This window comes from Pieris rapae, chromosome 6 (genome assembly GCF_905147795.1).
Source record: "Pieris rapae chromosome 6, ilPieRapa1.1, whole genome shotgun sequence".
Taxonomy (NCBI): domain Eukaryota; kingdom Metazoa; phylum Arthropoda; class Insecta; order Lepidoptera; family Pieridae; genus Pieris; species Pieris rapae.
In genome coordinates, this window is record NC_059514.1 from 3,295,216 (window position 1) to 3,568,585 (window position 273,370).

At 32.9% G+C, this 273,370-nt stretch overlaps 13 protein-coding genes across 17 annotated transcripts; 8 read left to right on the forward strand and 5 right to left on the reverse strand.

Annotated features, from left to right (window-relative positions):
• The first annotated feature begins 941 nt into the window (after positions 1–941).
• Positions 942–24,750, forward strand: LOC110995709. Its single transcript, XM_022262997.2, has 7 exons — positions 942–1,071; positions 18,997–19,240; positions 20,332–20,436; positions 20,896–21,117; positions 21,241–21,449; positions 22,211–22,283; positions 23,481–24,750. Exons 2-7 carry the CDS (start codon positions 19,076–19,078, stop codon positions 23,709–23,711), a joined length of 1,005 nt encoding a protein of 334 aa, XP_022118689.2. The 5' UTR covers positions 942–1,071; positions 18,997–19,075; the 3' UTR covers positions 23,712–24,750.
• Positions 24,751–26,157: 1,407 nt separating this feature from the next.
• LOC110995692 (actin-related protein 10) lies at positions 26,158–28,826 on the forward strand. The gene is made up of 6 exons (XM_022262975.2): positions 26,158–26,344; positions 26,548–26,700; positions 26,919–27,027; positions 27,283–27,535; positions 27,832–28,165; positions 28,434–28,826. The coding sequence occupies exons 1-6, from the start codon at positions 26,268–26,270 to the stop codon at positions 28,639–28,641; spliced, it is 1,134 nt and encodes a 377-aa protein (XP_022118667.2). The 5' UTR covers positions 26,158–26,267; the 3' UTR covers positions 28,642–28,826.
• Positions 28,827–29,205: 379 nt separating this feature from the next.
• Positions 29,206–30,633, forward strand: LOC110995694 (small glutamine-rich tetratricopeptide repeat-containing protein alpha-like). The gene has a single exon (XM_022262978.2). It carries the CDS (start codon positions 29,331–29,333, stop codon positions 30,204–30,206), a length of 876 nt encoding a protein of 291 aa, XP_022118670.1. The 5' UTR covers positions 29,206–29,330; the 3' UTR covers positions 30,207–30,633.
• Positions 30,634–31,008: 375 nt separating this feature from the next.
• LOC110995693 (EH domain-containing protein 1) lies at positions 31,009–53,067 on the reverse strand. 2 transcript variants are annotated; one of them, XM_022262976.2, is made up of 4 exons: positions 51,698–53,067; positions 49,645–49,710; positions 35,480–35,650; positions 31,009–32,711 (listed from the first exon to the last, which is right to left on the reverse strand). In XM_022262976.2, exons 1-4 carry the CDS (start codon positions 52,920–52,922, stop codon positions 32,509–32,511), a joined length of 1,665 nt encoding a protein of 554 aa, XP_022118668.1. In that variant the 5' UTR covers positions 52,923–53,067; the 3' UTR covers positions 31,009–32,508. The 2 variants fall into 2 exon arrangements, with proteins under 2 accessions (XP_022118668.1, XP_022118669.1); XM_022262977.2 differs by lacking the exon at positions 49,645–49,710 and having other exon boundaries at positions 51,698–53,065.
• Positions 53,068–53,248: 181 nt separating this feature from the next.
• Positions 53,249–54,031, forward strand: LOC110995706 (DPH3 homolog). The gene is made up of 3 exons (XM_022262993.2): positions 53,249–53,474; positions 53,554–53,628; positions 53,843–54,031. Exons 1-3 carry the CDS (start codon positions 53,367–53,369, stop codon positions 53,909–53,911), a joined length of 252 nt encoding a protein of 83 aa, XP_022118685.1. The 5' UTR covers positions 53,249–53,366; the 3' UTR covers positions 53,912–54,031.
• Positions 54,032–54,677: 646 nt separating this feature from the next.
• On the reverse strand, positions 54,678–60,001 carry LOC110995721 (arfaptin-2). The gene is made up of 7 exons (XM_022263012.2): positions 59,754–60,001; positions 59,167–59,297; positions 58,745–58,909; positions 57,740–57,908; positions 57,111–57,263; positions 56,598–56,766; positions 54,678–56,489 (listed from the first exon to the last, which is right to left on the reverse strand). Exons 1-7 carry the CDS (start codon positions 59,762–59,764, stop codon positions 56,286–56,288), a joined length of 1,002 nt encoding a protein of 333 aa, XP_022118704.2. The 5' UTR covers positions 59,765–60,001; the 3' UTR covers positions 54,678–56,285.
• A 441-nt stretch (positions 60,002–60,442) lies between these two features.
• Positions 60,443–75,169, reverse strand: LOC110995719 (prostaglandin E2 receptor EP2 subtype). Its single transcript, XM_022263008.2, has 7 exons — positions 75,030–75,169; positions 72,487–72,818; positions 71,800–71,976; positions 66,669–66,852; positions 65,117–65,355; positions 62,994–63,182; positions 60,443–61,972 (listed from the first exon to the last, which is right to left on the reverse strand). The coding sequence occupies exons 2-7, from the start codon at positions 72,757–72,759 to the stop codon at positions 61,835–61,837; spliced, it is 1,200 nt and encodes a 399-aa protein (XP_022118700.2). The 5' UTR covers positions 72,760–72,818; positions 75,030–75,169; the 3' UTR covers positions 60,443–61,834.
• A 9,193-nt stretch (positions 75,170–84,362) lies between these two features.
• On the forward strand, positions 84,363–89,392 carry LOC110995720 (adenosine 3'-phospho 5'-phosphosulfate transporter 1). The gene is made up of 8 exons (XM_022263011.2): positions 84,363–84,410; positions 84,867–84,977; positions 85,157–85,260; positions 85,498–85,682; positions 85,928–86,152; positions 86,538–86,688; positions 87,028–87,356; positions 87,935–89,392. Exons 1-8 carry the CDS (start codon positions 84,388–84,390, stop codon positions 88,079–88,081), a joined length of 1,275 nt encoding a protein of 424 aa, XP_022118703.2. The 5' UTR covers positions 84,363–84,387; the 3' UTR covers positions 88,082–89,392.
• Positions 89,393–93,444: 4,052 nt separating this feature from the next.
• LOC110995715 lies at positions 93,445–96,331 on the forward strand. The gene is made up of 4 exons (XM_022263003.2): positions 93,445–93,693; positions 94,066–94,092; positions 95,129–95,374; positions 96,102–96,331. The coding sequence occupies exons 1-4, from the start codon at positions 93,652–93,654 to the stop codon at positions 96,234–96,236; spliced, it is 450 nt and encodes a 149-aa protein (XP_022118695.1). The 5' UTR covers positions 93,445–93,651; the 3' UTR covers positions 96,237–96,331.
• A 1,340-nt stretch (positions 96,332–97,671) lies between these two features.
• LOC110995722 lies at positions 97,672–112,432 on the forward strand. 4 transcript variants are annotated; one of them, XM_022263013.2, is made up of 3 exons: positions 97,672–97,758; positions 109,514–109,580; positions 109,966–112,432. In XM_022263013.2, exons 1-3 carry the CDS (start codon positions 97,716–97,718, stop codon positions 111,875–111,877), a joined length of 2,022 nt encoding a protein of 673 aa, XP_022118705.2. In that variant the 5' UTR covers positions 97,672–97,715; the 3' UTR covers positions 111,878–112,432. The 4 variants fall into 4 exon arrangements, with proteins under 4 accessions (XP_022118705.2, XP_022118706.2, XP_022118707.2 ...); XM_022263014.2 differs by lacking the exon at positions 97,672–97,758 and adding an exon at positions 103,799–104,220; XM_022263015.2 differs by lacking the exon at positions 97,672–97,758 and adding an exon at positions 104,299–104,617.
• LOC110995723 (transketolase-like protein 2) lies at positions 112,350–122,287 on the reverse strand. The gene is made up of 13 exons (XM_022263016.2): positions 122,093–122,287; positions 120,681–120,798; positions 119,736–119,953; positions 118,653–118,803; positions 117,774–118,001; positions 117,173–117,360; positions 116,443–116,514; positions 115,988–116,111; positions 115,231–115,379; positions 114,701–114,818; positions 114,305–114,416; positions 113,570–113,689; positions 112,350–113,182 (listed from the first exon to the last, which is right to left on the reverse strand). The coding sequence occupies exons 1-13, from the start codon at positions 122,188–122,190 to the stop codon at positions 113,010–113,012; spliced, it is 1,869 nt and encodes a 622-aa protein (XP_022118708.2). The 5' UTR covers positions 122,191–122,287; the 3' UTR covers positions 112,350–113,009.
• Positions 122,288–147,720: 25,433 nt separating this feature from the next.
• Positions 147,721–188,764, forward strand: LOC110995708 (homeobox protein Nkx-6.2). The gene is made up of 3 exons (XM_022262996.2): positions 147,721–148,225; positions 160,029–160,225; positions 187,183–188,764. Exons 1-3 carry the CDS (start codon positions 147,916–147,918, stop codon positions 187,378–187,380), a joined length of 705 nt encoding a protein of 234 aa, XP_022118688.1. The 5' UTR covers positions 147,721–147,915; the 3' UTR covers positions 187,381–188,764.
• A 28,499-nt stretch (positions 188,765–217,263) lies between these two features.
• On the reverse strand, positions 217,264–267,011 carry LOC110995728 (paired box protein 6 homolog). Its single transcript, XM_022263019.2, has 4 exons — positions 266,877–267,011; positions 260,639–261,304; positions 249,290–249,528; positions 217,264–219,033 (listed from the first exon to the last, which is right to left on the reverse strand). Exons 2-4 carry the CDS (start codon positions 261,195–261,197, stop codon positions 218,632–218,634), a joined length of 1,200 nt encoding a protein of 399 aa, XP_022118711.2. The 5' UTR covers positions 261,198–261,304; positions 266,877–267,011; the 3' UTR covers positions 217,264–218,631.
• Between the last annotated feature and the right edge of the window lie 6,359 nt (positions 267,012–273,370).

The following is a 273,370-nucleotide window of genomic DNA, read 5'->3' on the forward strand; positions in this document are numbered from 1 at the left end:
ACCATTACACATAAGACCTAATCACGTCTAGTTCTATATTATATGGAAATGAAAGTATGTACTTATATATAACATGATACACTTCAATGAATTATGCCAATGCCTAATTCTGATTTTGACAATTCTGATTAATAAACTTTTGGTGATGTATGTATGAGGAGGTGGTATATTTAAGAATAATGACATTTATGTCTTTTCTGTTTAGTTTAACTTATGTCCTATGATTAATATAACCAGAATTGTCATCACTGAAAAAATTCTAGGTTCTTTATATTTAGGTATTTTACGTCTTTTGAAGCAACATCTTGGTGAACTTGGAATAGAAGACGACTAGCATTACGATAACAACGTTTCATCTTCTATAGGCTTTCTTTGATACCTTTTGGTGCATATTTTAAAATCAGAGCACCTTCAATGAAACATTGTACTTATTGGATTCGTAAAACCTTTTTCTGAAAGGTTACCTTAAGCTCGCTCAAGGTCTACAAGATTTAAAAATTTAAAGGTTTATTTGTAGGTTAAAAGTTTAAATTACTTGAAAGTATTTTTCCTAAACCTTACTTAAATCATTATTGTAGTTTTTATCTAAGTCATGGTAAAGATCCCTTTTTACTCTTACCGTAGCGACAACATTCTTGGTTCTTAAGTATGAAAATAGATTGCCAAAGATCCCTAATACTGAGAAATTTAAATCAAGTTTTCCTGTAGTGGTATATTCTCTTAAATTTAAGCCCATTTTTTTATAAAACATAACAAACAAAGTTAGAGCTGTTCGGCTATGTACAAGATTTCCTGTAAATATATTCTCTACATAGTTTCCAAGCTTTCATTTATTTCTGGGAACAAGCTATTGAAGCCTCACTTTAGCTGTTAGAGTTGAAACCTAAAAGCCGTCAGAGCAAGCCTTGTTGGGCCCATATCGCTCAGGCTTTGACGGCTTCCGTTTGGTGCTGCCGGGGTGGGGCGGCGCAGGGCGGTTTACCGGCAACTGTGGCGGTGTTCACCAGTCACTCTGTGCCCCGCGCTCGCCGCTGACACGCGTCTCCCGCGCAGATTGCCCGCCATACTCCGGTACGTACGTACCGCAATCGCCCCACGACGTTCTGAAGCCGCCACACTACTATCAATAACAGTTAACACTTTCTGAGATTCAGTATTAAGAGTGATACAGCCTCAGAACGTCGTCGGTCGTTTAGCGAATTTTATGTGTTTATTTGTGCTGTGTTTACATATATATCAAGGTGGGCAGGCCCTTTCTATTAAACCGAAACTTGACTTAAAGGTCTTAGACTTGAGGCACGGCCCAACTGAATCTCAGTTGCATGCTGCGGACGCTTGAATAAAACAATCAGTCGGAGAACATGCAAATTTTTTTATATGAAAAGTGTTTGTTTTCACATAATAGGTGTACCACGCAAGCTCACTGCGATGGTAATGTGCGATGTCGTCACTTTGCATAATACTTTTAACCTACATTTCAATTTATTTGCACTTTCTCCGAAAGAACTCCTGCGCAGGTCACACAACCGATATGTCGCGAGTGAAGGTCACGGTCAGCGATAGGGTCAAAGATCATATCACTGCTTGGTAAATTTCCTTTTAATTATGTTTTGGAAATAAAAAGTGAAGTAGAGCTGTCGAGGTCAAGGATAGAATCAATACGAAACTTTTGATTGGCGGAACATTAAATCAATTTGAATCGGAAAGCTGATATTGCGCGAGAACATTGCAATAGTGCAAGACTTGTCTACTGAAACAGTATTAACTGTACTGGGAGTAGCTGGTACTGATAGAGTTAGTACGACACGTACCAATTATTTCAACATAACACGTGACTTGAATTAACAACAGCCTTAACCAAGAGCATGCTCTATTTCTAACTTTTTTAAGACCTTAAAAAGCCAGGTCAGTTCAGTAGTTTGGCAGAATAAGTTAACGATTTCTTGGTACAAAAACAAATATAGACATTATTAATAACTAACGCATACATTTTTTATATTTAACAACTAATTATTCAAGGAGTCAATAATTTTAGATTTTGCTATTCGGTTTATTCGAAGTAGACGTACAAAAATATTGTTCTAGACAATGCTAATAACATTCTTCGATTATTGCCGATAACCGAACTATGCCCGTAGAAGTTTTTGTTGCTATTAGTTAAAATATCATCTTTCAGTTACGAATAATAGTCTGAAGTTAATTTTATGTCTATTCAACGACGTTTTTTTTATTATATTAAATATTTTATATATGTGCAAGCTTTGTTTTTTAGCAACTATTTGAAGAATTGAAGTAACCGAGGCTTTTTGATGAACAACAAACATTGCACATTTAAACAATTTTCTATTTAAAGTAAAAGTACAAACGATAAAAATCAATATCCGCGCTATATTTATTTGAAAAAGGAATAAAAATTAAATTTGCTTAAAATCTTTTAGAAAATCATAACATTGCTTTTTTTTCCATAGATAATATCTTAATAATAACCTAACATACTTAAGATTCCAACTATTTGATCTGTACGTATGTTTAAATTTTTCTTGTCTATACTAATATTATAAAGAGGAAAGGTTTGATTTTTTGTTTGTTTGTTTGTATGAATTGAATAGGCTCCGAAACTACTTGGCAGATTTGAAAAATTCTTTCACTGTTGGAAAGCTACATCATTCCTGAGTGACATAGGCTATATTTCATTTTCAAAAAAATAGGCATCCTTACTAAAATTACGATAACATTAACATTTGTTTATTATTTGATACAATTCTAACAGATGGCGCTGAGTTAAAGGTAGTAGTTTGGCAAGACGACGTTTGCCAGGTCAGCTAGTTATTCAATAAATCTTTAACTTCATATGTCATGTCAATGTGTGTTAATAGTGCAGTGGGTGAGTGTATTCTCTCTCGCAGTCACTGTTGCCCGATGTGACGTCACACTTACATAACATGCACCTTTCTATGCGCTGATGTTCGATTACACTTCGATTAAAGAAACAAAACGCTCTTGCGCAATAACGCAGAACATAGGACTGTACTCATTCTGGTCTTTGCATGTATGCAAAGGGTAAGAAATCTTAATTTAACCCTTGACTTATCTGGGTGAAAGTTGAGTAAGAAGACGCATACAATATTATAAAAGTTGTCATACTTGAGATCCGTTAATTTCACGAAAACCAAAATATTTTCCGATTGCATTACGATTAAAAGTTTGACTGATTGATGAATACCGAACTTGTTCTGTAACAACCTTTAATGTATGAAGTTTGTCTTGTGAATAATTTAGCTTGTATAGTTAATAGAAGTTATATAAACAAACTCTACTTCTTTTTGATATTATTATTGTCTTGTTTTGATCGTTTCCAGTACTTTCAGTAGTTGTCATCAACAAAAAATTTTAGATGTAAATAATATACTAAGATTGCGTTTATTATTCAACGTTTGAAAACAATATATGTTTCAAAACGTTGTAAATTGGTTAAGTAACTTGCAAAATAGATTGCTCTGGCAATATATGTAACGTGAGCCATACATTATTATATCTTATACCGACGCAGGAGAAACATATATTGTTTTCAAGATATGGTTATCTATATTGTCTATAATCAATGGCTGTCTATAATAAATGTGTTGGAATGCAAAATATAATTTACTGGACATAATCGATTAGTTACTTTTATCAATTTTACCATCAAATAGCTTATTCTCGAAAAATACCGTGCCTTACGCAAATCGCTTCGCGATATTGAGCGGTGGAAGTTTCTCGTTTCGAAGGCCAAGATATATTTAGAATAACAGTGGAGTGTATGTAAACGTGTGACAATTGACCTGATATGACATTAGCTTAGTTTGAATGTCTGACTCGTTGGCAACAAATCGTTTTGCTACCAAATAAAAAAAAAACAAAATCGTAAACGATAGCTAGTAAGTAATAAGTATGTTTTACTGACACTGTAATACCCCCGGGGTCGTTAAGGGTCGAAGTCTTAGGCAATACTGCCTCCTCTCGACACGTGCGCCGCATAAAGATTGCCTTCCATGCCCTCACTTGCGACGTGCGTCACTTTCATAACTTAAAAACTACTCGTTGACAGTTTCCAAGTTCAATATAAATTGTGGAACCAGCTGCCCACTGAAATAATTCCGAACCAATTCAACTAAGGGGCCTTCAATAAAAGAGCGTAGCAATTTTTAAAAGGCCGCCAACGCACTCGCGAGCCCTTTGGCATTGAGAGAGTCCATGGGCGTTATCACTTATCATCAGTGAGCCTCCTGCCCGTTTGCCCCTAGTTCAAATAAAAAAAAAACATTTACGAGGTTTCGGGCGTTAAACTATTGACTTCAAGTCCATATTGAGAGTCCTAATAAAATTAGAGGTTAAATATAATGTAATGCAATATGCAATGTTCGGGTGACATTGACTGAGTATGATTAACTCGCATGCTCTGAATATTGAGTTGTTGCGCTCCAACGAGATCCGGCCCCGTCTTAGGTATTAACTCAGAGTCATATCAATTCAAAGTCAGCGTAAATTATGTATTAAATATTGGTTTTACCCAAATGTTCAGTATTGCTACGCCATTTTGCTCTAACGGTGATAGAAAACATCCTTAGACGCAAAAAGACGACGGCATGTGTCAGACATCTGTGAATTAAAAAATGTGAGGTCCAGATAAACAAGGTTAGGTTAGGTAGGGCCAGCGATTTTTTTACCCAAATGTTTCTAAATTTACGCCACAGATCAACAAATCACTGTCCTATTGGGGAGTCGTCTATTACGACCAATCAATATACTACATATAGTAATTACACTTAAGAATGTTTATTAAATAATAAAAATACTTTAAGCTGTTATTGATCGTAACTGATGTATCATATGAACATGATTGTGTAGTACTGACATAACACTTTGTAAGTTTTCACATATTTTATAATATATCAAGATTTTAAAGGAAATCTAGTTGTTAAATAAGGCATGAAGATATTATATATCCGGGTCCAAATAATATAACATTAGTTTCGAAGTAGAAATTAAAATACAGTGCAGTGGTGCGTGATCACGCCTTTTCAGCTAGTTCATTTCCTGTTTACTCGGTCCGATTATGCAAACCTCATATTAGCGAATCATATTTTTGTGTTTCTTCATTCTATTGTCATCACTAATGCCGCCTTATTATAGTTATATAAGATCATACCAGCGCTCAATTGCAACATTCAAACTATTTTAATGATCGCCCAAGAATTCCTTAATATGTGGAAAAGATTTATTGCCTGAGGAAACAATTATGAAGCAGGAAAATTTATGAAAATCTCAGAGCGTAACAAATTGTGTAGTGCTAGAGTTGCGGCCGACACGCTCTTGACCCCGAGTTGTTAGTTGTCACTCGCCCAACTTGAAGTTCAGTGAAGTATATTTAATAATTGTAGACGTATATCAGTGTCAATACAACCTGTTTAAAAGGAACAGTTAAAAATCGCACTGGAAAAGTTTAAGTATTTTTGCTATTACTTTCGAGGGGACCCCTGATCAGGAAGTCTCGAATCAATTGCCAGAGGATGTTTCAACAAAATGAAGAAAGTTTTGTGTTGCCCTCACTTAACTATTAAACTCCGAGTTCGAGTTCTCCTTTGTTGCATATGGCCAATTGTTCTGTACGACTGTGGCTTGGACAATTAAATAAGATACCTTCGAAGCATGTGAGTTGTGTTGCTATCGCCGCATGCTTAGAATAAGCTGAATTCTAACGAGAAGGTTCTGATACGAGTTGGAATGTTGAAAAACTTATGCAGAACATTAAACAGCGGAAAGTTGCGTTCCTGGGCCACGTGTTGCGCCATTACCGCTACCACCTGCTTCAATTAATTGTAATGGGTAAAATCCTGGGTAAAAGGCGTATTGGTAGAAGGATAAAATCATGGCAAAGTAAGGGAGTGGACGGGTATTTCTACTGCGGAAACGTTGATGCATCTGGCATAGGACTGACTGTTCAAAATAAAAAATGAAAAGAAGGTATTACTTCATTAGTAAAATAAATCGCTTTTTATATTACCTGAAGGTGGCATTTACAAAATAGCCAATTATGACCTAAGTGTTGTAACTTGCGGCAGCACTTAAGTTAACAACTTAACTCACCTTTGACTGCTCTCAGCAATATACAAACTATTTGTTTTAATTTTATACTACGTTCTTAAATCATGCGTTGCAATAAATTAGACGTTACAAATTATTTATTATCTATATCTGTATACGCCAGCCACAGATCAACTATTTTACTATCAACTATTTTAATCGGGATTCTTATTTCAAAAAATGCGTATATTAACAACGAGCAATATGAACACATGTAAAATGTAAGCAGCCAGTAACTATTATACATTAATAGCTATAAACGAATGGACGTCGAGGTGACAAACATAACACATTGAACATGAACTGTCATACAAGTAATTATATAGTATTAAACTGTGTGATCTGCACGTGGCACAGACGCACAGACGACCTTCGCCTTGTGTGCATCTTCTCACGACCGTTATACAAGGCTTTTGAGGACCTCTTCATCGTGGACAGTGTTTGATGTGAGGTCATTATTTACCAAATTGCGCGCTTGCAGTGCACAGTTAGATTATATATATATATATATATATATATATATAGTTGTAGTGACATCATATTCACTCATACATTAATGTTTGTAGTATTCAGTTTTTCATGTTCATTAGTCTAGATCCAACCATTGTACTTATCACCCGTAAATAATTAAATATATTTCTTTATTGAATTTTTAATAGCAGTTAGACAAAGTAAATAAAAATTAAACAGGTAGACATAACTGACATTGAATTCATCCGTCCTACAAAATTCTTACATAGTTAATATAAATAATATAGTTAATATATATATTCGATGCCGTCTGTTGCACTATTTACAATATGATTTATTATTTATTTATGCAATAGAAGGCAAACGGGCAGGAGGCTCATCTGATGAGAAGTAATAAGGCCGCCCATAGACACTTGCATTGCCAAAAGGCTCATTTGCGTTGCCGGCCTTTCAAGAATTCTTCTTTTCAAGCGCTCTTTTCTTCCTAAGTCGAATTTATATATAACCAAAATTATAGTATCTATATTTGTAAGGTTTATGCACTCCGTACGGCGGACGACAACAAAGCCTCGTCTCGAGCCGTCTCATTTATATGTTTAATGTTGAATTGTTCTATTTGTAAAAAGCTTGTTTATTCTGTTTATATAAGCTGCAACTCCTGATCTTACTTTACAGCGAAACCTAATCTCTATTTCGTCTGTGTAATATAATTTGTAATTATTAATATATGGTAAAAAATTGTAATCTAGCTAAATCTTTTGATGTCTCCAATAGCAGACGTATATATACATAACAGCAGTTGTCATCATACATTATCATACATAAACTGTTTGTGATTCATAATGAGTACAATTAAAGGGATTCGGAACGAGCTAGAACGCGATAATGCGATCGAGACGCGCCGTTACCTCACTATTACATCACGAACACTTTCCCGCGTCCGCACGCGGGACACACACAGTCATACAAACACACACAAACAGGCACCGAACCTGCGACCCGGTGACATTACACCCGATAAATCATTCAACCGGGAGTTTCCGTGTTACCTCATCGTTACGATATAGAGAAGCTGATAGTCAATGTGATTTTGTAATCAATCGAATTTCGTTTGAGATAATTATTACTTGACTTTTACAACAATATTTTCAATTTATTTTCAGTTATCATTTTATTACTATTAAATTTAAACAAATTCATTCCAATTTAGATGATCAAATGTCATTAAATTTTTTATTACTAGGTGGTATATCTATTTATAATTCATTTTTATGGGCTAGATGATCCGATGAATTTCGTATCACATACATATATTTGTTTGATACAAATATATGTATCAAACAAATATATGTATGTGACTGAAACTTATCACAACATTTTTAAACTATTAAACATAGATACATTTCTGAAGCTACCCCATTTTTGACACCCAAGAAAGACGAAAGACGAAATATTTCCCAGCTAATACAGTTTTATTGGGAAATTCATTTGTAGTTTTAAGTATTATTATAAATGTTTTCCACCGATTAAGCCTTCCCTTAACTTCCTCCAAAATTCAAGATCATAATTTTCCAATGCAGTCCAAACATTCTCGAGATTTAGCGAGTTAATTTTAATGTACACCTAGTTATGACTTGTTTGACTTTCAGATTAAACAAGTTTTTGTTACCGCAATTAACTTTATATATAATAAATTATTAAGCAAATAATTTCTGTTTATGAGAAATGATAAATACTAGACTTAATATAAACACAGAACTTAACATATAGAATAGAACATTCCAAACCGATATTATAAAACATATAAAAAATAAAAACACTGAAAAACTACATTGAAGTATCATGCAATTAGTATAGATTACCTACTTATCCTCACGCAAGCATTGTTCTGTTGACAAAGAGGAAATTCGGTTTTCCCCCCTAAATTCAAAAAACCCAACCATTAGTAATAGCTTTTTCTTATTTTTTTTAAATTTTTTATTTAGTTGACTGCTGTACCTACTAAAATAACTTAGATTCATTGCAATATATTATGTTGTTCGTTATGATTGTGAACTCACAAAAATAGCCTTCAAAGGAGCAAAGTTTAGAATAAATCTTTTTAAACAAATTTGACACTGACAGGAAGGTCTTGAAAACTAATGATAATTAATAAGAGCATTTAGTTTGAATTAATTAGTGTTAAGGTCATAAAACACGTAGCAATTGATGTTATGAAGATGCTTATCTGTTTTTGAATAAAAAAGACAATGTAGTTTGTTCTTGGGATTGAAAATTCTGTTCCTTAGATCAATTTAGATCAACCAATCTTCATAGGCAAGAGAATGTATTGCCTTTTATGTCTGACACATAAATAAATAAATAAATAGACACAACCGTTGATTTTGGACGTTTGATAATACTCATGCGCTACACCACGAGCATACCGGAATGAAATAAGAGTAAATACTCTTATATATTATACTATATATAAGAGTATTTACTCTCAATATTTATATAGATTGATTATTATATATATATACTTGGGACAAGGCTGACTAAATGTAGAAACAAGGATATTTTTAAATTGTACGACACTTATAAACAAATTAAAGGTTTCGATCTAAACCCGTCAGCCTTGCGCGATACAATTATACATTTTAAATGAAATTACAAAATATACTCGGTTTAAAATGAGCGGTTTCCTTTCACTCGCACTAAGTAGCTCATAATAATAATTTACAACACGCTGTACCTTACCGACGTAAGGGGTCATAAATTTAAATATTTAGCTCGTCGTAAGACGCAATTATCTGCCATAAACATAGACTATTTGAAAATAGAAATAGCTATAATATTTAACTGTAGCAATTAGAATCTTAACTGTATTTTACAACGATTTATTCAATATACTAGATAAAAATTGAAGTAATTTTCAATGAACTGAGATCTGAAATCACTACGAAAACATATAAAGAGTAGTTGCGCCAAATGATTAATATCATAACGTATTTCTATACGTATCAATCATGTTAATTACGATTAAATGATTCGAATCCACTTCACGGACATTTAAATGTGACGGTCGCGGATCATACGTTATTTTTATTTTTAATTATTGGTAAAAAATGACCCTCAATTAGCCACTCCTAATTTTGAAATGGGTACAAAAACTGACATATGACATTGCCTTCCGACAAATCTATATTCGTTAATAAAAACGATGTATTATATGAACGATAAAAATATGATCCAGATTTTGTATTCAACACAATTTATAGTTCAAATTAAATGTATAGAGTATATTTATTTGTTCATATATGATTAATTTCAGCTATTTACGTTTTGACCAAAGTCTTTGAATGTGGTTCAGTGTTGATAAACGGTGCATAATCAGAAGGCGGTCAGTGAGTCACTGAAAGCGAAAGGAGTTACGTTAAGTAATAGCTGCTTGCCTCAAACCGGACCGCTGCAAGTTATATAGTATTTATTTTACGAAAATTCTCTTTCTACTCTTAATTTATAGGTCAAATAAAATTGAAGAAATTAATGTATCATTTTGATTTCTTAGTACACATATTAATATATTTATTGTCAATGAATGATTCAATACAAACTTAAACGAGGAAGCGAATATATAGTTTTGTTTCGTAGATATAAATATATTATATTGTAAATTATATATAAAAAAAATATTAGTTTAAATAGAACTTGTAAAAGCGAAGAGCGCGTTTATATCTTTTGTATGGCCAACAAGCAATAAGATGGACATAGCTGTTTAAATTTAATTCTCTTTATTTATTTAATTTCATGTATTTACTGGACAACCCGTATATAATCGAGTTGAGTGATCACTGTTTAGTGCTCTATTAGTTCTCTATCAAGGCTGATAAATAGCTGGATAAATCTAAATTTAGTACAAGGTTCTATTTCTCATGTTTCTCGTTATCGGTTTTAGTATAATGATTCAACAATGTTATTAAATCGATACAATTTCAATTATTAAAATATGACCGCATTAAACAAAGAGTTCTGTTAATCCTTAAGAAATTTGAGTTACTTAGAAATTGAAAAAGCTTATTACTGTTTCAGTAATCAGGACATAAAACTCCGTAACTTCATTGCACTTGTTTTATTATAATAATTAATGTAATTAAAATATGTGATGAATATTTCAATGGTGATATTATTGGCTTTATTTAATTAGGTTGTGCAAGGTATAATTCAGTTGTGTAAAACTTACGTGTTATAGCTAATGTGCACATTGTCTACTTATCCGGTCGCTCTAATCTCCTGGCTGACTCCAAACAATGCTGATACATACACATACACAATAGGGACATATTTCACTCTAATTGATTATGTGCAATTCGCATTCTTGCAAGATTGCAATACTTAGAGACTGAGTTGTACCTCCTTTAAAAAAAAATTGTTTACCAAACAATTATAAATACAATTTACCCGTTTATAAGGACAAACATTTATTAAATTTTTTAGACTGTTTTTTAGCCAGTTGACTTTAAAAGCGTCAAGTATGACAAGGTGACTGAAACGAAAGACACAAGGCCAGCACCGTCTGTAAGACTTGATATTCTGAAACTAGCAATATGACAAGGTGAAATGTTCTTATTTGGGAATAAAATTATTATATTTATTTAATTCAGTATAATTTTTAGTTTCGCCCAACCGCGTCTTCAACTTATATAACGCAATATCACTCTTCTTGGGAGTTACATGACCTAAAAACTTAATCTATCAAAACGTAGCCAGAAAATGGGAATTAATACTTTGAGTAACTAAAGATGTTTCATCAGTCACTCGGGTAAACCTGATTAAAAAATATTAAACTAAGATGCTCTATTGTATAACGTATGTAATATAATTTTTTTAGTTGTGGTACAGTTAAGTTAAATGTGTAACTAGGGAAGTCCGCAAAACCTAGAACAATAAAGTGTAACTCATAATTTTATTAAGAGTTTAACTTAACAGATTGTGCAACACAAAACGTATAAATAAACAAACGATAAAAATATTACACAATACGAATTTTATTTGACAATTTACAACGGCAATAAACCTTAAGCTTAAATATGTCAAGAACTGATAAATATCTATATTCTGTATCCCTCTTTTCTTTACCGATAACAAACAATTAGCCAAATTTTGGTTGTTTTTAAGGTTTTGTTTTTTAATGCCGTGACTGTACTCAATTACAATAAAAACATGCTCGTAGATTAAGTTAGTACTTTTGTCTTGTATAATGAAAATTGTTTGCAGGACTTATAATTACTGTTAATTACATAGAACACAAAATTACAACTGCATGTACGAAGTAATTATATGAGTTTATATTTATCATCATTATTATTTTTTTTTTTTTGAATTTTATCATTTAAAGCCATTAATAATAATAACAGTTAAGCCTCAGTCATTTTATGACCTAAACGTAACAATTCTGTAGAGACCATTACTAATACGTCATTACTTGCCTTTTACCGTTTTTTAAAAACATCTTTGGGCCCTTTCTTATTGTAGTAAATACCAAAGGTAGAGTGATAAAATTTAACAAAAAGCAAATTAGATTCTTTAACTCGATTTCTATTTCTAGCCTACCACGATTTTTTAAAAGCACTTGAAACAATTATAGAGTTATATAACTATAAACATAGACAATATTATGGAAAACAGCGTTAAATTAACGTATTCAAAAGTGTCTGAGTAATGACAGCTTTAAATTACGCATTATTCTGTCAGCACGTTGAATCAGATAATAAGACGGGAAGCGACACTGGCTATTATGTATATCATTGTAACCCACACTTGACAAATTGTTTCATTCCTAATAACTCTTTGCTCCGTTGAATCCGTCACTTTGTCTACACTGACTTAGTATTTGAGGAAATCTTTACGCGCCATAGTGACAACTTTTTTTTTTAAACTTTTTTTTTTATTGTAGGATGTATCTGTTTTTGTTTCTTTTATCTTGACATTTTTTGTGCAGTATTTCGACAAATTAAGGATTTTTATGATACAAAATATATGATAAAAAAAATTAATTCTTTAAATTACTCAGTGTCAATACCACTCGTTGGTAACTTATCATAATGATATGATATGATTCATTATTTTCATTAAAACATCTTCCAAATTAAATAATTAAAATTATCACCGATTATTATATTATGCATAATTATTAGAAGATTTGCTTAATTTAATATCCGAGAAGGACGAACGGATGAGAAGGGTGTTAATTATATGTAAGTATATAGAGCATGTTGAAAGGTTGTTTATGATTCGATCAGTGTTGGTCGTCAGTGGGCCGTACATCCGACTTAAGCAAACAGTTTAATCACCTATACTTACGACATCCAAAGCGATTGTTAACTTTATAATCATGCAAGAGCAATATAATTAAATTATTCCTTAGAAATTTGCACTAATGCAAGTTTACTGACTTTTGCTTTTTTATAACGAAAGAAGCTCTCAGACTTCTGGCATTGGATTTATTTTGCTTCTTGCTGTCTGGATGATATCGGTTATCGATTTTCGGTTTCATATCATTTGTGACTTATCTTTTAAATTTCTTTAATCACTACCTTTTATTTTTATACAGAGAATACCAGAGATCTTAATCACCACAATATACATTCAACTCAAACATAATAGTTAATTTTGTGTGGTATCCCAAAAAATTAATCATATTGGTCAAGATATATAATCTTGAAGCAAGTCGCATAACTTTAGTATTCTATGTACTTCAAAAATTTCGAGTTATTTATTCTTATCGACATTCTTCCCTGATGCTAAAACCATTTCTAGGATAGAAATCTATTAAAGATCAAAATGCTGCATGTACATAAGGTATGTGAGTGATAATATATTATGTATTATATACTATTGAGGAACAGGAAGACATTAAATAATAACGGAAAGAAACGCGACGTCATTGCTAATTTGATTAATATTACATTAAAAATAATATTGTATACAACAAAACACGATATAATCATTATAAACTTTAGTATGGTTTTGCGTTTGATTCTGACAGGAGGCCAGAATTTTTTAATTAGTGTGAGAAGATAAAATTGTGAGGAGACCAACATGCCGTACACTAAACAAATAACATGTGCCTGGACAGATGGCTCATGGCTACTTGACTATAAAAAAAATTATGAAACATATGGCAGAAACCTCAGGCCTATACAAGATTGTTAGCGTTCATGATTATCTTATGATTAATATAGAAACCACCCCACAAGAAGACTTACATCATTTATTCTGTTTTGTCCAAACGTTGCCTCAGTTTGTCATTTAAAATTGTTAAAGGTCCAAATTAAAATCCATTTACAGCAGCGTGCCATTAGATTGGTAACACGACAGTAGAGAGTGGGCAAGACGTTGTGTAACAAAACTATTGAGTTTTACTTTCAGATAGAATATATATTAACTAATCATTATCTTGACAAAAGTGATTTTAATAAACTCAATAGTTTAGATTTGGCAGACTTTAAAAAACGTACGGAGGACTTGAAATAATCTGCCAATCGCATATTAAATTTCTTAATTATTGCTGACATAGAAATCGCTACTTGCTTATGAAAAATTAGTTATTCAATAAATAATTTGAATAAAGTAGAAAAATATTCAAGGCCTGCGCGTGAGAATTTCTATCACCTATATCTATTGCTTACTTATTGCAATAATTGAATGTACGATTCCAATGCCAGATATAATAATTTTAATACAATAACCGTCTACTACTTTTGTAAAACAGTTTCCAACTTTGCGTATTTTTTTTTATAGAACAGGGGGCAAACAGGCAGGCATACCTGATGTTAAGTGATACCGCCGCCCATGGACACCCTCAATGCCAGAGGGCTCCGAGTGCGTTGCCGGCCTTTTAAGAATTGGTACGCTCTTTTCTTGAAGGACCCTAAGTCGAATTAGTTCGGAAATACTTCAGTCGGCAGCTGGTTCCACAAAGTGGTGGTGCGCGGCAAAAACTGCCGTATATACAATATCTAAAGGAATGTTAAATTACCAATACATGCAGGGTATCGTTTGTCTAGACAATATTGTAAGAGCAGTAGATTGACCGCTGATGTTTCTCAACAACTAAATTATCTTCGCATTGCGGTGAAGTAACCGCTCAGATGATTTGGAACACTCATATCAGAGACCATTCGACCACACAACAGCTGACAGCAGTTATATGCTTTTCTCGCCAAAATGATCTCTCTTATTATACAAATAAGGGTTAGAATTCTCTGTGGCGTCTGATACCATATTGGAATACATGTCGCGCGTCTGAGCATAATGGATCGCTTCACGATGTCACAAATTATTGCAGTTTACGATCGTTTGAAATTTGAGTATGACATTATAGATTGCGATGTTGTATCAAATTATAATTGTCTTATTTACATGTTATTATTTGTTTTATATTTAATCTGGGAACGTGTTTTGAGCTTATTAATAGTACTTTGTATGTTCACCTTTAGCAACTTTCTTAAAAACAAAACATTCACTATCGTTTCAAAATGTTATACATTCACTAACAATCTTAAGCAACATCTCCTTCACCTGTCCCATGCTGTATGCACTGTATTCTTGTATTACAGTAGTTTAATTATAACTTTTATATATAAGTGTAATACTTATAAGAAAGTACGTAAATATTCATTAATATGTCAATTGCAATTGCTTATCAAATAGTCCATGACATATGGACTCCTAGTTTGGCGTCTGGCGCTTTCTTTTCTCTTTTTTCCATTATGTGTAATAAAGTCTTTCTTTCTTTCTATATAATATGTATATATATCTATAACTTATACTTTTGAACAAAAATCTACATTTATTTTAGTATTGAGAAATAGGTCATACAAGGTCATACGGAACGTGAATAGAAATATATGGTGTCTTCTGACGTGTTCGTTAGGCACGGACGAGGTCGTAGCTACCATTGGTTATCCCTGGTCACACGAGGATGGCGTATCTTGATAGTAGTCCATCACTGATGATATATCATCAGTAATCAGAGTCGCTAATTAAAATTTTTGATGGTTATTTACTGCTTCCTTCAATAAGTCATTAACTAATCGTGTGTCAAATTTCGATGACATTTCGTTTCGTTGGGCGAAAACATAGAACGTATATTTGAATTAATTTGTATGACCGCCTTTAGAACCCGTGAATTTTCTGTTTGTCTTCTGACGTAATTATAGATTTTGTATAGCCTTTAAATTAATAATGGAGACGTAAAATCTGCGCCATTGGCAGACAATAAAATTTCCACTGGCATTAATGTATTGATTCAGTATAATGCGTTTTCAAGTAAACCTTCGAACACAACTCAATGAAATTAAACGAAATTGACTTCCGGTACTGGTTGGCCCAAGGTGTTATTGCCTCAGCCATGCGCGAAAGCAATTTTGCGCAAAATAAAATTACAACGAAAAGCGGTACGATAAGGAAACGTGATCAAATCGGTTAACATAAACGTGACACCCCTCATGCCTAAGATAGAGGGTTTGAATCCCGACTGTGCACCAATGGATTGTATAAGTTAAATGATTATGTACAGAATCAGGCAGAAGTCAGCTACTAATATGTCAATTTCGACCAAATCAAGTATTTTTAAATTTATTATGAAAATTTAAAAAAAAATATCAAAATTTGCATTTCGTAAAAGCGAAGAGTCACTATGGGATAGCAAAATGTTTCATATGTATGTACGTATATGATGTATGTGTCTTTAAAAGAAATGCACAATAAACACCACCTGGAGCCAAAGGTAGGGTTGTAGTACCCCGGAATATTATATTATAGAGCGATGAAAGTTCTATTACTTAGATGTCATAACGCCTTTTAAGTATTAAAAACAAGTATTACCTGTATTGAGATAAACAAATCTGCAAAATTATGAAAATCTCACTTCCCGGCTCCGTGTACGTTATTTATTTAAATTATTAGCGCTCTGTCATTAGTTTACATAATGATTAGAAAAGTCAATCACTTTACACCTTACCTAATCCTGCTCATTTTTTACAAATTCAAGGCAGTTCATTATTTGAGTTCAAAGTCAACTTTTATAAAAAATACATAAGTACATAAAACTTCAAACGCGTCGTAAAATCAAGAACCGTAATTAGCTTAATAAAAATATGTTCTATATTTGAATTCGTTTTACGTACAATTACTTGCAAGTTCGTCCTGGTTATATTCAAATTCTATTAAATATATAATACTAGCGGGCTCGACAGCCATTGTACTGTATACATTGAAATACAAATGTAAATAGAAACAATTCTAGAATCTACTTGAACACACACACTTTTGAGGAGATTAGTTACAAACACGCCTAAATCTAAATGTGCCTATTTTACATTAATAGAACCTCTTTTATTTATATAGTCTGACTTTATTACGTCAGTACAAAATGCTATAAATGCCGCAATAACTCAGATATGAATCGGCCATAGAGTCAAGATTTGTTAAAAATTTGCATTTTAAAGTTATTGAGCAAGTGAGTGTCGCAACGTTATCCAATAAACATTAGATAAGTGTAAATTTAAATTTTGGCCTTAACACTTAACTGGCAAATGTCAATATTTCCCAACAAACACTTGATATCAAAGATTTTTTATACTAGATTTTGGGGAACTGTAGTTTAAAGTATGGCAAAAGAAAATTATACATATCTGTATTCATACAAATATGAATAAAAATGATTTTTCTATAACATTTATGCATACGTTTAGAGGACTCTTATAACCAATTTTGTTCCTAATTAATCCTTTATTTAAGATACTTTTTATTTAAGATACCGTGAAGTAATATGCGGCTGATCGCACTTGCATAGTTATAACGTATTAAATAATTATAATGCCAAGTAGAAAAGTTATCAAATTCTTAATAAAAAGAAGTAGGCTACACTTTGAACTACAAACAAATCATCTTTTTATTAATAGACTAAAGAACTAAGCGGGACGCTAGTTTAGAGTCTAGAAAGTCAGAGATGGCCGGAACTTAGCTTCATTGCTCAAACGACAAAAACACGCTGTTGCAATGATTCCCTGATGAAAACTGACAAATGTTACGATGAATTAACAATCTACTGCAGTTTATAACTTTAAATAATTATATTTAGGATTCAAGGACATTGTATCGTATATATTTAAATGTTTATTATTTATTACTTAAGACAATATATATTTTTTGCATCAATTTAGCAAACCATAATATCCCATTTACTTATAAACCATTGTTTATTCATTACTTGCAATAGTATAATTCAGTTTTTATATTGAATTATGCATCTTTATAAATAAAAATGAATCGCAAAACGTTTTAGTCAACACGAAGATGGTTGGATTACTTAAAAAGGGTTTGTGTAGAGAAAGGTTAAAAAAAATATTTAGTAATAAGTTTTTAATCCGGAAAAGTGAACAGTAACTATGGCAATATTTTGGTATGTAGATACCAAACATAGCAATATTTTGGTATGTAGATACCAAAAGGTAGGTTATTAAAAAATCATATTAAGGCGTAACTACGTTCGCGGGCAGCCTAGATAAAAGAGTAGGTAACTTATAATAACTGGTAGATCGCAGTCCAAATCTTGTAGCAAGAGCTACGATTATTCGGCCCATATCCAAATGTAAAATATTGCAGCGCCCCTAGTGGAAAATAGGAAAATAACTTTTAAATTAAAATATCTACTATATATTTATTTATTCATGTAATTTAAGTATTCCTACAGCTAATCACTAAACAATTACATTACACACAAAAGCCAAAACAGAATAAACATGAATCAGAAACATAAACATTACTATAACATTTTCAAGCTCATAGTAAAGACACTCTACCGACAAGGTTTGTGAGTATTGCTTCGAATGTTTTCATTTCGTTCCTCTGAGTCGCCTTAACCTCGTCAGCACAAAGTGCTTTACATACGAGAACCTCTTGACAAGAGTGTTTGGAAACAAGCTTGTTAAACATGATATCATAAAGGCAGCGCTTTAATTAATGCAACCGGAACTCTGTGATAAAATCATTATAATTTAAAACGATTAAGCAATGTTACGTGTAGGTATCGCTTAGCGAGACAAACAAGGAACCTGACCTCGGTATTTTGTAACATGAAGGAATAAGGAGTGCACCGAACGCGCGTGTTAAGAAATTAAAGTGGAATAATAAAATTATTGTATAAAGCGTGAAGGTTGCCGCCAAACTTTCCATTTGGAATTAGTTCAAAGTCGCACGATTGACCGACCCGCGCCAAACTGACCAGATCTGCACACTTCTTAATAATAATTATAGAATAATTAATAAATGTCTAGAATTACACACAACAATGAGTTTTCTTCTTCATTTCCTTTTGTTTATTACGATCTGTGATAACTAATAAACAATATTTAGATTCCAGAGTGAGTCATCGAGAGCACACACGTGAGACAACTCAAACGCAATACACAAAGCAGCAGTTGACAGTAGCAATATGAGGAGCATAGTGTATGTGTTGACGCTCGCAGCGTTGGCAGCCGCCGCGCCCGCCCCAGAACCCGCCGCTAACCCAGACCCACAGCCCGCAGCACAGCCTGATCCAGCCCTCGACTCACAGCCTGAAATCATTGAAATCATAGCACCCGCTGCCAGCGCACAGGTATGCTGAAAAAAACACTTATATATAATCAGTAGTATATATTATATCACTCGTCTTGTAATGTTCACAATAATTTGACTTTTTGTGTAAAAAAATAAAATTACTTTTATTAATTATTTATAGGATTAAACCACGGTTATGAATATTAGTTTTCTTATACTTTACTAATAAAGGGTTATTAACACAATCATTTTAAAGTTGATGATGTTGAGGTATGATATTATTACTATCTATATACCATTAAATTATTCTACAAACATTTCTACTGCTATATTGAAAACGTATAACCCTACCACAATTTAATCTGATTCACCTAGCAGACAGAAATCCACAAAATACTAAAATGCAAAACATTTAAATTATTGAAATAATGTCGAAATTAGTCAAAGAAATAGCATAATTGAATGTCAGGTTTCATATATTTCCGACAACACGCACTAGTTGCCGTGACGCAACTCATTACATAAGCACTTATATACTAGCACTTTACTTCTGACCAACGCGATTATTTACTCATAAATGACCAATCTTCGGCTACCTAAATTAGTACATCGCGTGTCACATCTGCGAATCTTTATAAAGACGTTATGTAAAATATATGAGATGTAATAATGGCCCTTTATTGTGTACGCATGACTTTCGTAGTTCAAGTCCTTGGCCTTACCATACAGTTTCATAATTATTCGTGGTAGTTCTTCATAATTGTGTGCAATTAAGTACATTTTTTACACAGGCGAAGGTTGCTTGAATGTATTTAAATAAATATATGCTGCTTATTGAAAATATTTAAATATTCGTAGTTATAAGATACAGGTTTTGTTACTTCCGTGTAGTACTGAACTATTAAACTGAAATTATATGCTCCGACTTTGACGAAATCGTTGAGTATTTTCCTGTTTATTTATGGCACTTATAACACCGTGTTAACTGCTAAAGTTGGTTGAGTTTTAAACATTTAGTACATTTAACATATAGTAATCACTCATTTTAGAAGAAAAAATCAATACTGTCAGGAATCACGAAAAAAGTCATTGATTTTTGCGGGAAAACCAAGTGTAGCTTTCTTCTAATGATTGTTTTAAATTCTCCAGGAAACGTTAGCGACTTTAAACCTGGGCGCGGCTGGATCAGAACTTAGTGAAAGAAACAAACGGACCGTAGGCATCCTAAGGCAACTTTTCCCACAACTCACTCAGGTATAGCCCATTCTAATTCATTCTCACTCATCCTCCAATTGCATTACATTGATCACCGTTAAACGAGGCGAAGATTCGTGCGCTCATGAGCACGCTAATTTAATATTCAATCACTCTAGCAAGCATTGATTCTTTCTTCAACATTCACAAATTTAATGTGGGCATTTGAAACTATTGTGTGCTAAAAATATAAAATAATTATGTACCTAGTTCTATTTTACAGGTTTCAGAAATCACATGAACGCGACTGTCTTCCTGCTGAAGCATTTCATGTTTTAAACATCTTCATATGCCATTTACGAACATTTTATTTTTTTATTTTGTTGCTTTTGGTGCTTTGATTACTTTGCAAACACAATTTCCGCATCGCATTATACATTTCATGACTAAATAAATATAATCGGTGGCATTTCTAAATGTATTTGCAAAGTATGACGATAATGCAGGCTTGTGTTGTAGGTTATCGAACAGGCGGTGCAGCAGATCACTAGCACCGTGCTCAAGGTGTTTGGGCCTGTATTCCTGAAGGCCTTCCTCGGCAACCGAAATAACGGGAAAACGAATGGTGGCGGCGGAACTGTCGAGATCGATGATGACGATGAGGATGATGATGATGACGATGACGAATCAACAACATTAGCACCAGCGCGACGACGACGCGCCCTCTACTTTCCCCCGCCGGTACACGCGCACTATCGCTCACCAGCCTGCCATAGACGGCAGAGCGCGCGCAGACCGCACCCCATCCATCACCATCACTTCACCCCACGCCCCCACCGTCTCTAATCTTTAATTCCCTTACAGAACTCCATCGCTGAGGACAATCAATTGCTATCCGGAGCAGAGTCCCAGCAAGCGGAAGTTCGCGTCGCCTTTGGAGACCAGCAAGCAGCCTCTGAACAGCAACCTGCAGCAGCCGGAGACCAACAAACCGCTGCTCAGACTAATTCTGCTACCATCGATGAAATTACACTTGATGATGCTGACGACAGCGAAGAAAACAGGAATAAGAGGTACAATTAACACGCTTCATGTTTGCAGGACAATAATATAATAGAAATCAGCTCATTCTTCTCGACATTTGAAATCAATAATAACAGGAATACCTATTAAATATTTAAGTGTCAATGTTCGCCTTAAAATGGACAATTAGTCGGCCGTGGTACTGAGAGATCTCGTAATATCTCATAGAGATAACAATACTCTGAGAGCGAGAACATTACTCGCCTTTTTGTGCTTCGGTTCACACGATATTGTTATATTATTTTCCTTTCGCTAAAACCGCGAACTGCACAATACCTTTATGTCGATCACGTAACTATATCGCAACTAGCGATATCTACATACGTTACCCAAGTGATACGTTTATTCAAAAGTACATACATCGACAACTAAAATTAAAGAAATGATTCGTTCTTTTCTATTATTTTACCGTGACATACCGGGACCACGCAAGCTGTAAAGCACGCGAAACGTCGGGAAAAAAAATATAAATAATGTGAAATAATAATTTGTTATTTGACATTATTTTAATTTATTTTTAAGTTTTTAATAATACATAGCTTCAATCCGTTAAAAAAAGTGTTTTCTTTAAATGTGTAAAAGTTATGTTAATCAAAGACAAATATACAATTAGTGGCAGCTAAATATGGCCTAGCCGAATTCTATGTTCCATCCAAAAATCTAAGCATTTTATTTAGTATTAACATGCTGTGATACTTGATAACCTGTGATGTTAAAATAACGAATTGATTTTCATAATATTCAATTCCAGATTCTTGAGCTTCGGAGGAGGTGGTTCATCATCTGGCGGAGGTTCAGGCAACTTCCTCTTCGACGTCGTCAGAGTATGTTTATAATCTACTTGTCTTACCTTATCTTCTCTTTCTACTTAACTCTTGATTTATTACAGTTATTCTGAAGCCCTTCTATGCTGAGTTATCGAAACATCAAGTAAAATTTCGTCATAATTTAGTTACCTTACTTTCCTTTCTTGTATTACATTACACAATATAAATATATCATTAGCATAAAGCTCTCTTTAAATATAATCTATGACTGTTCGAAACACAAACTGATATCACAGATCATAATGGCGTAACGTTTTTAAAGGATATTATCTATGAAATTTTGTTATTATAATGAACAGCGTCCGGCGGAAATGGTGGCTCGGGCAGCGGGTTCTGCCTTTCGTCTATTCGCGGGCACAGACTCGCTAAATCTTGGCCTGACCGCGCAACACTCTGCAACTTTTGACCCCAGCAATCCACAAGTACACACACATACATAAACACATTGTACATATGCACAACAAAGTAGATAGGTGTTCAAAGTGCAACACAAGTATTTGCTAGTAGGTAGAATATACGTAGTACTACGATATGCTTTTAGTAAGTTGTTTGTAGACATTGTAGGTGCGTTTTTTCCACTAACATTTTCTTCCTTCGTTACTAACACTCTTCCAGATGACCAACGTTGTTTTTAGTGTAAGCTTCTAGTATTTTGCATGCCAAATCCAATTTAATATGTATTCATTTTGTAACATTTGAAACAAACATGTGTGATACTCATCATTTCAAATAGTCCGTATAGAGCAGTTTGCAAGGCCACCTGACAAATCTTGTTATAAGTACCGGAATAAGCAATATAACTAAGATTTGTATGTAGTATGAGTAGTGTTGGCCTAGTGGATTCAGCGTGCGACTCATACCCGAGGTCGTAGGTTCGATCCCCGGCTGTGCACCCATGGACTTTCTTTCTATGTGCGCACAGAATTGTGCAAAAAAAACAGTGCGAAAGAATTCAGAAATCAGAGGCTAAGACCTAAAGAGGTTGTGGTGCCACTGATTTATTTCATTTTTTATTTTGTATATACGAAAAATATAAATCTTAGTAGTAGGCGTTGCGTAGATTAATTAGGCGGAATGTTAAGAGAAAGTTCTGTAAAGTTCGAAGGCATGTTGAGTATCACATTGAGCGTCAATTGTTCCTTTCTGGATACATATATCTAGTACTTCATCACTAATGCGAGTTTTTGAATATAGCTGGTAGCGGGATCGTCGTCAGGCGCTTCATCATCAGGAGGAGAGGCGGAAGGCGAAGAAGGCGCGAAAGGTGATGGTTTAACCGAGGGAGTCCCCGGTCCCATCACACGTCTGTTCATCATCGCCAACCGCGGTGTTGCCAACCTCATCCAGGACCTCATTCTCCGTATCGCGCAAACTTCCGAGCGGATAGTCAACTTCAAGGCGAGACTCATCACCTCCATCATCTAAGCGACTCCAACTTAGAAAAATTGCCTCCGCGGTCCGATCTCTCTCTGAATAGTTTTTATACAGAGACATTCCAGGCACATACGAATTCGTTATATCGGTACAAATCTTCATTTTTTTTTATTTTTATAACAAACCTATTCGGTTGGAGATCTGACCGGCTGGGCCAAATGAGTGTGACAGCCGTGGAAACTCAGCCGATAGTGAATTCAGTTCCTCAACTTTCCACCTGACTACACATAAAAATGTAAAACTCAGTAGAACTTATGGCCATGTGTGTTTTGCTTTGTTATTTAAGTTATATATGTTGCGGTGCGCGGTTAAGCTTGCTTTAGTTACATAAGGGAATAAGTTCTACTTTGTATGGGCTTGCAACGAGTTCAGATATTTATGTAATTATGGAAAGTGAGTGGACTGGACGTTTAATGTGAATTAAAGTGGGTTACGAGAGCACTACAGATTATTTAGTTAATAATAATAATCGCTAGTGACCTACCTTGGTCTAGCTACAGGGATTCTGTACATTTAGCACCTCATGTGATAATTAAATCGAATACTAAATTTTTAGACTACTATCTGACTGTTTAACACTGTGCATTAAAAAAGTAATTTTCAAAAGTACAACTGTATTACTATAGTTCAACTTAATTATAGTTTCAGCTACATCATGTCATCATGTTATTAATTCTGTAAATTTTCTCTTGCTACTGTGCTAACAATGTGTTGTTGCTTTAACATTGTATAAATTGCCAGACACCATGAAGTCTTTCCCAGTATATTATAACATAGTGTTACTTGTTACAGTGGTTATAGTTTGTCGGTCTGTGATTAGCTGAGCGGATCCGCGGCTCTCGCCTAGTGAAGCCTAGTATAGATGATAGGTATTATTAATGTTATAGATAAGTAGGTCGGGGGCGGCCGTGCCGTCTTGCTCAAGCTTTTTATAATACGTGACATTTTTGATTCGTTTTTACCTTTGTAAATATGTATTATAGCAGAAATTAATTTTGTGTAAAATAAATGAATACCTAGGTCATAGATACTACAGTCTTTTACTTCCCTTCGTACCTTTTAAAAAATAGAACGCTTATTTCTAAACAAAACGTATATTGTTATAAATTCAAAATTCATGAATAATTCATTAGAAATGAATCGATTAGTTTCGCCATACACCCCATATAGCACCTTCTGTTTGATAGCTTGCTATTATGCCGGGGTAGTACAGTTGGCGTGGAGCGATTGATATAAGGAGATAGTGGAAAGCAAGCACGATCTATAGGTTTTCTCACCGTAGACAACTTAGGACGTGGCGGCATTGTACACTTTCGAAGAATACCCATATTTAAACACCAAATCTGATGTATAAAAATAGCTAGTTAAACATAATATCTAAGGATATAAAGTTATCAAAACAACTGAGTTTCAATTAAATTGCCACTAGAAATTTATTTTGACATGATAATAGTAGGAGACTGATTATGTCAATACCAAATGAATGTCCTGCGATGACATTAAACAGTCTCTATGTACACATCGCAACAGGTTACTGTGTTGTTTATTATTTTATTAATTTATATGGTTATACAAAAATGTATTTCCCAGTTGTGACTTTGTGTTGTGACTTTCCAGTTTGATTTTGTATTTGTTTATAGCAAACAATAGGTATTTTTTACCTTGATTAACATGATTTGTTTAAACAACAAATAATTATTAAGTATTATAAGAATAAGAGCTTGTAATAAAATATAATATTAATTACAAGATTTAAACTTTAGGAAACGCTGACGCGTTCAATTATGTCCCAATAGCTACAACCACCTTGTTCAATAAAATGATTGAAATCATTAATTACTGCTAGCTCCCGACGTACCTAAAGGCTCAACAGCTGATCAGCGATTATAAGTACGGCTTTCGTCGTGGTCGTTGAGCTATGGTATACCTTCTTGTGTACCTTACAGAAAGACAGGTAGAGCACGTGAGTCCAACGGGGAGGCGCTAGCCTATGACCTGCTCCAGAAATTAGGCGACTTAATCTCCAGCTTTCTGGCCAATCGGAGCGCCAAATCATCGAAGTTTGTGTCAAAATTAAACAAGTGAACGAGCGGGTCCCACAAGCTGTCTTCTTTCCCCGACCATGTTTCTATAACTACACCTCTGGGGATACTCTTTACACTGTCGTGCAGGTATTTGTCTATCAGTATCAGAACAAACTTTCTCTGAAGTCAAATCTCTCCTGAGTGGAGTCTCAGACTGAAGTCGAATTAATATAGTCGAATTTAAGTCCTAGAAGACATAAGTTTGCGCGTTTTGCGCTAAAAAAAGTTTTTGAAGAAATAGCATCACTTAAAAACAAGTGAGCCACCAGCCCAAAAAACATTTAGTCTCGAAGTTTTCTCTATCTGTGCCAGTTTAATAAATGACAATTTACAAATAAAATAAGAACAGTTTGCATATGTCATTGATGTGTATTTTGGATATTGTGTACATGACATATATTTAAAATACAAGTTAACTATTACTATTATTAAGAAATGTATTAGAAGTAAAATAAAGCTAAAAATGGCTCTGTATGAAGGTATATCTCTTATTCAAGAAAAGCAAGCCGTTGTGTTGGATTTGGGCGCTGACTATACAAAGTATGTTTCCCGAAGTGTTAAAAACTAGTACATTTTAAATTTTCTGTAACGAAAGTTAGGATACCTCAAATCTCTTCTTATTGATGAGGTTTTTAAAGCAAACCTATGTAACTAAGTTGTTTGTGTATGTAGGTTCGTATTAACGAAAAAATATAATATAACATGGTGACATATATTCATTTACACTGTTGTTTTTGTTAAAGGTTTGGATTTACTGGTGAAGCTGCCCCAAGATGTATAATCAAATCAGAGTTTTGGTGTCCAATAGAGAGGCGGTACAAAAGAGTATATGATTACAATACTACTGAAGAGCTCTATGATAACCTAGTGCACATGCTGCACCTTCTGTATTTCAGGTATTATCTTTTTTTTTAATGATAATAAGTAGGTAAGCTTTTTTCATAGTGTTCAGCTCATAAAAATTGGGATCCATAGTCATCAGATTCAGGTTGCCATAGGATGTTTTACAAGAAGCAATCACTGATAATATTGCTATTTCATAAATGGATAACTTAGAAGCTTTTAAGTTTAGTCTAATGTTTACAAAATATGCATAGAATATAATTTATTTCAGACATGTACTAGTTAATCCAAAAGAGCGTAAAGTTGTTGTCATAGAGTCACTGCTTACAACCACACAATTCAGGGAGACGCTGGCTAAAGTTCTCTATATGCATTACGAGGTAAACATAAAAAGGTTTTCACTCAAATGAATTTTGTTATATTTGGACTTTTTCATGCATATCTTACACATATCTATATGTAATTAGTAATTTGAATTTTTAAATTACTATCTAGTTTTGTATAGCACATCAATCTTATCAAACTTTAACCTACTCTCAGTTATTTAAAGTAACTCTGAGTTACAATGAGTTGCTAAACTAATCTAGTATTGTACATAGAATGACTGATGTACATTCTGAAATGTTTTTTGTTAGGTGTCAGGTGTAACATGGTGGGACACGGGCAGGGCGTGTGCTGCAACACTGGGTGTGGGTACAGCACTGGTAGTTAGCATAGGGGCACGAGAAGCTGAAGTCACGCCTGTAGTACATGCAGCGCCCCTAGTCCATGCGATTCAGGTGCCTCCACTAGGCATGCAAGCTGTGAGAGTGCACCTTGCTGCTATATTGAAGGAGGATAATGCAACTGAGTTAGAGCTCAATGACAATTTTCTTGAAGATATTCTAGGTATGAATAATAATAATAATACTTATTACTATACTACTGTTTATTACATACTCAGAACTTAACACACACATAACAAAATCTCTTGTTTTTTATTAAGAGGTTTACAAGTTTACATGTATTTTTTTCTTTGACAATTAACTTAACTGTATCTATATTTTAAGTTTGAATTATTTTATATTTATTATAAAGTACATTTTATTTTATGATGTCAGTGGTACACATTATATATTTGTATAAATAAATTACAATATGTATATATAAAATTGGTAGGTGAATTATTAATCATACAATTTCAGTTCGCACCTGTTTCGTCCCAAGTCGTAAGCTAGCTATACAGTTGGCTAGTGAGGGTTGCAATGGCGTTCGCAGTGTCGTATGCGGGGGGGCAGGCACGTCTGTCCGAGTTACGGGTAGAGCAAGGGCTCTTGCCGCCGAACCTTTGTTTGAAAGAGATCGGGACATGGCGTCGCTACCGGATGCAGTGCTGCAGTGTCTGACACAATGTCCACGAGACACACGTCGTGTACTGGCAGAGAATATAATAATAACGGGCGGTGGAGCGGCACTGCCCGGACTTAAGGCCCGCCTAGCACATGAGCTAAGACATTTAATCACCGTGGAGCCATATAAGTAAGTAGAAAAGCCGCTAAAAAAATAATAACATTATTATTTAATTTTACATTTTACAAAACTAGTTCAACATAAAATTGGTTTACTTATTTTATTAAAATATTCATTTGTATAACTTTTACATATAGACATAACTTTACATTTATTACAGATATTGCTGCAGTTGGAAAAGCCAAGCAATGTTTTATTTAGTTCTTATTGTGGTTTACAAAAACTATAAAATATTTTATTAAGTTTCTTTGGCGTTTAAATTAGTTTATTTTTTTAGGGACCAGCTTCACATAAAAACATTCAAATTCCACTCTTCGCCATGTGAAGATAATGTATGTGCGTGGGTTGGAGGTGCATTGTGCGGAGGGGCGGACGGTGGAGGCCGCGCCGAACCTCGAGACGTCTACCTTCGAACGCGACGTTTACGCGATTGGGCCTGTTTACTGTACAACACCCCGCCTGACCATCACCATCAGTGTCCATGAAGTGTTTGAAACTCATCTTACATCCTAAGAAGGAGCGATCTAAAGCTTCGAGTTCTCGCTTGTAACCATTTCTTATAGTAATGTGATGTATGTAACAATGCCTGTCAGACACTTATACATTTGTACATGTATTTTACTTACTTCTTATTTATAATAAAATATATATCAGCCATCAAATTTCATGATTGCCGAGTCTTTTTTACTATCGAAGACAAGAAATGTAAAGAAGATTAGTACATCATAATCATTTTGAAAGCCTTAAAATATTATGTTTGAAAGTATACCGCGTGTAATAAGTATGTGCTTATTATCAAAAAGGCTAAATACTAAGGGATTGTGATAGTGTATTTCATAATGCTATAGCTATGGTGTTAATTTTATTACTCATTGAAATTTTTGGGGAAATCTCAATATAAAATAAAGTATGAAAACATATTAATACTCACTATCTCGATCTACGTGTCTCTGTATAAATGGTGACAATAAGTATACATCGGAACCATAATATTTATCTGTGGTCAGAACTCTGAAATATTTAATATATTCTGTAGTTCATATCAGTAGTATTACCTATGGATTATATTACTTACTGAAAAAAATTGTGTCAATTTCATAATAATTATCCACAACCTAAACCCAATTTAGAAGAATCCTGTATTTTTTAAAACTATCTTCATACATTGTACAAAATGTCGGAGATCAAAGCAGTTGCTGCGGGTATAGTAAACTTTTTGAAACAACAACTCGATGGGGACACCCTCAGTCTAGAATCCCGGGAAAGTATAGAAGTTGCGGCGCAGTGCATCGAGACCGCTTATGAACTTACATCTGAGCAGCTCTCTAAGGGAATGGATCTTTTGCAATTAATGCGGCAACAGACAAGTAACCCTGTAGCTGATCTAGCGGAGGCTGAGAAGTTAAAAAATGAGGGAAATGAATTGATGAAGACTGAACAATTTCGCGAAGCTATGGAAAAGTATAGTAAAGCCATAGAAATAGATCCACGTAATTCGGTTTACTTCTGTAACAGAGCCGCCGCTCATTTCAAATTGGGTGAGCATGAGGGTGCTGTAGCAGATTGTATGGCGGCGCTAGCACTGCAACCGAACTACGGAAAAGCACACGGTCGCCTGGGACTAGCTTTAACTGCCTTAGATAGACATGTAGAAGCACGCATAGCCTTTGCCCGAGCTGTACAATTAGAGCCAGACAATGAATCTTACAAAGACAATCTGCGCATTGCAGAAGAGAAAATCGCCCAACGCGGTGGCCGTCCTTCTATGGACCTTGGTGGATTGCTGCAAAATCCAGCATTATTGAACATGGCAACAGAAATGCTTTCAGATCCTAACATGCAGAATATGCTATCAGGATTGATGAATGCAAACACAGGTGCTCCAGCTGCTGGTGGTATGGGAACTAATGTCAATGCTCTACTAGAAGCTGGTCAAGCTTTGGCTCAACAGATGCAAGCTGTAAATCCGGAGTTGGTGGAGCAACTAAGGAGGCAGATCCGTCCTCCTCAAGGCACAGGTGGAGGAAATCCACCACCTACCTCACAATAGAGTTATTAATTCATACTGGTACAGTGAATTACAGTTGTAAGGGTCTAAAAGAGAGAAGCTATTGTCATTTATTTTAATTTGGTAGTTGAATTCTATTTATATGGAAATGTTAAATATAAGGATTATACATGAGAGCTCATTATATAAATTACAAATTTACTTCCTCAACACTTCAAGTGATGTGTTTTTAGTTGCTCTTCTTTGATATTTATGTTAAACTTTACTTTTGTCTGAAAAATTATTTATTTTCACATATTTATGACATATTTTTAGCTAAACTCTAAATGCCTGTGCCGATTTTAATTGTAAGGTGTTGGACAAGACAAGGTCTGTTCACATTAAAATATTTCTAATATAAGTAATGAAAAAACTATAAATTGTATCTAAATATGATGTGGTGTTAAATAAAATTTATGTACACAAAATACTATCTGTTTATTAATTCAAAATCTACATTTTATCACTTACAGTATGAGTTTTCTTGCATTTTATTTTAAAATAGTTAAATTGCACTAGGTATATTATTTAAAAGTAATAGCCAGTCAACCTTTGGTTGTGGTGTTTAAATTTAATTAGACAAGACTTGATACAAAAAAAATCTTTTTGTAGTCTTTATGGCAGGACTTAAATCAGCCCAATAAGACCTTAGATCTATTTTAAACAAGGCTTTACCGAGTCTTGGCAACTTAACCTTTTAGTAATTTAAATTTGATCTAGTAAAATATTTGATAATGAATGAAAGTTTTGACAGAACTGTTCAATTTGTTTAACAAGAGTTTTTAAATTATTCTGAAATTTGTGGGCAAGCATTGTGTTCAAGTTTATAGATCAAGCGGTGATTATCTTAATTGACATTTGAGTTAGATACATTTAGTCTATGATAATTAGACAGATTGAATGATCACAAGCATTGGCTTGTGAAGCATTGAATGTTGCATTACCTATAGAAAATTAATAGTTTCTGTCACTCAATCACTTCATAATATGTTTTAAAAACAATTATAAATATTCCATATTTATTAAATAAAACACCAAATTAATATTTTTCTTATCTATTTATTACACTCTGTGTATAATTTATGATAAATACATTTATTTTTATGTACACACAGTAGCAAAATGTAAAAATATATGATTGCATCTCTGTGGTGAATTCAGAGGGCCTTTCAAAACATTAATCATATAAATCCATATTTACATAGAAATAGTATAAGAGCTTTTGTTCAGACAGTACACAGTGAAGTTTATGTAATATTTATCTAATAAATGTGAGAAATGGAAAGGCACTATCAATCAAACAAATAAATGCAACAATTGACCGGTGAAAATAGGTTATAGAAATGATTTCAAATGATTGACATAATTTATTAAAATGAAAATTAATAACCAATATGCATTTCATGGATTATACTTTGAAAAATCACTAATAGGAACACCTTAAAATTAATAAATATAAAACAATTTATGAATATTATGCATGGATGATAAGAAATATCTATATTAATTTAAATGAACTCATAAAATATAAAAGCACCAAACATGTATGATGAATAAATTAAGTAAAATCTAAACTAATTTAACTTCAATTAACATCTCAAATAACTTTAAACATCTTTTATTTGTTATTGTGTAACATTTTTTTTTATAAAACAGGCGCAAAGGCAGGTTATATTTTTTATAGAAAAAACATAACCAAAACTCTTTGAGGATGTGTCTGAATTTTACTTCATGTATTGCACATTGTATTGTTGTTAATGAAATCATATGTATGCTGAAATCACGCTCTCTCATAACATAAGGAAAAAAGAAATATTTATTTAGAAAAACGAAGCAATAAATAGCAATGGGGCGATGCATGTATGCGTTCTACAGTGCCTACCAGTGAACACTTGTTACAACTTAGAATCGCTTTCATCTTGAATAAAATAATTGTCGAACATAACGCTATCTATTGGTTTGAATAGTTTAAACACGATTCTACAACTGCTATACATAGCTAAATCATAACAAGCCCTCAGCGGTCATAGAAATACGTTCAGAAACATTTGCCATCATATAAGTAGCTTGGATAAAACATTGCAATTAATTTTAAATATTACAACTAAACCTCGCATTATTCGCGACTCGAGTGCGACAGCAAATGTTAGAGAAGTGGGATTTTGGGCAGATCTTCCAGGTCTCAAATGTAAAACTACAGTAGTCAATTCTAACAGTAAGTAGTCAGTAGATTTGTATACAACTTTCGCATTCCTACCCATTTGTTCTACTGTAATTACAGTGAGTCTGGAAGCGCAAAAGGTTGTTAGTTCCTCTTGGTGGGGGGTATGAGGTGGGGAGGGAGGTCTTGGGGAAGGTCATGTCCGTCGATCTTGACCTTTATAAGGTGCATTGCGAGCGCGAATTCTTCTTCGTCGAGGAATCCATCCTTGTCGATGTCGGACAATTTCCAGATCTTACCCAGCACCGAATTTGGCAGCTTCGACTTCACCATCTCCGTTTTTGCGGCTGTTGGACAAGCGATACTCTAGCTAGCATTATCTCTTAGTTTCCTTAAATGGATCTTTAATTAGGTGTAAATTTGAAATTCTCAACTTTATTTCTAAAATTTCTGAATAGAGTGCCTAGACGGCGCTTTTCAAGTCACCTTTAGAGGTTATATATTAAATTGGGCAAAATGATAACATAAATAAATATGGTTAAGCAATATAATAACATATATAGGATAAATAAGGTATAGTAACTTTACCACAATAATTTTTACTTTATATTCTAACTTGTCTATATTTCTGCAATAAAAAACAGCGGATAAACGCCGTCATTAATTTAATATACAATTTTAACGCTATCATGTATATCCCAATAAAGTTATATGTGAAAATGGATTTAATAAACCCACAGCTGCCAATTGGAAATGTAATTCAATTTTCAGTATTTATTTCCCCATTTTTGGGCAAGAGACGAAAGTGTTTCTGATACTGAATTGTTATTGCACTAAAGTGAGCTTCAAAGCAATACTATATTATGTATAAAGTCGGCCTATTCAGACTAGAAAATGGCGCTATTTCTGTTTATATTTAACTATTAATTTATTATTTTAGATACATATTTTTTTACTAATACCACCAACTAATCGCCGATGATTTGGATTGTTATATATTAAAGGGAAATAAATAAATTAGGATTGGAAGTAAAAGATGTTTACAAAGCAATGGCAATGATGAAATGTTTAAATGTGGGGATTAGAATTTGAAATACACGAATTTGATGATACTGAATATGTAGATGTCTCGGGGGACCTTGATTGGAACACCTCCTAGTATTTTCGCTGTAGAAGTTGCGTCTAAGTATCTAAACTTTTTTTTAAATTTTGAGTAATGTATTGAAACATGTAAACAAACCGTTTATTTTCTACTTTTCTATTGGTTATAAGAGATGTGACATTCAGCATAAAAATCGAATAATTAAAACAACGACATAATCAGTATCATCAAATTCGTGTATATGATTTCTAAGTCGTTACCAAATGTAAGTATTCTTGCTAATACCGCAAAGTATAACAAACAGATAACATGCTAATGAAAATGAATTTTTTAATACAGTTGCTCAAAAAGTGGCATATTGCAGGGAGGTATAGCGTTCGGAAAGTGGCCTATTACACACTCGTGCTTTTTCTTTGCCATTCCCGCACTCGTGCGTTTTCTTTGCCAACTGTCAAAACAATGTGTATTAAAAAGAAAAAACCAACCACGAAGGTTTTATTAATAAGATTCATAGAAGTTTTTATGATATATGGTTTCTAAATATTATATAATAATTCGATTCAATAAGTTCGGTTAGGTTTCTTTTCATTTCATATCAATTTAAAAAATATTAAAAAGAATTTTATAATATATGCAAATACGTATTTCTAAAAAGTTTACCAATAATTGGATTCATAAGTTAGGTTAGGTTTCTTTTATTTCATATCAATAAAAAAATATTAAAAAGAAAAACTAACCATGAAGTTTTTACTAAAAAAAATCACAAAAGTTTTTGTGATTCATGCAAATATTTAAAAAAAAAGCTACTACTTTATTTGTTTCAATATCAGATTTAATGATTGGATTCAACGAGTTAGATTTGGTTTTCTTTCAATAAAAATAGTCTACTGAAGAATTGGCTGTATGGGCCAAGTTCCCTTTGCCTACCCAGAATGGGTGAAGAAAAGAAAAATCAAGCTTTGCTCATATTCTTTGCGGTTGGTGCCATTTTCCAAAAATGTTCTTTCGAGTTGAGTTATTTGTTGCTCAAAATGAGTAATTTCGACGATATTTTATTTGATGGATACCACCCGAACTCAGTATAATTGCACAAAATGCTTCGGAGAACAATTTACCGGAAATATATAACATATCTACGTGCAATGGATTTATTCCGTAGAGAGAAGAGAAAAAAGTAAATAGTTTAATTTTTTCGCAACTGTATTAAAAATAGTCGTTCAGTACACGTGCGGTACCGTCATTGCAACTCGTCCCGACTGTCAACCCTCACCTTCGGCTGCGCCTCGGCTCGGGTAGACATTCGTCGGAACTCGTTGCAATGACAGGCTTTCCGCACTTGTAATGAAATATACTAATTTATTTAGATTAGCGCATGCAGCAAATGTCTAAGAACGCTGACAATGGTGTGTCGATGCAACAGCTGAAATATAGAGTGTATGTGAACAATCTCCTGCTTCGGCCCAAACATTAGCACTTTCACCTCTTCAAACAAACCCTGTGGTGATTTCGCCACACTGAACTCTAAGTACAATCTGCCTGTAAATATATACGCCATACTGACAAACATTATGTCAGCAAGAATTATAATGACAACAATACTCAGACCTAGTATGCAGGCAGCTTTAGTGAAATACATCAGAGAAGAAACCATCGAGTGAATACTTGTGGGCGATTCAATATTCGCTTCCGAGACACTGTCGTCATCTTGACTATCTCGTCTGTCATCTACATTGGTATCGGAAATACTGTGGATCGAGACACCATCGTCGTTTGCTGGTAACATGTGGGAAATATCTGAGCAGTTCTGTACAGCCAAGGCCAAAGTGTCAGTGAGTTTAATGTATGTTTGTGGGTCTGTTGTCGTGAGGCAGAGACGGGTGAGGTTCGCGCAGGCAGTATTAGCGGCAAGAAGTGTAAGTGATAGAGGTGAATGATTTGCGAAAGGTAAATTGGGATTGGGCGTAAGATTTGTGATTGAGAGGCGTGAATGGTGAGCGAGTGAGAGGGTCGTACCGGCTCCGGTGACTTTTCCATCAATGGGGTTTAGTGAGAGGAATAACTCGTCGTATCGCGGCTTCTCCTTGCTGCAGATCCATTCGGGATCACCATGGCCTGCATCTACGCCCTCGCCACGGCCGTATCCAAACGGAGACACCTGGTCTTCGACACCTTCGAATGCCCCACCTGCAAACACCAACACGGGATTCAGTAATTAAGTAACAAAAAAAAAATCAGATCAACTGCATTCATTATAAATAATACGAAAGAGAATCAAATCGAACGCTATCTGTGGTGTAATTATAATTATGCAACAAATATACCGGAACGATTTCAAAAGAAATGAGTATGATGCAACGAGATGGTACACGAAACCGATCGCAATGCAGCATTTAATTACAAATTTACACTGACAAAGACAGACTCAATTCCGAGGGTCTGTTTCACAATGTACGGATAAGTACCAAATAAGCTATTTATTACTTATTGGTAGGATAAACAATATTTTTGCGTTTCACGAATGTCAGATAGCGCGATTCGTGAAGTTTCTTATTCGGAAATTTTATCTTTAGAATAATTTATGTGTTGCTTAACTACTATTTGATACTTTATCCATACATTGTGAAACGGGCCCTTAGATTTATATTTGTAATTGTTTCTTAACCAATAGAATATATAAGATTCAATAACGATATACAAGAATGGCAGACAATGTCTTAGGTGAAAGAGATATGTGAGTAGCGAGGATTAATTAGTCAAAGAAGACTTATAGTATACAGTATTGGCTAACTCTCCCCTAGGCTCCTCCCCTTTGGAAACGCAAGACAACCGGTGTAAACGACAATAAAACTTAATTGTTCTTATGGAACTTTGAAAGTAAAAAAAAATTATTATAATAACTAAATTAACATTTAAAAAAAAGGCTTTATTATTATTAAGTCGACTGAATGTTTTGGGTGTTTTTGTGAGAGTTCTGCATCAGTAACACTACCTTCAAGGATTCTAAGGATGAACAGTACGTCTATTCAGTTGAATTTCTATTTAAATGTCAATATGTCATTTTGTTTCATGATATTATAATAGGTAAGACACCAGCAATGCAACCAACAAAAAATATACGTAATAAACACATCGCATTTGCAAACAGCCAATACTCAGCATCTATTTGCCTACAATATTTGGGTTGTAGCCATAGTTGAAGTAAAGGTAAAAACGTTAGAGAGCGTAGAGGTAGTCTTGTTCTGTCTGTACGCTTCCTAACTTTATTATTAAAATTCAGTAAACGGTCGTAAAATAAATGAAACGGCACGTAATGTGAGGTATGAATATAACAATAACTATTTCAAATGCGTATTGATAAATGCAACACAGTGTTATTGTGTTTTGTATATAAATTTCAATGTTAGTATGTTCTGAATTATAATAAACAAAAATCTTATTTAAATATGTATTCGCGTCATAAATCGCAATATGTGAGATCATAGTGTTGGTCTGAAAATAGCTTAAGCAATAAAAGAATACATGATGATATAATAAAAGAAGAAGGTGGAGAAAGGCGAACTTTATTTAGCTTTTTTTTAAACACATTATATATAAACAAAAAGCTTTATTATAACGTGATCTGGACTTTGTTTCCAAAAAACGAAGAATTTAGTAAAATATATCTTTTGTTAGCAAATACCGAACCATATTAGTATTGATAGCACGCGCACCTCCAGGCGCGCGATGGTACAGTTGGGTCGTTCGAATGCCAACACGTTACATAGACCTCAAACTTTATTGGAAATTCATTCCATTTAAAAATGTCGATGAACTTTTTAAACACTACGTCTACTACAACAAATGCATAGCATAAAAATAAACAAAAGGCAATCTAGACATTTTTATAATCGTACAGACAATAAATCTCGACATACTCAATTGATTAATTTGATTAAGCATATAATCTGGGTTTTGTGAGTCAACTAATAAATTCGCTTTAATGTATGTCTCACATGAGCAGTGTTAGCCTAGTGGCTTCAGCGTGCGACTCTCATCTGAGGTCGTAGGTTCGATCCCCGGCTGTGCAGCAATGGAGTTTTTAACTATGTGCGCATTTAACATTTGCTCGAACGGTGAAGGACAACATCGTGAAGAAACCGACATGTCTTAGACCCAAAAAGTCGACGACGTGTGTCAGGCACTGGAGGCTGATCACCTACTTGCCTATTAGATTTAAAAAATGATTATGAAACAGATTCAGAAATCTGAGGCCAAGACTTAAAAGAGGTTGTAGCGCCACTGATTTTTTTATATGTCTCACATACTACATCATTTAATAATAATTCAATTTTAAAATATACAGTAGTTCTTAGTGTGATTTGTCACAAGAATCACATAACAAATGATCCTCAAATGCGTTTTATTGTCCGCGCAAAGTAACCCGAAGGTGAGACGACCCGACAGTATGATAAATGTGTCGCTTATCTCACAAGGTGACTGCAGTTAACTACTTCAAATAATCGGTAACTCTATACAGTCAATAACAAGGATTTATTTTGAACGTACATTTTTGTCCTCTATCAACATAACTTATACACATTGAAAGAAAATGCTTTTTACGGATTGATGCTATGTACTATACTTATAATTATTTAAAATTATTCCCGACGGTTTACCGTGACCCCGATTTTTTAAATTCTTAAAAGTGTTTTCTTTAAACATACTTTTTTTTAAACGACTTGAGGCAGGCTATGTAATGCTTAATAATTGCATGACCTTATGGATCAATAGAAAATTGTAGCTAAAAGAAATAATTATTCAGTGCTAATGACAGACAATAGTATTTGGGTCAGTGGGCCCGGAAGACGCAAAAACGAAGGCTTCCGTCACGCGGTCGCCGCCAATGTCTAAAATCAACAGTTTTATAGTTTACGCTTTTTGCGGTGCGTCAGACCGAGACAAAGGCACTCATCATGTTTAACTGTTTTTATTTATTAGTCTAAAAGACTGTAGTCTTCAAAGTGTGCACAGTATTTGTGGCTTACAAGAAAAAGGTACCAGTCCTATGCGCACTATTCATTAAAAAAAATTTCAATATAAATTCTACATTATATAAGGATTTAATTATATCATAATTAAGGTTTCAGAAGTCATTTGTTTTTATCCAATAAAAAATATTCTCTTTCGTGTTAGACTGAATAATTATTCTATTCTAAATATATTATTAGAATAGTCAAGTCTGCCTAGCCTAGAACACGATCTGTTACGGAGAATAACAAAACAATTAATACCTATTTGTTAAAACTCACTATATTGAGTCAGCCTTGCACTTACGTACTCGATATTTCTTATAAAAACATAAGTATTAATAATTAAGACTGAGTGAACACCTAAAACGCATTTTACACGTTAATTTAGTATTCTATCAATTAAAAAATTAAAGTAACAAACAGAATATTTAACAAACAAACTCTGAAATATTGATCCATCAAATCACCTACAATTACTTTTTTAAATTACTTCGCTGGAAGTCGAATCCAAATAATCCGATATATATATACTAGTCACAGTGGTAACCGATACAAAATATTGAGTTATATACCGTCTAAACCAATACTTTACAGCCAATACTAATATTACATTGCGTTGTGTATAAAATTAATATTTTTCATTTAATTTCACATTATAAGCATATCTTGCAGTCTACGTATTTATTCGTTCATCCATACATTTACCTATACAGGTATAGCTAAAGTATTCGTCTGGAACCGTAAAATCAATGGTTACTATATTTAGCGGAAGTCCTCGCACTGCAGTATACAATGGGTTCGGAAAACTGTTAAATTTTAGAACATACCGACTACAAATAATCTACGAAGCCCAAACCTAAAAAAACAGAACTTTTTTATAAAATAGTACACGTAACGCCCAAAAAGGGCAGTCATATTACCGGATGAGTGCCGGCCTTTGAAGGAGATTCTTAAAAAATTGGAGGTCGTACCTCCGAGGGAAACCTCTCACTGGCAGTCAAGGTGATGATGATGCTGATTACTCTGTGCAATTGTTCGAACTGTGAATGAAAACGTCGAGAACCTTCAGGGAACGAGGATCTAATCACCTTGCCTATAAAAATACCAAGACAACCGAATCTTGTAACTCAACAACTGTAATTACTAATTTCTCTTCACAAGTACGTGATCATATAGCAAAAGATATGCTCTACATACGAAAAACGGTACACAGACTACAAAAGCGCACATCAGCTATTTTACTAACAGATGACAAACTGTTGCGCAAATATATTTGCCCATATATGTACCTAAAACATGATTCATCAATTATAGCTAATAAGAATGTAATATCGATATGACTGTACTTCGAATTTTAACACATACCTCAAAGGAAAAAAAACGTGAAAACAAATGCGTTGGTAGGTTAAGATTATCTCGACACAGTGTAATGGTCATAAAACACAATTCATGCAATAGCATATAGCATACCATAGCGTATATGAATACATATATTTGTATTCTCAACTGTTTTACGAGTAACTAAAGGTCTGACAAATTGAAACGAAAGAGTTCTTTAGTCTAAAGAGTATTGGAAAAATAGACCATAGCATCATGCAATAATTGGAAATTTTCTACTCGACTTCAGCCAAATAAAAAAATATTTTTATTATCAACTGAAAAAATATTTTTAAGCAATAGCTTTCAAGGCAGACAACATTTTTCACGAATAGAAAAAAGGAGGAACGTTTCGCACTGAAACGGAAATTTTTACGGTTGGAGCTATGGAGCATTAGTAATAACAAATCAAAGAAACAACAAAATTAATTACATTAACTTTTATCGTGGAAACTGTTATAATAATGTATTACATATAGTATCAAACACATTTTCCAAGAATACATCATTTATTGATGAACATGATCGATAGCAGTTAATATCTCTCGAGTATTTGGGTCATATTTATCAATGGCCAGTTATAGATTAATTCGTTATTAAAGGATATATTTTATAAGCAATTGATTTGTAATATAACTCAACACTATATTAATGTTTGCTTATCTTTAAAGTAGAGAGTAAGAATATATATTTTATTTGGAGCACAAACTAAGGACAAATACATAAATAAGGCGACAGACGTACATACCTTTAAAAAAAATAAAAAGCAAAAAATTTAAACTACATTGCAAAAATCCGTGTATATTAAAAAATAGGCTAGAAAAAATGGTGTATATGTATGTGTAATGTGTAAAGAGAACACTTTTTCAAAGGATTGAAGCTATGTATTATTACAAACTTATAATAATAATACATAGCTTCAATCAGTTTAAAAAGTATTTTTTTTTATGAGTAAAAGTTATATTAATAAAAGACAAATGTTTAATAATTATTAAGGACAAAACAACATTTTAAAACTTCTTGCCCTAACATTGCATTTTTCTTTAATTAATTTCTTTCATAGCCTAGAACGCATGTAAACAGGGTTGATATTCGAACGCTGAACACTTAATAAATGCGAAAAACATGTTGATTGTGGTAGTAACACAATCCTTTATGCATATAAAATCGTAATTACTACCTTGGTAGATAAATTTGATATTTAAAGAGCAAGAGTTAATATTCATTATTTATGACCATGATCTTTGTCAACAAAGTCTTATGGCGTATTTACATGATAAACAACAAAAACAACTACATAATATCGGCTAATGATTCAGAAATGCCATACATGAGAATATAAAGAAAAATAAATATTGTATTGACTACTGTTTACATTTATAAATATTATACAAATAAAATTGTATATTTGTTTCCTGGTAACTGAATATTTATACATCATATGGAATATTAATAGTAATATGAACGCGCTAATAGAAAAGCTGGTCATGCACTTGGTACGATAACAAGAAGAATATATATATATATATATATATATATATTTAGACCTGGTGTGCACCAAAGCCTAACATCTAAGTGCACCATAAAGTTACACACCGAAAAAGAGATGAATTAGCCCTACAATATTTGGTATGGGTATTTTTGTGGGTGAGTCTGCATAATGTTCAATTACATCGATACATTTTATATAGGAAATTTTTTTACAGTATTTTTATGAGCAATATCCTCAAGTAAAAGTGTTCGAGTAGTTACGAAGGAATGCTTATCTTATGCAACTGAGAGCCACTTGAGACTGGGCGCTGGTTCGCGGAAAATTCGCGTTAATCGTCAACATATAGAACCTGTATTAATTTTTCGAGTGTCTTGTTAAGTTTCTATAAATCTGAGTCTGAATCTTAGTATGGTATCAAAATGATTTACCAATATTACCGTTCCACTGTAATACGTAGTCGTGGGAAATACTACTTTGAAAAGCAAGTTTTATATAATCAAAGCGAATCTCGGGAGCTACCAATTCGCATTGAGAAATTATTTTAATGTTAAATAGTTCATTGAAGGCTATATGACATCACGCCATCTCCAAATAAACGCAGATAAGATGAGAACAAGTAAGATTGCATGTAGTTCTACCATAAAGTTATAATTTGGGTTATGTACGATATGATTTTTGTTAGGACATTCACCTTATTGTACTAAATATTTTTATTGTAAAAAGTTCTCCAGTCATAATAGGCGAATGGAGAGTAAATTAAACTGGTTGAATGCAAGTGAATTATATAAGAGGCGTCGGGCGTCCGGTGTAAGGAACTTAGATTAGCACATTATACTTCGTTTAATGTCTCATAAGAACAGGTAATAAAAACCAGAAACGGAGGTAGTAGATATATAGTGAGTACACATATTATACCATGAGTAGGTATGCCCATTCAAATTTAATGACGTGGAATAAGCGGTATCTTATATTCCAAATAGGTATCTTATAGTCTTTCGACCATACCGCCTAGACATATACGATTACGTCTTTAACACATGACACATTTCTAGCTCCGGCTGTCAAAAATTAAACTTTGAGGTGTGTTGTTTCTATTATAACTTGCTAGATGATGGCAAAAGGTCACATTCACTAACCAGATGCACCGAAATGAAAGACTTATCATCCTCAAAACTATACTGCTATAAGAAAGACGCTGGTCAGAAACCGGTGGAAACAGGGTCCGCCCCAAATGTTTCTTTGCTGACGTTTAGGCATGAGCTGATTGAAGAGAGATATTCTTCTAAACTTCAATCCGGTAAAATCGTTATTATATCCACCAATTAAAACAAACACAAGCAAGAAACCATACAAAGATGCTCGGTAAAACTTTACGGAGGTTACAACCAGCCTAGAAGAAATAAAGGGTGAACTTAAACAACTGGGTATTTTATATGGCTTTAACAATTTCACCATTCTCATTGATGAGGTAATTATATGACGTCACGCGTTTATTGTTCGTGACCGAATTATTAGGTTTTGTAAAAAGGCCCAACAAAAGTTCAAAGTACAGTAACTCTTATCAAAACACTTGTCCGTAGTATTTTAAAATATGCTACTGTAATCTGGTGACCATTTGCAAAAAAATACCATTCAATTCAATTTTTCAATTTTAAAAATTCTTTATTCAATGTTCAATAACAATTAAAAGTGCTACATGTCCAGTGTACATTATTATTAAAAATACCATTGAAACAGTTGAAAAACGTTTCCTTAAGCTTTGCAATCGTCTACACTTTCGTGGTCTAATTGCAAACGTAGGAGGATCGTTTGGACTATTTCAACTTGTTAATTTCAATTACATATTATTGTTTTTATTATAAAAAGTTTGTATATTTTTTTCTAAAATAATTGATGTGTATGTGTGTAGAATTTGTTATGTCATATTTACACGCATACACTCTTTGTTTTAGTTTAAATTATTCGAAACGACTTTTCTATAAAAATATTATTGAAGCAAATATGTATGTTGGTGTGTTACGGGATTTCAGTAAATGAAAATGTCAGGTTTTAGTGGTTAGGGTTGTAAATATTAAGTCTGAGTCCCACATAATCCCTGCTGCAGTAAAATACCGCAGGGACCTGACGTGTAATAAAAGTCAGTATAATAAAACAGTTGAAATAATATTGCCTGTCCCTAATGGGAATGTAAAACGCACAACAATGTGACTGTATGAATGAGCATTGTGTAATCTTATCTAAGATACATAGGCAGAGTCAATTTGGCATATAATTGTATCATGTACTAGGAGCGGAGACAAGACAATTGTGAAGTGATCGTAAGGTCGAGGCTGCAGGATGGAGGTGTGAGGAGGAAGCGCATCCGCCGCCCACTGCATCATTGCAGCCGTGTCCTTGTAAGACGGCAAGGACTTGAACTAATATTTTCTTGTATTTTTTTTATAGAACAGGGGGCAAACGGGCAGGAGGCTCACCTGATGTTAAGTGCTACCGCCGCCCATGGACACTCTCGATGCTAGAGGGCTCGCGTTGCCGGCTTTTTAAGAATTTGTACGCTCTTTTCTTGAAGGACCCTAAGTCGAATTGGTTCGGAAATACTTCAGTCGGCAGCTGGTTCCACAAAGTGGTGGTGCGCGGCAAAAATTACCTTGAAAAACGCGTAGTTGTGGAACGGCGGATGTCGAGGTGATACGGGTGGAATTTCGCATTCTGCCTCGACGTCCGATGATGAAACTCAGCTGCAGGTATTAATCCAAACAACTCCTCTGAACACTCTCCATTTATTTATGATTGGCACAAATCATCGTTATAATTACTATGCAGTGAAAAATATTATAGGCACTTGAATAGCCTGACTCCGGTCAGTGATTCCATGCAATCACCTTAGTATCAGTTTAGTTTTATCTTTGTCATTGAAAAGTGTAAATTTGTTCGGTCGGCCGCGATAACACTAACATTTTGACAAACATTTAATTTTGACTTTTGATAACGGGATTAGAGGGTTTAGTATTAGCCAATAGTTAAAAAAATTCTACAACCATGTTACCTAGTGAACTAAAGATTTATATTTTTAAGAATTTATTTAAACCTAATAAACACCATTGAACATTAAGACACTACCCAAAGATAATTAAATACAAAACTTCCTAATATTAAACTGTTACTAGAATCAAATACAAAACGCACCAACGCCCATGTTTTAGCATTCATGATGTGTAACCGGAAGTGTAATTAACAGTAACAAAACAAGAACAACAAAAATTCAGCGAAAGTATTTTATTACAAAGAGATCGCATTAGAAAAGGGTGGTTGCGATGCAGGACACGCGGCAAGTGAAAATATTCGCGAAAGTAAACTTGTTTATAGGTAGGGTTGCCACTTATATGCCAAGAAACATAACAAGCAAGAGGATCACTAATAGCCCGGTCAATTTAGACTATAATAAAACTTGCTATATATCGGGGAACTTTTAAATATCATTTATAATTATGTTTTGAACATTTTTACTGATTGTCAGCTTGTTAGGATTTTATGTACCTTTAACTCTTATTTTTTGGTCCAAATTGACCGGACTATAAGTCTTTGCACAGACCATTATATGAGTCATAAATTTAAATAAACGTCATCAATGTAAAACACATTGTGTGTTTTAACGTAAAATTAATTGCGAGCTAGGAATGACGCCTGACAGGTGACAGAAATAAATTATGTCTAATCAGTACAGCTTTACGATTCACTTAACTAATTAGTAGCCTTAAGAATAGACATAGTAAAGGAAGCGTAAGAATGAAATTTATAATCTACTTCAAATACACATGTTTAGTTTACAATTAAATCCAAGGTTTAAAAGTAAACATTTAATTCTTGACCGACTGAGGGCATTATCCAATCATATAGGCCAGGCCATTATAAGATTATTAGGCCGAGTTGTGGATACTTCGTATTGCATAAGCGATAATTTGGTGATAACACTAGGTAAACCGGGTGACGAGTACTCAAATGCCGGACACGAGCCAGTAACAGGAAACGAACGCGTAAAGCAATTGAGCGGATCGAGCACGTTCATTATGAAACCAGTTACATAAGAATTGCGCTCTTTGCTACTTTAAGTAGATCGCCGAGTATATAATTCACTTATAAGCAAGCTTTAATACACCAAAATTTAATTCGAGGATAGTTTGCGTGCAGCACGTAAAAACAAAATCAAACGAAAATGTCAAACAGTTTTAAGCAAGAATGATATAATAATTAAATCGCCATTCATATTTCAGTCTTCACCTACACCTTAGAGATACATAAGCATGCCACTGATTTGGTAGGTTCATAGGTATTGTCAAAAATTAATTGCATTTTTAAAAGTTAAAAGTAACGAAACTATTGCGCAGGCGCATGTCAGTTTATTTTCCTGCGGCAGCGACATTCGATGTTCGGTTTGATTCCGAACACGTCTAAAGATATGATCTGTACCTCTAGGCAACTATCACAACCGTTATAGGCATTCTTCTGTGTAATCAATAATAATGCATACTTGCATGAGGAAAACAATCATTCTTCTTTATAACGTATATAAAAGAAATACTTACATAATTATGTTTGGACCATATTCTCAAACTGTTTTTAGAACTATTTAAAGATTTCAAGAATTTGTAATTATTCGTATTTTTTGAATAGACAGGCTTATACATAGTAATTAGTAAAAGCGTGATGCTATCAGCATTCTTTTATTTTATTTATTTAAATAAGTACATAAAAAAGATTTGATTTGTGATATCAGCGATATTCTTGCCCGCTCTACGCCTTTGACTTACAAACCGGTAGTAAATGTAACTTTACAATTAATTTAATTTTTCATAAGTGCACTTGTTTACCTATGAGATATTTTTATTGATTGATTGATATGAGACGACAACTTATATTTCAGAGGTTTATATATTAAGTTTATGTAATTAGAACATAGCCAATGAGTAAACCACAATGAGTGGAGGATACAATATATGGGGCGTGGAAAGCGCACAATGATTCATTGCCGACGTGATGCGCACTAAACATTAATATGGATCTCGAAAATTGTTTCGAAAGTACGACCTTCAGAATTACTTTTCTACGCAACACATATTTGGAGTGCACTAATATCTGATATGCTTCCTATTGTGTTCAACCGTTTACCTAGAAACACTTTTGCGTTAGTTTATTGCTATTATCGGGACATAAAATTTTACCTGATAAGTAATAGTATTTTTAAAGTGGGAATCCAGACACAGGTATTTTGAAGTCATACTTCTTTTGGCGCGTTAGGGAAAAATGATGAGAGTAAATTTTTATGATCCGCGCGCACACCGTCACAGAAAACCGACACCGTAAAGTTAGCTATAGTCAATATTTTTTCTATTGTTAGTGTTGTTTTAAGTACAAACGTAGAATGAGTAATAAGTACACACGTTTTTTTACAAAAAAATGTTCCCAAATCTCACAGATTAGAACATTTTTTACTTTTTAAATAACCTACAAATATTGTTGCTAATATTTGAATGTCAATTTGTTATAACATTCTGCGCACGCGCGACATACATAACACTTCCGATACGCAACTACTCGTACTTTACGAATAAAATAAATCATCTACTTACTTTATTATTATAAAATAAATATTAGGTATATATACTATAACCGATTACATTTCCAATAAACGACGAAAAACCTATAGCTAATTTTGCATGTATGCATCAGAAGCGGTAATTGAATGTCGCATTTGTATGTTGCCATAACGACCAATTACCAAATAAACCAACCAATGTCAAGTACAAAAATAACCGGAAACATTAGCAATGAATGGAGTCATAAATAGAGCAGTGTTACAGTAGTTCACTACCGAACGTACAATCCCTGCGACCGCGATTTGAGCACAAAGGCACAACAATTGAGTGCACTGAGATGACATCAAGACCTCTTACTGTCCATTGATACTATTACAAGACTGAAGAAGCTGGAGTTTTGTTTTGCCTGTAAATAGATACGACAATAATAGAAAATTGCACGCCAATTCCAAAAAACCTGAACATTGGTGTTTGTACATATTCAACGATTTTAATGGTAGGCTGTCGTTTAAATATCAGAATCTGGAACACGCCCGTGACTGACGCACTGACAAATTTTTCCAATATTTAGGTTACAATCGTCTTTAAGCATTTTCATAGATAATGAGTCATTCGCCTTACAGTTATGACCTGGCGCCCTGCGACTTTCATTTATTCCCAAGAACTAAAGATAAAATCGAAGTATTCGCTTTAAGAGCCCTGAAGATGCGGTGAAAGCGTAAGAAAATGAAGAGACCCCTAAGGATAAATAGACCCACTGTTTTTCTCAGTGGTTACACCGAATACGACGATGTTTAGAGAGGAACATTATTTTGGAAGACAAAAGTATTGGCAACGTTCTGCATTAAGCCGTTTTTCACATTCTAAACATTTTCTGTGTTACGTAAGTTCAACATAGGTGATTTATTTTCATGTATTAAAATAAACAATTCGAAAGTTTAAATAAATGAATGAGGATGAAGTGAGATAAAGATATGTACTTCAATGCGGACTTGTATAAGCGTATATTACATAGGGGTGCCAATGTCAATGGCCGAGGTAATTGCGTCTCAAAAGCATGCGTGTAACCACAAAAGACGTGTTATTGGTAAAGCAGGGTGCATATAATGCGTTTATTAGAGCAAGTGGGCTGTGGGTGTCTCAATGGGCTGCTGTGATGTCATGACGGACGTGCGAACAATGGCCGTACAACAATTAACTCTCACTATAGCGTCAACTGCATCAATGCATCTCTTACGTGTTGTCCCACATAATATTCTAGTAATTTAAACTATTATGTAAATATATTCTAATACTGAAACCACTTTAAATGTCATAAGAGAAATATAAAGGTCCGCAGACATACATTTCGAGAACTAACATGAAGGGAACTTAAGTAAAGGATAATAACCATTATGGGTTATCAAATGTGATAGTAAAAACCTTATTCTGCATAGATTGGTACAGGCGTCAATGGTCACGGGTGGTCGGCCATCGAACCGGTCATTTTGCAACGACGAACCAGCCATTTGCGACACTTCCCATGTCGATACAATCTACCATCCACACGCTATTCACTGTGCTCTCTTGAATTTCGTAAAACATGGGATTTTTGTAATGAATTATAACAGTGAACTATAAAACGTAGTAATCACTTTATAAATCAAAAACAAACAAAAACACAACACATCTTTCATATCAGAAAGACAATAGTTAGACAGCTGGATAAAGCTGTGGGCGTCGGCATTAACATAAATCAGCTGCAATAGTTGCGCCTGCGCAGACAGCTATCGGCTTGATCACACGAAGGAGAAAGTGCACTCGTTCTCATTGAATATACCTATTACTCAAGCTGTGTAATTGGTTCTACATACCTTTACAACAAAGGTAATTTTCATCGCTAAACTTGTTCCGTTGCGAATTAAACTATCATTAAATTACTATTACTTACAATCCAAATAGGATTTTAAGTGATTGTGCGACATAATGATGCAACTAATTAATGATTTCATGATTGCTCACGTCGCGTATAATACATACATAGCTCATTACCGCAGATAACTTAGTGTTATCTCAGTGCCTTATCATTTGGAAACTTATCTATAACAGCGCGACGGTTACGAAGCAGATATAATAACGATAAGGTAAAATTTGATAAAATTTCGAAACAATATAAACCTTTAAAAGCCTAGATCTGTATTACCTACTGACCGACATAATTTAAATAGTATTCGTCTTGAAGTATTTTGGATATTTATAATTGTTATAAGTTATAAGTCGTACGTTTAATAGATTTAGGGTCAAGACAAGAGTTCGGAATAAGAAACTTCGCCTTTCATGCCGAATACCGCTATCTGACAGTTGTGAAACGCAAAAATAGTGTTTATCCTACCAATTAGCAATAAAGTTCCAAATAATGAACTTATCCGAACATTGAGAAACAGACCCTTAATGTAACATCAGAAAAGTCGATTTAGGTATGTTTTCGTAAATAATTATAGAGCGTCTTAAGAAAAAGGGTGAAGAGTCAATTAGTCACGGCAGAGGAAGATCATTGACAACACAACGCCTTGACACGATCAGTCATCGATGACAATAGAAAAATATTGATATCGAAACTATAAAATAAAGTTATAGTTCTGTATACCGAAAAACTCTAGTATGTAAAAATGTCATCAATGAATGAGTCAGTATCAAGGGAAAGCCAGCCCTGAACAATGATCTTACCTGCCAAGAAGCCGCGTCTGTCATGCAATCGCGCCACAGTCGCAGCCACTGGGCCATCGGGCTCGCCTTAAGGAAAGTTTATGTTATTGCATGCATGCTAAGACCAATTCATATGAACAGACAGGATAGGTTAATTCTTAGTAACCTCAATCGTTCACTTAGGTGCAGGCAATTAGAATAAAATTTAATAAATTACAATTTATTATCTATGAGTAAGCAACAAAAACTTTGAGGATTTAGCATACAAGTTGTAATTAACAACTATATGTTCTGGTTAACAAATTACATATATTATATATGGGTTGTTATAGTAATCAACCACTGCTTGATTGTTGGCACATTTGATTATTAGAAACCAGGTTTATTCAACAAATCGCTCCAATTGATTGTGTATATTTCAAATCAATTGGTACTCGATGTTTATCAATAGAATATTAGTACTGACATATGGTTCAAGTACACTTCACAAGGCCGGCGCAGGTGCGCCCGTATCGTATGAGTTAATAAGTATTGATGATATTTCATCAAAAAACACATTGTCACTTTGACAACGAATTTTAAACATTTTTGTAACTCCGCCTGTTCTTTAAAAAAACTAACGTAAAAGTACTTGATTGTAATTAATAGCGACCTCGAAATTACATGTTCATGTTTAACATGATGAAGTATAGTTTACAATAGTTCATATGAGTTTGCTATATCATGACGTCAGTGGGTGAATCAGGGCTGGATACGGGAATGATTGTCTTTTTTTATAATAACATTTAGCTTTTTCTGGGGACATAAGCAGATACATTTGAGTCTTTAAATGGTTTTTGAGTAATTATAAGATTTAATTGATTTTTTGTGGTTTCACAAGCAATTATATTTGTTTTTAAAAAATCTATGATGATTTTTTAATTACACTTATTTCAGAAGCTCATTTGAATTGAATTTTTTTAAATTGGCTAGTCAATGACTTCATACCATCTTTGAACATGATAATGTTAAACAACAGCATGTGTCAGATTATTACTTTGGCTTAATTTCCATTACACAATGGAATTTAACAATGGCAAATTTTCAGCATCAATATTAGTTTGTTAAGTATAACAAACATATACTTATTTAAGTATAACTTTATTACTTAAAAAATTTAAGATTAAAATCAATAATTAGTATTTGACTTAGTTTTATTTACCAGATATGTATGTATATAACAATAAGAAATAATTTTTAGATGTCAAAGCAAACGGGAACAAAGTTAGCATGTGGCATCGACAACAAAAAAGGTCAACTTTTACATGAACCACTGTGGCATGAATTTATGGCAGCAATGTGCCCATTTTTCACAAAGTACTGAGGTCAATGATTCTTTAGAACTACTCACAGTTAGCTTAGCAATTAAAATATTTTTAGCAGTTATTTAACACTTTTAAAGATTGCTGTAGGCACTATGGCAGTAAATGAAAATGAAATATCAATAGTATATTTTGTATGCTAAAATTATATAATTAAATTGCAATTGTTAATTGAGATAAATATAATCTACATTGCTTTTACTTTCACTATGTGATGAAGCCTCATTATGCAACAATTTTGTGACAGAAACCTCTTTTTATCTATTGTTAAAATATACTAACATTGCATGATGGGAAAATCCTTTATTACTTTAATACCAAGTAATAATGTAATGTAATACTTCATATGTTGTCAAATTTTAAAAACAGATTGGTTAGTTTGAAACAAATGGTCTGAACACAGTTATCCCTATGTTATAACTGATAAGAACACATAACATGTAATAATAATTCTTATGATTTCATATTTTTAACACTGCCTGACTTACACAGCCTTGTTGGGAACATGTTAAATAGTACATACATATATACTAGTTGTGTTAATTTAGTCATCAATTTCCTGTTTCCATTTACTTGTGTAAAAAACTGATTACATGAACAGATAACACTACTAAGAAATATTTAACATGATCAGTACATGATCATCATTTGACAGAAGAGCTGGGTCAATAGAAGTGTTAATAGATAGTTTTATAATCAAATTAATTACATACCTTTAATGAGTGGCTCGTTCACAATATTTACATCCTCCTGTGGGATCATGTCCATGAGTCGCGCAATATCAGTAGCTAACATGTGATCCACTACTTCCAAAAGTTTAGGCTTTAATGGATGGAATTTGGTAAAGTCATGATTTGCTAACAATTCCTGCATCTTTTTAATATCAGGAAAATCTCCTGGTGAAATTTGTTGTTCTTTTTGAATACGGTCATACACTTGTGCCAGATTCTTTATTAATTCCTTTTTTTTGCCATCTTTACCAAACATTGATGGCATTTCTTTCCTAAGTTCACTTACTATATATGCATGGACTTTAGCTAGGCGTGCTCGTTTTATTAAATCATTTAACTTTCGTAATGCAGCATTTCTAGGAAGAGACTGCATATCTCTAAAAAGATCCTGCTCTTCGTCTTCAAATAGCCGTCTATTTACATCATAGCGTAGAGGTTGGTCCCAGAAAGAGCCAATGTACACTCTAGCCACCTCAGGAGTTTGAAGTACTTTACCTAAGGACCACATCAATGCTCCATACACACGCATTAACTGTTGATGGTCAATCATATCTGCTTTATTAAGAACAATACGAATCTTATCATCGTGTCCTCTTAATGCCTCTATACTTCTTCTAAATTCATCTGATATGTCTAATTTGTGGGCGTCAAACAACAATATAATACGATCGACGCGCTCCGCGAACCACTCAAGCACTCCGGTAAAGTCATATCCTCTGTCAACACGTTGCTTCTCCCCGGAGAGGATTCCAGGTGTATCTAATATAGAAATACCACGTAGCACCGGAGACGCGACAGTAGAGCATTGAAATCTGTTTAAAAAAGCATTGCCAAATTTACTAAGTGGTCGGAACTGTTTTTTGGGATCAACTACAAGTGCGTTTCCTGGAATAACTCCTTCTTTTTCATCAAACATAACAGCAATGAATCTATCTGTTGTGGGTTCCGGCCCGATACGAATGCCGGGGAAATCTCGCTCTAAGAGATATTTAATGAATGTGGTTTTTCCTGTAGAGTACTGCCCCACCAGCAGTATCATAGGCTTTGCATCAAAATCCGGCTCCTCAAGCTGAGGCGAATGAAAGTCGTGGAACTGATAATGTAACTCGAGCGGTAAAAGTTTAGTTTTGTATATCCTTTTGAGACCTTCTACTACATTTTCAATACTTTCTGTCTTTTCACCTTCTTTTTTCAACCAGCTAAACATTTTGAGTTACAATATCAAAGCTTTTTTATTACTTTTCACTCACTACACCAATAGGAATAAAAATAAAACTACGCCAAGACCACTTTGATCATTCTTTTCCACAAAAATGAACGATGAAAATGATTAGCCCGTGACGTCGCCCATTCTGAAATTTTGACAGCATGCTGCATGATAGTTTACAGTTTACACTTGACAGCTACGTAACTGTTAATTTATGTAGACTTATTTTTAATAGACCGACAATAATAACTAGTCTACAGAGTGTGGACTATAAGGCTTATAGTTGGTAATCTGTACACTACGTCAAAATACTATGTTAGATTGTAATCTAGGCTTTGAAGTTTGAAAATAATAAATACGGACTGTAATAAATTGTAGGAACATGCACGATGCTATACATAGATAATTGATATTATAAGTACTGAGTAAATATATTAAGAAACAATGACGGTATTCCATGATGAAGTTGAAATTGAAGATTTTGAATACGACGAAGACGAAGGGATGTATTATTACCCATGTCCCTGTGGCGACCAGTTTCAGATTAGTAAGGTTAGATTTTATTATTAAAAATTGCTTATAGTTTTCAATCTTTGTTTCAATAATTATAATGTTAATACTATAATTTCAGGAGGACTTGATGGCGGGTGAAGAAGTGGCAACATGTCCAAGTTGTTCACTAGTTGTAAAAGTTATATATGATTTGGTAAGTCTAATATTAGTCAAGGAAGTTGAGATCTTGGATAGAACGATCGAATAACAGTATCTATGTTATTAAAACGACATAAATATTATGTGGTAATGAAGTAAATTCAAAACTTCATGATAATCAGTTAAATCATGGTATAAATTCAAATCTCTTAAATTTTTTTTTTTAAATGTGTTAAAAACATATTTAGACTGAAGAAATTCAATTTCAGGAAAAATTCAAAGCCGAATCTGAAGAACTACAGAAAGAACTTGGTGATAAAGAAGCTGTGAAAGCCTAAAAATATAATCAATAAAGACCTTTGGGGTCTGTGTAATACCAATGTTGCAAATGAGATGAGCCCTATCATCTCTGGAGATGATTGCTGTGATAAGTTGTAATAAAATATGTTAAATATGAATATTTATTACTCATTGCCCACATTCTTAAAAGACATACATATTTTTTTTTAACTTGTCATATATTTGCAAAGTAGGTTAAAGTTCTAAATTGTCCACTAAATTTGTAATGATAGTATTTATGTGAGGTGAATAAAACACTGTCAAATCTCATACATAAAGCCTTATATTGATTGTCATCTTTATTAGGTGCTCGGTGCATAATTTGTTTTAAATCATAGCTGATAACAACTTAGATTTTATGGACAATTCAGAAGTATAAATTATCCACGCTGTGGTTATATATTATAATAAAAACCATAATATGCTTTAATACACAATAACTAAAGCATAATAAGGAAATACATTTTGACTAGCTACAAGTTATAGTAATTATATTCTTGATATAGTAACACTTATATAACATATAGGTATTGTCTATTTTTGAATACATACTTGTAATGAATTTAAACTGAGATATACTAATTTTAAAACTAAAATTTCAGTATAAGTTGATATAAGCATTTACTCAACTCTGTAATAAAATAAAAAAAACCACCTAAGGATCCATTAAAAACATTAAACATATCAAGAGAATCAATCATTTTCATTTTTTAATTAGTTTAAGAAATTTAATCAATTATATTTAAAATAATTAATTCAATAAAATATTTTAAATATAATTGATGTTCATACATAAAAAATAGTAAAAATGTACTACATTCTTTTTGCACAGCAAGAACAAGCAAAGAAATATTAAGTTACTAAGGTGGTCCTTCTAAATATCAATATTTATAAATTGTTTTATTAACATTAATGTTTTTCAGTTTTTGAGAGTTACAGTATAAATAAAATTTCTTAAAATTAATATAATTCTCGGCAAATGTGTTGACCATAGATAGATATTCCCTGCACAGAAATTTATTATTGGGTCTACTGATCAAGCTACATGCCAAAATTTATATTTATAATGACTAGAGGAATTAAAATTGTGCATATTTAGTGCGTAATGCAACAATGGATAATTAAATAAATACAAGCTAAAGCATACAAAAATAGTTACCTTCTATAAACTCCACTATTAATGTATACAACTAAGCAGTTGAGTTACATTTTAAAATATATGTATAAGGAATGTTAAGGCTCACATAAAATATACACCTTCATACAGGGATATTAATTTTAAATCTATCACAGGCTAACTGACTAAGAAGACAAGAATGACACTTTATTTCCTATTCAAATTAAGAGGACCATTCATAGTTATGAAACAATCTCTTGAAACTAGACTTAAATCCACATGTAGACAACTTTATAACCAAAAGATTTTGTGAAACTAGTCATACAAGAAGTATAATTCCATATTAAACTAATAATATATTTCTTTTCATTAAATTAGAAATGTTAATACAATCCTAATCTCAAGAATGCAAAAGCAAATTATTTAATCTTAAAACTAACTGGCATTGACTGCTAGTAATACTGAGCTCACACATTATAAAAAAATCTTAAATATATATTCAATTATACATATTATTCAAAATACCACTTGTAGGTCCATGCATCATAATAAGAAATGTGTGTTGTCTATGGAAAACAACTGGTAGATATTACAGCTAATACATAAGATACATTAATTGGGCATAAGTCATGAATAATGTCATATATTGTCAGATCAAAACCTTATATTCTGTTAAACAAACTTTAGCTAATTCATCTTTTTAATTTTTAATCATTATTTATTATAAAATTAAGTGTTAGATATCATTTTCAAAACTTAATTTTGGCGGGTGCAAAATTTTATTTCAGATGAATGTAATAACTGCAGAAACATCTACTTCGCCTTTTAGCTAATTATCATCAAATTAGACACTATCAGTTTCTTTTTCTCTATAACATTAAGGTGTAAAGGTATTAGTCACAATCTTATATTTTCGGAACTGTCCTTATCAAACCTCACAGAGAAAAAATATTTAACACATAATCAGAAACTTTACAGAATTAGAGTTGTTCATTAGGAGTTAACTAGAAAAATGAAATTATTAAGTTCACTATAGAACCAATCGGATGTTAAAAAAGATTTTTCATATCCTCCTTATTTGACAAGTAAAAAAATTTTGGGGAAGTGAATTGCACCATTATTTTCTTTAGATATAAAACTGTCAAATATAATGCACAACTCAAGTTTCACGCTATGTAGACAAAAGAAGATGTTTCTTATGAGTCAATTATAATGAAAAGCTAACTCATTTATTCGCAATTCGCAAGGGCGTGGTCCTAAGGCGGGGTACCGGCGTGGGGTATCGAGGGGTGGCTAGTCACTATGGGGTGTGACGTTACAGGAGGTTGCTGGGGTGCGGTAGGCAATGCCCCAGGCACGCTGAAGTGACGTACAGCGGCCTCTAGGGCAACGTTGTTGCCGCTGAAATAGGCCGATATCGCATTGTGGAACAGTAACAGCTGCTTATTCATCACTTTCACCTGTCATGGTTAAAAAATGCGTTTGTATTAAAACTAACTAACTAACTAATTACTAACTACCACAATTATTTCTAAGATTAAGGTACTAGATGATAAAAGTATGTATACCCTGTTTTCGTGGAGTAACTTGAGCTTGACTGCGGAGTCATCCCGGAGTCGTCCATACACAGACCGCTGCCTTTCAAGTCGAGCCGCTACGCCTTCACCACCCGCTCCGCTACCACCCGCCCCTGTGCCCGCTGCTTCCGCTTCGCTACGATATGCGTCGTACTCCACCCTATACATACGTTTTTTACATAAGTTTATTAATCTAAATTAACAGAAAATTCACGTATTTTTGGAAGTACTACTACTACTTCTAACCAAACCTTCACATGTTTAGTAATTTAGTGTTGTGATTAGAGAATTGAACTCAGTTCCACCGCTTCGTTTTTATGTGATTATAATATGCATATCCGTCCCTATATACGTATAAATGCATTTGTGACCTTATTATATTATCAGTGCAGGCACGGAAACTAACACGATATATTTAGTTCCCATTGTGAAATAAGGCAGTTTTATTTTATTATTTGCACAATTGATGTCTCTTTTAAGTAGTAAATTCAACGCCATATATACCTGGCTGCTTCATATTGTCGAATGGTCAGCAGAGTGTCCTCCATACTTTTGTTGGCCAATGTATGTAGCGAGCTGTTAAAGAAGTGCAAAGCCGCTAGTAATGTCTCGCCATTACGGGTTAAGGACCTCTGTGTATCCGCATTATATAGAAACCTGTAAATTTTTAAATTCATTATATAAATTCATACGGAAGATGATAATTTCAATGCATTATAATTGGGGTGAAAATTATAGGTATTTGTCAATAGATACCTTCACAAGAAAAACCTAATACTTAGATATTTTTTTTAATATCCAGCAGATCTGCTGCAATATACTACAGTCAAAAATTCATTACGACATTAAAGGGACTATCACTTTGGTCGTAACAGACGATGATTTTGGTCAATATGGTATGTTGTTCAAAACGATGTATATATAAATAATCATATACTGTATGACATCACTAATTGAGAAACAAAAATCACATCTTGTTATATCAAGAACCTACAATTTGGTAATTTAAATAAATGGATAATTAAACAAAAAACTTAAATCTAAATTTAAAATAAACTCCCATAGCTTAAAAACATTTTGAAAATATAGTGTACTTTTTATATACGCGTAATATTACAAGTAAAATAACTAACTGAGTTTGCAACTCCGGCGACTTCTGTGCCAGGTCAGCAAAGGCTTCACCAAGGGCGCGTTGCGTGTTGGATGCCGCTGAAAGCTGTGCCGCTAGTGCCGTACTCAACCGTAGAACATTTAAGTACTTGCGTTGTGTCTCGCGAAGCATCTCGATCTGCGCTTCTAGCTCTGCACAGAAACTTTTCGTTTAGTAATTTTTCAACCGGATATTGACGAGCAGGGATCCGAAGAAAAAGATTACGAATTACCTAACGGAATGATGTTTGTAAGTTCGTATTAGAGATATACTGTTCTTGCCTAGAGAATTATCAAGTGGCGTACCTTAAATGTCAGTACTTTGACCTATACTTTTCATTATGTACGTGACAGATCTGAAAACCTGGCTCTTCAATGACACCAAATTTTTTAGAAGTTCACTCTTCCAATCTCAAGCGTGTCTTAGATTATGTTTTTTAATGGACCAAACGGTGGTTACTGTCATTAAATCTAAAAAAGTGCATGATATTGCACAGAGATAAGGAAAATCCGCACAATACTTATCATCCAGGCAAAAAGATTTGGGTGTTACTATCAGTTATGATTCTAGAAGCAATTCTAGTAGTAATCTCAATGAATCCTATTAAATCGTTACTGGCCACTATAATTTTTCAGTAAGTAATAAGAAGCTCTTTATTTTAAGTGAGCTCTTTATTTTACGATTAGTTCTTTGGAACTGAACACCACTGAATATGATACAAATTCCTTATAGAACTCTCTTCGAACCCGAGCAGTGGCTGTCTAGAATAGGCCAAAACATGAAATTAGTGCACCCTCGTTGAACTCTTTAAAGAAGCAACAACAACAACAAGTTGGATAATTTTTCTAAATCCAAAAATATGTGTGCATTAGCTTCTTAAGCCAATGTATTTATCTATATAATAACAACAGTAATAGACTAAAGTATTTAATCATTTGTAAGTTTAAATTTGTTATTCCCAATGTTTTCATGTTATTTTTTTTCTTACCAGTATCTACAGTCCTTGAGCTTTTCCCAAGTTTTTCATATAGAAGTTGTTTTGTGCACTTATAAGTTGATACACTCCAATTCTTGAGATTTTCCAATTTAGTTGAGCTAGATCGCAAAAGTGTACTTGTATTTGCTGCTCCATTTGGTGTCATCTCTGGTGACACTGCAACAGCAACATCTTCATTTAACAGAGTATTAAGCTAAAGTTAATAGTAAAACACAACAGAAAAAAAAAAATTTATGCACAAAATAAAATGTTCAACAGCCATTATAATGTATAAAATTTTAATGACAATCTTATGTTAGTTCTAACTATATTTAGTATATTTTATTATTTAAAGGAATGTTTTTCTAATCTGAAAGAAATAGCAGTGTTTGTTAGTTTTTATTCTAATAATATGTAATTAATTGTTAGTTTACCATATGCTGAGGGAAAACTCATAGATCTTGAAGTGGAAAATTTAGCCTCTGTTCCTGATGTGATTGAATCACTGGATTCTCTAAGAGGAGGGGTATCTTTCAGCATTTCATGTATACTTCGTTCTGATTGCCTGTAAACAAAATCAATCTATATTATATGTATATTTAGAATATCAAATCTATACCTCCACTATAAAGAATCTAAAAGCATGTGTATTATGATATGTGGTTTATATGTAGGTAGCACCAAAGGATTAATTGGAAATGAAGGATATATAAATTTCGCTTGAAAAAATATTGAGCAGCAAGCTAAAGAATTAGTAAAGTTTTTCCTTAGTCCTTTATGTTATGAAAGGCTTTGGCACTGACACTAAATATTTGTATATAGTCCTATAATTGTATGATGCATATACATTTATAGATCTGATTTGATCACTGTAGTATAAGTGTGTGTGATAAGGCTTGCCTTTGGAAGAGAAACAATAACTGTTTGTCCATGTTGTCTGTATTGAGTTTTGGAAGATAACAAGTACGAAACCAACTGAACTATTGAAATACGAACGATAGTCAAAATACAAATTACTCACCACTTCGACATTTTGCCGGTGCAATGAAAGGTACGACGATGGGCTAAACTTTAGATTTTAGCCGTTCTTGCATAAATCTTTTAAAATTACAACGCATACATGACTAGTTATCATACATCAAATGTAAGTTAACCATCTACAACATATTACAAATTGTTGTAAGTATACTTATGATAAATTTTTAATAAATCTATTTTATAATTCCCAATAAACTTCAAACTTTATGAACACAGCCTCTGCAGGCTCAAACTGCAGCTTTCAACTAACTGACTGCTGACATTTAAAAAATTTAAGTTTGAATGACAAGTAGTGATCTTAACGCTGCTTTGTGTTTTAAACAGATTAAAATAAGAGCAAAATTGCTGATATAATAAAATTGTATTAGCAAAATTGGGTAAGTTTATAAATGATAGTAAGCAAGATATAATTTTTTTGTACCTATAAAAATGTCAGTAGACAAATTGTAAAATATTAATTGTTAATAAAACTGAACATAACTCGGTCTCATAACCGTCCGCGAGCATATTCATATACAGTGATACTAAAACTTAAAAGTATTCACAAAACTCTAAAGTTAAATAAAACGAATTTGATCGCAAACATGAAACGATCGAGCTGTCAAAAACTGCCGTATTGAGTGCTGTACTATATACATTTTGTATTTAAGGCAAGGAAAATAAAACGACAAATATTTTAATATGGCACTATATTATTAGTTACTACAATTTAAAATGTGGTAATTATCGAATTTACAAAACCTCTATTCTAAGATCAATACAAAACCGTTCTTGGTTTGTGTCTGTATCGCAATGAGTACGATTTTGTAAATTCGGTCGCCTATTATAATATTGTACGATACAAAAGAGGTAATTACCATGGTTACTTAATATTTATATTAAAAAAAACATCGTAACCATGGAAAAAACACGACACTAAATTTAGGCGTTTTATAAAAAGCCACATGGCCGGATTTACCTCATCAATAGATACCTACATCTTATATTTCTAAATAAAAAATATGTTCGTTTAAATTCCTCGGTTATTATTTTATAATAAGTATTTTAAAATTGTTTATCTCTGTGGTCTAGTCTTCAATTATGTATCTTCAAAATAGTAACTTGTACATTAATTATTATTAAATAAATCAGTTTACTTTATTATCTAGTTTATAGACTAGTAAATAAATCCTATACAATATTTTTAACTTTATGGTAACATTTTACTTACTTCACTATAAAGATTACAAAAATAATATCATACAATTAATTGTAACATCTACCTAAAAGATTATTTGATTTGTACAATTTTTTAAGGGTTTTAGAATTGTTGTTAAGAGTACAGTTGGTATATATGTATATTACAGTTGAGTTTGGTTGTTCAGAAAAAACGAAATAAACGTTCCTACAAGTACCTAATATTATTAATTTATATATAAATATATACACATGCATTCTGGGAAATAGATCTACTTACAAAACGAATAGTGAATAAATTTTCTTTGCATTGTTTTCTGTTCATCAACAATGACCTTACAGACTAGAAATATACATATTTATCATCCCTTAAATTCTATATACAGTCCAAAACACGAAAACTTTTTTTTTTAAATCTGAGATCTTAGTAGCGTCTGTACGGAAAAAACCCGTCGGGGTATTTTTGTCTTAGTAGTACTAAGACTATTAATTACTTAATTACTATTAATTTATTAATTATTTTTATTATTACTAAGTTAAGAAAACAGGAAATACTATATATTTAATTGTGATGTTTACTTACATGCATAAATAATCTTATTAAACAAAAATTGCATTTTTCTTTTTGTTGATAAAAATATGTACGTCATGGTTCTTTTCCCGCACAGACTATTCCAAAATTTCTTTCGTTAATTTTTTTTTTCTTAAAGCACATTCTCCGAAATCTTCTAATGTTTCCCTAGAGCGTCTATCTTCGGTGATATTTATATGCGAATTTATACATATATTATATTAGTACCGACTCCTCAAGCTGTAGCTTTTGTGTTCGGCCCTGTCGTAAGTAGTAGCAAAGGTTAACGATCGCGTTCCCTTATTCAATGACCGTCGTCAGTCATCCACGTTAATGATGGTGGCACAGGGTGGGGCGCGAAGTGGTCGCATCTCCGCACCGGAGCTGTCACTCATTACAACTGTCTCCTGCGGGCAGCAAGACGTCTTCATCGATTCCGTAGATGTCTTGTGGTTCTGAAACGTCGAATTTCGTCATTTATTCTTAAAATCAATAACCTACATATTTTTTACACGTCTACAATATATAAATTTAATTTAATTTTTTTAAGTAAGTACTTCGTTTCCTATGTAAATCTGAAGGTAGACTCTATTATAGTTAAGTCTTATCAAACCTTAAAAAACATTTTCCTATATGATGGTACGTGGAATTAATTGTAATGAGGAAAGGCCTACTAATTTTTACGAACTTCAATAATGAAGTGTCAAAGACTTCCGTATGAAATAAGTGACAACTAACCGGAACTCCAGGCTATGTCAAGCGCATACAAAATACCTTAAAACATGTACAGTTGTAGGCGTAACATGTTATTTTCGGAACACAATCATACAAAAGATTGTGTAGAGCAAACTGAAATGTTAAATCTAAGTAGTTTGAAAGTTTTCTATATAAACTAAACAGATCAAACTCCCTGCAAATAACCATGACGAATTTATACTTGCAATATCGCAATAACAAATAATTTAATTAATTAAATTTAGTATTGTGCCGTGGTATGTTAGGAAAAAATATTAAGGAAAATAAAAATTAGCAACCCTGACAGTACATTACCGATATTTGTTGAGTAAGTAGTAGTAGCCCCTAGTTCTTGCTTAAGCCTCCGGCAAAATAAAATTAAAAATATATTTGGCACTTCAACCGATATGACAACTTTAATGGCAGAAATACTTACTTGTTAATACGATAAAAAAACAGCCACATTTATTATATTTACATATAAAAAAATAATACTTAAAAACATTAAAAAAAGGAAATCTTATGTGATCGAGAAAATCAGGTTATTTTCGTACTTTAAGGAAATAAATAAAATATTTATTTTATTTTAAATACTAAAATTAAAATAAATTAATTAAAATTATACTAAAATATACAATTGCCGTCTTAATTTGTCGGGGCCCAAATCAAAGCCTTTTTTTAGGCCTAGATACCATTTAGGGAGCCTTTTATGAAAAGTAACGTAAAATCCGTCGTACTTACCCGTTTAAAACAGCGTGCTATGCTTCGTCCCAGGTTTGTGACTAAGCAGCGACGTCGTTGCCTCATGAGAACGTAGATAATGGGATTCAGCACATAGTTGAACAACATCAGCATGTCTGAGAGCCGTCCGAGGCTTTCAAGGTGTGACCAATATGTTTTACCCATAGACAGGTACAACGCTGATGTGACCTATATGCATACTTTGGTTATAAGAAAAACTCTTTTTGAAATGAAAATTCGGGGCTTGATTAGCGTCCGATATGTTCAACGGCTTGACAATACTGTACGATATTTAAGAATGCTTTGGTCCAAAATAATCCAAGCGCAACCGGCTGCTTGAGTTATGATTCTGTACTGTGGCAAATAAAATAATAGAACATAGTAATAATTTTAAAATTAGCTAGAACTACAGTTGAGTTGGGTAATATTACAGAGTAACTCTTTATAACGAAACGGGACCTAGCATTTTTTTCGTTATACCTCTCACCCATTATAGGGAGAGAGAAAAAAAAAGTAATTAATCCAATTACAATAATTTTAGTAAATGAGACCAAAATAAAGCCTATGTAATATGAGAATAATGGCACACGTTTTAATGCAATTAACAAAAATAAAGGTTAATAATAATAAATGTTATCTGATTATAAAAACAATTTCACTTAAGTATGTTGTTGATGTCTAAATATGAAATTTATTGAGCGGCTAATAGAGAGCGGCTGTTGCGTTATAAAGAGCGAATTAATGTATGAGTTTTATGTTAAACTACGTCAACCACGGGTACGTTATAGAGAATAGAAGAAAATATGAAAACAATCCGTAATATTCACACATTCAGTTGTTTGTCAATAAATATAAACAAAAACATTCATTAAGTCGATAGCATGTTTGCTCAATAGGCAATGTCGTTATCTCTTATCTGATCGTGCGTGATGGCAGGTGGTCTCCCAATTAGCTCTTTTAGCGCTTAGCTATCAGCACCCACCCATGATCTTAATTGACTGTTTGTGGAAAACACATTTAGTAATGATGTTCTAGAAACATTAAAACAAACACTACCAACGAATTGAAGTAATGATGTGCCAATCTCTTTTATTATCATTAGTATATTAATAATTATATATACCTGCTACTTAATTATATTAATAACAGAATAGGTTTCAATCTACTTTGTTGTAATTACGTAACCTGTTAAAACAAATCGCCTAATACACGTCTAAAAATATTCTACACCATATCATGAAAATGGTTTGACGATTCATCCGATTATAGCTATGTCAATTTCAATCTATCAGATCGGCGGCCGGGTCAATGATACGTATTATTTTGTTGGTAGCAAATGCAGAAGCAATTCGTTGCCATATTTATCGTTACAACAATGAAATATATTCGCCGGCGATCAACGCGTTGTGAATGCCAATATTATTACAATTTTATTGTTATCGATTTATTGACATAGGAATGCACAGATTACTATCGGGATGTTACCTGCGATGATTTTATAGTTTATTTAATTAGATCGCAAATCGTATTAAGATAAAAGACAGTGTTATTTACTTCATTATCACAAAGTAAGGAATTACGTTACAAATAGTTACACGTAGTTTTCATTGTTATTCCGTATTAAAACGTATTTCCGTCGAAACTAAATAAATAAAGTTATTTATATAAACGACTTCTTTCATATAAGACCTCGTGTAAAAGAATAAGAATCAGGACTGAATTTGATTACGGAGATTGTTTTATTGAACCCGAATGAAGTGAACCTCAAATAATTTAAAATAAACGCGAATAAATTACGCACCTATATGATTTTAGTACATCAGACGTGATCGCCAAGAGACAACAAAATTGATGTGACAACAACTTGAAGTGAGACATAAAATGTTACTTGCATAAACCAAAGACAATAGTAAGTGTAGGGAGCTTAACAGAGGAGAATTGATATTCTGGTGAGCAGTGAGTAGTCCGCGGCCTTGATGGATAATGCTTATGTTTTATTGATGAATTGAACTATTCAATTAATATGAAAATGATAAAACCATAACTTAATTTTTATAATTTTCACGATTGCAATCTTAAAACAATATGGTTAAATAAGTCTTTTGAATTATGCCGTTAATTACCGATTGTGGCATCCAACAGATCATGAAAAGGACAGACAGCGTGGCCATCAATCTGCTGAAGGCAACTTCTTCAGCAGTTGCTGCGTTATGTTGACGTAGGGCGGCATCACAGCGTGATCGGCAGCTGCGTTTGGAGACTCGTCTAACCACCGGCCCACCTTCCCGTGGCGCAGAAATTGCGTACAGAGCTCGAATAACCGCTAGGTTACAATATATCAGGATTAAACACAGCGTTATGCCTGTAAAGAAATGTTTAAATTGGAAGCATTATGCAATAGATCCAATGAGGTTCTCATCCTGCATTCTCTATGATAGGAACGGATTTTTTTTTAATTTTCTTTGGTAAATTATATTGAGGTATTTAAAGTTGATTTACGTTATTGTTGACGTCAAAAATAGTTTTCGTAACTAAATTGATGAATTGTTTTAATCGTAACGTTTTCCGTTAGTTATGTACGTTAGGAAAGTCATCATTGTATTAGAAGGGGAGCTGCTGTTCCCGGCAAAGCACCGAGTCATGCAGGAAACAAATATTTAATAAACTTTAGTTTACTTTACTTTTACTACATTTTAAGACTGTTTGACGAATTTTTATAGACATCAAAACAAAAGGAAATTAACTAATTCGATATATAATTATTGATATTTTCACACGTAATATTTATTGATAAAAATAGTTTATCTTTCAAGCAAAAATAAAAACCGCTCCTGCGACCGTCTTCCTAAAATGGTTACGTTTGCTTACAGACTAATAGGTAAGTTTAAATCCCGTCCAAGAAAAAATTGTCAAACAAAACAATCAGAACACATATCTGTAACCGTTCATTGAGTATTAATGAAGTAAAATAGAAATAAGTCTAGGTGTATGAACAGCTTTTCTTCTATAAATCTTAAACGAACGCTAATCGTGATCTTGAAAGGAAATAAGGGTGAATACACCTACGCATTATAGATGGTAATCTATCACGATCCCATGTCATGTTCAATATGTTTATTTTTACACAGTTCATAAACCTATTAGTGCCTGTAATCCAATCTGCATTTCTCAAAGAACGTATCATATTATTAATTTTGTATCAATGTATTTTTATTTTTTATTAAGCTTTTGCATAGATTTTATCGCAGGCATTGGGCGCGGCGACCGAATCAAGCAATTCCGTAACGAAAATAACACACACTATGACGTATAAAGGTGCGCCCAATATGCATTAGAGCAGGATAGAACGCATACTGCGTGTCACATCTCTCTGACGAGATCGGTAACGTTAATAATTTTAAATTAATAAAAACTAAATAGGCTTGTTAGTCTGGGTCTGGTAGATTGAATTAAATGTCAAAGAAAAAAAATACTGCATAAATAAAAAATAAATAAACAATTATAATTGCATAGGTTGATAAAAATTCCATGGAATAGCTTTATCGCGGCAGTTCCCGAGTGCCACACGTTTTTTTTTAATTTTTACATTTATTTATGGTGGCTTAACAGAAAACGTTCTAACTAAGGAGAGTTAGAACGTTTTCTGTGTGACGTTTAGAAGTTCATATTACTCACCAAACATGACGTAGAAGATAGCGTATGCAAAGTCCAAGCCCTCAGTTGCATTTCTGTATCTGACGCAGCACTGACGGACAGCGTCGTAATATATTCCCATACCAAACACGGGCGTACAAGTCAATAGCGCTGCCCAAACCCAAGATACCAGAAGCGTCATACGTATCACGAAGTACGTTACTTGCTGAAATCATGATACTTTACATGTAAATAGTACAAAAAATATATAAATAGTAGTATTAGTAAGTGTATTCAGAAGGTTAATAGCGCTTTAAATCTCTTGCAGACACTGTTTTTGATCGCTTTGACTGAAAAATCAGTAAATTCCACGCTGTATCTACCATTGAATTAGGAAATATGGTGAACAATTTCTTCTAGTCTCTCCTTAAAGTGCGATATTACTTATGTAAATCTACTGACAAGTAAATTATGTAGTGCATTCACTACATATAGAAATAAATGACGGACTTCGGACGCCAACTTTATAGTATTATAGTATAATTAATTTCAAAATTTGGAGATTTTCATGTAGTTGTTTTATATGTCTTAACATTGATTATGAATGAAAAAATTGAAATACTAAAATTCATAATCATACGAATACAGCGTTTAATATTTAAATTCCAAAATGGGTAATTGTACCGTTATCTCCGTTGCAGTGTTACAAAATCTTACGACCCACATTTCGTTGCATCAGCATTGATGATCATCCCAATTGATGGAAATAGGTGACTGTATACATCTACTTACCAAGTAAAGTGCACTTTCTACGCACAAGGTAAAATTCAGAATAGAGATTTTAGTCCAGTACGTAATAATCATGTTTGGCATACAGGAGTCATAAAAAATACCATTGGCGCTACAACCAACAACCGAAAACGCACTTGCGAGTCTTCTGGCAAAGTGAGTGTCCATGAGCGGCGGTTTTACTTAGAAGTTGAGCCTCTTGTCCGTTCGCATCCGTATTACATAATACCTATTAGGTCTAGGGGCCTAAACTTCTTTGTGATCTGCTTACGATCATTTGTTTTTCTAAGTTGCTAGAAGGTTATCCTAGCCTTCTGTGCGTTTGTGCGTGGCACAAGCCGTCGACATTTTGGGATTAAGGAATGTAGATCTTCTTCACCGTATAACGAGCGAGTATGTAGTATAAACTAGTGAGCGTATGAGTTGTGTAAAATCAAATGTTCATCTGAATATTTTACTCTGAATAAAAACAGGCGTAATATTAGAAACGTTATACAACTTACATTCCGTTAAATAAAATAACATCCTGCATACATTATATTCTAAATCATAATTTCCTCTTCAATGTAATATATCAACGAGTTCTATCTATGAAAGCTTTCCTGTTTTATTGGAAGATATCAAATTAACATTTGTTGAACTAGATGTTAATGTAGAGTGTGTAGATCTATTCATATATATGTTTGCCATCTTTGTAGACAAGGGTTACTTCGTGCTTGATATCTGACGGACGTGTAGTTAATTTTTAGATGGAGAGTTTCAGTAAAAAAGACAAACGGACGGAATTTCTATTCTTAAGAAATTTATAATGCGTGGGTAACACTGAAAATGTTTAGAACAGGCCAGTTAGAAACATTGCTAATGAAAACTTTTTTGAATTTCAATTTTAGAACTCTTTGGTAACCTAATGTAGTATATTGCATTAATTTCGAAAAGCCAGTTCGTCGCCCACATTATTTAATTATTTTAATTGTACATAACTTTGGAACGAAGTAACAAATAATGTTAAGAATAAAATTTGCACTTACTTATTTTCTTTAGATAACTAACCCATGTCACAGACTTAATATTCTCAAAATGTTTAATACCTTTTACAATTGATAATCTCCCGAAGATGGACCCCATACAAATTGCCCAACTCCAAAATACTGGATTTGACTTTCAGTTAACAACATTGTGAACGTACAAATATTCTGAGATTAACGACTTGATAGAATTGCAATAAATCTAATATTAAAATATTTCGCATACTTTTATGTGTTTGTTTTGACGCGGGGTGATCCTGAGTGCGTCAGGAATAGATCTTTCTAGTAATAAGCCGGTCAAGGACTTATCTCTTTGTTATGTAGGTACTAAATATGTAAATCAAAACCACCATTGGACATTACGTAATATGGATTCCAATTTTATTAATGTCAATTACTGTGTTATTAAAAATTCCGTAAAATTGATTGACATTTTAAGCTATTGCAAACGCCTCAATAGCCATTACAAATCGAGATTTTTCAAAGAAAAAAAAAAGCTCATCGTTGGGTTTATTTATTTGTTAATCTAAAGTCTACTCAGTGAAAAAGAAGACTGGACTGAATTATTTCTTGGAAAGATATTTTTTTCGTCAATTTTGTAAATTAACCACCTGCGCTGATGCAGTATTATAGAGTGGCAATCACTGTAACTTAGTGGGTTTCGCGGTTAAAGTTTGCCGTTGGTAATTTATTTGCAGTTAATAAGGATCATAATCGTTATATGAAAATAAATATACGAAGGTATTTTACTTGTTTCCAAACTCGCTTCTACCTACTTCGGTCGTAGCGTCAACTACGATTCAATAAAATAAACACAAGACACAGATAATTCTATCCCCAATACCCACGCGTGCAATCAAACGGAAAAAGACAGTGGCGCCACAAACTTTTAAGTCTGGGCATTATTTCGATATCTGTTTCGTCATAAATTGTTTTTCTAATAGCAAGTAGATGATCAGGATTCTGTGCGGAACAGCATACGAAACAGCGTTAAATTAACATAGACATACAATCAATCTATTGGTGAACAGCACGCTGCAGATACCCATAGACCAACACTGCACATAATGAAACTGTCAAATGGAAGGTGCCCACGACAGAGAATCCTAGTGTGCTAGTGCAGTTGCTTTTTAAACTATACAATCTTTTTTATAATGTTTTTATTTTTTCTTTTCTTTTCATAACATTCTTAGGCGTTCGAATATCGAATTCGGTTCTATACATAAACGTATGCTCAACCATTTCCTAATATTTTAAATAAAACATAGACATAGAACAGTAAATAAAGTTAAAGGGTTCTATCACCTTGCTTAAAACTCATACACGATGTGAATATTTAAGTATTTAAATCTGTGAGTCGAACTATAAACCGCTTGATTATGTAATAGCATCAGAGTAAATTCTAAATCTCATTTTCTAACTTGAAAAGGTATAAAATATTAAGTAGGAATTACCTAGCCTGCGGAGATTGTAAACGAGTTTAAAGATAACAATTAATTAAGTTTATGAAATAAGTTTATTGATGATAGCAATGTTGTGACTTGGTGAGTTCTATTGTTGTTGAGTTGTAATGTTTAGTCCATCAAAATTTCGAAAAATACATGGTATAATTAAGAGTTTTTGGTGTTAGTTTATTTACTTACATAGGCTTGCGAACGCTCGCCACATTGGTACATAAAGAAAAAAAATTAGGATTTAATGTAACTAGCATTCTTAGACAAACAACAAATACGGAGAGAACAAAAAATGAAAGGGAACTTTGTTTGTAAGTGTGAGCAACCATTGACTGGATATCCACAGTTATCCTAACTCGATAATCAAATATCTTTCAGGCCGCTAGTTAAAAGGCTGGGCTGTTAAATGAACGTATAATTAAGCTATTTGCCTGCGACATATTAGAAATAAAAGAATCTTGAAATAAAAGACTTTGTGCATACGACAATTGTATTACTTTTTTTTAAAGTAAATTACTAAACATTATTTTAAGTAATAGATTCGTTATGGTATTGAATTTTTAAACAGATGTTTGAATAAGATGTCTTTCGTGCTATTTATGTGACTTTATTCGGCTGTTTGACGACCCTGACTTTACGATAATAAGATCGGAAAGTTGAGGAAATTCATACAAAAATATTCAGTAAAGACTATGCATATGAAAACTATGAATCCGAAAAGCTGTTTTTTCGCTGTCACCTATTTACGATATCCAATGTTTGTTGATGCAAACCACAAGAACAACCTGTTGGGTTACTATAATACATTACCATATCTCTTACTATCTAGATGTTGGTTCACTTTTTATATCTATCTCGAGACAAGACTTTAATGATATGCTTATTAAGGTAACTGTTGCTCTGTTTTTTTATAAAATATCGTTTTATTTATTTATTTAGTACCTGGATGACTGGATGAAATATGAATAATATTTTTCGATCTTACCGACAGAATAATAAAAAAAATATGAAATGTTGTAAGAGTTGATAAAAGACGAATAAAATGAAATTTTCTAGAAATGTTTCCAAGCTAGATCGATTTATCGCTCCCGAAACCCCCCGTATACTGAATTTCATGAATATATATTTACATATACATATTACTATATATATATACAAGAATTGCTCGTTTAAAGATATAAGTATTTTTTGTGTAGTTTGAGTGTTTTATACATACACATAACAATTTTATAAAGCATGAGTTGTATATTTAACATTAAGCCTAAAACGTCACTTGACCTTCAAAGCCTTCCGTGGACCAAACAATGTGCAATTTTCCTTTACAACGCGCGATTATTTTGATAAGTATGACGGTTCGTGATCAACTATATAAGGAATGTTTATGATAAGCATAACGTATAGATATAGAAATATTAATGATCTCCATGAGAGCGGAAGGGGTCGCAAGAGTATGTAAATATGAGACAACCCTTTAGGTAAATAGACGCATTGTATTAAGGTCAACAGTTGTAAGTAGGTACTTACTCTATGTATGTGTATGTGCTTTTTATACGAGTATGAAGAATTGAAATTCATATTACAGTAATTAACCCGCCAATTCTATGTATGTGAAAATGTGAACAGGAGTATACATCGAATTTTACTCGTGTAGAAATTGTATGCAAAACGTGGAAAATCTTTTGAGACCTTTGAGATGACAGGAACTATAATCGTTATATTAAAGTACCTACGCTTACGCTAAGGGTGAGTGTGCAAACTGAGAATTAAATCGACTTTCCTTTAATTCTTCTCGCTATTTGGATATGCTTTGGATTATGATTGGATGTGGATGGATGATGGATATATGATTTGGATGCTTATATTTGGAATGTACATTCAACATGTTTGTGTTTTTGTGATACTAACCTTCTGGTAGACAAAAGGTCTGGTCAGGGCAAGATATCGCTCTAGGGCCATGGTGACGGCGATGCAGACGCTCCCAATACCAAATACGCGGAGCACCACACGCGCTGCACAGTATCCCTGAGTTCGAGCCACACCAGGAAAATGCTCCGCTACCAGCAGAGCGCTGAGCATACCCACCTGTCATACAAAGAATTTAAGAGCTAGGAATTATCTTTACTGGGAGATTATTGACGGTAATAGAAGCAAACCGATTTCTCCTGGAGAGAATTTGTTCTAATAGCATTGTATCGACATCAGGAATTCGCCATCAAGCAGGTGAAGCGGGCATTCCGTGTAATTACAAATTCCGTCTGAATAGCTTTTCTTGTAATTATCTCAGTATAGGCTTAATTACCTCTATCATTTCACAGTATTTTAGTTTATTTTTTAATTAATCTAAGATGTATGTAAAAATATTCTTCAAAATTGTTCTGATGAGAATTTTTTATAACGTTTTATATAAGGGAATACAAAGCGGTGGCATTACGTTTATTCGATCAATATTTCTAGTGACAGACTTGGGACCCGTCGTTCTATTTGACCAATCACAACTGACACAAAACCCATCATGGTTTCTTTCATTTTACATTCTCATATCAGAATCTTATGATATATTTTATGCATGCTATGAAAAACATTTATTCTTACCAATGCAACCAAGTCATTAGCTGCCAACGAAGTGAGGAGCAACAGGTGTTTTCTATTCCTGACTCGTCTCTCACCCATCCTAAGCGCAATTATCGCCGCCGCATTTCCCACAATACCAATTGCATATGCCACCTTCACCAATATGAGGAACATCTGGTTTACACTCATGACTCTTGGTAACGTGGCGTTGCCTGACAGAGGTTCCAGGGTGTTGTTGATGAATTCCGCCAAGGTGATGTTGGGGTCCATTTCGGGCGCCCATGTCGTCAACATGGTATTCGAGCGATTATTAATCGTTATTTATAGATCGAGGAGCATAATCGTATCCCTATCTGCAACAAAATTATTTTTAGCGCAATGCAATGTTTACTTTGTATCCATTAGTCAAATGTTGCTGAGAGTATTAGTTTTTGTGTTTATAGAATTCCATCTATTAAACAGCCGTGCGATTTTGATACAATTTTTTTACACAGCGTATTCAACTAAATCATTCATTTTCAGTCATCATCAATCAATCAGTCATTTTACGATGTGGTATTTTAATAAACGATAGCGCGAAAAATCCCCGCTCTCGTAAGATTGTTCATATTAGGGAGTTGTAGTAGAAGCGATTGCATGTGATAATCGATATTTTATGGAAAAAATATTATAGTTATACACATTAATATCCGCTGTCAAACAGCTGAATGTGATAAGGCCGTGTGATAATGGTAGCCCAAATAATGAGTGTAACCAACTCCGGGTGGCGCCTATTGTCTATTAATTTGATGAACAAATGTACCTCCAACGTTTTTAGTTATAAGTTGATTACGGACCTTAGAATGTAAATCCAATTATAATAATATTTATAAGTTTTGTATTTTATTTCTTTATTAAATATTTTATATAATACTTTCTTTATGTAAATACTAGTGCCCTGTCCCATCTACGGTTATATTATTCAGGAATATTAAAGAACATGATAATAGTCAAAACGCTTATAACGCTTAACGATAAAAGTGAAGTTGGTCTTGTAATTTGTAGGAAGTCAGAAGTTAATTTTTAGAACTCAGAACAGAAGTTCCATAAAGCATCCACAAGTAGCCAATAAAAAAAACATTATATTAAACTTTCAAGACGATTGTTCTTATCAGGTAGTAAATTGTTAAAAACGTCTTCGTTCTGCCAAATTAATCGACATTTAAAATATTTGAACACAAGTTGGCATCACTGGACCGAGAATAACATACTCAAAGTATCTAAACAAATATTCATTGGTACGTCTAATAATATTGATCTAATAATAAATCAAATAGTCCAATTGTAGAGTACTTATGACGCAAAAAAAATATCCTTCATTACTTTAAATTAAATACAAAAATTAAATTACCGATTTCCTTCTCAAATACAATTTTTTTATTTAATTAACGATCCTCTTTCACGAAATAAAATGAAGCTTAATATGTTTTTTCGTATGTTCTAACTCCTCTCTTTTCTTCTTTTCTTAATCACGATTTGTAGGCAAATCGTAAATTAACCGATATGTTAACCCCAATTGATGAGGAGGCTCACAGGAGATTGGTAACCAACTTACTTAAAAAATTATGTCTACTTCATTTAGGGCGTTGCAGTATTTCTGTACTTTTAGTGTATGTGGGAACTGGGAACGAGTAAGAACTTGTTAAGTTATAGTATTTTTCGAGAAGCTAAAAATTCAATACTTATTGGCTTGGATAATCTTACGTTTGCTACAGAAGCAGTATCAAGTAGAATATAGTTGTAGTATATACAAAACGTTGATTTCTCATTGATTTTATACAACTAGGTATTACTTGAGCAAATACACTGACAACTTGATTGGTAAAATAATCAGTATTATGAGAAACAATAATTTACTATGGCAATACGTACATATAATAATAATTTATTATATAAATCCATTAAATATATAGTAATATCCTTCTTTTAATCTAAGACAGTTATTCACCGGGAATCGATGAAGGGCGTGGAAATTGATCCGAAAAAAAAATATAATGTTTTGTTATATTGTATATTTAAAACGTTTAAAAAATATTCTAATTCTTCTTAAGTTTACTGTTGGATTTCCTATACAAAATTTAATAGCATGCCCATAGTTTACACTACGTATAGATAAACAACATATTAGAGTTTGAGATAAGCGTTATCACTTTGATAAACATCTAATTTGCTTTCAATTATCGTAAACAAGCAGCAAAAGCACTTAGGTTAGATATAATATAGAGCTTAGGTTTGAGTTAAGCTTAGCACATTAAAGCTTTTAACTGCGGTTATATAAAATTTGCTTATATATAAAAAATAAATGGTTAAATGTAACCCTAATGAAGTTAAATATTATTTGAAGTATTATTTACGTATTTAAATGCGACAGTGTCAAAGATGGTATTACGTTTAATTATTTAACTATTTGCAACTTATAACCTTTTTTAATTTTAATATGTACATATTTAAACTCTAATAAACTTTAGCGAGCTTCCCAAACTTCAACTTACGATAAAGTTAAAAATACCTAATATATAATTTACCTGCAAATTATTAATTCAATAATCCTCACTATAAACACTTATTAACTTTTATTTTAGTTTCAAGTTATCGGCTACGGTGATGTTAAGATGCCGCAAACACGCGCGTAGTCACCGAATTCCAAACACACTGTGTTGACTACTTCAAGCTCCCGCTCATAGGAAATTCTCCATTACAATACACCGACTATATGAAGCTTAATTGATATCGGCTGTTAAGACGATTTTTTTATATCCAAAGGAAGTAGGAATTGCATATCAACGACTGTAATAATTTTAATACAACCATGATCGACAATTAATTTATTAGTTAATAAAAATAAATAAATATTTTGCTCTTTATATTGATTTCTTATCAAAGGCTACCAAGTGCTAGGATAATACGACTGTGATTTCATATTCCTCAAATTCCCTATCACTGTTATAATACATCTTAATTGCGCATATAGAAGAACAAGCATAAGAGAACGCACCTTTTGTCATATATATCAAAAAGATTTTACATACGGTTTCACGCTAAGTCCCGACTGCTATGCTATTTGGAGTGTCTATCTTTCTTTATATTCAATATAAATTAGTTTCATACAAAACAATTACGCTTAAAGTCGTGGCAAAGGTTACTTTCAAGTACTCACTCCGAAACCCTACACTGTTAATAATGATCACCATAAAAAATTACATTAAGTATACATTTTGTAAATTTAAATAGAAATATGTTATTAAAACCGCTTTGCTGCAAATTTCCTCCAAAGCTATAAAGCTATTATAATAACTTGTAATTAAGTAAAATACTAATTGAGTTAAGTCAGGCTCAAAGTCCGTCTAAAAATCATTTATTCACTCATTTTAATGTGGAAACCACGACCTGGAGATAAGTAAAGTACGGTCCATATTTTCATCATAATACGCTCTTGTATGTAATTGATATATAACAATAAATTAAGACTTAAATCATTCTTGTCTATGTCTGAATGAAACGCATTATATTTAACTGCAGTTTCTAATATTTATACGATAATTAATGATATTGCGATTGGACTGGTAACTGCTCTTTTTAACTGATTTAAAAAAAATGTTAAAAAAAAGAAGGTTATCAAATTGGCGTATATTTTATTGACCTGCGTATCTATTACGTTTACAGCGGACCACCTGCGGAATATATTTCGATTCATGAATAATAAAATTTCAAAATTGAAGTAAAGTAGAAACGCTGTCTTATTACAATTCGAAAATTTTTATTGGAGTGGAAAGTGCTCTTGTTAGATTCAATATCATGTATTAGGAAATTACCATGTTGGCCATAATAATTTAAAACAGTTTCCAAGAAAACGAATACATTGCCAGCTTGCAAAATCTATCCTGAAATAAGTTTTATGATGTTATTTATATTAATTTTACTGTTCAATTTCCTGAACAAAATTTAAAGGCTCGATAAACACACCAAAGATTGAGAAAAGATTTATCACGTTGATAAAAAATTAATTTACTTTTAATTATATCAATCGGCTAAAGCATATAAATATTATATAAACCTAAGCTCTATTTAGAGCTTATAAAATCGCGATTATAAAAATTTGATTATATTAAAAAAAAAAAATGTTTAAATGTTCGCCTTATAAAATTAAATAATATTTAGAAGTAATTATTAAAGAAAAATATTCAATTACTTAGTCTATGACTATTTCTATGAAATGCAATCACCAAGCAGTTTTCAGCTTTATCGTAGTCTATGATTTTGAACCTCATGTTTTCACAGAGTCAGCCCAATAAAAGACTTGATGACATATTTATTAGTGTCAGTGTTAATCATGATTGGTATTTATGGGGTGTCCTGTCATACTGTAATGGGCTCCAAGTTGGAACACAATAATAATTAATGTGTCGCTGATTTCATTTGAATAAATATTGCTGCTATTTTTGAATCGCCAAGTATTTTTAACAAATTTATGGTTAACACTTAACTAATGACTAGGGGAAAATCGCAAATTTGTATTGTCCATAATGATTGTAAATATCGTCACTTACTTGTGAATTACACATACATGATATAAATAAGTATGCACTGTCCTAGAAATTACACCTTTAATTTATCTACTGTTTAGACAGAAAATATTTTTTTTAATTAGTTTTATGATAATCACTAAGAAGTAAACACGAAGGATTCTTATCCCCTAACTAAAAGAAATGTAATCATGACACTCGAAAATAAAATTGGAAATTCGCATTTCCCGCCAATTTGAAATATGATTTAATAAAAACTACGTGTCGAGTGCTTAAGCTTCATTAATGTTTAGTATTACCTTCCCGAAATTACCTTTCCGACCAAAGGATGTGGCAATATTGTTTTCCTTGACTGCTTCCTTTCTTTATTACCTTAGTTGGCCGATCCTCGAAACGAACCATCCACTGAGCAGATTGTCTTTTGGTTTCGGGTTCCTAGCATATCCATCTTTCATCACCTGTGACGATGTCAAATACAGCATTTGAGTCACCGTCGCTTAACTTATCTAAGATAAGTATTTTGACGAGCCCCTTCAACTAATCATAAGAGGCAAAGTGGCAGGTAGAAGGAGACCTGGCTGCAGACGCACTTCCTGGTTAAAATATTTGAGATAATGTTTTGGCCAAAGCACCAAGTCATTGTTCAGAAGTGCGGCATCCAAAGTTAAAATAGCCATTATGATCGTCAACCTTCGCAAGGAGATGGCACTATAAGAAGAACATATTTTGGTGACACCATGCTAATGGTCATCGGTTAAAGTATGGGGAATACATACAAAACACAAAACTTCCTGACGCCTTCGTGTAAGTGGTTAAAAGATATTCGTGTAAAGCAAGACTATATTTATATTTATTATACTATACTAATATGATATATACTTACCACACTACATCATCATCATACATCTATAAGGTTAAGGTTTATTATTTAGTTTTTACTGTTTTCCTGTGTCTTGTAACTTTACTTTGTTATAAATTGATGTGTTCATATATGTGTTAAATTTGTTGTTTATTTTAAGAATGCTTTTGTTTTAGGACTTACAAATAAATATGAATAATTAAGAAAAAGATAATTAAAATTGTATTTATCATTTAATAAATATAATTTACTGATATATTTGTTACCAGGGGAAATTGTTAATACATATTTTTCACAAGTCTTAACTGTAAATACATATGTATATCAATCGCGTGTAAGATTCGATTTCACTGAAATGATAGTTTAACTTATTTTATTGATTCAGTGATTATTATAGAATCATTAGAATTCTTTTGTAATTAAATCGGTCGAAGCGGTAATTTCGTTATTTTTATCTCTATTACACATGGGTTGAAACCACAAAGATGTCTGTTTTGTTCTATATTGTATTGAAGTAACCATTGAGCCACTGATCACACTCATTTTTGCGACTGCGACCATATTTATAAGCAATGTCGGTGAATCTTTCTATAAATAACGTCTGAACATGAATTGAAATTCTATAAATATTCATCAATTCACTAGCTCTTCTTGGATATTTTCTAGTATAGAAACCAGTACACGTGGTACAATAGGCACAAGGACATTGGTTGACAATTGACAGCTAGTATGCTAATCCACTGTTTCAGCCCCTTCAGTGTTAAACAATAGTGAACCAATGCCATAATCGGAGTTAGAACTATGGCTAGCTTCCTTTATACTAATGCTGAGTGCCACCGTATTTGGTCGCCACGGAGTCGTTAAAAGATATTGTTTTGTTTATCTAAGGCAGGCACAGATTATCATATGTTTAATGGAAAATTACCGAAAATAGCAAATTAATTGAAATTATTAAAACGCTTTTACAACTGGCTGGGAGGGATTATGTAGGGGATTATACAGTAAACTTAAATTTTCTACTTAATCGAGTTCAGTAATAATTGCTTTTCACAATTTTAAATGCACATATTTGTTTAAACTTGCCAATCGCGCTCGCTATAATAATTCATTATTAATAAAACATGAAACTAGATAACACAATTACTAATATGTATTCAATAAAAGATATATTTAATTATTATTACTAGGAAATAATAGCCTAACCTACTGTAATAAAACCTTTACGCAGCCTAACCGAAGATCGTAAACGCGAAGTTCACATTTTTAAAAATTCTATAGTCTATAGATATTATCTTGACATTACATTATTTAAGTTTCGAAGTGAGATAATCTGAAGTTACAATGCTCTCTTCTACATATCGTTGAATAGACAATTTTGTTCAGTCAGAAACAACATAGCACCGACTAATTTAAAGCCTTTTCTATAAACTATTGATTCTATGTACATAGATTTTTTATTTAACGAAATAATAGTAAGGTTAAGGTGCAGAAATATATACTTCTTATATTAACTTAATAATAAAATATCCCTTTCATATAAAAATAGTTCAACGAATACTATGGCTATACGGTGACAAAGAAACAATGTTAATAAAAATAACTCAATGGAAAACCGCAAAGATATCCGCATGTGATCAACGAGTTGACAAACTATTGGCACATTAACATACACAATATCAATGTATTGAATTTAATAAAACATACAACGTATATAAAATAATGGATGTGGTTTCACTAAGCGTGGCTTTGGTTGCAAAACAAATTTTTATACTTTCAAGAAACAACATATTCCAGATTTCACACTAGTTTATTACTAAGGAAATGGCACTGTTGTTGTCTACACATTTCTTATTTAACTGTTTAAGGGGTTTAATGTGTTTTATTTTATAGATAAATCCAAAAAAAAACTAAAGTCAAGACAATATAATATTATTCTTTTACAACCCGTCCAACCGATACAAATTGGATCTCTGAAAATAACAAAATAATTATTACAGATATATAAAAGCGATAATGAAATAGATCGGAGAATATTGTAGGGTTAACAAAAAACTAACGTACCGAAATAAAATTGGAATATGGATAAGCGAAATAAACAAATACAAATACATACAAATAAAATACCGCATCGTATCATTATTTTAGCACCAACGCTTTGTGCCTCCTTATTGAAAACGCGTTTTGCATACCAAACGCTAATTAAAGAAATGATCACACAATAGACATGACTACTTAGTTATAAGGGATGACCATAAGATATTTAACCTGTTTTTTTTTTAAATTTCTTTGCATTTCAATACATTGAATATATAGAAGACTTGTTAGAAATGAAATGGCTACTGCTGATACTGGCAAGTTATAAAGGCGCAATTCATTTAAAAAAGCGGTTTTTTTTTGGTTTCGAAATTGTTAGATAAAATATATTCTTGGAGTAAGCATACTTCGATTAAGCATATTTGAAAGGATCGCAAGTTATTTTTTCTTGCTGTTTGTATCATTTTATTATAATGATGTGTAAGCAATAGTCCGGTCAATCTGAACCTTAGCAGACATTATCGATATCTTCTATTTTTTCACAATCTGAATTTAAAAAAAAGGCAGTTTTTAGGTCTAGGCCTCAAATTTCTGAATCTGTTTCATGATCATTTCATCATCATAATAGGCAAGTAGTGATCAGCCTTCTGTGAGAGTAAGGCAAGCCGATTTCCTCACAATGTCTTACTTCACAGTTCGAGCGAATGTTAAATGCGCACATAGAAAGAAAGTCTATTGGTGCAGTTTTTAGGTCTAGGCCTCAGATTTCTGAATCTGTTTCATGATCATTTCATCATCATAATAGGCAAGTAGTGATCAGCCTTCTGTGAGAGTAAGGCAAGCCGATTTCCTCACAATGTCTTACTTCACAGTTCGAGCGAATGTTAAATGCGCACATAGAAAGAAAGTCTATTGGTGCACAGCCGGGGATCGAACCTACGACCCCTGTGATGAGAGTTACACGCTGAAGCCACTAGGCCAACATTGTTTAATAATAAATAATTTAAAAATATACTTAATATGAAAAAAATAATAGCATGCCTATAAATCCATTAATTCATGACGCTCTCTTGTGTAATTCTCCCTCGAGCAATACTGGGATTTTATTCACCTTCGATTGTCTAGATTAACCGGACCATTATAGTGATGCTGGTATTTTTTTTAATTATATGTAGGTTTACATGATTTTGTATTGGAATACTTAGTATTATATTTTAGTTCGGTTCGTAAGATGTAATAATTATTAGGTATGACAGCCCTACCAACTAGTTACCTATAGCTTCTTTAAGGTGGCGCCATGCGGTATTATATATTAAAGCTAATTACACTCGGAGTCACTTATAGCGTAACCGGTTTAAATAACTATTTAAAATTTTCATTTTATACATGGACTGGCTAGTGAACTTTTATAAAGTCATTTCTGTTATGGATATTATTTAAGGCTTCTTTAATAAATTGATTGACTCTTGAATCATACAATAATTACTTAGATTTAGGAAAAGCGTTTGCAAAGCTCACAACTTTTAGACTACTCTATACTACTCACACCATAGAGGATGAATAACGCCATTCTCAGATGCACCCGCCGAACCACAAAGAAAGTCCTGCTTTTCCATTTTTGGCCATTGACCAATGCCCACAGCTCCGATGCTATACATGACTACTCCACATAACGTACATGAACGTAATTTCTCAAAAAATCCAACTATTGGACATGGCGTTATCTGGACTATCACTAAAATTGGACTAAAACATAACTCAGCAGGTACTTCACTTAACCCCTTTTACTCCACAGATATGATATTGTACATGTGGCTATATATTTTCAACGGCGAAAAGCCATTAACTTAATAGCGATAGAAGCTTACCAAATTAATTTGGGTTAAAACAAATGTACGTAGTCTAACACGGCATCTAATGGCTTCGCTGTATTTTTTATATTTACTTACCATTCGATCAGATTGGGGAGCTCTCCCGAAATTATAAAGTAAATAAGTGTCGCTACAACCCTATATCCTGGCTTCAGATTTTAATAACAGTTTTTTCTTTTATGTTAGTGGTGATCAGCCTTCTTAAAAAAGCTGAAACGATAATTTCCTTCACCGTGTAAAAAAGCAGATAGAAAAATCCATTAGGGCCCGCGTCTATGTCTATGTCTGTAAAATAATGTCTCTTTGGTAAGATAAAAGATCTAAGCTTTAGCCGGTAAAGACAAAAATAATGAATTTGGTTTGAATTTTTAGCAACAAAACCATACTGTTGATCAATAATTACCTTTTTAAAAATAGAGTTGATACGACTATGTATGTCTCTCTCTAATAATTTTGGAATAATAGAGAGAATAGAAATGGGACGATAGTTCCCTATTTTGTTTCTTGGACTAGAGAAGCAGTGTGTTAATAAACACTCAGACAGGAACCACGAAGAGAACAGAAAAACTGGGCTAATATTATATCTACGTTATAAAACCTACCCTTACATAGGCTCTTTGGTTGAAACTGAAATGACAACGCTGTCAAAACTGAGTAGTTTCAAGCTAATAAATTTCTATCAATATGTATTTTTAAATAACTAATTTAAATATGAAGATGTCGTTTCTGCATGCGGCAGCAGCGCTATTTACGGCGTTGCTGCTGCTTATGCGGAAGTACGTCTTGGCCGCAGTTTGTTCGGTAAGTCCATATTACTTATAATTATTATTATTAGTTATCAACACTTAGATTCAATGTTCATTGTAACAGTCGCTGGAATCAAAGTTTAAAAAGCCTTGAAATTCAAAAATCAGCTTTTCCCTGTAAAAGTCAAATCTGTGTAGAAGATGCCATAACAAAATATAACTATCATTTAATATCTTCTTGCAGAAAAGCTTCAAGTATCGACACTCACTTGGATATGAAAACCATTATATAGAGAACGAATCTTGCTATAGAAGACCCATAACTGCTACAAAGAAAATTACAAAATGTTCACAAATCTTTTCATTCTCCGAAAGTCCCAAATATAAAAAGGATCCAGAAATTCACGTTGATAATGAAGGAATCGGTCACCAGCCTTATGAAGATTAAAAACTACTCAGTTATATCTCCATTCCATATCTTTGGTACATCTTCACCCAATTGTTTGTTTTATTTAAGTCAAATACTCCATGTTTAATTATACTTTGTGAAACGATCAAAGCTATAAGCAAAAGATAAATATCTGTGAAATTATACGTTATTTAAATTACTTGAAATACGTAATGTATTTTCATAACGAAAAGACAACGTAGGTAAATGTATAAAATATATTCCGAAAAAGTGAACACAATAAATAAATATTTATAATAAAAATCTACTATTGAATTATTATACATAACAGACTTAAGAGCATGGACGACCTGGTGAATTGTATTGTCTTCGTTTCATCGCAGGAACCATAAGGTACTTTACATTCTTCTTGTAATAGGGGCAAGCTGGTTCATCACAGCCTATCACTTCGGCTTCACGGATGATGTGCCCTCCTGACCTTAACAGTTCATCACCAAGTATAAGCCTTCGTGCACACGCTAGAAAACAAGGTCCACACACTGCCACCGCACAGAGAGCGGCTAAAAATTCCAATAGGAACATCGCTATATCATCACACCACATCTTCAATGTTTTCATGCATGAATAGCCGTTTGTTTTCCATTCGAAGAATGATATAAGTATATAATTTTTATGTATATTTTAAAAAGTTATTTTTTATAATTTGTAAAAAGCTATAAAATTATTTTGATTTCTGTCGAACTATTGTCAACTTTTACGTATTTACAAGACAAGTATTATATAATTTTAAATAAAACTCTACAGGACCGTCAGTCCTATTATAGACAATATATAGATACTATTTAAATTTATACCGTGAAGTGATTTACATGAATGTCGACGAATTTAAAAATAAAAACGTTTGTGTGTTTACGTACACGCGTTAGAAGTTATACTTCTTTGGCGTAACAAGATAAAATTATTTTCAATAATTTTATCTTTCGTCTTATTCTACGTTTGTAGAAAAAACGACAATAATAATAATAGAAAAACCAAAAAATATTGACTATATCCCAAAAGTTATTGTGTGTCGGTATTTTATGACGGTGTGCGTAAATCGCAAATGAATCAGCTTTACATAAAAAAAAACAATGTGGCAACAAAAAAAAATTTTAATAACATGAGTGTTGTCTTTCTTTTTCTCATTTTACCTACCATGGATTATGGAACTTGAAGATTGACATTGACTACCTGTTACGAAACTGACACAACAATCATGTGATTTTACTTGGCGCCTGACGGCTTGTTAAATTTTAACTAAGTTGTAGTCAGTAGTGTGAAGACTGAGGAATAAATATTTTTAGTAAATATAGATTATAGGCTTACAATAATAGGCACTTAATAAATGAAATAATGTAGTTGTTGTATAAAAATATATGAATGGACTTAAAATAAGTAAAAAATGAGGTCAAAAATTCAAATAGGGTAAGCTTTTACTAATTCAAGTATAGTATACCGATATTCTAGTTTCTATTTTCTAATAGTGCAAAAATGTATAAATGCATTCTAAATTATTTATTTCTCTATGAGGTCATTGACTCACAAATTGTATTGTACAGCGGTATTGCGATATTATATATTAATGTCAGCTCTTATTATTAATATTAAAAAGTATGTAAATTAGTGTTATCGTTATTTAACAAACCAAGGCCAAACATTGCTGCTGCTACAAGAATGTATTAATTTTATTTATATTATAAATAGGCACTATTGCATTGTCAGTTAGAATTAATATTCTTGTCAATACAGTGTGGTGAAATCATATTTTTATGTCTAATTCAAAAGTGATACAAGCAAAAATTATTTTCTTCTATAAATTTAGAATTTATGCAATACTTTTTTTTATTATTTATTTATAATGTACTTTATTAATATGCTCAGGTTGGTGTTATCATGCTCTGTCGCTGTAATTTGGCTGTTAGGGCAGCTCTACCATCAGCTCGTGGGTTTATATGAGCAGAATGGTAATCTTACTCAGTCAGAGTACTCTTGGTAAGAAGTTTTTTATACATATAATTAGTTTGCTTGTTACAAATGCTATGAATACATATGTTAATAGCTTTTGCCTCGTGCATTTTATAGTGATAGAGTTATTAAATATCAGATCCTGTGTTCAAAACAAAGTATAATATAAGTTTGAGATTGTATATTAATTTTGTCAATATTTTCAGGGTCTTCCGCTTATTGTTAAACTGTGTAGGCTACTCAACAGTGTTATTACCTGCTTTTTTTCTATACAAGTATCTTCAGCAAATCAATTATTTTGAAAAAATATGTAAGTGACTTCCTGTAATCTATTTTTAATATTGTCAAATGGCAAATAAAAAATAGAAGTATACTATTTAAAACAACAATAGGGAATGTTATGTTTACAGTAATGTTTAGCAGACAATATACGAGAACAGTAAAGAGTTTATAATAAATTAATGTAAACATGATGGAATATAATTTTTTATTTTGTTTAATTGATTCAATCCTTTTAGTGTGTAATTAATATTTTTAAACAATTTAGCAAACAGTACCTGGGTATCTCGAGCACTTCACACATTATACGCAGAACAAAATGAGCGAATCCCAGACACAATAAAACCAAAGGAGGATGAAAAGAGGGAGATACTAGAGATGATAATCTGTTTTAGCGGCCTTATGGGTTCCTACCTGATCTGGGGTCTCTTACAGGAAAAAATTATGACACAGGTAAAGTAATCTCTCAGTTTTAAGCATTATTTCATTGACTCATTAAAAAAATATGGGAAAGGAAAGGCTATATTTTATATTTATAACTGGGCAAATAAGTGTTGGAGGAATTAATGATCAACTATCATAGATTATATTTGAGTATGTTAATCTATGACCTATGAAGTTACCTCTTTATCAGTAATTACATGTAAGTGGAACTAAATACAGAAAAGTCACACTTTAGTCTTATATATTTTTGTCAGGAATATATTTGGAAGGATGGGTCTGTGTCCCGCTTTAACCATTCCCAATTCTTGGTGCTGATAAATCGGCTGTCAGCATTTGCATTGGCCTTTGGTCGTTTGCGGTGGACTGGGGAACCAGTATTTGCAGCACCACTGTATAAGTTTTCATATTGCTCGCTCACAAACATTGTCAGTGCATGGTGTCAGTATGAGGCGCTAAAATATGTCAGCTTTCCTACACAGGTAAATATTTTTTATTATATCTTGCTTTAACCTCAATATATATAATATACCTAAGGTATGTATGGCTAAACTCTGTTATTATTATTAATGTGTCCATTATTTGTTGTAAATATAGCCAAAAAAGTTTTTTTCGAATTAAAATGAACGCCTTTTATTCATGTAATAAGTATTATATTATCCTGTGATGGAATAAAATAGTAATATTATTACCTAGCTATTAGATATCTAGCAAATCATATCTGTATTGTATTATACATAACTTAATATAAAAAGATAAAAAACAAAACATTATATCTATATAGTCGTCACGATCTAAACGTTATTTCGAATAATTTATGATTTTAATATGAAAACAATATGATAATATTTTTGTTGTATGTAACAGGTGTTATCAAAATCATGTAAAGTGATCCCAGTTATGGTGATGGGGAAAATAGTCTCCCGCGCACACTATCAGACTTACGAATATCTTACCGCTCTTCTAATCTCCGCTGGAATGGCGTTGTTCCTGTTCAGTACACATGAAAACACACATGGTAAGAAAGTGGTTTGTTAATTATCTTAATGGAAGTACATTCACACATTTACTATTAATTAATTGCAAGGCTTATTTCTTTGTATTAATGTTTTTTTTAATGTATATTTTTATGTACTGCATAGACAAACTATTAGCAATATTGATCATTTTTGTAACCAGTTATCAACCATGAATGAATCATATATATGAATTATTTTTAAAATATAAACGAAATATTTTAATATATAATTCATATGAATGTTACCGATTTTTCATAAGTAAAAATAGGAAACTGTAAGTTCTTTTTTGCTGTATTTTATTTGTATTTTATTAAGACGTTTAATACCATTTATTTCAGCATCAGCAGCCATGGGTGTTTCGGGGATTTGCCTTCTAGCGTTATACATGGCATGTGACAGTTTCACCTCGTCATGGCAGGCCGCTCTATTTCAGCGGTACACGCTCAAACCGCTACAAATGATGTGTGCTGTTACACTTTGTTCGTGCGCCCTCGCCGCTGCATCCGCCCCTCTACGCCCCGCTACGCTCACGCTGCTACGGCATCCGATGTTTGTAGTGGATTGCTTGTTGCTCTCGGCCAGTTCGGCGTTGGGCCAAGTGTTGATTTATCGGACGATAGCACGTTTCGGTGCTGTTGTCTTTACTATCGTTATGACGCTTAGACAGGTTTGTTTTACTGTATTTTAGGTATTAACTTTGTTATCAACACAAAGCTCTGGTGTGAAGCCATGTTGTAGAACATGGTGCTCTTGAGTTCGATTTTCGGAGAAAACTTCGTATTGCTAATTGCTGCAGCAAGTAAACTAATAATTAACAAGTCAAGAAATGTATACCCTATAACCCATAGTTAAATCTGAAGAAAATATCAAAATATTTCTCTTAAACCTTTTACTATTTCTGAATTATTTGGATACAAAGCCTTTTCAGTGGCCCCCCAGTCTCCACTGAAAGCTAATTAATCATAATGTTAGAATCTCAGATCAATTTACTTTCAGCCCATGCATATACGGTTAGAATAACTTTATTTCTCATATGAATTAAAAAATTCGCTTACTGAGAAAAACATTACAAGACTAAATAATTATTACTAGAACGCACAGAAGGTACCTATACAAAAATTCACAAAACAAATACAGTAACAAAAATGCAGGTAGACACAACAACCAAGCAAAAACATAGGTTTATTTATTATATAATATACAAGTTAATATAAGTGAAGAACAAATTTGTTTTATATTTTTTAGGCGGTGTCGATACTAATATCGTGTGCGGTGTACGGTCACCCCGTATCATTGGCGGGTGCTGGTGGAGTTATAGTAGTGTTCGTTGCTGTCTTCATACGTATACATTGCAGGCGAAGAGCACGTAAACACACGCACAAACCCGTCTAGGATGTACGCGTACGTATACGTATAAGACGTACGTATACGGTAATATACGCATTAAAGTCCCTCTGTAAGTATTGTTTGGTCTGTATTTAGTAATGGTATGGTATGCAAAAAGAGTACTCAACAAAGTTTGAAACTCTTTGATGTTACAAAACTTTATGAAAACTATTTTTATCTATTATAATATAATATATATTAATACGAATGTGAAAATAGGACTAATGTGTTCATTATTAATGTAGCCGAAATAATGTCTCCTATTAGAAAATACCCTGCGAATAACAATACTAAACATGTTTTTTTATGGAGAAGTGTGAGAGAAAGAGAGGAGAACTAAATGTTTTTGAAAAAGTATAGAATTACCTGTTTATTATAAGCTAAAGCTACTACCAGGTAGAAGAAGACAGATATTATCAATAAATATTCAACCTTTGGACACAGCGTCCGCCATTTTGTCTACTGTCTGCTAATCGTAATACAAATTAGCATAATATTAATAACAATCCCAGTGCGATACTCATACATCGAATGACTCGAATATAAACGTATTTTATTTAACTACGTAAAATATATTTTATGGACATTTTTGTGTCTGCATGTACATACTCGTATATACGTATTATTATTGCCAGTGTCTTACACTTTACTATTATACTTTTTGTATATAGTTTTAAATATAAATTTTATAAACATAGTCTTGTTATATAGTATTTATATCAACCTATTTATAAATACCAAAATGTTTATTAACCTATATTTATAAAATCTCTCAGTGAAGTGTAAATAGAAGGATGACTTTATATTTTATTATTTATACCAGGGACAACCTAAGTTAAAAAAAATTATGACGCAAGTAAATTGCGAAGTCTTTTGCTTGTTAGTAAATTTCAATTAAGTAGAATCTCGGGGTGGACATATTAAGCAATCAATTCATTTCGTATGTGACAGTTCGCATTTAGTCTTTGAATTTTGCTAATTGTTAATGACAGTTACTACAGAAGTTAAACGTCATTTGAACTTGTCTCTGGATTTTGGGTAAAACATCAATAAAATACCCGTGTCTCTGTTACGTCGGAAAATCATTAGTTGAAATTGTTCTAGATTTCTATTTAATTTAAACGTGTAAAACTGAAACATATTTAACGATTAAAAAAAAGCTCCATCATCATCCACTATTTTCTGTGTACTTTATATAAAATAACAATTATCAAAACTATAAGCTTAACATTCCCACTATACCTACACTTAGGGCCTGTTTCACAATGTCCGGATAAGTTCCAAATAAGCTATTTATTACTTATTGGTAGGATAAATAGTATTTTTGCGTTTCACGACTGTCAGATAGCGCTGTACGTCATGAAATTCGAAGTACCTTATTTGGAACTTTTATCTTTCGAATAATTTATGTGTTGCATAGCTATTTGGCACTTTATCCATACATTGTGAAACAGGCCCTTAACGTACTGACTTATGTATCAGTTAAATATAGTTATTTAAACAATTTTCCCTTTTGACGAATGACATGTTACCTATATACATTTAAACTATAATTTTACGATTTTATCTGATACATGCATATTATATTTATTATTTATGATATGAAATACTTTAATAGTCTTCAATATGAAATGTTTGGTATTATTCTAAAATGATATTATAATTTTTGAAAGACCTGTATTGTTATTAAAGAAAGTGTTGATTATATAAAAATGGTGACGTATAGAATAATATTTAAACTTAGCTGTACTTCGGTCGCAAATACTTATTTCAACCATAAACCATTGCATTTATTTAGTTAATTAGACAATTAATACCCGATTTAAATCAAAACCTTGCTACTGTTAGTGGCAGTCCTATAAAAATACTGATATAGCTTAACTTTTGATTTTGGTCTTGCTCTACCATGAGTATAGGTTTCAACCGTTTGTATGAAAAACGTGAGTATGATTGTGCTCAAGAGACTTCTCATATAAACATTTTATATCGATGTATTATATTTGAACTCATGGCTGGCTATCACCAAAGTTATCGTTTACAAGTGGTGTTAAGATATTTCGAATATTTATATAAGGCATACTTGGCGCGTCCTAGAGTTAATTTTATCTATGACATCCAAAGCTGAAAGGTGGAATAATTGTTGTTTGTATAGGTATATACTACTTAGATATATAGTGTACACCTACTAAGTTCTTGTAGATAAATGGTTGTGTAAAAGGTATTAAATGCACAAATGGTTTTATTGTTTTATTGAATCCTAAAAAAATCTGAGCGATTACATATATGAAAATTATATTTTCTAAATTAAAATGTTTTTTTATTGATATAGACAACTGTTTATTATGTTGAAGCCTTTGAGTTATCTGTGGGGGGTTAAACATAGAACAGCAACAATCTAAATACAATTGAAGTTCTTTAAACATCTTTGTAACTATTGCCATAAAATTTAAAAAAAAAACATAATTGTAGTAGAATGTCAAATTGACGTTTCATATAGTAATATTTCTCAGTCAGTCAATATTTTTAGAAAATTTATTGTATTCAGATAACTTTCCAATATGTTTTGGTTGTCGGGCCCTGCAAGTGTGAACAATTATTATGAGTTCATTGAACTACAACGAACATTAGAAAAAGTAATTTAAGCGGTATGTTTTTTTAATCCTTATTCATTAACCTTTTGTAACGAATGAGAATTGCTACATATAAAGCGCTAGGATCCTAAATCTAAAACATCCTTGTCCAAAGTGATATTAGAATATGTTTGATAATAAAATGGATGAATGTCGAGAAAAGTGTCTTCACATTGACCTAACTTAAGATTAATTATGGTACTAAAAGTATTACAATTTACAACTCTTGATATTGTAGGCTTGGTATATGCCCACAGACTATTTGTTTCTTTGGTAAATTTTCAAAATAGAAAATATTTCACTATCTGTGCTACATGGCCGGTTTTATTCGTATGCGATGCGTTTGTTTCCTTGCAATGTATTCCTGTATTAGCTAGTAGTAATTATCTAACAAAAACGGGTAGTAGTAAATATCAAGAAACAAAAGCTTTGTACCCCAGCTGGCTGAATGAATAGTATACGAGATTAAATTAGCATACGTACTTACAGCCAGATAATAGATTTATAAATATAATTTATATATAATAATTTAGTCTAGCGGTGCAAGGCCCCTGTGTATTATAATTTAATCCTGGACCAATGGTCTTTCATGTCTATGTGTATATTTTAACACTCACGCCTACTGTAAAGAAAAGCATCGTGTGGAATCTGACATGCCTGAGCCTGAGGCCCAAAAAAGTCGGGTGTGTCAGACACAGAAGACTGATCACCTTACTATCTATTAGATACAGTAATCTGTTGAATGCAGCGGCACTGATTTTTCTATGTTATAGATGAGGTATGTTATGTTTACTTGACTCGGTTATTATTATTATTATCTACCCTTTATTTAACAGTGTGGACTGTGTCATTTTTCTATGTGGGGCTGTTCTAAGTAAGTTCGTTTGGTGATTACGTCAGTAGGAATTTTTTACTTTTTACATATATTACACATTGTATATGGTTGAAAACGAAATGCATTCCTACAGCAGATTAATACGTTTATGTACTATTATTTTTGAGGGCATTTTTTTGCTGACAAGAGGAAAATTGCTGTATTTAATATGTATGTTCCATGTTATTATTATTGTGTTACAACTATCAGGGCGGTGTATGTGATGTTGTGGGCGGTAGCGGCTGCTGTGTTAGCACTAGGCTTGGCGCCGTGTGTGGTGCAACGCGCTTGCCCACCGCGTACTCCGCGTCCGCCTTCCTCCGTCTGTATGCATCGACTACATGCGCATCAGTATGCTATATGGAATTATTACATAATTATTATTATATATATATAATTTACATTAGTTAGACAATGTTTTGAGTACTTTAGCGGTCAGCAAATGAATCTTCTGTTTTCTGTATTATTACAAGTAAATTCTTTTTCGATGTCGCTTAATTCATCAAATATATTAATGACCTGGAGTAATTAATAAAACTACGGTTAGACTACAAAATATATGTGCATGTATACTTCTAAAACTCTTTTTAATCGCCTTTAGATGAAATCTACATTAAAATACATTGAGTAATTTCAGAGAAAAAACAACAATGAATGTAAAGAATTTTTAGTGTAATTTATTTGTTACAGGTGTTCAAAAAAATGAAATTAAACTGTTTCTCAGTCCTCTAGTCCTCTAATACAAAGTCAAAAATAGGTCCGGGTAATCAAATAACAGGTATCACTTTTCAGTAATAACCGTTGATATCTGAAAAAGATTTTGTGGTTTATGTTAGCAGGAGACATGATATAGAAATAGATAATAGCATTGATATGTAAGAATAGATGACGAAGATGCTATGAGTATAAAATATTTCGTGATTGCGTCCGTCTCTTGTTTTGTAAACAGGAGGCTTGTTGAACTAACACCGTTCGCCCTCCTACCACGATCAATCGATGTAGTCTCAAAAACGATAAATAAAGCAAGTATTTGATTGGTTAAATATAATCATTGAATAACATTAATTAGATTGTTTATTGCAAAATTTATAGAGAATGTCATGAATTACTTCTCGGTACAAAGCTCTGTCCAAGAAAATTTTCATCTTGCATTATAACATTATCTATTTACATCCTACTAATATAAACGAGAAAGTTTGTAAGTACCTATGGAAAGATGTTTGTTACTCTTCGAAAAAACTTCTAAATGGATTGTAATTAAATTTTATAATAATATAGTTTATACATCCGAATAATATATAGGCTACAATTTATAAAGATTTTGTGAATTGTCCAAAATATCAAGTAAGTAGGAAAAAAATCTACCATCTACGAGCTATTTTGATGTGCGCTGACAAAACCGCTAGAGATACGCATATGTAATGTATGATGGAAATTATCATTTATTTATCTTAACATATATCTCCAGTAGTTTTTTTCTACGCCGCGCTTATATGAGCTACTCGATATGCTGATCCTGTGCAGACGAAGTAGTAAACAAGAGCTAGTCTCTATGTAAACTTTGTGAGGAAAAAACAACGTCAACATTTACAAAAAATAATTAATATATAATTGAAACACATCTAGAAAATCCTGTAACCAATATAGGAACTACAGTAATAATAAATAAAATCTAAAATAAATGTGCAATTATTTAATCAATTACCATCTCAAATTCGCAATATTGAAGTGTTTGACAAATTCAAAAAGGCATTAAAGATGCATGTTAGAATGAACATAGCTGACTAAAATTGAGACTGCTAATGGCGACGTGTATCTCGCCCGTATATATACATATTAATATTAAGTTTCTCATGTAAATAAAATATTTCTGTTTTGTAATGAGAAATAAAGTTCTTTAAACATTAAAATCGTATCTCGGTAGCAGGGTGTGATGTATGAGCGTATATATGGCCGTGTTGTGCGAATTGCGCGCGAGTGCTCTTGCCGACGCTGTTGCGGGTGTCGCTGGTTGATTTGTTGCTTCTCTTGCCGCTGTACTTGTCATCGCACCACTGACTGAAAGACGAGACATGGAGACCGCTCTGCTTTTCACGCTCTTGGCCCTTCATCAGGTATACAGCATGCTTTTAAAGAAGTGCATATAATAGTTGACGACTCAATTTTAGCATAAGATGCTTATTAGTTAAAATGGCATTGACGTTTTATAAGTGATTGGTGATCAGCTTATCAGGTAAATACAACTATCTCCAGGAATCGAACTAAGGACCATCGACAAAGCCTGGATCCAGGACTTAGTGCCCATCGACCAACTATTCTTTATAGCAATGCGCCCCGCCTGGAAACACCGAGCATAGTCTCTTACGGTTTTTGTTTTTATGAATCTTATGTATTGGCCCTGTTTTCTAGATAGATATAGCTGTAATTATTATAACACATACCCGTCAAGCAACAAGTTATATTTATAAAGTTAATTAATTTCTCAGGTTGCCGGGGACTGCAAAAATTGTGTGGTAAGTATACCAACAATATAGGGAATAAAATCGTACTAATGCTTAAATTCCAGCCCTCTTGAAGCATGCAGCGTGAGCATACATGGGCACTTATAAAACTTACCATCAGATGAGCCTCCGGCTTCATGGGTTTCTGTTCCATAAATAAAAACATATATTTAACAGTTGATTAACGTGCAGAAATCCTCGGAACAGTGAGGTCGCTCTGTGAAGCCTACGAAGTACCCAGGAGGCTTCTTTGCTTTTGGAAGGAGTAGGGCTGGCTTAGTTAGCCAGGACTTTATGCACAACCGACCTATTGAGAGTCTAAATGCGGAAATTGAGTCCACAAACCATAACCATAATAGTTGGTTAATAATTTAAGGTTCGATTTAGCTACAAAATAACACTAACATTAAGTTAATTATATATTTAGCTACCGATTACATTTATGCTATATTATTAAATCTTAAGAGACTTTGAGTAGGGCTGTAGGATTTTCGTGCTTGTACGATCACCTAAAGCATGTGTGTTGCTTGCTTATTTAACAGATAACACACAAACAGCTAACCATAGTTATCTGTTTATATTAGTGGTCCGGTGAATAGGCTATCTCGCTCTTACAACTTTATTACAAACATTGATGAAAATATTGATGTGTTTTACAGTCAACCAACTTACCGTAACTATGTTTTGCAGGCTCTTAATGTAGTTTAAGTTTTCATTTTGTCGGTTCATTACTGTTATTTTTATATTTTAGTTATTATTTTTATATTTATTGTTATTAGCCTCCTGTGCCTGACGCACTCTGTCGGCTATTTGGATCCAAGGCAAGCCGATGTTTTCGTTCACCGTTCGAACGAATGTTAAATGCACATATATAAAGTCCATTGGTGCACACCCGATAATCGAACCTCCGACCTGGATGAAAATAAACATAAATAAGAAAAAGCAATAAACACAAACATTTCTTAATAATAATAATTCACAGGGGCTACAAATTTACGGACTTAATCTCAGATTGTAGCCGTTACTTAGAACTTCTTTATAATTCCAGAAGCTAGATAAAGAGCAAGAAGCAATGTTTCGCACACATTCTGATGCCTGTTTAGCGGAAGTTGGTGAAGGGAGGGCGGATCTAATAGTCGATCTGAAGGGTATGAAGGGTGGGCCTGCTGCTCGTAGTTACATCTACTGCGTACTCCAACGTTGCAAGATGGTCGGCAAAGATGGGAAGATGTTGAAGGCTGCTGTAATAAGCAAACTTATGCTGGGACGGAGCTCTGCTAAGAAAGTCACCAAGGTGAGATTTATATATATTTATGTAGGTAGGTACATTGTGAGTAAATTTTCAAATTTCAGTTATTCTTAAATATTCTGTCATAAAAGCCTGACATTTTAGAATAAAATGTTAATTAGTCTTCTTGTCGTTACCTCAATATTTAGTAGTGACATTTATCTGAATATATCTATTTCGCTTCTGATATGTGGATTGTTTTTAATACCCATTTCTATTGAATAATAACCAGTGGCTCACTAATGTATTTCGGAAACTATGCGACTTCACATAGGGTAGGTACTGCAAGAAAAGAGCGTACCAATTCTTAAAAGGCTGGCAACGCACTTGCGAGCGTCTGGTAATGTGAGTGTCCATGGGCGGCGGTATCACTTAACATCATGAGGTCCTGCCCTTTTGCCTTCTATTATACAAAAATAATACTAAAACTGGTGATATTTTTTTTGTCTTAAATAATTATTTTATACAAATGTTACAAAGCATATCACTATGTGTATTTTCCGTCAGTTAGTAGTTAAATAGTCTGTTGAATATACGGTTAATAATTAACAAATATTATAACACGCTGAAAGTCTTGTGGTGATTTCATATTTTACAAGGTCAGGCTTCGATTGTCATTCGAGTTATTTTCGAATCACTTTGATTGTATTATAAGTGTATGTATATTATTTTCCGTTTATATTTTTGCACGTTATCCGCTTACATTTTATAAAAAAAAAAAATATTTTGACAGGAGTTGGAAAGCTGCGTGGAGAAGACTGACGGCGATAGACCAGAAGATCATGCGTGGACTTTGTTTCATTGCAGCTGGAACCAAAAAGGGATACCTGGCGACTTCATGCCGCATCTGATACCAGCTGATGTCTAGTTTAAAAATGTGCCCTTGTATTTCTGTGCATTTTATGTTACTACCTAAACTACTACTTTCGTTACCACTAACAATAATAAAACATTTTAACAGATTGAAATTTGTTTATATTTATTGAAAATTACATGTGCGTTTTTGTTAATAGTAATGTTTTCACACAAAAGCTACTGACCGATTTCAAAAATTAGAAATCTGCATCACTGACTGACATAAAAATGATTGGGATCCCTAATAAAAATGCGACAGTGGGTTTAATCCAAGGTGCGGAAAAAATATCTGTAAAAAAATCAGCCATCACGTGCGCTGTGAAAACTATTGATAATATAACAAATAAAATGTGGTACAGTTCTAGAGAACGTTTCAATATCTACAATAAGAAGATATTGAAACGTTATTTAGGCGGTATCACTTAACATCAGGTGAGCCTCCTGCCCGTTTGCCCCCTGTTCTATAAAAAAAGAATGTTTTACCCATAGGCAATTGTATGTAAGCCTATCATACCGAGTAGGAACTCCAAACCTAAACCTAACACAAAACAAAACTACGTCAAATGTTTTGTATAAGGAAGTCATTACCAACTTGAAATCAAAAAAAAATCAATACACGTAAATGATATTACGAATTTAATATTTATAAATATATTTTAAATTGTACATTATATATTTCTTGTAAAGTATCAAATCATAATCTAAAAGAACGTAATAAAAACTTCGTAAAATAAAACATTTATCTATAGTCCGACTTACTCAATTTTCCACTACCACACTATGGTATCTACGCTAGTGAAACCGTAGTCTTTTGCTAGTGGTAAAAATAAAGCTTTTTTTATGTTTTTATATTCTCACATTTTTTGCCGAGATAATACAAAAACCCATACCATTCACACGCAATTATTCACAGAATTGTTATTAGTCGTAATACCACACGGCCATAATATATATAACCATATACTGTGTATATGATTTCATCATTCCTCTTGAAAATTGTTGACTTCGATCAAACAAACATGCAGGTGTATAAACATACTTCGGAAGCATCCTGAACAGAAATTGTTTGTAAGGAACATTTCGCCTAAGTTGCTAACTGTACTCAGGCCTTCTCCAATATAGACATATGTGCCTCCCGAACCAACCTAAAACCGTTGTTTTCCCGGAAATAAAGCTAACAATGTCCAGGATACATTTAAGTATTAATAGCGGTGTGAATTGTTTGCGTGGAAAACCTTATAATGATCTCATTGCACCTCTACATACTCTGTGGGCGTTCTGTCCCACCGCGGAGGTTGTGCTGTAACCAGTTTGAATATACAATTTAACTGTATTCCATGTTTTGACAGTGCTTCCCGCGATTTTTGTTAGGGCGCTCTATTCTTTTTATTATATTATCTATGGTTTTATAATACTTTTTTTTATACTTTAAATTGTAATATTAATATTGTGAATTAATTTTTTGTGATCCGTAGTGAAGTGTTAATGTGTTATGTGTCCCATTAAAGTGAGGATTACAGAATTCGCTATAAAAGGTATGATAAACAAAGTTACATTTTAATATATATATAGATAATTTTCTGTCTGTGGCATGGAATTACAGCACAGTAGTAGGATAGACTCCCGACTCCCGTGTTAGATTTTCGGAAAAACATCTAATAATGGTTTGGCATAGTTAGACCTTTATTTTACATAATGTATCATTCTAATTGTGAAATATTTTTGGGATTAACAAGCCCAATCATTTTTAAATTTTATCGCATTAAATATATTTAAATATAATAAAAATGTTTTCTCTTTACAATACTAGCATAGATTTGCCATGCTGAAGAATAGTGTTTTTTCCTTAGGTACTTTAGGGATTTTTTATTTTTTTTTACCGTAATATTGTCGTATGAAGAGGAAAATGTGCTAAGCTAATGTTTTCGAGTGCAAAAATATATTTCAATATAACGTACATAATGACCTATCATTATTTTAAAATGTATTATATTGTCGATATCGTGTAGGAGTAGCGGAGGCTGTTCTTTTGGTGTCAACTTTGCCTTTCCGACAAAAGCACTTGACAAAAGCTTTGGATACATGTGCGAAAATATTTTTAATTAACTTAATTACAACTTATTGTGTGAAAACTATCAATTCGCTTTACATGTTTACATACAAAATATCGGATATATAAGGCGGGTATTATAAAAAATATGCGTCGTATACAATTTTTATATTTCGATTATAATAAGCGATACTTTATTTGACAAATATTAATGAAATTTAAAAAAAAACAGTATCACCAAAACGGTGTCTAAAATTTACAACAAATCCTTGTAATCTAATCCCTTTTTTAATTGAATATTTCTGTTCCTAGAGGATTGAGACGACGAAGCGTTCTAAGTCAGGGTTTTACGCTCCACTAAACAATCGCTAGATTATATTACCTGCTGCAGGGCCCGAACGATTTTTTCCGACAGTTCTCTTAGATTTTCTTATTTATTACAAGCATTAGTTTGGCTCTGGTGTAACTTTTTTATATTTTTTTATATGTGGCTTTGTTGGCGTAAATAAATAAACTGCCTAGTGTCGACTAGCCTTTACAGTAAATTTATGGAAAAATATCAATTGACGTGTGTAAATGGTGTGGTGTTGGTGGTCTCAGATCATTACTTAATTAGAGGTAATTAATTGACAACTGCTGATAGATCATAATTGAGAACCTGTTACAAAATGTGGGTGAAGTTAGTGACCATATATTGATCGAATAAAGGAATATATTTACGGTACGATTATTCCATCACGATCTTGGATTTTTGTATACTATATACAGAAACAGTTTGAGTTAATATATTTATTACGCATACATGCAATCAAGTTTTCTTTGTCCAATATTCATAACCAGAGAGATATGTTATTACAGTTTTGAAAAGGATTTGTCTGAACTCGTATGTACGTTTTCTTGATAACTTTTCAATTTTGTTTGAATCGAACGAACTACAAATCCTGGCTGTGTTGCTACTTGCGTAGTTACTAAACTTTCTTAATTTGTTATCGTTATTAATTGAAAATATTGAGCTATTGTATTTTGATACAAACAATGAATCACAATAATCGAAACACAATCAAACAAGATTATGGAAATATGAGTTATTAAGGTTTTAGTAATGTACTTAAATTAAGTTTTATGTATGTTATAATCGCCGAGTTTGGAAAACAACAGATTTGGTATTATTATTTATTCTTAAATATCAGTCATTATACACATATGGGAATAAGGAAACGCCGATACTATTATGATCATAACCCACACAAAAAGAAGCCTTTTTTGTAGGTACAATATTCTTTATTACTATATGGAGATCTTGGGACCAACGCTACGTTTAAATAAGTTAATTTGTCACTATAGCCGAAATATCAGTGTTATCTGAACCACTACCAATTCTTAAAAGGCCGGCAACGCACTCGCGAGCCCTCTGGCATTGAGAGTGTCCATGGGCGGCGGTATCACTCAATATCAGGTGAGCCTCCTGCCCGTTTGCCTCCTGTTCTATAAAAAAAATACTATTGCAAAAGAGGTTTCTGTAATTACCGTCTCTGGGTTTAGAGATTTTCCTCCACTCCACACAAGTAGGAAGTAAAAAGAGACTGTTGGTTAAACATGCTACTCGCAAGTAAGGCCGTGCGTTCAATTTATTTTTCATTGTATGTGCGCAGTAAAGCTCGCTGTTCTTATGGAGCCCGCATGTCTGACAAGATTCAGAGACAATAATAAAGGACTTCATATGTCAAAATGCGTTTTTACACATTTGGATTTAGTGCTATGTACCTGAGGGGATATCTTATCTTGGGCCCAAATAAATTATAATCGAGAATATATTATGTAACGAATGCTTCAACCCTTGAACGAAAAGGGTCTCTGATTTATAATTAGGACTGTTTATTTGTGTAAACTGATTTAAATATGCCAAATAAGATGTGATCTACAAGACGTCGCACGTAAGTCGTCCATCATACTATAGCAGCTCCGCGACCAAAAGACAGTCCCACGCGCCACAAACATCACCATTTGCGACTTTATTGCCTTCTTTATTAAGAAAATGACATCTTTTATTGTTATTTGCTAACCTTAAGCGATAGTGATTAGTATGACAGAGGTTTAAACAATTTTCAAAGATTAACGAGAATTGGGTTTTGGGTTAAGTCAAAGATTGTTAGAAATCTTAGTTTTAGTTTCGAGGTTTGGTTTTTATTAATAATATTCATATACTACTAGCCACCCTTGTGAACTTATCTTCGCCTTAATGTAATTTTTTCATATAACCTTCCTTTTTAGTAGCTACTAAAATACTAACATTTTATTATTCTACTGGAGTGTTCTCTTTTTAGTTATTAGACCTAAGTAATAAATAAAAAGATTTTTATCAATTTCCTTCTTTATATTTTTCTTCAATAAAATCTTTCTCAGTGACATGGAATAAATAAAAAAAGTACTCGAATTGTTCAAGCCGTTACGAGTTTTGCGCTTAGATTCATTGTATTTAGATTTATATTTAGTAAATTTTAATAATACCGTTCCGGTTGTGTATGACAAGAAAACTACTAATGAATTCACTACGTGACACATTCGAAAGGTCAGTTGCTTATAAAATACTTAAACTAAAGTAATGCATTTGAATAGTAAACCCCATTTTCGTCCGAAACGTAAACGTTACAGAATACTACGAGTTTACATAAAATGCTATAATAAATTCGCATTTATATGCAAGAAGGAAATTTTATATACGTGTGAATCAGTCTGCTTTTGAGATTTATACAAGTCATATACATCGTCCAAATTATGAACGATGGTTATTTTTGGAACGCGCCAGCGTTAAAAATATCTTAATATGTGTTCATAGATTTAATCACATATTTCAAACATAATAATTCTTATTCACCCTTTCTTACCAGGTTTTATAATTCAAGTTGAACCGTTCTTTTGATAATACTGAGAATATTCAAACGACACTAAGTATCTTCAAATAGTAAGAGAATGTTAGCAATTAAGGTCCGTTACCCAGCAATATGTATTTGTCAGATGTAGGCGTAGGTCACCAACCATCGCCCACTGCACTTAGATCCACTTCATCTATGCCACTTGATTGATAATCAGCAGATATCCACTTAAGAAAATTGATTATGCCTAGACATACCAGTATGCTGTTTCTAAGCAAGGTTTTCTTGACAATTACTTTTTGAATAAAAATGAAATTCTAGTTTCAAGACCTGTCAAAATAAAGCATCTATTAAGGTTAAGGACGATGTTCCAGTATATTCAGGGACTGATTCATTTGAGTCAGTGTTAATATCAAATTCTACCAGTTTACATAATTATATAACATATGATTCGCACAATAAATTATACTTGACTATGAAAATTGATTATAAATTAGACACAGTGGCTACATACGTGGGATATCTGGGGCAATGATTAAAAGCTGACAGTAAAAATTATTGCGGTAGCAAGAAATCAATTAGCTTTAGACCGACAGTGATCCGACCATGTATGACGACTGTGGGCGGAGGCCGGAGACAATTCAGTTTTTGCTCATGATCGCTGTTTACTGGCCACACCCCCTGTGGTCATTGATCTGTATTATAATAAACATTACTTTGCAAAGGTATTAGTGTCTACGTAAACACAAGGAGCACTTCTATAAGGACTTTGACAAATTATTCATCGAGTAAACCTACCTCTAAAGAAAATATGGTAACATAAAATAATTAATTACAGTATGAAAAACTATTAATTATTTTATTAATAACAGTGTTGCTTAAGTAGGCTTGGGGGGACAAAACCAGGCGGGTTAAAGTGCACAGGCGCCAACTAAAGGATATAAGTTAGCTCATGGTAGATTGAAGGTACCGGTGACTCCAGGCCTGGTGCATTCCTCGCTCAAAGAATAAGTATCGCAATACAGCGAGGATCTGTCGGAATCTGTCAGCAATTAAGGTGCCACAGGGACCAAACTTTTCAATTTTGTTTTTATTTTCTTTTTATTAATTTGTTATGTATTTTTATTATTACCATGTAGGTTGCATTAATTTATTTAGTATTCGATTTAGATAAGAAAAAAAAACATATTTAATTTATACAGTAAGATTACTTTTTGTACTCTAGAAAAGTATTAAGGATTAGCTTGAATACATTTAAAAACATTTGTAAATCGTTATATATGTTATATATTATTTACTTTCTACTTCTAATTCCTCGTTGCCTTAACTACCTTCAGTACCATTGACGCTCTTCTCGAGTAAAGGCCTCATCCAGCATCGTCCAAATCTCTATATTTATTTCCTTCTCCATTCGTTTCCTACTATCGCTTCTATATCTTATAACTCCTTTCCTAGGACGCCCTGTATTCCTTGCCCCTGCTCCTTTCTATATAGTTGTCTTTAAAGTCCATATTCTGTCAGGCATAAAAAGTATAGCATGTCAAAAGAAATCAGTAGGTGCTTTATTGCGATATAAGGTGACCGTCCTACTAACGGTGCCGCGTTGTTATCCGCGCGTTGGTCTAAAACCTTCCTCGTACCGATAGTTCCTAAAATTAACGGCTTCAAACAAAACAAGCTTCAGTTTATAACAATCTAATAATTCAAAATATTGACTTGTAGAAATATTCTACGTACAGTACTTGAATAAAAATGTATGACATACGCGTAATAAGCACTGCGACAGTAAAGTGTTTTGCAACTATAAGGTGTTACAATAAAACCTACGCGGATAGCTAATATGGTCTTGCTAACTCGTGTTGGGACGCAAATCGTGGGCCAAGGGACTGCTATGCTAATGCAACCAGTTATGCATAACACTCATTATAACTTAAGGCTTTGTTTAACAGTCTAAGAATACATTTCAAGTGCCTCTATATTTAACAAATATCTTAGTACTTTACTGTAACAATTAAATCGGAAATCTGTTTTGAAGAAAGACTTTTTTTTAAACGAACTACTGCAAAATATTTTAGAAATTAAATGTACAGTCGTGCGACCCTAGACAGCCAATTTTAATAAAATATCTATTAGTATCTCAATATAACTTTTCAATTGCAAATGATTTTTCACCACAGACTAACAAATATTATTTTATCACGATGCCTATACGCATCTAATTCAAAGTACAGACATTCAGATTCGAATATATGACACATTGAATATTGGTTAATTTTATAGTGCATCTCAGCAACTTATTATTATAAATTATCTGTCAAGTTGCAGTAGCCAAGGTTAGACTTTACGCACAAGTGGGCGAGCTGCTTGAACATAATATTAATTATTCATACTTGCAGGCAATTTGAATCCATTAGCGCTGTTGTTTAACAATCATCTAACATACCTAAAAGTCGAGTTATGATTACCGCTGTATATCATTTAAAGGAAAAAATGTGTTACGTCGAAATTTTCTCAATAGTTAAAACGTAGATCGCCAAACTCTAGCGCCGTCGTTTCGCGCCAAAACAGTGACGTGTGTATTGAGAACGATTGCAGCGTGCAGTCGTTGGTGAGTGAATAGTGTAATGTAAACGAGCATCCATACATGGCAGGCGCCGGCGTGCGGCAGGTAACGCATCCCGGCTCCCGGCCGAGTTCAGAATTAGCCCGCCGCAAGCCGATACATTACCAAATGGGAATCGCGCCTGCCAAATATGGCACGAATCTCGAGTTTCTCGCTGGCAGAGCACCAGGCTGCGCGAACCTCTCTATTCCCGTCTAATGCTCGTGAAAAAACACGTAAAAACGCATTTATTTCTGTAGCGAGCGGCCTCTAAATTTAGGCCGTATGGAAACCGAAAGCTATAGCGATTTTGGTCGGCTTGCCTCGATATAGATTAGTGTGCGTCGCTCGCGTCCACACGCACGCTCTGCCAGCGTCTCTGTTGCAGCGGTGCATCTACTGCCGAGGTCTGCGGACCCACAGCTGACGTCACCGAACTGGATGTCACTCGACATGCTACCCGAGGGTGGAGGTGATTATTGTGTGTGTTACTAATGCCTATACAGGGAATGTGGTTCTTGTCAGTGACAGTGATAATTTAGGTACTTAAAAAAAAAATGTGATTGTGGCACCGGTGTACTAATTGCTATTTGATTATGTCCTTAGTATTAGTGAGGCAGGTTCGTTAATCTCTGTTAATTTAAAACAAAACCATTTTTGGTTGTCAAGTTTAATTTGACGTTGCGGTGTATTAAATATTAATAAAATATTTAGTTCCATGCAATGAGTGATTCATAAATAGTAACGGTGACAACTTTTTCCAATACATTTGGCATTTGAACAGTGTAAACTCAAATGTGTGTCACTTTAGGCAATTGTTTATTAAATCAATTATTGCAGAAAGCCAAGTACCGTCTCGTTCTTATAAGGTTAGTGTCAAGTCTCACTAACCGTGCTAATAGTGAATACCAAATAGGAGGTGTATAACACGACCTTTATTGAATTGACATTTTGTAAAGAGAGTGTATTCTACCTTTATTCATGTTAAGTCTTTACAAGATCGTTCAAGAATAAGGTCTAATCTAATTAATAAATATAAATATTATACTATGGTAAAATGAATATTATTTAATAATAACTATAGTTTATGTGAGTATTATTATTTATATTAAAATAATTATAGGTTAGAATGAAAGGCATTAAACATCACGTTTTGGACTGATAAGGGCAATTAATTTAATTAAGTTTTATTATTATTTGTTTTTTTTTAGATAGATATATAATATACCCCATTTATAAACTTATCACCTCCGTTACTGAGTGGTTTACCAGCACGACGTATAGATATCTAATCAAGAGTCGACGGCTTCCGTTCCTAGGCAAATAATATTTATTTTGTTTTGTACAGGCGGTTTCTTGCCTTTAAAACGGGAAATGAAACACAAAAATGTCTATTTCTGAATGTGCCCCATTATATGTTAGCGGGAGTTCAATAATGAGAAATTAGTAATTTAAAACAATTTATTATCTAATTTAACTTGTGTACACAGACGGAAAACTATTGTTAATAGTTTCACAAATAGAGAAATACGTGCGTAATTCATTACGCATTTCAGTATACTTGAACTCCAAAATTCCCTAATTTTATTAGACACCACAAGCGTCATCAACGGCTATGTGTAATCAAATTGAACATTTTAATTTGTTCAAATTCAAAAACTAATACATAACCCAATTCTGAAATACAAATAATTAGAAATAAAGTCTAACTACGATTTACTTCGTGGAATCATTGACCCAAATTTCCGTGGCTTCGAATCCCGAGGGCCGAGTTGATACAGACATAGAAATAATTTTGAATAATAATATTTCAAACATCTCTATGTTCAACTAATAAAAATACAGATTTGGCTTGCATCTTAACAACTATAATAATTTAAAGATTATTGATCCTATATGAAGGGTTATCTATCATTTTCACGATTTAAAAGTTTTCTATAGATATTGAAAGGCATTGAATTGTCTATAATTTGCGCTTACAAATCACTGCAATGACTGCATACCCTCCATTAACGAAGTTATTACAGTTAAGGATATATAGAACTTGACCTTAGCCACTAGGGCCTTCGGGTTGGCCAGTCAGTGGTTACACTGGTCGAGTTCTCGATTTACCTAGAGTGCTTATCCAGCCACTTATTGGAAAAGGGTTATATGGGGTAGGCCGATCCGATCGAGCAAAGCAAACCATCATCAACACAGATAAAATAACATTGTAAGCATTCAACTTATGGTTGCCAGTAGAGGCGCTAAAAATAAAACTGCCTACGCTCCGAATATGCCATAAATAATTTAAATTCATAAGTCAATGGACATAAAAGCGAAAGTTGCATGTGTTAGTATAATTTACGATTGATTCAAATGCATTTGAAAGCTATATCTATTAATTAAGGTTGACGCACACGACGAATAATTAACTATAGTTTAAAATGTAAATATCTTCCAGTGTTTATTACCTTTTGGTAACGCCATGTGAAATTTTGATACACAAATATAATACTACTATAATATATATAATAAACTTTCGTTTTTCTAAATTTTTAAGTTTACATAATATTTTTCTGCAACAAGAATCGTAATTTAAAAACATGATTTACTATAAACACAAACTTACTCCGCTGAGAGTTTAAGTGTCCGTCTGAGAGATCGTCCTTGAAGATTCCTAGATAGTAACAGTGCTTCAAAACGTCAACGGGATATTTCGATGTTTTAGTGGACAGCAACCCTATAGTTGCGCCTACGCATCTTATGATTCATGCAAATAAATTCCGTTCTCTTTGCGCCAAATAAGGATGTTATTAAAATTCCCTTTAAGCTTATTTGTCTATACTCTATTGTCCGTGTACTTACAGCTAGTTAGGCAGATTAGCGATATGGCATCAATAATATCACAAAACACTATAATATACTTCATATCAAAACTTCTTGAGGATTGTCAAAAATTTCAAACAAATGTCAAAGATAATTTGACGTTTGACATTAGATGACGTTATTTTCAGATTATCTATCGATATATAATCTACTTTTAAATAGACCATATTAGAAAAAATGTATGTATGTACGGATGTAAACAGTGACGTCAAGATTCTGGCTGTCTGCCGACTAACACGTAACAATCATTAATTCGAACACCACGGAAATATATTGAAACATTGGTTACAATTTCAGTAATAGTTTAAGGAAATACAATTTTTATTTTCGATAGGCATGGAATTGGAAAAGGAGCGCTTTTAATAAAATAAAAAATATTCTACTTCAAAGCTAGCATTTATTTTCAACACACAATACAGTGTTTACAGTATTCTTCACCTACATAGTAAGAATAATAACTGAAATGGATAAATATAAAATTAAACGAATTTAAAGTTTGGTCCTTTAAGTGTCAGTATCAAGCAAGAAGAACACCAGAAACATAAGTTTTATAAAAATAAATAAATCAGTGGCGCTACAACTTCTTTAGGTCCTGGTCCAGATTTCTGAATCTGTTTCATGATCATTTTTAAATCTAATAGACAAGTAGGTGACATTTTTTTGGCCTAAGACATGTCGGTTTCCTCACGATGTTTTCCTTCATCGTTTGAGTAAACGTTAAATGCGTACATAGAAAGAAAGTCCATTGGTGCACAGCCGGGGATCGAACCTACGACCTCAGGGATGAGATTCGCACGCTGAAGCCACTAGGCCAACACTACTCTTTTATATTAATATGAAACATACGTTTTATATTTTGTATAATATTCGTTCTGATATTGCAAACTTAAACTGAAATTGAACCTCGGTTCATTCCCTGCTCTTCCTTTCAACTCTCTATCATTTTTAAAGGTTAAAGTCATGGTTACTTTTAGAATCGATATTATAATAAAATTTGACTCTTAGCGAAAATTAAAATAAAATTTTAATAAATAATGAGAATATTAAAAAATTAAAATGAGTCACATTATGACGATATTTCAAAGTGCCGAAATAATTCAAGTTATTATTACCGCCGTATAAGGAGCTATTGTTGTGGTGAATCATATGTATATAGTCTTAAAATAATCGTCTCTACGCTGTGATCGTAATATGAACGTATTAGGTGACTGCCCACCCACGGTTATCATATAAAAGTTTGATCAATAATAAATATAGAGTTAAGATAAAATTATCTTATATTCAGTGTTATTAATTAAATTACACAAACGATACTTCGTCAGCTTTTGCTTAGCTAAGTTCATAGTATTTAAGATTGTCAAAACAAACACAGGTGTTATAATATTTCATTGCTAGGTACCGTTTTTAATTACTCCATAATATGTAACATAGCACAGTTACTATGCTTTCCCGCTTTTTAATATATTGGCGGCAAACTATCTGATTCAGTTCAGTTACTACAAGCCTAATTTTCCTAAACAATTATTTTAACGTATCAACATATGAATATATAATAAACTCAAGAGTTTATTTTATCAGGTTACTAATGAGATAATCTTCACAATTATTTAGGTGTACTAAAATTAAAAAGCTTCGTGTGTTCTAATATATCTTATTATAATGTTTCAAGATCTTTATTTCTCATTACAAAAGTATATTTTATTTACATGAGAAAATATTATGTAAGTACTAAGTATATACGAGCGAGATACACGTCGCCATTAGCCGTCCCAATTTTAGTCTTAAATGTTCACTCTAACATGCATCTTTAATACCCTTCTGAATTTGTTAAACGCGCTAATATTGCGAATTTTAAATTAATAATAATTTTTATTAATAATTGATAACAACATTTTTTTTAAATTTGTTATTCATAAATCAATCATTATCGCACCTCTTTCTATTAAATTGTAAGAAGACATAAATACTTTTTAAATGAGTATAGACTATAGATCTAAGTTTAAACTCTATCTTATATTCATAAACATTTTGCTTTTGGACTTTTGTATGTAGTACGCGATTGCGAAAGTTGCGAGTAAAGCAAGTCGCGGATATTTTTGGCGTCACTCGGGTTTCACGAGCTCCCGATTCGAACACACTGACTGACTGACACATAACATATTTAGGTGCTATTACGACTTACCATTCAGTTGTACGCGCTTGCTGTTATTATGTTAAGGTTCGTTATTTAATCAAGTTGAAGTCACTGACATGATATTAAAATAAAACTCCTTATACGTATATAAACGTCAATTTATTAAACATTATTTTTACGTTAAAGTAACTATTTGATTTAATGATTTGTGTATTTAATTTTGCCATTGTCAATTACCGCGAATTTGATATTTCTTATATTTTGAAAATATGAGATTTCCGTAAAATTATGTATTTTTGATGTCGAATGAACACGTTTTCAAATTCTTAAAATCTGAACTGAAAATAGGGTTACTTATTTTAAATTTAAATTTGTTGAAATTACAGTTAACCTTTACTTTATTCTTTTTTTAAATATATTCATTATTTTTAGATGATTTATTATTACTATTTACATCCTTCTAGCGAAGTAAAGCCTAGTGGTATTAATAGATTTATTATTAACACGCGGCGACAGATTCAATGCCATGTGATGCGGATGTCGAGTTAATTTTATATTTCTTAAAAAAACTCAGTTCCATATACATTACCAAAATGAATGCATCATCTTTAGTATTTTGCAATAAGTTAGGTTCGACTCGCTCACTTTATATAAATTTCTGAGTATTATTCTGACAATTAGATTATTATAGTGCTAGGATGGGAAATTATTTTCAGTATATGTTCTATTGCAGTTTTGTATGACAGTTGTGTGTTGTTTACAGAAATAATGCGTCGGGTGGCGTGTGGCGAAGGGTGTCCGGCGCCTGCGCCCCTACCACCGACTAATAGGTTCGTTTTACAATTACTCTTTGGAAATGTTCCTATACCATATTTATGAAATTCTAAGGGCCTGTTTCACAATGTCCGGATAAGTTCTAAATAAGCTATTTATTACTTATTGGTAGGATAAATAGTATTTTTGCGTTTCACAACTGTCAGATAGCGCTATAGGTACGTCATGAAATTCGAAGTATCTTATTTGAAACTTTTATCTTTCGAATAATTTATGTGTTGCATAGCTATTTGGCACTTTATCCATACATTGTGAAACAGGCACTAAATGTCATAGAATGTTTATAGTATGAATAGCCTTTGTTTAAAGTAATTGATAAAGCTAAATTATTGTTTTCGATTTCGTCAATCATAATACTTAAAAGATATTTTTACATTGCAGATTATCAGAAAATAAGGAATTGCTTCGACAACAGCTGTTATCATCCAGCAAAGATCGTAACAGCGAAAAAGTGGAGCCAAAAGTTAAACAAATTCGGAACAGACAGAAGAATAGGTGGAAGCTCAAATTTCACCACCAAGCATTGCCACAGGAATATCTTGATCATTACGAGCAGAGCCTCAAGGCTTCAGCAAAGAAAAAACCACAAGAAAAAGTCAAAGAGCAAGGCGACGTTAATATTACCAATGAAGCATTTAAATTGTGGGCTCAGCGTCTAGCTGGCGTTCAAAACGATGCAAATCGGAGTGTTTCTCAAGCGGCTGTCAACATGGCTGCCAAGACCAAAGAAGACAAGAAGAAAAAAGCCGCGGTGGCTCCGAGTAAAATTATGACGTACGACGACCTGCCTTACATGGGCGAGATGACACTTAATAACTCCAAGCCCAGACGCGGCCGAAAACCAAAAAAAGCTGACATCTGCCATCTAATATACGAAAACTATGGAACAGTAGTACCCGGCCAGCCTACACCCGGCGATAAATTAGGCTCTACGACCTGCCAACCGTTCAGAAATACGGCCGCTCCCACTAAAACAAATCTTCAGAATAAAATCATTACAAGTTTATTAGAAAGAAAGCTTTCACAGGAAAACAAAAGAAGACTAGAGAATCCCACGCCTCCCAAATTTTGTAGTCCAGACGAGCCAATGCCGGAGGCACCACTTACTACCGCAGGACCCTTGCACAGCGATGATGAACCTCTGAATCTATGTATTAGAGATCTAAGAGACTTAAAAATACAGATTCAAAAGAAATTTGGAAACATATACACATCAACGCCAGAAATCAAAACTGAAATTGAGGAAGACTTAGAGAGCATCAAGAGTGAACAACCAAACGCAATATCAGTTATACAGAGAAACACCAACCTCCCTCACACAGCCAGCAGCTCACCTGACCTTTCACACCAGACGAGGAATGTCTCTCCCACCCTATCTGAACCGGCTCAGTCCACTACCAATACAGATGATGAAAAGTTTCCTGGATACGTGTATTGGCCCAACGCTGGAATATATATGCATCCATTGGCATTACAAACACAACTTTTGTATTACCAGAAGCTAGCGGCTGCCGGCCAGTTGCCACCAACTCAGGACGGAGATAAACTAACACAAACCAGTGCTAACAGTCCCACAGAAAAGTCACTCGATGAAAATAAAAATAAACTAGTATTGAAGCAAATTTCCGAACTTCTAGAACCTAAAATGATTCCACAATCGGAAGATAAAAGCCCAGAGCCAACCAAAAAAAGAGTTTCACCGAATCCTAATCAAGGCCCTGTTAAAAGGAAGCGATCAGCAATTTTCATTCCACCTATGCCTGCTCGGAACAACTCGTCCACGCCTACTGCTGAAGTTAGTATTTGCAAATTTAAATTTACTGGAGGCTCAAAACCGTCACTACAAGAAAAGAAAATGCTCTCTGTAGATTCTGGTGGTAACTTTAGGTACTACAGTGGAACTGGTACAAAAGGAACAAAGGGCTACGACTACATCCAAAAGAACAATGAAGAGAGGATACATTCGATAGCACCAGCACCATCAATTTCACCACCACAGAAAAGCCTGGTGCTCAAAGACGAACTCAGTAAGAAGAAGAGAAAGTCGAGAAAGACTTTACAAAGGGAGAAGTTGGAACAGACATTCAAGGAAAAAGGGTTTTTAATACAGACACAACAGTTGCAGTCCGCAGAAGGTGCTACCTATTGCAAGTTCAGGCAATTGAGGAAGTTCACGAGATATCTGTTTAGAAGCTGGAAGGACTATCTTCCTGGTGAATTAGAGGAGAAAACGGCACAAGAGAATTCGGAAGGACAGGCCAGTACTGCCAATGAGGCTGGAGAATGGGGGTGATCACTGAACGATGCATGATGATGAAGATTCATGGCTAAAGACTTGTCGACCGCCATCGGCCGTTAATGCATTTAACTTTCATTATTTATTGATATAATTGATTAAATTTGACAATCGCGTTGCCGTCCATTGTAGTGTGAATATAGAAATTATTTTAAATATAATTAACAGTGTGTTGACTGTTTTAAAGACTTGATAAATGTGGTGGTTAGTTTAATTATTTCTATTTAAGAGTACTTACTCAACTAGTCATATACAACCTCTTATTACTATTTATATATTAACTAATTACTAAAATAATTGCAGACAGTTGAGTGATTTTTAATTTGTGAAAATGTGTTATTTTGAATTTAACTTTTCCTTCCTATAGTCTTAAACAAAGTTGAATATGGTTGTGTGTACGGTTGCCATTATTTATATGTAAATAATGTTGAGTGGATCTAGTCATTTTGTTAAATTAATTAAAACAACATTTTATACTGAAACAAAGTTTATTAACGCGTTTACAAAGTAAATGCAAATGGAATGTAAACCAATAAACAATTTTAACTCAAATGTGTTATATTTTACTTAGGGAAGACGATTGTTCCTTTAAACACTGCCCATTATAGAAATAAATCAACAAATTGTCCCAAACAAAGTAAATATAAAATTACATAGACATACATAACATTATAGGCACAACCATTCTATATAAACATCACTCAAAATATAGAAAAAAAACATAAAAAAGATGTGATACATTATGCTTAAAACTACCCATATCGCCCAAACCCACGCTAAGGCACTTTCCGTATAAATCTATAAAAAAACCTCAATATATATGTATATAACAATATAACTATGTATAAAAATATGCATTCTGTCGCCACCGCAGACACGGGGCCATGTGTGCGGTGAATAAGGAACGAAACCATAGTTCAACGGCTTAGTCTATGGTTCAACAGGAACAATAGAATTTTGGCATAATATTGCAGTTTGGAATGAATTCAGAATGTCAACTGTCATTTTTAACATATTTTCTTTTTTAAATGCTAAATCAGACCTTTTTAAAAAGACTTTTAAACCAATAATAAATGACACAAACATATCGGACACCCACCTAGTATTCGGTCAGTTAAGTTTGCAGCATTTAAACTGCCAATAGTTTGACAGCTGCTGCGACAATGTTTTTGGATGAAATTCCATATTTGTCGAGTAGAGCCTGGGGTGGACCTGAACGTGGGACTTCCTTTACGTAGAGATGCTGTACAACCACTGATCGTTCCAGAGCCAGAGCGGACAACACCGCCTCACCGAGACCACCTGAAAAATACATAAATTTAAGTTGCATCGCATTAATTTAAGCCAAATATTGGACTGAAGAAAAAAATGCAAGTAGTTTTGAAGTTCATTATCCTTAACTAGGACTGAATAGGATATGACAAGACACATTTCTGCGTCCGTTCTACGCCATTGTTTTAAACAAATTAATTATTTTATTGTCATTCTTTGTCATTTAAAAAAATATATGTTAGAGGAGCTTTAATATATATATATATATGTATATATTAAGTATTACTTCATATTTGTAATTAATAAGTAATTTCTTCACTGCTGATATAGCAAAACTTCCGAAATTTTAACTTATGTTGAATATTATGTTTCGTTACAGCATAAATATATTTCTAAGAAAAATGTATAAGCACTTACCAGCCTGGTAGTGGTCTTCAACAACTAACACTCTTCCACCAACAGCGTGCGCGTGAGCTCTTACAGCGGCCTCATCTAAGGGCTTTACTGTGAACGGGTCTAGCACACGTGCGTTGATGCCTAAAATTTACGAATACGCTTATAAGTCTAGTTGTCAAAAATTTTACTAAACAGAAGACCAATGAAATATATAAACATTACAAGCAGACTCGAAAGGCCATATCTTGTATACGTCTTAAGAAAATAACATATAATTATAAAGCTAGACAAATCCAAATAAAAAATTTCGTCAAAATCAGTCCAGCCGTTTAAAATAAGTTTATTTTACACACTCGCACAGAAGATTGAATTGTTCCGGTAAATCAACTACAATACCTTAAAACGACATGGCCAGTACTAAATACATATTTATTAGTATTGTTAAGTTGATCGGCGTTTACATTTCTTTTAGAATATTCATGATTGAAATCAGAGTATTAATCCTCATTTGACTATGCTTGCGCTCGTTCACACAGGATATTATTCAATAACTTAAAGAATAGCGAGTGTTAAACTCAATATATTCGAACGGCTTTAAATTATATTTAAATTTCATATAAACAAATTTCGTTCTCATATATAATTGGTCCTTCGGGTACGGAATCGGACGCTCATTGAGAGAATTCGAGAACATGACAAACTGGTCAGAATTTCAAATAGATAGCTAGTGACTATACATGTAAAAATTTGTATTACCTTGCTGCTGCAATTGATCAGCGGCGGCGAGCGCTTCATGCAAAGTGACCCCAGAACCGATCAGCAAAATGCTGTCCTTGGCAGACTCACGAACAATCTTGGCTTCACCGACCTAAAAATATAATTAGTAAATAATATATTACTCTTCTATGTTAAATTCCAATAAACTCTTGTATGGAGTAAAACTAAGTGCTATCCCACTCTAAACCCATCTAAACGAACAAACATAAGCCACTACTACAGCTAAACTATAGATAAAAATAAAAAAATATAATGACCAATATCAATGTTAAATCACAAAATTAACTGAATCTCAAGAATCACAGGGAACGTCCTGGAGTATTTTTGGAGAATTCATTAGATAAACGAATGTGTTCAATTGAATTTATCAATTACCTTAAAAACGGTGTCATTATCGTAAATAATGGCGGTGTTGGGTCGTGAAGTACGGATGTAGCAGATGCCGCGGGTGTTGGCAGCCAACTCTACGCTGCGCTCTGTTGATACTGCGTCACTGTAAATAAATATTGTATTTAAATTTCTATAGGCCTACAAACGTAAATTAATACTTTATTCATAATATTAATGATGCTATTTTTGACTCCTAGTACTTTAATATAATATAACGAAGTACATATAAATCGGTACGTAAGAAAGTAACATGATTATAATTTATTTGTGTATACAATTGTAAATTTTTAGGGATGACTGACGCCCAAACATATTACTGATGTAATATTATAGATATACGTATATTATATTATTCATGATGTCCGCAATAAATAAATAAAAATATGTTTTACATTTGTTTCATATAAGAAATAGAAAAGATCAGAATTTAAAAAATACATTCCTTTGAAAATTTTGAATAACAATGTTATTGTTAATTTAAAAATCAAGGGTCAGAATTAGTGCGTGTTTGTTACCTGGGATAGAAGACAGTAGCAGTTGGCACAGCACGGAAGAGAGCGATATCTTCAAGACCCATCTGAGAGGGTCCATCTTCTCCAATACTGACACCGCAGTGGGACCCAACCAAGTTAATGTTCGACTGGCTGATAGCGCCCATACGGATCTGTGTGACACTAATAGTTAATCCGAATCGAAGGACCAATTTTTTTTTTGGTAAACACAAAAGTTTGTTAATACAAGTAAACATTCTTAACCTATTACTACAGGACTCCGTTCGTAGGACTGAAATAATTATAGCTAATCAAAACTATTTATATATGGTATCAAAAGTTACGTTGTTCAAACATTTATAACATTTTAAAAGGATTTAGGCCATCTTTGTTCCGAGTTAAACTTTGTCTACTTTTGTAGTCTCTCAGTATAATATGTTGTGCATACTTATGATTTGTATTGTCAGTGTGGTTTTTGTAAAAATAACTAGACGAACAAGTAGCCGTTTATAATTCTGTACATTATTCTGAGTCAAAATTGGTTTATTCATATAGGTGATACACACGGGTCACTTATGAACGTCAAAAAAAAAAGAAATATACATTAAATGCTTCTAATTTTACATTGACATTTTCAAATCAAGGGCGTAGAACGGAAGAGAAGAACTGGCTATAAACTCTCTCCACTCTTTGTTTACTCGTCTTGTTTAACACAATGTTTGTAAGGAATAGAATGTATTAGTAGTAACACACTCCTGTTACTACTGTTAAAATATGTTACCTGATCGAAAGTTCTGGTGAAGAAGGCGGCAAAAGTGGAAGCGAAGACAACAGCGCGGTCACGACACGCGGCACCCGTCGCCACACCCACTAACGTCTGCTCCGCTATGAAGCACTCGATGTATCTGATTGTAATTAAGACTTTGATAATAATATATAACACAAAATATTATTATTAATATACCTAGTTAGTTTAACATTAATCCCTATTATGTTTTTTACAACGGAAATGTTAAAAACGGTACCAAACATAATTTTGAAGATATGGAATAAGGAATGGCAGATTAATTATAACATAGCTTTAATATGTACATTACAATGCTGCGATAAATAATAATATATTTAATTTTAATTAACTAGATCATATTATATAAAATGTAAAAAAATTAAGTACAAAATGCGAGTATAAGACTTGAGGAAAACAAAAAAGTTAATTTATAATTTAATATCACCAACCTTTCAGGGTAGGCAGCTCTGAGCTTGTCACTGAATGTAGAGTTCTTCGTGTCACCATCCAAGGCAATGACTCTAGGAAAGAAGTACACCTATTAGTATTATTTTACTTCAATTCATTATGTAAAAAGATAAACATAAACTATCTTGTTTGAATGCTACTGGCCACATCAGCCAATGGTGGCTGTGTGAGTACGACACACACATTAATTTAGCACCACGTATGTAGAGAGCGTTTATTAAACACAATCTATGATACTACGTAGTGCATTGAACAAATAATGCTATAACAAGCGATATTGTTACATATGTAAAAGGATAACTTTAAAATTTAGACTTTATTAGCATAATAATGCCAGCTAAAATCGGTATGTTAAGTTAAAAATAAAATACTCATACAGAAGAATAGTTTTTAAGCAATATAAGCGGTATATTGGGATTTTTGTTAGACAGCCCATATTGAGGAATTAGATTTATTTATTTAAGAAACACACAATATACATTTATGAACGCACATAAAACAATGGAATGCTTTGAAATAATACAATTTCTTCCAGGAAATATGTACTAAATAAAAGCAAGTTTCAGTATGTACAAGACAATTTAATTGACTAAAATCCTTGCTATCGGCAAGCGTTATATATGCTATGGAATTAAAATTTGTAATCATGATACACATATATAAATATTTAGTATACACTATACACACAATAATTCTAAAATATAATTTTACCTGAGGTTAGTATCAGCGATCTTCTTCAGTCCAGTTCCGTACGCGAGTCTGGTGGCGACAAGTTCTCCCTTCTTGTAGGCTGGTGGGGAAGAAAGGGTCACATCAGCGATATGCACTTGTGGGGCAACTGCCACGGGGGGAGCCGGTTTCAACGTTATGGTCTGGTTCTTTATCAAGGATTGCAGATGCTACAAATTTAAATTCTATTAGCGGATGAAATTTTTCAAAACATTTCCCTTCCCTGTATATGTTTTAATATAAATAAATAAATCAGTGGCGCTACAACCTCTTTAGGTCTTGGCCTATTTCTGAATCTGTTTCATGATCATTTTTAAATCTAATAGGCAAGTAGGTGATCAGCCTCCAGTGCCTGACACACGTCGTCGACTTTTTGGCTCACGATGTTTTCCTTCGCCGTTCGAACAAATGTTAAAATGCGCACATAGAAAGAAACTCCATTGGTGCACAGCCGGAGATCGAACTTACGATCTCAGGTATGAGAGTCGCACGCTGAAGCAACTTGGCCAATACTGCTCATATGTTCTTATATGGTGTACCAAAAAACCTTCGAAACATTTAACTATAATATTGAAACATATACCTTGATAATCTTCTCTCCATCGCCGCCCAAAGCCTTTCCATGCCAGTTGTCTTGGTCCTCGATGTTAGGGAATCCCCGGCCCTTGTAAGTCTTGCCAATGATGGCGGTGGGTTTTCCATTGACAGAGGCTGCTTCATCAAAGGCCTTCACGAGCTCAGAGACATCATGACCATCGACAACCAGAGAGTGCAGACCAAAGGACTTCACACGGGCGTCATAAACATCCATCTGATAAAGGTTTACTAGGTTATTTTTTTATTTATCATCCAGAAGACAAGACATTTTTTATTGACTTTTGGGTCATATTAGGTTTATAATGTAAAATCTCTCTAATTGTAAAAGTTTAATTCATATTGCCATGCCAAAATAAGAAAAGCATATAAAATTAAAATATATTCTTATAAACTATATTTTTAAGTTAATGTAGTTACTAAAATTTGATTATTAAATCTATATTAAATCTTACATAATTAAGTTTAAAAATATTAACTGTAGCCACTGCAGACATTTGTACATTTAGTTACTTGACCTTGTATGAATACATTACATAACATTATAATACAATCTTCAAATGTTATTTTTGATACCGATGGCTTAATTAATTTTGCACAACTTGTCTACGATTACAATAAATATTTTAAACCGCTTTTATTTGTGCAACAAAGTAAGATTCTAATAATATTGATCAATTTCATGAAGTAAGTATGTCAAAAATTTACTATTAAATATAATTAATGGATTACCATGGCTAAATATATAATGTACTTTAACTCATTATCTTACAAAATTAATTAAAAAGTAATAATAGGAATAAAAGCTTATATTATTATTAACTATAGGACTATCAATTAGGGAACTTTTGCAGGTAATGTAGCTAACCTGATGTTGTAGTGAGGTGGGTTCAGATTGTCCTAGCCTGTTGACATCAAAGATGACCACAAGATTGTCTAGTTTGTAGTGACCAGCAAAGTGCAATGCTTCCCATACACTGCCTTCAGCAGCCTCACCATCTCCAACGAGACAGTACACCCTGTAAAATATAATAGAAATTCAAACCTACTATTTAATAGCCCTGCTTCTAAAGTATGATGTTTGTTTATGTTGAAAAAAAGAGAAAATAATCAAGCATCTGAAATGTTTCCTGATATGCACATATGTTATCAGCCGTTTTTGCTTGAACATTTTATTTTTGTAATAAACATGACAGTTTCCTTGAGACTTGCCTTTCCTTTACCTTTGAAAGTCCTTTACTAGATTAGTGTTGGTGTTGCAAAAACAACATATTACTAGTATGTGTGTGTAATTAAAATATGAATGTATGAATGCTACTGCCCACATCGACCGAAAGCGGTCGCGTAAGTACGACAAACATCTTTACTGTTGCATTGCTAGCTAAGATACATTTATTTAGTGCATCTTTATAATAAGCAGTGCTCTTTACATAAAATATTCATTTCATAATTTGAATAATAATTTAAAGTAAAGACACAGGATAGATACTGATATATGGGTGTCTCAATATGTGCTATGGGGCTTTACTGTATCAAAATCCCAGCAAAAGTAAGCAAAGCTCTCAAAAAAGGTTTCACTTTAATAAAAGTAAATAAACATATTAATTTTTTGTAGGAATCCTAGAACATTTAGTTTTCAAGTATAGAAAATGTTTGGGTAATAAAAATTATAATTACTGTTGACGTAATCACCAAATAATACCTCCCCCCTCTAGCGCTTACGTAATACGGCCCCTATGATGGCTGATAATTATTTATTTCCATTATGTTACTGTTCAATTTTATTTTTAATTAAATCATAGTAGTACTACTAGTATGTTTGAGACTTTTAAATCAAAATTGAGTACAATATATTAAAACTATATAATATGTAGAATAAGAATTTTTATATACAGTATGTTACGAGTTAGAGCTTCATTATTTATGCTGTACATAAATATCTGAATCTTACCTGTAAGGCGCCTGATCAAAGTATTTCCCAACATAGGCCATTCCAGCAGCTACAGCAAGCCCTTGGCCAAGGGAACCAGTACCTACATCTACAAAGTTGAGACGAGGTGTTGGGTGACCTTCAAGGTCAGAGTCCAATTTCCGTAGGTTCTTCAGGTCATCAACTGGGAAGAGACCAGCTTCAGCCCAAGCTGCGTAAAGGATGGGGGCTGCATGACCCTATTAAATTAATTTCAGTAAAGGATTAATTGTTACTAATTTTATTAAACCAAATGCAATGGAAAGAAATGGAAAGTTGGTAATTTATGACTAAAATATTATGTTATGTATTGTGGATTTGTTTTTCATAATAGTATTACATACTTAATGATGCAATGCTATTATGAATTTTTACAAAAGAACCACATTGCAGTTTTTATGTAATTGCATGTTTGAATGCTACTGCCCACATCAACCAATGTAGGTTGGGTGAGTACGACAAACAATTTTCTGTTGCACTGTTTGTAATAAATGCATAATGCTATGCATTTCATAGTAATAAGCAGTGCTGACGATTAGTGTAAATAATAATGAGACAACATATATATTCATGAGAAAGCAGCTTTAATTTGTCTTCACTCAAAAATTTAATTCAAATCATTGCAACATACTGGCTGTTAATAAATATAGCAAAAAACTTTGCCATTTAACTCAAAATTATACCAGAGATTGTAATTACTCAATGAAACTTAATCAGAATCAAGGTTCTTTCTGACCTCAAATGTAAATGAAACTTCTAATGATAAATTATGACGTAATTATTAATACTGTATATTTATGACTGAATCTCACCTCCACAATATTTTATTCATAATATTACGATGTAATTATTAAGATTAAAATATTTTAATTTTATATTACCATAGCAACCACTTTTGGAAATACAGTAGTTCAACACAAATTTTACCTTGGATAGTATAAATCTGTCTGCTGAAGGGTCTCTTGGTGCTGAAATCTTGTACTTCATGGTGTGGAAGAACAACACAGACATGATCTCGGCCATTGATGCACATGATGTCGGGTGACTGGAATATATATTTTAAAATAGATATAAAAATATCAAATTTGATTTATTAAGAACTCGGACCTATCAGTGGCAGGTCTAGAGTACAGTAATTTTGGAATTTATTTCTGTAAAAAAGCTGAGATAAAAAAATTGCTTTTGTTTTATTACAAGTACCAGTAAGTAATTTTTTTGTCACAAAATAGGCTATCATTTAACTAAGCCATATTGTCGCATTATTGACTGTTATTAAAATTGTGTATTAAACTGATAAAATTTTGCCCCTTATTAACCTCAAATATATATAGGTCAACCTCAAATATAACCTATACATGTTTCAATCAGATTTAATAATTGTCTGAATGTTACTGGCCGCATACAACTATATATCATTGTTGCGAGTACGACACACAATTAGTATAGCACTAATCTTTTTACAACAACAGAATAACTGAAGCTGTTTGAAAGCTGTGCATGGCTTTTTTATCAGTGATAAGATAAAAAAAATATAATCAGTGACACACTAAATCTGGGGTAATAATTTAGTCATTATTACAGTTGTTATTTTCCTGCTTCGTCATGTTTAATACTAGTTGAAGAATAAGGATATTCAATAAACTTCTGCATTCATTTTATAACAATTTAACTTTATCCTAGATCCATTAATATCTTCCTAAGTAACACTTCATGTAATATAATAAACCATAAAAGTCCAACATTCAAACGACCTTATCATACACTACAACTCTTAACGGTTTATTAAAATAAATGCATATTAAATTTATACTGTAAAGAATATGTTATCACACTATTATGTAATCTCAATACTGTGAGTGACCTTTCTTGTAATAATAATAAAAAGTTATGAATATGAATAATCCTCAAACAGACTTAAATTTTATAACCATTAATAGAAGGGCATTTAAATGGGTAGTAAATGATTATATATTTACGAAGCATTATTTATAATAATGATATTAAAAGATTAATGGTAGCGTCGTACTTAGGCCAACGTAGATCAATAGACCAATGGTTTAAAAAAATTATGAATAGTTTTTTAATCTAATACAGGACATAAATAACTTTTACGTATCCGTTAATTAATTATCCAAAAAGATTACTTTATACCGGTAAAATAAAATAAAGTAACTTCCGAGTTATATATACATATTATGTATTTCCTAAAAAACGTGAGATTGTGTTATAAGTCAAGTAATAGATTGAACTTAGAAGACAATTCCGTAAGCAAAAGCTAATAAAATAACCTTCATAAGTCCTTCATGGAAGCGGTAAAAACAATGAGGTTATTTCCTTACCCGGACTTTGATGCATTTGTGGCTACGATACTGTCGATTCTCAACTTATTGGCAATATCCTTAAGAGCCTGGAGGTCTACTTTTTTATCACCCTTCATTTTGATTTAAATTATATTAAACTAAAATAGAACAAATTCCACGATCACACCACACCACGCGCACGATCAACCGCTCAAACAAATCAAGTGGAAAAAATTCATAATCATTCTCTCGCGTTGCCGGTTGCCCGTTCGATAATGTCAACGTCATAAGTCAATAGTCATTGTCAGTTTAGGGATGTCAATGTTCAGTTTCAAATCGGAACGCGTCCTTAGGCTTTTACTCATAATCTTAACATAAACCTAATTTCGGATTAATTTTGGATATGAATTAAAAAGCCAACACTGTTTCATTTTGACAAAATATTTTATTTTTATTTCTGCTCTCTTACATCATGCAGTTTTAACAACGAGTACAATCAAACAATTAAGAAATATGTAAGAAAATCGGTTGTCTGTAAAGTCGGTGTACTTACGATAAACTACTGATAGAATAGCATTTTTCAAAACAAAATTTTAATTTTATGTATTTATTATATTTGTTTGATAGATATTTTGTTTGGATATAGAGAAGGAGGTAAATGGCAATAACAATTGAATCGATCAATTTACATTTTTTTGTACGCATAAATACGCTTGCACTTAAAGCTTTAAATGGAACGCATCAGAGGTAACGACGTGCCGCGAAGTAACCCCGCGCCGCGAGTTCAGCCGGCTCCATCGAATTATAAGACGTTGTCACGTCAAAATAGAAATAATTTTATAAAAAAATCGAACTTAAGAAACGCAGCGCTAATCAGATCCATATAACGTCCTCGCAATCAATGTAGGCGCAGTGAATAATAAATCCCGAAGAGATTTTTTAAATATTTGTTTCTGGTCAACCGTGTACTACAGTGGAGAGGGATTTGAGTAGCTTGCTCAAATCCCTATAAATTATGTAATGTAAATTTAATTTTATGCGATTTTTTGAAACGTATAATAATATATGCGATTCAATCGACAGCTGGGATGGTGATATGATGGTGGATCCACAAAATCGGATCATGCATCCATCACTATCTGGAGATATCTGAGATTTTTGAGAAACTTTCATTTTCTCATGTTTATTCGATTAGATATAGTATTACTTTATAGCATGTAATTTATAATTAAGTAAAAATTACAGTACAATTAAATTTTAGACCAGTATCGCCATCTAGTATACGAACTAAGAAGGATTTTTGGTGTTTCTAGCTGTAAGTTAAGCTAAGTTTAATTTAAATTAAGGATCTTTTCAGTTCAGCTCGGGCTGTTTTAGCGAGCGTAGGTCGGCGTGAAAAGAATTTTACTTTCAAGCATACGCCGTATTTAAGCGAATATTGAAACATAGGGCTATAATAAAGAGAATAAAATTATAGATACGAAAATCACACTATGTTGACGATTTTGACATAATTTAAGCAACTCATCAATATTAGGTGAGATTGTTTCAGAGAATAAACTTTAAAAACGTAGTCTTTTCCTATCTTCAATAGCAAGACATAATTAAATAAACTTGAGGTCACCAAAAAAAAAATTATAATTTGTCACAAAATAATTTGAAGGACTGTTTACTGTAATTAAAAAAGATTGATTATGGACATTGGAATAGGGAGGTATAAGAACCATCCAAGATGTTACCAGCCTGGTCAGCTGCCGTCGTAACTTTGCTCATCGTGTTTTTACATCCACTTACCAAGTCGGGGTGGCTTAGTATCAATAATCAAGTATATATATATATATATATATTTTATGGTGCTAAGAATAATTATGATGTTCATAATTATACTAAGAATAATCCTCAACCATTTTCTGGCGCGACTTTTAATAGGTACAATATATTCTGGTCGCAATTTACAGCAAATTGATTAAGTAAATCAGAAAATTATCAGTCAATAAAAAAAAATGTTACTGTGTTAAAAGGCTTTTCTAAGAGAGGATTGTGAGTAATGGAGGTGTACTGTTTCTCCACAGACGGGCCCCGGGTTCTATCTATTCACTAAGAATCCATTACAGGACTGTCGGGCGATACGCCAGTCGTCATATGCGTTATATTTCCTGGAGCTGTAAACTAAAAAACTTAATCATTGGTCAAGCTGGTACAAAAAAATTAAAAAAGCCATTTTTGAAAATACTTAAGTATGACTTTAAGTCTGATCTGTGCTATATTGTCTCTAATTGTGCCTGCTGTTATTAATAAAATAATTTTTCATGTAATATGTTGTATATGTTGTAATATGTAGTATATGTAGATTTAATGTTGTAATCATAAACATTCAAATACATATATATGACAATTTCGTAATTACAATGTTGGTAAAAATATCATTCGTCCTTCAATTGGTCATTTTGTGTGCGTTAGATAGAACTTGTTCACCTTTTACGATGTAATAAAGGCGCGCGCCAAAACTATAGAAAGGGCAGAATATCACAAATCCAGCGTCAGATAAATAAATATAAAAACAATAAAACTCTTGTCTATGGGCGGGAAAATGGCTGCGCTGTGCTGGGCCAGATTACTGTGGCTATGCGTTATACTTTTTCGGGACGGGAAAATGTCTAGATTTGGTACACAAATTCGTGTGTATTTGCATCGTTGTTGAAAACTAACGCTGTCTCTTTCTATAAATAACTAATCTTATTCTAGATATTACGCAACTTTCTTTAATAAATAAATTATGAAATAAGAAGTAAACTCTGATGAAACTTCTAGAATAGTTTTATTTATTCGGAGAGGCTAAGTTTTATTATTATTTTGTTTTAAACATTAAACAACAAACATATATGTAAACATACATATAGGAGTAGATATTAATAAATTCTTAGTATTATTTGTTGCTTTTTTTTAATTTTGAAGTTTTTAATTTTATTCTTTTGTTTTTCTCTTAAATGTAACTTTGTTTTAATGCTTGTTTTCTGTTTTTTATTTAATATGTGTAATCTCTTTTGGCTTTGTGTATTGTATTTGTATTTTGTATAATAATGTGTATTAAGTAGCTGTTAGATTACTTATAATTAAATAAATAAAATATTCTTCTAGCCTTTAATAATATTTTTATTTTTTTCTTATCACAGAACTAAAGCAGCGTTTTTGCCACTAAACTAAATATCCTCTTGAATTAGGTTTTAACATACCGACTCTCTTTTCTGAAAAATTCCATAAATAGTCGATAGATAGAGGGAGGTAAAGGACGCGGGTTTAATCAGCACATAATTAGAAATTAGATCAAAAATTAATTATTGTACCATATTAATTTGATGAAGTACTAAAAATATTATATGAATTGGTCTACCTAGTCGGACAGTTATGGGGTTGTAGGGGGCAGGGGGAGATATTTTCAAATTCAATTGCGCTGTCCCGCGGCGATCCTTTCGAGGCACGCTCGAATTGAATATCAATCCAACGATTGGTCGAACATGCAATGTGGATATGACTTGCCATTTTACAACATTAAAGAATTTCGTTTATTCTATCATATTCGTGCAATTTTCAATTAGAACTTGGATATCTTTTAAGGTGTTTCTAAACTAGGAAGGCTTAGCTACTTCGAGAGTCGTACTCTTATAGGCAGAGGTCTTTTAGCACTTTATTTTAAAGGATAGTGCAACATTTAGCTCCTGTAGTAAAAGACAGGTAGCATTTACAAATATAGTTTTATTTTTCAATGAGGGGTTTTAATCATTTTTATTAATATCAATCAAAAATTAAAATGATTTATTCATATAGGTAACATAACGTACTCTTATGAACGTCAAAAAAGAAATACATGTTAAATGCTTCTAATTTTACATTTACTGCCAGGTACTAACCAAGGGCGTACAACAGATGAGAAGTGGTAATAAACTATCCGCCACTATACACTATAAGTAACGACTTGTAACCATTACACCATTTTCTACATGACACCCTAAGTTATTAAAATTAATAAAATATATTATTTATTAAAACAAAGCTTTGTCCTCTATCAGCAGGAGGCATGGAATACGCAATACGAGCACAATACACACATTTACAGAATTTAAAAAGTTTTATATAATTTAGGTATATGTCTCTTCTTGTCAATATTCTCGTATTGCTAACACAATATAAACGCCAAAGTTGAGCGTGGGCCCGCAAGCAAATATGAGGAAATTGTGAAAGAATTGTTGAACTTTTAACCAGTTTTCGAGAAAATTTCAACATACGTGACTCAGGGGAATTTCTTTATCCTATATGTATTGATACTTCTTTATTTTTAGGGCAAAAGTCAAACGAGTATACGGGTCACTTAAACTTAAATTTATCCATGCAACACCACGCTTTGCAAGCGCGTAGCCAGCCTTTGAGGTATGCTCTTGAAGGAAGTACCTGGGATGGTGCGCGACAAAGAAGTATCTTATATTGCGCTGGACTAGGGACAGATATACAAAATATATTTACATACAGTACCACACGTCAAGACAATTTATAAATTTAACAAATCACAAGATTGATATATCCAACTTTATATAATTAAATATGTGTTTTCTTGTGTAAAGACAATTCATATTAACGAATCAAAAAACTGAGAAGATTAGACTGATTTATTCAGGAATGTTTTAACAGATTAAACACAACAAAACGTAAGTATTGCTTGATTGGAGAGTAACAGTAAGTAAAAAACTATGTCCGATTTTGACATACGGGGGTTGGCTCCAGCCTCGAGCCTTCGAGGGTCTTGTTTTCTGAAAAGTTTTGACTCCAATAGCCAATCAGGATGAAATATTAGTTATTCATTGGCTGGCCAGTGCTTTTCACTGCTGACAAAAAAACTAGGTGACGTCATTACAGAAACTCAAGGTCGATGTAGTTCTTAAAATATCCGCAGCACTGACGTCGCAAACCACCTTATAAAACATTTTCATATTACGCGATTTCAGTCCGTATAACACAGCTATTACCCTATGTAATGCGTGGACTTAACACATTATCCACCATGATATTTATAATAATTCGTAATATCATTCATAACATAGTTTATCTCAATATTTATATATATCACTTATAACGAGAAAAGTAAAACGCGAAGCATTCGTAACATAACGCGTGATATGGGGTCATGTAATCGCGTTACGCGAGAATAGTCCTACAACGCGCTTCTTGCGTGTTATAGGTTGGATTACTGTATATGTACCTAGTTTTAAAGCCACCAAACGCCTTATGAGATTAGCACGCAATAACCTGATAACGAGACATTAATTTGTGGACATCGATCAAGTTTAATCCGCAACAATATTGCGATCCACCGACACCACAGTCGCGCGCTAGTCGCGTGGCAGTCGCGTGCCAGTCGCACGACTCTCTAATAAAGGGTTAAATTACATGTTTGTAAACATAGACAGTGTTTACAGAGAATTATATTTGTTATGCAGTCACACCCTAATCAGCGATACTAATGTAATCGGTATTAGGGCCTTTTAAACTGTATGCTATGACTATATGTACCTACTATGCGTTATGTTGATTATGTCTACGGTTTAACAATGAATGCTTACGTCTTTCTAGTAGTTTATACATATACTATTACTAGAAACCACACAAATATCCATGTATTCTTTCTCAGCAAAAACTAATTATTTTCAATATGAGGGTATAGCTATGTTATGAAAATATTTACGTCGGGAAAATCTCATTAACATTATAAATTAAGTTTAGCTAATCTGTAAAACGACATTCATTAGCCGGATACGATAGCCCGGTCAACTAATTGTCTATGAAAAAACTGATTATTTGTAACATTTTTTTTTTATAGTACAGGGGCAAACGGGCACGAGGCTCACTTGATATTAAGTGATGTTATATACAGAACGGTATGTGTCCTATGGAAAATTAAGTGAAAATGGAACTTATCATAGACAAAAGTTAAACTAACAATGACAATCAAATTAAGAAAACTTACATATTTACATTATATATATATGTAATTTACTGAACGACGGACGCCTGACAGATGTACGAAATATAAATTATTTTAGAAAGAAATATGCATGAAAAAACAGATTAAGACTCGAACTAAATTCCACATTTACTTTACACTTTATATTTAATCTAATATTAATAAGAACATATACAATATTTACTACCTACACAATGACACAAAACGTTGGGTTGTTGTTAAGTTAAGGTTGCAATGGGCTTAATGTAAACACGCAGAAACACTTTAAGTATTATAAATTGTAACTCTGTTTAATATCTATAATGTTGTTTGTTTCTAGTGTGGTATCGTCGGATAGATAAGTGAAATAGGTCTAAGCGTATAAGGGTATTTTAGAAACACGTTGCTTGTTAATACACAAGCGAAACGCCAAATTTTGTTTTTAAAACAAGAATAAAAAATTTCAAACCCATTCATATTCAAGTAATGATTAATATGACTAAAATAAATTCTATTAAGTCTAAGACAGCCCGCATTTAATAGAATACGGTTATTTTTTTTTACCAAACGGGTTATTTCAAAGGAGGATAACTATTATTTTATTGAATGTAATCCCGCGTAGTCATTAGCATGCTGTAATCTATTATTGATATATAATTAAGATTATTTGTTACTTAAAACGATTGTTAATGCATTCAGTTCAAACGAACTCAATATTTAAATAATAAAAATGCAAAGGATTACTCGCGTTTCTTTTGAGGTAATGACAATTGACAAGAGAGAATGATAATCGTTGAATTTTGAACATAACTGTACCAAAAGATACTTGTACAAAATAGTGTATCCAACTTATAAAGTACGCGCGTCTTCGCAAAGTTGTCAAGTTACAAACAAGTGCGTTACATGGGAGTGGTGTTATGGAGATCAACGTTGCTTATTTATTGCTTTATAACAGTTCTCCAAAATATGTCTAAGAAAACTTGGTCCTCTAATAGTCGTCCTCTACACTTTAGATCGTAACATTCATTTGTTTCAAGATAGCTTCTGAAGGTACATAGTTGAGGTCTACGTTCAAAGTGTTCAACACGACGATTAATTAGCTATAACTGATTTTGTGTAATTTTAATGACTATATTGAAATTTAATTAATAATACAATATTGTCATTCATAGAATACTAATTAAATAGATTTTTGTGTGCTTAAACATATATCTTATATTATCTATGTTATTGAACAGTAGGTACTCGCGTTACATTAATATTTAGCTGAAGAGGTATTTATATCTGGCTCGAAAACTCCGTGCCAACCATGCGTACTTTAAAGCCCTTAAAAAAAATCTAATGCATCATATTTCTGTAGATTCCCAATGAACGGATCGGTATCACAATTTTAGAAATATTAAGATTTATGTCTTACTTAAGTTATAGGCAAGCATTTATGTCGATTGAGGGTGGCGTGTTGTCGATATAAAATCGGGCACAAATAAGTTCAGGTGCAAAATTAACCCGACGGCTTGTTGTGGGTTACGGCCACACATAACCTTTGCGTTATGGCTTGTATTATAACTACACATTGATATAGCATTATGGAAGGAACAGTAGGAAAAATTTTTTTGTCATGACTCGTTTATACCTATGAGGAATCAGTTCTTAAAAGTTCAAGCGACAAATTTATATATTTATTTATTTATCACATATATATAATATATATAATTAGTTAGATTCATTTAACTTTGCTGGTAGTCATACAGGCATATCGCTGTAATATAAAACATATAAATACAACGGCCACGTTATTTTTTACATAGTTATTTTACAGTTCTCCAATATCCAATATTCAATAATTTAGCAATCAATTATTTGTGAAAGTATGCTATAAAAATTCTCGTTACACGTGTGATTATGACATGAGAATTTAAGAAGATATCCGTTTGCATTAATGGTTAGAATAAGAGATGGTTATCACCAATCTTAGTGCCAGTCGAGACTTTAATTTGTCAGGTTTAAATGATTTAATTTTTAAATTAATTTAATAATAAAAAAAATAAAGCTGTTTATTCGACATTATCATTATATTCTTCACTTTAATTCCTAATTAGTAAAATTACCTTTTTTACTGGCCAGAATATTCGATGAATAACTCCTATACTATGTAGTTTAATTTTTGAGCGTCAAAACTTATCAAAATTTATTTATATAAATAATTTGCTCAACTAATTCAATAATTCTGCAAGTTTTTCCTAACCTTATAACGTCTACTTATTATCTGTACTGTGCAGGCACACCAAACAGACACACATTTAAACTATGACTCTACTTTATGGGCTGTCACAGGGAGTTTTTTTGATAATACTTTAAGCAAATAGATGATCAGTCTTCAGTATCTGATACTAACTTGCATTTTTTGTAAAAAATTAATCCAGTTTTCCATTGTGAAACCAATTGTAAATTATTTTATAATAAGTCTCTATTGCATCTCGTTTGTGGAGGCCCCGAGGCTGCAAAACCGGGTGACCTCTCCTCTAAGAGAATTATTTACGGAATAGGCTGGACGCACAATTCACAACATACGCACACAAAAACGCACAATTTCGAATCGCCTGATCATAAATATATTTTAATAATTAGTATGACCGTTCAATTTTCTGTATATCTCCGGATTAAAGGTTATAAGTTAGAGAGGTCTGATATTTATTCGTTCGGTTGGATTGTAGTTTTATGGGCGGCCGTAAATGCTCTCTTATTGGCCACATTTGAATAATACGAGCCCGCCGAATGTTTTTAACGTGCAAAAATATTTACCTTAAGATAGGGCTCAAGTACAATTATATTGGGAACAAGTTATATAAACAAGAAAAACTTTAAGGTAAACAATACTACTTTCACTAGTCTATACGATTTTCCGGCGATGATCGAAACAAAAAATTTTTTTTGTTTAATATGTCTAATTTATTAACGCAAGCCCATAGGTACTTAATGTTTGATATGTGACTGTTATATGATTGCAACAGCCTGTATAGATTTTTTATTTTTATAAGAATATTGTTTTGGTTTATGATCAGAGATTCCCCTAAAAGTACAATAGCGAATAAGGAACCGTTGTATTTAAACTTGTAGGTATATTTAGATATGTTTTTATAGAAGAATTTGAATTCGAGTTATCTACTTTAATATTTATATAAATAACAATCATTGCATTATTTCCATTTATTTTTATATTATCCTTTTCTTTTATAACCTACACCGGTGTTGCCATATTTAAATTTTATTCGCCTTAATGTTGCCACACACGCTTGCAATGTCATACCTATAATGACATCTCTAAAATAATTCTGTACCGTATCCCAACGGAATAGGAGGTAAAATTGGATAATTGAATAAAACAAAAGTTTGTTGGATAAATAGGAACGATTTGGAAGCAATGTTTTTATTTAGAAGCCGATTTTAGGGTGTATTTGATGTCACCTGTGTTTTTATAGTGATTTCGTTCTGAGGATTATAGAAAAGTTATTTTAAACGATTGAGAAATCAAAGGAATTGTGATGTTCATGAATTATTGATTACATCTTTGATCTGAGATTACTTAAATGTAATTTGTAGATAGAGCAAATGTTTCCCTCTTACAAAAGATTCGTTTTTGAATATATATTTTTTTATATAGTATGTTTTCTACAATTACCTACCATTACCATTGATTCGGTACTTAAAGCTGCAAGAACAAAAAACTTCTTTAATAAATATAAAAAAAAACGTTAAGTTTAATTTATTAATTCCTAGTTATACATTTACATCTATTTGGTAACATCAACTAACTCATTACAATGAAAAAAAAGGATTTTTGGATTCGTACCAACGGGTTTTTCATCGTCCATCACCTCACCTACAGTTTAATAAAGGAAAGAAGTGCTTTACATTGCGTCATCTGAGAAGGTGTAGTGAGAATTTTTCACGAGTCTAATTAGGCGCCGCGTGCGACTGGCGGGCTCGCGTAAATCATCCTCTTATTAAAACAAAACGAATCGAAATCTTAAGAAAACGATTTAACAATCGAAAAATATACCCTATTACAGTTCAGTATATATGAATTTCGCGTGTGTACTCGCAGAAAAAATAATACGAATGATTTCGCGCTAATGTTTTAAATTCGTTTTATTGAAATGCAGTCTGCGATGTTTATTGAAAAAGTAAGATGTATAAATCTTATTACGTTTTTGATATTACACTGTTAATACTTACTTTTATAATAATGTTTGCGTAAAGCAAGTTATTGACAAGTTAGGACATATTTTTTTTTTACTTTTTTTTCCGCGGCGCGACTGCTTGGTACGAAAAAGTTATGGGACTCGTTACTGTGCATACCCACTAAAACCACAAGGCGCCACCAACAATCGCCTCATGCAGGATATGGTAACAGCAGAGCCTTATCCGCTTCCCGACATGCGACAAGTTAGGACTACTCTAACCATATATAGTTTATTGTAATTGACGTTTGCAAATCTATAACGGGCATTATTTATCAGCAATTACATTATATCATAATTATTTTATTTAAGGTAATAATTGTTATTAATAAAAAGAAAATGTGGTCTACTACAAATATCTGCCTGATAATGTTAAAATCTAAAAACTACTAACGCATATTGGAACGGGTTTCACCAATTGAAAGTATGATTATGAAGAAGGTTTAGGTGATTCATTATGCTTGTATGTTCTCTTTCAGATGCCCTTTCGTCTTTAACCAATTTCTTTAAAAAAATATATATCCACTTTAGATTTAAAACTTTATACATTCACTAACTTTTTACTATACATAATTTTTAGTATACATATAAAGTTATTTTTTCTTTTCTATGTTAATTTATTGAAATAGATTATTGTTAGTGAGATCGCAAAACACGAAACACTATACAGACGAAACTACGAGCGCAAACTATTATAATACTTATTATTAACACTACTATGTAGGTATTTGTCGACTTTGTAAACTAAAAAGGGCATTAAATATACCATGTCATACACTAAATCGTAATTTCGATCGTAAAATTTCTTATTAAAATCGCCATACAACTTATAAGAAAGTCAAAAGAATCTAATAATCTGAAAGTGGCACCTAATTGAGCCCCGTGATTGTATTACACTTGTAACGAGGGGGCGGGGGAGGTTAAGGGGGCTGGGGGGCATTATTAGCTCCACTGATCCCGTATAAATTACACCCTGATCGGAAATGATTGCTGATTAACAGGGTGTTTCCGCAAAAGAGATTTTTTGGTAATTCATAAAATTGGGCTATTTATATAACGTTTGTATTTATCATTGCTAATTAAAACTAAAATAGGATTTACCAAATATAACTTTACTGTAACAAAAGCTTTTTAATAAAAAACTTACAGCTTAACTACAATAGCTTATCTACTAATTGATTTTTATCTTTAACAAGCCACACCCTGTAGTATCGGTAGCAGTTCGCCCCTTACATTGAAGCATATTTTCATAAATGCAAACATTCACAAAGAATTTCCTTCGAAAGCTCATAAATATCTGGCGGCGACTGTTCCTTCAAATCAATTTCTTATTTTTAATGCGATAGAGTTGAATTCAACCGAGCGTACACGAGAAAGAATTAAAGATTAATCCAGTGTTCAATAAATATCGGGATCGGAATGAATTTCGAATGGAATTGGAAAGTAAGAATTGGAACTTATTTAGTATCCAATTTATAGATGAAGTGTGTTTTTGCCGAGTTTTACGCTGATTTACTGGACGCAAAAGTACCTTTTACTTAATTGCTTAATGTAATTAGAAAAGGATTTTTAATTTTGTTAATGTTCGATATTTGAATTATGACAATGTTAGCACTTGTTATGTACTAGTTTTACTTTGTACCTGCAGTGATAAGATGGTAAATTTTGTAAACTCGACGTAATGGAGACCGTGGGGTAATTTAGTACAAATAAGATTTTAGATTTAATCTAGACTTGTGAGAATCTAAACATGCACAGTATCGAGCTCTCACCTAATTAAATTATATGTTTTCATTTAAATAAATTATAATTTTAAGACCACCAGCAGCAAAAAAAAAAAGAGTGTAGGCGAGTTTATTGCCAGTTCTTCTCTTCCGTTCTACGCCCTTGATTTGAGAACTTGCAGTAAATGTAAAATTAGAAGCATTTAATGTATATTTCATTTTTTTGACGTTCATAAGTGTACATTATGGTATCTATACCTATGAATAAATGATTTTTGATTTGATTTGAAAATGTAATTCACTAGAATGTAAGTAACGAATTATTTATAAAACACACAGAAATATATCGTACTAGCGACCCGGATTCGCACGCGCAGCCCGTAACCTTTGTAAAATATATGCCATACAATCCACATGAATTCCACACTGTAGATCACCAGTATCTACAAAGTAAGCAGCAATAAATCGCAATAAATTCCCTATAGCATTTGAGTTTATCGTGACCAGACTTGATATAGTATGAAAGCTAGAAGTTAGTTTTTTATCAAGATAAAAATGTAAAGTCCCACAAAAATGTAAAGCTTTTTCTAGAATCAATCATATATTTCACATCTGTTATGTCTGCGTTCATAAGAAATTTTCTTGTTCGATTTTATTCCGACGTATTTTTCATATCCAAATACTACGAGAAAGACTTTAAAGGTAAAACAAGACACTCATAAGGCGGTGATTTCTTTTCGTAACATATTAAAAAAATAGATTCAGATATAACTCACTACAACCTCACAAATGATATGAGTTTAGATTTAACGCAAAAAAACGAATCACTTTTGCTTAGTTGTAGAAGAAAATAAACTCTTCAACTCAGGATAGGCGCACTGTTCTGGTCCATGCCTACTCCACTACCTCCTACGGACGCATACACTGCCAAAATCTATCTCATGTCAAGTTTTCTGTCCCTAGACGAAGACATACTACCTTTTTCTCGGTTTACACAAAAAAAAACTTTTCTCGTGTCGCCTCCAAGTCTTTGTGCCCAGGATAATGGTTTATTTTCTCAAATTGACATTTTTTTGAAAAAAAACCTCATACCTCATAAATTATAAGTAAATAGTCACAGATGCTCTCTCACACACACTCAAATACGCACACATAAACACACCAATGTTTATGGCAATTCTTTTTTAATTAGTATACATTTGGTTATATAAATTTTAAAGTTAGTATATCCAGAATTTTCATGGCCAGTTTCTCGTTACAATAGTTAGAGAAAAGCGCCATCTCTGTGGTATTTCGTGTCGGTACACTTGGCTACGCACCATCGTAATTAGTATGAAAAAGAGTTTAATAAGTGTTTTAGGTCTCGCAGGCATGTCCGTCTGTCTGACTAGAGCACACGACCTGTCTTCTGCCAGCAGTCATCAATTCTGCGAATGATTTCGATACTTTTTCTCAGTTCCGCAACAGAACTAGGTAGGTATATTTTCGAATACGATTGCCAGTTTCGGGTAATTTAGGGATGAATATAATAAGTTTAGCAGTTTAAGGTACACAAGGTAACATGTACGTAGTTAATTATTCACTATTATTTTTTGGCTTTAATAAATACTATTATGGTATTGCAATTATAATATAAAAGGACCTGGATGACCGAGCTTAGCTCGGTATTTTCTTTTATAAATCGTGTTTTTTGGAAATGTTATTTAAGTACGAATTACATACTAATAAAATTATGAAATATGTATATAATTATCGAATAAAGATAATTATATTCATATTTAAGTTTTTATTTGACTGACATCTTTAAACGAGCAATTCTGTGTTTAAATTGATAAAACACAAATAAAATAACATTTTCTAGAAATGATTCCTAGCTAAATCGATTTATCGCCACCAAAACCCTCTGTATACTAAATTTCATGAAAATCGTTGGAGCCGATTCCGAGATTCCAATTCTATATATATATACGAGAATTGCTCGTTTAAAGATATAAGATAATAATATATTAAAAAGCACTAAAATATCAAATACTTACGTAAAATACGTTTCCCCGAAGACCTGTTAATCGTTGTTAGAGAAAACTTAATTATAGGTTCTACAATATTTCAAAGGCTGCGGTGACTTCTCTAAAAGCTGCGAGCCACCGTGGCGGCTAATGAAGACGTATGTAATGTGTGAACTGTTAAAAGCTAACTTCGCCATATACGGGAAGCTTTCCAACGAAACCGCTACTTAAAAATTATAAATATGAGTTAAGTTCTCTCTCTGATATTTAGTGGACGGACTCTACCGTCCACTAAATATCAGAGAGAGAACTTAACTCATATTTATAATTTTTTTTTACAGGTTATGATTAGATTTGAGGTTGAATAATGTTTTAGAATATAGACATGGTCATGTAGAAAATAAATGAAAATAAATTTCTTCATATTGGTAACTACGTAAACTCGTGCGATTACAATTGTGACGTCAATATTGAGTCGAATGCGAATGAAAGAGTATTTCTTTTAACCTTTCAATATCACCTTTGTTGAGGCTAAGTGTTAAAGCAAGCTTTACAGAAGCTGGAATTGTTACCCTCAGCTCCTTTTGATCAGAATATTTTTGTTTATTTCTATTAAAAAGAATATTGTCTTTTTAATATTTATTAAAACAAATTTTAGCGGATGATTTTGAATTGCAGCGAAATAGTGTTAATTAGTTTATAATAGTAACATGTAAGTGCTGAATGGTGAAATTGTGAAAATGGTGAAATAAGTGCTCTTATTTCACCATGCCTCCTGCTGATAGAAAACAAATCTTTGTTTTAAATTTATTTTATTATTCTTTATTACTCAAGATATCATATGGAACATGATGTAATGGTAGCAGCTCCTTACAAACGTTTGTGTAAAAGAAAAAACTTGGCGATTAAAAAGAGTGGCGGAGAGTTTATTGGCAGTTCTTCTCTTCTGTTCAAAAGCACTTGATTTGAGAACTGGCAGTAAATGTAAAATTAGAAGTATTTAATTTATATTTCTTTTTTTTGATGTTCATATGTAGACTCATTAAGGTACCTAAATGAATAAATGACTAAATGACTAACACCATTAAACGAAATAAAACATCTCCAAAACAGCAATGGAATAGAAAATATTGTATTATTTGAAAGCTTTTTTCATGGCCTAAGATAGCAAGAGAGTAAAAACAGTAGGCGACAGATCGCGGCTTTTGGCGCCTTCCGGTCGCGTGGACGCATCGTAAATCGCAATTTGTACAAAAACCTCTAACGAGTGATACATCGAACATATTTTTATTCAGAGCTTCTGTTTTGCTATAGCAGTGTTGGCCTAGTGGTTTCAGCGTACACACTGAGGTTGTAGGTTCGATCCCCGGCTGTGCACCAAAGGACTTTCTTTCTATGTGTATTAAACATTCAAATTCAAGTCTAAGTATGCTCAAGCAATGTTTTCGTTGAAATTTATCGAAATATATCGAATGTCAAATTAATATAATATTAAATAGTTTTAATATAAATGTGTTAGTTAGAAATAATATAGTAAGAGGAAGAGACTGGCTGCCCACAATCCTAATTTGGGGGTCAGTGCACTTTACTTTTTAAATATTTCTGTATATTGGGTTTTATAAAGTTTTTCTTCTACTTCTTTCTTTCCTTTTGTACACTACACGTATACTGCCATGCGTTTTAATGCAAATCTCAAACGGAAAAGAGAATTAATAATAATAGAATAAATTAGAAGAATTTCTTCAATTCTCTGGATGAAGCATAATTATGAGTCAAAAAGTCGCTAGACACGGTAAAACCTCACATTGATGGAAAACATTTAAAAGATTTCTAGAGAATGTGATAACAAATGTATAGCTAAGACATAAAGTATGAAACGATTTTTAAATACAGATAAAGCGAAAAGTATCGTCTGAGTAACTGCTCTATGTGCATAGAATATTGCCAATCGAGCCTCTATCCATTTAGTTAAGTGCTAATAATTCTACTGCGTTTTATCCCACTTACAGCTTTTTACAACTTTTTCGAAAGTTCAATCTACATTTTTTTTTGCCAGTTTCAATTTTGCACTCATGTTGAGTATTCTGTGCTATCAGAAATAAGGAGTTGGTAATCAAACGAATGATATTCAGAGTAACCATTATACGAGTCAGACTAACCCAGATTATTATATCTGTTAAAAATGCAAGAAAATTTTTAAAAGAGAAAATGTAAAATATAATCATATTTAAAAGTAAATAGAAACTACTTAGCTTATACATATTAATTAGAGGTCTTGGCTGCATCCCATCGTTACTTTGATTATTTTATATTCTAAATAAGTGTTAATGTAAACTTGTTAAATAATTAACAGGTTTAAAGTTACATATAATATTTAATTGTAATAATTAATTGTGTAACTATTTAATTTAATTTCTTTTTCGTCTGGAGATCGTATCTCCCAATGGCATCTTCTCGGGAGTCGCTCTTACAGTTCGCTAGTTTGCAAAAGATATATGTTCATGGTGTTATATGGAAGTACATACAATACAAATATTACCAGTATCTACAAATTTTTATTACTAAGGATAAATAAAAACGAAGATGAAAGAACAAAAGTGTAGTTTTAATATGCCTTTATGACAAGAAGCCCACTATATTTCGGCAAGGCCGAGTTGGTAAGTATTTGAACAGTGATTAAGCGCGATAACTCGTGAGCGGCCGGCGCAGGGCGCTAATGCAAGTTTTGTCTCTTCTCACACAACTCGCTTTGCAACACTTATTACTTGATGATTAGGGCAACCAGTACATAATTAATTATATTTAATCCAACGCTCATTTTAAGAGTGATCAAGTAAATAATACATTGTCAATCAATAATTTAATGCTACACCGTAGAGTTTTACAGAGCTACGTGTTTTCAATGCTACGTAAAGCGTAGCAAGGTTTTGCTACAGATATAAACCGTAGCAAGGTAAAACAAAAATTTTCATGTATTTTGCACATATATGATAGTGGTTAGTAAAAAAAAGTACATCCGACACAATAAAAAAAAATATTAAAATTTTTTAACCTCCATAGTAATAATAATTATAATATTGATAGTTACTGGTACTAGTACTAGTAAATTGGTTCGAGTTTTAAAAGTATGAAGTGTGTTGTACCTTTAACGCTGGCAGCATTTCCTCGCTGTACTGCATTGAACTTACTATTTAGCGAGAAAAGCACCCGCTCTACTGTTTTTTTTTTTTTTTATTTGTTTTTGTTACCAGTTTGGCGCCATCTGAAATATTTAATTAGCGCCAATAAATAATTAGAAAAAAATAAATTATATTCTGTGAAATTTAAAATCTCCTATGTATAAATAAAACGACGCAAGCTGTGTTGATATTTTTGATATGATTTATGGAATTTCTTTAATTCGTTTTTCGGATATTTACGGCTTCATTACTCAATAAATAATAAACAGTTAAAGTTTTTTAATCGTAACTTCTTGAGGGGAACGCAATTTATTGTTTTTAATTCGCCGATACCTGGCCCCGATCATTCGATGCTGTGATATAAATATTGTTAGCTTTCAACGTTTGCCTAGGCATGGGGTCTGGTTATATCGATAAAAAACTACTTATTTAAAATACTCTCGAAGTTTTCGACAATCAGACAATACAAATAAGTATACCATGAGTATCATCTGGGCAAGAAGGTATAACATTATTATATTATGCCATTACAAATCGATACAATTTGCGTATATACCGTACCTACCTTTATCATTTTTATAAGCTATTTTTAGTGTCTTCATTTTAAGACGTGACATTTTGGAGAGCATAAATTCATTAAATATATATATTATTCAATCATAAAAAAAATTCTAAATCCTTTAAAGAAAGTGAGTCTTTAGCTTGAATTCCTATCGATTATATGGTCGAATTACCGTCAAGTATTTGGTTATTATATTGACTTAATCAATAGACATATTTTAATTTAAATGTAGACTTTACTCCAGTCTCAATCAAACAGCAATAGACATTTCAATGGGTGCAATTTTATTATATCTTTTCTTATTAATAAACTAAGATACGCAACATGTTCAAGCGTTATTCCGACAAATAAGCAAACGTAATATTTTACTAAGTTCTACCATTGTATTAAACAAAACATTTCTATCTGTAGCGATGTCATGTGTGATTGACACAGCTAATTCATTTAACAAATTATAACTATTTATCGATAAGTGAATCCCATTCCTAGTCCCAGTGGTTAGCACAAGTTCCGCAATACAGCCACACCTGTGTCCGCTTGTGTTTATAGGTCGGCCCACCCTGTGAACACCCCCTTTCTTCATTTAACACTCCACTAATATTGTTGCACAGGAATTACTGTATTTGAGAGCTTGTTACGGCTGCTTGCTACAATGGTGACTTAAATTTTATTATTATTGTTAGAGCAAAATAACTGCTGAATTTCTTGTAGTAAAATTTTGTTTTTGAAGTTAATATAGACACGTTTAAAAGCCGATTTTAATATATAAAGATAAAAAACCAATGGCAGTACGACCTTTTAAGTCTGGGCTTACGGTAGCCGTTTTGTGATCGTCTCTTTTTTAACACATGCCGTCGACTTTTTTCCTAACGAATTCCAGATTCTTTACGACGTTTTACGATGCTTTCCTGACGTAAACAGAAAGTTCATTGGTGCATAGACCGGGTTCGATCCTACGACTTCAGGGATGAGAATCACACGCATAACAATGGCAATGCACCGTGTCAGAAATTGATGATTATGACGGTATCTTCATATGAAGTCTTGCTGGATTTTTCGCTTTGGAATATATATATATAATATGTTATCCAATAACTCTTTGATCGTTGTATCGCTGACGAAGCCAAATTAAATGATGAAATCTAATCGACAAAAACACAGATTTAAATGTTAGCCTACCAAATTTTCAGGCCACCTAATAGACTAACCCTGTTCAATTATATAAATAATCATATATGCATTTATTGAAATCCCAACTTCAATCAAGCATCGTTTGACTTTTCTGAAATATCTAAAATATATTCCTAAGTAGTATAGTCTATAGAATCTCTTCTAGTTATAGATCTGGATAATACCCACTAAAGACCATGTAAAGGGTCGAGGGTCGCTCTCGCATTTTACGGCGAAACCGTTCTTCGACTAGAAAATATTATATAATGTTTTGTCTATTTTTAGTGACACAACAATTATAATTACCTAACGTTTGATATCTTATTGAGGAGAAGGTAAGCGTATAAATAAAACTCAATAAGACAATAAGTTAAGTTAAGAAATATATATGTGTAAACATACCTTTTATAAAAGGTAAGGCAATCGACTTCACTTGTAATTTTATATAGATTATTATTCTATCAGTCGGACTGTGTGATTATCAGGGTATAGCTCCAAACATCGTAACTTGTTATAAACTACGACTCATTCAGTTCATGGAGTACGTACAGTTGAATCCGTTTATAACGACACGGGCGTTAAAGTTAAAAAAGTTTTTTTTTCACAAAGCCTTATGTGAAAAAAAACGGTAATATTTGAATTTTAATAGAATACTTCATATGAATATGAATTTTATTTTAATTCAAATATATTAAATAAAATTAAAATTTACATTGAAATACGTTTTAGGAGATTGGATGTAAACTATTTATTAGCTGAATCGATTAATAAATTGCCATAATTAAATAAATTCGCGTGACACAAACACTTTAATTCATTAAAATAATACCCGCTGTTGTAATGTTCAATGTTAAATCGAGTGTAACGATATCAAAGAGTAACTCAATAATGGCGCCGACTTATTTAATGCAATTACAAACCCTTCCGAGGGTCACACTTTGTTTAGATAACACTGATCTATGATTTACAGATCATTTTTGTGATTAAACTAGGGTTGAAAGTGTTACAATTAGGTTAGTGATTTTATTAGAATATTAAGCGGAAGTTTTTTTTTAATTTTAATAATTTATTGTCTAGAACAGAAACAGTTTGTATTATTAAACTTGTATAATATATGAATATGCGTTAAATACAAGTAAATAACTGTAGGTAACTGAGTCCCAAGATTGAAAAAATTAAAAAAAAATTTTTATTTATTTATTTATTTTTCATTTATAGCCTTACATCAGAATCAATATATATACATTATAGGTATTGTTTTTATTGTCTACGATAACTGATTCTGTGTGCCCACTGGCAAAGGCCTCCAAAAAAATAATAATACTAAAGTAAGAAAGAAAAAAAGGCTCTTTATGTATATGATTTTTTTTAGAAACGTTCAGTTGTAGAACGACACAGATGGAGGCCTTGACGATATTTCGTATTCTGCCTTGACATCCCATGATGAAACTTAGCTGCAGGTATTAATCCGAACAACTACTTAGTCGTCCTGTGATAGTCCTGTGGTGTTCGATGTAGAAAGGTATTTCCAGGCACTATATTGGTTAAAGTGTGAATGGCAGCCTTTTGAAGAATATCTACTTTGTAAAAATAGTATTTACTAGTAAAAATATTTTTAAGGAAGAATAGTTTTAATGTTACTGATCAACCATTAGTCATATAAGACATTAAGTATGCGTGAATGTATGAGTATGTGAATGGGTGTGTGCGCGTTTTGTTTTTGGAACCTCAGAGTCATGTTTATACGCAGTAAGGCCTCTGCATATTCGAAATCCAAATGGGCTAGCATAATTTTTATGCAGTTTATCTATCTATAGTTATCTATAGTTGATCTATCGCCCTAATAGGCCCCTAAATAGAAAGTATTGGCAAAACACTTCGTTTTGGTGTTGGACACAAAACGTGTCCAAATGTTCTTAGATGTGTCCGGATTTGTTATTTCATGTTGTTTGTGATATCTTTAACAGATCGCTTCAGTAACTTGATTTGATATTAACAATATAATTTTGAATTAAATTAATTAAGTGTTTGCATATATACAATTAACTATTTAAGGACTCATAATAATGGAAATGAATAAATTGAAAAAATATAAATTGAAGAAATAAGAAAACAGGTCAAAAAAGGGCTATTAATAAACTTTTCTCATACAGCACGTCCGCTTGTTATAAGCTTTCTAAGTAGTCTGAAGCCAACAAAAACAATCCAGCTACAAGAGGCGGAGCTTACGCACGATAACCAATATAATTAGAATAATATATTGCCGTCTCGTTCTGTTGTCTAAATCCATCGACGATACTATCATCATACTAAAAGTTTGTGATTTTTATTGTAAAGCGATATTTAGAAATTAGAACACAATTTGTTGGAATTACATTGGAATAGGAATGGATGACACAGATAAACCTTCGGGCCCGTTGACAGCGTATGGGCAGCTAACATAATATTTGGTAAACGTTTTTTTTTTATATATTTTTATATATGTATTTGGGGTTTGGATGGAGAGTGCTCATAAGAGAGAAACCTGGATATCTTTGGAGGAGGCCTTGACCTGCAGAAGGGTTCTTGCAAACTAATTAGATATTATTAAGTGTAGATAAAAATGATCTTAATTTATTTTCTTTTAAAAATTGTAATGTTTGTTAAAATGTTTTTTTTTTAATTCTCATATAACACGGGGCAAATTAGTAAGAGGATATTTTCTTAAGCATAACCATGAATACAAAAGCTTCGGAAGTGCGTTGCCGGCCAATGTAAAAATTGGTACACTCTTTTCTTAAAGGAGCCCAGACGAATTGATTTGGAGATACTTCTGTGGATGGTTCTTCGTAGTATAACAAAAACTGCCTCAGTTATGGAATAGCGGACGCCGCGGTGATATTGGTGGAATTTAGTATTCTGCTTTGACGTCCGATGATGAAACTCTGCAGTTCAAAATTCGGAAGTTGTCATTAAAGAATGTCTCTGCTATAGTCTGTTCGTACATCTGTTCTATCGAAGTAAAAGAATATTATTCTATATAGTTCGAATCTCTCTCAACGCACACTAGCACTATTTTATAATTTAAATAAAATTTCGGTCTTTAATACATCATAAAACAGTTAGTGAAATAAAAAATCTATAATTTACCTTTGTGTATCAACATTTGAATAAACGGTTTAGGCTTTATCGAAGGGATGAAGTACAAAAGTGTCGCACTAATTGATTGTAATAAATAGCCGATCCCTGTTGAGATAGGGTGTGGTGTCACTTGCAGCGGGCTAAAACTTCTTGACAGCACAGACAGAGACAGAATATTGAAAAGGGAATTACTGTGAGTGCACGTTAGTAAGTGTGGTAAGTTAACAGTAAAAAGTGAAAAAAAATTGTTTTTGATTAATTATCCAGATGTAGCATTTATTGTGCTGTTCTACATTAGTAATTACTGTAAATATAGAATAATTTATTCTTTATTCTTTAAATAAGTTTGCTATTTTTTTAAATTCTATTGCTACATTATATTTATATACGCATGTACGTGGCATATGGTTTATTTACAGAGTGCATTTACGTTAAAACATTTTAAAAATTGGTCTAATGCAATTCTTTTAATTTGAAATTTAAACTTTACTACCAGTCGCAAAATGCTAAGCAAACATAATTATTTTAATTAGGTTATAGTTACAGCGATAAGGTACTTCTTATAAAATACCCGCTATCACTCGCAGCACATACCATCGAGTTTCCCGTTCTCCGCCCGCTAACAATAAAACCAAACCTTTGTTGTTTCACTCAATACCGACCTTATAATCGGCGTTTGGCTTTGTGTCCTCAAAATGGCCCTTACCGGTCACTTCCTGCTAGTCTTTGTGATATAAAGAGAAACTACAAACAGGAATTCCGTACTAAAGAATCATCATAATGCCACGATTTCTTTATTTACACTTACCGCATACATATACGAGAAAGTAAAATGTTCCATTAGGCTACGGCCTACGGGTGGCCTTATTTCTAACAGGCAATTTCTTTCAAGCAAACTTAGTAAAGTACTTGTATAGTTTAATTAGGTATTCAAATTCAAAATCATTTATTTATATGGGTAACACAATGTTCACTTATGATCGTCTATAAATATATTATTATTATTATCTAGTTCTCAAATCAAGGGCATAGAAAGGAAGAGTAGAACTAGCAATAAACTCTCCACTCTTTATAATCGCCAAGTGTTTTGTTTTACAAAATTATAGTAAATAATAATAAAAAACAAAGTTTTGTCTTCAATCAGCAATAGGCATGGTGAAATAGGAGCATAGACCTAAATTTCCGTGGAACAACATACAAATAATTAGTCGAAATAACTGACATTATATTTATCTCGTATAACATGTTTTTTATACGTATTTATCCTTGCTTGAAAATTTTAAATAAACCTTGATGGGCAACACCACAGAACAAAAGTAGTTACAAACTAAAAACTTCATAAAATTTGCAATAGACAAACAAAACTAAAGCATTCCATTAACTATTTATACAAAAATATATACATTTTCTAGAACACACTTAATGCTAGCGGGCTCGCTAGTGCGTACCCGGCCTTTGAAATCGATATGATAGTTTCATATCTTTAAGTCGGTTTGGTTCGAAAATCCTTCAGTGGGCAGCTGGATCCACAGAATGGTAGTGCAAGGCCTTGAAAAACCCTCAGTTATAACGACTGACGTCGAGGTTATATGGATGGAATTTCGAATTCTGCCTCGATGTCCGATGACGAATTACATGTAGGTTAGGTTTTCATAAACATTAGACACCTGCTATAGTCGGTTCGTTCATCTGTTCTATCGGAGTAAAAGAATAATTGAAGAGTGTTTAGTCTCAAATGGTCTAGATCAGTGGATCTAACGGGAAACACTTTTCCCGACGTAAGGCCCACGCCCCGCGGCCCAATTTATTGTGTTTTAAAATCTACTTTCCGTGTTTAATTTCTAAGTATTTTTTTCCTAAAACCTATTCAAGTTTATTAAATTTTAGATATTAAAAGTTATGTTTATTTCATGGGGTACGAAACATACGGTATTTTTATACCGTACGTTCATATAACATTTATGTTCATAAGAATTATAGGAATGTGGGGCATCCTCCAAAATCGGGTTTAAGTCATCCCTTTCGGAGTCTAAAAATTGTATCGAGAGACAACTTCGCTCGTACTATGTAATTTCCAATAGCTGGAGAATTAGTGATTTGACCATTGTCATGAACTGATAAATTCTTAGATGCCACTTATATATTTTTTAACTCATTAATTCATTCATGGAATCATTGAATATATTCTAATTAATTAGAGCAGTGTTGTGCAACTCTCATCCTTGAGGTCGTAAGTTCGATCCCCGACTATGCGTCAATGGACTATTTTTCTATATGCATTTAAAATTCGCGCGAACGGTGAAGGAAAGGTGGATGGAGCTTGCCTAAGTCGACGGCGTGACACAGACACTGGAGATAAGTTACCTACTTGCCTATAAGGTTGACAAATGGTCATGAAACAGATACAGAAATATGAGGCCTAGACTTAAATCGGTTGTTGCTCCACCGATTATTCTAGGTATATAGGTATATTAAATTTGTTTAACATCTTTCAAAATATGTACTTTTACATTATCCTTAGCATTTAAATTCTATGAAAGTTCTATGTAATACGTGCTATTTCATAATAGGTATATAATAGATATATTAAATTTGTTTAACATCTTTCAAAATATGTACTTTTACATTATCCTTAGCAGTATTTAAATTCTAAAAAAGTTCTATATGATATGTGCTATTTAATAATAGGTATATAAATCCACCGAGCTTCCAATTAAAAGTTATGACCACATCCGGCTCACAAGGCTCGCCCAATTCAATAGACAAAATACGCCACAAAGTATTTTTTACCCTTTTATAATCCGCCATGGCGGCATTAACTCACATTAAAAAGCTCTTCCCCTCATGATCCGTGAATAAATATAATAAGCTTAGTAAAATAACCAATTTATTAATTTATTTTAATATCATGTTCGTCGTATATTGTTATTTTTGAATAGAATTAACATAAACAAAAATATATAAATAATTCAGAAAATTGTTTTAATAATTTCGTATATTAAAACAAAAGCAACTCAAACTAATGTAAGGTAATATTTATTTAGCTCCATATTATACTTCCATACGTATTATATAGAGCTTTAATTATTATACGAAATTAAACATTTTTATTCAATCATTATTTCCAGTTAGTCTAAACCTTAATGACTATCAATGGATATTAGATATCCCAACCATCAAATTCTTCTGAATAAAGGTTGGCTTCGACAATACGAGCAGATGCGAAGTTAATACCTTGGGTGTTTTATTTCCGCGCATGAAGTGGCTGTCAATTAATAAAATATTTGTCACATAAATTATCAGGGACAAATATCCTTCCGGTGTTTAGAAGGCATCATAAAACTATTCAGTCGCCCTTATTATTCGCTACAATAGTGGAGACGGGCTGGCAAGGGAGGGGCGCGGGACGAGGGGCGCAGGCACCGCAAAAACTGCACCCGACTTAATTATAAAGAGACAAGAAGCGCCATTAAATACCGATTCGTTAAATCTACGCTCTCGTGTTAACACCGAGGTCCTCTGTCCTTGTCGGTTGCGGAGGGAAGTGAGCGAGACGACGATATATAGCACACGTTCTACTCGAATGGGCGGTGACTCGGATATAAGGTTTAGATTGACTGGGCGTTCTCTATTCACCTTTTTTTGTTTGCTCCGGTCCACGGTGAGCTTTTCATTTGGTGTCGGACTTCGCGCGGTACCGTTGTGTACGGTTTTCGAATGGACACCGAATAATTCGAATTTGGAATCAATGGACTTTCTCATTTGAATTTCGAATGTGAACTTTACTTCTCGTTACTTCCGGTGGCCGTATTTTCGCAATGTGTTGACGTTTGAACTTGTTTTAAAATAGTGTTAGTGAACTGTCAAAATGTCCGAGTTGCGTGGTTCTCCGCAACTATCTAGGGCTGCGTTGGAGAATGGTTTCGGGGCTCCGCTGGCTGCTCTAAGCTCTCTGGCTGAAGCACCTCCTCCAGCACCAAACCCGCATGGGATAGACCATATATTATCACGGCCAGCTGTTGGTTCCAACGTCGGGGCTGGTTTGCTGACTCCAAGATTATCTTTAGCGGCGGCCGCAGCGGGAATGGCACACTACCTCCAGCACAAACCATTATACTGGCCAGGCTTTCAAGGACTTGTTTCCAATCCTATGGCGTGGAGAGAGCGGCTACAAACAAGTAAGTACTTAGAGTAAATACGCGTCCTTACGTCTACCTATAAGTCTTACGCAAAGTGTAAGTAAAAAAGAGTTCAACGTAAGTGCGGTGACCAGATTCGTTTAAGGAACAAATTATATTAATAATTGATTAACTTTATTGGGTTTTAAATATAGATATACAGCTTAATTATTAATTCAAAAGTATATTTATATTAATGTAAGGTTCGAAATACGTTTATTTTATAACATTGATATATTTATTTTTGTGAAGTGTCTAATGTTGAATTAATGATGATGTATTTCATGATATCATTCACTGTTATTTCAAATTAATCGATTGCCCCCTGTTCTATAAAAAAAAATCTTACATATATCGTCTAATTTAAGTATTATTTACATATTCTATTTTATAGATGTTATTATGAAAATGTATTTAAATTATGATCATAGCTTTATTATTATAAACACTTATCTATTCGAAATCCTTTCGTCATTAATAGGTAACATGATTTTTTGTATGATTTCAAAAAGTTATCTATTTTTAACCTATTTTATAAAGAGTGCAATTTTTATATTTTCATAGTTATAAATTTGATTTTAAAGATAATTTTGTTATATCTAGGTGAAATCAACACAAATTAAAAAAAATATAATTTTTCAAAGAAACATCAGTATTTGATGGATTTTTCAAGTGGCATATTATAATTTAAGTATTTTAGTGTACTAGTACTTTTATGATACAGAACATTCCGCTTTGCATATCCACAGATACCTATTACGCGTTGCCGCCGTCGGCAGTTAAACATTACAATAGACAATTTGGCGTTGAATTTAGATATCTCACGCGGACAGTATTATGTATGTCTGCTGCTATTTTACAGCTAAACCTATTACATATTGTAAAATTTTATTTGATTCAAATAAATAATATTCATATAAATATAAATCTTAAGTTCAATATTACAACTTAATTGATTGATAAACTATTGGCTGTTCATATAGGTACTACTAAATTGTTAATTTACGTAAAGATTACATTGAATCTAGGTACCTACTATATCTTTGTATATTTATATAAATCTTCTGTGCGTGTGTTTATAATTAAACTCCTCTGGCTTATCTTGCTGAAATTTGGATTCGAGAACGGTTTATACTTTTTTTTTACTTAAGACGGATGTACAGAACAAGATCTCAGAAACAAAAAGGTCTATAATATAAAAATGACTATATGGGCATAAATCTTAAATATGATTAATAGTAATTTTACATTACTATTGAATATTTTGTCCTTATTGCTGTCATGTTATTTTGAATATAAATGACTATAATAATATTTAAGATTTTTAGTTTATATTAGTAAGACTAATATATGCATATTCACCTACATAATTACTTTGTTTAAATAAAGTTTAATTACTCTCTTGCCATCTAACATATATGTGTACTATGTATATATTTCTGTGTCCGTTTTAGTAATAATGGCAATGACATGATAATCCTCTGTACCTAATCCGAAGAAATCATTTCCTTTCTACCCCGGAAGTTTTTAGGACTTTTCAATAAGTATTTTCAATAAATTAGTACGCTTTTCTCTTATAAGACCCAAAGTCAAATTGGTATAGAAAATTTCTAACATATAAACGTACCTCAAAATCTCTTAAACGGGTAAATCGCATTACTAAGTTATATATTACTAAGTGATAAATTATTAATACCTTATAATTTAAGACTAACATAACGAAGAAATTTCATACTACAAACTCAATGTACAGAACCAATTTAAAAAACCATTAACACCTATATTAATAATAATTGATAAATATTTTAAATCTCCCGTGTGAAGCTGGCACAGGTGACTAGTTCAATTATTTAATACTAATATGCCAGTTAGAGATCTAGTCTGAAGTTAACAGTAAATAAAGAGGAATTAATATAAATTTCTAGGCGCAGTAATTAGGATGTTATCAGCCAGTCAAGTGCATAGATTAGCAGCTTACATGTATTATACGCTGTAATATAGGTGATAAGAGTTATAGATTAAATTATATCGTCACTCATATTGATATGGTTTAATTAAAAATATAATTGGATTAAGAGAGATAAGGTTTATAAGAGTATTTCCTTTAACTTTGATTTTGTTCTCTTTGGAACCTCTTGTGCCATAGGGTTCAAGTGCACAGGCACACCGGTGACCCTAGAGCTGATGTTCTTCTCGGTCAACGAAACATGCTGCCAGCGATAAAGGTACACTGCCACAGGGAACAAACATTTTTAATTTTATTACTACTATGTTGGTTAAGAAAATTCTAAATACTGAATATTTAATTGCTACCACTAATAGTAAAAATATTAGATTAAGTCCTATACAACTTAATTATGTATAGAAGCTTCTCGCTTCTATTCATAAATGCCTTATTGACAGATATATACATGTTTAAGAGGTAGGTACGTCATATACAAATTATTACTTAAACATTCAGTTCTTATAATAAGCACCGAGTAATCGAACAGTCATAATTATTTTTACAATTCAATTCAACGTTAGAAATGAGGTAAAACATTTTTTCTATACCTGGAAATAACTTAAAATAAAATAAATCAATGATGCTACAACCTTGATAATTTGTCAATCTAATAGTCAAGTAGGTGATCAGCTTTCTGTCTCTGACACGCTAATTACTTTTTGGGTCTTAGGTGCGCTGGTCTCCCCACGATGTTTACCTTCGCCGGTCGAGCAAATTTCTATGGGCACAGAAAGAAAGCACTTTGGTGCACAGCCGGGAATCGAACCCACGACTCCAAGGATTAGGGTCGACACCGAATTCAATGCACATTAAATATGAAGGTTATTATCCTAGGCTTTAAATATTTGTAATAGTTTAAAAATTGTTGTTGTGATATGTGGTTTATTTCCTTAAATAACCATCCACAACACACAAAACAATCTATTTCGTATTCTTAGAGAAAGGTTAATAATAAATGAATGAATAGTGATTCTTATAGCTTAGCGACTTTATAACAATTTTATTAAACTCAGACTGTTTAAGCTTATCATATATTTACATACATAATACATATATAGATAGTAATATGTCCTAATTGGATTTATCAAGTAATATCAGATCGAGGTAATCCTCTCTAATACGATATTATTACTTGATCGGGACTTGCTGATAACTGATTATATGCAGATAATCCATTATTACATTTATGACCTGCTTAATAGTAAGCAATGTTAATTAGAATAGTTATCTACAATTAAAAATTTAAACAGATACAGCAAATTAAAAAAAAACATATTTCATTATTACAAAATATTGTGATTAAACTGTGGTTACGAATTTATAAACAAGATATGGTTTATGAAATTTACAAAAAATAATAATTGATAAAAAAACAAGTAAAATAAATGACGATCGTTTTGAATATTTTTTTTTAGTAGATCGCAGTCTTTGCCTGGTTAACTCACACATACATAACTAATCAAGTACGATATTTTTATTAGTTAAAAGGATTCCATATTTTATTATGACAATATTGTCTAAGAAACCGTGGTTACGAATTTATAAACAAGATATGGTTAATGACACTAGCAAGTAAATGTAATGGGTGAAAAGAATTGATCAAAACACAAGTAAAATAAATGACGACCGTTTAGGTCAAAATGACAAAAATCAGTGCGTATTTATTGCCTTGTTAACACACACATATGTAATGGTTAATGGTTCGTACAATATTTTTAAGATTTAAAACGATTCTGCAAATTATAATTAATATTTCCATGTATTAAACTACAAAATTAAACATTTTTAACGAATTGTAATAAACAAGAATACTGTGACTATAGTTTCAACAAATTTGTCAAATACAAAATAAATATTAATGAAAAAAAATTAGGTCACACAGGTGAACACATCTAAGTGGACATCTTCAACAGTCTTTTTTAAAAACCTTCCTTAAAAAAAGAGTACCGAGAGTTTTTTACTCCTGCTTTTACTCTCAGCCTACACCCTCTGTCTTCTTTGCCGATGAGTAGGGGTGCCTACAGGTTCAAATTTAGTGACGTGGAATAAGTGATACCTTGATTATCTTATATTGAAAAAAATCTCCAGGGCTACATAATGAGATTGAGAAATCCAGGTAAGGTTTACTGCACAATCATAGAACAGCGGATTATAGCCGAACAAAATTGTACGAAGCTCTATAAAATACCTTTCATACTACAATACACTATTATTTTACCTACACATGCTACGTAGTCAGCTGGTAATGAAATAATTGTAATGAATAAAATGCGATATCCGCAATGAACCGGCTGTGATGGCGGGATTCAAACACTTGATGTTTATTAAAATCGCAATACCTTTGTTGACCGCGTCGAAAAGGTCAGATGTATACAGTCAGCTATGCTAGTTAAAGCGATAGGTTGATACGCATATGAGACTTAAAGTGTTTATATCCTATTATAATGTTATTATCATGTTTATTAAAAACAAAACAGCTAGTAAAAAAAAGTCGTTAAAAAAGTAGATAATTTTGTAGGTATACAACCCGTTATCGTATTTTCTTCAAATGAAATTTGTGCGTTGCGTATCAGCCTGTAACATAGGCCTCTTTCGTCTACTACTATACAAAGGCATCCGCTAAATATCGCTCCAGTACGACCGGTCTCGCTCTGCAAGCAAAAGGCATTCTTTTAACCTCACCAGGTCATCAGCTGTCTTTATGCGTTTTATGTGTCATGGATAAATCTTAATTATAATTCATGAAATATAATTAAAATTCCCACTGATTTATTATATTTCATGAAAACATATGCCATAAATACTACAAAAATATCAAGAAATCACTGTTTTCTATATTATTAATTTAAATAATTTACTACAGACATGCTATACCAATTTAGATTTAGATATTCATTAGTATAGATTCGCACGTTCGGTGGAGGAGCAGCTCAACCGGGTATTATTAATTAGCGCAGGGTGGCTGCGGTCGCACTGGGCGCTCCAATGAACTGAGACACATTTTTTTAATTGCCCCTCCCACCCCCTCGGCATATGTCGGCGAGGATTAAAATTGGACTCGCAGTTTTTAAAATGAAACGTTTATGCATTATTTGTGTTAGTCTGGGGACATTTACCATTGATTAAGCAGATACTCGCTTTTTACATACATTGCTCACATCTTTAAATTTATTTATTACTTTTAAAATAATGTGTATGCTTACAAAATACACGAAAATATGGCGTCACAAATTTAACACACATCAATAATTTTACAATATTAAGACACATAAATAAGTTAAAATCAAAAATTATTAATAAATAAAACTAAAAATAACAATAATAATTAAAGGAAAACTTAAACCTCATTAAGAGCATGATCAAGGTTACGGTAACCTGGCAGACTGTCGAAAAACACAACAATATTTTCATTGATGTGAGTAATCATTTTGTAATTTATGGTATAGGTATATGTACTTAGACTTATATGTGGTAAAAACCAGCACGATGACAGGTTTTACTTGCCTGTTAGAAAATGAAATCCCGATACAGATACAGACATTTGAGGCCATGACTAAGACTTGTAGAATTGGTATTTTTTTTTTTGAGATGAAAGGAGGACATTTGTAGGTTTATGAACAATATAATATATAAGCGATACATTGTAGACATTGAAAACCTATTTTTAGAACCCGTCTGCTACAATTTCTAGTATATTATAAAAAAGCGTTCAATATAAATCCTAATCATATCTAATTCATGAAATATAAAGATTCCCCAGATTTATTATATTTCATGAATGCTTTAAATACACAAAGTATAACTTTTCAACAACAATATTAAACTTTATGTTTAAATTACATTTTAACCGCATTTGAATCCTTGAGAGAACAATGACGTTAATTTAACGTAGTCATGTAATTAAACTCGGTCGGCATAAAGTTGAAACAATCTCCGCGGCCGTGGCGTTATGAAATTAAATGAAGAAATAACATAATTCCCCGCGCTCGCTTTTCCCCAATTTTCCATTCCCTGTTTCCCCACTGTCGAAGTTAACCTAATGAGGTGACGCGATACGATGCTACGATCATTATTTCTGTCGGGTTATTCGTTAATTTAAATTGAACGTTCTTTGGACATAAATTAATGTTCAAACGAAGCAATGTCGTTTGAACGCCAGTAACCAATGTGGAGAGCACATCTGTGATGCTAACACATTACTGTTCTTAATAAGTCGATATAATTTTTAGTGTACTTATAATCTCACCTAGACGTAAGATGTGTGTTTAGCAATGACGTAATTATATTAAGTTATTATACAGGGAATTGTATTATTATTAAGGGTTGAAATAATTATTTTTATATTATTGATGATTAGCGGCCCGTCCCGGCTTCGCACGTGTGGACATTAATTTTTTCAACACTTTTTGTAGATAAAGATATGTTCTTTAATATTAACATTTTTTTTAAATATATATTCATCAATATCTTTCGCAGCGCATGCGATGAAGGCATTTTTTACACGTTAGGTTACATTATTGTGGTTGAAGTAGTGGTCATTTTTTCTTGCAATTAAAATAGCCAAACAATATATTGTTGATAGTGTAGTATTTAAATGATGTTATAATTTTTAATTTCGGTCCAGTACTTTTTGAGCCATTCGGTTACAAACATACAAATATTTCCTCTTTAAAATATTAGTATAGATTGTTATTGATCAGTGGACTTAGATAATAGTAATTGAAGAATTGGAAGCTCTTTCTTTTATCAAAAATCATCAAAATATATATATTTGAATTAAATGACTACGTATGGAAAAAAATGTCTCGTGTTTTGAGATGTAACTAGAACTTGTACTGTATATATCTTTTAGGAGTAAAATAAGTTTTTAAAAGACAATAAATCAGAAAATGACATCACAATATAACAATACAAAGCTGTAATGACATAACAAACATCCGAACGTCCAGTGAACACAAGTAATATCTCATAACCGCGTTATAACGCTGCTTGGCGGCTCTCCATATAATTTTGCTCTAACTTTCAGTAACATGACGGAAACTAAGCATTACTACGAACATTTATGTTGAAGTTATGACTCGATGTTAATTAATTGTTTTGGTATGTATATTTCACAATATTTAATAAGCGATTAGATCATCATCATCATCAATGGTTATACAGCCCGTTGTGGGCCTTAGCCTCCTCAATTACACTTAGCCATCGCAATCTATCTTTTTTTTTTTTTTTTTTTTTTTTATAGAACAAACGGGCAGGAGGCTCACCTATCTGGTGCTTCCCGCGTCCAAAGTGTCACCTTTCTTATGTATGATAACTCTCGAGTTCCAATGTTCTGGAATGGTCTCATCCATAAGCCATTAGATATGTAGAAAAAAAATTTAATTTTGAATAGTTCGAATCGGCAGTGAAAATTTTGAACAATTTTTTTAGTGAGATTTCTGAAAGTGTAAATGAGTCTGTTGTTCCGAATATTTGTTTTTAGGTAAACTCTTTAAATGCCTACGAATTATTTACTGTATCTTCAAAGTTATAGTGTGATATGGAAATATTCAATATATGTTTCACAATACAAAATCAGCGTATATTGATATGGTTGAATTTCCTTGATAACGCCGTCTGTTGCGACAAGTATTACACCTGTTCGATGATAACACGCCCCGTTTATTATTCATATTACAAGATCTATATTGTATATTAAAACAAAAATAAACTGGCTTAAATTACAAACATAATTATTTTCTATAAAACTGAGACTACATAAAATCAAACTCGGTCTAAATATAGAAATAGAAAAAAAAGATCTGTATCCAAGTGTAGGCTATAGCCCAGCTATTATAATAATTATAATAATTAATTATGTAACCCGTATCGTACCGTAGAGATTTAAAAATGGCCACTATCAAATAGGTATATACGCCCATGAGCTGCTGTAGCTGAATGTCTAATATATAATGTCTTTGTTGCGCTTTACCCAAATCACTTCTTATAAATAAAGGAAACCGACTTTTTACTGTGTTACCTGCATTTATATAATATTAACTATACATTACAATTGTACATAAATCCTCATATTTCGTTTCACATATGTATATAAATTAAATAGAGGGCTAGTTTTTGTGTAACACATTGCGGCCAGTGAGTCATTCACTCATGCATTATGCAATTCTAATATTGTCTAGCCAGTGCATATCGAAAACCATACTTTAATAAAAATAGTCCTTTACCACTAAATTGAATTTGATTTATAGTTTGGATGTTAAACAAATGTAAAAATTTAAGTTTTCTACATATTTTGGCAGTTTTATAATACTTTATTCATTTAAGTAATGGATTAAAAGGTGATGTCGTGACTAAGCATACATTTTTCGATCATATCCTCTTGTATTAACATACAACGAGAGAAAAGAAAGAAAGAAAGAAAAGTAGTCGTCTTGTTCTAAATACGCCCACGCTGTCAAAATTTCCAAAAGTTGTAATATTTCTACATTTCGTTAACTAACTACGAATGATTCATATGACTAGTATTCTCTAGTTATGCAATAATACAACTATTGCATGCATATAAAACTGTATAAAATACTTGGCCACCCTTATACATACATTTTAAATCGTAAAAGTAATTCATTTATTTAACAGACAATACTCCATAGCTGTAAAACGTTTCACCCATAAACATTTAGTAGTCGACCTTATCTTGACGAATACCAACAGCCTATAACAATTATAACCCGAGACAATTACGTTCAGCTAAATCTGTGAACCACACCCTCCAGGGATCAGGGGGTGTGGGTGGAGGGGGGGTAACGACGAGAGAACAGCTATGTTAGATGTTAACGTGTGTACATACGAAGGGGTGATCTATGTAGTTGTTTATGTGTCTTCGTGTAGGCTTTCAATGAAGTCGTTTTGAGAGGGAAAATTCTGATGTAATTCTGCCTTTAAATAATAATAACCTATTTTAACTGTATAAATATAAACTATAAAATGTAGGGTAAATGTACGCGTAAACCCTAATCAGAATAGTTTTTTGATGTTAAAAACAGTTTTACTTTACTTAAATATTTGTCTGTTTCTGTCACTTTGTATTTACGCTACGATGAAAAGAGATAATCGTAAATACTTAAATTGTCAATGTGGACAAAGTGTTAGATTTTATTATATTATATTATATTATTAGATAATTTAAAGCATTCAAAGGATTTTATTTGTATATTTTGCGACTCCAGTATTACCTACTTGCCTTCCTTTTGACAACAAGACACAGAACAAGACTATCCTCATATATAGATTTTTTTTATAGAACAGGGGGCAAACGGGCAGGAGGCTCACCTGATGTTAAGTGATAACGCCGCCCATGGACACTCTCAATGCCAGAGGGCTCGCGAGTGCGTTGGTGGCAGAATATTCTACGATGTCAAAATTCTCATAATACCATACATTCGATATAACAGAATAAAGATATCGCACTATTACTATACAAATTGTGTGAAATCATAGATGGGTTATTAAATATATTTGACTGTACGGGAAGAATCTAGTGAAAAATCTTATAAATATAAATATGAAGCAGTATAGTTACTTATAGAACGATTTCTAAACGCAACATCACAAGATATAGACATCGTGTAAGACGATAACAAGACGTGTTTTAGGGGGGAGTGTTGTCAACACACAATCTGCTCGGAGGGGGTGCGGTTGTTCCAATTGTCTTAAAGGGTTCCACTTTTGCGGCTTTTAGTATAAGATCTGTTTTAACTGCAACCCTTGCCTATGAACAAATGCTTTTAGATAGGATATTTCTGTGCATCAGTATCGTTACTAATATAATAATTTTAAAGCTTGCTTACGGTCGGTATGATACATTAGTTGGTACATAACGATCAATAAAATACTAGACTAAAGGTCTGTTTCACAATGTATGGATAAAGTACCAAATAGCTATGCAACACATAAATTATTCTTAATTCTTGAACAAAAATGGTTATAAATAGAAACTAAACATCAATACAATCCTTCATAAATTTCTTATTTAAAATGTGTTTTGTATTGAGTTAAATTGTAAGTAAGGTTTAACGTATAATTCGAAAACTCAGACAAACCCGATGAATATTTTGAGGTTTTTATTTATTATTTGAAGGTTGTTATTGCAAACTATTATTTGTATAACAAATGGCTTAGCTAGTAAAATACAAAGCTTTGATAAATAAATAAAACATAAGCACGTAAATCTCATAAAATGTATGTAGTAATAAAACATATTAATATTAATATTAGACGAACGATACAGTTTCTCAGGAACCATTCATATTATTCAAATATAAGTTGGCAAAACGGGTAAGTATTTTCAATGATTATGCAGTAATTTAATAGCAGTGTTTGCCTATTGGCTCCAGCGTGCGACTCTCATCCCTGAGGTCGTAGGTTCGATCCCCGGCTGTGCCACCAATGGTCTTTCTTTCTATATACGCATTAAACATTCGCTCGAACCGTGAATAAAAGCACCGTGAGAAAACTGGCTTGCGTTAGACCCAAAAAGTTGACGGCGTGTGTCAGGGAATATTAGATTGACAAATGATTATGAAACAGATGCCTGAGGTCCATACCTCAAAAGGTTGTAGCGCCAATGATCTAAATATTATGCAAAAATCAAATGTTCAAGAACCTATCTATGGTATCAAACAAAGACGTAATCTAAAATAGAACATTGTTGAACTTATATTTTTTTAACTTGAAACATGTAAACTTAGAATTAAATTGTTAGGTAAGTAAGTATTATAATTGAATAAGAGTTAAGATAACCTCAATTTTTTTATCAGTGCTGCAGTTGAAAATATTTATTACTATATCTCAATGATCAATATAGTATAGTATATATAATATAGTACCAATAAGTAACACCAAATTTTAATGAACAATAAGATTATTTTTCTTTCTAGAAAACTTAAGTAAATAAAACATTAGATACAATAAATTTCAAAATTCAATAATATTTTCTCAACATCGTATTTTTTAAATCATTCCTAATTCATTTCATTAAAAAATCATTCATTTCACTAGCAACACAATATTTTCATAACACAATTATCCGCTCCAATTCCACAGATAAAAAATAAAAGCCGCCGCTGCATTAGAACAATCGCCCCAGCGACCATTATTTTCATTTTTCCTCTGTTTCCTCCCCCCTGCCCCCGCTCCGCGTTCTCCCCCATCCCCCGGGAGTCGCGCTTCATCAAAACATTTATACGCGATGAAAAATATCACAATTGAATAGGATGGCTTTTTTGTTTTTGCCCGCGACGCTTTTATTGTGGTTTTATGGTGCTCCCGTATTATTCCGAGGATGTTTTGACACTCGACTTGAATTATTAGTTTTTATACTGACTCGGATCTCTCTGGCAGATATGATATCAAGAGTCTAAGCGATTTACAAAGTTTGGATATGATTTTTGTTTTATTACGTATTTTTGTAGCTAATATATCGTCAAATCTTGATATATGCAATGTTATAAATACAAAACAGTTTAATTGCTCTCTTTTAAATAAAGTTTCGTCTCCTTCTGTTAAATTATATTTACGCTGTGTTGAAATGCGACAGATACGTAAGTCAAAAGAGTGCAATTAGACTTTTAGTTGGTATTTTTGGCTTCAGGAGGATTTATTTCATATATTGACAACATTTTTTTATATTACATGTATGTAATTTATATAAACTAAATCGTGAAATATTTATTGAATAGTTGTATTGTCTACGCATAATTTTGTTATGTTATAATTACCAAATATCTAATATTGTTGTAGTGAGCAACGGTGCGCTAAGCGCCTGCGCAGGTCAGGGCGGCATGGACAAGGACGGAAAGAAGAAACACACGCGGCCCACCTTCAGTGGACAGCAGATATTCGCTTTGGAGAAGACTTTCGAGCAGACCAAATACTTAGCTGGGCCTGAAAGGGCAAAGCTTGCGTATGCGCTCGGCATGACAGAGTCGCAGGTTAAGGTAAGATTTCCTTTTTATTCTTTATAGTCGATGCCCATATACTCTTAAGTCAGGGCAAATAAATTCCGGTTTCTTCCTTAAATCAACGCGGTCCACCTGAAGGCCTTTATGGATGTTATCACTTGGTACAACTTCATAGTTTTAGTAACTAAATTTTGCTTCAAATCTGACGTAGATTATTTATTAGATTAGAAAAGTATTTCATTGGTACATTATGTTAATGTATTAAAATTGTGTTTTTGTAAAACCATTTGTTTTCTTAAATTTAAAGACGCAATATTCTTCGGAGACCCAACTCGATTGCCGAAACTCACTTCAACATTGCATTCATAGCAATTATCATATTTATTTAGCATTATTTAAAATGTCCTCTGTACAAGATGCATATGTCGGTGTGGTTGATTATTTATGTAATGAACATAATTAGTATAACGCTCATTTGTCAAGGCTAGTCTATATATTTATTTACATATATAATCAGTATAATAATCGCAGTAAGAGCCAACCATTACTGCCATACAACTGTACATTAGCCAACGACTAAATAGGGTAAACGGCGCAAATATGCGACACTCGCCCCGCGTGACTATTTCAATGACCAAATTTACCATATGTCAAGTGGAATTAGTCTATTATGGGCCCAATGGCTACTAGATAAGGATCACATTGGCTTGTACCCGTATAATGAACCGTGTTGTCCGTTGGTAATCGGATTAGGGAGATTGAAAAGTCAATCACTTAGTCGCGGCGCAATCAAACGTTTCGCTCTATGCCTGTGGATTAATTCGAATGACATGTGGATGCATCGTAGTGTTTCTAAATCACTATCTGCTAATAGATACATTACACTTTTGTGCTATTGGATAGTAGATGCCTTATAGAGTTAAGGTTTAAGATTGTGTAACAAGGGGAAATTTTCCAGTAGTATTGACAAAAATTTACAGAATTTTTTGTCAATTAAATATGTCAAAAATTTAAAATATTGACAGAAATTTTTACGTAGCCATTGAGTAAATTTTATCCGACAGATTTGTTTCAGGTAAAAGGCACAGAAAGCCTTATTTGCCTTACCATCAATAAAACGCAACTGCAAATAAAACACATTGTCAAAAGTAAAAGGATAGTTTCCCTAACAAAGACTTCAAAGATTTGTTTGGATATCCAGTATCTTAAAAGATATCATGCTACATTTAGCAGAACAAAGCCGATGACGTCCGTCCCCTCGCATCTCAACTGTCTCAACTCGTAGATCATTGCGCATAGTTAGCGTTTAATTCCGAGGGTCCAAATTGTATTATACTAAGTGATATATTCTATTTAGGGGCACCACTCTGAGGGCCGGAATGTGTTGCACACAAACAAATTTGTTTGCATTCTTTTACTGCTGCTTTTTCTGGGTAATGATTTTTTTTTTGTAATTTTTTAATTAGTATAGTTAATTTCTTAATGGTGTCAAGGAACATGGTGTAATATCAGCTCCTTACAAAGTTTTTGTGAAACAAAAAGCTTGACGATTAAAGTGGCGGATAGTTTATAGCCAGTTCTTCTCGACCATTCTACGGCCTTTATTGACTGTTTTTTGTGAATGAATAAATGATTTTTGATTTTAATTTTAGGATAAAATAATCCTTTTGTTCTCTGTGTAAATTATAAATAAAAATATGTTAATAAAGATATCAGTTAATACATTTTTCAATATTCAATATTTCAGATTTTGTAAGTACATTTTAATAAAATAAATATCGCATACTTTCTAATATTGTAATATCGCTGAGGGTGGAGGGTAGTGAGAGAAGTCAAGTGTATATAATAAGATTAATGTAAGTCATGTATCGTATATTCTCATTCTACGCGTTCACTGATTTCGTTGAGTCATTCTATTAATATTTGTTTGATATTTCATATAGGGATATTTGGAGTACACAACATCATTTTTTTTATAGAACAGGGGGCAAACGGGCAGGAGGCTCACTTGATGTTAAGTGATACCGCCGCCCATGGACACTCTCAATGCCAGAGGGCTCGCGAGTGGGTTGCCGGCCTTTTAAGAATTCGTACACTCTTTTCTTGAAGGGCCCTAAGTCGAATTGGTTCGGGAATACTTCAGTGTAATTTAAAATAATTCTAATTTATTTATTTAAAACATTATACGTACGTGAATATAAAGTTATGTAATGAGTTTAAAAGATATTTCTGATAATAATAAGTAATAAGTGTTAATCATAACAGTTTACACTCAGTAATAAGTAGAGCATACCATACCATAATCCTTCACACCGCTGCGTCCAACAAATGAGACCTCTCATTCGCTAATTGTGCTCAAAAGCCAACCAACGAAGGGTGCATTTACCCTACATAAACTGGACATTCGATTTTAAACTCTATCAAATAGCGCCAAGGCTTAAATTCGCGTCAACTTTTTTTTATGAATTTTTCTCTGATGGGTGTCATAGCTCATTTGGCATTCAATAAAGCTAATCCGTGTGGAAGATTAAAGAGGGCGCGTATTTACACATGTGCCGCTCACGCGGTGCATAATGTAATTAATTTCGATGATTTTATTTTGAATTACGTGCAAATTCTATATTTTCCTGTTTACATTTAATTCGTATTGATGCTGTATATAACATATTTTGCAAATAAACGAAAACCTAAGTAGCTTGCTTAACTATTATAAGTGGATGGTATTAAAGATATGATGATTTTATTACGGTTTTAAAGAATGCATCTAAAATTAATTGAACGCGTATGCATATAAGGATTATAAGTTTAATAGAATAATTAACTGAAATGGACCTTAGAACGAAAATTTTCTTAGGGTCCGGTTTTTTACAAAAGAGTTTATTAATGCAATGATGGCGTAACAATAGATGGGAAAGCATAGACATTGATTATCACAGACAAGATTACTTTCTTTTACAGTTTATATGAAAGTTGTTGTAAACATTGGTGCATTAGTTAGGCATGCGTTCAAAACTGAGAAATTTTTTGAATCAAAAATCGACGTTATTTATACGCAGAAGGCTCTTCCTTAGTTGCATATATAATTATTTAGGATATAAGATTTAGGGTTCAGAAACTAACTGAACAATAAATATGACTCTCTTTGGATGTTGCCATAATATGACAGTCACAGTTCGCACTAATACTTTATTTCGAAAAATAAAACACCTACTTTATTTAAAATGTTGGTCTCTTCAAATAGGTCCATCGTGATATCTACCCACACAAACAAACATGCCAAAGTTATAAAATTTAATCTAGTAGTGGTTTAACAATAAAAACGTAATAAATCACTTTATATACTATATTACGTAATAGACAAGTTAGGGCCGATTTTACAACTAACTTTAGTTAAATTAAAAAGTTTATAAAACACAACTGTCTAACGAGATTCTCTACAAATGCTTTTATTATATTAAAATTATGTGAAAAGTTTATACAAAAATAATTACTTCAATGCAATTACCTGTAAACCGTAAAATTACAAATGATTGTAAACCGATTACTGTTCAGAGTGTTCAGTTATTAATCAAAATCTTATAATTTAATAATTAAAAAATATTATTAAAAGGAGTCCCTTCAGGCAAGGTTCCGAAGATACTGGCAGAGTTCTCCCATTGAACAGCTAGACTAATTCTTGGTGCGAGGTGACTAACCTTTTTGATAAACCACGGACCAAGGGTCTCGAGACCGAATTCATATTTAGAGCCTAGACCCCTGTATTTGCAGGCTTTAGCTTTTTCAGTTATTATTTAACGTAAAAGTATATGAAATTTGATAATTAGCAATTTAATAAAAGATCCCGTAATGTATAAGTATTAGTGGACACGCCTCTAATAGCCAATAAACAGTAAAAGCATCATTAAAAATTAATCTCCAGTGGGAAGTAAATCTCTGTTTTATCTGTTTCACTGTTGTTAAAAACTGATTTGCATATAAAATAAGCTAGAACGAAATGGTATAATTATTGATTGCATAACCCTGAATATACCTACACATAACATAATATGTCCTTAACATATTTTGTTGCTAGTCTAGACAACTGAGCGTTTTCTATGGCAGTTTTTTTCGCGCACCACCGCCATGTGGAACCAGCTGCCCACTGAAGTGTTTACAAACCAATTCGACTCAGGGTCTTCAAGAAAAGAGCGTACCAATTCTTGATAGGCCGGCATTGCACTTGCGAGACTTCTGGTAATGTGAGTGGCCATGGCTAACATCAGAGCCTCTTGTCCGTTTGAATCCTAATACATTAAAAAAATCAATCTAATGTCAGTGTTTTCAGCTGGGCTTTGGTTCCTTTCTCCCAAATTGTATTTAGTCTATGATAAAAAGAGACAGAGTACATCGTTTTATTTTATGAATAGGGCAAGAAACAAGTCTCTCGAAGTAATAAATGGTTGTGTTCCTACTTCATCGAGTTAGTACATTATGAATATGCTTTATTTATATTATATTTTAGCTATTGTGAAATTAACTAGACTGTAATATGATACCTACCTGAAAAACGATGGGACGGCAGAAAGTTTTGGCCGGGCCTCCAATGTTGCCAGAAAAAAAATGAATCATCATCATCATTAGATCCAAGTTTTACACATGATTAAACAATCTTACCTCATACATTTTCATACTCCAGCGTTATTGAAAAATTCTGCTAACAACCTTTTTACCAATTCCATGAGAAATGTATGAATTAAATATCTGTATGTAATGCCATGACATTAAATATTTTTATGAACAGTAAATCTTATTTCGTGTCAAATCAATTATGAATAATATAATTCAAAATATTATCTTATGAACGGCTATTAGTAACAACAAAGCAGTTAAAATGGAGATAAGGATGGGTGCAGGGTGCATTAAACGGTACCCCATACTCAGGGCTGTCAATCATAACAAGGGATGAAGAAGCATTTTACATTGCGAGTTGGTTAAATATTAATTCACGTTATTCGTGTTTAATCTTTGACAACGGCTTATTAAATTTTTCTTTTGCATGAATTTTATTCTTTAATGCTGGATGCAGTAATGGTGACAGTTTTTATATTGGGTAATGTGCCATTTAAAAGGGAACATACATTGTATATAATTTTGTCCCTATGTGGTTTAAAAAAAATGGTTTTTATACAAGTAGTATATTCTGGCAAGGCAAATTTGATAAAAAACAGTATTTGTTAAGCGAAATAAAACAATTGAACACATTAATTAGTTAATAACAATTATAAAAAGGCATACTTCCATTACTAACAAATACAATCAGATACAAATAAATTGGACCAATTTTAAAGAGATCGTTGTTGGCAACCCTAACCAGAAGGGACTACCAAGAGGGGGCAAAAATTAAATTATTCTGATGGATCACACTATAATTTAATTTTAATGTGTTTTGATAAAACGTCCGTGAATACACAATCGCGTCACTTTAGACTATAACCCCGATTCGAAAATAATTGCTCTTTTAATTTTTTTGTGACGCAGCCATTTTATTGATTGATGGCAACGCTATTATGAACTTATCATTAATAACTCTATGATTTGGCAACTTTGTTATAGCATTTGTTCTTAATCTTCGAACTTCTACTCAGCTTCCGCGTTACATTAGCTTAATTCATATTTAAGTGAATTTATAGTCCTAGTTTCACTTTAAATAATTTGAGTACACCACTAGATAGTTTGTCAGTAAAATTTTGCTTTTGTATTATTTGAATATGATGAGTGGGTGAAAGATAAGGCTTATTATATTATGTAGGCTTCATGTTCCAGCTAACTCCCATTTTAAATAGCGATATTGGTAGTTTTATGGATCGACAGCTAATTGTAAAAATTGTATCTTACTTCGGTATTCTTACTTTACTTCTAATATAATGCACAGAGGTGATCAAAACTTGTAAAAACTGATCGTGGTTGGAAAGAAGGGAAAAGATCACGTGGCCGTTCACCAACTAGATGGATTGATCAAGCGAAAGACTCAGCTCAACTAAGCGTCCTCAAAACTATACACTCTAAGAGTAGCAGGACAGAAACCGGTGGAAACAGATAGTGCAGGTGATTTCTTGCTGATCATGACGGCATGAGCTTCCGATTAAAGAGATATTTATATGGAACAAAACTTTTGACGGGTCTGCTAGACATAGTGCAATCTTTATAATACCAACCCCGTACTTTATATTCTTCTAAAGTTTTGTATGATTCGTATCATACAAGAATCGAACAGTTGAATAGATTATTCTAGAAATCTTTTTTCACACTACGTTACCTTTAACATGCATACAAAAAACCTGTTACATAAGATATTGGCGGCCATAATTATCGCCAACAAGAGATTCCAGGCAACCCTAGTACAGAAAAAAAAACAAAAACAAAACTAAAAAAAAAAACAAATACCTACTGAGAGTAAACCCATAAATAATTAACAAAAACTAAAAAATTAAATCTTATCTAATCATAAAAAAAGCTAATCTTAGGGTTAATATGTAGCTAATAACAAAGTACAAGAAGGAATCCTTAAAAAGATTCGAAAATCCAATCGAAGATAGCGCTGGTCTGATTTCAAGAGGGGTCTAAAGCAGAGTTTGAATAGTAAAGGAGTGATAGAAGTCAGTCTTCACAGAGACTAAAATCAACAAACAGTATTAATATCGACAGAGGACTGCAGCGGATGGGATGATTAGAAATACAGTCAAAATCTGTTATAACGACATCGAAGGATCTACATATTTGGTCGTAAAAACCGATAGTCGTCACAGCCGATGACGTTGTTAAGTACCTAATACATAGAATTCAGACAGGACTTTTGATTTTGGTCAATATAACCGGTATGTTATTCTAAACGATGTCGTCGTAAACGGTTTTGACTGTATATGTAAAGGAGACATGTGTTCCGTTTGTTAGACAGGTGTGAGGTTATCTAATTTATATTGCCTTAGTTTATTAGAAATATTATTATCCTTTGAATAAACCAATTTGTTAGGATAGGCTACTCATTATTTACTAATGTAACGCGCAGTCTTCTTTTTATATAATATTCAGATCGGCCTCTAAAGTACCAAAGCTGGTCTTTCAGGAGTTTTTTGCCAGTTCTTCTCGTCCGTTCTACACCCTTGATTTGAGAACTGGCATTAAATTTACTGTAAGGATTTATAATGTATTTCTTCATTGACATTAGTGTACATTGTTTTACCTCAATAAATAAATGATTTTTGAATTTTGAAACTAAATGTGGGACTTTTATTGCTAATTATTAAGATTTTTAGTTAATAAACAGGTTTTTACATACTTATATTAACTTTGGTAATATCAAAGTAATTATTAACTTATAAGATTTTTTAAATCACTTAAAATACTTTTACACGTTCTGTTAGTTTAAAAAAAAATTATTCACTCCGCTAGCTTTGCGACAGAAATGAGAATCTTCCAGAGCTCCCTGTCCTGTGCCACCTCAAAGCAATTGCTGGCTTTCAGCTGCAGAAGGTCCTTCTCCACTCTGTCTATCCAGCAGTACCCAGACAGTACTAAAATTAAATAAAAAAATCGTTCAACATTTATATTAAAATTTGATTAAAACTTTTGTAATTTGTTTTTCCTTTTACCTACTAGGATGAAAAGCGTCAATCTAAAACAACAGAATCAACACAATTTCTTATAAAAAATTACATCCATTACAACACATGTGTTAATTATGGTTCATTCAACAACAGACATGTTATAACAGACAAAAATCCTTTAAAAGGAATTAGTACAGTCAACACGTAATCATTAGTAAAAACAAATGACCGTGAGCAATCACTGGCCAGTCATTAGGGAATCTCCATCAAGCCTATATCTCACCACCTAATACACATTCGAGCTTAATACACAGACAATTTAAACTTTATCACATAGTAATATGGTTTGATTTCGATTGGCACTAGTTATTGTTTGATGACAGGCGAGTGGAGCGCTAATCGATGGTCATTAATCGAATGCGGCGGAATCGATTCGGTGGCGCATATGTTTTTCAATCGAATGACGTAAGTGCTAAATAATGTTCTAGTTTACTACAGATGTATTATGCGATAAAATTGTATTATGCTTTTTTGTATTAGCCTTAATTTTTTAAAGAACTTATGTAATGTATGTCTGCACTATTGTTCAACAGTAAGAATGTACTATTATACTTTGATAAGGTAAGAGAACGAGATGTTTATCATCTAGTAGTAAACCCTTTTTTAAATACTGTACTTGTTTTTCTTTTCTGGAAAGCGGTTTTTTAACACCAGCTATAATTAACTGTAATAATTGTACCTACATCACAGCAAATGCAAACAATTATTTATTATCTGATTTATTTTTATTTTATTTATATATAAGTAATCTTACAGCTACATTTATAGTACATATTATAAAAGGAAATACTTACAAAGCCAAAACAGATTAGGTGCATTGATAAACAAAATATACAAAAAAGAAAACATAAGTCTATTTAGTAAATTAAATATAAAAAAGACAACTGAAACATTTAATAAACTACAACTTAATATTTTAAAGTAAATAGAAATTCTTACAACTGCTAAATAAAAACACACGCCCTCTACTTGATACAGCCTTTTCCGTGACCATGCTGAACACAGCTGAAAAGTAATTGTACGTATTAAATTTCTATCCGCTAAACCAAAGACAATTACAAAAGAATTGAAATTAATTATAAGCCAGCGTGTAAGCCACAGTTCGATCTATTTGAAAAAAGTTGTGGGCGTGCTGTGGACCACAACTGGCGACCTCATTACCATCACTATACCACCCTCGGTAACGCTGTATTACTCTGCAATGACAGATGCTTTTCAAATCGCTTATATTCCTACCCATTGTTGTTTGATTGATTTGCTTAGATTTCGTGTCGAAGGCTAAATTGAAATGTATATAATAAAATAATTAATTAATATTATACGATTAAACTATGAATTAAAAATTACTGTGCAACGGATAACATAGGGAAATGTAATTATGTTATGATAGTAATATACGCGTAGTATAATAGGTAAAATTAATAGAATTTAAATTAAAAATTTTTAACGCGCTTTTATAACATTACCATATATCGACATTTCAAGGGCTGTTCAAGAACTTTCAAAATTATTAAAATGCAAATAGGCGATGAATTTGTAAACAAATTTAATAATTTACACTGAAACATTTGATTGATACTATAATAATTAATAACATAATAACTTTATAATATTTTTTTTAAATTCATAGTTTAATTGTATTGTGTGCATTGAAGAGTAAATAAAAACCAATTACATTTAGTAAGCCACCAAATTGATATAGCATCTTCAAAAGCAATTGTTTTATTCAATTTGTTCGTATTCATCAGAATCTGAAATCCCGTAAGTCGTCGCGATATCTCGACTGTAAACAATAAACGGAGAAATCCTAACAAATCTCGCAATAATAAGCCGAGGTGTGATTGATACAACAATGAAATCCCCGGCTCGACACCGCCATTTGCATTTTTATACGCACCGCCCTCCCGCCCTATCGCCCTCTTGTACTAGCGCCCTAGCCGCCCTAACCGTCCTCACCGCCCTACGCGCCCAAATTGTATTTCGTCAACTTCACTCGGTCTTTCATTGAGCACATAAGGTATATTGTCAATAAACGTGAACATTAACGTTTACGTGATTGTTTTCACGAAATAAGTCTATATATTTTGAATACATTGCTTATATTTATCTATACGTATAGTATTGTTTAATTTGTAAATCAATGGTATAGTTTATTGTTTTCAAAGATTGTCTATGCTTAATCACCGAGCGTAGAAGTCACTCCGGTGATTCGAGACAGAATTCCAGAGCACATTATCCGTCTTTGCATTCAGTGACTGTATGTATAATTTACATACATCATTTAATATTGTCATGAAGTTTTTTGTCGAGGCAGAATAGGAAATTCCGTCCAACTGCTCGTTTTTCAAGGCAGTTTTTGCCGCGCACCACTACTTTGTGGAACCAGCTGTCCACTAAAGTATTTCCGAACCAATTTGACTTAGCGTCCTTTAAGAAAAGAGCGTACAAATTCTTGACGCACTCGCGAGCCCTCTAGCATCGAGAGGTTCCATGGGCGGCGGTATCAGGTGAGCCTCCTGCCGGTTTGCCCCCTGTTCTATAAAAAAAAATGTTCTTATCTTCTCTCCTTTAGGTACGTTATTTAATTAATAAAAAAATGGTTTAACTGCGTAGATCGGTTTCACAAAAAACATTCTATAAATTCAATAAAAAAAATGACAGAATTTATTTCACCTGAAAATTACATTTCTTTTTTGCCGAAGAGTTTATATTACCATACAGTACTTTTATTATTAAGGCTCTATGGCAATACAAAAAACATTGCCCAACATTACTCAAGCTTGGACTCCCACGTGATATTAAAAATAATTTTACGGTAGCCCAAATCAATCCCAATGAATCGATGATAACTCGATTAAACATCGATTTAATATCTTGTCGGCGATTATAACAGGAAATGTCACTCGTTCTGACATAAGTTAATTAAAAACTATATTTAAGTACCAAATCTTGTAATTTAGAAACCGGATTATAGAACCGAATAGATTCAATTAAATAAAATTAATACAAATATTATTCGAGAGTTTTGAAGCCTCGAGGCAAATTGAAAAATTTAACTGCTTTGATCTGGTAATTGATGTCTTTATAGTGCCGTCGATCGATAAAACTAATAAGTTCAATAAATATTGGTATAATCCATTTTATATTATGCGGCATTTGCATTTGTGATGTATCTCAGACACGACTTCATTAGCTAGGTAGAGTTTCACAATTTAGGTATAGTATTACTAGCGAAGGACTAGATTTGCGCGACCTTTCTTTTAGCGTATGATATGGCGGACACTCTGAACTACGCTGATTTGTAACGTACGAACAGAAATAATACGGAATTTATAAAGTGCTTAAATCATAAAACTATTAAATATTAAAACCTAACTATACCTATATATAAGAAAAATATATTTATTTTTATTGAGGTTAAATATACATTTTATATTTTTAAGGGGGTAATTGGGCTATAAACATAAGTTTACGAATGCTGCTTACAAATGATGTTCAAAGCTAAATTAATAGGATCGCAAACGATGCAATTTTTCAGTCCCTATTTATTCGCGAGAGAAATTCGCATATTTATCAAGAAATTCGTCTCAACCTGAGCTTGTTAGAGCGGATTACTGGAAGATGACACCAGCTCGTTACGCCACTCAACTTTAACCATTTTATTTATTGCTAAACAAATTTCAACTAATTGTACAAGCAAAACAAATAGGCATCAACGGATTATGACTTCTGACATTGTACTTGTCTGTTTGCTATTTAAAAAAAAACTTTTAGTATTTCTGTCCCCTCTTACAGACTTAAAATTTTACATAAACTACTAAAATAATTTTACTGAACTACTATAATATAAAACGTTAGATATTGCAATACACAAGAAGACACGTTGTTAACTGTCGTATTTGACGGTGGAGTTGAGTGACGCGGTCTGTCTCGCTCTATCATATGGCAGTTGAGTCTCTCGCTCTTGCAGTTTCAATTATCTGCCTAATCCCTCAATTACGACGACAGATGTCGCCCGCGTCTTCAAGCTTATGTGCCAGTTTAAAGTAGCGTCCGCAAAAGCAATTACTCTTGATCGATGCAATACTTATTTGTAAATGTTTTAGTATTCGTTTTATTTAAATTTTAAGAAATTGATTTTTACACATATACGTTCTGTTCTGTTCTGGGCTAGCTTGCTCCATCATTTCGGCAGATAATCGGAGCATATATTTACTTGACCCCTCTTCCTTTTTGCCTTCTCTTGCATACTATTTCAATAAATTGTTCTGTCATATAATTTAATAATAATAATTAATTTCATTATAATACCACATATCATTTTAGTACAAATAACAAAAAAATATTAAAAATTAAATAAATAATAAGTTCTCTTCATGTTTCGTTATTTCTAAACAGGAGGATTTCTATGTAAAAGGATGCAAATGTTGCTCACCTGATGTTAAGTAACACCACCGCCCATGGACACTAACGTTACCAGAAAGCTCGCAAGTGCGTTGCCGGTCGTTTAAAAATTGGTATCCTCATTTTAAGTCGAATTGATAAGGAAATATTTCAGTGGTGGTGGGTACTATGTGGGAACAGCTAGTTCCCACATACCTAGTGGTGGTGCGAAGCAAAACCTGCCTTAAAAAACGCTCAATGGGGTCGAGGTATAATCTGCCTTGAGGCCCGATGATAAAACTCAGCTATATCACTTTCGTGTTATAGAAAGCGTGACAAAATATTATTGTACTATTCCAATTTTCACTGTTATATTTATCCGCTGACATTAGGGACTGCTATTAAAATCAAAGCTACCGAAATAATTTAAGTTAAATGTCGTTTTTGCGTGGCGTACTTGTAGGCACGTCCCTTAGGGTGGTAGGGACACGAGTTAGCTAATAATTAATATTATAATTAATGTTGCCATAACGAAAACCGCGCCGCCATTAATCCGCTCACCAACAACCTTTACACGATACAATCTTTCATTAACTTTGTCTAATTATGTTTTATTGGGGCTTTTAATTAATTATAGGAATAATGATTGTTTTGACAGTTATGTACCTACTATTTTTATCGTGGAAGTTTTTTACAGGCTGTTTTTATTAGAAAACTGTGTTTATTATAACGGAAACCATTGCAATCATTTATTGATCATGTTGTTATTTTATAAATTCGCTTAATAGTTAGGTATTACGCCCTTGTACTTACGCAAAAAATGGCGGCAAAATTGTGTGTACATTCATTACAAAGCGTTAGTTCGAAAGCACTCTCACGTTTTTCAATCGCTTCGAAACGTCATTAGTGTAGCTAATGATATTAATGAAATCGTTGCTACCGGCCGCGGCCTGTCGCTTGTAATAATAGTCATTATGACACGACAATCGACGACTGTCTAATACCGAAACATTTTATATCCATATCTAATACACGCGATACTAAACTGTAATACTTTGAAATAAGGTAGGAAATGCTTCAAACTTTACTCAGATAAAGTTCTTCCGAATATTATTTAGATTTGACGATACAATAATGATTCGCGACGATAAAACGCCATAACTTAACTAATTAGGCATTTGAGATTGAACCTTTTACATGCGATTTAGAATTCTGTTTAGCTGTTTTTAATATCGATAATCAGATGTTTTTAATGACATTCGGCGGCTGACGCTTTCATTTGTCAAAGCGACAGACAGCTAAGAATGTTGTGGCGATAGAGTGATATATTACTAGATGGTATTAAGATAAAAAGGCTTCGATATTCGGCAGAGTTAAGTTCATAGTATGACCATGAGACAGTTAAATTGATATATCCAGTTTCGTGTGTCGATTTAATTGAAATTCATATCGTTTTAATCAGAGTGAGTCATAAGTATGAGAACAAGAATGCCGAATATGTAGTTTATGGATTAGACTAGAGGAAACGGTTACCCGCGAAGGGGTTCCGATCTGAATTTAAACTGTTATGATTTGTAAAAATGGAAAATAAACGAGCTTTATTATTATTATGCGTAGAGTCCGGGTTATGTACCAATGGCAATGGCAGAATTCCTTACTTCGTACATTCCATTAGCGATATCGACGCAAACATTTTTGCTATTTCGATATAGTTCTTTTAAAATCCGTAGGGTCGATGTCGCATTTTGTGTTGGTATTAAAGGTACAAACACTCAATAACAAAGACAAGATCAGATGGGAGTTCACCAGCTCAACCTGATAAATCTATTTCCAACGCGGATATAGTCAGCATGAATCAATATGCTACTAGAAGCCAAGACTTTCTGAAAAATAAATAATGTACGACGTAGAATCCTAGGATAGGGTGCTAATGATAGTTTTTTTTTCTCATACATATATAGAAGTTTCAACCTTTAAATATCACTAAATTAGCTTAACAATGTCTGTTATATCCATATGAAATATGAATATATTGTAACAGAAATCCGTTTGTAAACATAACTGCAGTATAAATAACAGTAGGTTGAATTGAACTCATGGACAGAATTGACGTTCAGTAAAATAAATGCAGTGGTCAGTTTTATTCAAATAAAAGATTTCAATATCATCGCAATATGGCGCCCGGCAGCATATTGCAAAACGATATAAAATTATTATTCGCGATATTAAAATGTTGAAATCGTATTGCTTTTGCTTTAATAAACTAATGCTCTTTTAAATCAAAGTTATTGACATTTTATTATTACAACAAACTATAACGAACGAAATTATGTTTTAATAGAATTGACACGATAGTCTTTTGTTTCCCGCTTCTTATTGTTTTGTCGTATACGTTAAATTTAAAGAAAAACTCACTTCACGCGTATTAATTTACACGATTATAAGAATACAGACGTCGTATGTCAGACAATTAAATGATCTTAGAACACCTTGCGATATTTTTATATTATAATAATTTCACTTGATTATTGTACGTTTCTCTGGGTCATTTCAGTCATTATAATTGGACATTTTGCGCGAAGAACATTCCAAAATATCTATCGAGGAAACCATATCTAATACATAAGAAATGAAGTGCCTCTAGAGTAGTCTGTGGCAGTGTTAAGTGAAAATATTCAAAAGCATGCAGATACACTAACATCCACGCGACATTAAACTCAAATTACATACAAAGTTAGGTGTAAGCCGTCGGTGCGCAAACGAGCAGCCAATCCTAAACGCATTATGCTATCGATTTCGACCGCTACATGTGTCTACGCGACTACATCTTACCCCCACCCCTCACCCACACCCCCACACCCAATAGACAACGCAAAGTCAATATGTGGAAATAATAATAAAGGTTCGCGCGGGCCGCATACGTATAGCGGTATTATCGTTGTATTATCGACGCAACATCAGTAACGAGTTGATGTTCCGATGTTATTGCTTACTTCGACACGATTTGTTGTAACTGATGATTTGTGTTATTGCAAAAAAAAATTGTATATTTAGACGAGTACAATTTTTACAATATCAAAAATTCTTTATTCAATGTTCAACAATAATTATAAGTGCTACATGTCCAGTGTACATAATTTACTCTATGAGCCTAATAATACATAACAGAAAACGATATTCCAACTACATCACCTAATACATAAAAATATATCTAATAACTAAACACGTTTTTTTTAAAGCCGTAAAGCTCTTTATAAGAACTTATAAAAACTAAAGTCATACTTTTTCGAAGTTTAACACTAATAATGAGGTAAGCTGGGAACTATGTAATCTTTAGATGAGATTTGCATTTTTGACATTTAGATGAGTACAGATTTAGATAAAGTATATATATCTTTTATAAGCACTACAAGTGTATATTTTTGGGGTAATGTTTTTTCCCATTTTGAAAGAGATTGGAATAAAGTTTTCTGAGGTTATTAATATTATTTTTATGCTATGTGCAGATGCAAACATTCACATTGAACATAGTTCTGAGTCTGGATGCTTCTATTAGAATATTTTGTTTCGAAATTTCAAGTGAAGCCTGAATTAATGGTTCCTTACAAATTCGTTGTCAACGAAAAACTTGGCTATTAAAAAGACTGGAGGAGAGTTTCTTGCTAGTTCTTCTCTCTGCACCCAATTTGGGAACTAGCAGTAAATTTTATCTTGGATCTTCAATAGGAATAGTATAAATAGTAAAATATTGTTTTTTTATATGTGTAAATATGAATAGATACATTTCTATTTCATTTAGCATTATATAGTGTCTACAAAATGTCTACAGCGTAGCTCTCGTAGCACTTGTACTCGTAGCATACATGTTCATTCTTACATAAACTAAAAAAAACTATTTTTATAACAACGTACATATATATTTTGTCAAAGAATTTATTTATAAATCATGAACACATCGAATATCCAGTTCATACAGTTTGATGAAACAAAATCGAGATATTAACAAAGCACTTACGCTAAGATACTGTTATATGAAAAAACATAATCACGATAAAAGAATTCATTATTCGCATGGCAGCTAGCAAGCAATATATATTCATGAATCGATTCTGCCAGAATCGAATGGAATCGAGGCGAACGATCGTAATATCGATATGATGGCACATCAAATTTCATGTCCATGCGATTCTACTCTGATTTTTTATGAACAGATTTCTAATAGAACCTACAGCTCAGGTTAATGCCGTTTTTCCCTATTTTATGTAACAATATACATGTGTATGTTGAGAATACGAAATACCATCAGTACCATCGGTATCACCTTGACGTCCGTCGTTCCACAACTGAGCGACTTTTAAGGCACTTTTTGCCTCACACCACCACTATATGGAACAACCTGCACACTGAAGTGTTAGTTTTCTTATTTATTTATATATTTTTTATACAATAGAGGGGCAAACGACCCTGCGAGACGCCCAAAAAGGGCAGTCATCGCAGCCCATAGACATCGATTTTTAGTGGGAGGCTTGAACTCGGATTTTGAACAGTTGGAGGTATCTCTTAGCCCCCACCGGGAGTCGATTCCACAGTTCGCTAGTTCGAACAGCTAGTTAGATATTGATCATTTCATTTAATATTTGGATTTTATTTAAATTATTACCAGATATTCCATTTATAAATAATTTCAAATAGGGTCATTATAGCCATCGCATAGCATTCGAGATAACACTCCCGTTTATCCAAGAAACATTACAGTGAGCGTGTAAGTTTGTGTCCAATAGACCGGGTTATTACGTAACTTGCTCTGTTTCCCTCATAATATTTGACGAAACTTTCTCATACAACTTTCTGTATAAGAAAATATCTTCTAATCTTTTATACATTTTTTGAAGAATTCCAATCCAAAAATTTGGGTATACAATCGTTTTACTTCTAGGTTAATATTGTTAAGCCAATAAATAAATTATAATGTATTGGAAATAGTAGCTTTTACATAAATCACTCTATAGATATATGTTCTAAATTTGTCATCTGACAGTATACATTACGAATTACTACTTTAGATAAGTTTAGATTAGATGCATTATTTTTTTATGAAAAAATAAATTAATAATTAAATTATCCATATGGATAAGCATAGGTAATAATAAAATTACCGTATGGATATTTTGATTATTACCTTTGCTTACCTACTTTTAGTTACTTATATAAGTAACTTTGGTCAGAAATAAATTACTACTTATTTATAAGTTCGGATAGATCGTAATGTTCTATGATGTCTCAGTACAGAGATTATTTATGCTATAAAAAATAAGTGTCATTCAATATTTAAATAAATTGAGTATATATCTATTACTTGACTTTCGTCTGCTCTATGTTTTTATAATTAATTTTAACCAATATTGAATTTTAAATCGCAAATGGATAGATAAGAAAATTGTAAGTTCCCAAACTACATATACATCTATAAAGTTTATTTCATTTTGTCGTTACATTTATAGAATATTATTGTACAACACCCGATTACTAACAAGGGCAGTACATTTGTACAATGCTTAGGTAAGCTACGGTTTACGAGCCATTCGTCCCTCGACACAGGACATAATAACGTGAGGACTCGGCGCTGACCGAGCTGTTTTCTTACGATGATGTTTTATTGAGCTATATTTAGTCTGCGACACCGTTATGATACATTTATTATTGTTTAGACTTACTGTGTTAAACAATCTACTTTTATTTAACGCGCAATTTGTTACATTTTATATATGCTATAATAATAAAACATATGTTTTCTTTTGGTCTCTGTATAAAATGTAAATATAAATAGGACTAGGTACTAAGTAACAAAAGTTCCAAAAGTACTGTCACACTTCAGGAATATTTCGCTCCAAGTAAATTTATCACATTTCAAGCGATATTATTTTAAAATCGCCAACCCTACTCATAAATAACAATCTGACACATCGATACAGACTAAACATAAACAAAAACCGAAAAAAAAAACATTGCACATCCATTTATTATCCATTCTGTCGTGTATATCTCGTGTCCATTAATAACCTGGACTTATCCGGGCCTAATCTGCCGCTCATTGCCGCTTTCCGCGGCCGATTCTTTTTGGCGCGAAAAAAATGCCGCCATGTTGGCTGGCTGTCCGCGCAGATTTATTACGTTGGCGGATTACGCTTGATAAATAATAAAACAGTGAGTGCGTGATCGGATCGCATCGCGATGTGGTTACGCGGGTTGTTTTCAATTTGTTCCGATCGCCCTGGATCAGGCAGCCCCTTTGTTATTGATAGTCGCATTGAAGTGACGATAACGCCTTCAGATTGCATTTGTCTATGTATCTGTGATCTTATTGTTTTGGTTACAGATGAAGGGGATTTGACAAAATATGATATAATATAATTATAAGTTTTAAACAATAACATAGAATATGCTTTTAATTTTAATAAAGCACGCTAGTCTGATCTGGCTGACAGTTTTCTTTAAATTCATCCATCGTAATATCACTTTAAAAGCAAATAAAGTATATATGTACAACGTTTATATATGTATGCAATGCTGATCTAAAATCACTATCTAATAATTAAACTTAAAGAAAACTCGAACATCAAACCAATTAGGTTATTATAAATTTAGTTGTCATTTACTAACGTTTCTATATCACATCAGTAATCAGCACCTTCCACTTAGCCATATTAAACGAAGAGGAGTTTGAATTGTCGACGACCAATCCCTTTCCGAGCGGCTTGATTTCATGTCGTTGCGTAGAAATGAAGATGCTGAGAGACCACCTCTCTGCATCTTCTATCGAATTTACCACGGAAAGTGTTCAAAGTATTTCTGAAAGTTGACTTAGTGTCCTACAAGAAAAAAGCGTTCCAATTCTTAAAACGCCTCCAACGCACCCGCGAGCCCTCTGGCATTGAGAGTGCCCATACGGCGTCCGCGCAGCTGTCACTTAACATCAGATGAGCCTCCTACAAGTTTTCCCCCTTAAAAAATCTGATTCTTCAATTTCACGTTATTGACAAAGTCGAAAGTAAATTACTTTTGTAAAACAGCAAACTCACGAGATAGTTAAGCTGTGGCCACACGCGCCCCACGCGACGATAAGACTGTGCATTTAAATCGAGCACCATTCGGTAATGCCTTAATTTAAATTTAAATGACAGTTAAGCCAACGATTGCGATCGACAACGCTCAGTAGCCGCATTACGATTCTAATGACATTTTGAGAATGTTTTTACAATATATATACGTTTTTTAAATATCAAAATTACCGTTAAAATAATGGCGTTTTGTTTTTAAGTTATGAAAGATCATAACAAAATATTGTCATGCCAATCTATGAAGACAAAATTTAAACCTTCATATCGGTGTTAGCCAAATGATTGAGTATATATACGTTACCTACAACAGTGACAATTACAAAGTATTCAATAACCATTGAATATTTATAGTACGTGAATAGTTTTCTATAGTGAAAATAAGTACATTTATGTTTGGTATAAGGCTATAAGTTTAACGGATTTACGCTTACTTATCGTTAAAGTATAGATATTATTTTATTTTATCACAGACTGGGTTTTATATTTTGTAAATGCACTTTTTATAATCTATATCTCCATCGCATTAGGCGTTTACAATTTAAGTTAATTCCGAGTTGATGAGCGGCTTACACAGATACGATAAGGGATACAGGCCCCAATTCGAGGGGTCCACAGATCTAATAGATAAAACTGTTTTGACACCGATTTGTAAATTTAAATTGCGTGCAACTTGTTTGTCATGCTCTTATCTTTTTAACGGGCATGTTTTATATTGATAATTATCTGACATGACATTATTTTATAGGTATTTCAATTTTTGCTATATGTAAACAGCCTGACTCATTCTTTATATATTAAACGATACCTAAAATCCATATCTATGATACATTTTTATAAGGAGACTTTAGTTGAGGTCCGTAGACGTAGGTATTTGAATTTGGAGAACTACGAGTATATAGTTCATCGTACTTATACATGATTATAAATAAATATAGCTAAAAAATACTATAAAAAATCTAACAAAAACTTTGTCAATTGTAATTGGTTTTTATTTTAAAAAATACAGCCTGACATCTTAGTCTGCGATCAGAAAAAATAATTAGGAACCCGCCTATCAAAGAATCTCAGCTTCATTAAGAAATAAAAAATGTCGTCCGAAAACAGAATAGCGGAGATTAAATTTTTTTCACAAAATTAATTAATGAGGGCGAGGTGACGCGGGAAAAAATTAAAAGTCAAAATTACAACAAGATTCCATTTAATTATGTCTTTGGGCGGGCGGTACTGGGCGGTAATTACATTTGCTTAATTTGCAAAGTTTCCGTGTTCAGACTTGTCCTCTCCTGACACTGCCGTATAATTGTTATATGACGATAATTCTATTATTTATAATTAATTTTACTTAGTAAAATTACTATCTAGTTCCTTTTTTAAAATTTTGTGTAAATTCATTAATAATTTAATTGATATACGTAGTAGACATAATTTCTAGTCATTGTAGATGCAATGAGGTCCTAAGTTTTTTAAAATATAGCATGTTTTATTTAACATCTGTATACCATATATATTTTATATACCGAAAGCTTCAATAATTATAAAACACACATTTCATACAATTCCTTAAATATAAGTTTAAGAATAAAATTAAAAATATCTTTCGTTTAATATTGTAATTTAGCTAACATTAACAATAGCTCTTTCAATTTATTTTTATCCCTGAATCATTAATTAAAATTCAGATTTCATTAACATTTTTACTTTTTTAAGAGAGGGTTGTTCACGGGGAGGAAGGGGGGGATAATTAAGTTTATCTCTTTAATATCTTCTTTCTTTAGAAATTTGCAAATGAGTTTTTTTAATAACGGCAAATTTGTAGTCGGCCGCCGCTCTAATCCTTTTATGATTTATGCATCTTAAAAAAGATACTTTTTACAGACCCTGATTAAATACAGGCGTTTCATCAATTAACAAAAACTTTTGGGACTTTTAATTAATGAGATTTATATTTCATATTTTTAAAATACACTGAAGGTAATTATAATGAAGATCGTTGCTTGAAGAATCCGTCTCTTTTCTTCTCTTTGCTTTCTCATACACAATTTAACGAGGCTATATAATAACGGCAGAGTACGTTAGCTAAAACTATGTGATATGCCTGTTTTTGTATATAGTGCGACATGTCTAAATGGCAAGAACGATTTTAATATTTTAATAATTACTATCACTATAATATCTAATTTGTCGAAGTGTTTCAAATGCACGGGCGATTTATGCCATCAAAAAACTTAACGACTAAAAGAAAGCCCAAATAATTATATAATTAACTAAATATGTTTATTAATCAAATGTTTAGACATCTAGAATGTATACACACGATTTCCATCATTAATATGTGGCCTACAAAAGCATAAACAAGAAGGCATAGATGTTTTATTGTGGTGTAATCTGTTCTCAGGCAATCGATAAGTGATTAAGGCCAATCCGCTGAATAGCTCTGTTAATCACGCGTTCAAACCTTGAGTAATGACCTTACTAGCGCCGGATTGTACTATAACGTATTGATGCTTGTAATATGGACATAATTTCTATAAAAGCTACGCCTTTTTTGTTAGAGCTGTGTTGGCCTAGTGGCTTCAGCGTGCGACTCTCATACCCGAGATGGTAGGTTCGATCCCCGGCTGTGCACCAACTTTCTTTCTATGTGCGCATTTAACACTCGCTCGAACGGTAAAGGTAAACATTGTGAGGAAACCGACGTGTGTCAGGCACAAGAGGCTGATCACCTACTTGCCTATTAGATTTAAAAATGATTATGAAACAGATTCAGAAATCTGAGGGCAAGGCCTAAAGAGGTTGTAGCGCCACTGATTTTTTTTTTATTAAGAAGTCCAAAGTAATTTACTCGAACGTGTATAAGCTTTTAAATACATGTAACGTACATTAACACGAAAACCTAGTAAGTTTCGTGATTCTCGCACACACAAATTATATCCTTTTCCTTTATGAAAGAAATCGCCTGTAGGTACCTACGTAATTTTGTGCATTTTGTGTGCGATTGTCTTGACGGTATTTTCGATGTTTTGATTTCATCATAGATGGTAATTATATCCAGAATATAAAGAATTTTATTTCGTTATTCAAATGTAAATGAAATAGTTAAATATTTTAATTGAAGTATTCTCACTTATTTTTTTCTTTTCAATCCGTTTTTTGATTTAGGCTGAAGGGAAAATGCGTTAAAAACTCCTATAAGTAAACGATTATACTTATGTCAATATTTAATATATTGGCAATATTGGCATAGGTATAATCATAATCGAGTTTATAAATAGCATGTAAACCAAAGGTAGTAGTGGCATGTTTTTAAATCTACAATAAATTTTGCGAACAACAAAATTCATCGTTCGTTTTGAAGAATTTGTGGTGGATAGGTAAATTGGAATTGTGTTTTTGATCGATGGCGCGCACTAATGGAGCAAAATAAAAGTATGGAGTACGCGAGTGCATTTCATTTCCAGCACAAAAACTTGATGGATGGCTTTTTGTTCCGTACTCACCTGACGGCACGATGTGACGCTTAACCGGCAAAGTGTTGCCAGCATTCACAGTAGGAGTTACTGTGAATGCTGGCAACACTGAAACGTTTAACTTAGGTATTGCCAATGGACTTTGTATGCGGCTAATAAAAAAAAAATAACTTAGGTATGATTGAACTAATTTAAACGTTTTATATGACTAGCGTCTAAATGTAATCAGAAATATTTCTATATATCCATTTTCAACATAGTCTCCTGCAGACTGTGAGGGGGGCGAATCGGAACGTTGTATCCAAAGAAAGTGTATCTTAAATAATATGTTAGGTACATAATTAATATTCTACTCACAAAGAACGTGCTATATATATTATATACAATTGAGAGTAATTGATATAACAGCTACATTTTCATATAAAAACAGTGTTATAAAGTACATATGTATTGTGTTTTTATGATAGTATTTTTTAACTTAAAATACATATTTTCACAACATTTTTGGAAAATATTTAAACTAATTAAAAATAAGTAAATATATAATTCCAAGGCTATCCAAACGGTCTACCTGTCTTCAGGCATCTGAAGTAACTCCATGACGTAATCCGGGGATCATTAGCGCAAGTCATTTGTCACGCCCTTATCGCACCCCTTTAACGCATTTCCAAATCTGTGTTTTGCCTAATGACATTATGCTTGCGATAAAAATCGGTGTACTATATTAAGACACTGTACACTAGCTATTAAGGTATTATGTTTGAGGAAACAAAAAAAACGTAATTTGTAAAGGTAAGAGGTAGCATTCAAGGTACGAAAAGTGACTTTGCTGTGTAATTACTTTATTAAAAAATTTATTGCATCATTTAAATTACAGATGACAGAAAGTTATCTTCTCGCTTATCTTGCTTCTACAAACGCCTGAAGCGATTTATAATTATTTATAAATTATCTGTATAAGTTATATATCTGTCTAATACATTCATCCCCCATTTTTTTAAATAAAATCCAATACGATTTAAGATATCTCTATATTATCAGTATGTAAACAATACAAACATACTAAAACATTCTACGTTCGCAGAAGTTAATTGCTTCTAAGACAAACGTATCGTAACTAAGCTGTCTTTATTAAGTGAAAGCATAAAGACATTCGTAGCCACCATTAAAATGCGACAGAGTCATTATTTTTCGAAATAAAGAGGGAGATGAAGCTATTTCTCGCGGTTCGTACCACTTAAGTAATTGGACAGGGGTAAGTTTGTACGGTGAAAATAATAATATAAATAATAATGGGGCAACTGAAGTTTGCTCGTAAAATGTAACAATATGGAATGTTTTGGTGATTTCTAGTCTGGGGTTATCTTTTACTCAAGTATAGCTATCAAATAATATGCTTGTAATAAAAACTTCTCGCTACTCGTGAAGATGTATTAAGAAAATTGTGTCTCTCGTATATATATATATATTTTATGGCATAAATATTAGAAAAGTAACCAAGTTCTTAGGATTTCATGTCAATATAATCGTTGAATATTGTACCTATAATCCTAACACATACGAATATAATTTTAACACACACATGAAGATAATAATTGAAACATCATAATAAAACAATCATCACCGGGGATTGATTCTTCCTAATAATAATATGAAATGATAATCTTTGAGTTTTCATATGTGTAAAGCATGAGGTCCCAATATATTTTTATAATTCTACCTCTATGTAAAATTTTTTGCATTTTATAAATATCTATAAAGACAATAAAGACTTAATATTTTTCGTACTATGTGCGTTGCGCTTATTGCCAACATTTTATGTATAAATAATGAATAAAGCCGAATGAAGAAAATAGTTTTATATACTTTGATAATTATTTAATTGTACTGGTCACTAAAAGTATTAAAACGTAATTATTACTCTAATATTTAGGTACTATGCCTACGAGTTTATTTAATACATATAATAAAATCTATGAATGAATTCAGAAAGCGGAATACGCGCGAACGCCATTGTTTCACGGTGTCGAACCACAGATAAAGAGAGAAAATTTGGTACGCATACATATAACAATTTGCGCCATATTCCAAGTACCTATGACGGCATCATTGACAGTGACGTAAAGTTAGATGCATATTTACAAAACCACATAATAACAGTTCCATAAAAAAGTTTGTTAAAAAATCGCTAGCAATAAAAATGAGCGGATTAATTGACACGTGTTCCACAGATCATAAAAGTATCCCCAATTAGCCATTACTGGAATATCTTGACAAAACCCTAAATATATCAAGTGGCTGTAAAGCCTGCAATAAAATGCAGCTCCCGAGGTATTTACGAGGTCTGGTAAGGGCTAATTAATAAGCGCTGAGCCATCAAAGTATCGTTATGTACCCACTCTTCAAGTAATCTTAGTTTACGTGTTAGCAAGAAGAGAATCATTTGCGACTTATTACTATTATTATTAATTATATAATAATATTGTATAAGTATCTACAGTTAATAAGACAGTTTTGTGTATACAGTTATTGACGAAACGAACTTTTTAATTACTATAATTATTGTTAGTAAGGATTATTTTTTCATTTTTCTCTATTCTGCATTATTGAAGGTTGGCCGTCAGTCTCGTGCAGCGGTTCTTGTCGAGTGGCAGATGCAGCAACTGTTCATTGGCAATATGGTCCTTTTCCTAACGTTTGGAAGCCATGTTTTTTCTACCAACATTTTCTATTTTTGCTGTAACTTAATACCAATGTGAAAGAGAGCCAGTATACCTAACAATTATACCGTTAAAAAAACAAGAAAAAGAAAACCTTTACATTTATGTGACAACTCGTGCGATGAAAATACTCAATTTCAGATAAATTATTATTGAACCTTAATCAAATTAAAGGAATTAATAATAATCTATCTGAAACTGAAACTGTTAATAATAAGGCCTTAATTACCTAGAATTTTTTAAGAGGTAAATCCTGATAAACAAAGGAAAAAACGTAAATAACATCGCTGGCTTCAATGCGTACAATTATATTTATAAAATATAGCTACATCACCTAACTTGAACCGTCCTTAAAAATTAATAAAGCGAAATTTCCAGCGTTGTTAAACATCTGCGCATCGCGTACCACAGCCTTCTCATCGTTCTACATTTGTATCGTCTTACATTTTGGATATCGTATACTATATTATTTTTAAATGTTCTTAGATTAATACATATAACCTTTCTTCACATTTCATTCTATCTTTCTCCATAAGTTACTATTTAAGAAAGAGCAGGAATCGAATAATTGCAAATAAATAACTCACTCGCTAGCATAGAACAAATTTGATAACAACTTGTAAAATGTCAGACTTCCAAAATGTCTCCCATAATAGCTCCGACATCAGCCCTAATATTCAAGATCGACAAACTGGAGGCCTTAATCATGAAAATGTATTTATGACCTAATTAAACCCCTGTCTAATGTCCAACACTGGGGAGACAGAGATAGTGCTATAGACCGTCCTAACGATAGAGCGGGATGGAAGACTCGTGATTAATGAGTGTTATATGGCTGGTTAAGTACCGTGTAATTTGCAAAACGACCCTTAATTACCGTGCTACTATCTCCGTCCTTATCGCGTAGATAAAGAAGAAATGGGAAGGAGAGGGATGAAGCGACCCTCTCGGTTCAACTTTAAAGGTGTTTAATGAGGCATTATGATGTCGGTGGTGGAGATTAGGTCCACCGTCCACACGGTGGGATGTTGACCCGCTCTTTATATTTGGCTTTCAGAAGACAAATAGCTTAGCGCTTGCAGATGTAAAATGTCTTTTAAGTATAGTCCTATTTGAGTTTTACAAAATATTGCATCGTTATTACGAATAGATTAAATCCTTTGTTTTATTTATAATTTGCTTATACTAAAACGCAACGTCTGCTCGTTACCACACCTTGTTGAAAATTTTCACTAAACGATCAGGGACTTCCGAAAATCTTATACATTGAACGATGATCCGTGAGAGATAAAATTTGCTCTTTTTGCTGTTAAAAGAATTAAATAAACAAAAATGAATCGCAACCCTGGAAAAAGGCTGCACCATAGTTTTATTAATGTATGCCTTTACCTCTGAAGGAGAGTTTTTTACGTAGAAATATTGCACGGGAATCTTTACAAAACTAGTTTTCTTATTAGTAGTCTATGTACCACTGGCACTAGGGTCCTTAATGGATTCTTTCTCCTATTGCAACCTCAGATTGCATCCATTCCATTTATCACTTTTATTTCATAGACATAAAAGTCGTTTGGTATTAATCGAACTTACGACCTCGAGGATGTCAGTCGCACGCTGAAGCTATCAGGCCAACACAACTTTCAATAACATGTCTTTTAATTTCAGGTGTGGTTTCAAAACAGAAGAACAAAATGGCGGAAAAAACACGCGGCGGAAATGGCGACGGCTAAACGCAAACAAGAGGAGCTTGGGGACGAGTGTGACGAGCAAGAATCCCACGACGCGGACGCCTGTAGTGATGAAGATGACGCCAAACGACCGCGTCTCGACCTCCACATGCATCTGCCCCACCACCGGCAGTGATCGCCCCAAGGCGCGGAAGCTTTGCCCCCCCGCGCCTACCAAACTGACTACAGAGACAACAGTGCAAGTGTTCACGAATACTATTACAATTACGATTACAAAGATGTGGACGCGCCCTGTGATCTTTCTAATTACGATAGAGGCCGCTATGAAAAGGGGCAAAAAAGTGACACAGTGGACAGTGATGTTAACGAATCGGATGAGCCCATTAATTTTGCGTATTATCACTTTTAAATGAACTTATTTCGTTGAATAAATGACATTTGTCACGAAATTTCTGTCTAGCTACGAGTTTGACAAAATATTGAACGCACACCAAAAGAACTGCTTTACATTAAATTTTTGACGGAGGAATGTGATTTCATTATATTTGTGTTGAATAATTTATCAAATTCAGGGTAAACGTTGCGTACACATTTTGCCCCACTTTCCCAATAAAAATGTTTCGTTACTGATAGTTATTAACTTAAAACGCAATTATTGTAAATAAATTAATATTAGGAACGTGATGTAAGTAATTTATTATAAATTTAAAATACCTTTATTTAGGTGTACGTATATTGTAAACGTATCGCGGTGCCAATTTAATATAAAACTAATCTTATTTTATGTAGCAAACTATGATCTAGAATACTGCAGTATCTTTACCATGGCAAAACCATTAAACAATTTTCAACAACCAATTTATTTAAGCATAATATGTAAATAACAAAAAAGTTTATTCAAGTACTAAAAAAAACATATTAATTGTGCTGTAAAATTAAAAAAAGAAAAACAAAGTCACTAACAAATGCATATGTTCAAAAACACGAAATAAATCCAATATATTAGTACAATAGATAGATAATATCTTATTTATTATTAAACAAATTTCAACAGAATAAAAATTCTTAAATAATTTATATTCCTTTCAACTCTTGTCGCCATCTATGTACATACAATGTCAACCTTTAAATTTGTAAATATGATTCGTATCGCCTACCTATAAATTAGTAAGACTATATTAATATATGTATGTCAATGCACTTGTAAATACAGTATTATATGCAATATGTGTATTTTAAGTTATTGTAAATAGATATGTAAACGAATTTAAAGTTTATTATATGTATTGTAGTTGTTCCCACGCTAAAGCCTATCTGAAGAGTTAGACATATGTAAAAGTTTAAATAAATTTCCCGTAAATTAATTTGTTTTCTTAATTATTTGACGTACCGTTTCAGTTTAAAAACAAAAACTTTGTTTAAATTGACGTTGTTACTAATTTGTCTATTTATTATTCTTTCTATTTAAAGAGACAAAGTAATAGTATAGATTACGTTACGTAATTACGTAAATAATATCCAACGAAATTGCAAAAAAAAAACCATCAAAATTGCATACAAACGCGTTTTATTTTTATATTAAAATGATGTAGAATATATTAATAAATACTATATAAAATTCAATACTTAGCAATTTTTTTAAACGTTTGAAAAATTATGAAAAATTAAAATTTATAGTCGACACTAAACTTAATATAATATGTAATTAGAATCTAACATCTGAGTAGTTTTCATTTAAAATATGAATGAGCCAATTCTCGAGTTTCTTAATTCAATTTTTTACCACAGATACGCAATACTTGTGCATAGACTATAACCAAAGACAGTAAAAAACTCTTCGGATAGGTTGTTTTAATCTATAAGTATTGCACATTCTTTATTTAAGTATATTACCTCTATAAATTGACTGATCAATTCGCGGCGGAGATAGGCTTTCGAGATTTCAATTGTTTCTGAACTCATCTATCAAAATAATGTAAAAAGCACAAATGTAAAGCGTGGAATACCTACCTATGTTTGAAATAAACTACTAGTAAACCATTATAATAGTATTATTTAAATTAAATCCTTTTCCTTATTTATTATTGTCAAAAACATAAATACTAGGGGAAGTATAATAGTAAACAAAGAGTTTTCCTCAAAACAGTCTATATAAAAATTATGTCATATTGATAACTTGCCTTTTTTCGAAGTTATTTAAAATGGACAAATTACACAAATAAAAATAAAATAAATAAATCAGTGGCACTACAACCTCTTTAGGTCTTTGCCTCAGATTTTTGAATCTGTTTCATGATCAATTTTTAAATATACTAGGCCAACACTGCTCTTAAAAAAATGACACAATTATTTACAGAAAACTTGATCTTTTACGAGTTTAGTGTTTTTATATTTCTACAAAACATGACACACTTTGATTGTGTAGGATTTATTAAAATATCTATAATTCATAAGTATAGATAGATTTTTATATATTACATAAGAATAGTGACAGATATAGGCAATACGATAGTGTTAAACAATTAAATTTTCTTAAAAATAAAAATTAATTACAAAGCATACTTTAAATAATGACACTACTGTATACTCGTATCAAAGATAAAGATGTCGATTTTGTAGGAGACAGTATCAAGACGTCATTGTTAACATAGCTCTGTGCTATAGACTCTTTTTGCAATTATAGATAGGGTTAATAAAAATGTATAAAAGCAAATATAAAAAAGAATATTGCCTGTCTAACGCTCCATTCATTTGAATCTGATTTTAATAACGGTTCATTATATGCTGTATGAATATTAGTTAACAACGAAATTAGACATTAAAGGCAAATTAAAAATGTGCATAGTAATCCATCCATTAACCATTTGCATTTCCGTCTAATTAAACAGTCATACCAATTTTTCATATACATTATCATTAAAGACTAATAATAGTAACAAATTTGATCTCTTCAACCATACCTACTTATCGAACGAGTAGTTTGATGACTATATTAATTTTAGAAAATAAAATTTTATTTAATTTTCTAAAATTTATATTATTTATTCATTCTTTATGTGACTTTTCGTACACAATGATACTGTTATGAAATAAATTCCAGAACTATCGCACATCCATATTACTTATATTATGAAGGTACATCTAAGTTTGCCAAAATTTAATGTAGATGTTTAATCAAATTAATGTGTTTATAACAAAGAAACATCGATCGAACTTTTATAGTTAGTAAATTATTGAAACAACCATAAAGTCAGAAAGCAGATTATACGTTTTCACATTACCAGTACAGTTATACAAATACTAGAAACCTCGCCCGCAGAGAAATGAATCAGTCCACCATTATGTTATTATACTGTATTTAATATCCTTTGTTTACGCCTAATTTATTTATTTATTTGGACACAAAACAGATACATCTTAACAATAAAAATAAAGTTAAAAATAAAACATAAAATAAACACATTGGATGTATCCACAATAGGTTTCACTAATAAGCGTACAAGACCTTACGGTCTACAAGACCGACAACCAAAATATAATAGGATCAAATGAAAATATGCGTAAGATTATTGGGCGCGGTTTCTACCTTTTCTTTCAGATTTATATCCCATTGCACAGGGCACACCTATGTCGGAACACGTATTGTGAAGGTCGGAAAACAATGCCTCAAGTGACATGGCTTATGTCAGACACAGGCTAGTTGCGAAACTTATATTTGATACCAAGATAAAGAAATGCATCGTCTTTTTAGTGGGATTATTTAAATTTAGAGTAAATTTGTATTCAAACCGTGTTTGAATGAAGAATTTCCTTGCTTAATCATCAATATGCTTCCACGATATTGAGCTATATAAACGTAGACGGTATGCGATATCTTTCATAGAATATTGTAGCGACGCAATTTGTTCCTACATCTACAATCGCTTGTGAGACAAGCCATCACAACTAGGGCTGCCCACTATTTTCATATCGATGAGTTTCTTTCATTACTTTTTTTCTAACACGTCACGGTGGAGGTTTTATTTACGGCGAATAAAAAATTGTTTTAAGTAAGCCTAGATGGCCGGTCAACAATTATAGTATGCTAATTTTACTGGGCGTACTTTCCCCCAAGCCGGATAGCGGTCGCCGTAGGGGAACACGACCAATTTTCTCCAACTTTTTATATAAAAAGAACTAAGAAATATAACAAAAGCTATTAAAATATTTCATAGAAACGCCCATTAGAAATCAAAGCAAAATATTTAAGTGATCTGAAGATGTTTATTTGTCCAATTAAAACAAGAACACAGAACAGAAGAAAGCGTTAATGGGCCAGAGTGTCATAAAACAGAGCACAATGAAGACAATTGGTTGAGGCCAGACCGCACACGTCAATTAGAGATAACATTTAGTAACTTTATTATTTTCTTAAGTCATATTATCAATTTTATGTATTAAAATTATTTAATTTTGCTAGTAGTCGTATAGGCAAGTAGTAACTATGAGTAAATTAATGGATATGTGAGTAAGCTACATGTTACGCAAAATAATAATATTTATTAAAAATATTCAGCACAAAAAGCAATCATTATTTTTTATACTCAGGTTAATTTAAGCTACTATTATGTAATTAATGCTTTAACTAACAAGAACCAAATTCACCAAACGATCAAATGTTTATAGCAATAAAAAAATCTATACGTACAGCCGTGATTTGAATTCACGATTCACAGGATTCACACGTCTAACTACATTACACCGTTCAAATGATTTAAATTCATAAATTATCAGTGGAACAAATCTACAAAGTACAAAATACTTCAGCGTATGTTTAAAATAGCCAATTTGATCCAGGTGTAGCAACCCTGCAAGTACATAACGGCTACTCTCAGCTGCAAGCGATCAGAAAAACCTTCGAAGCAATCGAAGGAGGCGCCGAGCAAAAATCGCGACGCTCCCCCCGTTGCCATACCAACCAACTTTTCCCTACACTCAAAATTCTACCATATCCGAAGCTAATAAAGTTGCAATTCGATCGTCAAAACAATCTATAAAGGACTTGCAAATGCGGCTTGTAGTTATGTGTAAAACATCGGTATTTCGATGTCGGAATGAGATAGGTGTTTTTGATGGTACACCAGAAAGGGATGGAGTTACCTTAAGGGGGTATTCTTTTGTTGTGGCAGAGGCGATAAGGTGCGTTTTATTTATGACTCCATTTTAAAGTAGGGGTATGTTAGGTAATTTGGTTTGTGATTTCTTACTGCTAAGGGATTCCGAGGGAAATGTGTGAAGATTGGATTTATTGTTGAGGAAACATCTATGTGGGGTTTAGGGATAGAATAGAATTCATATATCGTTGATGTCCTTTACGAAATAATTAATATATTCATAGAACAAAAATAAAATATCCAGAGTATGCAAAATGGAAATGTCTTATATTATTGTCATTTGATATTTCATATATTTGGTCAATAGTGGAACATAAAGAGGTGAAGATATTAATTAGGTAAGTAGTAGGTGGGCGTAGTGGGTGAGTGTAAATCACGCAACGGACATACGGACTGACGGACAGGCAGTAAATCTAGTTCATGTCCATCGATCAAGAGGCCTCGTTAAATATTTCACTATTTTCTCTACATTTGGGTGGCATCTAGAGCTTTTTACGGCATAAAAAGTAGTCTCCTTTATTTATAATTTCGATTTGTTTCAGAATGTACATAGAATTACATTTTGGAAATGTTTGACGGTCTTGATAAAACGACGTGCGAATTGTATGTCAATTTTAATTTAAGTGGCAGAGTCGTGGACTGTATACATTTTATATATATTTACACACAATAAAAATAAATAAATCAGTGGTGCTACAACCTCTTTAGGTCTTGGGCTCAGATTTCTGAATCTGTTTCATGATCATTTATTTACACATAAAAAGTTGCTAAAAATAGTTAAATTTATCCTTTCCTCCGGTAGAAAATATTTTGTATATAATTAACATGATATATTTACAAATTATATTATAAACAATATGAACAACTAAAAGTTAATAACGCAACAGTAATTTCATTAACTTCACTTTGTGTCTAAATTGTTGTCAACATCCAAAAATTTGCACCCTACGAGGTTTCATGTACCTTGTATGTAAATATATTTATTTATGTACATTTTGAATAATTTAAGTCAAATTAAAAAAGAAACATGAACATAATATTTTCTTAGTCCATTTTTGTTAGAGTAGTGTAGTCTGTTATATTTTTAAACGAATTTGTAAGCTTCCGATTGTATATATGGTAAATTTATTTAAATATTTATCAAATGCCTTGTCGACTCATAATGAACGTCTGGGTACGGCTGTTAATTATAATGCGTTGTTAATAAAACAAATGTTTTTATACCCATCAATAAATAAAGGTCAATAAAGCAAAGTTAGAACAATGTGCCGTAAACACAAATCATGTCATGTGCGACACACGATTTTATCTCGACTTCACGAAAACAATATCAATGAAACTACCAAAAACTTTCAATTCGGTATATTTTCAGATATACAATCTTAGACCTAAAAAATAATAGAACGTTTAGTACAAAGGTGATATCACATTTGACAATTGACATGAGAACGAAAAAGTTCTTCATGTTCTATGTTGACTGATATTCAAATTTCAGACTTATTAAATTGATAAACGTAGAGTTTGAATATATTTGTGCAAGATATATTTTCTTGATCAGAAAATATGTTATCTGAATTTTATTAGTTTATAATTTAAAGACATTCTCTTTAAAACAATGAAATGTGTAATTAATTTTATCGCGGTCATATTAATTTTAACGGCTTGTTTGATTCGTTTACAATCCTAATAAAGTAATAATTTATAAAATAAAATATCGAGTTACAGATTTAATGATCTTTCGAAATTTTTAAGGAGCAATAATCAGACATTTAAAAATGCCGCGAAATCTTGTGTTTCAGAGGAATTCTGCACAATTGACGTTCACACTTTATTTGTGTGCCTTCTCATGTATTTTTTCTAAATAAAAAAATGCTACTTTTATTGAGGATTGATTTCGAAAAGCTGTACAAATGTGTTTGATACCGCGGGGTCAATTTTTTTACAATAAAATAAAATAAATTTAGGGAGGGATATCCTTACTTACAATGATGGCGTAGTTTTGCTCTTTCGCGAATTTTGTAAACGTTTTTGACATTCATAAGCATGCCTTAAGTCGCATCTAAACTGAATAAAATAATTTTGTTTTTTTTTATTTTGACAAATTACAGCTTTTAATAATATATAATTTTGAATTTTTTTTAAATTTCTATATTATAAGAAGATGACATTAGGTCAATGTGTGAACTTAAGTTTTAATGACATATGGGATACAACATAAAAACAAAATCATACAATCATAATGACAAATTAATTCAATTTAAGAATATTTATTAACATGTACAAAACGTTAAATTTACGAATAATAAGGAAAAGTAGTAAAGGAAATTAGCATATGCATGTGAATTAGTGGTTTGGTGCCATTAGTGTAATAAATTGTGCGGGTTCTATACGTGTAAGCAAATTTAATTACAACCTTCGACATACAGATTGCTGGGCAATTTAATACTAATAACATAATCAAATCGATGCAAAACAAAAACTTATGAAGGGAACTCAATTAAACCGATTTGGGAGTTATCACCTTAAAATGTGACATAATATTGCTGTCTTCTTCTTTTACTTATACTTTTTCTTTTTCTAATTCTGATTTTTCTTCTCTCAATTTAACGACACTTCTCTATAACGCCATAAAATGCACAGTCCCTTCAGTGTCGTTATATAGAATTTACACTGTATATGAAATGATATACGTTATGCAGTTGAACATCGATAGTTATTTGTGTTCATATATCAATTTTAACTGACACATTTAGCTTAATGACAACTTGTACTGGCTGGTACTGATAATGGCTAAATCAAGGATAGGAAATTATATGTTCCATATTAATGGATTATCAATTATGATACACTTCTTTCACTTTCACTGGTTGTGAAAGTGTGTGTACGTAATTTCGTAAACAAAAAATGAATCAATGCTTATGTTAATATTTAAGAACAGATTTATATTTTAATTATTTAAATTGTGTGGAATTTAATTTAGTAAATATTAAAAGCATGCCCCGTAGTAGTAATCATAAAACAATAGAACATTCCGGGGTCCAATAAACCCGACAATAATACGAAAAGCAACGCATCAGACTATAAAGCTCTGGCACGCATTAAAACATTTTAAAATGCAATAAATAACTGAGGTTAACGACGGAGACATGATCCGCTATTAATCACGACTCCTCTTAAATGCTACTTTTTATTACATGTAAATGACTGGACCTGGACGTGCAGTACAGCATTTATAGGTCACGACCTATGAGGGTTTAATATCGTGTCGTATGAGCGGTACGATATTTACAATATTTTTTGTTAATCGGGTTAACGGGTACTGCGCTCGTAATCTTTAAGATTTAATCTGCTGTGATAAAGAATTTAATTTTTACTTTTTTGGACCCATTTTTGAATTCCTGTTTTTTTATCTAGTTCGTCTTCTCTCGGGTTAACAAAAAACGTCACATAAACAAAAAGAGTTTCGCACACCACGGCACCTTAGTTAGGTGACTATTATCGTGTATATGTGTGTATAGTATGCTTGTACAAGTATAATTATTATTGAGAATTAATTCAATTTAAAAGGATGTATTGATATTATTTCGTTTTAATCCCACCTTACTTTAGCGCAGGGCAAAATGCTCGCCTTATAATATTCTTTTGCTAACAAATTAAATAAAAACGACTAAGGGCCGTAGTTTACTGGCATCAACAACATTTATTCAGCTTAATTTATAATGTTTGTGTATTCCATCTACATCGTGACATATAAAGGCCCTGATATAGCATAATTAACCTTCGATCAGTACATTTCCTTAATTATCGTGTTTGTTGGTAAAATATTGAAGAGAATTAACGCATTTTTGAATCAAATGATAAACGCTATTTAAATTTCGATCAATAAAACTATTTCACTAAATTAAAAAAAACTTGGAGTTCCAATCATTTAAACGATTCCCCGCATTCGCACTGAAAAGTACTCTTAGTAAATTTATTGTTAGCACATCTTTTCTTAGATAAAAACAGAATTCATATTGACGGCAATGACCTCAAAGCATTATATAAAGTCTGTAAATACACAGTAGCCCTGTTTATACATAAGTACTCAAATATAAATTTTATAATCAAAAATTCAAAGAAGTATAAAATCATAAAGAGTGCGAGGGCAATAAATAGGGAACATATAAATGAATAAATATAGCGATAAATCCATCGTAATTTATGTGAGCTCGTCCTTGTGATGGCGATTTAATGACGACCCGACTGATGAATTGTCACTGATATTAATAAAATGAAGCATGGTGAAGGAATCAGTCACTGTGGTCTCATAGGCATCTTCAAGCTGTTACTAGAACAAGACCGAATAGAATTTTTAAAAAAAGAAACCTTTTTTAAATTATGTTAATTAATGCTATACAAAAGCTTTGGCCGAGAAGCTTCAGTGGGAGATTCTCATCCCTGAGGTCAAGGTTCAATCCCCAGCTGTATCAATAGACTATCTATCTATGTGTGCTAACACTTGCTCATATGGTGACGGAAAACATCGTGAGGAAAGCGAATCCAAAAATCGATATGTATTAGACACACTGATCATCTACTTGTCTATGAAATAAACGGATACAATCTGAGGCCCATATAGGGTAGCGCCACTGGGTTATTATTAACGCCATGATACCGCCCAGTTGCGTTTCTAGTTCTTGATTTACAAAGGAATTCTCGAAGTTAATTTTGAGAGATTTCAAATCACTTTTTCTATAATATATATGTTAATTGAAAGTTCAAGTGTTCAAGACGAGATAGTAATACTTGTTAATTTCTGCGTTTTATTTAACTTCATAAAAGCCATACTTTTTTAAAATTCAGCCGAATTATTTTTTGATAGAAGAATATTATACCTTTGTCCTGTTACCAAAAGACTATTGACAAGATTCTCACGAAGAACGTCAGTACCTGCAGAATGTATACAGAACTGTGAACTTATTATTTATTTATTAAAGATATTTCTGTAACTAGCCTCTATATAAAAGTAAATTAAAGACGAGAACAATTTTCCTCCTCCGCAGTTATCGGATATCGCAGACCAATGATTTTGACACAAATATTGACCGTAAAAAGAGACTGGTTTGTGGAACTTGCCACTTCATCAATTTTATCGTCAATGCGTAAATTAATTAATTTTATTTTAATCAATTTATATATTTAAGGTCTAACTATAAGCAGAAAAAAGTTACAGTTTTTTGTTTGTGTTTATAAAACAAAAAATAACAAAAATATGTAACATTAGATCAGCAACTTAATTTTGTCTTTAAAATTTTGGTAAAAAAAAGATTTGTTTTTAGTATTAACTCAAACATTATAAATGTACCTAATCAAAAATTATTTTAACCTTTTCATATAAATACAAAATGTCGTAATTAAAGTATTATTTAAATAATAACTAGAACTTGTTTTTTCGGCATCACGTTAAAAACGTTTGGTTTTAAAACAATAATTGTCAATGCGAGCAGGAAGTGAAAAGCCAACAAACGGTGGTTTTTTAGTTCCTAGAAATATAACTTTCAACACGAAACTTCAACAGTGCGTAATTTTTATGAGCGTATACAAAAAATGTTGATGAAGGAATTGTGTTTTGTAAATACATATATATATAAATGGAGTTATCCGTCTTGAAGATACAAAATAGATAGGTCACGGTGGATTCTTGTCTTACCTTTACAGATTCAGGATTAAACAAAGTGCTGCCTGTCCTTGTGGCGATACGGATGAGGAGATGGTGTTACATGTTCTGACCGACTGTCCAATGTATACGATAGGTATACTGAGCATGCTATGGGCATAAAATTAACGGCGCGAATTTAAAGGAAATAATGTTCAACATTAAACTAAGAAGCAACTTTTTGGTATTTGCTGTAAAGGTCATACAAAAAGTAGTTAAAGGAAAAACTTGTGTTTTATCATCCGAGTTACCAATACCATTTATGTAAGCTATTTAATACCTCCGACTCCGTCAGGGAATTTTCTAGAAAATATACAAAATAAAGAAATATCTTAGTCTTAGTAGAGACTTCCTTTATTTGTTAAACCTAAAACTGGAATAGTCTTTATATGTCTAACCTAAAAACTTTTCTTACAATGTAAACATCAACCTCCTTATTGATTAACATATCTAATCTAATCTGTCTATTTTTATCACAGTGTACAAATCGAGAGAAAGAGACAAAATGAAAGAGTACAATTGGACTGATGTAATTTTAGTTACAGAGTGACATACCATTAATTCAGCGGTTTTACCTTGCTTACGTAAGATACTTATAATCTATAAAAATAGTCAATATATAACATATTTTATCTGGAAAATTAGAAAACACAGTTGCTAAATTTAACGCAGAACACACGAGACTGACGTCCAACCCGGTTTGCCTCTCGACCAAAAGGAGAAGAAACACAAATTATGACACGATATTTGCCAGACGTGAAAACATTGTATTGAAATCCGTTAAGATAACTGCGACCTTAAACATAATATAGTATTATTATATAGTTTAAAAAACCAACTTTAGTCTGTGCCATCTTTTGGACGTGGAACTTAATTAATTACTTTTAAAAACATCAAAATCAATAATATAATCGACATTCTCTCATCTACATCTCAATGCGCGAGATCTCAAAACGAAATTAAATTTTCCAATTAAAATTAATATCTCACGGCATTACGAGTTGAAAATTAACAAAACCTCATTTAGCGTTAAGCCGAACATTTCCGGTCAATACAATTCCAACGAAAGATACATCAATAAATTCATCAGAGAGCTATGGATAAGGGGTTTTCTACACCGGTCAGGAAAAAAAAAAATTTATGTCAAAGGACCAGAGATATGATAGAACTGATGGAAGCACTACATATATTTATTTATTAAAGCCCACTCTATCTAAAATACTTATGCAATCGGATTCTCTATTTTTTCAGGACGTTCAAAAAACCAGATGAAACCACGGAGTAAAGCGGAGTAAGTATATAATGAAGTGATATCTGATTCATACGAGTGCCATTTTATTCAATTATGTATTTGATAGCATTCAATCTCATCGTGCGTGAAATGCCTAAATTATATTTTATGAGTTTTATCGAAGTTTTTTCTAATCGTGTTATAAAAGTCATAAACGGTAGCTCCAACGGATTAACTAGTTCACTATGTCACGTCAATAGAGTTGTACTTTTGTCGATATTGTCATAAATTGTTTGAAAGTCATTAATTACATCGATGCTACCAGAAGATGGTGCTAGATTATATGTGGTATTTATTTTCTTTACTTCTTTGTTTTAATTTTGTAGTTAAATTCACTACATATTCATTATTGAATAACATGTATTGATATGTTATTCATTCAATAGACGGAACACAGCATTAGGGAACTTATCGATATCTCCATATACTTTTAGACGTCACTATATCATATTTAACATATTAGAGTAATTTATAATTATACAAGCATCATTAGCGTTGACTCACGCATTCCTTTCACACAAATTTATTATTAAAAATATTTGTAACGTCAAATCTGAAAATGTTTATTAATTTCATCCAGTATCACATTTATATCTCAAACTTGTTTACTATGAAAATACATTTTATAATGCAATTATTATATTTACTGTATTGTAATGTTGAATTATTATATCCGACGGCAACGCGTCATGAGGGACACATTTTGTCTATGTTGATCAAGGCGAGGACGAGTCTTTTTGCGAAAAAATTATCGTTTCGCCGTGTTAAAATTTTCAAATATCAATTACTTGCTGCTTGAAAGGATTTATTACGCATTATACATAAAAATAAAATATTCAAATTCCTTTCAATAACGCACCAATTGCATACAAAGTGCATGCATATAATGTTACAGAATTACAGCATAGACATTACTCCAATAGTTATAAAAAAAACAATAAAATCGCCACAATATTCCGTATGTAAAAACCGACTTATTTTTTCTGTTCGTGTGTCTGTATACCTGCCACTTCCTTCCTAAAGCGATCCATTACAACAACATTCCATGGATTTGACAGCTAAATGGCCATCCTGATTCTTGACACCTTCCCTAGGTTTGTTAACCAGTGAAAGTTATAGCTTTAAACATTTATTTTCTTGTCTATTCTATCGAAATGCTGTAATTTGCAATAAGATGATTGTAGTTCAAATAAAATTATTTCTTAAGATTTTATTTAAAATAATTTATATTAAAAAGTTAAGTTAAGTGTTGAAGCGATGAATGGTATTTATAAGTAAAATCGTTGTAAGCAAGTTTAAATAAAACTTATATTAAATATAGATAGATTCCGAATATTTTATTGTTATTGGGGGAAATCAAATGGACGTAGGTTCGATACTGATTATTTTACTGGACAAAAATGTCATTTCTTGTTATGCCTGCAAAAACGTATGAAATAAAAGAATAAGGATCTTTAAAAAAATATTATACAAATATGATGGAGGACGTAGAAGTCAGAGATAGGGACCCACATAGTCCTTCCTATTGCTAGACTATTCTTATGGTTCATAGACAGTTCTTTCGCACTTTCTACTTCTCTCCACGCAAAATCCTTCGCGTGTCTTCCCGCACCATTATTTTGATGCTTCTATTCGTTCCTCGTTTGTGTCATTACTCGCTCCGTCTTATAAATATAAACTTTACATTACTTTATTATTTTACTTTATTTTATATCTATTAAGATATAAACGGAGTCTTGCTAGTTCTGGCGTTATAGCACCGTGTACAGTGGAGAAAAGCCTTATTTATCCTAAACTATGTTCAAAATTCAGAATTCCTATTATGATTCTTAAGTAAAACATGTTAAAGCTTGGTTTATTTTTGTTGTAACTCTAAACCTGAGAGGAGACAGGCTGTCTGCCACGACTCAGTTTTTGTACCAGTTAAATTTAACTAATATAGTTAATGATAGCTGACGACGTGTTATATTGTAGCCAAACTAATGGTGTATCATTAGGTTTTTTACGTTACTGTTTTATTGTTTTTACGTTAAGTATTTATGAAATAAAAATATTTTGTTGTTAAAAAAATTACTGAATGTCTCACTTCTTGATTGGATTAGAAACTTGAAAAAGGTAAGGTTGAAGTAAGGTAGTCTTTATAGAAGGCTCTTCAAAATGTATTTCTAAATCTGTTAGTCCTAATCACGAACGGTTATCTAACCGTATTTAATATTGAATCACAGCAAGTGATTAATAATTTCATGATATGATGACGTTTAAAGAACTGTCAAAAAAAGTCCATTGCGGCCGTGAGCCGAACGCCTCAGTGGTTTAAAACGTGGGGACGTGGCCTCAGAAATCAAGGCCTCACTAAGAAGAAGGATTCTAATTATCAATACTTAGAAATTATTCTTATGTATGAATAACATTTTTTCAGTACAGCCATAAAATCCGCTTAAAATCCAATTATCAAATCTCACTATTGGTAAATTTTCAAAAAAAAAACAAAAGCCAATCGCATTCACTTCATTGAAGCAATCTGTCACTTAAAGGTATTAACTCCAACGTAAAAATACAAAAAACTATCAATGAACGTAAATATCGCAAGCACCTTTAACTCACAAAACCATGGACATGCAATTTCAGCTCTTATTTAACCTTCCTCACAGCATTTGGTGTCGAAAATGGCTTGCATTCGCAAATTATTGGCTTCACAATGCGACCGGATATACAATAAAAGTCATTTCTGTTGTAATTGTATCTTTTGTACATTCGTATAATAGAGCCTGAATACGTGTTTGTTGGTGTTCTATTACACGTGATATTTAAAGTATCGAAATATATTAACCTACTTTGGCACTTAATTTGGGGTCCGGTAAAAAGCTGGTTATTTAAGCGTAAGTGAAGTGCCTGTCTGGGCATCTGTTCATTGATACAAATAATCAAATTGCTTGTTGCAAGAAATTTACAAGATATCGTTAGACATATTATATTCGATAGTAACATTAGACAAAAAGTTAAAATTATTAAATGTTTTATCGCACGGCCAAGCGGTCGGAAAATTTTAAAATTATGTAAAATAATAATAAATTTATAACACATAGCTTCATTCCGTTGAAATAGCGTAAAATATGTCAAAAAAGCATTTAATCACTTTCATGTCGCTTCGAAGAAAGTGTAAGAATTCTACAGGCATTACATACTGAATAGGTATTTAAATGAGCAGGCAATGATGGAATTGAATGGGGTTTTGAATTTGTTGTAACTTAAATAAGCTTCATCTGTATTTTGTAAAAACCTTGCTTTTCGTGGGTAATAGGTACAGTTTCGCACAGAGTGACGAACTCGCTCTTCTCCTACCCTCTAAACACTGACTGTGTTTCACTCACCGTCAAAATTGGAGATACATTAGCATTCTACCAACAGTCCACGTGGTTAATTGGCCCCCACATAATATCATCGCATTTAGATTGTGATAATATGTTGCGTCCTCACAATGCTCCGCAAGCATCCGGCGGAATGCCAGCTTTGACCAACAGTATTTCCTAAGCAACGTTGCTAAGTTCTTCAACTTGCTTGTAGTCCGGGTATGTTCAAACATTTTTTTTTTTTTTTTTTTTTTTGAATGGAATCTCGCTGTTGGCCTTAAGGGCCTTTACAGCTCAGCACGGGCTGTTTGGCGAGCTTAGCTCAGCCGGAAAGGGGGGGTTTCCCGCGACTCGCGCAAGGGCGTCTCCTGTGAGACTCGAACCTCGGCTTGGGCCGTCGCGGGGGGGTCAATCGCCTGAAGGGCAGGACGGAAGCTCACTGGAGTGAGCGAAGTGCGAAGTAAAGGTCCTCGCCTTCCCCGGTGAAGGCGGTTTTTTACCCTAATCTGTCTATTGCTACTGCTATTATTATTGGCCGCGCGGGCGGCTTTTAATTTATCGTTAGCTACTGTGATTGGATCATCCGGATCCGTTAGTACGTGTCGGGGCCTCCTACGAGCCTTTTTAGTCGGGAAGGGGTAGTAATTGATGCTTTTACGCACCAGTGGGTTGGGATGGTGTTTAGCCTTGTCGAAGTGGCGTTTGGACGCCAACTTCATCCATTGGGCTATGGTAGGGAGCTCCAGGTCATAGTGGAGATCGACGTTTCTCACGTAGAAGGGTGCGCCGGTCGCGATTCTCATGAAACGCGACTGTAGCACCTGTAACCGGTGGATGTACGAGGGGGCACAGTGCGCGAAGACTACGCTAGCGTAAGTCATGCACGGTCGGACGCAGGCCTTGTACAAGGTTACCTTGTGTCTAAGGGACATGTGACTCCTTTTATTTAGGAGGTAATGGAGGCGAGAGAGGACAAAAGCGGCCTTCTTGCGAACGGCGGCTACATGCTTACGAAAATACATGCCGCTGTCGAGCGTGACTCCTAGATATTTGACGGACTTTTGCCATGGAATGGCTTGTCCGTAAAGGGTGACCTCTTTTTTGAGGAGAAATTTTTCCCGAGTATTAGCGTTAGCACCGGGGTTGCCCCTGGCAAAGAGAACTGCAACGCTTTTCTCGGGATTTAATTGGAAGCCCCATTTCCGGAACCATTCGCCTAGCGACGTGGTTGCGGTCTGGAGTCTATCCACGATGACACCTCTGTCTTTATGAGTGGTATAGAGAGCGGTGTCGTCGGCATAGAGGGCTAGCTCCACATTCGGAGCCCTAGGGATGTCGCCGGTATACAGCGTGAAGAGAAGGGGCGAAAGGACCGAGCCTTGCGGTACTCCGGCCCTGATTGGACGAGGAGACGATAACGTTCCTTCCACGCGATAGCGAATTGAACGGTCGGACAAGAAGTCGTGTACGATACGCACGAGTCTCAGTGGCACTTGAAGGTGGTAGAGCTTGTAAATCAAGCCGTTGTGCCACACCTTGTCGAACGCCTTCGCTATGTCGAAGAAGAGCGCACCCGTGGCTCTCGGTTTCAGTGAGCTGTTCATCCCTGAAAGGATGTGCTCCGTGATCCGATGGACTTGATGGACGCACGAGTGGGCCGGCCTAAAGCCAAACTGCTCATCGGGGATGAGCCCCTTCTCTAGGGCATAGTCTAGGAGGCGCTTTTTCACTACCTTCTCGTACAGCTTGCTCAGCGTGTTGAGAAGGCTGATAGGGCGGTAACTGGTGGGATTGTTACGAGGCTTGCCCGGCTTGTGAATACCTATGACAATGGCCTCTTTCCACTGCGCCGGGAAGGTGCAGTTTTCGATTAGGCAATTGAATATGGCCACTAGCAAGCATATCAGATGGGGCGGGAGGCACCGGAGGACCTTATTCGAGATGGCGTCGAGACCTGGAGATTTACGAGGCAGTGAACTCTTGATTAGAGTTTTGACCTCGGCGATCGACGTAGGCGGGAGCGGCTCGGGAGAGAGGGGCAGTGCGACTATGCGTTCGACTTCGCGGTTCACGTGTTCGACGTGCGCCGGGTCGCTATGGTCGAGATACGGCGTGCACTGCTCCACTAGGTTGACGGCTAAGCACTCGGCTTTTTCGTCGTCATCGAATGCGTCAGGCAGATTTGGACGCTTGAGAGGGGGCATAGAAGCCACCGTGTCGGTTTTAAGGGAACGCGCGAGAGACCAATAGGCCGTATGCGAAGGTGACAATTCGCTGGTAAGACGGTCCCAGCGTTCGTTTCTTATTTCACGCATGCGCTCTTTGACTCGGCGCTGCGAGGCGCGGAGTGCTCTGCGGTTATCGTCGGTCGGCGCTCTGGCGAAGGCGCGAGTCGCCGCGTTCTTCTCGGTCAACAGACGCCTCGCGTCCGGGGGAAGCTCCCAGCGTTGAGCGAACTCATCTGGGACCTTCCGGGACGATTCGGCGACCTTGGTCTGAATGTAATTTGTGACCGAGGAGATCGCGTCTAACGCGTGAGCGGACGAGACTAAATCGTCGGGGATGTTAGAGAGGTCAGAAGTTTCGACGGGCTTGAGGGCCTCGTCTAGCTTCTGCCAGTCGACAATGGACTTGTACCTCTTCTCTTGGGTATTAGGTGGGCCGAATTCAAATTGAACCGGGTAATGATCTGAGTCTAATTCGTGTAGCACTTCTACGCTACGCGGCTGTAGTGCTACGTTTCGTAGAACCGCTACGTCTAAGACGTCCGTTGAGAGAAGGCCGTTACAAGTTATGCCGCGACGAGTCGGTTGAATGGGGGCTATGACATTGAAATTGAGCACGTCAATAAGCCTACTGAGGGCTCGCCCGTTAGGGTTTTCTTTTGAGCTATTCCAGTCCCCGTGCTTGCTATTGAGATCCCCGACCAATAAGACCGAGGGGCCCAGCGCAAACAGAGTCCTAAGATCGCTCTCTAGGATGTCCTTAGATGGAGGGAGATACACCGACACGATAATAATCGGCTGATGACCGGTCATAGCCACGCGTAACACAGAGCACTCTATGTTTGTTAGCGACGGCGGGTCTAGCGGCGAGCAGTGAAGCGCACGTCTATAGTAGATGAGCGTTCCGCCTTTCGCCGTAGGTCGGTCGTTTCTAACCGCGACGTAGTTCGCGAATCTAGGTGCGCGGACGCTGGGTTTAAGAAACGTTTCCTGTACGAGGAAAATATCTATTTGGTGGCGAACGAGGAAATCTCGGACCAAATCTGCCTGCGGCTTGAAACCGTTTGCGTTAAATGTCACTACGGACAGCGATCGAGCCTTGACCCTAGACGTGGTCGTAGCTATTTCGGTGTGTTAGATTGTACAAATTGCCGCACGGATTGTAGTAGCAGGGCATGCTGAGAAACGACGTCAACCTTAGCGTTCACACCTTTAGCTGACGTATAGGCTTCGTGGAATGCAACCAGGGCATCCAAGTCTAACGCGCCTACAACGCTAAGCGCAAGATTAAATGCGCTGTGAACTTTTGCGGACTCCGCAGATGCCTCCGCGGGAGGGCGGGGGGCTTGAGGAGGAGGGCTCGCCTTAGGGGTGGTCCTCTCCGTTATGGCGGGTGTTGGCGCTGGCGCCTGGGAAGGCGCCGCAGGTGCCGCTTTGGTTGGTAGAGGCGGGAAGGCCTCTGACGTGAGCTGGGGAGGGCCCTCCGTTGCCGGGGGCTTGACCCAGGGGCTATTTTCGGGCTGCGGGGCCGGCACGTAAGTGGGCTTTGCTCCCAGGCCACGGCGGGCCGCGTCACGCCCCGCCGCGCGCCTAGACGCCGGCTTATGCGCCTTGGGGGCTCGAGGACAACCGCGATAATTCGCTGGGTGCCCCCGTTGCCCGCAAAGCACGCACGCCGGCGGCTCGGCGCACGGAAGTGTGCGCTTGCAGTCCGCGGTGCCATGGTCGCCTAAGCACTTAACGCAACGCGCCCTGGCGAAACAGTTACGGGCTGCGTGCCCGTAGAGTTGACAGCGATGACACTGTCGTGTAAATGAATGTTTGAGGGGAGTTTCGACCCTCAGTCCGGAGAGCTTGCAACACTCTCTGAGACCGAATATCTTTTTCCCGCTCGGAGTGAGATCTAGCACTACGAGTACCATATCGTACTCTTCCTTGGTAGTGCGTTGGAGCATTCTAAATACCTCCCTAACGGGGTACCCTTGCTCAACTAAGTCGGTTTGGACTATCCCGGAGTCTATTTCCTTCGGAATGCCCTTGATAACTACCCTGAGGACGCGCTCCTCGGGTAGGGGGAAAGTATGTCCTCCGATACCTTCAGAGCGAAGGTGGGAGGTTAAAAAGCGGTGGTGATCCGATGAAAACACCTGTACGCATAAATTATCCCGCAGCGTACGGGCTTTGTAATTTATCGACTTAGTGTCGAGGAGCTTAGAGAGGGCGGGCCATACACCCTTGTCCCTAATGTAAACGGGCGGCGGTGTTTTAATACGGTCCGCGGGAGCGGACGGCGCGGGTTTTCCCGATAAAAGGGAGCTAAGATCCCTCTTAGGAGGGCTTGAGGGCTGAGTTGGCCTCTTGGCCGGAGGACCGCCTTTAGCCGAGCGCTTTTTCTTGCGCCCTACCGTTTCGAAGCCGTCTGAGTCGTTCGACGACGTTTCGTTTAATGATTCCGCCCGGGCGGATTGAGTCGACATGCGCGACGAAGGCCGTGATTGGCTTATTAGCTCATCGCTTACGCTTTCCGCACGGAGCGGTGAGCGCGAGCGCGAGCGAGACCCTGATTGGTCCGTGCGCGAGGTGGTACCGCAATCATCGATGCGCGTGCGAGAACCGGATTGGTCGATAATTAATCGCGATGCCTTCGCGGAGGCATTATTATTATTCACCTTGCGCGGCGGCGGTGACGGCGAACGCGGCGAGTCAGCGACAACGGACTCATTAAAGGCCCGAATAACGTCTGGATAACGTTTGTTTAAAAAGAGCATTAAACTGCTCATGTCAGGTGGGTCCTCGGACGCCATTCTGAAGGCGGGAAGCCAACAGTTTGACGACGAGTGTGTACCTAAGCCTACTGGTAGTGAGTACCTAAGCTAGTGATTTGCCCTAACGTGTATGCGTCTCCGCTGGTGATAGCGGAGGTGTGGTTTGTCACCGACCTAACCAGCCCGTAGGAGTTTGGGTAAATAGAGCCCCTACGGATGTGACAGGACCCGTCCAACAGTGGACCTGTTTTTAGCCGGTTGCAAGGAAAGTAGTTGGAGTACCTACTCCCTATCGCGTGCCTACTAAGAGGCCCGGCCGCCAACAGGACTTGGAGGAAGCGGAGGGGCTGTTACGCGCCTTGAAAAAGGCACGGTGATTGCACCCCGGACAAAACACTCCCGCACAAGGCGTTAACCGACAGATAACCGTTTGGCACCGTTAGGTGGCTATCTGAGCGGCCGCAGGTAAACCCGCGATCATAAATTGCAGCCTTCAAAGCCCGTTGTCCACCGAAGGCGCGAAGCGACCAATGAGAGCGCAGCAGGCGGCAAAGGCAGCAGTCGGAGAGCGCGTGCGCACTGTACACAGTGGCAAGCGGCGATGACTCACACGGAGCGAGCGAGAGAGCACTGGAGCAGACGTCCGCACGGGACGACGGTCGGTTGCAGAGTGTGATGTTCAAACAACTGTTACTCACCTTGGATATACGTCACCATATTCTAAAGCTAGAAGACTGGGAGTAGCTCTAGGCTGCAGATGTGTAGATCCTATGGGAAGCCTGACATGACAGCACCACAAACAGATTCGCTCATAGCCTTAGGGCTGATTGTAAATACCCGAAGACAAAACAACTTGGATGTATCGGAAATAAATTTGACTACAATTATGAATGAGTGTAATAGGTTCATACAAATTAAATCGACACTAAAAACTAAACAAACTTCCTTCTCGAATGTAACTTAAACGGGAAGAGATGAGTGACAGACGGAAAGGGTCCTAAGAAAACATTCATAATATCCCTTTTATATTTATTGTGGTGAATTTAAGAACCGTATTTGTTGAAGTTATATTCGATACATATTATAAAACAACTAAAGAGTGTATTGAGCAGTATTGGCCTAGTGGCTTTAGCGTGTCTCTCATCCTTGAGGTCGTGGGTTCGTAAAATTCGAACGGCGAAGAATAGCTTCGTGAGGAAACCGGTTCGCCTTAGGCCGGAAAAATCGACGGCGTGTGTCAGGCACAGGAGGTTGATCACATACTCACCTATTTCATTGACAAATTATAATGATACAGAAATTTGAGGCCAAGACCTAAGGTTGCAGCGCCACTGGTATAATTTAATTCCTTAATGTTGAATATTAAATAGTCGTAAATTTATAGATCTAGCAATATTAGCAAATAGGTTTTAGGCGAATTTGACTTTGACGAGATTTAGATAGTGAAACAAATCGTTTGACACTCGTTTCTAAAATTCTATTATTTTTCGGTAGTGTATATAGTTGTGACCAACATTTTACTTTTTATCATTGCGTAATAAAACACCTGAAGAACTGCCATATTGGTTCAAATGACCCAATATTTTGTGTCCCCCGGTCTAAGAGCTCTGTGTCATAATGGCAGCTGATGGTACCGGACCTTACTCTGACATATATAAAGATGCCTACATAGCATAACATAAAATAATTATGAAAAATCTTAATCCAGTTGAGACGTTAATGACCGTGTCTAATGAGTGTCGATCAGGAGTTGGAAGTAAAAAACATCTCTTTATATCGAGGCGTCAATAAACTCGCCTCTAACTTTTACCATTTAATATACCGACACAAAGGGCTCTGCCTCTTTTATTTTTATGTTTTGGGGTTCCCTGGTGAGTGAAGAGAACCCTTATATGCAATGTGATAGGGTGGACTAGAAGCTATAGCAATTAAATAAAACGTTAGTAGTACTTGTAAAATTGTGTTTACTTATATAAAATATTTAAAAATTCTATAAATGACACCGCACATCAAAAGTAAAGAAAAATATAATCCAAATTCAAACTGCATCATAGACAGCATATGTGGATAGGACCACGACCTTCCAACACAATGAATATTATGTGAACGTGTACAGGTTTTTGTTTCTAATCATTAGTTTTATGTAATTGAATATGACTCAGCCACATTTTAGTATTAATCTCAATAAAAACCTATTGAAAAGCTGATGTTCGTCTTAGTGCAGTGACTTAATGAAACGGTGAAAACGTAAGTACGTTGTAACTTGCTTTAAACGTACTTACGTTCAAATTAAAATCCAAACACTTCTGACATACCTCGACGAAACGACAAAGAAAACAAAAGCGAGAGTTTTTTCTTTTAATTGTCTGGTTTCGCAAAGATTCACCAATAAAAAAATAACGTGTTAAATTTGCGCAATCACAAAGTCTATAAAACAAAACAGAGCTAAAAATATCGAGAATCCTATACATCTAATTCCCTATACGGAACCTCATTACTTTCGTCAACATTCTCTCATGACCGCAACACCAGTAGCCGACAATGGTGCTCATTTATCAGGCTCGGCTTACGCTCTTGCTCTCTTTGGCGTCGAACCCGCTACCTGTTCGTTACCAAGCTCACTAAATTAATGACTCCACACTTTATACGTTACTGTTTTGCTAATATATTGCTACACTAGTTGTTCATGGTTCAGCTGTGTTTGTTTCGTGAGGAGCTACTTGAGGTAGTGCGTTTAATGGAGAATATGAAAGCGTTACGCAATTGTTAATATTATTTATTGAGGAAGACTCAAGAAATAATAATAATAATTGGCGTTTCATATAACATCCTTGTAAACCAAAAACTTGGCGATACAAAAGAGTGGCGGCAAGACTGACCAGTTCTTCTCACTCAACGCTTTTGAATGGAACTGGTGAATCAAATATAGATATTCCTTTTTATATTGACGTACTTATGAATAAATTTTTATTTGATAATATAGCATTACAAAGATTGATAATAGAGCTTAAATTTCCATGTGTGCAGCCTTCATTGGCACTTTAAGGACGTCGCCAGAATATGTCGAACTATGGCATCATCTCTTGAGAGTGTAAGCTATTCAACTTTTTGACAACACAGGCCTAGGAGAGAAAAATAATTTATTTAGAATTATTTAGAATCGCCCTAGGTTTTTAAAACGTCAATCAAAATTAACTAAATTTTATTTGTATTTGAAAGACTACCTAGTACGAATTCATCCATAGATTTATCAACACATAAAACTATGTCGAGTAGACTTGTCCAGGATTAGCTTTGTCACTCTATATGTTTTCTATAAAATATGATAAATAGGTTATGTTACAATTCGCGATTCTGTGATTCGTAGTAAGTAACCCTTTTTCAAAACTTTAAAATTAAACTAAAAAATTATTTACTACTGAAAAAGATACGTCAAAACAGAATCATACTATAACATGCAATGAAGATTTGTTTTAATGTTGAAATTATTCTCTAAGTATGAGGAATAAGTGAATCCAGCACGACCTCACTCTGCTAACTCTTAAGCTTAAGGGTAGGCTTACATGTGGCCGATAGAAACATTGGACTATCAAAAACATTGGCCTATCTACAACTGAGTGTACTTTTGTCGATAAAATATGTGACGGATTATAACAGCACTGTTTGACTTTTTAATATATCGTATACCTACCAATAGTGAATATTACTTAATTAGAGCAGTATTGGTCTAGTTTTTTCTGGGTGCGACTCTCATCGGGGTCGGAGATTCCATCCCTCGCTGTGCACCAATGAACTTTCAATGTCCGCATGTAACATGCACTCGGAAGCCAACGGCATACGTCAGGTATAGGAGGCTTGACACCTAGTTGCCTTTCAGATTCACAAAAGTTCATGACACTGATACAGAAATCTGAAGCACAGACCTAAAAAAGGTTGACAATCGCCAAGTTTTTGGTGTACAAGGATGTTGTAAGAACTTGCAATTATTATTATTATCTCTTGAGGTAGAATTAAACGCAGTACCTCTCGGTCAACTTGATACCTAAATGTTACAAACTTACAGAATTTTATCAAAAATATTAAAGTAATATTATAAAGATAATAAGTTTTTACCGGCATATAACCACACCCATATTGACACTTGGAAGCAAACAAATATATCTATTTAATAAGTTTTTATAGCCGTAATCTGGACATAATTTACGTGATAATAAGATCAGTGATAATATATAAACATATTACTTTATCATTGCCCCGAGACTTCGAAATGAATTGTGTATTTATCGGCTGGGAGTCATCGAATCTTTATATTTAAAGTATAAATCGAACGGAAATATATATTTTCACATATATTTAACGTGGTTTTCCATGTCTTTTTTAATTCTCGTAGCACCTTTCTAAATAAAAAAATATAAATAAAATCGTGAAATATGATGCTAGGCTCAAAACTCAACTCAACAAAACAAAATCTATCTAAGGATTTTTTAAATTAAGATCATGATTTTATGATGAGAAAATTGTAAAAAAACAAAATATTTTTTTTGTAATTATTTTTATTCCGGAAATGCAAAAAGTCTCTATGGGGTAGCATAGAAATTGTTAAAAATTTAAGTAACTAAGTAAAATTGTCAAATGCGAAAAGAAATTCGCGGGGCAGCTAGTTCATAAATATAAATTAGTATATTGTATCATGTTAAGACATTTGTCTCTATTTGTCATTACTAAAACTCATCTTGGCAGAATGAGATGAAAGAGTGCTGCAGTTACATAAGTGTAGACTGTAGAGTGATTCAATTCTTATGAATGAAGGAATGGTTTTGCGTCAACATAGAGAAAATCTCTTTAGTATTGTATGGTTGAATTAATACCTTAAAACAACCACGCAATACAAACTAATAACTTGTTACGACAATTTATTAACAATTAAAATAAATTATAAAACAATATTAAAAAGATGAGAAAGGAAGAAAGTGACCTTGGAATAAAATATCTGACTATATATGAAACGAAACGAAATACTAACTTTTTGAGAAATCAGTCCTATTTGTTGCCAAAAAAATTGTACCCTTCAAACCATAGTCGTTGATACAATTATGTATTGCGTATTTTTTGCTTACAAAACGTGTCATTTCCACATATTACATTTAAGTGAATTCGTTTATCCCATTCACAGATCACGTCCTAAGCCGATTATCGGTAATCGCTACTTTTCATGCTCTTCTAAACATTTTCGGTTCCAACTAGCCTTTAACACCGAGAAATAGAGTCTCATTTAGCTTAGCAAATCCACGTTTGACATTTGTAAAGATTAATACAAATTTTAGTACAAATAATGAGATTTAATACAAATTCTGTGAGATTGACGTCGACGTGTGAATGGCGCGTATTAATAAATTCAATTACAGTTATTGATATTCTTGTATTGATATTTGTACATGCTATAATCTATCGGATTAATTACAGAATAGAAATGATAAATACAGTACAAAACTTCGTTTAAAAACTATAGTGCACAAATTGCTACTTTATTGTATAACGGGGTAACAGTTATACCAACGTAGTATGAGTTTATATGTAAGAAATTATGATCTCCTTTAAGCGTGTTCTAAGGAACTTACTTATTCGTAATAAATAATAATAAGTACCACTGTATATTAAATTAAAATATCGATGTTCCCATTTATAAGTACTTATAGCAAACCTTTCATTTTTATTTGGTTTAAATATTAAATATAAAATTGTTGAACCTGCCTTTCTTACGTGTTATAAAACAGATCTAAACCATAAATTAAAATCAAAGGAATTTCGGGAGGTTTTACTAAACTATCACCTTTCATGATGATAACCTCAAAATAATGATAGGGACAACTGAGGGCTTAATAAACATCTCTTTGTACTTGGCCCGACAGACAGTCCCTTGTGCAAAGGCTGTTTCAGAGCAGGGGAATCAGTCACCCACGTAGTCCTAGCATGCGTGGCTGTGGCTTCCCAACGACTAGAAATTCTCGTAGCAGTGAAGTCATTCCAGGAAACTTTTGAGCTTCTGGAAAGAGTTAGGCTGGCTAGACTGCCATGCCTTTACACACAACAGATCAAATAGGCGTCTAACGACCGCCTCAATAATTAATTCACAATCTCAGATTCAAAACAATCTGAGATCAGACCGTTATTGGCACACGTTTATCAATATTTGGATTATATGTCTATCTCAGATGGTCAAAAATTGATTGAGATAGGTTATTGGGTTTGGGCGTAAGTGCGGAAACTGAATCCACACTAACATGAGGTGCATGATCCTAGAGTTCTGGGTTCAATTAGGCGAAACAATTGCTCCGAATTCAAAAAGGATTGCCTTCATAATACCTGAGGTCGTAGGTTCGATCCCCCGCTGTGCACTAATGGACTTTCTTTCTACGGTAAAGGAAATATCGTGAGGAAACCGACATGTCTTAGTCCTAACAAAGTCGACGACGTGTGTCAGGCACTGGAGGCTGATCACCTACTTGTCTATTAGATTTAAAAATGATCATGAAACAGATTCAGAAATCTGAGGCCAAGACCTAAAGAGGTTGCAGCGACACTGATTTTTTTTTGCCTTCAAAGCACATCGCATAAGTTTAAGGATTTAACGAAAGAGCAGACGCAAAGATAAATCGGCCCCATACTAAACTACGCTTCTACAAATACCCATAATGCTATATTTTATCACAATTATAACAGTCAATTAGCTTGTATGAGCCAACCAATAAAATCACTTCCGAACGAATGAGCTTTAAAATTGCAGATGTCAGTTAAACAGGCCGTGTTATATTAGTCACAATTTGTCAACGGCGATCGAACTGGCGACCCGGCAGATGTTTGCTTTGTGATATAATTGATTTCACGTCTTAAACTTTTGTAATATATTTTTAATGTTTGTATAAGAATGTTAAATGTGTGTTTTTTTCATAAGTGTATTTAACGTTTAATCTGGACGGTTTGAGTTTTCGTGAGGCCTCTGTTTTATAAATTACATAATATCAATAACATTTAATTTCTAGGCTCTGAATATGATTTTGTCCCATTCGGTGTCGAGACCCTTGGTCCGTGGGGTCCTAGCGCAATAAGGCTTTTTAGGGAAATATCAAAAAGGTTAGTCGACATAACAGGAGACCGAAGAGTTGGCACTGGCAGCTACCTCGGACAAAGAATTAGTCTAGCTATTCAAAGGGGGAACGCTGCCAGTATCTTCGGAACCTTGCCTAAAGAGACTCCTTTTAATAATATATTTTAATTATTAAATTTTAAGGTTAGTTATTAGATATAGTAGAATTAACTACAATAATGTCACTAAGAACTATGTTTAGTTTATATCATTTAATTGATGGTCTAAATAACGTATTGTCATTACTTTAGTCTTTGATGTACATATTCATTGATAGTCCTGCTTTAGCATTCTGCTAGTTCTTGTAACATGCTTTCCAGTTAAGGTATTCAGAAAACGTCACATATAATTTCATATGCATTATATATTAGCGACGCATCGTTTAATACAAAGTATTTGTCTATTGTATGATTTGTGTGGTCAGTAGCCAACGCCGCCCTCTAATATCTAATAATTAAATTTTTCATTGTTACACTTATGCTTACAGCGCTGCTGCATCGGCATCTTATATAAATCGTAGACACTGTCAATATTATTCGATACCAGGGACTTTAACTATACAAGCGAAATGACTATAATTTTTATATAAAATTCAACGTAAAATAAAGAAAAGCAATAATTGCTCGTAATTATTATCATGAAGGCATATTCAGGTATATTCTAAAAACAAATAGGTTGTCGGGTAATGAAGATAGGAAGGGCTAATTTATTGCGCGTAATTTGCGCCCCCCGGGGTCGAGTCTGTGCCCCACAGACCCTTAGCGTCCGATTAGCGTTGGTTGTGGTCAAACCTACATTTACTTTGGAATAACGATGTTGTTCTTAATTTTCACGCCATTCTAATATGTTTTGTATGACTGGCCAAATAGAGTAGATTACCTATTTGGCCTTTGGTTTCTCTTTTTTCAATGTTTGCAACTTAGCAGGCTATGGAGGCTTAGGAGGCTATGCCTATACCGCCCAATGACAAATGAATAGCCGGAAGGCTCGAATATTCATTTTAATAGATATTTATTTTATATATATCGCGTATAATAATATTAATAATTGCTTATGATAAATTGTGTTTAACATAACAACAATTATTGTATTTATATACGTTGTACCTAGGTAGAGTATTATTACTATAATATTTTGTGTTTTGTTATAACAATGAAATAATTCTCTTACATCCCGTAAATGTACCTACTAAAATATCGACATTATACTCAATGACATTGAATTTATTATATTGAATGACAATTATTGTATATGTTTTTGTGAGAAATAAAATAAATATTATTATTATTATTATTATTAATTGCGCCATAAACATCCATGAACTTAAAACAGAAATATATAATTACTTTCACGCTCTTCTACTCACACGCATAACTATTTTTTAAAGTTCAAAACGATTAAATATTTAACCCAAAACACAGCTGAAGTAATAACATAAAACAACAACTTTAAATAACAACTGCTGCCATCTATATACAATTTACATAACTAATTTAAGTTTTACAGTTGTTTTGTAGTTATGCTTCTAAATTTTTATGTCTTGAAACGACAATATTTACGAAATTCTAATACTTCACAACAGAGGGCGCGCAGTTAATTGGAAAGGTACGCTATTAAAAAAATAGAGGTCGCTGTTTCAACTTTTAGTAGTTCTTTAAATAATTTTCTACACTTTATAATTTTTATATTTGTTTTGTTGCAATGAAAGAGGCTTTGGTAAAAATATTTAATGTTTTTAAGCAGCGTGTACTTTTCGTTTTTCTTTTTAATAAAACTCCTGTCATTAATGAAAAACTATTTTATTTTTCATATAGCTATCTACTTATATTATTACTACTCTCAGACAAACCTTCTATAAATAACAATTTACAACTATAAATATTTTTCATTGAAGAATTATTTAACAAACCTTTAATAAGTGGTTAGTGTACCAGAAATTTGTAAAGTAATAAACTCTTACTTCGCACACTATAAGTACAAAAAATGCTTTAAACTACAAAAATTTGAAAGTTTCATACTTAAATGATAAATCAACGACAACTCAAACTTGAGTTAATAATTGAGAATGTCAAATAAATAACATTAAGTAAGTAAAAGATGTTACAAATGATTGTCCTAAGTTTTAAATACATACATATATTCATGTCATAAAATTGGTGGACCATAGAATTTACATATCAAATCCATTAAAAATACTTAATCGCTTTTCCCAAAAATTTTGATTGGAATCAGAAATATTATCATGACGACTTTATTTTTAGTATTACGACAATAGTACCTACATTATCAATCAGTCATAATTCGGTAGTTTTAGAGTTTAATTTTATTTAGTAAATTTTAGAATATTAACATATTTTATTTCAGTAAGTCTGTTTAAAAAACATATATAGCTTTAATTTTTACGCTAAGGAAATTATAAAAAAAAACATTTGTTATTCTCCATTTTAAGCTTTATTGCACAAACGCCATCTGTTGAGTAACTAATTAAAACATATTCCTTCTAATATTTAAAACCTATTTTAATAATACTTTTTCAGATGATATCATTGATTTTAAGTATATCGGTTTCAGGGCACATAAATACGCAAGTGTTATATGAAAAAATATTATGAATTGTATAAAAAGATGTCGCTATATACTGGTACAGAGAATAATAAATCCCAAGGTATTTTCTCATAGCAACTTGCGCCAGACTATTCAAAATAGTTTCTTATTGTACATATTTCAATACCTGAGAATTTATTGAATGATTTTTCCATCTATGAAAAGGTAATTTGCGCGACTTCTTTTATGAAATAAGGTTCTATATATAGACAACCAAAATCACACTCGTTTAAAATATTTAACATCTTTGATAAAATATCAGATAAGAAAGCTTGAATAATACATTACTACATTATAGATAGATACAATTACAATTATTTGGCTCAGAATTTAGTCACTATTTATTACCCTTTTTCCGAAAATTACAATTTGTTACTTATTATATGTATGTTTGACTCGCAAAACCCTATGAGTATTAATTTTTAATAAGAACTTAATTAACACAGTACTAAACTAACACTGATTTATCGGTAAAATAATTATACAAAAACAAAATACTGACGTGATTGACTTTACTTATAATTTACAGAAGAAATTAAAATTTTCTTATCAAAATTATGATTCGCGAGAAATTTGTCCACATTTAACCATCAAATCCATCCATACTTGATTACACTAAACGTAAACTTATTTTTAACCGGCTTCAAAAAGGAGGAATTGTTTAAATTGCTAAATTTCGTAAGTCTTCACCAGAAATTACGTTCCAACTATTAGTTGGAATTGTTGGAATTTACCCTTTAATAAAGGGTAAATTCCAAATTGCACCAAAATCGGTTGATTAGTTTTTCAAATATCCTGGTTCTGATAAATTATATTCACACGTAAGAAGTCGAAATAAATTTTAGAATTTACTATTATAAAAAAAATAAACGAAGCCGACTAAACGTGTTCAACTTAGGTCAGCAAACTTTCTCATACAAATTAAAAGAGCTTCTAATAGTTTTGTGTTTAGTTTTGCAAACTAGTTATTCCAAAATCGAAATCGGTTTGCGATCTCTTACAGTTTTCATAGATTAATTAATTTACATATTTATACAATTTGTGACAAAAACTTTTGAACTGAACATTATACACGGTAAAGTACAATATCTATCTAGTCGTATACAATTTTGGAAGGCATTTCGTGTTGCCATATAATTTAGTTCTATGAAACAAATTTAATTTCTGTGAAATGTAGAGATCGCAAATCCAGCCCCTTACATCTCATTAACGCATTCTCTATTTGATTCTATTCTTTCTTCTTCTGGGTGAAAACTTTTGACTGTGACACTCTCCGAGAGATCTGTATTCGATAGCTTATTTGTTATCTTTGTTATTGATATTCTACTCTCTATGTCATTGACGTCACATATCGTTTCTAAAACCACGCCTTTCTCCACCCTTCTTGGTTTAGGAAGGACATTCTGAGTGGGTTTGGTTTTAAGCTTCTCGCTGAGAATTTTGTTGCAGGTCTTCTTGGACATATCTATCGCCAGCGGATCCTCTTTATCTTCTTTTTTATCTTCTGGCTTGTTCTGCTTCATTTCGGCTACTTCCGCGTTGCTGACGTTATCTTTCTTTTTCCACTTCGTTCTTCTGTTTTGAAACCAGATTTTTACCTGGAACGTGAAAAAGTGTGTTATGTTAAGAATTTTATTTTTAACCCATATTTTGTATGTTTTTATTCTATAGACAGAGTTTCAAATATTTTTTGAAATATTGAGTGTTGTCTCATTGGGTATACATTTCAGGTAATATACAGTTTGTCCTTTTTATTATTTAATAAAACAATAAATTATACTTTCATTATATTATATCATCTCATGGCTAAATTATATAAACCACACAGGTTTAAAGAAACAAGTAATGTTAACAAAGTATTTCTTTCATTATGTGGCTTATAAGCTTACAGTGAGCTCGACACCTTTATTGCTTATAATAATAAAAATGCTACTGTCAAAACATTGATAAAACAACACCTCAAATTTATATATTTGTGGCGTGATATTATTTCTTCAAGCTAAGTGGCCAGTCGTCTGTGTCTGTTGTCAACTGTTTTGGTCTTAATGGATATTTAAGATGTTAAATGCGCACTTAAAAAGTTCATTAGTGCATAGCCGGAGTTCGAACCTCTAACCCAATTATAGTCGCACTCTCAAGCTAAGTTAACACTGCTCTTTACTTAAGTTGCACTTAGGAAAACATGTAAAAGACTTGTTTAGAAGGTTATTACCCATATGCAAATTAAATAATTTTTTGGTTTAGGGAATCCTAGAAACATAATAAATGATATAGCAGTTAATTATACACTGGAATAGATATAATATTATAATATTGTTGTTGCGCGGTATATCAGTTAACGAACAGTTAATTACGCTGATCGATCTCTGAGCTTTAGGGATGGACGCATGTATCGATAAAATTGTTAATTTTCTATATTTAACACTTCTCTATAAAAATGTTTTTTCGTATGAAATCCCTTGGCTCCAATAGGGATTGTAATATTTTTTGTGTCTAATCAATTATTATTGAAGCCTGTCCTGACTGCGTTAAATAAATCAAACTTAAGTTTATACATAAGAAAAGCCCGTATTCCGCAACTTGATTGTCTGAGATTCGGGTATATTATGATGAGCAGATACACAACCAAGAGTATGAAAGAAAAATATCGCAAAAACGAGGGAAAATTCCTTTTTGAGAAATTACGTAGCGTGTGTTATGCCAAAAGCAAATTAAAATTGTTATTTGCATTGTTTAAAGTCTGATATAATTATTTAAGGAACATTAAAAGTTCTAAAGTAATTCATTATATCAGTTTATTATAAACATACACTATCAGTACTCATATATAAACAGAATTTTACTTGATGTCACTTTATCCTATCTTTATTCCTAATGAAAAGTATTCAAATATTTTTAAAAACCAATTTTGACTATTGAAAAGAGTAACGGAGAGGTAAGTCAGTTCTTCTCGCCCTTTCTACGCCCTTGATATGAGAACTAGCAGATTTATTAACTGTTTTACTTAATGAATATTCGTAAGTATTTACATGAATAAATAATATGTTGATTTTATTTGATATAACCGATATCAAAATAGGCCGATATCAAAGCATGTGTTCCACGCGCGTAGTTATTATGAGCCCGGCTCTTAATGCAAACAAAATAGGGGTAACAGATAATATTATATTATGATAAAGAACTGAGAATATACAATGATTAGGTCTTAATATCCGAACAAAGAAAATTACCAATTAATTAGAATGAACAAATAATAGTATTTTTGTTGTTAACCGCCGCAACTTAAATTATTAATCCTACTCTTAAAAATAAAAAGCACAATTAAGGATATTTGGTAACCTTGCTAATAAAAGATTCCTCGTTAATTAAGCGTATAAAATAAATTGATTTTATTACCGGCAACCTATAAAAACATAAATAAAATGAATTTTAAATGAGACATTTAAGATTGTTAATACTTTTAACATTTTATATCTGACAAGTTGTGACTAATCCGGTTTTTTAAGGGCTTACAATTATATATTATCGTATAGATATCATATAAGGACGCATAATTTTTGCAATTGTATTCATATGTGAATCTAACAACAAAAAAATCTTTTGACTTGATTCAGTCATGGACTTTACGATAGCTTCGTCATTTACTACACAAATACTATACAATAACACGATAGTTTTCGTTTACTTCCAAATTCTCTCATAGATCTGAAGGTTTCTAAATAAAATTATTAATAACAATTTGGTTGTATTGTTCGAAGATATAATATCTAAATGAATCGCTTCAATATTGGAATAAAATGTACAGCATGGGTGTCCAAATTGCCGCTAAAGTGCAAGCTATAAACCTAAGTTGAATAAAGCATAAAAGAGACATTAATATATGTTGGCCACACGCACAGCACTTGCTCGACTTGAATTCAATTAAAATCTATCATCTTTATACATAGAGAGTCGAGTATACGCAGGAAAAGAAATGAATATCATTTATAGACCTTTAGAAATGTATATAGAGTATATTTGAAACAAAAGAGGAGGGAAATTGATTATATTATTATGTGTAAGACTCAGATTATTTGTAAGCATATTTTTGGATCTTGATAAGTTTATTATTAAGTAGGAACTGTTCTTCTTTAATGTAATGTTATATTCTATTAAGTAATGGGTATTATAAATTAAAATAAAACATACGCAATACAAAAACCCGCCAAAATGCTACTCAAGATGGCGTCGCACCAGTTGGTATGACGGACGCACGCGTAAAAAAAGATCTTTTTTTTAAATGTTTTTATTATCATTCTTCAATTACAGAAATGCACTTATGTTAATATTTTTTTTAGACAGGCGGAGACATATATTTTTTTGGCACGGTATGTCATCGTCGATTCTAATCTGTGACAATTTGCATTAAATGTGACTGATGTATAAAAATCAATAATTTTAATCATTAATTTGTCGGTAACATTTATTATTATTATTTAAAAGTTATTTTACTTTAAAGGCTTTTTAGTGTCGTGTTATATACGAATTATTCTCAATAAAACTGTGTGTAATAAATAAAAATGTCTTTACAATCAATTCGCTTTATAAGTAGGAAGGTAGAGTTGAGAAGTAATGTAATTGTAGAATGTAGATACATGAATCTACAATTACATTACCTAACTATAAACTTGCCCTATAAAATATATGTCTTATTTATTTTACAAGGGTTATTACTCAATATATCAGCCCTTTTAAAATGTGTATCAGTACAGTTATATTTTTCACTAAACATATTTTGACACAAAAGTGAGTGCTTTTGCTAAGACAAAACAAGGAGATTACATGAGCTTTCATGAATAAGGAAAATCATACGAAACTGTTTATTTCAAATAGAATATCTTTTCATGCTATTACTGTATGGCAATAAACAAATATTTACTTTTCTGTTTTATTAACATTATCGTGACATTGTCGCAAATAAAAGTTTACGACAGAACATCATAAGAAATAGCTGAATTGAAAACCATACTGCACTTTGCTATATATAAAATAAGCTACAGGATTGAATAACTAATCCTATCTACTTTTAGCTACCAAACGGCGTCTTTTAACCTGTCGACCGTAAGACATACGGGCGTTGTTTCAGTTATGTACATAATCCACCTGTCATCCGCGACCGCGGCATACATCACCGGCGGCGCGTCACCGCACTTCGCGTAATTGCCTCGCAAATTAATCCAACTAACATGTGACATTTGACTCGATCTGTAGCGCTAATGTGCCCAACGGTTTTAATTAAATTGTTATTTATCCTAGTGTTATTAGAAACGTCAAGTTTAACGGATTTTGCTGCTTCATAGAACTATACGATAGTTTTGTTGGTTGTTGTTTCTGAATTACAGTAATAATAAAGCCATTAAGAAGATATTAAGAATGTTCACCACAGATCTATTATATTATTATCTCTATACTTTATTATTTATATAGCTAGTACCTACCGTTGTTTAATGTTACATTATTGATAATGCAAAAATGGCTAAACAACATTTGTTTGTAAAATCAAAAGTTAATTATGTAAGGTAGGCTTTAAGTAAGTTTGTTACTTTGATATAAGAAGAATAATGCTCTTATGAAATATGTTATTTTGAAATAATTTATTGAATTTCTTATTTTTTTATTTAATTAATAGTTCTAGTAGGACTTTAAGTATATTTTAATTTAAAGATACTTTTGTAAAGTATATGTTCTCTTATTTATTCTCAACTATTTATTGATATATCCACTCCCTGTCAAAGTACCTACTTATAAAATAAATCCAAAGCAGGTTGTGGTATTAAAATCAAAACAATATATTTTTTGAAATTCCAAACACAACTCTAACGTGTGGTCACCCACATACCTTCGCATTACACAATACAATCCACTTGCAAACACGAGGATAATTATTATTGATTGCGCATTAGCGACTGAGATGGAAGATAAGCGTGTGCGAGCGGGACAGTGGTTATGTGTAATATGTCAAAGCTGCGCTAATTGTCCACTAGAGATGTGATTTCTATCGATAACGATGGACAGATATACAAATTAAGTTTGGGCATTTTTTTGTTTTATTATATATATTGTTTTAAAAGCATACAAAATAAATGGGCCGCGCTCGCGCCTTCTAGCATTGATAGTGTCTATGGCTAGAATCACTTAACTATTAATTGAGACTTCTGTTTCAGCTAACTTGCTTAAACGAATAGCGTCACACGAGGCTTGATAGTTTTAACTAAAATCCAATATATACATGATGAATTTAATGACGTGGAATAAGTGACATCATTCTATCTTATGTTCCATACTAAATGTATTTTTTGTATAATGCTACAATCGGTCACATTATTAGACAATATCGTTTGATACAACGCACAGAGATCACATTTATATACAACAATAATTCCTTTTTGATGTTACTTCGCTTACACGACCCTTAGGCGAAATTATTGCTGCGCAAAATAATCTGTTATCTCCACGTATTAAGCTTTGTTATTCAATAAACTATTTTAACAAATAAAAGATTTTACCTCTCTGGACATAAATGTCTGATTATTAATTCCCTACTTTTGTTTTACAAAAACAAATATTATTGAGATCGTAAATGCAGTTTTTTTTACCTTACATATATGTATATAGATATGTTTTTATGTATAGTATATGTAAAATTAAAAAGATTTAATGTAATATAATATGGTCATTAATATAAAACGTTTTTTTTTTATTTTTTCTTTGTTAAATGGTGCAAAATGTAAAATAAATTAAAATATTGATAAATTACCTACTATAAGTATAGTTAGACAGCTTGGCCCATATCATGATAGGAATTAAACTTTTAGGAAGTTTATTCTAAAGTGAATGCTCGAGTAAGAGGTAGGCATATTATTACCTTATGAGAGCAGTGTCAGCCTTCTGGTATCACCGAGCGACTCTCATCCCTGGGATCGTAGTTTCGATCCCAGCTGTAAACCCATGGACTTTCTGTATGTACGGCTTTCATACCCGTACGTACATAGTACGGTGATAGAAAATATCGCAAATAATCAGCATGCCTTTGCCCCTAAAAATCGGCGTGTGTCAATTCATGCTGCTCAGTTTTGTTGCCTATTAGAAATGATCACGGAACAAATACGTCAGAAATTTGAAGCTCAAACCTAATTGCCCTACCCTACCTACGTTGCTTGTTCGTAGGACATGAAACTAATTAGCGTGCCAATAACAAACGCCAATTGTTAATTCTAAAAGTATCTTGGCAATGTTGTTAGCAATTGGGTTACAATAAAGAACAGCTGCATCATAAGACCAGCGAGCAATCAATATCACTGCCTATTCGCACAGAACACGATCCTATTAGTGGAGGATACTTTAGTGATGGGATAATGTCGATAACCGATTAAAAGATTAGAAATTAATTAAGTTTTATTGGGCCGAATTGTAAAAATAGTAATAATGAATATTTTTTTCTAATAAAGTATATTTAAAAAATAGCTTTATCTACTAGTTGAGCTTAAATGTACACTATTAATGATCCATTTTTCGTAGCTTACCAAAAGTGATAGCAACATCTACGAATAGTTTAATAGTTGATTCATTGTTTAAAGTTTAAACATAATTGTGTACGTGCTGGCAAATCTTTATTTAATCAACCGATTTACTAATTAATTATTACAAATATATATTTTTCTAATTTAAAATCCTATCGTTTACTTAAAATGCTAAATTATAAATGACTATGATATGAAATGATATCCCATATTTTTTTTACAATTACAAATTACAATAGCAGTTCATGATTAGACATATGTTACATTGTATGTAAATCTTAATTGAATTATGGAAATTATTAAAAATATCGACATTTAATCCGTTAATTAGTACAACCCTACACTTATCTCGCTCGACGGGTCGGCTAAGTCTCGTTAATCTAACAATTATTCAGCGAAGATCGTGGAGGCCAGTTTGAATCTAAATGTTTTGTTTTATAGCAGATCAACTAAACTTATCATATGATTTCGAACACACAAATATAGTGTATTAACAATATTCTTAAGTAATAAGTTTATTGCATGTACGGCTATCGTTTTATTGTGATTATTTTGGGAACGACTACAATATGATGCTAAAAGCCAGGTAGCTTCTCATATAAGTGATATTTGTCTTTTTTGAGAAATAAAGTCTTTAAACCTATATATAATAATAATAATTAAAAATAGGTAAATATTAAATCAAAACCAATTTAATTTAAAAAGTTTGATCCCTGTGGCATTGTACCTTAAATGCTGGTAGCATTTCCTCGCTGTTTTGCGATGCTTATTCGTTGAACGTGGAAAGCACAGCAGTTTACCAGGCGCCAACGAGATCTACTCCATAGGGAACATCAAAGTTAGGGGAAAGACTTCTTACATTTGAGACGTTTATTATATTCCGCCTGCTCTGTATATTTATGTTGCACCTTTTTTGTTTTTTTTTTCTATTTATTTATTTATTTAATAATAAGTAATCCAACAGCTACATAACACATATTATTATACAAAAGACAAATACAATACACAAAGCCTAAACAGATTACACAGATTAAATAAAAAACAGAAAACAAGCATTAAAAGAAAAACAAAAAAATAAAATTAAAAACTGCAAAATTAAAAAAAGCAACAAATAATACTAAGAATTTATTAATATCTACTACTTAAAAAAAAAGTACTTCTCCAAGTACTTCTTCACATCTCTCTTTTTGTGGTAGAAAAGATCAATGTCTTGACAATGATATTTTTTTTGCCATATAATTTCTTTATAAGCTAAAGTCTGCAAATATAGGGGTCTAGGCTCTGAATATGATTTTGTCCCATTTGGTGTCGAGACCCTTGGTCCGTGGGGTCCTAGCGCATTAAAGCTTTTTAAGGAATTATTTCTTATTGTACTCCGTAGTTTAAAACAAGATACCTTGCCGCTGAATATTAGCTGATGTTCATACTAAGCAACTAATACAACAGTATTAAAAAATCAGTAGGGCTACAACCTTTTTAGGTCTGACCTTAGATTTCTGTATCTATTTCATGATTATTTGTTAATCTAAAAGGCAAGTAGATCAGCCTCCTATTGACGCACTCCTTGGACTTTTGGGTTTAAGGCCAGCCGGTTTGCTCACGATGTTTTCCTTTGCCGTTCGTTTGTTGGGCACATGGGTACCTAAATAGAAAGAAAGTCCATTGGTGCACAGCACAGGGATCCAACCTTCGACCTCAGGGATGAGATTCGCATGCTGAAGCCACTAGGCCAATATCGGTAATATATAGTATCTGAGCAGTGATTACCTATTATTATATATATATATAATAATAGGTAATCACTGCTCAGATATGTATTAGCAGACATTAATTTAATGGGAATCATACGTATGACAATTTCTTCATAAGTCGACGTGCTGCTGTCTGAGCGCTTTCATCTTAAAGATTTCTGTTATCACTAACGGAGTCACGACAGCAAAAGCACAATAAGCAATGCCCTGGGACATATATAATTAAATTTTATTTTTTTTTGGGAAAATTGTAATGCCGCGAATCCCGGGATCAGATTGGTAAGTTTAGCCATATTCATATATTAGGCTTACATATAAATTATTATGAGATAAAATATTTATTATCGAAATAGGAATATATGCATTACTTAATAGGAATATAACATATAACTATAGTTTAGCATTTTTGTAAAGAAACCTTAACGGTAACAAATTAAAAATACCACACGTGTTTCTTTATTTTATTTAATAATCTGACGTAAAAGAATTTCCCAGATAGCATTCCAAAGGCTTTATATGAGATATGCAATCTGGGAAATACACTGGAATAATTGTAATTAGACGTACAGTATAGACAGTGACCTATGAAGATCAATACTAAATTAGTATGTACATAATTATTGAGTTGATTAACTGTAAGAGGCGTGACATATGATCAAAGGCTTAGCTAAACTGTTTAATATATATCAATAATTGTATACATTATTAGGATTAATTATGCCAAGATTTAGGTCAAATGGGCAATTATAAATATAGGTAAATAGCAGCTAATGCTATTTTACGAAATAACTGTGTTATTAGATTATAACAGCGATTTTTTTAACTTTATGATACGCGATATTATGATTTATTTTTCATATATACTCTTTCAAATACATTTTATTTAAGTATCCCTTCTGGACTCTTTCGCGGTAGCGTCCATTCAGGACTGCAAATATTATTTACAGTAAATAGTTGCGTTGATCATACAAAGGACCAAAACACACAGATAAAATTTTACCATATATAATCGCCTAAGAAACTTTGAAATTTGAAAAACTGTCATGGCACCTCGAGCTGTCAACAGTTTTACACAGATTAGCAAATCCAGGCCGTGTCATATTGATAACCACATAAATCAATACCTAATTAAAAGCAAATAGCAAAAACGTATAATTTAAAACAAATTGTCGATATTGCGGCGCCAGCACAAAGGCATTGTATTAAATATTAATATTTTAGGCATTACAGCTTAATGAGCTGATCATTATTTTAAACCGCTGTTATTGGAGCCAGAAATCATTACATTTTGAAATACTCTATAGTCTGTTACAACATTATCGTTGTACGCTATAATAAACAATTTTGGTCAAGCCAGGAATTTACATTATTTACATTTACATATATTAGGAACATTACATATGTTGCAATATTTTTGGCTCATACTTCTATTTTTATTATATGAATTTAAGCCACTTTAGAAACGAATAAAATACAATGTTAAGGATATTGGCTTACCAAGAAACGGATTATTGATATTACGGATTACATATTATCATAGATTTTTAAGAGGTGGCGCCACACATTTTCGTTTACATTTTAAAAGAGCTTAAATTGAGCAATCCGAGATGGATTGCTCAATTCAAGGTTGCCGACGTTAAATATTTATCTGATCTGAGTCTGAATCAAAGGTTTGAACATAATGAAATTTATAAGTCAATCATTACATTATTGTATTAACTGGGAATTGCTTAATCTAAGCTTAGTTTTTTTAATTTGTTTTTTTCAACTCTACAGCTAACATAATTGATATGATATATAAAAAAGGATGTTATACTAAATATATATTTATACATAATGGTGGAATATTGAATTCAGTCTTAACGTCTGAGGATGAAATTTAGCCGCAGGTTCCGAAAAGTTCTTTGGAACAGTCCCCATGCGATAGAAGATTCAGAGAACGCCCAGGTATCTACGCAGCGCTAAAGAATTAAAATATACCAAATCAGCCAGGATGTCGAAGATCCAAGATAAATGAAGAGACAGGAGATTTAAACTAATAAGGCATTCATCATATGTATACTGTATATTAATGTAATATATGGCTGATACGGGATTTGACGAATTCTATAATCAACATTACAAAATTACATCAAGTACGTTATGCAACTTTTGCTCATAAATATGAAGAGATATTGGCACCAAACCAAATTATATGTACTTTTGAGTGTTCTATCAAATAACACCTTGCGTATATTTGTAAGAAGGTTCTAAAGCGTCTATATGCTGTAATTTCGTATAATTTGTATGTTATTGTAATACGATAAATCACTTAAATAAAAATAGCCACCCTGTTAATTAATAGCTACATATTTGCCGAATTAATCTACACATTAATTTATTTTTTCGGCTAGTTGCTAGCTTCAGCGTGCGACTCTCATCTCTGAGGGTGTAGGATCGATCCCCGGCTGTCCACCAATTGACTATCTTTATATGAGCGCATTTAACATTAGCTCGAACGGTGATGGAAAAGGAACGGCTTGCCAGACAAAAAGTCGACGGCGTGTGTCTAGATTAACCATCATGAAACAGATACAGCGCCGAGAAAATTGGTAAAAGAAAAAATACATTTTTTTATTGTTCTGTGTATTTTACATAGGTAATATACACAGAACAATAAAAAGGTCGTGTTTGCCTATAAATACCTACTTGTCACTGTATTATTCTTGTACCAGTGTTAGGCGTGCGTTGACAAGCTTTTAAATAAATAAAAGAAACTAACAAACTTAAATGTATAATATAATAAGTGTTCATAAACATTTGTCACTAAACCTGAATTTGACAATTATTTTTATCTAAGAAACATCATATTCTTTATGTCATCAAATCTATTATATGTTTACAGTCCGTATTTATAGTGTATAATTATGTAGATAATAAACCCCAAATCACTTGAACCGGTAGTCTAATAACCGCCTAATTGAATTGCAAACGATACGTGCGCGTGGGCATATCACATCGCACGTCGATTGGCTGAGCAGTTCTAGGCCATCGGTGTTCTCCTTTCTGATTGGTCAGTCTAGTGAAAATAACAATTTGGCAGCTTATCAAGTGGGATGGGCTTTAAGAAATAACGTCATAATATTTCGGTGCATACGTCATCGTGTCGTTAATAATGTTTCAAGATAAATTGCCTGCGTAGTTCAAAGACACTTTCTTGCGACAGTTACACCTGTGTTGAATGTTGAGGAATTTTAGAATGAGGTGATGAAACATTTTTGGGACAGCTTAATACGTTTGGGAGGATTAATATAATTTAATAAAGATCAAAGAGCCCATTCCGCAATATATTTAGGTGAAAGATGAGACAAATCTTGTTTACAAAGTACATTTTAAAATTGTAAAAATATTTTTTGTTTTTTTTTTATAAAAGCTGTTGGCTAGCTAAATAAAATAAAAAAGACGATAGTTTAATCTGAGACTAAAAAAATATACAATACGTTACAAAACAGCTATAGTTTAAGTAAGAATCGAATTAAAAAAAATATATATAATTGAGCCATCCTCCAGTGGCTCATATTAGCCGTACGTGGTTTTGGATACAACATATATAACATACATATAAAATAAATCAGTGGCGCTACAACCTCTTTTGGTCTTGGCCTCAGATTTCTGAATCTGTTTCATGATCATTTTTAAATCTAATAGGCAAGGTGATCAGACTCCAGTGCCTGACACACGCCGTCGACTTTTTTGGGTTTAAGACATGTCGGTTTCCTCACGATGTTTTCCTTCACCGTTTGAGCAAATGTTGAATGCGGAGACATACTTACATATAATCAGTTATTTTCTTTAAAAAATAATTAGTTATGGTAACTACAAATCCTCGCTTTAGAATGATGCTCTCGTATGTCCAGAGAGCCAAACGTTACAAAAAACTAATAAAATGTATAATTTCGTCAATGATCGTTACAATAATGATCATAAGTCCTTACTTCATTAGATTATACCAGTCACATGACATGAGAGTCTAAGGATAAAAAAATAAATGGTTTTTTGAAACACTAAGTTAATATTATACTTACAACGACGGTATTACCAATTTACATCGACTTGAAATGACTAGCTCTCCATCTATCTAGCCTTTATATTATGTAAGATATATAGAAGCAAATTAATATTAAAAGAAGCTGGCAGAAGAGAACGCTATACCTATTGCTTATACATTATAATTTATTTATATCAAGTAAATCAGTCGGATAATAATTCTGAGGCCCTAAACAATTAGTAGGATATATAATACCTTACTCATTGATATATCATAATTATTTTTCTTCTTCTTCAGGTGCTAGTTTATTGTCTATGATTGGCCCGTTCACTATCTGATCTTGCGCTAGTCTAAGGAAGTCGTCACCAAGGAACGGTGGATATGTTGCCGATCCACTCCCGTACGTTCCGCAACGAATTCCGACACCTTGCCTTGAATTTTTCCCATCATTAAAAACTGCAACAAGTCGTATCGATGATGACGCTAAACCTGTCCAAAATGCGTCTGTTAGTAATAAATTTGGCGCGTCGTCTACTTTGTCTATATTGTGTAGTCTGTGGTTCTTTTGCGAACTACGCTACCATGGGTACGAATTGTAATCTCTGCAAACAATAAAACTTATTTAGCTATTAAATGATTATTCAATTATAACTCTGCTAACAGCGACTTCGCGTATTTTAATAGTCAGCTTATAATTTTGTGTCGTCTCGATTCGTTGATCTCTTTTCGACACTATAGCATGAAACACCATGTAGGTATATCATTGCAACACGCTATACATGCACAATATTAAGCTAAAAGCAATTCGTCTAAGTCGAGACTTAGCGCTATGAGCCGTTTTTTTTTTTTGTATATCAAAAACATCTTATATTTTATATTATATATATCTCTTGTCCGTTGTTGACCTTTTTTTTTCAAGCATAATGGGTGTCCTATAAAACATAGCTTTATACTCAAGCTTATCATAACCTCTTCCATTGTTCTGAATATAAAAATTTAAATTCAATCACACAGATTAAAGTTTAATTATATAAATTGTTCTAACAGTAAGGCAATCTACGTACAAGGATCAGCGTCAAAATAAATCGCGTTAATTGTTAACCAATAGAATTTAACAATCAATTAAGGCATTGGTGGGATTTTTATGCAAATGCCTCGTTGGTGGTCGCTTGTCGAGATGGCTATCTTATCGATTCGCCTTATCGATTCTGTATAATTCGATCCAACGATGCCCGAAGTTAAGTGATATTTAAAATTTTATAAACGATGTCTAATGAGTTATTTATTCACTGCCAAATGGTTATTTTGTATAACTATAGTTTTGTGATTGTTATTTTATAGTAGTTTAATTTTTTTTTTAATTTTTTATAAGACATTTCATAGCTATCAGCATTTTGAGAAAATTTATAAGCGAAATAAATGGTTCATAACACTTATATATATAAAGATAAATTGTCTCCAAATTATGATTTTTTGTTAAAACCTATATCTCTATATACATTATATGTACGTGACGCAATTATGTTCAGATGTTGGTAATAATATGCGATATAACCCAACAACCGCATGTCAATCACAGCACTGCGGTGATCGGGAACGCGGACAAATATCCAAACATATATATTGATGTATGACTATTTGAATGCTATGTGCTTGTGGTTAGTTTGGAATGTGTTAAAAATAACATAGTTTTACTAACTATGGAGTAAAACAAAAGAACTTATATGTGTTGGTTTCCCGATAAAGGCCGCTAATTGGCAAGTCCTGATATAGAAGACTTAGGGCCTGTGTCACAATGTATGGATAAAGTGCCAAATAGCTATGCAACACATAAATTATGTGAGAGATAAAAGTTCCGAATAAGATGCTCCGTATTTCATGACGAATAGCGCTATCTGACAGTCGACAACGCAAAAATACTGTTTATCCTACAAATAAGTAATGAATAGCTTATTTGGAACCTATCCGGACATTGTGAAACAGACCCTTAGAATACAACTGGCTGGATTTTAAAATAACTTAATTTTAGCGAGAATAGGTACCAAAATCCGCTGGCCACATCTTACTTCAACGTTCGCAATATAATTCAAAATGTGTACATCAAAAAGATATTCCCTCGGTCGTCTGAATAAAACAGAAGACAATTAAAACGACACGTCATCGGAAAGTGAGAGCTGCGTCGAGCGTCAAACGTGCGTTATCATGCACTCGGCCAAGATCAATTACGATTGAACCGAGGGACTCGTGAAGCATTATACGGACGACAAAATGAGTATCAATTTCACGTTTCAGTTTCGATGCTCTTTGTTCTTGGTTCTTTAAATAGGCTTTTCATTTGTTCTGTAAGTATTTGGTTCGTTCTAAATTTGAATTACAAATATTTTATACTTCAATAGCTAACATTACGACATGTCAATTCGAAAAACGATTCCTTTTCGCAAAACCTATGGTCCCAATAATTTCCAATTATCCCCACGTAGCGCTGCTAAGGATTCCATACATAGCACTGGATCGCGTATGCATTGCCTGAATTATGAAAATTTCAATAATGACGTATCAATTTCACGCTTCAATTTTAATGCTATTTGTTCTTGGATCTTTAAGTAGGCTTTGATCGTTTAATTTATTACTTAAGTACATAATTGATGTGTCTGACAGCTTGATTTTGCACAGAATAAGAAATGTCATCATATCATATAATCTATGGTTAACTTAAACATAATATATGGTTTATATTCAATCATTATCCCGTTTAGGCTCAATTTCACACTGGAACCGCTGCTATACATAATACTGGATCCCATTGCCAATAGAATCATCAAAACCTCTATAGTTAAATATCAACTTTCTTTTGAATAACGCTTAATACCAAAGATCTTGTAATACAAAAATAAGTGAAATTCACATTAAATCTATGCTATTCGTTCTGAGAAACTGTCGCGTTGGAACGATGTTTTGGTGTCGACATACTGAAAAATGACTTCACAGGAATTAGTGATATTTTCGATCTTAATTCTGTATCAACCCGATTGCTAATGATCGTATGTTACTGAAAGATGTTTTGATAATCTTTTACTGAAAATGAGAAATCCTTAGGTATGTTTTCCAGCGACTTCGGATCTTAAATGACGTGCATTTTTCTTAACGAAATTACGTATTTTTGATGGTTTATATGTTTTGATAAACACGCATTCGGAAGAAAAGAAGTTTTACTTGCTATAATAAAAATATAAAGAGGTTGAAAAATAATATGTGGCAGACATAACAGACAATACAAGAATAAATTAATTTTGACAACATATTTTAAGTGCCGCTATAAACTGAAACTTATAAAACTGAGCATGCTATCGGTAAAACTGCCTTAAGAATTTCTGAGTTGTGGAACGATGGACATAGAGGTGATACGGTTGGATTTTTGTGTTCCGTCTTGGGTTTTGACGTCTGATGAGCTTGGAGATCCCCTTCAGTGCTAGAATAGATGCATAAGCATTTAGCAATGCCTGTCAGTCAGTTGCAGTGCGTTCCCGGGAGTATCGGAGGATATTATACAAAGACATGCTATGTAGTCGTATCGCTTATCCAGATATAAACTAACAAAACACAAAAAACGCCAAATTGGATTTCGATTCTACGTATTTTGATATTCAAAAAACGCTTATCTACACTCTCCAATACATACACACACACATTCACTCAAACTTTTTTTGATTTGAATTTTGTTTGATTAATAGTAAACTAACTTTAAAAAAATGTTTTAAATGTGTACCAACCACGAATTAATTGTAATCAACCCGCAACACAGGGGCTCCCGTGTGGGTAGATGAATATTGTCACAACCATATTTCTTTCGTAAATAAAGTTTTAATTAAGTATTATTTATTTAATTTTTGTTAAAGTGACAGCAGCAATGCTATACTTTTGTTTAAGTACTGCATACTCCACCTGGAGTCGTATATCTTTATATTTGCGCGATAAAAGCACAAAGAGTAGAAACGAAGACATCGTTTCGCTTTTTGTATGCGCGTGCCCAACAATACGCGCTCAATTTATGAGTGGACACAAATTGCATTTCATCGTACGCCTCACCCCGATAATGTTTTGATAGGCGATTAACATGCGCACGAGTTTTTAGCTTTCTTTGATGTTTCTTGGAAATATGTTGTATTCTTGCTTGGGTTTTAAGTAAAAATTATCCCGATGACATTTTAAGACGTGTAATATTGGGTATAATTTATTTGAGTTATAATTTATATTGAAAGAGTTAGGATATGATGGCAAGACATTTGTTTATGGATTGAGAATAATCCATCTATTCATTTTTGTATTAATTATTATCGGGAAAGTGTAATACATTTACGTAGTTTATAGGTAGATGTTATTTTAATATTTATTTAAAATACTTTTATTTAAGTACCAGATACCGTAAAATAATTTTATTTAAATCTAACTGAAAACAAAAGATGTACCTATGTATGTTCTATGGAAAAAAGTTGGAGCTATGTATTTATATAATTCCATTTGTCCCTCCTTTCCGAAGGATGCGATTTGTCCAAAACTCACCGATGACCAGATTCAGCATTCTGATAAACGAGCTGGGTCTGGTATATCCATAGTTAGTCCCCTCACACTTTAAAATCAATTTTTTTCATTATTTCCTCGTGTATGTTATTTGCCTATAAGTGCTTGTCATATTAAAAACTATATTTATTTTATTTTTCTTATACCAATGTATCAGTGTGCCGAGCGACGGCAAGCTATTATAAATAAATACAACCATCAAATTTTACTATGTTTATTGTACAGATTTTTTTTGCTTTTTATCTAAGCTAAGGCAGGTACGCCGTGGATTTTACCAGATTCCTCGCAAGCAGAAAGTCCACATTGCTCTTTCTGGTCCAGATAGGTACATTTAAAAGCCAAACTTATTTATTATATTCATAGATTTAGATAATTTATTTTTTAGTAATAAATTCGTGTACTGATCAAAATTTCTACCAAATATTCACAGATACCGTGGCTTAAGACATTTTAATGAAAAGTCAAAATTAAGTAAAAACATTTGATAATTACTCTTACCAAAGAGAAGATAAATATAATAAAGATAAGAAACGTTTGAAATAGGTAAAAAGAATAGGAAAATATTAAAGGTTGTAGCCCGTAGCTGCATCGTTATTGTATACTGTAGAGGGAACACTGAAGGGACCCGGAGGGCGCTAATTAACCCCCGTTAGGGTTGGCAAACTCGACTTGCTACTTAATTTTATATATTGCAGTCCAAAAAACTCTTGATAAAAGTATTTCCTAAGTTTTATCACGGTTGTTATAATGTTGAAACCAGATAATAGTTTATAGTATAAATTGTTTATTTGTTAAAAATAAATAAACTATATAACACAGTTCGATATGTTCTTATTTTATAGAACACATACACAACACATAACAATAAATATAACATTTGATGTCAATATTGATAAGAATCTTACGATTCACTCTTTCTTATTAAATATTTTGGGTCCGCTAGTAGTTATATAAATTTTAGAAAAATATAATTAAAAGTATAAAAGTGACAACCCTACGAATGAATAATAGATCGTGATTCCACAAGATGAAGGGAGAATCTGTGCTAAGTTAATCCTTAGCGATGTGTATTATGGCGACTACTCTTTGGGGATCATTTTACTAACTAACGGTTGTCCGTAGATACCAACCTTACTGTGAAGGTTTGTTTCAAAACCATTAAACAAGAACAAAAGGCTTACTTAAGGTGACGTGACTTCATGAAAATCCTTGTACTGAATGTGTAAGGCTCCACTCCTGGAACTCTAAGACTTTATACAAGGCAGTTAATTACTCCCAGACCTCAGTGCTACCTGAACCACTAAGCCACTAAGCGGCCGTGAAGCACAACTCTCTGCACTTTCTACCACATTTACCATGGATAGTGTTCAGAATTGTTCGATTAATAGATAGCTGAGTTTGAGAGATCTTTGTCAATAAAGAATACGAAATTCCACCCGTATCACCTCAATCCTTCGTTCCACAACTGAGCGTTTTATTAATTTACGCACACCACTGCTATAACCAGCTACTGAAGTATTTCCGAATCAATACGGCTTAGGGTCCTTCAAGCCCTTAGAGCCCTCTGGTATTAAGTGTTCGCGGTATCTCTTAACATAGTGAGTTACACAAATTGCTAATGTCTAAGCCCAAGAGAAGATAGGATAAACGTTTGCTAGTACAAATCAAGTCCATTCTACGAAATCCTTTTCCAACCGGTTTCTAAGTGGGTGTGATTCGCAATATCATTATAAATGCGTAACTAATTGCAGAATTAAACGGAACGAGTTTAAATCATGATTCACCAAAATAGCTTTATGATTCATTTAGTCGCAGTTAAGTGGTCGTAAGCTTAGACAATAATGTCAACTTCCTCGACAATGCGCCAATTCACAGTGAAACGTATCGCCGCTCAAGCGTTAACTTACACTATACTAATATATTTGTTAAGGCAAAGCTTCCTTATGGTTTAAGATATGTTTGTCTTTCTCTCTCTTCTCTTTTCTATTTAATAGCCTGTCTGCGTCGATTACAGAAGTCAATACAGTTAACGACTTTAAGAGACGTTTGGGTTGCTTTATAACAGGCCATTCAGGTCTTATTTTTTATTATGGCAGGTTATTTGTTGAATTAATTTACTATTCATTGTTGTTATTTCTTTGTACTAATTTATCTTGTTTTAGTTTTGTATTGTGGCACTTTTAATATTTGGTGCAAAAAGATTAACTATAGGTATATGCTTCTCTGTTAACATTTTTAAAGTAGTAACAAAATTAAAGATTATATCACTATACATTTTAAATTTATTGTAAAAAAATATTTTTACCATTGATAAGTCTATCGTATGTAATATTTTATCCGAATTGCTGTTATTTCATCACTCGCAGTTACTGTTATGCATAACGTCAAAAATTATATTAGTTTTGATTTTTTAAACAACACAGTTGGGATTAGTGAAAAATTGAATTTTGTTGAATATTATTTTGGCTAGTGTTTCAAATAAGGTCAGAATATATACTCAAAATATTTTTTACATAACTGGGGCAAGCGGGCAGGATGCTCATCTGATAAGTTAAGTGATATCCGTGCCCATGAACACTCACACTGCCAGAAGGCTCACAAGTGCGTTTTACACTACATACATATTTGTAATGCGCGGCATAGTATGCCTTGAAAACCGCTCAGTTATGAAAGGAGAACATTTAGGTGATACGTTGAGGCAGAGTACCAATTCTGCCGCGACGTCCGACCTATTTAAAATGCGACACTCATTCAGAAATAGTACTTAGAGATCGTAACGGAATGAGCTTCCCCTTAACATCCATTTTCGAGCTTCATATTATTTGAAGTACATCATAGCTCTTTGATCTCAGCGACAATCCAAACTCAATCTTATACCAACACTCAATAGTCGATATTTCATTTTAGCAATAATTGTATGGTTAGTATCATTTCTATTTTGATACAGTATTGTTATACTGAAATGTACTCTGTGTAGTTGTAATTGAGCTGAGTTTGCTCTGTGGCTTTCGAGAGTGTGTGTGACAGGAGGCATAATTGGCGAGAAATGGAGTGAATGTAGTCGTAACAGGTTCGTAATCGCTCGACTTTGAACCGCGAAGCGCTTTGATTTAGTGTAAAAGCTCTGAAACGAAATACTGATGAATACCTCTGTAATGTATGAATGTGTCGTTCACTAGGACGTTGTACGTTTTCCATCCCCATCATTACCACAATACATGAAATCATCATTTACAATTCACTGTTAGTAATTTGTAGGGATATTAATTAATTTACGTAATATAGTGACAAGTTTAAGTATTTTAAGTATATAATAATTAATTCCATTAACACATTTAGCACCAACATGTGAAAAAAAATTGAAAACAAAAAAACAGCATACGCGTACAATAATTGTCTTCTAGAGCCGACAAATATTCGCATATTAATAATTGTGCGCATTAAAACACACAGTTGACTACTGACTTGAGAATCACATACTTGATCCCTGGGTGTAATGCGTCATAAATTCTATATCATGTACCCTTTTATCATTAATGATAAATTTGCAAACAGGTCTTACAAATGACTATTCGAGACGCTCTTTAATTGGTATTTATCGTGAATTTGAAGGGAAAGGGTACGGCCCGTTTATTAAAGGACCAATTTAACCCACAGAACATAAAACCTATATCATTGTTTTCTTTCCTTCTCCCTTACTCGATTGATGTAACGTATTATTTCTCTCTTATTGAGCGGACGGGGGTTTGACATAACTAAGGAATCGAGGCCAGGGGTGACTTCGATAAACATTATCGATATTATGAAGCTAAAATATCTATACCAATATTGTAAAGAGGAAAGATATGATTGTTTGTTTGCGTTGAATGGGCTCTGAACCTACTGGACGGATTTCAATAATTCTCTCACTGTTCTAACAGCATGCAGGATGCATTATCCCTATATCCATTTGGAAAATTTGATGTTGACGATAAAAAATAAAATTATACATTAATTGTTAATGAGATGTGGATAAATAAAGACTAATTATAACTAACTTCTAAAAGTTAGGAATCCGCATGAATATTTCGATAATGTAAGCAAAACTATGAAAAGGTAACAAATTTAATGTGCCAAGTGCTTATAGAAAAATATAATAAACACGAAGATATAAAAAAAAATAATCATAAAAACTATAGGAAAATCAATTTCAACGTTTGAAGGAAGGATGTATATCCTGACCTAGCTTGACAGAATTCTCAATCTGGATATCAGTTTGTTTCATATTTAATAATATAAAGCCGGGACTGAGTGTTTCATCATAAAAGTTGGTAACTCATAATGTAAAGGGAATATTAGAATACATGAAAATATACCATATCACAACACTAGTTCCTGTAATAACTAATATGTCCCTATATACTTTGATGTCTCGTCTAGCTTTCCACCGATTTCTGTCCTTTAAGGAAGATGGGTTGTGTTTTAAGAACGATGACTTTTACTTGATAGGTCCATCTGGTTGGTGAATGGCCACGTAGTCTTGCCTTCTGTGTTAGCAACTATCCCCGAATTTTCCCAGTTCGAATCCCAGTTTCCCGAATTCCTGATCAATGTGTTGGGGCGCTTCGGCATATTAATATGAAAATCAACCCGCATGTCATCGTATATATTTACATTATTAAACGCGTTTAAGATAAATTTAGCTAATATCATTTCAAGAATCCAGTTAATAGCAATATAATAAGAATTTCTTATTGATGTTTAGAAACATAAGCCCACGGAAATATCAATCTTGCGCGATTAACTAGTATATCCATTTCCAAGAACATCTTTTATAAACATCGACAAATACACATCACTAGCGTTTAAATAAGTGCTGGAAACACAAAGATATTGCTGCATACATTGTCTGCCGTCAGTCAATTAAAACATACCGAAATGGAACTTTATTACACAACGCGATACGGTTCAATTTAAATGGAAATTGTGATAATATAAGTTTGTTGACTGTTAAGTGGTCGATGAGTGCTTTAGTGATTTTATTTGATTGTTTATTTGTGTGATTTGTTCCCCGCGCTCCGCGGATGGGTTCAGGAAATTAAGAGCTTATGTATACTTACTGCGGTACTGTTTAGCAATTTAGAAGCTTTAATTATTATTAGTACGCGATGTCACAGGTCACTTTCCTTAAATTTTCTCAATAAGCTAATGTCATTTAAATATGAATATTAAAAATATGAATGTTCCAATTGCCAATTGACTATGAAAATAATTTGTAAACGTTCCATAGTCTACATAATCTGAAATGGTTTTTAAAGTCTTTAAGCCCATTAATAAAATAACATAATATTAATATATTCCTTTAAGTGAATGTACTTTTATACATATACATTAATCTCAAAACTCTTGCCAAAATTTTAGAGAGGCAGATGACCGTGTGTAGTGAGTCATGCCGTCAATAAACGCAATGGTTAAATTGGAATAATGTTTGAGTTACATTTGACAATTGACGTGCTGCGCAATAATGATTTCAATTATGCATATTAAACTACGGCCATATTCTAAAATCAAAAAGATTTTTTGCCATGGTAATGAACACATTTTTGGTGTAACTGCCTTCTCTTAGCACTTTTAAAAAAAAGTAAGTACTTAATAGCTGAATTCGATTAACTCGTGTTTGAAGTCCGTATCGATTATTTGACTTTAATGGATATTTCCGCGCCTGACTATGGTGAAACTGACGGCTCAAATATGTTCTATCAAATTCAAAAATCACTCTATTAAACAATTGTAGTCTGTGTCAAAAAAGTTCTAATTTCAAATAGGTATTATAATTTCCACGCCTGTCTATGGCAAATGTCAAATGTGATACAAAGATTTATATTATACTTAACAGTTGTAGTCTGTGTCAAAAATGATCGAAATTCAAATTCAATTATGCGTATAATTAATTCCTTCGTTTTAATTACTCATCAATTAAATCTAAATCAACTTAAAGTAAATTTCGTGATTGACAAAAACTATGTCTCAGAACGGGCTAAATACACACAGATATCAAAAATACCTTCCCCACTGAGAGCACTCAAATAAATCTAAAAGTTCAAAGGAAGTTATTACAAATACCAACCATCCGTTTTATAATCTACCCGCGCCGTTAATAAAACCTATTTAAATTGTCATCGTTACTCCTCTGGATTAACTATAAAAGATACCTCTGAGTTACGACACTCATAAACAGACATATTTCTTAATCCGTCAAACAACATTCGGAGACAAAAAAGGGACTTAATTTCGTCTAGAATAACACCGCGTGGGGAATGCGGTGACCATGCTTTGATGTCTATTAGGACTTTACCAAGGCTAAAAACACATATGCTACATAAATATCACAAAATATAGTTCTAAGCAAAAGTCAAGCAATCAAGTCAAAAGATAGTTTTGGGGTGTGGTGGGTAACAAAACTTAAAATAATACTCAAAACATATTCTTTTTTAAATCATTTCATACCAAATAAGTTCTAATGTTATATATTTTAAATTATTCGGATTGGAAAACGCAAGAAGTAATTGCTATATTTATTTTCTATATATTTTTGTAGTGTTACCATTCTAGCGCGACCTATTACTAAATTGTTAATACTTCTCTAAGTAAATACTTTAATAAATTCACCAACCGCGTTAATTTGGTAATATTGCATTATTTGTCCTTGGAACTAAAGAAATAATGGTGTTTCTATTCAAAATAATAGGGAGTAAATCAAAAGTGGAATCCAAGCACAGCTACCCATTGCGGATGGCTTCCTAAAATTAAAACGTTGCTTTTTGTTAACCCCCCGTCGCCCGCCACGCACCCACTACCCCCCTCTGCTAGGGTTGACTAAATTAAAATTAAATTTATTTGAATAGTTTTATCATATATTTTAATAATTATAAAGTTTAGATAAGCTGCCCACTGAAGTTCGTTCCTGGTCCTTAAAAAGAACGTATCAATTCTTAAATGGCCGGCAACGCACTCGCGAGCCCTCTCGGGCATTACGTGTCCATGTTTGACAGGAGTAAAAAGAAAATTACAAAGAACGCCGCTTTGGAACGCGCTTGAAACCATTTCATCATACACAGAATATGCAGTAATTGTATGAACCAAGTCTAAATGCACTATGGAAGTAGTTGTATATAAAATAGTAATAAGTCATAAAAAAATCATCTCTGATTTAAAAATAAATTGTGCCAACCCTATTATACCTCCCTACCTTTCAGAGCACGGGATGATTTAAATTAATTATGTTTAGTTAATAGGCGAATATTAAGGGCTGTTCTGCGTTTATTTTACTTCGCTTTAAACGTTTTCATCCGGAATATTTTCTTGTCTTTAGATTTGTTCTTGAGTCTCGACTGCGGTTCTTATTGAACAACTCTTTTTTAAAGTTTTAATTAGTAATTTCTTATCTTAAAATGATTCCGTAAAACGGTATTTAATTAAATGCAACCCTAGAGGATGAACTATGGCGCAGTTAATTATTTCTTTACACTTAAGCTTAAGCATGGACTTAATACACTTACGCCCAAACCCAATAACCTATCTTAAACCATTTTTGACCATCTGAGATATTAAACAAATATTTATAAAAGTGTGTCAATAACAAATCGACGGATTAATATTAGATAGTACATCTGAGATTGTGGATTAATTATGGGTTCGGGCGTTAGACATTATTCAAAGAAGATTTACATTGATAAACAAAATAAAATAAACATAAATCAATTGAGTACATTAATACATAAACAAAGAAAACTTAAAACAAATGCCAACTTATGTTCAAGAAAAAACTAAATTACTGAAATATTCAATCATCAATTCAATATTCATCACACCTTGTGGAAAATGTCTACATACTTATAAATTGTATTGTTAGCTAAAACCCGAAACAATACCACAGATAATTCATTTATCAAGTCTGTTATAAAGATTGCTATATTATTATTGACTCTCGATTTCTGGAACTATAAAACTAGACGACGCATGACTATGTAAATGAGCAAAAACAATAAAAACTATTAACATTAGAGCGTGTTTTCTTTACCTAATGAGTCGGCGCTCGTTTGATGCGCCGCTGTCGCCGGCCGCCCCGCTAACAATCCATCAAAATTTAATAGCCACCACAGGGAAGGATTCAAACACATTGAGGCCCCGAATATTTCAACGTGGTTCGACAAATACAAAATTAGAGGCCCCGAATATTTCAACGTGGTTCGACAAATACAAAATTAGAGGCCCCGAATATTTCAACGTGGTTCGACAAATGCAAAATTAGAGGCCCCGAATATTTCAACGTGGTTCGACAAATACAAAATTAGAGGCCCCGAATATTTCAACGTGGTTCGACAAATACAAAATTAGAAGCCCCGAATATTTCAACGTGGTTCGACAAATACAAAATTAGAGGCCCCGAATATTTCAACGTGGTTCGACAAATACAAAATTAGAGGCCCCGAGGTAAGGTAAGCGTGGTTCGACAAATACAAAATTTAAAAGAACACTTATTGAAGTAAACATTTTTTTAACGTTTGTACTATAAGAGTGATTACTATTAATAAATATAATTTATTCTCATTTTGTCAAGAACATTCTACTGCTCTTTCATCTGCGTACTTCTTACAAAAATAAATTAACAAATGTAGATATTGTTAAGGTAATTTTCACTGTTTTAGCATAAATATATATAGCATAACGTTTCCCGAACTCTTATATTATTAATGAAATTAACCATTATTATCTAACCTTAGACTTAATAATTGGGGCCCTTACATCAATCGGGCTCTAACCTTACAGCTTCTAAATAGGCCGTCATTCATTTAAATACCTCATCGACTCAATTTAAATTTGATGAGCCCGACTGATTGATTTATTTAGGGTCAATTTATGATCCCATTAACTTGCTACCTCACTTTATCTAAGCTAAGTTTATACCGGTTTTAGGAGCGTATTTGGACTTTGGAATGTTGACGCTGTTTGAATTTTGAAGGCAAACGGCAAATTTCCTTACAAATTTAGCACATATTAACAATAAATAATATTTTGATAGTGATTTTTATATTGCCGTATTCATTTTATGAAGTTAGTATGAAGGTAAGCAGAAATATCGATCCAGCAGTACCTAGGCCGACCTACTGGTCTCCGACCTCAGCCAACTAGACCGGGTCAGGTAAGCCTCCTTCACAATAAGCCTATAATCTACGGCTAGGTACCGGTGGATGGACAAATTGGAGGAGTATCTGCAGCAGCTGAAATCCAGCAATTAGCGGGAGAATATTGGCGGAGTAGGAAGATTTTCATTTCGAGGAACATGACTAGTTTGGGTCGCAGAGCCAGTGGCGTGAGTATAGAGTATATTATATTAATAGTCAAATTTATGTTTTTCAGATATATATTTCTGACAAATGGAAAAATAAGTACATGTTCTGTGAATAACAACTTTCCCACGATAATTTATACTCATTATGTTGTGTTATGGTCGTAATGGTAGCCTAGCAACGCATCAAGTGGACATAACATGATGACTTTGTTTCTTGTTACTTAACATTAGTAATATACTTTGATTTCAGTTACCCCTCCTATCAAAGAGAATTATATAGTTAATAAGTTGTCTAATATTAATTCAACAACAATTTAATCATAACAATTATCAAATATCATTATTTCAATATATATCAGTAATACAGTAATGTGTTAATGATATTGTTTCATTTTATAACGCCCTTTTTCCAACAGACAATTATGGGGTCCCCTCACTGGGGTCAACGAGAAAAAGCGACTCATTTAATCGATAGACTTTTAAATCACCCCTTTGTTCTTACAAGTAAGACGAAAATAAAGGTTATATACGCAAATTTCTTCCTCTAAAATCTGTTTCATTTTTCTATTCATTTATTTATTAAGTAGACAAACATTATTAACACTTACAATACTCGCTTAGCAAAAGATGGCCGTTAACTGTTTTGACAACCTAATTAACATATTTTAAATATTTTCCTCATAATCCCCAGGAAATTTTGGGCAAAGCAACCGCCTGATCATCGGCTATTGAATAGCCGTATTCAACGTCTTAAATAGAATATTACATATCAAAAGAACAGTGCATCAACCCAATCCGCTAACGAAGGTTTTGATTCGTTAAATTTTTCGTTATTGGGCAGTGATAACCTAAATAACCAGTGGCGCTTCAACCTTCTAGGCCTCGTGTTTCTCTTACATTTTTTGAAGTGAAACTTCTTTAGAATCGTTGTGATTTCAAACCGGATGCAACGGAAAAGCGACAGTAAAAAGAGACAGAAACATTAATTCATATGATTTAACGTGGGAGGAAATGAGATAGATAAACTTCTTTAGAATCGTCGTGATTTCAAACCGGATGCAGCGGTAAAGAGAGACAGAAACATCAATTCATAAGATTTAACGTGGGAGAAAATGAAACAGGAAGATACAGCCTCTTTTTACTGCCGCTTTTTCATTTGATCGAATTTAAAACTTTCGTTGTTTTAGTTTTTGCCAAATTAAAGATTTATATTAAAATGTATCATTAAAATATACTGTTTTTAAAAAACACACACATTTCGATAGCGGAAAATGATTAATTTATATTTGATTAATTATAAAAACTTTGTTTTTGAAGGTTTCACTTCTACCATGTGTGAATTGCACATATGTTTTTTATTTTTTTAAATTTCTGTAATAATACTGTGATAATTTATGATACTTAATAGGTAAGTAGGGTCAGCCGTCTATAGCGGACTATTTTTGGGTCTAAACTCTAAAGCATGTACATACCGTAAGAGTGTGTTAAATGTGCGTATGTGTTAAATTTTATATTTGATTCTGGAGAACAAACCTACGACCTGGGATGAGAGTCGCACGAAACTTTTCCAACGCAGCTCTAATGTTAATGTAATAAATCCAATAATCTAAATGACGCTAGCCTAAACCAATTATAACACTCAGCAATAAAATCATTTATTTTAATCCAACACACAAATAGTGTTTGCCTGGAAGAGATCGCTCGAAATCGATAAGGCCGCCAGTTGCTCTCCTTTTCATTTAACTATGTTCAATTTTTATATTTTAATGTAACAAAGTGTTAATAAATAAATAAATATACACTATCTACATTGTACAATTAACGTTCGTAGTCTTTTTTTTATAGAACAGGGGGCAAAAGAGCAGGAGGGTCACCTAATGTTAACAAATTTAAATGTTAAGTCATAACAATATTTAAAAATTAAAACAAATTTAAAAAGTTTGGTCCCTTTGACAGTGTACGTTGAACTTATTTCGCAATTTCACGCACTAAATTCTGCATGGACAATCCCCTATCATGCAAATGAATAAGATTGTTCTATCCAATAGGCTTAAAATCGATTCCCCGTAGCTTCGTTTGGGTTTTTGTCGCTCGTCCGGCGTTAATTGACTCCCAAATTGGGACGCAAACACGTGACCCTTATCGTCGCATTGGGGAACTATTGAAATGTTTATCTTGCCATTATAAGGTGATAGTTATATTTATTTTCATTATCGGACGTTAAAATACATAATAAAACGCGTTTGTAATTACAATTATTACGGACCATACATCTGAACACTAATGAAAATATCGTAATATTATTACTGAATGAATTCGAGAAAAATCAAACGGAATTTTAAATTCCATAAATTGTACTTCTTATTTGTCTCTTCTTATTGATCTCTTGCGTAGAATGCGCTGGTTTAACAGAGTGGAGGACCTGCTGCAGCTGCCGGTCTGCAAGTGGTGGAAAGTGACACACGTCATAGAGGGTAGAAGATTCTCATTTTAGAGGCTGAGACACTATTTGGCTCGTAGAGCGGAGTGAATGTGGTGGTGGATTGAATTTGTCTTACAGGTTCGCTGTTTTTTATACATATTATTATTTTTCTGTGGAACTGCAGATTATTAAGTTATGTAATATACTCATAGTGGTTTTTTCCTTTCACAGTGGTTGTCTGGAAGTAATCGCACTAAAGCGATAAGGCCGCCAGTTGCTTGTCATTCAATTATGTTTAATATTTTCCTTTTATGTAATGCAACGAAGTGTTAATAAATAATAAATAAGGTTTGGAACTGTCTTTAGGACACATCCAAAACTTAATAATCATAATTTTTTCATCCAATTGAATATAAACATTAAAAAAATATATAGTGACTTATCGTTACTAAACGATCCCTTCGAGGCGACCCTTATTAGATAAAATTAAAAAAAAATATAATAATTGTGGATTCACAAGAGTGAAACCTAATTTATAATACAAAAAAATAGTATTAACCATAATATAAAAAAATGTAATTCTTAATATAAATAAGGACACTAATATATAAACTTACCGAAACAGAAAGAAATGATAAAAATATGACAATATAAATTATTTAAATTAATGAAAGCGACACCGAGTCACATTTTATTTGTCTCCTTTTGTTTATGACTGATGTTTGTTATGGTTCTAATGGTTGCCTAGCAACGCATTAAGTAGAAACAAAATGATCACTTTGTTTCTTATTACTTCTAACACTAGTAATGTAGTTTAGTACACTTGTAAAGCATTATTATTAACAAATTCCATTTATTTATCAGCAATAATAATAATATGATAGAATAAAGACACTAATCTTTATTCTATCATATTATTATTTTTTATAACGCCCTTTTTCCTAAAGACAACATTTATAAGTTCCCCTCAGTGGGGTCACCGAGAAAACAGCGACGCATTCAATTGATAGACTTTTAAATCAGCCCTTTGTTAGTATAAGTAAGATAGTTAAGGCTAAAATACTCGAAAAAACGCTCAAAAAGCTAGGTTTCATTTTTCTTTTAATTACTTTACCAAGCAGAAAAAACATAGAGTTTCACAAGAGAGTATGACAGATTATATAAAATTTAGATAATCGTGAATAGTTTATTGATTGATTGTCAGTGTAACTACTAGAAGTTGCGGATGGCTTCTAGAAAAACACTTAAATAATAAAATACCAAATCCAGTGTAAACCGCTTAGCTGTGAGATTGTCTCGTGTGCTGGTGTCTTTAATTAGTGCCTCCAGATGTGCCTCGTCGCGGGGGACTGCCACCTTGGTGATTGTATAATTATCTTTTGAGAGCTCCACGATATACAGGTTATAGGCGGTAGCGTTTAATTTACATTATTTTATTTGCTTGTCGAATATTTTTTAATGTTTAATTAGATCGCCAATAATACGCTGACAATATCGAAATGGTATATGGTAATGGTATCAGATTTTGATTTAAAAATCGGAGACTAAAATTTATTTAAAAACTCAAACTACCATTTATGTTTGTAACCTAACACACACTGTTGGTACACCTATAAAACAATTATGATTCCAAATATACATTGAATTACTTTATATAGGTTATAAACGCTGTATTTCATCCCTTAAGCTGTGCACGCTTCATAAGCGTTTAATTTGGTTAAATTTCCGAGAAAGGCCGAACGAGGTGACGAACCATTAAGTAATTAGTCCGTGTGTTTACGCTCACTGATAGATATGCTCATTATCACCGCGATTATATTTATAATTCATTATTTAATTGTCTGCACGAATGACATGCTTCGAGAATGACGTGCTAAGGGACATAATTCCTTTGGCATCTTGAATTCAATTAGCGTTATATATCTTATATGAATTATTAGTGACTGAACCGAAATTTCGATTGCAGACTAAACAAGTATTATTTTGGGTTAAAAGGATATTCGTGTTTTGTCGTTTTATCCGTAAACTGCGTTTTAATTAAGGTCGGCAACACGCCCGCTTGCTGACGGCGTTGCAGGTGTCCATGGGCGGCGGTTATGACTTTATTCAAAGTGGCTGCTAAAAACCTCATAAATAGAAAAAGAATAAGAAACACATAAATATCCAAAAATTATTAATACTCTCACCTGTGTCTCAGTCACATTAAGAAGTTTCGCCATATCTGCTCTCTCGCCTGACGACAAATATTTCTTAACCTCGAACAACTTCTCCAGCTCAAAGATCTGTCGTCCAGTGAAAGTGGTTCTTGCCTTCTTGCGTCTACCAACACCTGCATCCTCTCCTTCTTCACTTGTCATGGATCCTTCGCCACCAAGGGGTGATCGGACATCATCTGTTGACTTCTTGCGTTTTATTAGCTTTGAATCTAGAAAAAAATAGAAAAATCATTTGTAAGTAACGGGGAAGTATGATATACTTATATTTTTTTGCTACGTATAAATAAATATTCTTTCTGATCCCATTTTTAGAAGAATAAAATAAATATCAAAATTAATTTATTAGATGAAATTCTTAAAATAATAATACTTAATATAAAAATTAATAGAAAATTAAAACCAATTTAATTTTAAAGTTTGGTCTCTGAGACAGTGTTACACTGGCGGCATTTCCTCATTGTATTGGTATATTTATTATTCGTTGAGCTGGTTTCACCAGTACCTACCAGGGGCCAGCTTAAATCTTTTATTTGCCTGTGCAATTGAACGTTACGGCCCAAATAAAAACAAAAGCAAAGTCAAACTTCAAAAGTCAAAAAACTCTTATATTTGAGCCGTGTGATTTCAAATATAAAATATATATCTTACAAAAAAATGGTATCACAGTAATAAGCGGATAAAAAATTCAAGACCCCCTTTAATTTTTTAATTAACCCTTAAAGCGTATTAAAACTAATATAGTTTTATCATTTAATGAGATGATGAACTTACGCTGAAGAAAATTATGTGGTGTACTTTAATAACATTATGTAAGAAATAGTCTAATTTAATTAATTTAAAATAAACGATAAATTATCAATATGCAATCCGTAAATTGAAACCCGGAGATGCGCTTTTGATCTGTCACTTCAAACTTCCAACTCGAGAGCCAGTTGCTAAAAATTATAAATTCACTAGAATTCAACAATTTCGACGCTTAGCATTTGGCGAACGATATATAAATTGTTCATTGCTAATGTTTCCTCTTAATGCCACTAAATCAGCGGCTATATTGCTCTCCGCTTATAATTTAAGCACGTTATAGGAAGATTATTGCTTCTCTCATTAAAGATGTGATATACGACAAATTATAACTACAGTAAAATTTGTTATTTGTTTACCCTATCGTAAAATACAAATAAATAGATTTTTCAATTAATTCCTACAATCAATTTGCCATCTACTATATGCAAATTGTGTTTTGTTTTATGTTCTTTAATTAGGTTATAACTACAATTTTTATAGGTTTATTTCCAAAAGTTAAGATGGACTATTATATATAGAAGTTATGTGGTTTAACTGTGCTTACTAATAATAGAAATGTAATAAATACAATAAAGATGAAATTACAGATGCTGTTTTAGGAGAGGAATCAGTAACCTACGTATTCCTGGAATGCCAATCTGTGGCTTCCCATTGAAATCCTCGGAGCAGTGAGGTGAAGCTCGCAAAGTGCCCAGGAAACTTCTGAGTTAGGAGCTAGACTGGCTTAATTAGCCAGGTCTACGCACAACGGACTAAATGGGCGTCTAAATGTGGAAATTGAGTTTACACTAACCTAACATTATATGTACAATTAATTATGATACTTTAAATGGGCTTAAAGTATCAAAAATATATTCTTTACTATAAATCAAATCAAAAATATCTTTATTCATATAGCTAAACAAGTACACTTATGAACGTCAAAAAATTAAATTAATTGTAAATTTGCATTTACTACCAGTTGGCAAGTCAAGGGCGTATAGCGAGCAAGACGAACTGGCAAGAAACTTTCGGTGGACCTATCTGTGTGTTAATAAGTATTAAAAAAAGCTTTCAAATAGTATGTCTAAAGTAATTGTTGTTTGTTGTTGCTTGTTTATGGTTTTAATTGTATTTTTTTTCCAAATGTTATGTTTACATTTATTGTCGTAGGTACATATTAGATAGAAGATTTTATAAAATTATCAGTAGACTACGTAATATGTAAAACTATTTCATTTTATTGGTTTAATTATTTTGGTAATGGTCTCTATCGATATAGTTTCGTGTGTATCACCTCTTACACAAATCGAATGATCAAAGGTATTTCAAATAGGTGTAATTGGCAATAAGGAGGCGATAAATGCCACGTATTGCAAGCAAGCCCTTTGGAGCAGACGACAATTAACATATTTGGCTCGGTAGCAAATATGCATGCTTTTTACTTTTGTTTAACATGATCTAAATTTAATCAGATAGCTCTCATTCATACGTTTATAAATATCCTAATTTTAATTCAAGTTTTATTAAAGGAAATTGGCGAGTTATGCAGTCTTTTGTTTATTTTTTACACGAATTAAATCTAAAGATATTTTTTTAGTTTCTTGATCGGTAACTCTCTCTCTCTCTTTTCCTTTTTTGATAAATAACACTTGTGTGATAAGGACAAAATGTTAACTAATTTCAATTATTATGTAACTTCGTACATGCCTTACGTAAGTTAGAATCTTACTAATTATTGTTTCATATATATGTAGTAACAAACCTACTTAAAGCTATGAACATACAACAAAACACAATTTGCATATAGTAGATGGCAATGGATAGTAGGAATTAATTCAAACATTTATTTATTCATAATTATATTTTGCGTACAAATACTGTAGTAGCTAGTCCATATTGCTATGTAAAGATGATTAAATGTTATCTAATTACCAAGAACTGCGATGTAAATGATCATACATAAAAATATGTTACGTGAGAAATTATACTAACCGTGTGACGTAAGTAGGTAAACACGCGCACAAGAGGAGCGAATAAAAATACATTTACGATTTTAAAAAAATGGCGCTACAACCTCTAGCTGTCTAGGCTTCTGTATTTTTTTTCATAGAACAGGGAGCAAACGGGCAGGAGGCTCATCTGATGTTAAGTGATACCGCCCCCCATGGACACTCTCAATGCCAGAGGGCTCGCGAGTGCGTTCCCGGCCTTTTAAGAATTACCTAAGTTTGTAAATGATTTCTGTGTCTGACATATGCCGTCAATTTTGTATATCAAACGTGCTGATATCCTCGCAATCATTTGGCCAGTGTTATTTGCAGACAGAAAAGTTGTGGCATCCGTGATTCCAAATACTTTTTGATTGAGAGGTGCTCAGGCCAACACTATTCTTCTAAGCTTCAAGTAGGTGTTACAAAATAAGTTTAAATAACGTATTTCCTAGTGTTCAAATCAGCACATGTGATAATCATTTATTTTATTTATTCAAACTAACAATGTTGGGATACCTGAAAAATGAGCTGCAAGCATCCTCACGAAAGCTTTTAGTTTTACCCTGTGTAAGGCATAACGATTTTAAAATTGTTTTATGTATGTCTGTATTAAGCAATTTATTTTACACATTGCAGAGCGCATATGTGTTAAGATTCTCGCTTCGCTAGTACCGTGAACCCTACCTAATGTAAAATAACAGCGGAATCTGCTTACTCTGGAGTCACACGTCGCCTAAGACTAGATATTAATTACATTTCGCGAAATATGAGACTATTGTTGATGTTATGTTGTATTACTTATATTAGTATATATGTACCGTTTTAATAAAAATAATCTATCCTTCTTCATAATAGCGTTGAAAGAAAGAGACGAAAATCTATTTTAGTTGTAAGAGTGCAATGGGACCGAAACAGTTTTTATCAATAATATTCTCGTAACGTAAACCGATTATAAGGAATGGAAAAGAAGAAGAAAGCTTATTTGCTTATCTATACTAAACATAACTATTTCAACTTAAATTTATCATCATTAGGTTAAACGTCAGGTGAGTTGGAGAACTTAAGCATCAAGGCGAGCCACTTTCAAATATTTATCCCAGCCGAAGAAATACTAAATTTTATATCTGCATTAAATGATGTTCCAAACCATCTAGATTTCAGATCACTGATACGCCGACTAGTTCCTAGTTGATTATTATCAACAATTTCTGTCCCTAGAAAAACCATACATCTACTTAATCTAGTCCTACTACTAGTACTCTTTTTTCGGTGAACACAAAAATAATAATCTCGATTCATTATCTTATATTAACGTACAATTAACACGCAAAACACGTACGTACGTACGCAATTATACGATAGGCCGATCGACACTTAAATAAATAATTATAATAATTCAACAACAACTAGGTTTTAATCAAGAATAAGACAGGAAACTTCAACGCTATAAAGACAAATGCTTTACGACGCCCTCTAGAAACAAAAATAACACATTAAACTTTTATTCGAGAGCAAATTAACAGCGTTTTAACGTTTACTATTGTCAATAAAGTAGCGGTCGGACGGAAAAATAAATTAGCTTAGGATTAGGATAGGGCCCAGCTGGGTTCGCGAACACGCAGGAAATGCACGCCTGTGTAAACATTGTGGTCCAGTGACGTCACAGGAATGACTTCCGAGAATAGGACATCTATGGCAAAAGTGCAAGTAGCTTAAACTATATCATGTTTTGTAAACAATTATGCTATAGACAAATTAGAAAAACAAAAACTTTTTTTTTTACTTTTTTCTTCACTTTGCCCAAAGAGCAACGGCAAATATATTTTGAAATTATTTTTTTTAGTATAGTTATTGTTTTTTGTTATATTAATTTATGTTAGCTGTAGGATTACTTTATATCTTATATAAATTAATTGTGTATATTAAAAAATATTTCAAAATCATTTTATAGCAAATGCATAATATGTAGGTATCAACTATTATGTTACTCGTCAAATGTAACTGTGGTAAATGAATTTAAATTAAGATTTTCTAAACTCACTGAGAACTTTAATTTCCCAATCAATCAAGACTCGTATTCCCAAAGCTCTTCACCTAATTCTAAAAACGGTTAATAATTAACCAGAAGTGCATCTAAATCACACAATACATCAATCAAGAATGGTGTAACACCAAACATCGTTAGATCGACAACGCGCTAAACATTTAACATCAAAGTGGGACATCCAGTATTTATTGCGCTATTAACTTGCGGGAGAAAAGAAAATAATTGACGTTAGTTATTATTGGAATCGTTAAGAACTTTAATTCAATTATGGATCTGGGAACTACATGATTAACGTCTTTGATGTGCCAAATATTATGATGTTCTTAGATTTAAACGTGTTCGCGACAATCTTTTTGAGAATTGACTACGTAACCTATGAGTATGAAAATATTTATCTGTCATTAATAATAAAAACACTAATATAAATGGCACTATAAACGTTGGCCTATGTTTTAGCGAGCCGCTCTCATCTCTGAGGTTCTAACACTAGCCGCGCCACCAATGGACATTCTATGTCGCTCTATTGTCGTTTGTACGTTGATGGAAAGCGTCGCTTCGAAAGGCTTATCGTATCGTATCGCGTATTAGAAAAACCAAAAAAATAAATGTGTTTATTATGGAATATAAGATACAGGTATCACTTATTACACGTCATTAAATTTGATTCGGTAGACAGTCCTGCTCATCGGCAAAGAAGACAGAAGGCAGAGCAAAGCAAAGCAAAAGGCGCGTAAAATACCAAATCATAAAACAACACCTGTTTTTAAACAAATATCGCAAAATAATTAGAAGTAGCCTGCCTAGCACTAGTCACACACCCTTTTAGCTAGATTGTAAATGATTACGAAATAGTATAAATAAAAATCTGAGGTCGAGACCTAAACGGTTGTAGCGGTGACTTCTTTAATACCTTTTAATATTATGAACGATTAATACAATCAAACAGTCAGAAGTACCCATACACGAGGATGCATGATGAATGTCCCGAAAGAGGATGAAGCGAAAGACCAGTAGCATTACCCCTTCGGTATAAGGCGTAAATGTATAAATAAATAAACCATAGTCCTATATATTATATAGTAAGTGTGTATGCATTATTTTCAAAATTGGTGATCTATTTTTTTTACATGAATTGGTGAACGTAGTATAAATTAATCAAATAATCCCATAGACGTGTAAATCTTTATAAAAATGAAGGATAATAATCAATCTGACCTAATTATTTTGTATGTTCATTCATTAACAGCTTTCGTCCTTACACCAATAATGTAATCAAATGATACGGTGTCGTCGCGAATTTTTGAAACAACTTTATAATTAAACTAATAACATGTACACTTGATTTTAAGGGCCTGTTCCAAATAAGATACTTCGCGTTTCATGATGAATAGCGCTATCTGCCAGTCGTGAAACGCAAAAATACTGTTTATCCATGCTAATAAATAGCTTATTTGGAACTTATCCGGACATTGTGAAACAGACCCTAAGTATTCGATAATACTATTCGAAAATAATAGCGATATGAGATTCTAATATAAGAATTTATGAGGCCTTCTTACTTATATTAAATATAAGTACACTCTCCTCCGATCTCCGACGAACATAAACTTAATGTAATCCTCATTATATTTTTATTATTCAATCATTTTAAAGGAAGCTATTATAAGTAACACTGAATTATGACATGATTGTATTCCCATAGCGCTGACTTTCCATAACTAATATAATCTGCATGCAATTAGATCTACATGTATTCTAAATAGGCATAAAGTAATTAGATGTTTACTGTTTTGCTATATTAAGTAACTGGTAACCGTGAGAATGTTAAGTGTAATCTTTTATGGCATAGCCGTTATAAAATATGTAGGAAAAATACAAACTTAGTTTTTTGAAAAAGTATCAATCGTAGCCTTTATTACAATTACTATAGTCCATTGAAATTTTACAATTTGAGTGACAAACTTTAAAAAATTAGAGGACGCAATTTTAATAATGAGATGTAGTGGTGGGGTTACAATAAAGCTATTTTTCTACGGTTGGCCGCCATCTTTGAAAAAGGGCGCGTTTTTAGCTATATGTTCTAAACTATCCATCGTTCAAAAATTTTTGTAACAAATTGGTTTGCCTACAATTGTGACATTTATCATTTTAAAAAAACTTATTAATCATTTTAACTCATTTACTCAAACTTAAACTTTAAAAATTATAACTCAAACTCATTTTAAAATTTTTACTTATTATATTATATACTTAATTTAACTTTTTAAATTTTGGTTTTTATGGATTAAATTGCGTCGATGTAAAATTTCAACTAAGATTGGTAGCTTAAGCGTGCAAATGAACCCCGGGCTCGTGCCTTCGATCACAACAGTAGACTTATCTATTTGCACATTTGCCACCCACTCGTACGGTGAAAAGAAATTTTATTTATTTCTCAGATTGAAATACACTGTATTAGACACAGAAGACTGATCCCTAACTTGTCTATTAAATAAAAAAACAAGCTGTACAGAAATTTTAGGCTAAGACCAGGGGTTGTAGCCCCACGGTTTTTTGGTGTTAGAACATGCCAGAGCCTGAGTGTGACTCCTTTGAAGGTAGTGTGGCTCCGTCGGCCTACAGGATTAGGTTAGTATACACTATATTCCTATGAATACACTCGTGCACTAATAAGTATCTGTATCGGTGTATATAGCCTACTAACATTCCACTCTCAATGTGGATTTCATGAATGGTAAGAATGGCGCCCTCCTCAACATACGACATAAATTTACACACCTTAGATTTTTATTGATAAAGGTCATTCTATAGCTATCGCGTTTATAATAAAAAGCAGCCAGGGACTTCATTTTACAATAAGGATAAAATTAAAGATTTAACAATGATTAATTTTTTTTCGTTTTGCTAACATATAATAATATAACCCACGGAAACAAATCATCAAATGGATGATTTACTATTAAGTCTCATTATACTAGTTGTAAACAAAAGAGATCTTTTACCATGCATAAGCTGAAGAATATAAAATCGTTGTGTCGATTTCTATTTGGAGTTTCTGTATAGTGCACTTATTCGCGAACTGGTAATCTAGACAAGTGATTTATCTAAGTAGTGTGGAGTGTAGAAGATTAAAGCGATCGGAGGAAGCTTAAGTGTCCGCAAATATAGACTTGTATGTGTTCGGTGAGGAGCGATAGCGGAGCAGCATTAAAAATATATTATTATTAGCCAAAACCAGAACTGACCAAATAATATTTTTCTAGTAGTCCTCTAGATATTCTTAGTACAGCGTGTAAAGACAGTAGGACATAAACATATTCGTTAATCACAATAATTATAAGAAATTTATGTTCCCGCCAGCGCTTCATCCTGTCGCTTTTAACATTTATTTAAAATTATTTTGAGTGACATTCGCACTTAGGTACAGTTCAATTTTAAAAAAAACGAACAGATAAAAGAAACATACTTATACATTAACATTTATATTAATTATAAAAAAGAACGATACATTCAGAGAAACACAGGAATCTTTTCATTTATTAGATACAACCTTTCATAGTAAAGTGTGAGATTCAGTAACGAGACATTAAACTTACGGGAGTCATATATTGAGCTAAGTATAAACACGAATCTGCATCAACATAAATGTATCTTACGACATCTACCACTTTTGAAGTGTAAGCGAAAGCTAGTTCATAGTATATATAATATGTACTTACTTGTATTAGATATTAAATTTGAAATATATTTTGCTGATCTATTAATGAAACCTATGGGTTTTGAAATCTAAGTCATTTGACGAAGTATTACTTCGCCGTACGGCCAAGTGTTAATTGCGCACATAAAGAGAAAATTCCTTTGGTTTTGGCACTCAGAGGATAAATCCACTTTGGTTTAGATTTAGCTTGTGCTTATCGTAGCTAAACAAAAGTTCCTAAATCTTTGTGTGCTATATATATATATGTGTGTGTGTGTGTGTGTGTGTGTGTGTGTATTGTATATATATATATGTGTGTGTGTATATTTAAATAAAATAAAAAGTATTTAAAATTAACTTATAAGTTCAATAAGCAATTGTTATCATTTCAACTACAATAACACTGAACTAGAACGTTTTCATATTTAGCTCCATAAATCATATAATCTGTGCTATAGGAAAGAATTTATCTCTGTCAAGTGTCACATGCTATCTCCATTGACAAGCTAATACCCAAGTTAAACCATAGACTAATAATAATCTAGTCATATTTATTATCTGTATTAAATATTTAAAAATAAATTGGCAACCCCGACGACGCAGCTGCATCGCTTGATAGCTTATTGCTCGGACATTCGAATTTAATTTTACCAACATCTATATGCATTCGAATTTGTCAATGCAGACTCTATACTGACTAGTTTAGAAATCATTGTTGCTTAGCCGATGTATTTATAAAGTTGTGCAAAATGGCTCTCGATTAAAACGCCACAATAAATGCAAGCCAAAGACTTGAGATTAGAATGAAGCTATTTTCGCCACATTATGTTTTGCAAATCAAATGGACTTTAAAGCTCATATGTAATGTATTATTAAAGCACATTTTGTTACGTCATTCAAACTATTCATTGTTAGGTAACAATGAAACGTCTCTGATTCTATAATAGAATATTAGAAACCAAAGTATTCTAGAATAGCTTGATGAAATGCATCAATTTATATTATTTTTATTAAAGGATAATCGAGTAGAAGGCAGATTCACAAATAATATTTATTTTTGTACTAGTAAACATATTACCTAACCTATATAGATATTTAGTCTACACACCAAATTTAAAAAATATGGTTTTAAATAAAATTTTCAAAGGTCCAAAATAATTTTATCTATCTTAAGTGCACTCAATAAAACTAATTGCGGCCAATAAACGAACAAAAGCGTTGCATTTAACGACTATTAATACGCGACTAAAAATATGAACGCATAGCCCTGAACACTTTCCACTAATTGACTTTGATTTACAACTTCGACGGTTAATACTCGTTTAAACAAAAACGGCATAAGTCTCTTGATAGGTTATTGAATCAATCTTTTTAAAACAAAGTCATAAGGCTCAATCTTGTATCAGAATTTATAATATCATAATTAAAATATTTACTTCAGAATGTGACATAGAGTATTCTCTTTCATTAGAGCATTTGCACCAATACTAATGATTCTGTAATGTTCGGTCTAACCAATATGTTCATAGAAATATTGTTTGATTTTCTTTGTGGGTGGGAATCGATTACCAGTTACCACATTTTTTGGTGTTTTTTCGTGGCAAACTTAACGTAAATATCACTTACTCTTGATCTTGGAATATATCTTGACGCAAACGAGCAGAACCCGCAACACTAGACTATCTAAAGTGACTAATTCTTTTTTGGGAAAAGGAATACTGTTCTTTAATAAAATCCCAGAGGCTCTTTTATCTCTGCCTTTAAATAAATTTAAGAAAAGCTGTGTACAAAGGCTTACTATAAAGTTAGCGACTATCTAGTTGATAAAGGGGCCTGGGACTAATGCTGGGAAGGCTACATCTAATTAATTTGCTATATTTGTTTTAAAAATAAATGTGTTGTTTGATGATTTGCTTTTTTTAAAGAGTACCGAGAGTTTTTAACGCCGGCTTTTTCTCTCGGCCTTACACCCTTTGTCTTCTTTGCCGACAAGTAGGGATGCCTACAGGTACAAATTTAAGGACGTGTTAAGTGATACCTGTATATTATGTTCCATAATAAACGTTTTTTTTTTTAACACCAGATTTTAAAGTGTGTTGCCGGCCTTTATGATCTTCTTTTGAAGGCCTTCTATTTAAGATGTAAAAGTTCGGTATTCGTAACCAATATCGTAAAGTCAAAATTGCGTAAGTGTATTATTACTATTAATTAAACGTTAACCTAACGCTGCCTACCGTTACCCGTATAAGCCGATTATAGTATTTACACTTTGCCCGGAGCCCGGCATCGTTTAAGCCGTCCGGTTCAATCGATGACCCATTAGTCTGTTCGATTAATCGATCGACTTCAAACGATTACCTACTCGAATAGATGAGTCGATTCCGACCACATTAATGTTATTGTTTATCTTTGATCAATTCATTGGAAATACATGATTTATTTATAAATTATTCATGTATATTAATCGGCCTAGATTTTCTAAATTATTTTGATTAGATAATGAGTAGACTAATTCAATTCAGCAGTTTTCTGTGGTTATTGAAATAAATTGAGTATGTGTGGTCAACTGAACAGAAAAGATACGCATTCATGTTAATGCTTTTTTTTAAATTAGTTTTTATAAGATACTAGAGATAATATATTTTTAACAAAGAACTTATAATAACGTTAATATGTCTTTAAAAGGTAATTTGAACATATTTTCTAAAATAAGTAAATAAATATATTAAGACATACCAACACATCTATTATAGTAATGAGAAAAGTAATAGGGCAGTGCAAGGTTTAAAACAACTTACCTCTAGTGAATTTCTCTTCTTCACTCCAAGTCTTAGGCACAGACAAGTTTAAAGGTTCTTCCTTAACACTGGCACTATCACTATTCCTACTCCGCTGCAGCAACTGTTCTTGCAGTCTGTTCTGCACTAACTTATTGTCCCTCTCATGACCGAACCTTTTGACACTCATTAATGAACTAACAGTCTTCTTAGAATCCTTATTCAACCCAAGGATGAATTCTATGGTGTGTGGTGTCGGCATCTTCGGAGGTTTTCCATAAACGTGTGGATGCCACGAGTCAAATGGATCCCTACTTTCGTACGTCTCTTGTTTTTTACTTTCGCATTGCCATTCACCGTTTTTATCAGTTTTCTGATCGTCTATTGTTTCTGTTACGTCAATTTCTATATCTCTATCATCATCAACGTTAATTTTACCCTCTGAACCACATATATCTGCGTACTCTGCATATGTATCATTCGAGTCTACATTCCCAATATCCGGCATACAATTTGACACGACTGTTTGCATTTCCGTTGTGTTTTGTATGTGTTCTACTGAATCTTGTGTGTCGCACATCTGTGTCTCAATGTTTAGTTGAATCTTGCATGTTTGTTTTTATGATTGAATCATTTAATAACTCTGGATTGACGGCTCGTTTGATCTTCTTTGAAGTGGTGTACTTCCTGTAACAAACGATATGTTTGATTCAATTTAACTTGGTTAAATTTATTTTTGGATGGTACTTAAGATTCTAGAATTGCAGGAATACTATTTTTGTGCTGTTGGCACATAATCAGATTGAATGCTCTAAGAAAACCAAGAATAACAGTATATTTGACACCAATTTGATTAAAAATGTTACTGTTGTCGATATTTTGTTCCCAACTGCACATACAAAATATTTGGTCAACTAGCGTTCAGCCCATGCACTGATTGATTTTTATTGGAATAGATATAGGGCTGTCAAAATCCATCGTTAAAATCATCAGCCGTTTTAAAATAAAGATACAAAAAAATTGTGATTTTTATTTTATTTATTACTGATTATTGTTAGCAACTCACATATATTTCACGAGAAGTTACTCAATAAGTAGATTAGAATCTATATAGGCATGTAAATACATATGTCAAATTAGACTATCAGACTACCGCTTTTTCGTGGATTAACATTAATCGAAATTAATATTCATGTATTGCAATTGAATTTTGTCAACCCTAGTTATAATAAATTGCTACAAATCGTATGTCAATGTGATAGCGAGGTATATCTCTTGAATACAGTACAGGCAAAATTGTTTTTACGCTAACATACTTCCGCACAGTTTAACTAAATTTGTCTAACAATGTTGTTCTAAAAGCGAGAAATTTTTAGTGTAAATAAATATGTATGCCTTTAGGTAAAGGTCCTATGTTATGGCCTCGGGTTTCTCCGCATGATGTATATAACATTTATTAGTAATCATTAATTTAATTAGTTTCTGAACAAACATTCTATCAAACCTCTTCAATTTTGTTACGTACAATAAGTATAATAAAGAAACACTTGAACAGCGCCCTTCCTCCTTTACATAAGTGACAAAAAATACTTTCTGTGACTAAAACACGCTTTATTAAAATCAATAATCCACTCTCGTACAAGTTACGGAAATCCGCGCGCCGTGTGTGGGCCCTTTGATAGCACCGACCACCTCTATCATATAAAATGTCACACATATATAAACCTTACTACACTTTAATAAGAGCCATCGAGATAATATGTGATCATAATTTTAATAGTCGGAAGTAGCGAATATGTTTGATATTTGACAGAAAATCAAAGTAAATGTAAAATGTAACATTTCCTAGTTTATTTTTGTTTCCTTTGATTTTTAATATGAGATGACAGGATGAGATCTGAGATCATTATTAAAATAATTTTCTGCTATTAGTTTTATTAATCAAAACTTTAGGATGTAGTTTATCATATATTATGTGAACGCTTTTGATAAAAAAAAATGCTGATTTTAATTGCTAATTTTGGAAAGTAATTTTGTTATTTAATTATATATTATAACCGCGATGAGAATTGTTTAGAAGGAAATTATATAATCATTCGTATTTTAAAATAATAAAGACACTTTAAACCCCAAATCCTGGTTGAGCCTGATAGACCCTGATGGCTTTGAATACATGCAAGCTACCGGAAGAGTTATCACCGCAAAACAGTTGCAACAGGAATACGTAACAAATTTCCCAAGGATTAAAAAAAAATCGTGACTGTCCTGAGATCTCACGTCCTCATTGTTTATAGAAGTAATCATTATAGATATAAGAATTACAAATTGTTAATTTTGAATTGCCTGTACCCCAAACCCTGGTTGAGCCTGATTGTAATATATAATTACTACTTGTTTATATGACTGATTGTAATATATAATTGATACTTGTTTTGTAATATTTTACTGGTCTTCATTAAATTTTCGAATTTTTAAATTCCGATTACATTTTTGTCTATTTTGTATTTATGTGTTTATTGTTCAGCATCTATAAACAAAAATAACTAATAATTACACTTTGTAGTAAAAATATGTATTCTCAAGATAAGACATTTAAATAAATTAATATGCGTCAGATAATTTAGATTATAAATAAATATACAGTAATATAGATTGTAAATAAGTGTTTTCATATGAAAAATTATTGCTAGAAAGGCCAAACGCACAATAGATGTAGTGTTAGCACTACACGCGTTACAATTTCACTAATCAAGCTAAGTAATCACTTTTCATTGACGTCATACTAATAAGCCGTTGTGCAATTAAGTATATAACACGAATTCGTATAAACTAATATCTCTGGTCAATTAAAAAATAGGTTATTGTGATTTTTTATATATTTCAGTACAGACAATAAGGATTTTTTGGCTAGTTTATTAATGCAATGAATATAATTGCTAATTCCTTGTTAACGTCATACATGTAAACATTTTTTCCCGGATTAATTATAAGTTTAATAATATATAATATAATGGTCACCGTGACCACGCATGCTGTAAAGCACGCGAAACGTCGGAAAAGTTTTTTTAAAATTATGATAAATAATAAGTATTAAGTAAAAAATAATAAGTTTAAAATTACACAGCTTCCATCCGGTGAAAAGTGTTTTTTTAATGTGTAACAGCTATGTTAATGAAAGTCAATACTATGTCATACATGTATTCAGCCATTTAGGCATAGGCATAAGCTTTAAAATAATTAAATTTTATTGTTTTAAATTCTAGCAGATTTTATCACATGCCATCATTAGGTATATTGATATTTTAAAACCGACTGAAAATTATATACTCATAGTTGCATACTAAAAAGATGTTATGTGCTTAAATGAAAATGAAACAAGAAGACAACAAAAATCTGTTTTATTAAATTTCGAACGAATTATGAACAACATCTCTGTTGAATAGCTATTCCAATGCCTATGATTTTTTAGAACTGTATTCTGTTTCTGTCTGATTTTCTGCTGTGGTTGTGTTTGTTTGTACTTCTAAGTGGTTGATCTCCATACCATGAATATTCTTTATGTAATCTTCTTAAATATTGTGGAACATTTGTTCTTTCTATCGTCAATAGTTTTTGCAGCGTGTGCTCATCGCAATGAAAGATATTTTATGTGCATGTTTTCCTTATTTTAAATTAAGATCAGCCGATATTAATCAACAAGGATCTATATTAGGTCCATTTTTATTTTTAACAACATTCACGAGATCAACTTACAAGGCCAAATAACTTTCTACGCTGATGACACCTGCTTATTTAACTTTGGTTTAAATATCCAGACTAGATGATCAATCTCAATCAGACATAAATTTCAGTCAACAAAATCTGCTAACCATTAATATCTCAAAAACATCTTATGTAATATTCAGGGTAAAAAATAAAATCATTTCTATCGTTCAACCGCTAAAAGTTCAAGACTTTGAAAAAGTAACAAGAAATGGGAGAAATATCTGGGTCTTAAAATAGATACATATTTAAAGTAGAACTTTCATACATCACACATAATTACCAAACTAAAATCACGTCTTATAGACAGATTTTGGTCAATATCAAAATGTATTCCGCAATCCGTATGTCATTTAATTTATAATTGTTTAGTCAAGCCACATTTCATATATCTAATTGAAGTATGGGGCATGCAAATACAAATTTCAAATTTATAACTATACTAATCTTTTTGCTTTATAATATTAGTATAGATTACATTAGTTTGACTTTCCAATCGTCTTGATTAAAAGCTTATGCGACTTAGAAATGGTTTCGCTTTCCACTTGTTATTTTGAGGCTATTTCAGAATTGTACTGTATGTAAGAATTAATAACTAGTATTAATTCTTACAACGAACCAACTTCACTTCTTCGTAATAGATATAAATAATTATAGTACAAATTAGTTTGTCAAATAGTCAAATCGTCTAACTTGAAGCTTTATATTTGTACCTAATAAAACACAATCTCTAATTATATATTATCCTTTTAATGTTAATTCATGTTAAAATTAAATAAAATTATATTCAATCCAGTATTTACAAAAAATAAACATATCGTTTGAAATATCGTTACAACGACTAGGGTCTAAGGCAAATAATAGTGGTCTAAGAAATAATTCTGTGTCTATTTTTTAATTAAATTTAATAATCACTAATTTATTTAATTAAACAAGAAGATATATAGTTAATAATCATTGATTAACATTTTCGGTAACAGTAATTATTGATTTACTATCACAATTTTTTTAATAATTCAATTCTATAATTATTTCTTAATATTCTATATGTATTTTAAAACCTGATCCACTCACACATATATTTGAGTGATCGTAATGTAGATATGATATATAAAGATAAATAAAATAAATAAATAAATAAGATCCACTAAAAACTAAACAAAATGTGAACAATTTGAAAAAAATTTCTTAATTTAATAATTATTAATTATAGGAATTTCAAAAAGGAATAAACAACACATTTTCGTTTTCTTCATGCAACAATCCAATTATTATCTTAACACTATTTTCGAGAGATTTTTTTTTGAACACAGCTTTTGTAAGTTAATAGTGAAATAACTTCACAATATATGAGTTTTCACATAGTTTTCCTTATACAATGACATACCTAATCAGCTACAAGCATAATATTTACGTGTGCAAATATTTTATTATTGATAGCTTAGTCAAAAAATCCTTACAATTTAGGAGAATTTACTGAACAAGAATTAATATAACTTTAATTGTTTAAATTTTTGAAGGGCTTAACTACTTTAGAATCTGAGATATTTTTCATAATTATACTCTTGCGTTAAATTAAGATTTAATTACATAATACATACACATTTTACGACAGAACGAACAAAGTTCCAACCGGTCGAACAGCCTTTGATATAGTTTTAGAAGAATTGATTAAAAGGTGGTTGTTACGATGATTCTTTACGATACGCTTACGCTACATTTAGTTCTATTTATAATTGTAATTTGCGAATCTGAGGTTCTCTCTTTCTTTTCTTTTCTCTCTTTCTCTTTCTTTTCTCTCGTTCTCTTTATGAAATTAAACGATCGAATATCCCTATACACACTAAAGTTTTTAACTATTTGTTAAATTTTTTAAACCTAAAGTATTTAATTACCCTCAAACTAGATAAAGCTCATCGCTTAAAATATTTTTTTTGGTTTGTAAAATATCTTTAATAACTTGTTGCATATGTTTATTTATATATTATTTATTTATTTTAACTTGCGAATATATCCTAGAAAACATTTAACACATGCAGTTTTAAATACTATAAATTATTACCGCTAATATATATGGGAAACACAAAATTCATGTACATATTATTATATACCCTTGCGTTAAATCAGCTTAGAATCTTGTATTACCTCTTTCCATTTTACCGCGAAATAAAATAAAATTAGGCTTTTTTTTATCCCAATCAAGAATTAAATTCCTTACTCTCAAATGTATCATATAAACAAATTGTATATATCGATTACAATTTTTAACAGCTTAACAATAAACCATGACACACTTTTTAATTAATTTGTTAAAATAACAATCCTTGTGATCCATCAAACGCATAAAAAGTAAACAAACACTAATTGCTTAATTAATGAAATCAATTTGACCAAGTGAACAAAAAAACTATATCCGATCCGTTATTGCCAAATTATCACACATTAACGATCTATTAACAATATATACAAGACAACCGTATTAAAGTAATCATCTCACCTGACCGGTTCGGTATCCGTCAAACACAACACAAAGGTCACAGGATTAAAACAGTAACAGAATATCGATATAATTGCGAATCGCGAACAATGGTTGTCGTAATTCAATCGAGAAACGGTCCAGCCGCGACGATTCTCACAGTTAGACTAACTCGCATCCAAATCGCTTAATTTTATGAGTTGTTGCCTTCTCCACCCCCTCGCATGCAGCGCCCGGCTAACCTTTGACAGACGTTAAGTTAAAATATCAGAATCTCCATTGATGACGTTTTTAACAATGTAGTGAATTGTACGTGTTTAGAATAGCATTTATTGATAAAATATATTACCAACACCCTTTTTATGGTTATATATATATGTTTATATCTTAGTACAGTCTGCGCGTATTCCAAAGACAATGCTAGGTTGCTAGAGGTTACCATCTGCAATGAATAAAAAGAAGATAGAGAATCAATAAAAATAATATGAAACACTGATTGGTCTATTTCACTAACAATAACATAAAACAGGAAGAAAATGGGCATTGATTAAATGGATTGTATATAATAAATGTTGAAGTTTACAATGTGATATCTACTATATTAGGTTTTATTATGATAATTATTGATTGCGTATTAAATTAATCATTGCGGTGTTATTATTTATATACTTATTTTATACAGATAATACAATGGTTATTTGCAAAGTCTGAGGAAGTTTATATATATGCATAACCATTCAAATTATAATATGATAAATATATAAATAATTGTAATCATGACAACCATAATGTTTCTTTTTGTGAATGATAAGGCAGAAATATAAATATCGCCTAGATAGGGATTATCTTATTCATGAAATTTTATTTAAAATTCATTTATTTGTAAGATCTGTTAGTCTAAACACAAAGACATAAACACATATATTACCGATCAAATTTGGCAACCGCTCAATGAAATATACGAGGGTATATGTGTATCGTTTAATGTATGGAAAGTTGGAATAATATAGATTAAGTAATTATTAATGGACGTCGGTACAAAGTAACGTCGGTGAGACCGTTTAGCGGCGGCACAGTAGCAATAACTCAGCGCAGGAAATCACGTCATCGCTCTATTACAGCACGCACACTGCCTCACACACACAGGCCTACACCATTTGTAGTACACTGATTATCTCACTGTGGTAAGAGACGGTGCAGGTAACATAAAATTAATCAAATGTAGATACATTTTACTGAAACTTACTTTTCTCTAAATTGCTAATAGTCTAAATACAAAGTTTTTCATTGTGTTACAGATGTATGTGTGTAAATAGAAAATTGGCTTTTTGTTTAATATTAAACTAGTTTATCGCCTTTGTCGATGACAGACAACAGAATAATAAATGAAGAGCATTATTACATTAATGATATAATTGGAACAATTATTTACATAACTTATTGCGTTCATTCAGTACTTTAAGAAAATTGAATATGTTGTTATGACTATAATAATTAACGCCCGCGTTTTATCAGTTGCACTGTGTTGCAGTGAATAGGGATTAGTCGTAATTGTGTGCGTACGATCCGTCACATTAATACGACTTACTATTTGACAATATTAACGTGTTTTATATGTGTCGGAATAATTGTCAATAAAATTATGGCAATGTAAATGAATTTTACAATAATTGAAGTGTGTATCATAGAAATTATCATATAAAATAAATTAGTTTTGTTATCAAAACATGTGCTATTTTGCGAGTCATGTTATCAGTGTAAAATGCAAACAGAATAGGTATTTACGTTTTCACTTAATTATAACAAACGATCGGAAGCAAATGCGCCGATGTTTTTCAATTTGCCAATTAATTTTCTTTCTTAACAATAATAAAATTGAATTAGAAATTTAAAGCGAAAAGTCGCCAAAAACCCACTAATAGCGCGCGAACTTAAAGAAGTTCGCGCGCTATTAGTGGGTTGGTAGTACCTATATTGGTCTTAAAACCTAAGATAACCTGATGATAAGTTGATGTCTGCGTCCGTTAAGAGCACATTATCGACCTTAGTTTACCTAAGTTTATAAATGCATTTTTATTTCTAGGTAATAAAATTCATATTAATAAATTCTTTCATTACATTACGCGTTACGTTAATTGAACGTAATTGTTTTGGAATAAGCGAGACCTCGTGGTAGGGGACACTTTGCACCTCATTTTGTGCGGAAAGCTATCACATAATAATGAAACACGTATTGTTTCTGTGACACGCGGTTACAATACAATAGTCTGATGTTACTACTTCATTATAATGTATGATAAGTTAATTTTAACTCGAAAGCTGCGCTGTAAAGCTTTTAGAACTAATCTTACTGAATCCATATATCCATGATATCATATCAATTCTAAAGACCAGTTCATCTGAAAAAAAATTAATGATTAGTTGACTATTTATATAGCTATTATAATATAACTACGGCCATTAGTAAAAAAAAATAGCAGGATTTTTTTTGAGAATTCCACTAATTTTGTCTACTTCCATGCCTTAGCAAATCTGCATTTTTAATACCCTACGTCATTGTGAGATATTGCTTCATGTGTACGTTCTTATTAATTATCAAAAAATTAAGCGTACTGAAAAAGAACTGACTTTCGACAATAGTATTAACAATTAGTGTGGCGTAATTCGCCTACGGGCTACGGCGTAGCAGCAAAGTGTGCGAAGTGCGCGAATTTTAAATTAAGAACGATTGCACGTAAACATTAAATTATGGTTGTTCTAAAATTAAATTATGTACCATTTTAAGAATTTGTTTTAGGTATTCGATTCTTGTTTATACCAAAGTTATTACTACATTTATAAAGCGGAAACATTATAATTTTATATTAAATTATCATAAATTATAAAGACGTAAAATTTATAAAGTCATTTTATGTGTTACTTTTATGACTGTGATTATAAGGCAGCGTAGGCAAGTGGCGTAGGCAGTTTGTGATTAAATTAATCACTTACAAAGGGTTAATACTAGTAAAGTTTATTGAACTCTTTCCTTGAAATTGTAATAATATAAGTATCGTATAGAAAGGTATTTTTATTGAATCCATTGCGACATACCTCAGTTAAAGATAACCTTTTGGAATAAAATGATTGATAATACTGAGTTTATAATTGAATAAAATAACTTAATAATAACATGAAATATATAAAAAAATCGAAAAAAATGCATCAGTTTGTGTAAGTCGATTTAATCAGCACGAGTTTTAGCTAGGTTTAGGTTATGTTTTCAGCTTCTTTAGATAATACATATATATAAAACAAGCCGACATAAAAAATCATAAATGTTTTCTCAGAAATTCAAAAAAGTTTTCATTGGAACGTTTCTAACTGGCCAGTTCTCAACATTTTCAGTGTTACCAACTTAAACAATCTTGGTTTACTTACACCTAAAATGCGTCTGACATTTTTTACATATCTGTATTTAGATAGTTAAGACAGCAATTAAAAAAGCGATTTGACTAATAGAGTAACATTAATAAAAAAGACATCTTCACCACGTGTGTCAAGCCGTCCAGGCTTAAGGACCCTATTAAATACAATGTTGCCAACTTAAAAAACTTCCCTATTTACATGAAATACTCGCTCGGGATTAAGATGTATGTTATTGTCAAATGTAACGTTTATTGCAAAAAAAAATTCCGGTTGGTAATGAAAACTAAGCGCCTACATATAAAAAACGGCAACAGACGCAGAAATGTTTCTGACCAATATTCACACATCAGCTTTCGTTAAATATCATTCATTAAATATATGTATGTGAATTACAATAATTATATACCTTAATTCATAAATTAAAGTATAAATAGGGGAACTATTTGCATGTTGCAACACTGAAGTTATTACTTATGCTATTCCTGTCAATAAAAGCGTGGAAATAAAGAACAAAATAAAATATTAAGTCACTATTTGATTGAATGTTGGCCCCTTTATGAGGCGCTCAACGCAGGTAGCGAGTATAAACTTAGTTGGACCCCTATTAAAAATTAGAGATCCTTGCTGTTTTATGAAGGAGCAGTATTTTAATGGTTAAGGATGTAATACTTACTTACTTGTAATTGATGATTCTTTATTGATGGTTAATAATTGCAGTTAAGGTAAACATCGTGAAGAAACCGAAATTTCTCAGACCTAATTTTGACATCATATGCCAGACATTGATCATTTATTAGAAAAATCCAACGCTTATATAAAAAATACAGAGCCCCAGAACCCAGAAGGTTGAAGCACCACTGGTGTACCTATGTATTAAGATTTTCCTGGAACAATAAGCTTTTAATTTCACGTGACAAGCGTAAGAAGATCACTAAATAATTATTTCTAGATGGTATATTTATATATTATACATATAATGTGACTACGGAACCCATGCCATTATGTTTCTTATTCAACTTTATTGGAGAATAAAACAGTCATTAGAGACATCGAACCCACTCACTGCTGCGACTCACTTAACCATAATTACGTTCGTCGTTAAACGATTTTATTATTATTAGTCGATCCATAATACTTTGTTATTGTTTTGACGTATGGAGTAGCTTAAAGCTTATTCCAGGCAATGCCTAAACTACTTAAAAATAAAATAAGCAAAGCGTTTAATTGCTTACACTTATTCTTAGGCTTAGTATATAAATAAAAACAAAATCAGTGGCACTACAACCTCTTTAGGTGTTGGTCTCAGATTTCTGAATCTGTTTCATGATCAATTTTTAAATGTAATAGGCAAGTAGGTGATCAGCCTCCAGTGCCTAACACACTTCGTCGACTTTTCCGGTCTAAGACATGTCGAATTCCTCACTATGTTTTCCTTCACCGTTCGAGAAAATGTTAAATGCGCACATAGAAAGAAAGTCCATTGGTTGTATCCTTTTTTGGTTTTGGTTGGTTGAACCTACAACCTCCGGTATGACAGTCGCACGCTAGAGCCTCTAGGCTAACATTGCTCATAGGCTCAGTATATAATATCTAGAAATTTCTTATAATCTTAATCTAATTAAAATAATTATACCTAAACTTTTTTCAGTAACTACTTTGTAAATTCTATTACTAATCTTGCTCTGCTGCGTCAGGAACCTTGTAGTCGGTCTGGGCCGGTTTGGGCCAGCTTTAATTTTAACCGTCTTCCGCTCAAATAATTAAACCGAATAAATTGGTATATTCGGCCGGTTACGCACTTGCAAGATTTCATTGAGTGTCCATAGGCGGCGAAATCACTGAACACCAGGTGAGCCTACTGCCGTTTGCCCACTGTTCTATAAAAATAGTTTTTCATAATTAGCCTTTATTCATCCACATCTAATTCCCCCAACCTTTTCCATTCCAATTTATTTTTTGCCATCGTCATCAAATTTCTTTCTTGAAATCTTCTTTGAAAAACTTTCCGGTCTACTACTATGTACTACAAAAGATGTATTATTTAGACTTTTTTTATTTTAATGTTATTCCTGGCAAATTGTAACGTTCATGGTATTTGAACTTCAAACGAACTTGTTTTATGCTGATTGCGGCTTGATACTCTCTAGGGGGTTGATGATGGATGACAAATACTTTGTCATTGCAAGACAAAGCTAATGTTTTGAGTGCTTTGTTTTATATGCTCTTTGTACTTAGACGTATAGTCATGATTAAAAAAGGATAAAATTACTAATACTATCAATAAATTCGTTATCAAATATAATTAATAGCAATAGATAAAAGACGATAAATGTGAATTATAGTCGTCCATGCGTATTCAAGAAAAAGTTATCATTTTATTATTATCTCATTATTGAAAGTAATTAAAAACTCCACACAATAAAGGACCAATTAAACTCCCTAAATCAGGCGACCCCAATCTGTTTAAAAAATTCAACACACGCTGCTCTTTAGCTACGATTCTGATGAAAAGAATCAAAGCATAATTATGCGTATACACAGAATACATAAATATATGGATTATGGGTAAATAATATATTCAGGCGCACTCAGAGTCGGTAATTAGGAAATACTTGGTAGTTATTTAGTTAAGCCATTGAATACGTTTATCACATACGCTAGAAATGATTCAGAGAAGATATTCTTGTAAGTGTTCTTCCGTATGTCGAAAACGCAAATTTCAACAAACACGAGTTATATACTTCGAGTTTTTTCCAATAATATTTTTAATAGTATAAGCAGGTTTTGATATTTTTTGTGTAGTTCTATCGTATTAGTGATAACCGTACAGATAATATGATAATTGTGTAAATAAATAAAGTTTCGACTTATGTTTCTCACCACTAAGTCAGTTTTGCTTTTTAGATTTGGAAGTTAGAGAGAGAGAATCGGAAACTATGATCTATCTTTAGCATTCTCTTGAATTAGTAGTTCCTGGGATTCGATTTTGCAGCTAAGTTTTACGGTATTTATTAATATCTAATAAAATAGCCAATGTCGTGTAGATGCGTTCGTGAAACATTAGCCACATACTACACTTATATTTACCAAAATGGCTTAAGAAAATG

What these genes read in the sequence shown, in the direction of transcription:
- LOC110995709 (XM_022262997.2), top strand. Translation starts at nt 19,076, where the DNA reads ATGAGGAGCATAGTGTATGTGTTGACGCTCGCAGCGTTGGCAGCCGCC. An exon ending in TTTTCCCACAACTCACTCAG is followed by an intron (nt 20,437 to 20,895) that starts GTATAGCCCATT and finishes CTTGTGTTGTAG; the next exon opens with GTTATCGAACAGGCGGTGCA. An exon ending in TCCTCTTCGACGTCGTCAGA is followed by an intron (nt 22,284 to 23,480) that starts GTATGTTTATAA and finishes TTTTGAATATAG; the next exon opens with CTGGTAGCGGGATCGTCGTC.
- LOC110995692 (XM_022262975.2), top strand. Translation starts at nt 26,268, where the DNA reads ATGGCTCTGTATGAAGGTATATCTCTTATTCAAGAAAAGCAAGCCGTT. An exon ending in CTGCACCTTCTGTATTTCAG is followed by an intron (nt 26,701 to 26,918) that starts GTATTATCTTTT and finishes AATTTATTTCAG; the next exon opens with ACATGTACTAGTTAATCCAA. An exon ending in TTTTCTTGAAGATATTCTAG is followed by an intron (nt 27,536 to 27,831) that starts GTATGAATAATA and finishes ATACAATTTCAG; the next exon opens with TTCGCACCTGTTTCGTCCCA.
- LOC110995694 (XM_022262978.2), top strand. Translation starts at nt 29,331, where the DNA reads ATGTCGGAGATCAAAGCAGTTGCTGCGGGTATAGTAAACTTTTTGAAA.
- LOC110995693 (XM_022262976.2), bottom strand. Translation starts at nt 52,922, where the DNA reads ATGTTTAGCTGGTTGAAAAAAGAAGGTGAAAAGACAGAAAGTATTGAA. An exon ending in GAACGAGCCACTCATTAAAG is followed by an intron (nt 49,711 to 51,697) that starts GTATGTAATTAA and finishes ACTTTCCTTAAG; the next exon opens with GCGAGCCCGATGGCCCAGTG. An exon ending in TGGAAAAGTCACCGGAGCCG is followed by an intron (nt 32,712 to 35,479) that starts GTACGACCCTCT and finishes CTTGTCCAACAG; the next exon opens with CCGCAAAAACGGAGATGGTG.
- LOC110995706 (XM_022262993.2), top strand. Translation starts at nt 53,367, where the DNA reads ATGACGGTATTCCATGATGAAGTTGAAATTGAAGATTTTGAATACGAC. An exon ending in ACCAGTTTCAGATTAGTAAG is followed by an intron (nt 53,475 to 53,553) that starts GTTAGATTTTAT and finishes CTATAATTTCAG; the next exon opens with GAGGACTTGATGGCGGGTGA. An exon ending in TAAAAGTTATATATGATTTG is followed by an intron (nt 53,629 to 53,842) that starts GTAAGTCTAATA and finishes ATTCAATTTCAG; the next exon opens with GAAAAATTCAAAGCCGAATC.
- LOC110995721 (XM_022263012.2), bottom strand. An exon ending in TCGCCGGAGTTGCAAACTCA is followed by an intron (nt 57,264 to 57,739) that starts GTTAGTTATTTT and finishes AAAAATTTACAG; the next exon opens with GTTTCTATATAATGCGGATA. An exon ending in AGTTACTCCACGAAAACAGG is followed by an intron (nt 56,490 to 56,597) that starts GTATACATACTT and finishes TAACCATGACAG; the next exon opens with GTGAAAGTGATGAATAAGCA.
- LOC110995719 (XM_022263008.2), bottom strand. Translation starts at nt 72,759, where the DNA reads ATGTTGACGACATGGGCGCCCGAAATGGACCCCAACATCACCTTGGCG. An exon ending in GACCTTTTGTCTACCAGAAG is followed by an intron (nt 66,853 to 71,799) that starts GTTAGTATCACA and finishes TCATGATTTCAG; the next exon opens with CAAGTAACGTACTTCGTGAT. An exon ending in TCTGTTGGATGCCACAATCG is followed by an intron (nt 63,183 to 65,116) that starts GTAATTAACGGC and finishes GTATGCATATAG; the next exon opens with GTCACATCAGCGTTGTACCT.
- LOC110995720 (XM_022263011.2), top strand. Translation starts at nt 84,388, where the DNA reads ATGAGGTCAAAAATTCAAATAGG. An exon ending in AGGAAAAAATTATGACACAG is followed by an intron (nt 85,683 to 85,927) that starts GTAAAGTAATCT and finishes TATTTTTGTCAG; the next exon opens with GAATATATTTGGAAGGATGG. An exon ending in TCGTTATGACGCTTAGACAG is followed by an intron (nt 87,357 to 87,934) that starts GTTTGTTTTACT and finishes TATATTTTTTAG; the next exon opens with GCGGTGTCGATACTAATATC.
- LOC110995715 (XM_022263003.2), top strand. Translation starts at nt 93,652, where the DNA reads ATGGAGACCGCTCTGCTTTTCACGCTCTTGGCCCTTCATCAG. An exon ending in GGGACTGCAAAAATTGTGTG is followed by an intron (nt 94,093 to 95,128) that starts GTAAGTATACCA and finishes TTATAATTCCAG; the next exon opens with AAGCTAGATAAAGAGCAAGA. An exon ending in CTGCTAAGAAAGTCACCAAG is followed by an intron (nt 95,375 to 96,101) that starts GTGAGATTTATA and finishes ATATTTTGACAG; the next exon opens with GAGTTGGAAAGCTGCGTGGA.
- LOC110995722 (XM_022263013.2), top strand. Translation starts at nt 97,716, where the DNA reads ATGTGTCCCATTAAAGTGAGGATTACAGAATTCGCTATAAAAG. An exon ending in TACAGAATTCGCTATAAAAG is followed by an intron (nt 97,759 to 109,513) that starts GTATGATAAACA and finishes TGTTGTTTACAG; the next exon opens with AAATAATGCGTCGGGTGGCG. An exon ending in CCCCTACCACCGACTAATAG is followed by an intron (nt 109,581 to 109,965) that starts GTTCGTTTTACA and finishes TTTACATTGCAG; the next exon opens with ATTATCAGAAAATAAGGAAT.
- LOC110995723 (XM_022263016.2), bottom strand. Translation starts at nt 122,190, where the DNA reads ATGAAGGGTGATAAAAAAGTAGACCTCCAGGCTCTTAAGGATATTGCC. An exon ending in ATGGAGAGAAGATTATCAAG is followed by an intron (nt 117,361 to 117,773) that starts GTATATGTTTCA and finishes TTAAATTTGTAG; the next exon opens with CATCTGCAATCCTTGATAAA. An exon ending in TGAAGACCACTACCAGGCTG is followed by an intron (nt 113,183 to 113,569) that starts GTAAGTGCTTAT and finishes TGTATTTTTCAG; the next exon opens with GTGGTCTCGGTGAGGCGGTG.
- LOC110995708 (XM_022262996.2), top strand. Translation starts at nt 147,916, where the DNA reads ATGTCCGAGTTGCGTGGTTCTCCGCAACTATCTAGGGCTGCGTTGGAG. An exon ending in GAGAGAGCGGCTACAAACAA is followed by an intron (nt 148,226 to 160,028) that starts GTAAGTACTTAG and finishes ATATTGTTGTAG; the next exon opens with TGAGCAACGGTGCGCTAAGC. An exon ending in TGACAGAGTCGCAGGTTAAG is followed by an intron (nt 160,226 to 187,182) that starts GTAAGATTTCCT and finishes TTTTAATTTCAG; the next exon opens with GTGTGGTTTCAAAACAGAAG.
- LOC110995728 (XM_022263019.2), bottom strand. Translation starts at nt 261,197, where the DNA reads ATGTGCGACACACAAGATTCAGTAGAACACATACAAAACACAACGGAA. An exon ending in AGAAGAGAAATTCACTAGAG is followed by an intron (nt 249,529 to 260,638) that starts GTAAGTTGTTTT and finishes ATTTTTTTCTAG; the next exon opens with ATTCAAAGCTAATAAAACGC. An exon ending in TTAATGTGACTGAGACACAG is followed by an intron (nt 219,034 to 249,289) that starts GTGAGAGTATTA and finishes TTCACGTTCCAG; the next exon opens with GTAAAAATCTGGTTTCAAAA.